Raw genomic sequence first — 237,990 nt, forward strand, 5'->3', positions numbered from 1 at the left:
CCCTCCTCTCCCAGGAGGTTTGTTGGGATGTCAAACCTTTGCCTTTCAGGCCCCAGGGGCAGGTGCAAAGCAAGTCAGGAGGGTGGGGAAGGTGCAACATGAGCAGCCTTTTGTCCCCCAAATTGAGAAGGAACAAAAGACCTGTTTGTCAGCTGGAGGAAACGCTATTCAACATTTCTCCCAGGCTGAAAAAACGCATTGCAAGGCAACACATAGCAGTTGGGAGCTTTTTATACCGGTAAATTATCTCTGCCAAGGGCTGGTGCAGGCAACCCAGCAAAGCTCCGGAGCAGCCCCTGGGCCACCCCACGGGGAGGATGGGGCAGGAGAGGCCGGGCGAGGGGACGTGCAGGGGGCAGCCCTGGATGAGGACCAAGTGCAGGACCCCCCTTCTCCCCCGGGCAGGAGACCCCCTCGGCCTCTCTGCCCTGCATAAATCCTTAAACTTCAATTAACTCCACTTCCCCCAGGGGTGGGTTTCACCCTGGTGCTCTAATTCTCATTTATTTTAAAGCTGCTCCATGCTTGGGAAATCCATTGGCATTTCTCAGCTCGGATTTGCAAATTCGTGTGTTTTAACATGATTGTAAAACCAAGCCTAGCAGTCGGTAGGAGGCCAGCAGGGGTGGCTGTGTCACTCTTTGTGCTCTCCAGGTCTCAGGTGGTGCAGTGATGTGCACCTTCATCTGTGCATTTTGGGGCAGCACAGGAACAGTCGATGCTGTGTATCAAATCTCACAGAAGTAATAGTTTTCTGTGTCTGTGTCCGCACACCTGGGGATACCTCCAAGTGACCAGGAGACCAGTGTCAGGGACAGGAGGGAGCAGTGAGACCCTGGTGCAGTGTTTGGTAGCAGTGAGCCGGTGACAGCTGGAATTTGTCCTCCGAGGGATCTGTGTGCATCCTTCCGGCCACCCGTGGGCTGGGGACAGGGACAGGCAGGACCCCAGAGATAGGGTTGTTCTCCAGCTGAATCAAAACCAGGCAGTGTGCTGGGAGGATGGGTTTGCTTTTCTCTAGCACACAATGAACACTGAAAAAAAATTTTATATAAATAATTGAAAAAAAATATTTAAAAATTAAGAAATATATATTGATGCCAAAGAGGGTACAGATGGGCCAGAAAAATGAACTTTTCTCTCTTCCCACCCCGTGTTACTAAGGCATCTGGGGGCAGGGATGGGGAGTGTGACCAGCTGGCATGTAGCAGCCTTTCCTGCTACGAGCAGCAGAGAGCTTTACCCACAGTGCAAACATCACTGCCCTGCTGAGCACCTGGGGAAACGGAGGCCAGAACACAGCTGCCCACTTGCCTTTGGGCAGGAGGGATGCCGGGTGGGTTTGGGAGGCTGCGGGCCCATCAGCAAGGCTCTGCCTCCCTGGAGGCCGATGCAGGCAGGCGAAGGCTGCGCAGAGCCCCTTCCCCAGCCCCCGCGCCTGGGGCTGACCCCGTGCCTCGCCGCCCAGCCAGAGCACACTCCTGCTGCCTTTCCACAGGTTCCCCTATTAAAAGGTTATAGCCACTCGAAGGCCACTTCATCCAGCTTAATACATACTTAATTATAATTGGGTTAGGATGGCTGCCAAAAAGAGAGCGAGTGCTGCGAAGCGTTCTGGGTAAGGCTCAGGAAAAAGCCGTGTCCTGCTGTCCTTCGGGTGACGTGCCCTCGCCGCACTGAGCCCCACGGGTGGGGACACCGCTGCTCCCGGCAGCCTCTCCTTGCAGAGGTGGGTTGGGGTCTGGGGAGTCCGTCGGCACCTGGTGGGCCCCCTCGTGTGACAAGAGGGCGTTCTGCTTAAGGAAGGCGTGTGCTCGCAGTCCCCATGGCCATTTGCATGATGCCCTCTGCTCAGCCCCAAGGACAGACCCTGCTGGCTCAGTCCTGCAGAGCCCCTGCCACGCTGTGACTGTGCCTAAGGGAGCAGGGTATTTTCTGGAACCTGTCTTTATTATTTTTAAACATACAAAGACAGACAGCAGCCCCACCACCTGCACTGCTGAAACAGACCCGGCCCAGGACTGCCACCATTGCAAATGGAGCCAAACCCCAAGAGCCCCCTCATCCCTGCAAAGCAAATGCTGGAGAGGAGAAAATTATTTGGTGAAGAGAGTTATTAGGTGGCTCAGAAGCTCTGGGGATGTGTGTTTGAACAACCCTGCTCCTGAGGCAGCTGGGGTACCCCCGGTTCTGCCTGTCCCGGCCCCACGCAGCCGCGTGCCCTTCCTCCCCGCCCTCTCTGCCCAGGTCTGATCTTTGCCTAACATCAGCTTAAGAAGATCAAATTCCTTTTCACGACTCTATTCTGACTCAGTGGGGAGGAAAATTCCCAACAAGAAGCTCAGAGCCTCAGCTCCCCGGCCTTTCACAGGTCCTGTATGAAACGAAGGTCTCGGGCTCTCCTGGACAGACTCCACTGAGATAGGAAACTTCTGCAGGGCCACTTTCTGGTGCCATACCCAAAGAAAATCCCACACCAGGCTGGTGTCAATTGTGTCCATTGTGCCCAGAGGACATTTCTGTAACATAGGTGAGGAGCTGCCTCCGCTCCAGTTTGCTATTTTAAAGGCACATTTGTTGTTTTCAAGGAGCTGTTGTTTTTCAAGGCGCTTGCTGCACATTGCTCACCCTTTGCTCTGGGCAGCGTTTAGCCACTGCCGTAACACCGACAGTTTTCCCTCTCCATCGAGGTTCCAGAAACCTTGTGCTTTATTTGCTGCTCTAATTTTGTTAACAAATGTAAAAGCAGCAAGAAAAAAAGATCATTTTTTATTTGAATAGTATTGGCCTAGACTCAAGAGCAAGAAACTTCACTGTGTTTTTCCCCAGATGGGACCTGGAGGCAGATGCTTCTCAATCAGCTCAATTTTCCTACTGAAATAATGTCCAGCAGCTCCCAGTGCCTGCCACGGGTGCCAGGGCCAACAGCCACTGGGAACGTGCTGGTGCCCACCGAGGCTGCATCGTCTGAAGGCAGCAAGGGGGGAGGTCGGCACGCCCAAAGCCTCCATCCAAGGGGAACAGAAGGGCAGCTGCAGGGGAGAGATCAGTGCTAAAGATCAGAGCTGGGTACGTGGGGGCAGATTTGCTTATCGTGGCTCCCAAACAGCTTCACAGGCTGCCCAGACCCTTGGCTCAGCACCAAGGGGAGGTTTCTTGGGTGGGCACAGAGCTGGGGGTCCTGGGGCAGGTCTGTCCCCAGAGCCCAGGGACAGCAGCTCGGAGCTGGCCAGTGGGTGGTTGTGAGTTCCCTGTGTCCATCCATAAATCAGGGCCACAACCTTCACGGGAAGAGGCTAGCCCTAAAAGCAGCAGCAAGTCCTTTGCAAAGGGTGGACTTGCCCCCAGGTACCCTGAGATCCAGGATCCTTTGTTCAGATTTGGGGAATGGCTGCTTCTGCATCACTAAAGCTCTGCAGGTCAAACACTGCTGCTGTTTGTCCTACAGTTACTGCACTGTGCCTTCCCAAACCCCACAACCTTGGCACAAGTCTTCCTGGACAAAACATTTTACTGAATGAGTCAGATAACTCTACCCCTTGTGTCCCTCATCTCTTGTGTTTGCTCCTCAGCAAACTTTGAACAGGAATTTTCCTCCCCAGAGCCAAAACCCGCTTTCTGCACCCCACATCTTCCAGCTCCACAAAATCAGGATAATGCCACCAGTGCCCAAAAGGCACCATGTTTTTCTGTTCCACTGGTGCGGGTGTTCCTGCCAGCCCCAGCAAGGTTTCTTCAGCTGTGCTGGGGCGTTCCCAGCAGACCGAGCTCCCATTTCACTTCTGGTGGTTTTGCACATTGAGATCAGAACATTGCTGCAAGGTCATTGTGTTCCTCTCGTCCTGCTCCCTGTGATGTAGTGCTCAGAAAAGTAATTTTCCTGTGGAAATAGCTTAATAATGTAGGGTAGCCTTCTTTGGGACACAGGAGCAAATGAAGTCAGGAGTGTCCATGCATATTTTGTAGCTATGCCATGTAACATCCACTTTTTCACCCCGATGACACCTTGACAGCATGTCCAATGTCCAGAACATGAACACATTTTCCAGGCTAATCTGCACTATTTTTTGTTCTGCTACATTTGCACCCATCCAAATTAAGCCATTCTTTCTGCCAAGAAGCACACAACTAAATCGTGGCATTTAGTAAATTTATCATGGAGCAGTGCCTTGGGTGTTTGGGTGGTTTTGTACCTGCGCTGCTGCAGGTCCCGGTGGGGGCTGAACCCACCTGCCAGTCCCTGCTCGGTACGGAGGGGAGCTGCTGCGTGTCAGCCTGCTCTGCTCAAAGCGAACCGCATATCGCACACAGAGCTTTCTAGCCTGCCTGCCCTAAAGCAAACATTTTGCAGGAGAAAATATAGTATTCCAAGGGCTTATCTCACTTGGTGGCAATTCTGGGTGAATAATTGAAATCCAAGTTGATCATTAGAGGTTCACAGAGATGCTGAATAGCCCAGTGTTCAGTGGTCTCTGCCAGCCACGGCCAATTTACATTAAAGGCTTGATTCCTTCTACAGCCCACTTCTCAGCCCATGGGAAACCTCCCTGTTGCTTATTCTTCGTTTGCAAGGACTGTCTAGTTTAGGGGAAAGCCTTGCCTAGCTGTGCTCTTTCTGCTGCCAGCACTGCTGCCCGGGGTTTCAGCAGGCTGAGGGAGGATGTCACTGGCCATGTGCGCTTGCTGAGGAAGATTTAGCATCGTCCACATGGCCAGCTCTCCTCGTGCTGAAATTGATAGCCAAGGTCTACCTAGTGATCGCTAAACTGAGCAATTTTTGTGTAAATGAGAAGAGGCAGAGGTGTGCTTCCCCAGGAACTGGAGAGAAAACTGGATTATGGGCTGGGGATCTGCAAAATGATCAGAGGCTTATGTGCAAATGATACTTGCTTGGGAGAGAATCATAAGTATTAGAGTAATAATAATAACAATAACTGCCTGCCGGGAGCCAAAGAGCTTTTGGGAGGGAATTAAATGTCATGTGCAAATGTCGTGATCTGTGCTGGCAGGGGCAGCAGTCCGGGAAGAGCCAGCGGTGCCTTCTTGCCTAATTCCCTTGGCACATCTCGGCAGGTTCCCAGATCCTGCTATCTGCCAGCGCTGCAGCCGCGTTTCCACACGCTCCTGCAAATGTGCAACCCGTGTGAGCAGCGGGGAGCCCCGGCCCCGGGGGGACAGCCCCGGGCTCCGCTCACAGCGGGAGCATCGGGGCGAGGGCGAGCGGCCGCGGCTCGGGCTCTGCCCTGCCCGGGGACCCGCGGAGGGGACGGGGGGGACGGCAGCGGAGCCCCCGGGGGTCGCTGCCCCCGCACCTGCAGCGTGAGGAGGTTTTTTTTACTTTTTTTTTTTTTTTTTGGTGGGGGGGGTCCCGGGGCCGCCCCCGTGCCCGGGTTTAAAACCCGCGGAGATATTTTCACACCTCGAACCGCCGCCCCCCCCTCCCCTCCAGCCCCCATCGCCTTGATTTAGCCCTTGGTAATTAATTTGGCATTTCAGAATAGCTACTGGGCTGGATAATGGCCTCATTCATCTCCCCAGCCTAATCTGAACAGAATCTGGAAGAAAAGCTTTCAGAAAGACAGAAACTGCCATTCGGCAACTGCTCAAAAGAACTGTCACTCCAGGGGAATAAATCGCTCCTGATTATTTCAACCCGGGTCTTCTCTGCTTTTCCAGCCGCTCCCGGTCCCCGCCGGGGGGACGGCCCCCAGATATTTGAGGAGGGGAAGATCTGGTTGGGTTTCCCCCTCCCTTCCCCAAAATCCAAGGCCGGGCGATGGCAGGGGGAGCGCTTTGTTCCCGAGGAGTGGACGAGCTGCGGGGACCCGAAGCGATTTGACTTTTAAAACAGGCTCTGAGAGCCGGGGCCGCGTTTTCCCTCTGCCCACGGCGGGGCCGAAATAAAGCCCTTCGCCCCTCTTATTCTCCCCCCAAAAAGGGGCCGCTCAGCCCTGCCCGGGCCCGTCGGGGCTCGCCGTCGGGGCTCTCGGTCCCGCTCCCGGGGATGCCCGGGAGCAGAGCGGGGCTGGCTGGTGCTTAATGCTGGGAAGAACAAACCCAAACTGGGCCGGGGGGCACGGCTTGGGCCCCCCCGAGCATCCCCCGGCCCCTGCCCCGAAGGGGCGGCAGTCTCGGAACCGGCCGCGGGGAGCTGCGCTTCGGTCCCCGCCGAGCTGCTTCCACGCGTTTAATAGCTCGAGGGAGAGGTAATTAGAGGAAAGCCTCAGTAAATCACGTTAATGACCGCAAGAGCCACTGCAAACGCCGAGGGCTGGGAAACGCCGAGCAAAGCCTGCAGGACGGGCAGCACGGAGGCGAGAACCTGCGCTCGGCCGCCGGGGCAGCGCCGGCTGGTCGTTAAATTGACACCCGGGGAGGGGACTGAACAGCACCTCGGAGCTGCAGGGGAGTTCAGCGATGACCGTCTTTCTTTTTTAAAATTTTTTTTTTCTTAGTATTATTTCGTCCCACTTTGCCCCGAGGTGATGAAGCCTTGGTCCAGGCTGGGCTGGAGGGGCCGGGAGGTGTCCGGGGGTCGGCGTCGGGGCTGCGGGCACCACGATCCCGCCCGCAGGAGCCGCTTTTGGGATCAGTCGTGGGTCTTTAAGAAATCTCCGAAAATCCCCCCTCTGCCCGTCCGGACAGGGCAGAGCGGGGCCGGGGAGGGGGCCGCGGGTTCTGGGGCAGCCGGAGCCAAAAAAAAAACAGGAGAGAACGACAGGCCCGGACAGACACCTGCTCCGGACGGAGCCCCCCCGGGCAGAGGAGTTCCGCACACGGCTACAGGGCCCGGACGGCCCCCGTGGGGAAGGGCTGGTCTCGGACACGCGTGGCCGGAGGAGAAGGGCCGGGAAGGCAGAGGGGGAGCTCGGACACGACGAGGGGGCATGCTGATAGCAGCCACCCCTGGGGGCAGCCCTTGGCCCGGATTTGGGGTGCCCGGCTGGGCAAGGCGATGCTGAGCCGACGGCTCGGTCACCTGGAGGGGCGCAGCCCGGACCTGGCCCCCTGCAAGGGGGAAAAACTCCGCGGAGGGGGTGCTGGGGCGTGCAGCGGGGCTGGCTTACACCGGGATGCGTGTGTGTGCCCCGGGGGGGGGGGGGGCTGCAACCTCATCTCTGGACGGCTCGGGTGGGACCAGCAGGAGCGGGACCCCCCCGAGCCGATCGCATCCTTCCCACACGCGTCTCCCTCTGGCCAAGGCCGAGCAGCGGGAGCAGCAAGGGCGGCGGGAGCAGGGCGGAGGGGCTGCTTCCCGGGGAAGAGTTAACAAATCCCGGCAGCCGCGGGGCTGCCGGGGGGGGGGTCGGGGGGAGCGATGGGGGCAGGGAGGCTGCGGAGCCCCGCTGCCCTGCAGGGAAGGCGGTTGCATTGCCAAAGACGCCCCGCTGGGCTAGCAGGCCCGGGAGCAGATTAATCAGGCACTAATTCAATTTACAACAACCACTTTTATTCAGCTCGGTGGCAAGGAATTCAAAGCGGGGAGAGGGGCGGGCGGAGGGGAGGGGGCGGAGGCCGGCGTGGGGCTCGCCGCTGCCCGGGCACCCCCGTCCCCTCGGGCCGCCCCGTCGGGGCTGGCAGCGGAGGGGGTCGCGCCGCCGTGCCAGGGCCCGGCCGCTTGAGTGACACGGCGTGGGCAGCGCTCCGAGAAAGGGCACGTCGGTTGGAAAAATAAAAGTGCCCTTTTAATCAAGGGGAGCGGCTGAAGGAGACAGGGAGGCCGGCAGGGAGGCCGCTCGCCGGGAGGCTCCGCGGCTCCCGGGGTCTCGGCACCGGCACGTCGGGGCAGCAGGGAGTTCAGCGCCCCGAGGGGAGGCGGCCGTCGGGGGGCACGGGGCTGGGGAGGCCGGGGAGGGGAGCCCGGGGCTGGGTACGGCCCGGTGCGGGACAAGTGCTGCCCTCCAACCCCTTCCTCCCGTGGGCGGGCGGAGTCACAAGGTGCGAGCCGAAGGGGAGAGGCCGGGCCGGGCTGTGCCGGGCCTCTTAAATAACCTGCCGGGCTCTGCCGGCCCCTGGGCTACCGAGTCGTGTCCGAGGACTCGAGACTTCCCCGAGTGCAACTTTCCCGGCATCCGGTTTTCTCTCACAGAATCACCCGGGCTGGGACGCGGCGGGCCGGGAGTCCCCCGGGACCGCGCCGGGCACAGACGGGCCCCCCCCACCTCCGGGCACCTGCGCTCGGGCTCTACCCCGGGTCCCCCCGCCGCGCCCGGCACCGCTCCGTCTGTTCGGGGCGGCCCCCGCCGTGCGGAGGGGTCAGGCCCGACCTGACTCGAGGACGGGAAGAGGGGGGGATGCCGGCAGCGAGAGGCTGGGAGAGGGCCCGATCCCGGCCTTCTCGGCATCCTCACGGGTGTGCGCGACCCCCGCGGGCTCTCCCCGCCCGGTGCGCACGGAGCCTCGGCGGCTTTGGGCTCTCCCGGCTCCGTCGGGGCACGGCGGCGGCCAGGAGGAACCGAGGGCGGGGGGACCCCCGGCGCGGCGGTGGGAGGGGGCGGCCAGAGCCGGGCCCTTCCCCGGCTTCTCGGGGCGCCCATGGCCGCGGCGTCGGGGCGGGACCCCCCCACACAGCCCGGGCTCGGCGGGCCCGCTCCCGTCCCTCCCCCCTCTCCCCCCCCCCCGACGCCTGTGCGTGTCTCTGGCTGAGCCGCCAGTGGATGTCGTTGTTCTGTTCCTTGAGCGCAATGTCACTCCTTTAGCATGACCTCAAACGCGGCGGGGGCTGGGACCGCCAGTCATTCTCCGTGCGAGAGCCGGGGCGGGAGGCAGGCGGGACCCAGCCCCGCCGCCAGCGGCACTTTTGTGGTGCCGCCGCCGCCGCCGTCCCCCTTTCCTCCGCGGGGCTGGCCGCGGGGCGGGCGATGCTCCGGGCTCCGTGAGCCGCCCCCCGCGTCCCGCCGCCCTCGGCCGCGTCGCCCCGCGGAGCTGCGCGCAAGAGCCCGGCGCGGCCCCGCGGGTGCCCGGCGGGTCCCTCGCTGCTGCTGCGCGCAGGTCGGCGGCCGCAGGATGCCGCGGAGGGGCGCGGAGGCGCCGCTCGCCCTGCTGCTGGCCGCGGCGTGGCTGGCGCAGCCGCTGCGCGGTGGCTACCACGGGCTGAGCATGTTCGCCGTGCAGACGGCGCAGCCCGACCCCTGCTACGACGAGCACGGGCTGCCCCGCCGCTGCATCCCCGACTTCGTCAACTCGGCCTTCGGCAAGGAGGTGAAGGTGTCGAGCACCTGCGGGAAGCCGCCGTCGCGGTACTGCGTGGTCACGGAGAAGGGCGAGGAGCAGGTCCGCTCCTGCCACCTCTGCAACGCCTCCGACCCCAAGCGCGCCCACCCGCCCTCCTTCCTCACCGACCTCAACAACCCGCACAACCTGACGTGCTGGCAGTCCGACAGCTACGTGCAGTACCCGCACAACGTCACCCTCACCCTCTCCCTCGGCAAGAAGTTCGAGGTGACCTACGTGAGCCTGCAGTTCTGCTCGCCGCGCCCCGAGTCCATGGCCATCTACAAGTCCATGGACTACGGCAAGACCTGGGTGCCCTTCCAGTTCTACTCCACGCAGTGCCGCAAGATGTACAACAAGCCCAGCCGCGCCACCATCACCAAGCAGAACGAGCAGGAGGCCATCTGCACCGACTCGCACACCGACGTGCGGCCCCTCTCCGGCGGCCTCATCGCCTTCAGCACCCTGGACGGCCGCCCCACGGCCCACGACTTCGACAACTCGCCCGTGCTGCAGGACTGGGTGACGGCCACCGACATCAAGGTGACCTTCAGCCGCCTCCACACCTTCGGCGACGAGAACGAGGACGACTCCGAGCTCGCCCGCGACTCCTACTTCTACGCCGTGTCCGACCTGCAGGTCGGCGGGCGCTGCAAGTGCAACGGCCACGCGTCCCGCTGCGTGCGCGACCGCGACGACAACCTGGTGTGCGACTGCAAGCACAACACGGCCGGCCCCGAGTGCGACCGCTGCAAGCCCTTCCACTACGACCGGCCCTGGCAGAGAGCCACGGCCCGGGAGGCCAACGAGTGCGTGGGTGAGTCCCCGCGTGGGAGCGCACGGCGTGGGCACCGCCGGGACCCCGGGGAGAGGGCGCTGGGGTCCCCCCGAAAGGGCACGGCGAGGGAGGGGACAGCCACGGGCACCCAAACCCGCGGCGGGGACCTGCGGGGACAGGGAGCGAAAGGCGCGGGGGCAGCCGGGGCCATCCCGGGACACGGGGAGCGGCGCGGGGACACGCGGGGACACGGGGAGCGGGACGCGGAGAGGACACGGGAGTAGCCGGAAATGCAGGGCAAAGGAGGGGACACCCGAGGGACTCCCAGGGACACAGAAACGCGGAGCGGGGGATACTGAGGCACCCGGGAGCGCAAGGCAGGGGACGCAGCAGCGGCCGGGAGCGCAGCGGTGAGGAGCCCGGGGGACCCCGAGGCGCAGAGCGGGGACCCCGGAGGACCCGGGACCGCCGGCCAGGGGACGGCGAGGGGTCTGCGACAGGGCGGGGGACACGGAGCACCGAGCGACCCGAGAGTGCAGGGCAGGGGATGCGGGAGGGCCGGGACGCGGAGGCGCCCGGAGGGTCGGGGGCACCGAGGGACGCTGGAGAGCGGAGCAGGGGCCGCGGGCGGCTCGGAAGGACAGGACAGGGGACACGGCGGAGATCAGCGCGGGGAGAGGGGACACGGAGCAAAACGGCAAAACCCCGTTCGTGCGCGACGCCGCCCGGAGAGGCGCGGGCGGGGCAGGGTCCCCTGTCCCGGGCTGGGGTCGGGGGCTCCGTGCCGGGGGCCGGCGCTCGCAGGGAGCCCCGGCCGGGGCCGGGAACGGCTCCGGTCCTGACCGGGAGGAGAAGGCGGCCGGGCGCGGAGCAGCTCGGCCAAGTCCCGGTCCCCGTCCTGCCCCGAGGTGGGGGACGGCCCCGGGCAGGCAGCGGGAGGCGGCGGGGACGGGGACGTGGACGGGGACGGGGACGGGGACGGGACCCGAGAGCAAACGGCAGCGGCAGCAGCGCTCCGGGACGGGCCGGTTCGCTCCGTGCCTGGCGAGAAACCCGCGCCGTCCGGGCTGAAGGCGAGCCCCAGCTCCGGGGCTAACCCGAGGGGAGACGGGGGCGTCCATGGCACGGGGTGAGGTTTTGGGGGGCAGTTCCCCTGCAGCCCTGTGCACCCCGCCGACGCCTCCCCTTGCGCTGCCGGTCCCCTTCTCGGTCCGGTTTACGGAGCCGTGCCAGGTCCTGCGTGGGACGGGGTCTCGGGGTGAGCTAGCCCGGAGTCTGGGCTCGGCTCGGCTCGGCTCGGCTCGGTTCGGCTCCGCTCGGTTCGGCTCGGCACAGCACGGCACGGCTCGGCTCGGTTCGGCTCGGCTCGGCAGGGCTCGCCCCTCCGCTCCGGAGCGCGTCTCCGGCACTCCGCCGCCCGCAGCCGCTTGTTTACGCGGAAAACTCGGCCCCGTCGTCCAAAACATTTGCAGCTCCGACGATAGGAAAAAAAAAAAAAATCAACAACGAGCGGCCGGGTTGGGCTTTGGCTTTTTTTTTTTTTTCTGCTTTCTTTCCTTTTTTTTTTTTTTATTTTTTTCTTCCCAAATCACAATCAGATGTGTCCCTTGCAGAGAGCACAATTTCTTCGCCGGCGCCTTCAGCACCGAGGCACGGCCAAGCCGGGCAGCGGCCGCGGGTTACCGGCCTCGGGCAGGGGGCTGCGGGGGCCGGGGGCACCGGGACCCGCCGGGGGCGGCCGCGGGGAGCTCCAGGTGCCGCCGCCGGGAAGGCGCAGGGCGAGGGGGGTCCGGGGGAGTCCGAGGGGTGCCGGCTGTGCCCTCGGTGCCGCGGGGCTGCTCAGCGCCGGGGGGGGAACCCGGGGGGCCGGGCCGGGCCGAGCCTCCGCTCCCCGCCGGGCTGCGGCTCACGTCGGGGCGGCTCCGGGGCGGCGGCGGCGGGGAGAGGCCGGGCCCCGGGGGGAGGCGGGCGGGGAGAGCCGCTCGGACGTGCGAACAGCGCCGAGCCGTGATTTATCTCCGGTTTTCCTTCTGTCCCTGCTGGGTTCCTCTGTGCGGCAGTGCTTTACGCCTGCGGAAGGGGCTCCGCGCCCCGGCCACCGGGCAGGGACAGATCCCAGCGGCACCCCGGGGTGAACATCCCCGCCAGCAGCTGGAGGGGCTCAGCTTCCCCCAGGCCTCTGCCCCATCTCGCGGCCCGGGACAGGTTCCCTGCGCGCAGAAAGTTCTCTCCGTCAGCAGTGCCGTAAAATTCAGGGTGCCCCAGGGTCACTGCCAGATCCTTGTCTGCTCTGCAGCGCCCTGAAGTGCTCCCGTAAACGCTGCTGTTCAGTCATCGTGCTGGCCCTGTGTGCCTACCATCTTTCTTACTTCCAATTTACTTCCAATAAAGTTCACGGTTTCCAGTAAAATGTGTGTCTTCGTGCCAGGCACTGCATTTGAGACCATGCACAGTTATAGCCGTGTCGAACTTCTGCAAACGAAAATCTCCGAGGCTTTTTCCTCTTCCTCAGAGTTTGCTGGGAAATGAATGTTTTGCAACGGTAAAGCTACTGTAAAACAATTTTCCTGAGTCTGTTTCTCCTGCAGATTCCCTGGGGCCATACCTATCAGTCTGCAACACCAACCACAGACAAACAACTGCATTGCCCTGCCAAGCCCACACGGCCCGGAATAATCCCCTGAGATAAAGATCACAATAACCCCATTCAGCTCCCACCCACTTGCTCATGACCATCAGCCCACCCTGATTTCTCTCCCAAACCTGGAGATAAAGTCAGCCTTTGCGCTCACTCGGAGGCTGCGGGTGCCAGCCTTCACCGGGCAGAGGCCGGGGACTGGCGGTGAGGAAGTCTGCGGATGATGGTGGTGGTGAAGCCGTTGGCCACGCTCTGGAGGGATCTTCAACCTCTTGAAGAGGTTGAGAAGGAGGTGAATGAGTGGCAGTGATAAGGGGGCAGGTGAATTAGCCAAATTTGCTGAATTTGCACCAGCCAGGGGTGTGAGGAGCGGTTCTGACTTTTTCATTGAATTCGCTCTTTTTCGGGAAAGTTGGGTTTTCAACCAAAGAGAAAAATGACAGAATGTGTCTGCTCTGCCTGAAAATTTGGGTGTTTTCTTTGGTAAGCCCATTCCCCCTGCCAAAACCTAATCTTTGTTCCTATTCATGCTTATTTGGGGCTGAAAAAGAAACGCGCTGGAGTTTCTGACAAAAAGTCAAAATTTCCCACGGGAACGTTTTTCGCCAGCCAGATCTAATTTTTCTTTATCAATTCTTGCTGCCTGCAAGAGCCCGGGCACCATGCAGGGAGAGGACAGGACATGGCCCCAGGAGATGTTCTCCAGGGACCTGCTCCTGCAGAAGGAGCTCGGCCAGGATAACTTCCCTCTGGTTCAGGTTCCCATTGACTTTACCTGGCAAATAACTCCTCCACATAGAGCTTGGCCTTACAGTCTGGCTTTGGCCAGGCGCCTGGGAGCTAACATGCTCCAGGGAGGACACAGCTTGGAGGGAAGCTGTTGCAATCACTCAGCCAGTCAGGGAGGTCTGCTCTCCATCCTCTGTCTCCCCAGCACCGCTCCGCACCGGCGGGCCAGCTCAGTGTCCGGCCAGCCCAAGCCCCGCTTTTTGTCCAACCCATGTTGTCCTGATGAAGCTTCCAGCTCCCCCGTGAGAGGAGAACGCAGCTGGAAAAGGCTGAACTGAAACGCCATCAGAGCTCTACTGCTGGTGAGCTTGTGTGGATGCACAAAAACAGCCAGGGACCCAGCTTCGACCAGGTTTAGCAACATCAGTAAATTCAATCAACACCACCCCACAATTTCTCATGGACCGTGGTGTTATTTTGAGTGCTGGAAATGAATGCGGACAAAAAAGCCGTGAAACACTTTTGAAATCTCACTTTCGCTTGGAGAAAATACCACTGCACTTGCCTTGGCCGGAGAAAGCTCTGCCAGACAAGCACAGGCTGCAGGCGCTTTGGGAACAACCTCCAGACACCGTTCCCAGTGCCGCCTCGGGCGCTCCGCAGTGTTTTCCCCGCAGGGACAGGAGATGCGCCCGGCACCTGCACATTTCTCTGACGTCAGTGGCGTTTGCAGGTGCCGGGCGCCTCTCGGATTTTGGCCTTCTGTTATGCCTAGAGAGCATTTAACAATAACAAGTGCGATTGCAGTGAGAAAAAGGAAACATATTGTGTTTTCAGATAGGGGATTTGGCACAAGAGGCGCACGAATCCTGGTGTTAGACAGGCTCTGCTCCACGGCGAGCGCTGCGGTGGGGTTCCCAGGCTGCGATACGTCTCTTGTCAGAGCAATTTGCGAGCCAGCCTCTCCTCCAGCTGAGAGGAAACTTCATCTCCGAGGCAGAGGGGTCCAGGAATTACTAGAGACCAGGCTGCCAGACATTCCCAATGAAAAACTTCCTCCCAGACAAACCTGGGGCTGGACCTTTATGTCTCCATGGCAGTTCAGGGAGATATTTGCGGGGCAGTGCTGACTATAGCAGCTGTTGGGCTCCCCTCCATCCTCATCACAACCGGGGAAATCAAATCCTCCCATGTCCGCAGCGTGCTGCCCCAGCCGTGCCGCAGCAGCATGCTCTTCTCGTTCCGGTCCTGCAGAGGGATCTAGGGACTGTAGGATTTCCTCTCAGGGCATTCCTGGTGTCCCTTATGAAACTTTGGTGATCCTTTTTCTTTAGCCCACCTTAATCATCATGGCTCGTGGTGGCTCAGACCCACCAGGCGGGCAGGGCTGGGCTGGTGGGAGATGTCCTCCTGCCACCTTCTTCCCTCCTGTGGGGGCTCAGGGCTTTGTGAGCAGTCTCGAGGTGAGGAGTTGGGGCAGGAGCAGCGTGGCTGGCAGAGACCAGCTTGGGAGGCAGCTCTGTAAGTGCCCCTGTGAGTTGGGGTGGGGCTGCCCCAACATTTACCCCATGTATCGCTGGGGCTCTTCCAGAGGGAAGGTTGCGAGCATCCCTTCTCTCCTTGTAAAGCAGCGACTTCTCATATTTGAACAAAAAGGCTCTGAGCAGGATTTCCAAGGTGCCCCTGCAGGATCCCCAGTGTCCCCATAGAGGATCCCAGGGTGCTCGTGCAGGGTCCCCGGGGTGCCCGTGTTGTCCCCTGCACCCAGCTGGGACAGCACAGCCCGACAATGTGCCCGGCTTGAGGCAGTCAGGTGAGGCTGACCAGTGGATTTTGGAGCTGCTGGGTGCCCATGCCACCCAGTACCTATGGAGGATATGCAGGATACTCATCATTTCTTATATCCGGGCTTGTCTTGTCCCCCCGTGCCTCAGTATCCTCTTATATAGAGACCAAAATGGGGCTGTGCAGACTGCTTTGGTCTCGGCGCAGGAAAGGTGTTTAGCAGCAGCAGCACAGCATCCCGGTGCCCAGGCAAACCCCACGGCTGTGGCACCTTCCCCAGCAGCTGGACCAACGCCTGCCCAGGCTGCACCCCTCACGCTGCCATGTGCTGTCCATGGAGCAGCGGATCCGCTGCACCCCAGTCCCGGTTCTGCTCCCGGCGGGTTGTTCTGCATGGGGAACTGCACGAGATGTGGGTAACACGGTTTTGCTGAGCAGATGGGTGCTGTAGCCATAGAAATATGGGCCCATAAGCTGCTGAGACTCCCATTGTAGCCTCCCAAGCGGGCCTTGCATGGGCAGAGCTTTCTCACAGGCTTTTATTCTCAGGAAGCTTAAAGTTAAACTGATTTCCAACAGAAAGGTTTTTACACCAACAAACAAACAAACAAAAAAGCGCAGTTAAGGCTAAAACAAAACCAGGCTTGGCACTCGGGGTTGGACACTTGCCTTCCCTTGAGCTTGTCCACGGCTAATCTCTGCCCTCCTCTTTCTGGGCCAAAGCATGTCATCCTTATTCAGCCAGCGCTGTCCTCGCCTCAGCAAACTCCCTGTGACCGCCCGGGGGGACGTGCTCCTGCCCAGGACGGAGCAAAAAGCACGCGAGGGCTCGCGAGTGGCCGCTGCCCGCAGGGCTCTGCTTGTAAAATCTCCCCCGGCATTCATGCCTTCGTACCTGGGCTGGGATGTGGGGCAGCTGGGACGTGTGAGCACTTCTTTCTATTCTAAATGTATGTCCCCTTCACCCTGGGGATTGGGGACGGGCTTTCTGGCTGTGGGGGGCTGCTGCCCTCCTTTTCCTAGGGGCAAACCCGGCTTTTGGTGCAGTGTTTCTGGAAGCTCTCATGATTTTTACAGGGCAGTTTGTGTTGGGGTTGAGCTGTGCAAGTGCAGGGGCTTTGGGAGGATTTGGGGTGCTGTGATGAGTTTCTTCCCCAGCCAGCTTTGCCTGTGGGACATGCAGGGTGAAGGAGGTGTTGAGGACTGGAGGCTAGCTGGGTACCTTCAGAGCGCTGCAGAGGGCTGCACCGAACATTTAGCCCTGTGTTGCTGTTAGATGGCAGAAACAAACCCAAGACAACCTCAGGACGCACCAAATACCATGGTCAGCCTTCCCTAGAAAACACTGACAGGTCTGCCTGCAGCACAGGACTCAGCAGCCCTTGTCCCTACGGGGCTGAGCCCCGGCCACACGGAGGGATTGCAGCCCTCGGACTTGACCCCACGCACACCATTTATCTGAGGCATCTTCCTAATTGCACCAGGCAGCATCTCCCCAGATTTTCAGGCAGCAGCAGGGCTGGGAGAGGGTTTGCAGCTGCGATCAGCCCATGCGGATGGCTTGGACACGGGGAAAGGGCTCAGCAGGGACAGATTAGCGGCTTTGACGGAGGCAGATCCCAGCCCCAGGCAACCCTCACCCTCCTGATCGCAGGGACCTTGCCGGGTCTGGGGACGTGTTTGAGGGGAGCAATGCCACCGAGAACACCCCCAGAATGAGCCCAGCTCTGCTGCCAGGGGCTTTCTGCTGCACTGCCCGCCTCCCCCTGTGTGGCAGGGATGCAGCCAAGGCAGCGCGGCGCGGGTTCGGACGGGCTTCCCATCGCGCAGAAGGTGTGAGGAGCAGCCAGGGACACTCGGGGACAGTCAGCCAGCCACATCTGCTCCATCCCCAGGGTGTCTCCGGAGTGGTGGCTGCCGTTTGGCCTTAGCCGCTGCAATCAGTGGGTGACATTTCCTTTGCACAACCCGACCTCCCCACCCTGAGCGTCACTGCCAGCTCCCCGCTGCCTCGTGGAGCCGGACAGCTCGCGGCCGTGGTGCTCAGCCTGGGCTCAGCCTAAAACCAGGTGCCCACGTGCATCGTGTAAGGAAACGGGGCCAGATCCTCACCCGGTGCAAACCAGGCTCTGCCCGGTGATGGTGCTTCCCCCCTGCAAATGCACTCCAAAAAAAAAATCCCCTGATGGGGAAGTGACAGGCAGGCTTTTAAAAAGATATCTGTATAATAGCTTTCATTTATAGGGGGATTAGGATGCCCTGGGGACTGATAACGAGACGGGGAGGCTTTTCCTACTCGAGCTGAGCAGCCGGGAGCCTGCAGGAGATGGGCTGGGGAGCGGAGCGGGCGCTCGGCAGTGCATTTGCAGCAGGGATCAGCGCACAACGGGGCTGAGCACGCCTCGGCTCCGGCTCCTGCGGCTCATGGTCTGTGCTGAGCTTGGAGTTTGTGCTGTGCCTGTCAGAATGCAGGGGGTGAGCAGGGGAAGGAAAAATGTCGCTTTTTTGGGATAGCTACTAAAGAAATGTGGGACAGCACAGGCAGCCATGTTGGCATGGGTTGGGGATAGAAGAAGCATGCCGTTCAGCTGGGAATTGGATTTGGGGATTTATGTTAGTGGTTCCCAGAGTTTAAAAATTAATGAGGTGCTACAGCCAGAGAGACTGCTCCATCCTCTCCATCCCAGGGATGGTGCTGAGTACCCGAGGTCCCCACTGGCAAAGGCAATCCCATTGCATTGAAGGCACAAAGCTAGCACAAAATTGCTGCTGTGCACAGTGTGCCTTTCCTGTGCAAAGTGACCTTCCCTCTGCCCGGGAGCTGCATCGCTGGGAGCGCAGCGAGCAGGAAAGCAGAGGGTAGGGAAGGAGCCCGGCCCCATGTCCCACACACAGCTCTGAAAGTGAGGAGGATGCAGCTGGGAGTTTTAGTTTCAAACTTTTTCAAAGCATCTCGTAAATGATGAGAGGGTTGAAATTTATATCTGTATCTCCCACCTGGATAGGCTGGGATTAAAAAAAAAAAAAAAAAGGCAAACAAAAGAAAAACAGTTTTACCCTCATCTTGTAGCACAGGGTCATCCTAAAGTATTTTGTAGTAGGCTAAGGGCTGGAAGGGACCTTTTGCTTCGCCCGCTGGTCATTGCCACCGGGTTGTGGCACAGCCGGAGAGCCCAGCACAGGGCAGAGCAGCCCCAGCCCCGCTCCTCAGCAGCTGTTGTGATGCACAACGGATGAGCCCAGGAGATCTTTGCTGTCCTGGGCCAAAAATGAGCAGCGAGCAGGAGGTTGTGCAGCCAGCACACGGGAACGTCAGCACGAGCGGGATTCCTGGGGCAAGCAGCCTCGGGGTGTCTCGGAGACAAACATTTTCCCTGCTTGAGGGTCACAGCTGCTGCATCTTGCCCATTGGGGGAGAGGGCGAAGGACACCCAGCAGCCCACCCCCACCACCCCCAGTTTCACCTGGAAAGGGCCCAAATGATGTGAGGAGCAGGAGCAGCTGGGCACCGAGGCAGGCTGCGAGCAGCCAGGCTCCGCAGGTCTGTTTTACAGCACATTCATCCTTTTTGACCTGCTGTGGGGAACTGTTGGGATGGGTTCAATAATGGTGTCGGACAGAGCGAGAAGAGCGCTCTCTTACCTCTCACAGTGCTTCCAGGTGGGAATCAGAGAGGGAAAAGCAGCAGAGGAGGAGAGCTTCTCCCCGGGCTGTGTGCGGGGCTCTGCTCAGCCACTCTGACCCTATCACTGGTTTTACACCTGCCTTTGTATGCCAAATTCATGGATTGGGATGGAAAGATGGATGAGGAGCCCGTGACATCTTCCCCCTACTATTTCTGAGCCATCCATCAGCCAGATCCCTACCAGGCTGCGTTCTGCAGCACTGCGTGAATCGTCGAGATCCCCACTTCATTTTAACTGAGTATGACTTTATTTTCATGGCAGCTCCACGGGGCAAATTAATGTGCCTTAATGTCAGCCATCTGGATATTGAGGGTCCAGTCTTCGGCAGTTGAGCTGTAGTGGATGCAGAGAGCATGGACAAGACATTTGATGAACAAAAGGGATTTTCTTTACACCCACCAGGGATCGCTCAGCAGCCCCATGCAGCACCTTGGTTTGCTCTTGCAGCCCCAGAAATGCTTTCATTTGGGGACCAGTGGATGATCTGGGGTCTGTCAGGAGATGCTCTTCTCACCATGCATGCAGTGAGGTGGGAAGGACTGGGGGAGAGGCACCACCAGCAGGCGAGACCGGAGCATCCCTGGCTCTCTGCCTCCTCTTGTTCATTCTAGACCTGCCCCAGGCCCCCGTCTCCATCCAGTGAAGCCCTGGCTCTGCCGGGCACTGGGCACCGCGGTGTTCCTTGCCCAGAGGGAGCCTCTCGCAGGAGCAAATCCAGTCCTGGGGTGTGGCAGAGATTTCTGTAACTGGAAGGGGGAAGGAGAGGGTAAAAGACAGGGAGAGTTACAGAGGGGAGAAAGTGTGGTGGTTCTGAAAACTAGCCATGGTGGTGCAGGAGGAATAAGCCGAGCCGCCCTCAGAGCACCGTTGGGATGCCAGAGCTGGCTTCTCCCTCGCAGCACTGGCCAGGGGCTGCTGCTCGCGGCTGCATCCGACCCGCGGTGCGGGACCAGGCGGGCAGCCGGGCGGGTTCTGCCTTCCCCTCACCTCGCAGGCTGTCCCCAGCCAGGCTGTTTACTCGGTCGTTCGCCCGCCCTTTTGCAATAGGGAGTCAGTTCTGGTTAATGTTGGAGATCGTAACGTGATTACCGAAAGTCTCATGAAATTAAATCACTTTGCTTCAAAGCGGACGGGGAGGGGGAGCGTCTCTCTGGCAGCGGGGATGGCCGAGCGGATATTGAAAGCAGACTGGTAGCCAGCATTGCTCTGCACACAATTGAGCTCTGACAGTGTGAAGGCAAATACAAACAGCAGCTTGTGTTTGCACACAAAGGCTCTGTGCACCAGTATCCCCGGCCCTGTACTTTACACCCTCGGCTCTTGGGCAAAAAGTCCTGGGAGGGTAGGAGGGAGGGAAACTCCACTGAATATTTAGAAATGAATTGAACTGTGCAAACATGCCATTGGGAAGCTCTCAGTGTAACGCTTTGGATCAGCTACCCGCCGGGGCTGGAACACAACTGCTGGACTTGAAAGGGCGACTTTCACGCTGAAGCAAAACCGGACAAAAGAAGATAAATGAAACGGGCTCCCGGCGGGGTTTGGTTTGTTTGTTTTTGTAACTCGGCTAATATTCCCGCATTGTTCAGCCCAGCGGCCCAGTGTCTGTCCTTCACACGCTGCTCGTAAATCGGGGCTAAGCAGGCAGTGAGCGGTGCGGGGCTGGGAGCTGATGAGCCCCCCCGGCTCGGGGCCCCGGCACCACGAGGTTATCCTGCACCGCCGTGGGGCGGGCAGTGGGATGCTCCGCGGGGTCGCAGTCACACCGTGTGGCAGGCTGAGCCGGGGCGGTGCCCCACAGGCTGCTAATTCCCAGGTGAACCTGTGCTCGGATCAAGCTGTGGCATTTGGGGGCACGGAGCATCATTTGGGCTCGAGGGATGGGGATAAAATCAGTGGACCAACCCAGCTTTGCTGTCGGTTCATTCTGCAGCTGAGCGTGGTGTATCCTAATGATTTTCATGGTGGTCTGGGTGCTGGAGGTAAAAACTGCAGGATGTCCAGGTGGGGACAGCCCAGACAAGCTGTGGGTACTGGCGGTGATGTCTCCATCCCGTGCCCCAGCAGCAGGGCGAGGAGCAGGGCTCGTCCTCACAGCACCCTGGGCATGCCTCTGCCACTGGGCCCCAAAACCAGCCGCAGCAGTCAGAGCCTGGTTTACAGGGGCGCTCGACACTTACTGGATTGCTAATGCCAAAATATGCTCAAATGCAAGCCTTTCAAAAATCCGCTTGTTCCTGTGATTTTAGGCAAGGAGGTAGCCACGTCTTACACCTCAATATTTCTCTAGTTAACACCGAGGAAGCAAAAGCTTAACAATCCTCCATATCACAGTTTTGATCAAATCAAACAGCAAATAGAAATGCCTTTAAAACATTAAACAGTGCTTAATCTACTCCATAGCATTTACTTTTCACAAGCCTCTGTGAAGTCACCAAATGTTCACAAAAATGTGGCGGCAAAGTGATTTCTCCAGAAATCCAGCCCCCCAGATGAGCTATTTGGTACTCTCCACTTCACCAAGTTTCACCCAATCAATAAAAAAAAAAAAACCCACCCCAACAAAACCCCAGACGGCCCATCACGTGCTCGGGGTGACCAAAGAAATCCCCTGGTTTGGGTGACCAATGAATATCCCCAGGAATGAAAAGCGAACAATTTGTCGGCAGCCCATGCACTTGAAAACGAATGATCCAAATTATTCAGCAAGTCTCCCTGGATAGTGAATCCATTGAAAGGGGCTGGAGACAGAGTCATAAATTATTCATAACCCAAAAGAGAATGAAATGCATATAATCATAACAATAATAATAACAACAACAATCACAACTCCAATAATAGCAACGGCGATTCAGCCGGCCCCGCTAAGAGGAGCAGGGAGGCATGAAGGCTCGCAGACTTTATTTTTCCTTTATTCCGGCAGCCCTTCAGAGCAGCTGTGTAATATAAAGAGATGCAAAGTGGGTATACATTTGGAATAAATGTATTTATTGCCAATAATTGGGCTAGCTTGCTTTGACCAGGGGTGATGTGGTTTGTGCTCAGGTCCTGGGCACTAAGCAGGTCCCATGGGCTCAGATGTGGTGCCGTTAATTGCTTAACAGAATTAATTTCTCAGGGTCACGGATTACCTTGAAGGAGTCTGTGGGGTGGCTGCAGCGGAAGCTGCCCTGTACCGCAGCCCCAGGTGCCTGCAGGGTCCCTGGAAAATGTGTGGGTGTCCATGAACTGAAAGAGAAGTGGGAAGTGCTGGCCGGCCACACAAACCGGGGATGCAGCTCCTGAGCGGGGCCTCGGTCGCGGTCACCTGGGACCCACTGAGGAGCTCTGAGAGCAGAGGAGAGGCCACAGCCCCATCTGGCCGCGGGTGCACCACGTGCCCGAATTCCTCGCGCTGCAGCCTGCCGTCCTTTTGCCACCCTCGGGACCGGGGTTTCATCTGGGCACCCGCTGTGTTACCTCCCGGGGGGGTTCTCCACGGGCAGCGCGCTGCCGGCGATACGGAAGACCCAGACCCATTGATATGCTCCCACCGTGTTGCAAAGTGCCCAGCTACACCGCTGGCATGCAAATGAATTCCCGTTTGCGGCGGAGGGGCTCAGCCGTGGCACTCAGCCATCTCCCATCGCTTTCCCACAGGTTGCCCCGTGTCGGCAAGGGGGGGTCGGGAGGGCTGCAGGGTCCCTTTGGCACCGTGGGGCCTCCCCAGGACGTTTTGCACCTGCTCGTCTCAGCAACGTCCCACTGCTTGGTGCACAGCAGTTGCATGAAAAAAAAAAAAAAAAAAAAAAAAAAAAAGGAAAAAGGGCATTTTCAAGGCTGGGAAACAGTAGGTTGGACCCGAAAAGAGCAAAGTGCTCACCTACATGGCTCCTGTCATCTCTGGGTGCTCTGGTTGAACTGGACCCTGCATGGGTGCTGCAGAGTGGGGCGGTCATGGAGCTGGATTTGTATTTTCTCGCTGAAATAATCCCAAATCCAGGAGGCACAAGGGCTCAGCCCTGCTGCGGTGGGGCAGGAGGGGAGGCTGGGGCTGGAGGGGGCGCAGCAGGGTGCGGGTGGCACGGCCACTGGGCCCGGGGACAGCTCCGTGTCACCGCGCACTGAGCCCAGGGATCCTTGCTGCACGGGCAGCTGCAACGGGAGGAGGAGAAGGAGTTCCTGCTGGCATTTCTGCTGGAAGTCGCATGTGCGCTAAGTGGAGCGCGGTTTTCATTACCAGCTACATTTTGGTACAATAAATCATGAACAAGAAAACACACTTTTGGCCTAGATTCTGCCCTCAGTTATGAGTGGCAGTAACCAGAGGCAGAACCCAGCGCCGGCATTGCAGCCCATATGTTCACCTTTTGGAATTAATTTCTTCTGGTAATTTCTGTGTAATTATACAGCATTGAAGGCTGATTATACGCTTCCTCTCACGGGCAATTAATATCACTGCGCTAGTGCCAGAGGTGCACTTTGCACTGTGTAAACCCACAGGGAGAAGCTCAGCCTCTGGCGCCCGCTGCAAGGTGCCAGCCTGGGCCCTGCTCCCCTCGGAGGGGCTCGGGTCCCCCCGGCATCCTCGGACGAGGGGACCCCCAGCCCGGGGCTGGCCGCAGAGCAGGCACTCGCTGCTCGGCCACACGCAGCACACGGAGGGCTTGCGCGAGCTCCAGCTGCCGCCGAAATATTCGGGAGGTCATTTGTGCCGCGCGGGGCTGGAGGAACCTGTAATTGCAACAGATGCTCTCCGACGGCGGCAGCCCCGTGGGTGAGCACAGCGGCTCATCTCCCGAGCAATAATCTAATTTATATCTCAGAAGACAGTTTTATTTTTCTGAATTAGCGACGCCGTGGGCTGTGCGCGAGCAGCGGCCCCGTGCCAAGGGAGGGATGCAGCCGTGTTCCTGCCTGAGACAGGGGGAGTTGAGAGTCGTAAAAGCAACTTGTCGTGGTGGGTTATGGTGCCTATAAAATTAGCCCTGTTAGAAGCCGGCTGCCCATTTAAACGAGCAATTTAAACGGATAACAACGGCATCCCCCCGCCCCAACCCCATCGCAGCCTCTGTAAAATAACTGAGGTTAACTGGATGGAGCAGAGGAACAGCAACAGCTTTGCTTGAGTCAGACTCGGAGGTTTCTGCTGTGACATTTGGGTTTGTTTGTTTATTTCTGCATCCCAAACGCCTTGGTTCAAATTAGATAGAGAAAGAAAGCATGTGGGAGGAGGAGAAATGATTACCAGTTCCATTGCTGGTTTCCACGGGCTTTGGATGAAGCCCTGCTCTCCCTCTGTGCAATTTGTTCTCCCCGTCCGGGTTTGGGCAGAAGGTTGGGTTTGGCCGCGCACGAGCTTTGCTCGCACTGGTGAATTCGCAAGCAGCCGCTCCGAGCATCAGATTCTCTTGGCCAGGGGAGCGCGGCCCCACCGTGTGCACATTCCCCCCTCTGCGGGAAGCACTTTGTGTGTCACTCCGTCACGTCTGAGCTCGGGAGCTTAACATAAATCCTCATGCTCAGACCCAGCTTGAGGCCTTTCTGCCACAAAACGCTAGCCAAGCCACCGGTCGTTGTTAGGCTTCAGAGTGAACGCTCCTTCGCTATGCCAAAGCAGCTTGTCCCTGCTAGCTCGTGCCACCCGCTAGCTGCGACAGTGTCACTCATTCTGACAGCTTTTCCCAGCCTCCCTAAACCTCTGGTTTTGGGACAGAAGGACAGCCCGAGGTCTGTCCCTGCCAGGGACGCAGCCGCTGTGGCTGAGCAGCCCTGCAGGCTCCCTCCTCGGAGACAGCCCCCTGAGAGCTTAATTTTTGGGAAGCTTTAACATCGCCAGCTTACCAACCGCTGAAAGAAAGGTCAGCTAATCCTCCACAATGTCTGAATGAATTCAGGCCCAGAAGTGAGATTACTAAAAGGGGACCGGGAGGCCGGGAATGCTGCATGGATACGGGGACCCTTCCCATAGTCAGGCCTTGCTTTCTAAAGAAATGCAGCTTTTCTTTCCGCTTGCCTCCCCTGGGAGGAGGGGGGTGGGTGCCCAGGTCCCCTCCCCCAGCAGCAGCCCTGCCACCACGATGTCCCAGCTCGGTGGGGGGAGCCCCAAGAGAGCCATGGGGTGCTGCCCATGGCCCAAGCATCCCCGCCGGGCACCCTGCTCTGGGGCTCAGCTCCATTCAGGAAGAAAACCCCCAAAATCAGGATGCACGTGTCCCTCCTGCCTCGCGGCTCTGGAAGCACCATGTCCCCAGTGTTACCTGTGCCCGGGCACCCAAATGCTGCTGTGCACGGGGTGGTGCTCATGGAGCCCGTGGATTGAAGGCAATGTGGCCACAGCTTGCCGCCGTGCTTCAGGTCCCCTCGGTGGGACACGCGGGGACCCGGCGGTGTCCCAGCCCAGGAGGGGAGTGGGCACCATGCCCAGGGCAGCTCCCTTCTGGGCTGTACCCCCGGTCCTTTGTGAACCCCAGGGGCGATGACATGACAGGACCACTAAGGACTGGCTTTTCTTCTGCAAATCAACTGTCCTCCTCAATGCTGGAGGAGCGGAGCCACTGAAAGGCTGAATGCGGGCGCGAAGCAGCCCCCCGGGGTGTGGATGCACTGCGGATGAGCCATGGTAACCTGGCTACAAGTGTGACAGCACAGACACCCAGACCCCGAGCCTTCCTGCCAGCCTCCCCAGCCTCCCCAGACTGGGTATTCAGGCCACAGGGTTTTCTCTATTGACCTCAGAAAACTGTTCTGCATGGGAGAATTTTCTTTCTTTCTCTCTTGGTAACTGCAGAATCAAGTGTTTGCTGTCAGACCCTTTGGCTACCCCAGTGGCGAGGCGGTCATTCAGCAGGGAGCCGCTTGCCCAGTGGCAGGACTTCATTCTCGAAGCCCAGAAGCCAGCTAAGAGAAAGTGGAGAGGATGTTTTTTTCAGGCACAGCAGCTCCAGGGCGGTGGGATGTTCCGTCACCACATGCAGAGCCCCCTGTGCCATCATGTCCTACAGAACCACCAGGTCCTGCCCCGGTGCCTTCCCTGACTTGCTGGGGATGTCTGATGGAAAAGCCCATCCAGAAAAACTCCTTTTGGTGGTGGGATGAAGGCTCTGTGCGACTAGGTGTTGAATTAACAGCCGTGGGCACAGCTGCACCCATCTGTTCTGGACGCGCCTGTGATGCTGTGCAATGCCGTGTGCAATTACGTGAGCCTCCTGGAAAGTACGTGCCCGAATTACAGCCAGGTGATACCTAAAGTCAGCCCCAAAAGGTGACATTGATGGGCAGGGACATGGCAGGGTGGTGCCTGCAGGGCCCTGGGAGGTGCTGGAGCAGCCAGCCAGGAGCAGGAGCAGCGTTCCCTTTGTTGTGCGTCCTGTGGGAGTCCCACCTGTAGGTGTGCTGATGGTTTGCTGCTACCTGCCGGTGTGCTACCTGTCACTGGCCACAGAGACAGCCTAGGGCCACCAGAAGCACCTTTGAGAAAAACCTGCTGGGGTTTGTGCTTGCAGGCAGAAGGAGGCAGGGGATGGTACAGGGGGAGAAAGATGTGCGGTGATTGCAAGCAGCGGGGTTAAAACCAGCCCCCTGTGTCTTTTGGGGAATTTCCAGCTGCAGCCCTAATTAAGAAGCAGATAGATTCTAGAATATCTGAGCATGACATCCTGTCTGCACCACATCTGCAGCACCTGCCCTAGGGAAACTGAGGCACAAGGAGGGGAGGACTAACCAATTGGTATTGCAGTGACAACCAGAGAGGCTCCCTGGTCCTGCTTCTCTCTTCTTTTCCCTGCTCCTGCACTGGCATTACAGACAAGGAAGAGGGAGGGGGCTCATTGTCCCTGTTTCTCTGCTGGTTGCTATTAACCCAAAGGCTGGGGTGCACAGCATTCAGGGGATGCACACTTTGCTCCACCAGATCTCAGACTGGGCTGGTTTCAGGTATATCTAAAAACCTCTGTCTGTATCAAAAATCTTCCTTCCGCATCTTAATGCACCTAAACAGTTATAAACATTAGCCACGGGCATCTAAGGGAGATGCACAGCCAGTCCCCTTCCCGATGGGGAGGTGGGGAGGGGACAGCCCTGTCCTCGGCACATTCTGAGCATTCCCTCCTGTCCCGAGCTCATCGCAGCCTCCCAATCAGTCCCCTGCGCAGCTCCCGCGCCTCCGCAGACGTTGCCTCCAGCTATTCAACCGCTCTCCGGATCATTAAACATATTGAGCGACACCAGTCCTGTGACTGGTTAATTAGTAAAGAGTTGACTAATTAGTTAATCATGTTTACCGAGTGCTTTGAAAGTGCTCACTGTTATTATTTTTAATTATGACGGTGCCCCAGGCGCTGTTCACCTCGCCGCATGACAAATCCTGTGGGGTTCAAATTCTTTGTCTCTGCTACCCGAGTCCGGTTTTAAGATGGGAATGTGCCTCTTATCCTCTGGTTACCAGGTTTCCTTAACAGCCTCTTGTGTGGGATTTTAGAAAAGCCTCTCACAAAGTCTTCATATACCCTGGCACACTTAACTCGCTCTTTCAAAGCCGTGTTATCCGCTCAGGAGGCAGGACTGGCTCTTGCAGAGCCATACACAGCAATGCCTTTGTGCACACCTCATCCTGCATCCCTCTCCAGACCAGAAGACAAGATCAGCCAGTACCCAGATCTGCTTGCCCATCCCAGCCTGGGACGATCCTGCTTGCCCATCCCATGGCACCCACAGTGCCATGGACACCTCTGTCCCCTCCAACGCCAGAGAGGCCCGAGGCTCCCAGCAGAGGATGGGGAGCTTATTCCCACCTCTGGCTTCAGGCTGGTCAGCAGAGGACAATTTGTTGGATGGCAGGAAGAGGAAGTGCACTGTAAAGATTGCATCTAATGAGAAGAATGTGAACAGGGTTTGTTAGTCAGGAAAGAGTCTTGGCATCTCTGAAGAATCAACAAGTGTAATCATCTTGGGGCTTTCTTCATTCGTAAAAATGTCATCAGCTCGTTAAGCAATGTCATAAAGAGCCCCAGTCACCTCTTATCACTGTGCAATCTGAAGAGGGGGCTTCTGGCACCAGCTGCAGAAATAAGACCCACCTCCACACAACACTAAGAGACAGAAGGGCGGCTGGCTCTTGAACAGACAGTAAGCTGTAAAAATCACACGGGGCTGCCGCAGGAGCAAGGCTTGAAAACACGGCTGTCCCCGTGAGCTGATCAGGAGGGCACGTGGCCAGCCAGAGTGTGTTGGATGGGCATTACTACATGATGTGGCTGCTTGGTGCTGCTGCCTTCACCCAACAGCCTACAGTTCGTTGCTGCAGCTGCAGGCTCTTACTTTATGTTCTCCTGGAAAGCTCATAGTGGTGTGTTGTCCAGGCCTACCAGCTCCCTGTGACCCTTCCTTAAATGCTGACATCTTTACTCCTCATCCCGTGCTCATGATGTGGTTACAGAGGCATGGACACATCGGTTGAGAAGGACCTCTGAGGTCTCCAGTCCAAACTATGGAAGTGGGAAGAAGCTCAACACTGCAGCAGGTTGAATTCCCCAATCATCTCTTGGTAATGTGTCCTGTGGGAGAAGCAGATTCTTCCAGAGGTAAACCAAGAGAACATAAATTCTCCATGAAATTCCCTTCTTGGAAATCCTTCTTCCCTTCATGGCTGTTAACCAAGCTGTGCTGTGCCTTGCCTACCCATTCATTAAGATTAGAAGGTTCTAAGGTCCCCCAGGACCCATTTATGCTATGGGCTCAGCATATGACCTCCCTGAAGAGCACTGCTGGCCATCAAGCTCAGTGCTGTGCAGCAGAGACTCTTTGTATGGGGTGCACGCAGGAAGGGCAGAGGCACTGGCACTCATCCTGATGTCTAGCCACAAGATCAGCTTTGCACCATGTCTCATCTTCTGTCCTCCTGCCCTCCCTCTCACAACCCATGTCTCTGCTCCTGAAGCTCTTCTTACAGCCAGTGAGCACCAGAAATCCTTCCCCGACCTCCCTGCCATGCTTGGTGCTGGGACAGGGGCAACTTGCTTCCTCTCGAGTCCTCCTGGGGCAGGGCGAGACCTCCAGCCCCACTCCTCAGACTAGCTGGCCGTTGCCTCACCATTTCCATCCAGGATGAGAGCCTGTTAAATCTCTCTCTTCAAAAAGAAAGAGAAGCCAAGGAAGTCTGGAAGGGAGGGGAGACAAACACATCTGCACCTGGGAAATGTCATGTTTGGTTTTTCAACTCAAAATGGGCAGTGACAGCATCTCCGTGGGGGTGTAAGTAGGGGGAGCAGTGCAGATTTATAGCTGTGGGTCATGCTCAAGCTGAGCCAAGTATTCTGCCTAGCATCAGTTTTATGAATGAGATGAAGTGCAGAACCTCAAGTGCAATGTCCTATTAGAGGAGAAACACTGGGAGAGCAGGAACAGGGAGTGCACAGAGAGAGGCCACCCTGCCCCTTCCCGTGCTCCAGTCCGGGTATCTCCTTTCAAGGCTGGATTTGGGCAGGTTGGGGATTGCAACAACCAAGCGTGACCAGGCTTCAGCAGGTCCAACGTCTGGTGCCACAAGTTCGTAGAAGTCGTGTGTTGTAAGCCATGAGTGAAGCAGCTGGACGCTGAAGCAAACAGGAGTCAAGAACTGCCCTCTTTCAAAACAAAATAAAATTCACAGCAATTCACAACTCTGCAGGAGGGAGTAATGAGAGATGGAGAACAGAAACCTCTTGGACAACTCCAAATTGAACACCCTTTTGGGCATTGAAATTACCACACCAAGGGGATGCTGTAGAGATTGTCACAACAGTGCAGAATGGAAGGGCACAAACGATGCCAGGGTTCCCTTTCTGGCCAGATACCCAGACTGAATGTCTTGTAAATTCAAATCCTTGTATGAAGATTAAGCAAAATTACTAGAGACTCCCAGTTCTCAATGAGATAAATGCCGTGCAGAACTTTTTTATAGACATGGGAGGATTATCACTTCATTGAGGTCTCATACTGAAAGCTGCATTTCAGCTGGGCTTTGATACAAAATTGGTGAATGATGCAATGGTGTATTGTGACTGTAATGCCCCCAAATTGTCTTCTCCAGCAATGCCTTTTGAGGTACCTCTTCAAGGATGTGTCGTAGACCCTGCCCTTTCCCATATGTCATGGTGACCAGGAAAGTCTTTGCAAATAATAAGTGTCTCTAGCACTGAGGTTGATTCTCCTTCATACAAAGTGTTTAAACTGAGGCAGGAGATATTTTTGACTGAAAGTTTTGCTGTCACTCCATTAGACCTTAGGGAGTAGGTGTAGATACTGTGGCAGGAGAGTCTCTGCCCTTTGATTTAGTCCCAGAGCCCACTTTGGCCATTAACAATCTGTGAATTTCTGCAAAAGGCCCTTGTGGGTAAAAAGGATGAGATTCTGTGGTGCACTCTCTGATTCTGCATTTCAGTATCTGGTTAAAAGGTTTTTGCCACAAGAGCAGTATCTTGGTGTTACCACACCAAGATGTCTAAAGACAACCCTAGAGCTCAAGCAGTCACGCTGAATGAGTGACAGAAGAATCAAATATCTTGGTCTGGAAATGGACAGAGGAAAACATTGGTTTGTGTTTTGTGAGGTTGGTTTGGTTGGCATTGTTTGTTTATGAGAAGGGGTAAAAGTTTGTACTGGATTTGGAAGAAAGCAATGGTGGTCAGGGCAGGAGAAGGCAATCTCATCGGCATCGTTGCTGTCAGTCCATAACAGGGTGACATGTCTGTGGCTGTTTCCCACTCCTCTCTGGACCAGGGATCCCCATGGCCGCATCCTTCCAAGCAAACCAAAGCTTGGAGCCCAGAGCTGCCTGGGCTGGTGCATCCTGAACCCCAGGAACATACAATAGGGGCCAAAATTCACTCGGATACTATATCAGAGTGAATTTTTCCTAAAGGTGTCCCTAAACCCTGTACAGGGCTGAAGCTTCCTGCAAGCAGTGCTTTATCCCTGGACAAAGCCAGGTGACACATCACGGGTGTCACCCGCAGCTTCCCCCCACAGAAGCAGCATCTCACAGCGGGAAGCTGTGGGAGGATCGATTTATGTGCAAGGGGAGTGTGTGGGGGTGAGCCCTGTTTGTCATTGCTCAATACCCATGAAATATGCTGAGCAAATGAAGGACATGGTGAACTGGACATTAATGAGTTAAAAATCCTACCAGCTTTGATACGAAATAATATAAAAATCCCATTACTTATTTATGGGCTTCTGAGGGCTTGCTCCAAGCTGACGGGAGGGCTGACGGCAGTCTCTTCTCTGGAGTTAATTGAAGCATCCCCATTGATCACAGTGGGAGCCGTAGGGCAGAGCCCCGAGTGGAAAATGCCAGCACGCAGCTATCTGAGCCCTGGAGAAGGCTCCTCCACCTCCCGTGCCAATTTTAAACAGCGCCGGGCCCGAGCAAGGCCTGCACACAGACCGCAAAGGGCATGGCTGTCCAGGCGGCCCGTGGAGGCTTCCAAGCCGGCCAGGAGACACAACAGAGCCGTTTTATTTTCCGAGGAAGCCTTAGTCAGAGCTCAGGGCCCTCCAGTGTTACTTCTGAACTTTTACTCTCCACACCGCCATGGCGCCTCCTCCACACCGCTGACCTCCTGGCACGGCCGGGCCGGCAGAGGCCTTCACGTGGAGCCTGCCAAGGTTCCCCCAGCACGGCCAGGGCAGGCGGCAGCACTCCTCCAGCCTGGCCAGAACAGGCAGCGGAGCTCCTCCAGTGGCTCTGGCTGTGGCTGGGGAGCTCGGCCTGCCTCTGCAGCAGGATTTGAGCCTGGGGAGGTTTCACAGCCCCTGATCCTGCTCAGCAAAGCCTGACCTGTGTGGTGGATGGAGCAGTGAGAGGCCATGAGGCTGGGAAGAGCTTTTCAGGGAAGGAGGTTGTTCTTGTTTCCTCTGGCATGGACATGGTGGCATCTCCTACTCGATCTTTTATTGTGGGTGTGAAAGCCTCACTGATTTTGAGAAAAACTCAGCTTCATGGTCTCCTTGTGCCCTTTTATTAGAGCAAGAGAGCAAAACCCCCAATAAAAAGTACAGTCCATGCGTCGATTCCACCCTCACTAGAAGGAACAGAGAAGGGTGACAACAGTGTCCCCGAGGCATCTTGCCCCCTTTCCCCCTCAGACACCTCTCTGAGCAGGACATGGGGCTGTTGGTGGGGCAGAACGGTCTGTGGTAACACGTGGGGCTTTGTCCAGGAGGGGATGAGTGGATCTCAATCCAAGTCAAAGGAAAGGAGATCGTTCCTCCAGCACTGTGGGCAAGCTGTGGAGCTCCTCATACTCCAGTGCAGGGATGACAGGTTTATGTGGCCTCAAGGGGGGCGGCAGGGGAAAAGGGATAGGTTTTAGCATGAGATAGAGTGAGAGTGGATCATAGAACTGCTCTAATGACATTTAGGGCTCTTATTGTATTTGTGCTGTTAGGAGAAAATTGAGCATTGTCCTCCCACCTTGGGACTGGGGAAAGGGCCGGCCAGCTTGGCCTTGTTCCTTGTGAACAAAACCCTCAGAGGACCTCTAAGCAGAAGAAAGTCCTCTCAAGGGGGGATATAATGGCAGATTACAGGGAGTCCCTGGGGTGGCATTGAGCCCTCTTTGTGCTGCTGGTCCCCCCAGCCTCTGCTGCAGGAAACCTGAGCTGCTCTTCCCCATACCCCATAGTGCCAGCATGGAGCTGTTGACAGGTTGCCCCTTTATCCACACCATTTGCTCCCCAGGAACCTTTCCATAGGCATTTTGATCCCACAGCTTGTCAATGGTGGCCCGGAAAGGGACAGGCTCTGTCCTGAGGTGCCTGAGGTCTGGGGGAGCTGAAGGTCTATTCAGCAGAAGAATGCCCCGAGCCAGCAGGTGGGACACAGGAACCCTTAATCCCAAATCATTTTTCTCGCTGGCATCCCTTTTTTTGTTTGGAATTATTACTATTATGGCCAGCAGCGAGGCATGGGCTCGCCGCCTGGGAGAGCGATATTATTCGCCTCCTTTTGTGCATGGCACCATGTTTGAATTGAGAAACAAAGGCGAGCAGCTTGTGCCTCCTGTTGGAAGCCTTCCTATCCCGCTGGGGATCCGGGACCTTTTCATCTCAGCCCATAGACTGCATAGGCTTCTGCCTCTTCCCATCTTTAAGTCTTTAGTAAATATCATAAAAGAGAAAATAAAGGCAATCCCCAGGGCTCAGGAGTCTTACCTTCCCTACATTAAAGAGGGGAAAAAAATAGAAAGCAGAGATTTAGCCTCATTTTATCATTTTGCACTCAGAGCTTGCAAAGAGTAAATATTATTTAGTCCCATTTTGCAGGCTGGAGGCTCTTTGGAACAGCTTTCTTTTTTGCTCTTGGCGCTTATACCCGAATTCTGGGGCGATCTCAAAGCCATTGGATGCAGCTGTGAGATAGAGAGAAAAGGCAAAAACCCACCCAGGTGCCCCTGACCCAGCGATGCTCAGGGAAGGATGGGCAGGCAAGGGGGTGCTCAACCCCCCAGAGCCCCGCGGAAACAATTCAGCTTCAAACCAGGCACCCAAAAATTAGCGTACCCCCTAGCAGGATGGAGGCAGGCAAAGCAGGACAGGTTGTGTCCTGATGCCAGTGCAAAGGAATTTACATTGCTGCTAATAAGGGAGCTGGTTGAAAACATTCAACTTCTTTTAATTTACTGTTTCAAACTGGATGTGAATGCTTGGAGAAAACTCTTCCCTTTCCATGAAGTTTTTGATTATCTGATGGAAGGCAATTCAAAACAGGACAGAAATATTTCCCTTTTTTGTTTTAAATCCAAACTTTTGGCTTGGCTTGGCTTTCAAAACCCCAAATGAAACCATTTCAATCTGAAATAAAACCAAAAATGTTTCTACTACATTTCGATGTTTTTCATTGGAAAACGAAAATGCTTCCTCAAAAGTCTCCAAGAAAAGGGTCACTCCCGTGATTTCTGTCTCAGGCACATATACCATGCAATCAGGTTTAGGTTTAACACCCAGGGAGGTTGGCAAAAGCCACAGTTTAACTTCCTAGCTCTGCTGTCAGGATCTGACAGCAACCGCAGTTGCACAACTGCTTGTTGTTTCCTATGCAGAGGAACTTCATGGCAGTAGGTTTCTTGGCACGGATTTGGGGGATGGCACTTCTTTGTATGAATAATGATATTCACATGCGGTCGTTGCTCTTTCATTGCTCTTTAATACTTCCTTTTCCCTTAAAGACATTTCCAGGCCAGGTTTTCAGTTACATTCATCTGAGATGGAGGGAGAATATCTGGAGAGCAGAGCTCCTGCTGGGGTTGGAGGGTGGTGGAGTGGATCCAAGGTGGCTCAAGGGGCCCTTGGAAAGCCCCTCACCCACAGTGGCATGTCCCCTTGGCAGAGGGCTGCCACCTAAGAGGTGCTTATCTCCTCTCCGGTGAGGTGGGGAATGGTATCCAGCTCCAGGAGGATCTTCTGCAGGAGATGTAGGGTGGCCAGGGATGGGGCAACAGTCTGCAAAGAGAGTTCTGCCAGCCTTGGGCAGTGACAGAAGTCACCACCTACCCCTCCGCAATACCCAAGCATAGAAGGCACAGGGAAGAAAAACACAGAAGCCAACACTTGTCCAAGCAAATAGCTGTGTAACTGGGAGCTCACAGAAAAATGTCTCGTTCCTAAGAAAGCCCTGGTAGCAGAAGGGCTTAAGCTCCCCTTGACTCTCATTTTCAGTCCCTCATTCAGCTGGCTTGAACCCAGCTTTCTGCTGGTGCAAATACAACGGGGAAAGAAGTGAATTTGCTGCCCTGAGTGCTTAGTACAGTTGCAAGCAAGCACATCTTGCTCTGCAAGGGTGCAGGAGGAAATTGGTGCTTGCTCCCCCATTACCCTGCTCTGTCCATCGTGGTGTGACGGGCACCGTGAGCAGCGCTGCCCTGCAGGAGGTCTGTGATGCATGGCAGTGCCGATAACAAGACAAGCTGTGGTTACTTTAACTGCAGAAAGTTTGCCTGGTATCACTGGGGTGATTTCAAGCCTTTCACTCAGGGTGCGTGGGCGAGGGCTCGTGCGCGTGTTTGCCAGTCCAGCAAGGAGCACTTTGAAAGGCTGCTCTGATGCCTGGATGCAGCTCACTGGAGCTCTGCAGGTTCCCCGGGGATTCTAATAATTGGTGCATTTGGTTTGCTTTTCCTCATTATTTCTAAGTTTTCCAGCTCTAATGCCAAAGGAGCCTGTATTCTATGTAATTATTACTCAAAACTTTGAAAACAGTAAGTAGGAAAAATAGGCCATTAAACAACTAAAGAAGCAAAGTAACAAGTGTGAATTATGGCTCTGCCCTGTGGTTTGACTGTGATGGGTTTGTTCCACCCATGGAGAGATCCTGGAGAAGGGTAGGTTGAGTGGGTTGTTTTGCTTAATCTCTCTGCTGTCAGAGCTGCAGTCCCCGGAGAATGCGGATCTATAGAGAAATGTGCCTACCCTTTGAAAGGCAGTGCACATGCCCAGCTCCCAGCAGAGGACTTTTGTTCCGCTCTGATTTATACCGTTCTCCGGGGCAAAGAGAAGTGGCTGTCATGGTTGCAAGGATTACTCTCTACTGCAGGGAAGGGTGGACCACGCAAGAATAATTTGTTCTCTCGACAGGGCATGGAAAACCTGCTCCCCTGACCCCCATCCCTCACCCACTAGGGGATGCTGGCTCCCCAGGTGGGTCCATCCTGCATGCTGCTGGCGGGGCAGAGAGGGTGGGAAATGCCCACTGATGCAGGGGAGCCCCCTGCCCTACTGCTGCCTGCCCCAGGACTGACCCCCCAGGGACACTTTGCCCAGGGCTGAAAGGGAGATACCGAGTCCGAGCATCTCCCCTGGCACAGCAGAGAGTGGCCTCTGCACATTGCAGCCTCAGACGCCTGCCCAGGGTGAGGGGGCTGCTTCTCCCTGTGACTTTAAAGGTATTTTGGTGTGCCTAGCTCAGCTGTAGCCCACATGACATCCCCACACAGCTACTGAGACCACGGTGACCCGGCTTTCACCCCATGCACAGTTTGCTTACCACTTAGCACGTTTCATCTACAAGCTCCGCATGGTGAGCATCTTCTTAATACACACCCAGAGCCTCGAGCACTCCGGACCCACTCAGGCTGAGGTTCCCAGGGACTACCTCAATGCCAGGAAAGCCCAGGGGTCTGTTCTGGGGCATGGGGACACCCCGGGGCTGCTCGTGGAGCTGAGCCCCAGGGGCCGTGCCGGTGGGCGTGGAGCAGAGCGGAGATGCCGCACAGGACTCTGTTTATCCATCCGAGGGTCGCTTGCCAACAAAGGCAACTCACTCCTTCCAGTGAAGGCCGTGCCTTCACTTATCTGCTCCCTGGGTTTTTCTGCTTGTTTGTTTTGTTTCCACCCTCTGAGGAGGAGGAGGGTGGTGCTCAGCACGCACAAGGCCAGCCACCTCTGAACCCCAGTGCCAGAAGCCCTTTTCATGCTCTATAAATTTTATTGGAAAATCTGTTTTGCTTGAGGGGGGTTATTTTTTTTTCTCCCCCAGTAACGCGCCATGAAAAGGCTCATTAAAAAGTGAGCTCCTTGTTCTGATTAATCCTTCCAAGCAGGCAGAGGTGACACATGCTAATGACATTTCCAGCCGGGCTTGTCCCCTGAGACGCCTGCTGCTATTGCAGGCCGAGTACCGCCGAAGGAGACAGCGTGTTGGACGTCGGAAAGGTTGCTCTTGGCTGCAGCATTCATTTGTAGTGGAGAAATGCCTGCAGGAGCCAGGCGGTCGCTGTCTCTCGGGCAAGCCTAGGAGACTTTGTTCTCCAGATGCATCTCACGGAGTGTCCTCCTGCGGACGCAGGCTGTTCCCAGCCTCCGGAAGGGCTCGGAAAGAGGAGGAATGGACATCCCTGGCGTCTGCACGCATCCCCGCAGCACGTACTGAGCTGCTGACTGAAGATTTCTCGGATGCATCAGAGCGCCTGTCTGCACCGGGTTGTTTTGTTAACCTCAGCCTGCTGCTTGGCCCCTGCCAAAGCTCTGATGTTCTTGGAAAACGCGGGGCTAACGAGACGCCTTTCCAAAACAACAGCTGACCTAACGGACCGGCCGGCCACTGGATCAGCAGGCGCCGACCCGCAGCAAACAGGAGCGAGGCGGATCTCTGAGGACCTCATGTCATTCCCTTTCCTCGTCATCACCTTGGTTGGGTGCTAGGGAGGTCTACTTCACCCTAACCTTTCTCTGCTGCTTTCCTTCTCAGCCAAACCTGACCTCTGGTGAAGGTCTCTGTGGTGCAGGTCCCTTTTTAAGGTGGTGGAGACCCAAATCTGAAATCTGATTCTTCCCTTCCCTGCTGGAAACCAGGGTCCCTGTGCAGCTGGAGAAAGGAAGAGCCAGGGATGATCCCAGACTGGGACAAAGATGTGCCTGGGACCACCCAAAGTGCACTGGACAAAGGGCAGACCAGCTCAGGAGATGCTGAGCAGCCTGAGCCGTGCTGACATTTCTCCTCTTGGACCCAGCTCCACCGTGACACAAGGCAGAGAGCTGCCAGAAGAAAGCCTGTGCATCCTGCCAGGCTCCCCTGCCCTTAGCAAACACGCAGCCCTTAATGCACCGAGTGTTTCACGTCCGTCTTGACATGTACCAGCAAGGTGTACCCGCGCTGACTCCGCGCCGTTTTGGTTTTCTCAGAGGGTCTTGGCCATTGTGGCCAAGAAACATAAGGGCTCTGTAATGCTTTGTTGGGCCAGGAATAAAGCGAATTTGTTGAAAGAAGGTTACCATGATATATAAGTAAGAAAAGGGGAATTGTATTTAACCTGGCACGGGGCAGTTGTTTTCACTTGCACAGAACTATGCACGGAGCATAGCTCATGGCTTCTTCTTCAGTGAGGTCTTGTTCGTTTTGGCCTGAGCAGCCCCAGGTCAGGGGTGCGAAGCTGCAGTCAGCCCGCGGGGCAGCAGGGGAAGGGGAGGGATGCAGAGGGCAGGGCAGAGCTGTCCACAGCCCCACACCAGCTCCTGAGCTGGGCTCAGCCCTGCCTCCTCTGCGGTGCGATGCAGCCTCCCGGCCTCGTGTGCCAGAAGCCTTCAGTCCTGGTGTGTGCAGCCGCCTGCTCCCCAGGCTGGATCAACCAGCAAGGCGTTACTGAGAGCCGGCTGCCCAAAAGCTGTGTAGGCAACCTGCACCGAAGAACCAAGGCAGAAACGTGGTGCTTGACACAAGGAATATATTGCACATGCTACTGAGTGTTTGAACTACTTCAGAAGGCTGAAAACTCTTCAAAAAGAGTTTTTATGATGAAATTACAGAGACACGGCTGAGCTCAGAGCAGCGTGCTGATACGGACGGATATCCTCCAGGTGAAGCCTATGAGGACGCATCCTGGGAGCAACTGGAGTTACAAGGGGAATGGAGCAATGGCTGGAGCAAATAAATCAGATGGAGCTTTGCCAAAAACATGGTGAAAGGCACCAGTGGTGGGAGGGGATGGGACAGGAGGCTTTTTTTCTTGGTGCAGTTGAAATAAGATGTGGAAAATTTGCAGACAATCCCCCCAGGGCTGGGGGGGGGGGGGGGTCTGGTGGACATCTCCTCCCTCTTCCTCTTGGGTCCCAGCTGTGAGATCCTCGCCTGCTTTATCTTGGGTGGCTGAACCAGCCTGTGGTAAAAGGAGACAAGCACAATGCAATGGTGTTTGACTTTGTTTCTGTGCTGTGTGGTTTATTCAGAGGGATTACTGGTGTTTTTCAGCCTGTTACCACCTGGAGAGGCAAATACAAGGGAGTGCTGCTTCCAATAGGCTACCCACAGAGCAGCCTCCGTTCTGCCAGAGCCAAAGTTGTGGAAGGTTAAAAATGAGCTGGGCAGGATCCAGGCTGAGCAATTGCCCAGAGCAGGGGACGTGTTGGGTTCACGGGGCTGCAGCCAGCACTGCCCGGCTGTTAGCAAAGCAGCTCGGTGCGGGACAGGGGCATGAAAGGGAGGTGAAAACCGCTCTGAAGGAATCCATCTCTTGTATTTTTTGATGGAAAAGAGGGAAATTGCATAAGGAGTATGCTCACGGTGTCTGTGTGTCCTACAAGGCAGGATGCCGCTCAAGGTGCAGCTCAGCATCCCAGACCCATGCCCTTGCTTCTCACCTCCAACTGCTGTGAAACCAATGTTTTTTTCCATCCAGGTGGGCTCCCTGGGCTTTGGCCTGATTAATATTGATTTGGGACTGTATTGCCTGAAAGAATAGGCGTTTTGGTTTATTAAACATATGAGCTGAGTGACAGTGAATATGAAGGCTGTTCTCAAGGGCTTATTGTTGATGAAGCCTCACTAGAAATGTTCATCCCATGTCCTTAGGGCAATACGCTTGCAATTTTGCTGCTCTGCTGCCAAGGGCAGGTGAGGTGGGAAGCAGGGCAAGCAACACCACCTCCCCGGGGTGATGCTCCTGAGTCCTGGATCCTTTCAGGCCATAGGGAAATGGCCCGTTTTGGGCACCACCTCTTGCTGGAGTCTGGTGGTGAGGGGGTGATGATGGAGGGTGGCCGTGCGCCTTTCTGTGTCCATGCTGCTGCTGGAGAAATCCCCTTCATCCTCCAACACCGAGGGATGCAAATCCCTCCCCATCACCCAGGGGGGCATGGGCAGGACCCCTGTGTGCCATGGGGCTGCCCCTCTGCCCAAAGTATCGGCACTGAGCCAGCCGTACCCAGGCCAGCCCCCTGCTGATGGCCCTGGTTCAGCTCTCATCCGCAGATGTCTCCGCGCAAGGCTGCAGCAGATACTCTGATTCCAGATTACAAGTGTCAGTTTAGTTTAGCTTGTCAACAAAAGCAATAAATAACCCCCTCTCACTTGCACTCCCCAAAACGGTGCAGCTGGAAAAAATCTGCTTTGCTTGCTTTCAGAGGGAGAAAAAGAGTTTTCTCCATCTGGGAAACATGCTTGGCCAAAGGTGAAGATTTCTGCTCCTGGAGGGGACATCAGAAAGCGTTTGGGGCTGATTGTCCAAGTTTGCTTTGAAAGGGAGAAATAATATTTGCCCTGGTGAAGATACGTTTGGTTCTTTGCTTGAGACTGGAGGTTCCCAGGTCCTTCAGGTGAAAACAAGGCCAGGGAGTCAGCAACCAGCCCACCGCTGAGCGGCAGGACCCCAGTCCAGCGCCCTGCATGGCAGCCAGAAAGCACTCAGGGACAGATTTAAGCCTGTAAGAACCTAAAAGAGCTTCAGCTGCTAACACAGGGCTGAGAGCTGAATCCCCCTTACATCTCGGCTGCCACCCACCTCACCTTGCCTTACTGCCCTTATGGGCTGCCTGTGTGCCTGATGCCTCCTGCTCTCCCAGCCCTGGTGACGCAGTGGCATCACCCGCTTTGGTGGGTGTCGTGGGCTCATTTTCCTCACCTCATCCCCAGAGTCCCTGTTTTTGTGGTTTTCGAGGACATTGTTTCCTAATGTAGGAACATCCCTTGAGGCCCTGAGCGTACCCTGACACCCGCGCGAGCGCGGCGCGCTGGAGTAGCCCTTTGGTTTGCAAACATCTGGGTTCCTAGGAAATGCCGCGTATTCCTGCCGGTGCTCTGCTGTCTGTTAACGCTTATAAAATTATGTTTATTTCCTGCCGTGGGGATCAGGCTTCAGCTCAGGGTTATTTCCAGGGCTGCGGCAAGCTTTGTGCCAGAGATGCAAACCGTGGCAAACAAGCACTTAAAAGCCTTATGTGCAGCAATGGGCAAACCACAGACACTTCAGAGGTTTGGCTCGGGAAAGCGCTTGCCCGAAGGGAGACAACTGTGAGGTAGTGCCCAGGAGCTGCCCCGGGCCGGGTGCGGGGATGCTCATCCCGCTCGGCCACAGCGGGTGACACCTGGCCAGGCAGGACAGTGCCTGCCGTCACCCAAGGGCGTCACAGCTGGGCTTCACCAGGGCTGGTGGTCCAGGCAGCAGCTGTCCCAGAAACCCAGCCAAAAATCCTCCATGGGAGGGATTTTACACGTCAGCCTGCACTGCGGTCAGGCGTTTCGGAGCTAGTGCGCTTCTGGGTCTGCCTGACAGCTCCGAGCTTGCTCTGGGGCGAGAGGCAGGGGTTGCTTGGGGCTGCTCCGGCTCTCCTGGTCCTGGTGGGACGGGTGGGTTTCAGCGCTCGTGGGGCTCTCGTCATGGGGAGTGGGCGAGCGCCAGTGTCTCCGGCCAAGCTGGGAACTGCAAAAGCTTTTCTGTCCGGAGGTGGGCTTGAGCTGCAGCTTGTTTCCCTTCTCCTGCCAAAGCATCTGCTGTCCTGCACACTTCCCTTCCCCCGGCCCGCTGGTAGTTCAGACCATAGAAATGTTTTATCTGATCCCCCCCAAAACGCTTATTTAGTTGGGTTGTTTGTGGCTTGATTTCCCTCCTCCGCCTGCCTTGAGGTGGCCTTGGCTTCCCAGTGCCCTTTTGCAGTGGAAAACCAAAATGCTGTATTTCCAAAATGCCCAGATGGGTATTTCCAATGACCTAACAGGAAAACTAGCTTTTCTTTACAGCTCGGGCCCCAGGACTTTGCAGGCACCTCCAGCTGGTCCCAAGCTGCTGTAATCAATTGATAATTTGGCTGGAAAATACCCCTCGGCTGAAATGGGATGCCACAGGTTTGGGGTCTGCATCCTGTGACCATCGCTGTGGTCCAGCCATGCAGGACTGCAAATTTGCAAATTGGGCTCTTAGGGCTGTGAATGCGAGACCGCAGTGCAGATGCTGGTCTGCATTAATGTCCCTTAAACCTCCAGCATCGTGTGGCCCCTCTTGCTCATGCCGCGTGGAGCTGGCATCACCAGGAACCGCACAAGGGGCTCAGGGATGAAGGACAGATGGGGATGTCTCTGCAGGAGGAGGTTTCAGGAGAAACAGGCAGGGCTGGGCAGCTGACGGTAGGAATGATGGAGAAATCACTGTCCTGGGCATCCAGGTCCACTCCCGAGGTACTCAGCATCCTCAGCCCCCAGTGAAGCCAAGTTCCCGTGTGCCAGGATCAGGCCCTCACTGACTGTGTTGGGTTGTGGGAAGCCTCTTGCCCGGCTCTGTGAAGTCATCCAGGCTCGTTTTGTGGCCATGCTGGAATGCACTAACCAGGAGTTGTTTTGAGGTCAGAAAGGAATAAGTCTTTTGCAGACAATTGATGTTGTTATTAAAAACATCCACGCGAGAGAGAGGAGGGGGGAGGGAGGTCCCCTTTCCTGTTTGGGAAATAGTTTCTCACTGCATCCATCAAGCAAAAGAATTCTGTATGAAAAATTAATTTAGAAAAAAAGTTTCTGGGGCACACGCGCCTGAAAATGAACCACAGCAGGATCAGAGGTTTGGCTCAGAGCAGCGTCCAAGACGCAACAGCAGAGGCCAGATTGAAATACAGGAGTCCTTGCTCCCAGCCGGGTGCTGGAACTGGAGGAAATGCAGTTTCCTTATAAGAAATGCAATCTCCTTTCTGCAACACTTGGGCAAAAATTCATGAACTTCAGCTGAAGCCCAGAGCAGGTCTCCCACCGAGATGGGCTCGTTGTAAGCTTCATGCCACATCTGGGACTGCAGAAAAGTGGGGATCACTTAAAAAAAAAAAAAAAAAAAAAAAAAAAAAAGGAAAAGAAACCCAGAATGAACAAATTAGACCTGTCACCCTGCCCTTCACATCATTAATCTTCCAGCCCAGGGCAAGTGGCTTTCCCAACCCCATCCCAGGGGGAGACATGACCCCAGCTGCAGCCGCATCACGCGGCACCGTCGCGCCACGGCCACCCGCTCGCCGGGCCCTCCTCACCGCCGGCGCTGTGTGGTCCCTGCCTGGCCCCCGTCCTCGCCAGCCTTCCCCGGGCATCCCTACAGGGCCCCTCCGTGGGCACTCGGGGTGGAGAGCAGCCAGGAGGGGGGCGGTTTGGGTAGGAGCTCCGAAGCCTCCTGGCAAAGTTGAGTTCAAGCTGTAGGCACATTGTCGGGGTATTTGGGGATGGGGATATGATCGTGAGTGCTTCTGTGTTTATGGGGATGTGGCTCAGTTCCTGGCCATGCTCAGGCTGCCCCATGTCCATGTGGGCACCCTGTGGTGCTCTCACTGGGTGCTCTTCACCCTTCACATGAAGAGAGGCTGAGGGATCTGGGGTTGTTCAGCCTGGAGAGGAGAAGGCCCTAGGGAGACCTCACAGAGGCCTGCCCGTGCCTGAAGGGGGCTGCAGGAAAGCTGGAGAGGGACTCTGTGTCAGGGGGTGTGGGGATAGGACAAGGGTGAAGGGCTTTAAACTAAAAGAGGGGAGGTTTAGATTAGATATGAGGAAGAAATTCTTCACTGACAGGGCGGTGAGGCCCTGGCGCAGGCTGCCCCAGGAGCTGTGGGTGCCCCATCCCTGGCAGTGCCCAAGGCCAGGCTGGGTGGGGCTGGGGGCAGCCGGGGCTGGGGGCAGGGGGCCCTGCACATGGCAGGGGTTGGAGTTAATGGACTTTAACGTCCCTTCCAACCCAAACCCTTCTGGGATTCTGTGATGCTCCCTGCTTGTCAGCACAGGGATGGTCAGGGACCCAGAACCAGGCTCAGGCCCAGGACAGACTGAGTCCTCATGCTGGGACCGGTGATTTTGGGACCAAAGTGGCCCGTCCCTGGGATGGAGTGGCCCGAGCCCATCTCAGAGCATTCTGAATGGGTTTGAAACCATCCAGGTCTGCAGACTCTGCCTGGAGCAGTCTGAGCAGTGGAGCTAATTGCCCATGATAAGCTAATTAAAGGCGTCTGATAAAATCTGCCTTGCAGGCGCGGGAGCGTGCAGCAGCTGCAGCATCCCTGAGAGCAGGGAAGAGGGCGGCGGCTGGGACCCCTGGGCTCAGCGGGACCTCCACCTCCTCCCGGAGGGCTTGTCAATGCCTCTGCTTGGGCCTGGACGCTCTTGTTGTCATTGCTCCATCCCTGCTGGTTTCTGGCAGTGGCTGTGGGGTTGTGGAGACGGGTGCTGGGTGCTGGTGGGGCTTTGCAGCAGCACCCCTATAGCTAGCAGAGAGCTGGGGGGGGTGCGGATGATGTGACGTTGGCATTTCCAGGAACATTGTTCTTATCTGAGGGCTCTGTAGGTCCAGATTTGGTGACTTTGCTTCAGGATCGAGCAGATGTCTGCCTGCTTCATTCTTGGTAATGTTGTAGGGGCCGGGCTGGGCCCGGGGGCATGGCTCCCAGCCCCATCCCACCTTGGGGCTGGGCTGAGCATCCTTCAGGGGTGTCCCCTGGTGCTGCTGGGCTATGGCCATGGGGGAAATGGCCCCTGCCTCGCATCACCCAATGCTGTGCATTCCATAGGTACCACGACCCCGAAAATGCTTGTGTCTCCAGCTCCTCCATTCTTCCTCTAAGGAGCCTACCACCTCTAGGATCCCACACCAAAACCTTTTTAAGTGAACAGCAGCTGCAGGTGCGGCTAAGCACACACAGACCATGATGCTGGCACCCAAGGAGCGCCGGGGCTGCAGAAGGACGGGGCTGTAGCACATCGCTCCTGGCAGCACTGGCTCTGGGTGAGCTTCCAGCAAACCACCGCTGGTCTGCTGTGCGGCAGCCGAAAGCAATCCGTTAACAGTAGCACTGATAAGAGGGATAAGCCTGTCTGCTCCGATAAAACCCCAATCTCCAAGAAAACCAAACACAGCAGTGCCTTGCAGGGGAGTCCTGGCACTAGCCTGGGCTACGGGAGCAGAAAGCCCAGCACCTCCTCAAAATAAATCCATGTCCGCGCTGGTGATAATGCTGCTGGGGAGGTCAGGCACATGAGACAGAGTTTTCCTTCTCTCTTAGATCCTCGATAACCTTGCTGGAGATAAGATAGCTCTATTTACCTGGACTCAGGCACACCACAAAGGAGAGCTTTGTGCACAGCCCCAAAGGTGTGAATATCTCTGAGCAAACATAGGCATCCCCAGACTTTCACACCTGGACAGGGTCTTGAAAGCCAGGACAGGGCTCATACAGGGTCCAGGTTAACACCCTTGGGAGGTGTTAAAAAAAAAAAAAAAAAAAAAAAGAGGAGGAAGAAAGAAAAGAGGGCTTCCTGTAACCAGGTCTCTGAGTCTGCCAGGATGGGAAACTGAGGCACAGTGGTGTTGAGTAACTTGGCCAGGCTCACACTGGGATCAGCAGCAAAGCCAAGGCAGGACCCTCTCTGCACCTGCAGTTTGTGGGTGCACAGGAGTGCAGGGAGGGCACGGTGCAGCTCATTTTTCAGCAGTGGTGGTGGCCCAGGGGAGCCCAGGCATCACCCAAACGTGCCTTCGGAGAGGCACGAGTGGGCTGCCAGTGCTGCCCGCTGCTGGGTGCCCCGGTGTCAGGACAGCTGCCGAATTTTGGGGCAGTCACAGAGCAGAAACAAGGACAGAGCAGTGGGAACAAACACAGCCTGTGCCAGTGGTGGGCTGCCACCTTCCCTGTCACGCACGGGGATGGATGGTCCTCGCTGTCCTAGCCACTGCCTGACGCAGGACCGATGGAACTTTAATTAATTTGCACCAATCTAGCACAGTTTGTTAACATAACAGGGAGGTGATGGGTGCACAAGGGAAACAACCTCAGAACGATGTTCCCATGTGCATGCCTGCCTTTGCTGAGCGCTCTGCAGATTTCCAAGGGCTCGGGCCCTTTTCGGGGCTGGTTGCAGGTGATCTGACCAGCTAGAAGTGGTCAGGGACTGCAGCTGCTCCGTCCTACAGTGGCACGGTGACAGAGGCTGTCTGGGTGGTGCCACCAGCTCCATGTCACCTCAGAGGGGACATCACTGGGTTTGGAGGTGACCACCAGCCATGCAGTGCGCATGGGAGCAGAGCCACAGCTTAGGTCACGGGTCTGGCTGGGGACAGTTTAGCAGTTCCTCTGGCCCTGATACAGACAAGATTGGGAAATGATCTAGGGTTAAAACAACGCAACACGCTCCTGCACATGCTATGTTTGCTTCTCAGCGCTAGCCCTGTACAGCCCGACCTCACGGGCAGCTGGGTGAGCACAGGCGGAGCAGCAGGGACAGGATTTCAAGCCAGGGCTGCTATGGAGGCATTGCAGCTCCTGCAAGTTTAAAACCACTCGGCATCGTTTTCACCCTGTTTGGCATCGCTGTCACCCCGCTTGGCATCGCTGACACCCCCCAGCTGCCAGTTCCGAGTCTCCCCATTCCCCAGGGCAGTGCTGGAGTGGAGCTGAGGCTGTTTGTAGCACTGTAGGCTGAGAGGATTTAATACGGATATTCAAGTCTTTTCCCTCCTTGCTGAGTTGGTTGCATTATTGTGCTTTTTGCATTTCAATAACCTTTGCTCTGTATGTGCAAATTCTTTCAATATTGTTTTCTGCTGTGACTTTAACCCTCAAGTGGCATACGTCTTACTGGGAGTGTGGGAAAACCTTCAGGAAAATGTCTCCTTCTGTGCAGGGAAAGCAATGCCCCTGTGTGACGGGTGTGCTGCATCCTGCCCCTGGCTCTGGTCTGGAGCACCAGCACTCAGATCCAGCACATCCCCTCCTTGTGAGCTCTGAGGCTCTGATTTTATGACAGAAATACAACAATATTGGTGAGACCAAGTGTTTTGGGACAGGGATGCTGACATCAGCACCTTGAAAACCACTCACTAAGTCCCCCACGGTCCACGCCAGCCAGAGAGGTGAGCACCATAAGGCCTTCCCCTGCTGCACCACAGCCCTGCGGCGGTAGGAGGAAAGCTGCCGAGATCGGCACCAGATAAGAGGGAAACCACAGGAAACCACACGGGCAGAGCCTAAGTGCAGGACTTGTCCCCACTCGGATTCCCCTGGGCTCGGCACTTACGGGACACCTGGGGGCTCGACCAGTGGGCAGCCCATGGCCAGCGGCTCTCTGCTGCCCCTGGGTGCCCGCAGGGTCCCGGGTGAGGTCCCCATCTGCTCAGATGGCAGCCCGGTGAGTTACGGGATGCAAACTGTTCATTTCAAAGTATTGCAACCTTGGGAGGCAAGGTTTGGGTGGTGCAATTAAATAAAAAACACTGATGGCAGCCTGGCATCATCTCCCAGATCAAAGTAAAGAGTTTGCTTTTTGACTTTTCCTTTCTAAAAAAAAAATAGTTTGATCAAGTACTTTCCAGGATGAAACTTAACTGCAGACTTCCTGCACAAAATCTGCTTGGAAGAGAAAACTGACTGGTCAGGTCCTGCAGCAACTAAAGAAAACAGGGTTCATCCCCGATCACAGAGACTGACCCGAGGTGGGCACGCCATGCTCGCAGTCTCAGTGCAGAACAGGACACCCCCTGGCACCCACTGGCTCCAGGCAAGGACCACCTGGGGGTCTCCTCCCAGCCCTCAGGGGTGCCTCCTCCACTTCTTATCCAGGATCTGGGCTACAAGGCTCAAGCCTTCATCTCCAGACAGCTTTCACAGGATTTTAGATGGACGAAAACCCCACTCAAGTGTCTCTGTTGGGGCAGCCAGTGCCAGAATGCTCACTGGAGGAAGCGAGGGCAAACTGCAGAACATTTCCAGGCACTTGGAATACAAGCCTGTGTGCTGCACCAGGGCTCGGCTTTGTGCTTTGTATCCTGTGTTGAGTAAGACTGCTTTTGTCTTGGGCTAAAATGCCTTGGGTGAGAAGCTGCCAGAAGTCTCAACATTTCAATGCAACACAACAGGCCCACAGGTTTCTCATCCATCCTCTTTGCCTGTTGATAGAGCGTCAGCTGCCCGGTTGCTTTGAAGGAGCTATTGTAGGTCACTGGAGATGTCCCCGAGGATTCGGGGCAGGAATACACAAATCAGTGGGACCTCGCTGGATGCAAGCAGCTGCTTGCCACGTGTGGTGGCGAGCAACGGGGAGACCTCAACTGCTCAGAGGCTGATAAAATCTGGCTCATAATCTGAACATTTCAGAGCCGTAAATCTCCTAGGGAAAAGTCTTGCTCTTCCTCCTGGTGCTCCTTGAGGGGCCACGTGGACAGCCCGGAAATACCTATGGAGATCCTGGTGCTTCAGTCCGGTCCGGGAGGAATAAATGTGGAAGCAGTTATGAAAACATCTCCCTCCCTGAAATTAATAACATCATGCATCAGTTGGGCAGGCTCATGCTGCAGGTTAAGTCGCGAGCGGTGTCTGTCGGTGCTGGGACTGGATCCCATGCCATGGGGACAAGCAGGCATCGTGCCCCGTTGGCAGCAGTGCACCCAAAGGGACGTCAGGTGTAAGGCAGAGCTTGGCTCCCACAGCACTGGAGAGAGATTGGTGATGGCGAGTGTCGCCAAAGTGACCTTCTGTAGTGGATCTGATGGGACTTGTTCTTCCTGCCTTTTGCGTTTGGTCAGTGTTCAGCTCCAGACTTTCTCTATTTGTTCCCAAAACCCTACGCCAGTGACCACGGCCATTTCAGACTTTGGTTCTGGGCCCTGGGCTTTGCCAAGCCATCTGCTGCTCACTTTGAGAGCCAATATCCGAGCTGGCTACGGGTGCTGATGGGCAGCAGCACGTGCCTGGTTCACCCCTACCCTCTGTTTGCCTGGGGGCAAATCCCCCAAACACCCCTGGGTTGAATCCATCAGGCTCTGACGTTCAGTGTTTGCTTCTCCTACCTGCTCCTTGAGCTTGGTTTGGCCACTGGAAATAAGCTCTTCAGGAATTTAGTTGCAAATCTCTTCCAACTTTGACCAAACTTGTCCTCCATTTTTTCAGTGACTTATTCAAATTCAAATTTGACTTACTCAAATTTCAGTGACTTATGACAAATTCAAGCAAGATGGAGCAGTTCATCTTAGAGCAGTTCTTCTCAGAGACAGCAAAAGACACATCCCTACCAGGGAGCAGTGTTTTTCTTTTTAAGCCTTGGCTTCAAATATAAGGGCAATAGATTTTCTTTAAGGAAAGAAATCCCTGAATTTGTTGCCATTGGCAAAACACTGGATTTTTCACTAGCCTCGTTTCTCATTAGCAACTGAATCATTTTAGCAGGAACTTGTCCAAAAACATTCAGCCTGAGTCAGACACCCAGTCTCAAACATTTAAGCCCAAACAACGAGTTTGGCGTTTTAAACGTAAAAGAAATCCGGGGCCTTATCACTGGAAATCTCGGGCAGGAAACCTGCTGCTGTGACGGGCTGGGGCTGCACCCTGCAGAACCCGCACTGGGTGGGAACAGCTCCAGGACCTCCTGGTCCCCGGGCACGTGGGGGTTTGGGCAGTGTGGGGAGCAGAGGGCCCCTGGGATGTGCAGCTTCCTGGGGGCTCCTCAGTTGCTCTGATGCCGTCTTTTCCAGAGCTGTTTCCCCAGAATTGCCATTCCTCGGGTTTCCCACACATGGAGATATCGTCCGTTCCCTGGTCCCTTTCTCTCTGGGGTGCATCAGCAGGGACGGGGCTTCTTCCCTTCCTCCCCTGCCTGCAAACTGGGTTTGTGGCTCTGGTTTTGTGAGTGACACCAGCTGTAGATGCATTTTCTGTGGCAAGTACACACATTTTCCTCCATCTCTTTGTGCCAAATGTCAGAAAACCTGGGGTCTGGCACAGACCATGTGTCTCCCTCACAGCCACAGCCTCCCCTGGGTTTCTCCTTTGCTGGATCATCTTCTGCAAACCAAACCAAGTTCCCATCCTCCTCCTCCCTCAGGCTTAGTGCACACAAATGGCTTTTTCCCAGACAAAGGTTTGGCTCGGTGTGGCACAGGGCACTGGTCCATGCAGGAGACACAGGGCCACCTGCCCTGCCAGTAGAGCTGGATTTGGCCATGTGTCCTGATGGCTCTGAGCTCCTGGGCCACACACACTGGAGGACTTCACTGCCACCACAACTGGGTTGTTCCACACTTTACCATTTTCATGCAACAAGACTGAAGGAAAATCCCTGTCCCAGTGGGGACAGTATCCGGGCCCCCAGGGACATGTGGGGCCACCACTGGGGCTCGTTCCCCAGGTGCAGCCCCACACCATGGTAGAAGAACTCCACCAGCATCTCCAGGTTCATCCCCAGCTGCTCCAAAACTTCAAATGAAGCAGCAGGCTTGAAGGCATGCGATGCTGGAGGGCTCCATCCATAGGGCTTTCTCCTCACCTTCTGGTCCAGCAAGCAGACAGGTCTCCGTCAGCTCGGGTTGCTCCATCTCCGATATCCCTTCCCTTGGAGTTAAGGGATATATGTTCTTCTATCCATATGGACCCCCCAAAAAGTATCCCCAAAGATGTCTCCAGGGGTTTGGGGCCCAGGCACAGGCAGGGTGGCCCTTGCAGCATGAAGCACGTGAGGTTTGATCCTGCTAGAGACAAATAATGGCTTGGGCTGAGCTAGCAGTTTTTTGGGAAAAAAAAAAAAAAAAGAAAAAAGAGAAAAAAACTTATCTGGAAAAGGGACAATTTTAAGGAGACTGAGGCTATTCATTAATTCAAGTCAAGTTTAGAGATTAATTTCAGCCCCTGGCTTCTTCTTTCTTCCCCCGTCCCTTCCCCCCTTCCCCTGAATTATTGTTCACAAAAATTAAAACAAAATGTTTTGGGGGGCTCGTTTGTTTAAAAAGCAATTTTCATTTTGAAAATTGCCAAAATATAAGTCTGGAAAGGGTGGGGTGTTTTGAAAGGGCAGCATTGTCATTGCTGAATGAAAACCGCAGTGAGGAATGCGTCCGGGGAGATGCCGGGCGCAGGGACACGGGGCCTGGGGATGCGGTGGCAGCACAAAGGACCGCAACCAGCCTGCGCCTCTGACCTGGATATCTCCTTTCATTCCCCCAAACGGGAAATCCTGCCTGCCTTGATCTTCGACAGAGCTTTTCTACCAAGATGCTGTATTTAAGGAGGGGATGCTGCTGCCGTTGTAGTTTATTTGACTGGCCCCAGACCACAACTTTCCCCTTTTCTGCTCTGAGCTCCTCCAGGTTTCTGAACATCTGCATTTCAGGGATGTCTGGTTGTTGGTGTCGGAGCCTGGCAGCCCAGGTAGAGGCCCTTTGATGAAGCTGTCTACATCTGTGCACCATAAAGTCAGCGAACAAAAGGCTGGGGAGGTCCTTGGCAGAGTAAGAGAAAGGAAGGAGCAGGAGGCAGCAGCGCTGGGCTTCGCCGAGCAACTGGAACTGAAACCTTCATCGGGGAGCTTGTGGCACCTGGCACGTGCTTTGCCCCAGGGTCTTCAGCTGGAGCATCTTCTCCACCGGGTGAAAGCAAAGCACGAGTAGCAGAGGTGGTGCTGACCCTGGGAGGTGTTTTTTTATTGCAGCCAGCAAAGATATTCATAGAAAGAAAGGATGGGTTGCTAAAGAGCCGCTTGTTGCAGCAGGGAAATTCGAACCGAGGAGCACTGGCTGGAAATTAAAGCCAGGCCAATGCGTGTTCAAAACCAGGCAAGAGGCTTCAGCACAGCGGGCGACGGACTCTCAGCGAGGGGAGGCTGGGTGGGAGCCTCCTTTCCTGAGTGTCTCCATCCTTGCTCAGCATCTCCGTGCCCCCATCACCAGTTTGCCCCGAGCCTGTGGCACCAGCATGATGGATCCCACCGTCGTCCTCAGCAGGGACTTTCTGACGCCTGCATGGGCCATTTGTTGCATTGCCCTAATTCCTCCGTCCCTATGTGCTATTGTCAGGGAAAAAAGAGGAGGGCTCTTCTGTCTAAGCCTCTCCCATTGGGCATCTCTGAGCACATCAGGGTACAGATGGAGCTCCCAGCACAGAGCCATCTGCTCTGGGATAGCACAGGGACAACTATTTCCACAAAACTCAGTCTCTTTGGGGGTTTAGCCACACTGTCTGTACAAGCAGGTGCATCCCGAGGTGGGGATGATGGCAAAGCATCCAAGGGTGGGATTAGGAGGTGATCAGTGCCCAGCAAATGCCCTCAGTGCCCTGGGAGAGCAGGTGGAAAGAGGGGACAGCCCAGGCCATGCTGCTGGAGCCAAGATTCACCGAGAAATCATATCAGAGAGGTGGCCCCTGCAGCCTCATGTGAGGTTCAGCTTCTTCCCTCCTCCAGACATAGGATTTTTGCATTCCTGGAAGCCGGAAATCGATCCCAGTCTGTGAGCAGCTCCGTGCACCCTGCTCACTGCTCCGCTTGCCCACGCAGCTCTGCCCGGCGGGACCAGACGAAATATTTGCACAGACCTTGAGAAAACCCCAGGAGCTCCGTGTCCTGGCTTTGCAAACACGTCTCTGTTTATCGAGTAACCCAAAGAAATGCAAAGATTTTCACTTGCTCTCTGGGTGGGCTCAGCCTTGGGTTTTGGAAAAGGACTCACCAATGCAGTCTTGCAAAATACTGGAGTACCAGCGCCAGCTTTCCTCAAGCACTAGTTTCAGGAGGTGAGCTTGCACGCTCTTTGGAAAACATGAATTCCTGCTGGCTTTGAGGAAAAAGGAGGTCTTCTCCATGCCACCCCTTGGAGAAATATCCCCCCATGTTGGTCAGCTGGGTGTAAATCTTGCTGTTTGTAGCACCGAAGAGAGAGTCCCTGGCAAGTCTCAAGGCTTTCAGTGGCAGAGGTGTGCCTGCACATTCCTAGCCTGCGGCAGAGGGGACAGATGGAGGGACCTGAATCTCCCCTTCTCTGCCCAAGCCAAGCGATGTGGCTGGTGCTGGTAATGTGCCTTGGTGGTTAGCCACAGCCCAGAGGACACCCATGCTGTGCCTTTGTGTCACAGCTCCTTTCCCCATCTTGGCCAGTCTTCTGCTGCCGGAGCAGGACCAGCCCTCAGTCTCACCCCACCATCTGCCCCTGCCCACCCCATGGGAAGGGTTTAATCTCAGCTTCTCCCCGCTGCAAATCAAGGGTTGGTGTTTTATGAACTCCACCACCACTTCCCAATAGCTCCATTCCTGTGTGCTGCAGGGCAGAGCCCCCGGTCGCACGTGTGCAGTGCTGAGGTTAAGCAGGAAGGGCGCATGCCCCCGCGCTTCTTTCTGATGCAAACAGCCTGGTTACCCGCGCTCACTGCATCAGCAAACCAGGGCCGAGCTGGGTCTCCAGAGCCACGAGTCCCTCGGCACACAGGAGCTGTGGGGCCGCTCACCCTGATGCTCCTCTCCTGCCCTGGGAGATGGCAAATGTCCCCGCAGGCTGGGGGCTCGCCTACGGGGACGCAAAACACAGTTTGAAGCTGTGGCGTTGGGAATCGCGCTGTCTCACGGCTGACAAAGAGCCCTGGGGCCACCCTCACACCATCCGAGTTCTTCTCCAGCTCTGCAGGCATTTGGGTCTGGTGGGGACGTGAGGCCGGGCCCCTGCACGGCAGCTGCAGGAGTTTGGGTTACATGGAGAAAAGCAGGGAAACGGTTCTGCATCGCGCTGGGCGGACGTGGCCAGAGGGTTGTGCTCCCCACTATGATTTTGCATCATGAGTTAACCAGGGATTGTTCCCGATAAATAATCCGGAACTGCGCTGTAATTTTGGGGTCTGAAATTTGATAATTAAACAAATACAGCATGCCTTTGTCCTGGGCAAGCACCATAAGGTAAACAGGAAGGAATGAAGGATTAAGATGTCTCTGCTGGAAAGGAAGGTGACAAGCCCAGGGCCGTGACACCTTCGCACTGAGCAGGGGGCCCAGCTGCGGGCTGGCATTGCACAGCTGCATTGTTCAGGGGTGAAGAGCAAATAAAAGCAAAGGGAAAAGAAAACAAGCTATAAAACCCTCAGCAAAGCGCACAGCCCCAGAGACCGCCTCTTGATGGCCCCGTGACAGCCCCGGGGAGCGGCAGGAGAAGGGTCACGCTTTTGAAGTCCTCGAGTTGCCTTTTGCGAAGGCCCCTTGTGAAAGCAGCGCCCGTGTTGACTTTAGGGTGCATGGGGGGGGGCATGGGATGTCTCCTGGCAGGCTTGGTCACAGCACGGCCAGCTGGAGCGGTGTTTGAGCAGCTGGGTGGGATGGGATGAGATGGGATGGGATGGGATGGGATGGGATGGGATGGGATGGGATGGGATGGGATGGGATGGGATGGGATGGGATGGGATGGGATGGGATGGGATGGGATGGGATGGGATGGGAGGCATGCAGGTGAGGTCTTGCAGACATGTTTTAGGCTGCACACACACCACAGAGCCTTGTGCTCCACGTACAAACATGGCAAGGAGAGCCAGGGAATAAGATAATGAGGAAGACTTTGAAATGTTGCGTAGAGCTCAAACACGCATGTCGGGATGGATGTGAATGAGAACACTGGGAAGGGTGGGATGGGGCTGCTGGAACCCCCTGGGGCAGAGGGACTGGGATCAGGGGGTGCTGGGGAGAAGAAAGGGGGCTGTGCCCTGCATGGCTCAAGGCCCTGCGGTGCCAGGAGCCGAAGGGAGGGAGCAGAGCAGGGCTCACAAGGGGCAAAGCTCCGGCAGCAAAGCTGTGCGTGGCCGTGTCCCAGCCACGCGTGCCAGCTCCCTGTCCGTGCCCGGCTTTTAATTCACATGAGGAGCAGGGAGAGGCAGAAGGTACATTGTAAGTTTCGGTGGTGAAGCACGAAGTCTCGCTGACCTCAGCTTCCCCTCCAAAAAGCCGGGTTCACCAAAAAGTGGCGGTCGGGGAGAGGCGTGGGCTGGTATTGGGGCGGGCACCCCCGGGGGACCCTCTGTGTTTGGGGGTCCTGGGGTGCTGACGGGCTGCACTCTGTGCCCTCTGCAGCTTGCAACTGCAACCTGCACGCGCGGCGCTGCCGCTTCAACATGGAGCTGTACAAGCTGTCGGGGCGCAAGAGCGGCGGCGTCTGCCTCAACTGCCGGCACAACACGGCCGGCCGGCACTGCCACTACTGCAAGGAGGGCTTCTACCGCGACCTCAGCAAGCCCATCTCCCACCGCAAGGCCTGCAAAGGTACTTTTTTTTTTGGGGGGGTGGGACGGGTGGGACAGCACGGCCCCTTCTCCGCCTGCCTCTTCTGCTTTCACCGTTCCTGCTATGCCCACCTCCTCCTGCTCCTCTCCCAGCCAAGCCACCAAAATGAATTTTCCTACATCCTCCTCTCCCCTCCCCTCACCACCCCAGTCTCCCCAGCCTCCCAGTGAGGATAAAGCCTCCAAGATATAAAAGGTCCTCCTTGCTGAGGATGAGTTTTGAGATGTTTCCAGGTTACAAGGGCTGTTTTCTCACTCCCATGCATCAGGGCAGACTCGTGCAAAGCCCCAGGTGTGGGGCAGACAGGGGGGTCTGCAAGCCAGCGCTCATCTCCCCCGAACCCCCAGGAGCCAGGGCAACACCAAACCCATGCACCAGCCGCTCCCCTCCTCCGGATGAGGCCAGAGCAGTAAAACGGGAAACAATTTTATTTTTTCGCTCAGCAGACAGGGTTTTCTGAGGTCTCCTCTTTGGCAGGGGCGAGTAGCCCCCCAGCCTCTGCAGGGTGTATTTTAGGGGGATTCCCAGCACACCTGAGGCCAGCCATCCCCAGAAGGCATGGGGTGGCCCTCTGGCACAGGTGGGTGCCCCTGGCAGCCCCCACATTACCAAGCTCTGTTGCTTTGCATAGGATCAAGTCCTGCAAGCACACTTTTTTAACCCTCAGCTGGATGAGGCATAAATCCCAAACCTGTGGCACTTGCAAACCGAGGGCAGGAGATGCTAGGCTTTTCTGCAGAAAGCTTCACCTCTTTTCTCTCAAAGCACTAATATCAACAAGAAATTGAAAGCTTTTTGGCCTTGCTGGGTATTTTTGGCTGGAAAGCTCCAGGTCTTCAGCATTTTCAGTTTTTTAATGAAAATGCTTCTTCATTTTTTTTTTCCACTGAAAACAGACACACTTTGCCAAAGCAGAAAAAGCAATCAGTTCCTCAGACAGCCCTCCCCTCTTTTTTTTTCACCTTGTAAAAACTTTTTCAATGACGGATTTCTGAGCTGCCCCATTATATGGCCACTAAGGATTGCACTGGGGGGACTTTAGGGTGCTGGGCTCCAATGTCCCACACTCACCCTGAGCCCGCTTTTGGGGTGCAGCCCCTCTCTGTTCATGCACCATGCTGCAAGAAGAGCACCCTTTGGGCTCCATTTGTCCCAGCTCACCCCAGCTCCCTCCACCCCAGGGACGCGGGGGGTCCCCCTTTCCATCCCCATCCCTGACTTCCCCATGTATCCCATCACAAGGCAGCCCCACAGTGGTGTCCACGTCCCTATCCCTCACCCGTGTCTCCCAGGGCTTTCCTCGCTCTGGCATTTCCCATCCTCCAGCCCACATCACCCCGCACCTGCCTCAGTTTCCCCAGGCAGCCAGGCAGAGCCCCACCAGCCTCCGCCGGGCGCTTTGCATTGCTTTAAGCCCACGCTTCCCAGACGCAGGCTCATCTGCTCCTCGAACACCCTCTGCAATTGTTCTTCTCCCCTTCCCCTGCCTTCTCAACTGCTCCTGCTCTTGAAACTTGAGATCGCCACATTTAAATGCTTCTCCAAACCCCCCACAGGTTATAACAAAAATGTGGCTATTGGAGCTACCAGATACAAAGGTTTGTAATAAATATGCTGGTGCATGAGCAGCTCCCCGACTCGCAGGCTATTAGCACGATTTCACAGCAGTTGGAATGGTTTATTGTTGGCATAATCCACCGTCCTATACAAAAGCAGGCGAAATGAAGTTTCCTACAGCAAAGGCATTCCTTTGAACACCGGCTTTTCCTGAGCCCTGTTTATGGCACAGTGTGTTTTATGTTCCCCCTGTTTTGTGTCCCCGATTCAGGGAATGTTCTGAAATAATTGGTAAAAATGAGCATTTAAAACAAACAAACAAAACAAAAATGCCATCTAACAACTTCAGCCATTTCTCCATCAATAACAATATTAATTTATCATCTCACCAAGCCATCTGCCGATGGGCAAAGCTCTCCCAGAGCCTCCTCTTGACCCAATGTGTTTAGAATTAAGGAATTAACTGTCCTGCAGCATCTGCCATCTCCCTGCCTGCCGCTGCATCTCACGCAGCACATCATGTTTTCTCCATAAGACTTGATTCTTTCAACCATCGCATCGCTCCGTTCATGTTTCACGTGTAACACATTTAAAGCAGTGCATATAACGGGCAGGGACCCGCCGGGGGAGCATGCAGCACGTTTAACCACCCTGCGAGTGTGCGTGAGCTCGGGCAAACTCCCAGCAAATGTTCCATGAACGAGCTGCTGGAGACGGTTTGTGTTAATTCAGCCTCATTCATTCAGCCTAACAGACACATCCAGCCCACCTTCCTCTCCCCTGTGCGTCTCATCTCTCACCCCATCCTTTGCGCTAGGTTCTATATCTCCATCCATAACACATCTCATGTCACACGTCAGGAAACCGTAGAGGAAAAGTTGTGTTATTTTAAATGGTGTTTGCAGTACCTGGTTCCGGTGAGGGATTTATGCAAAAATATCATGTTGCAGAAATGTTTGCATGATGTCTGTTTTGTTTTGTTTTTGTTTCTTTTTAAACTTGGATAAAAAGAAAATGCCACCGCTTTTTGCACATCTTGCAGGACATGGCAATGAAATGAAATGTGAGCAGAAAGCAAAGCTGGGCAGCACCCAGGCTGAGTGCTGGCAGCTTTTCCAACACCCAAACATGTAACACCTTTGTCCTCACTTGTGTAAAAGATATTTTAAAGATCTGAAGCTGTCCTACCAGCACAGGTAAAAGCATAAGAGTTTGCCTCTAGGGATGATTTCTAACCCAACAGTAGCTAACCGCAGAGTTGTGCAGCTATGCTACGTTTCTCGCCTGCGTGCTAGCTTCCAGTTACTTTCTGGGGAAAAAAAAAAAAAAGAAAACCAAGTTGCGGTGATCAGAGATGCCATGTCCCAGAGCCATGCAACAGGCAGATCATGGCATGAAGCCTGCAAACCACATGGGAAGGAGTCGATGACAGCTGGAGCAGGGATAGTGCACGAAGCAAAACCCTGCCACACTGCCCTTTTAACAACAAAAACCCACATGTAAGAAATCTCAAATATTCATCTTTTCAAAGCTCTGAACAAGTGCGAATTTTCCTTCCTTTCTCGATGATTTTTGCAAGAGTGTGAACAGCTCCCAGAGCGCCCAACCTGCGCTTCCCGTTTCTTGTGCTTTCCTCTGCTCCAAACGATGCCGCAAGCAAAACCCCACATCTGGCCCCTGCAAGCCTCCGCCCGCTCCTCTCCATCATGGGCTGCTGCAAATCAGTGTCCCGGTGTTAGCTCTGGTCATTAAATTCACTCCTGATATTAGCCAGTTTATTGGCATTAATGTCACTCTATCAGAAGAGAAATTCCTCAGGGTTTTATAGCCTAGCCATAAAACAGCCCCGCGCCCTGGGGAAGGGATTTACACGCTTTTTGAGTAAAAGATGACAAACGAGGGGCATTACGAGCATCGTGCTGAGGCTGCCAGAGCACAGCTAGGTGGAGGGGCCGGCTTTGGCACCTGTAGCCCTCCTGCCATCGGCGTGCCAGCGCCGTCCATCTGCCTTGGCATCTGTGGGTGCGTGCCCCCAGCCTGCTGCTCGAGGATTTGGGGTTTGCTTTTTGGAGGTGGTTTGGGGGCGAGCGGAGAGGCAGCGATCGCTTCTCCCATGGGCTCAGCCTCTGGCCCTAGGTGTGCAGGTGCAGGTTGTGTGCCCGGCCGGCCGCAGGCATGCGGGGGGTTCTGGCCCAGCAGAACCCCCCCCCCCCCGGCTCCTGTGCCACGGGAGGGGAGAGCAGAGCCCCCCTGGTGACAGGGACAGAGGGACGGGTCCCCCGTCTCTCTCCACTGACTATAGAGGGAGCTGCGTGACCAGCTTAGAGCACGGAGCTCATCTCTGCGTGGCCGAAGCCGGGGGAGATGAGCCTCCTGCCGAGCCCCAGCGAGATGCTGGGATGCGGGAGGCAGCCGGGGTAAAGCCCAGGGGAGGGCAGGGGCTGAGGACGGGCTCGCTGCCAGCGCCACGCTGGTGTCCCCGTGGCTGTGGCCCACTGCAGGTCAGGAGGAATAGCCCGGGCTTCCCTTCCTTGCAGTGCCGTGCCTGTGGTGCATCTCTGCAGGCTTTGGTTGCCAAGAGGACCCTCTGGCCTTGGAGATGTCCCCTGCCACCACGGCGGCCAACCTGCAGGGCTGGGGTTGGACACCTCGCAGCTGCCACCTCCCAGAGGCAATGGGATGCCCGAGGCCATCGGTGGGAGCTCCTGGCAGGGCTCCTGTCCCCAGCCCTTCCTCATCCACAGCGAGTCCCCTCTGCTGGACAGGTCCCACAGGCTCCCCTATCACGTCCTTGGTGTCCACCTCAGGACAGGGGGTGCATCCTACGAGAGGTGCTTCCTGCCCCACAGGCAGCCTCTCACTGATCCCACCTCATTCATGGTTTCCTAGGCCCAGGCCCAAGCCCAAAGTGAGACTTTCTGTGACCCCACCCCCCCCAGGGAGTTGTCTTCAGTTTTCCAGCTTTCTTCCCTTCCTCTTCTCGTTATTTTCTTCCCTGAAGACCAGCTGGAGCCACCAGGGAAATGGGAGATGTGCCTGGTGCCGGCAGGGCTTGCATCAAGTTCTTGCACCAGGGCTTGGTCACCTCTGAGAAATCACATCCCTGGAGAAAGCTGCAGCTTCCACGGCATTGATCTGCCAAACACAGCCTTTAATTCCTCTGTGAAGCAAGCTCTGCTCAGGCTGAATGAGCAGCCTTCTAGCTGTGATCCTATACAGCGCTCCTTAGCGGCTCTGCCTGACGCCCTCTTCCCAGAGGCCCCGTGGTTCCTTATATTGATCCTATTCCAAGTGCTGAGCTCTGGTTTGTGCTTCCTGCATCTACGACTTGTCATCAGCAGCCCCAGGCAGACACAAACCACTCGGAGGAAGTGTACAAAAATGCTGTTTAAGCCGTCTCAGGCACTAGTGTGGAGGTGTCCCGGAGCACCGCAGGAGCCCTGAGTGTCACCGCCCTCAAGTGCCACCCCTGCCACGGCACGTGGGGACCATTCACCCACTTCAGTTGGTCCCAGACTGCAGAAGGGACGTGGTTATTACAGAAACTCTGAAATTACTTTGAGACAGTAGAGTGAAAACATGGAAAAGGAGGGGATCTCTTTTTTATAGAAGTTGATGCCCAACGCCACACCTCTTCCTGGCCGTGCCGGCTATTAAACCCGCAGGATTGTAACGACGTGCAAGCAGCTACGCCAAATTAAGCAGCCACTTCCAAGGGAGCAGCACTTGCCGTGGGGCAGCAGTGACTGTTCCTGCAGCTCCGGGCAGCGATGGGGACGCCTCCGAGTTGTTCCAAGCCAGGCGGGCTCCAGCCAGTCACCTTCAGCCCTGCTCTCCCTCTACTCAAGGACCTTCTAAACTCCAACATATGTGGGCATCAGGAGGAATGCACGCAGCCCCTTCCCCAGCACAGGGCAGCTCCACCACCACAAGGATGGAGCCGTGCACTGGGGTGCACCTCTGGGGACCACAAAGGTCCCGTTCCCGTGCCAGGTGTGCAGCCACTGGCGAGATTGCCAGTACCGGGGCTCGTTCTACATTTCCCTGCAAATTAACTGGGACAGGGATAAAATCCTGCTCTTGGCTCTTTCCAGCAACTTCACCGCTGACTTTCTTCAGCTGGGACAACCTCCTGAATTACAGCAGCATCTAGACAGACATTTGCTTTCAGCAGAATGTGTTTTGAGTGGTCAGGGACTGAAATGCAGATGTTGGGAGCAATGAGTGCAGGGGCGTCCATGGGGACCCCTCGCCAGGGGCTGGGGGCAAGACAGGGCTCTGCTCTTCTGTGGCCTCCAGAGATTGTCCTAGGAACTTAGCAAGCAAAAAAAGAGAGATGAAAAGAAGAAAGACAGGGGTTTGTCCATGCCTGGTGACAACAGCAGAGCAAAAGCACCTCCGTGCCAAAAGTTCCCTTGTGCTGTGGCTGTCTTCGGGCTGCAGGGGAGCTGAGAGCTGCGCGTACTGCTCCCACCCCAGCCCCTGCTGCACGCACCAGGGAGGTGCCTGGAACCCCCCTCAGCGGGTGAGCTGGAAGAGCCAGCAAAGAGCCCCTAGAAGGAGCAAAAGCCACAGCAGAAGATACTGGCACTGGCTGGGCTGGCAGAGGTGGCGCAGGATGCTCCGCTGGTGCTGGGAGCTTGGGGAGTTTGGCCATGGGCCCCCAGAGCAGCCTCAAGTCCTCCAAATCCACCTTGAGCCCCCCAGGGCAGCCCAGAGACCTCCCTGCCCCAGTCTTTGGAGGACTCAGAGCTTGGGGCTGGGTCCCAGGTCACTGCAAGAGACCTGGAGGACTAGAAGAGCTGAAGTTGCTAAATTCATTTGCGCAGCTAGACCTTTGCATATCTCTGAGACAGAGGAAAGAAAAGCAATAATTTGCCTTCCCCATAAATATTTTCAAATATCTGAATTGATTTCCTGCTTCAGATCATTGCTAGAGAGTGCAAAATCCTCCAGACCAATGTCAAAAGAAAGCTCAGCCCAGCTCCCTTAGCATGCCCTGTTCCGACTTGAACCATACTAAAGCTAGAAGCCTTTTCCCCATTAGAAGAAGGCAGATATTGCCCAGTTAAACCTGCACCTCTCAGGGTATTACAAGCCAGCTGCTCCCCAGGAGCTCTCATTGCAATCCTTCGCTCCCCCCCGGGGGGGTTCAGTGTCTGTCCAGGTCCCCCCTGTGCGGAGCTGCTCGCAGGGCTCCCCACTCCCTCCTGCCTCGTTTCGTCAGGCTTGTGGCAAGCTCATCAGCCCCGAGACTGGCTGTGCTGCCAGATTTGATTGAAATATTATTAGTGGGAGAATACACCCGCAGGAACCTCATTTCCTCAGGAGCCAGCCTAAAAACGCATCAGGAGGAGAAAATGTTTGAATTGTTTTCCCCCCTCAATGAAAGTATTTTCCAATCTGCTCTTTTTTTTCTGCAAGCAGCCCAGGAACTGTGCAAGAAGCAATTTCTCCCCTCAGAGCAGGTTGAGCCTTATGTTGCTTTAGAGTCGCAAGGACACGTCTTTGTGCCTGCTCAGCTGCTCTCTGCCTGCCCACACCTGCACGCAAAAAAAAAAGAAAAAAAAAACAAAAAAAAACAAAAAAAAAAACAGGCTCTGTCAGCAAAGCCAGGAGAAGGAGGCAGCGATGCTTGGTCCCTGGAGGTCTCAGTGTCCCCAAGAGCTCCTCTGCGATCACTTCAAGACGCAAGACACACCTAAACGGTGGAGCTCAGAGACGAGAGGGAATCTCTAGCAGGTCTTAACGAGGATTTTCCAGCATTTTGGAAAGCGCTGTGATAATCGCTGTCTGTATCACTAACGACTGCCCAAAAAGTGGATTTATTGCTGCCATTCAGAGCCCCCCACTCCGGATTAGTGGCGACTCTCACTCAGCAGAGGCACTGGGGGCCCCATCCATTCCTTGGTGCAGAGGGGACAAAGACCAGGTCTAATCTGTGAAATTTGGCCCCAACTGCAGGGTGCCGGTACCCTTGGCTTCCCTGAGTGCCAGCTCAGGAGGAGGAAATGGGAGAGCCCTGAGAAGCGGCGCAGGAGGACGGACGCTGTGAAATGCCAAGAGATTATTTGTCTTTGCCTGATAAAAGGGGGAATTCATTTTCTGCTGGCAAGAAAACCTTTAAATCTCCTAGAGAATGTGCTGAGGGACACGCTGCATGAACATGATCCTTTGGAGAGCTAAATCCAGTTCACAATACCACAGGCAAGCCAATGATCTCATTGCAAAGCAGTTAACAGTTAATATTTAGAGCCATCATTAGGGTTCAGAATTAACACAGGCATGTTTCAACCTCTGCTTCTTGTTAGCAAACTTCCTGGAGAGGGACGAGGTCGGGCTGGGTGCGGACACATTAGATGCCACAGATTTTTCGTGCCCATGGCATAAATCTGTGGGACTTGCTGGCCATGCCATCCCTGGTGGAGGTGCAGCCGGACCGCCCGCAGGATTTCTGCTGGAATCGGGATCACAGCACCCGGGCTGCCAAAGGTGCAGGAGCAGGAAAAAGCAAGTGTGTGGCTGCACAACAGCTTGCGCAGCGCAGCGCTGTCCAAGCCCTACCTCTAAATGCTAAAACAGCAGGCGAAGAGAAATACATTTACTGCGTCAGGAGGGCACAGGCTGTGTTCTTGAAGCAACAGGCAAATATAAGTTGCTGTTTTGCTGTTTAAAATATTGTTGGAGTCAAAGCATCCACACGTGAAGCTTCACTTCGGTGCTTTATTTTTTTTCCAGCAGAAAATTTCTCTAGCCACATTTTTTTTTATTCTAGTCAGAGTCTTTGGAGGGAAGACAGAAAGCAACCAAAGGGAGGCAATTTTGGCCACGATTCTGGAAAAGCGCTTAAAAGCATGTTTAAATATAAACGTGTACCTGAGGCACATTGGCTACACGGGGCTTCGATTCATACTTAAACCTGAGCGTGATTTCCTGAAGAAGGCTCGTTCTGTGAACCGGAGCCCCAGCCGATGGCTAGTACGAGGAAGGAGGGTTTTTCCAGTTAATTCATTTGCTGTTTTACTGCTCGTTGCACGGCGCAGTGCAAAGCAGCCACATTTGGGGCTTTGAAATCTGGAAACCCTGCGAGGTATGTTATCATTGCTGATACAGCGTGACGAGGGGAGATCTGGACAATCCCCGAAATTACGCCTTTCTCTGTTCTTCGGTCAAATGGGCTTTTCATCATTCTGAAAAGCTCCCAAGGCCAGGGCTTCTTCAAAAACAGGAAGATGCTAATTCTCCAAAAATGCGGGTCCTTTCAGGTACCTTCTCACAAATGGTCACACCTGAGGAGAGCTAAGCCCGGAGATTTGTGCCTCTGTTTACCTTTCGATGCACGTGTGTGGGGGAAGATTAGCACCTGGGAATGCCTCTGACCAAAATTCAGGGGTGGAAAAATATTTGCATTTTTGTCATGCTACATGCCCACCTTTGGTGGGCCGGAGACATACCAGCAAGTCCAAACACTTTTCCAGGGCAGTTTGCATCCTTTCATGCACAGTCCTAAGTTTTGCCTGCCGATTTTCTTAGCCCAAGTCGCACCATTGCCCATGCTCTGACAGATGATGGGCTGTCTCTGTAGCTTCGTGCAAGTAATAGTGGCTTGTCCTGGAAGCCTCAGACAAAGATACAAACCTCTACAACAGGCAGTTTTGCAACAGCATGCCCCCAGGGGAAATCTCTTCCTAACTGCAGGCAGTTAGTAACTGGCTCGGAGTGCTTATATCCGTATATATATTAATCCCAGCTAATGTAACTACAGATGTTCTCATTCACGGGCCCATCTAATCCTGTTGGGTCTTTGCCATGGTGTCTCGTAGCACGAGTCCTACGAGTTAATTACGTGCAGTGCAAAGAAGCATTTCCTTTTATCGCTGAAAAAGGTTGCCTTTTGAGTGTGCTGAATGTCCCTTTGTTCCCGGGGCTGGAGGAGCAGAGGAGAGGAGCACCTGTCTGACCTCCTCGGCGCGGCGCGTTCCTTGGCACCCCTCCACCGTCTCCTGGCAGGGCTTCGCTAATCTTCTCCGTCGCCCTCCGATGGGTGCTTCTCCCTGCCTTTCACCGTGGGCTCCCAGCTGAGGACCTGCTATTGATTTCTGTAGTGTCATGATATGATATTCAGTGTCGCTCTCTCCCCCTTTCAGAACACAAGCTGCTATCTTGTTGCTCTTCCGAGCTCCGTTGCAATCAGCCAGATGTTTCATTGACTCCTGGGTCTGTTCCTGGAGTGGTTACAGCTGATCACGACCCTTCAGCGCTCCTTCCCCTTGTGCATCCTTCCGCACGCTGGGGTTTATCCGCTGCCCCCACACCTGTCAGGGCACTTTGGGCAGGTCTCAGACAAGCCCTATGTGGTCTGCTCACCTGTGGGCTAGCCGAGCTGAAGATGGTCACATAGAGGTGGAGTTAGCTCCTTGCTTTCCAGGCCAGGGCTATCATATAAAAGAAACCAGTTTTTGTGGGCAGAGGCACCCCCACTGCTCCCTCATTCCCCCTTTAAGCCTCACCATCTGCTCCTTGTCTGCGCCACAGCCTTGAGCATAGAAGAACTTCATTTCTCGCCGGTAATTCCCGGTCAGCTCTGCCACGGATGCTTGCCAAAGCTTTTTCTCAAAGACTTCCTGAAAGAGCAACTAAACCGTGACCGTCACCATCCTTGTCCGTGCTGCTGGATCTGGGGCTCAGCCACCAAGAGCGCTCCCCTCCCAGCGGCTCCACACCTCCACTGCGGGGATTCTCCAAGCAAGGCACCATCTCGGAGGGCAGAAGCCAGCTGTTGCCCCACTTGCTATCCCTGATGATATCCAGGCACCTTCCTGCAGTGATTAGTGAGGTTGTCCCTGCTCCTGTGCCTCCTGCTCTTGGCTCCGCTCAGCGCTGGGGACCGCTGATCTTGGTGGGTGATGGAGGACACCTGCATGCTGCGGAGTCCAGGCATGAAAACATGCTTAGTGACCCAAAAACGCTGATAACAGGAAGGTGATGAGGAAGCCAGAAAGGTGCTTGCCCTAATCACCTCCCCTCGTGATTCTCGTGAAGTCTTTCCTCACTTTGGGGCTATGACCCTGAGGAATCTGAGCTGCACCGGCCAAGCCAGCGTCAGCCGCCAGCGGCCCAGCCACGCCGGGAAGGAGAAGAGCCTGTAACTGCTGGCTGCAGTGTTTGCACTGACCAGGGAACTGCAAATTGCCTTTAATTGCTCGTAATTGCTGGCACTGGCTCCATTCCTGGGGGACAGGGAAAGCACATCTGGAGATGCTGCTTGGGCCCCTTCCCACCTCCCTGCTCCAGGGCAATGAACGGGGCTGATCCACGCCTCGACCGGGAGAAGCAGCAGAGGCAGGCGGCCTCCACTCCACCCTCGTCCCCTTGGTCACCGCACGTGGCTGTCACGGCCACCCCAGAGCCCCGGGCAGGCGCAGGGGGCCGGCAGCCCCAGGAGCTGGGGGCCAGGGGGAGCAGCATCGCCGCGGGGTCTGAGGGACCCAAGCAGCTCCCCACGCTCTGCAGCCCGTCCTCCACACACCCCATTCTGCAAATCTTACTCATCACAGTCTTTTTTCCTTTTCTCTTTTTTTCCTTCTTCCTTTTCTTTTTTCCTTTTTTCTTTTTTCTCTTATCTCTTTTTCCTTATTTTCTCTTTTTCTTATTTTCCCTTTACCTTTCTTTCCCTTTTCCTTTTTCTTTTTTTTTTTCATTTTTCTTTTTACTCCCTTTTAAATTGTTTTCCCTTTTTTTCCTTTTTCCCCTCTCTCGTCCAAGCGGTCCCACCGAAACCCGCAGGATCCGCTCGCACGGGGGAGGATTACTCACAGGATGGGGGTTTGCAGGCGCTGCTGAAAGCAGCACACGCAGCCCCAGCGGGGACGCCTGAAACATGAGGCATGTTCCTCCCGCTCCTCCTGCCCTTTGCCTCTTCTTGTGTAACCCTTCCCTGATTTGCTTATTTTCGTGTTAACTCCTGCCTCTCTGCTCCACTTTCACGCTTTTCCACTCTGCTCCTTTTTGCACTTCCTCGATGTATTTTTATTCTGTCTCCCCTGGAAGTACTGGAGCCATCCCACGTGGCTGCCGAGAGCAGGTTCCCCACCTAAAGGTCTCTGTGCTCATCACCAGCCTTGCTGATTTAACCTTAAAGCATAGCTGTTAAAATATTTCCAATCAAAACTGGATTTGATAGAAAATGAAGTTTTTTTTTGCTCCAGGCAGGTCTGCAAGCAGCTGGTTCCCAGAGGTCTGGGGGCAGAGCAGGACTTCTAGCCAAAATCCCCAAGTCAGAAGTGGTAGGGAAAGGGAAAAAGAAGTAAATGCTTTGCTATTTTTTTTTTCCTTGAAAAATCATCATATTTTGGCAAGACTTTGTCTCTTTCTGTCCTGTGCAGGAACAAGGGGACATCCCGGGCAGAGAGCCCCAGGCAGCGTCCAAACCCCAGAGGTCGAACTGGGGCAAATTGGAGCTGGGGTGGAGGAAGGTCCAGCTTGGGGGGGGGGAGGGAGGGGCATGGGAACCCGCAAACCCAACCCAAATGGATGTGGGATGTCCCCAAACAAGGAGGATTTGGGGTGTCTCAGAGCCAGGAGGTGGCAGAACAAAGCAGGAAGCATTGCAGTGTCCCTTATGGGAGTGACAGCCTCAGTCTGGGGGCTTTGGGGGTGTTTGAAAGCAAAGCCCAGCCTCTGGGGGCACCCGGGCTGGTTCCTGACCCCCGGAGCAGCCCCGTCCAGGCTCTGGGCAGTGGGGCAAGGTCTTTCCCCCAAGCCCCCTTTCTGGCAGGCAGCGCCCTGAGGGGCACGAGGCGGGCAGGATCCGTGCTCCCCGGGCAGGGCTTTGGCTGGCTCCGTCCCGAGGATGTGCACGAGAGAAGGAAGCTTTCCTGCCTCTGCCTGCCACGGCTCAGCAGGGGCAGACCGCAGTCTGGCACGGCTCTCGCAGCTCTTAGAAACCAGGGCTGTTAACAAATGTGCGAGGCCATAATCCTTTTGGAGCAGTGATGATAACAAGCCCCGATGCTTTTTCTCCTTTTTTTTTTTTTTTTTTTTGGCTTTTTTTTTAACCAACAGCTGCGCCGGTAAGTCCCACTGTGGGAAATGAGCTGGTGAATGATTTCAAGTGCAGTATTTACATCCCCTGCCAAACCCTTCACATCTGCCCAGCTCTGCCGTCAAGCCTCCATCCATCTGGCCGGGAACAGCAGGTCCTCAGGCTGCCTGCACCCACAAGGGCATTTCCTTCCTGCGCCCGCCGTGCCAGCTGCCGGGGATGCTGCTCAGTGGGGAAGGGCTCGAGCAAAAGCACTGAAAGGAGTTTTTTGTGTGTGTGGTTTTTTTTTATTATTTTTTTACATTGCACGTGAAATGAATTCCCAAAGTCATTGAAAGCAATTACTTCCACCCGAGAACTCGTGTGCTGAAGGGATGATGAAACACTCCTTGGTTTTGTGCCCCTTCCCTACAACCCTGGCGGTGCTCCAGGGAGCCGGGGAGGTTAGGGTTAGGGTTAGGGTCTGCTCCAGCGATGCTGCCCCACAGCTCCAATTTGAGCCTTGCAGCCCTTCTTCCATCTCAGCACCCAAGCAGTGCAGTGGGTGTCCTAGAGCAGGACCTCAGGCACCCCGTTCTGCTCCCCAGCTCCACGGAGCACAAAGCACCCGTAGCATATGTGAGATGTCCCCCCTGGTCCCCGCTGCTCCTGTGCCAAACACCACCTCTGTTTCAGGTCGGTGCGGTCCCCGGCTGGACGAGACGCTCGCAGGACGCCCAAACGTTGCTGGTGGAGCCGCGCCACCTTGCCCACCTCCGCTCTCCTCGCACCCTCACCCTCCTCTTGTGTGTTCCCCCCGCAGAGTGCGATTGCCATCCCGTGGGCGCCGCCGGCCAAACCTGTAACCAAACCACGGGCCAATGTCCCTGTAAGGACGGCGTCACCGGCATCACGTGCAACCGATGCGCCAAGGGCTACCAGCAAAGCCGCTCTCCCATTGCCCCCTGCATAAGTAGGTGGATCGCATTTTCGCTGTCTGTAGATTAGAGATTAACCCTTAGCACAACACGCGTGAGCTCGGCCGAGGCAGCCACTAACCCCCCAGCATACGTGCTGACGGCTGGGGCTGGGGGATGGAGCTGCCGGTGCCCCCACACATCACCTGCTATGGGGCACATTGCCCAAAACAAACCTCCCGTGTCGGGGAGTTGTGTTGTGTGAGTGCAGCCACAGCCCGATTTCCTCAAGCTGTGATTCTGCCTCGGGGTACAGCATGGGGTCTGGGTGCTCAGGCAAGTCGCTACATGCAGATTTTTCTCTCCAAACTCCAGGCTGCACTGGCACAGAGCTCAAATCAAAAGAGCTGCTGGTGCGATGGAGCTGCCATCAGAGCAGCACAGCCTGATTGTGCTGCTGGATTTTAGCACCTGGATTGCTAAAGGCGACCATCAACTCACACAATGCACACAGAAACACGGGCTGGCTCACCACATGGTCCCTTGGGTCTGCTTTTTGGTTTGCCTTCCCAAGGGTGCCCTCATCCTCTGCTCTTAACAGCAGCAAGCTCCAGGTACGGCTCCCAAAGGCACTGCAGCGTTTGCTCTGCCAAGAGCCACATCCCCACTCATCCCCTTTTGACCGATGCCTGGGCAAGGTGTGGTTTCACCCCGTGCTTCTCTACAGTGCCTCCTGGGTTTGCTGTTGTTGGATCATTTGGTGCTCGCACACCTTGCCAGAGACCTCCCCACCTGCCCTAACATCAGGCACTGAAATGACAGTGCCCAGGGCAGGCTGGGGAGGAGGGCTGTTCCCCTCGAGGCTGCCTCCCTGCTGCTAAAAATAGGGGGAAAATGGGAAAAGAAAGATGAAGGTTGAAAGAATCAAGTCTTTGTCGGATCCCACAGTCTGCTGCCCACTCCCAGTGCCTGCCCTTTCCAAATTACGGGGCAGGCACCCTTTCTCCACCTTCTCCTGTGGAAGAAAACACACATTCCAGGGTGGTTTTTGGTCACTTGAGGCTCATTCTTCCCCATGTCGCAATGGGACGGCAAGAGCTCAAACCAGATGCTTGTTTCCCCAAGATGCTACAGTCATGGCTCCGGTATGCTTTGCAGCAAGTATGCGCAAAGGTTTATCATCCATCATTCCCCAGGGCCATGGTAAATCAGAGGGTAAGTTGTTCCTTGCATCACCTCCCCTGGGATTTGCTGCACTAAATGAAGACAGACGCAGAATTTCAACACGATCGCAGCCGGGCTGTGTTTGCGCCAGCTGCCGAAGCGGCGAGCTCACGGCTGCCCCTGCCCTGCCACCCTGCCACCCTCCGGGCCCCGTGACAGCTGCTTGCTTCTGTGACACTGCAGAGCATCCTCCCAGGGGGCTGCGAGGCTTGGTCCAGATGCATTTCAAGCAACGCTCTGGCCTGGCTGCAAAATCGTTGTGCAGTTGTTGGGTGTTTGATCAGCTTGTACGAGGCCAAAGCAATTAGAATGAGTATATGAGCATCTCACAATTCTCCTATGCTAAAAAATTAAATAATAATAATAATAATAAAAAAACAAAACAGCAGCACATTTTCATCCCTGAAAAAAGTCAGTGAGCATATCTATTGTTTGGGGGGGGGTATTCCACAGGTTTTATACATGCACAGTGCAGGGCACCAGCTCTCCATCCCCACCCACCCCGATCTCTCCTGGTCACTGCACCAAGCGAGGGTCTGGCCACCCTGTCTGCAAGAGCACACTTACTCTCTGATTTACCACTGACTGTATTTTCCCTGTCCCAGAAACTTCTATCCACACAAAAATCGTGCCATGGGAATGAGCAAGGCGCCAGGCAGGGTCTGTCTGCTCTGCAGCCCACGCAAGGCGAGCATCCGTCGTCCCCACTCGGCACGGCCGTGCTGGCTGCTCGTGCACCACCCACGTGTGCGCCACGTGTTCCACAGGGGCTTGTGCCTGCGCTGAGCTGCATGAGGGTGAACGACCCCAAAAGCTGTCTAACGCCAATGGGGCTGCAATGCAGACAGACCCGAATGTCCAAGCTTTGCGTCCCTCCTGCCTAAATTCCACTCTCAGACCCAGACAAGGGATCGGGACAGCAGGGTGTTCCCCCAGCAGGATTCCCAGGGATGCTCGGGAATTGCTGTGCCCTAAATGCGCAAAAGATGTCACTGATGAGAGCCGCGTATGCGCGCTGGGGAAAAGAGCTTGTCTTGCCAAAGCTGGGACCATATAATGCGCTCCATCTGCAGCCCAGCCTCCTCAACATCAACAAACACAGTCAGACTTGGGCATGAAGACCCAGAACATTATGTGGTTTCAGCTATGCATACAAAGCCCAAATCAAAACCAGGGAGCACCGCGCTGGCACCAGATCCATTTGCATTTCCTCTGAACGTGTGAGATGAGGCTAGCGTCCCAGCGAGGGGATGCAACGCTTTACCTGCAGCCTCTCACGGGGGCTGCGGGCACCTCGCGCTGCTGGGCAGGGCTGGGCAGGGCTCAGCTCCTCGGGATCGGGACTAACGCTGCTTTCTTTTGTCCCCTCTCCGCTCCCGCCTGCTCCTCCCCGCCGGGCACAGAGATCCCCGCCGCTCCCCCCACCACCGCCGCCAGCAGCACGGAGGAGCCTGCAGGTACGTTGCCTCCTCTCCTAAAGCCTCTTCTCTCTGCTTCCAAGGTAAAGGTCTTGAAAACGCATAAAATTAATGGATAAATTCTGTTGCCTGTACTAGGACAAGTGGATACCTTTAATGCCCCAAATATCTGAGTTCTGAAAACATGCGTGCAGCACCCCGAGATGGGAGCTTCTGGGAGCAAGTGGGAGCACGGGGAAGTTGCAGAAAGGTGTTCCCGAGGGGGGAGAATCACTGAGCAAATGGGGGTTACTGCTTGGGACCGGCCCTTAATGGGAACCAGGGAAGGACTGGAGAGCACCGCTGGCTGATGTACGTAGTGGCTGCACAAGTACAAGAGCGCTAAAGAGGGCAATATAAATCTCAGCTGAGTTCTTCTTGGGGAGGAGGACCGGAGAACAAAAAGATAACAGAATACCTAAGTGTTGCTTACAGTTGCATGTGAGCCTTCCCTTTTTCTATCCAGATCTGTGTGTTTCTTGCGCTAAGCAATCTGAGAGGCAGGTGTGGCTGATGTGTTGCGGCACCGTGTCTCACCACCAGCATTGCAGGTTCTCGGGGTGGGACAGGGCTGTGGTCAGTACAGGGGCATCCTGGGGACGCTTTGGCACCTCCCGGTGCGCATCTTCCCATCTCTCCTCCCGTGTCCTTGCCCCACAATCACCCTGTGCAGTGCCATCATTTCATTCACTCCATCTCCACCAGCACCACAGCACTGGTTCCCAGCACCCTCCCCTCCTGATACACACCCCGGGGGGACAGACACCTGCCTCCTTGTGTCACCGAGGGACTTTCCTGTCCCCAGTCCCCTCCATGGACCTGCCTGAGCAGGCGATGACAGGAGGAGCGCAGCAGCTCCTCCTGTCCCGCAGCCTGCAGATTCCTGGGATATTTGGACAGTGCCACGATGGCGAAGGACGCAGGGAAGGAAAGGCTGTTTACTTTTGCCTCACCAGTGCAGGAGGCTTCATAAATTAAAGCTTTTGCACTAAAAGTGATGGACGTCACCTGAAGTTGAACTCCAAGCCCTGTGGCTGGGCTTTTCCCACCAGCTGTGCTGGCAGCGTGCTCAGGAGCAATGCTCAGGACGGGAAACCAGGCAGCAGAGGGACAAGGTCTTCAGACCCCAGTGCCAAGGGAAGGGGAACTCCGGGGTTTTCTGTACTGCTGACTTAAAGCCAACCTCTGGGGCTGTAAACACAATAGCAGCGATTACAGTATCTTCTCTTAGGCGGGTATGAGCAAGAAATATCTCGTGGCATTGAGTTTGTGCCTTTTGCTTTGTGTGTGCTTCCTAAAGTGTCTCCACCGACCTGCAGTGCTGAGCGGAGCATGAGGCCGCGCACCAGAACTCTGCCTAGGGAGCATGCTTCGAGCTGGGGGTCTGGTGATGAGCCCCTTTGCTGCTTTGCTTATTAATTAGGTGCCAACGTGCAATGTGAGGTTCGGCGAGTCCATCGCAGCCTAGTGCTGGGCTATTAGCAATAGGGGCTGTCCCACCTTACCCGAATTCAAGCAGCAGTGGGTCTTCTCTTCCTTAAAGCACCATCTCCCAACACCAACCGAGGTTACCCTCTCCTACCAACATAAGTCATCTTCCTCAACTCCTCAGGAGCTTAATTATGAGCCACAGAGCATCTCACCATCTTCCAGCCCCAGTGAGCTCCTCCCCCAGACCCATTTTACAGGCAGGGATTTACAGGCGGGCAGAGCACATCAGGTGCTGGTTTGAGGATCAGCAGGACCCCCAGAGGAACGTGCCCATCACACTGCTGTGTGCACGCTGCAGGAGAGACCTGACCCCAACCGGTCCCACCCGCAGCACCAGGAGGGTGGGAGCAGAGCAGGCTCTGAAGGGTTTGCTCGGTCCTGCCAGGGCGAGCTCTGCTCCATCATGTCATCGCGTTCAGCTGAGCCTCTCCTGCCCGATTCGCCTCCCCACCCTAGGGGATGGAAATTGGCATCACCATTTCCGACCCGAACGTGTTGAGAAAGGAGCCAGGCAGTCCGCAGCCCTTGTCGTCCTGCTGGGCAGCGCATTAAATCCAAGCAGTGCTTAAAAACAAAAGCTCATCAGATGAAATGCTGCATTTCTCACTGCCCAGCAAGGATTGCCGACTGAATGTTCCTTATCCTGGTCTGGGAACGCAGAGATTTTGTTCTCCACTCCAGGAGCCGCATGTTCATCCCCCCGCAGCCTCCCAAACCTGCTCAGCTCCCAGCCTGCCACAGGGGTAGTGGGGCATCCCCCTCGGACCCTAACACCATCGCTTTGCTGTAGGATCTGCCAACAAACACAGGCATTGGGCAGCCCAGGAGAGGCAGCCAGGGCTTCTCGCAGCCCCTTCTGCAGGGACAGCGGCTGCTGGGGTGAGTCCCTGAGTGCACAGAGCCACGCTGTGGTTCCGTCACCGCAGCCAGGAACGGAGCCAGCCCCATCATCGCAGTGGCGATGTTCCCTCAGGTCCCTGCCAGCCTCAGGGCTGGTGCCGCGAGGGGACACTTGTGCAGCGTCCCTGAGCTCGAGCTGGCCACAGAGATCCCCAGCATCTGTTTGCTCCTGATGGGAGCGCAGTCATCTGGGCATGGTCCTACCCAGGGGCTTTCAGAGGGGGTCCTTGGTCTTTTCCCTGCCTGTCCTGTGTCCTCTCGCACCTTCCCCAGCCGTGACCGTGAGCAGGGCAAACACAAGGAGCCTGCATTCTCAGTGCCCTCAAGCAGGACAAGGCAGTACGTGACCAGTTTCAGGCTAAACATGGACACTTTCGGCATCACCCAGCTGCCAGCATCCTGCCGAAACCCCTGGTGGTTCCTCCTCTAACCTGTGGTGTGGGAGCAAAAGGTGGACATGCAGGGAGGATGCAGAGGGAGGCTCTGGGTGCAGCCCCTTTGTTTCCCCTGCTGGTAGCTGAGCGCGATGGGAAGTATCTTCCCCGCTGGGAGCCGAGGCAGCGTCCCTCTGATCTGAGGCAATGCAGGGGGAGTTTTAAAAGAGCACGGATGAAAGCTGGCTGGGGCACAGGGGGTGGAAGCATTGACTTTTGGGGGGGGGGGGGGCGTCCTGCCTGGTTCCGCTTAGCCCCGAGGGGTCCCAATCAATTTAGGGAAACTGTCCAAAAGGGCCTTGTTTAGATGAAACGCAGCCATGCTCTGCCGTGCCGGGGCTCGGAGGATGAGGAGGGGTTGCTGCGGGAAGATCTTCCTCCCTGCCCTCTGCTGCCGGTCCCACTCCGAGATGTAGAAAGGGTGAAAAAATAATGGGGGGGAAGGTTTACAAACCTGCCAGTCAGTCCCTGTCTTATCTGAATCTAATCCAGATTGGCTTGGAAATGATTACCTTAGGTGGATGATTTCAGCGAGGCAGTTTAAATAAAACCAGGTGATTGGATCGATGCAGCTCTGCACAGCTTTCCCCTGGAAATCGGCCTCCGCAGTTTCAAAACCAGAGCTGGATTTTCCAAAAGCGGTTGGGGCTCCAGGTGGTGTCCGGGCACTCTTGTTCCTGGCCGGTGGGGCCGGGGCGGGATGCTCGTGCAGAAGGGAGGTGGGCAGCCAGGCGCCAGCTCTGGAACAAGCTGAAATAGTCTGAACAACAACAACAACAACAAAAAAAAAAAAAAAGAAAAAAAGAAAAAAAGAAAAACCCACCAACAAATCCCGCCGGCTGTCCGAGCCTTTCAAGGCTGTTCCTGCTTCTCTGGCTCTCTTGGAAAAAACACATGCAAAGGTTATGGCTTCGGGCCGGGAAAATAGAAACTTTATAGGAAATAGTAGAAAACATTGACTTGAAAGCATTTGTTCCCCAGGGGAACTCGCTGTGTGCCTTGCATGGCTGGGACCCGCCAGCAACCACACCATGTCCCAGCTTTGGGAGCATCCCAGGTGCCTCCAACCCCTTCCCATGGCTTTTCCCTATTTACACACTTGGGCTTTGGGGTGAAATCCCCAACTTTTAGCCAGTCTTGCTGCCACCAGCACTCTCATCACCGCAGCAAATCTCCACCAGGTGCTCCCTGGGGATAACTCACGCCATTTGCTGTGAATTTGACTTTCAGGGCTCAGCCTGCTGGGAGCCACCCCGTTTCCAGCCTCCCGGTCAGTTTGTACCCATCTGTCCCCATGGGAACGTGGTATTTTTGGTCCAACATCTCCATCCCAAGCGGAGGCTGTGGACCACCGACCCCTGCTCACGGTCACATAAACACTGCCATTGTCCCTGCGGCAACAGATTCAGGGGAAAAGTGATATTAGGAAAGGATTAAATGTACCACAGCTCCTTCTAATGAGCTGCAGCAGCTGGAAAGAAGGAGTCAAGGTCCCGTGAGCTGCCAGCTGCCTCCACTACATCTGCAAGGCGCACTCAGGACGGGCCAGCATGCAGCCACACCACAGACATCACACAAAGCCCCTGGGCAGGAGGGGGCACAGGGCCAAGGTGCTGTTCCTGGCCCCTTCTCCAGCACTTGTCCCCATGGACTGGCCCCAGCCCCATGAGAAGCTGGTAAAGCTCTCCTGGTGCTGGACCCCCAGGGGCAAACACAGCAGGTGCCATTGATGTGGTCCATGAGCACCAGCTCCTTGCTCTCTGCTTGGCCTTGGCACGGCTTTTGGGGGGGCTGGAGGAAGCAACTCCCACCCCTTGCTGAAGTTTGCATCTGCCCTGCCTTGCTGCAGAATCTGGAATTGTGCGTTTTGCCTTTTTGGAGGCCCCAAATCCTTGCAGTTTACATCAAACCCTTCCCAAACCTCAGCTCACCGCCCCTGGGTAGTCACTCCAGCAGGTCTCAGTGTCTGCTGCGAGCTCCAGCACGTGGCCATGTCCCCTTCAAGTCATCTCCCCCAGTCCCTGGGGACTCGCTGGGTTCTTGGCCTAGAAGGTGCCACCCCGGCAGGGCAGCCAGGCTGCCACGGCCCCTGTACAGTGCCAGGAGGGGGGCTCTGGGCTGGGAAGCAGGAGCGCAGGCTCCTGCCAGAGGCTGGCTCTTGGCAGGTCTCCTTTATCGGAGGCAAACAGAAGGAAAACAAAACCACCCTAACGCAGCGCCTTGCAAATGCAGTGTGAAAGGCTCTGGCTGAAGATTGATGGGCTCGCACATCTGGAGAAGATCAGCAGAGCAAGGGACCGGCCAGAGCAGGGCACGGGGCTCAGGAGACAAAATGCTCATTTTGGTTGCCCTGGTGTAAATCTGGCCTCAGTCTGGGGGGGCTCCACCTTTGTAGCAGTCCAAATGAGTAATTAATTCAGCCCTGCGTGGGTATTCTTTTGCTTGTCTTGGGCTGTAAGCAAGGTGATGGATTGACTGTGTGATTGATTGACTGCTGGATCGGCTGCAGCATCCAGCGCCTTGCTGAAAAGAGGTTTCTCATGGAGATCTGCAGTGAATGGCCATGAGCACAATGAGGGGCGAGGGGCTTCCAGGGAAGAAACTTCTGGTCACTTCAAAATGTTTCTGAACGTGTGTGAACAGAAAAGCAACTGCTGAAATGCAGAGAAGCTTCGTGCACAACTGCATGGTACTCCTACAGCTCCACCACAGCGCTTCCTGCATCCCTGCATCCCAGCATCCCAACATCCTGCATCCTGACATCCCTCTATAGCCTCATCCTTCCTTACCCATGTCCCTGCACCCCCACATCCCCAGCTCTGGGACCCTGCCACCTCAGGGACCGTCCTCCTGACCCAGGGCAGGACCTGGGTCCCCACAAGGGCTAGACATTTTGGCCAAGCCTTGAGCTTCGGAGCAGGGACTTGCAAGCTCAGCACGAAACACATCTAAATTAATAATATTTTTGAAGTGAAATGAACTGTGTCTCTCCCCTTCCTGAGACATTTCCAGCAGCTCCCCTTTGGTGAAGCAAATTGCTTGTCCCCAGCTCTGGCTCCTCATTGCCACATCCCCCAGAGCAAAGCCTGCTCTGTCCCAGCTCTGGTGACATGGTGACACCCTGCCCCGCACAGCACCCACCCAGCCAGGGAGCTGCCATCAGGCTGGGAATTTATAGGGTGGCCGATGCTTCCGAGGACAGACAGTTTCCTATTAATGCCTTCAATCATCTCGGCCGCAGCTCTCGGCGGGGCTGTGCCGGTGGGGTGGTGACCCTGGAGTTTGTCAGCGGCGGAGGCAGGGGCAGAGGGAGGCACTCTGCAGTGGGGACAGAGCATCCCCTGCACAGCCTGGGGCTCGCACCAGTTGCTCCAGGGTGCTGCCAGCCCCAGCTGTGGCTGCTTGCAGGAGAGGAGGCTGTACGGGCAGGTGCGCCATCTCAAAATGCCCCAAAAGGGCTCGGGACTGTTCCTTCCCATCCCAAAACGGGTGGCAGGCAGCTGAAGAAGCAGGGAGCAAACCATCCCCAGCCCGTGGAGGGGGTCCTGGGGCAGTACCATGCATGGACCCATGGGCGCTGGACCCATGGTGGAGCTGGGAACAGGGCTGTGGGTGCTGCAAAGCGCCCGGTCCCCGCTTTCCCCCCTGGCTGCTCCAGGCGAGAGGCTTTAATCTAATTACATGCTTTATTTGCGCCAATTTGTTTTCCAATCAATCTTGTTCAGCCAGAAGAAAGGAGGCTTCTGTGGGCTCATTTGCACCTTCTTGTTCCAAGGGAGAGGCTGGGCAGTTATCCTTGCCGGGAGCGCCTGCGGGCCGCACATCCCACTCCCCCTGTGCGGGGCTGCCCTGCCCGCTGCACGGGCGCATTTGGCCCCAGCACGGTGCAGCACATCCCCAGCCCGATCAAGGAGCAGCCTGGCTTGTAAAAAGAGGCTGCTTTGTGGGGATGGATCCTTCACAGCCAGGGACAGGCTGGTGGCCCTGGCTGGGGTATGCAGCACTGGGCAGGCAGGGATGTGGGGTAGGTTTCGGGTCACTCCTGCCTGTCGGTCCCAAGTTGTCCTGGGGCTCTGCTGTAGGGTACACTTCGCACTTCTGTTGCCAGAGGTTTCAATAGGGTGCAGAGAAAGAAAAAAGTGGCTATCCTGGACAGCTCAGCACATTTTTCCTGCCTGTCTGGGGCTGGCGCAGCTCCCTGTTGTGGTGCTGTGCTCATTATGGGGCAGGGACGGCCCCAGCACCCCACACACATGTGATGGTGCAAAGGGTTCCTGAGACCACTTTGGGGACCAGGAGGTGCTGCTGTGCCCACACAGGTGCCTCTGCCCTTGCCCACAGAGCAGACTGGTCACAGACATCCCCCAAGCCCCCATCTTCAGCCTGAGCCCCCCCGCCACTCCCCTCGGTGCCCTCCAGCCCCTGCTGACTGCAGGTGCTGCAGTTGTTGCCAGAAGAGCTACGGGATTAAATGCAATCCTGTGCTTGCGGCATGCTTCATGCAGATCCCTTGGGGCAGGCTCAAGCCCTTGGGGTCCCTGTGCACAGGCTGAGGGGGATTTGGGGTCTGGGGACCACTTCCCAGGCCATGCAATGTGTGCGATGTGAGCAGCCCAGTCCCGGCTCATCTGAGGCTTGCAAACCTCTGGGAGCTGCTAGGGCAAGGAGCACCGCTGGGGAGGTGGCCAGGGACACCAGCCAGGGACCCCAGCTGTCCCCTGCCAGCCTCAAAATGAAGAGCACTCGCTGGCGGGCTGTATTCACAAGGGCATCCTCAGCAGGGTCATCGCCAGGTGGGGGACAAAGAGCCACCTTGGTGACAACAGCGTCCCCTGCTTCGGTCCATGGCCACACTAGGAGAGCAGCAGAGCGCAGGAGAGGCGATTCGAATGCTAAAGCACCCAGGAGGGGTTCTCTGCCTGAAGTCTGCTTTTACTTTAAAGAAGGCAGCTCTGAGACAGAGACTCCAAGTGCAGTCCAGCCCATGTTAAATTACAGCATCCATCCCAGTTACAGACTGTGGGATCCACTCAGGGAATCCCCTGCCACCCATTGCACAGGGAAGAGCCCATGCGTGCTCCTCTGCAAGGAGAGGGTTCCTCCGGAGCCTCCCCTCCCTCAGGACACGTGGTCAAAGGCCAGGAGCTCAAAGCTGGTTCGGAGCCAGCGTGTTTGGCCGGCAGAACTGGCACTCTCCGCAACGACTCTAACAGCCGCTCACCGAGACTGATGGAGGAGATGTTAAAATAATTATTTGGGATGGAAGCAATGGGCAGCTTCAAAGCTGGAGGAAGCGAACCAGGATTTCATGGTCATTCAGGGAAATGTCCAGGAGTCTGGGAGCCAAAGGCACCGAAAACACTCAGCACCAGCCCCAGCACAGCATCACCATCTCCTCTCCTGCCGCTGGCCGGTCTTGGATTGCACTTCATCACCTGGGAGCTCCGGAGTTCCTACAGCCCAGCTTCCACCAGCCTTGGGGATGCTGTGAGAAGGCTCGTAGAAATGTTTTCCTCCCTTCGGGCACACCAAGCACCCTCCTGAGCCCACGTCCAGCCAAGGAGCAGGGACGATGCCTCTGCCCCTGCCCAGAGGCTGGCTCCCCACTCACACGCTGCTGCTCAGCAAGCTCATCCTCCAGCTGAAGCTGCTGCCTGCAAGCAGGGCCAGAGATTAATTTCTGCAGGCCGAGGAGCTGGCGGGAGCCCTTGGTGATGGCAGTGCAAAGCCCTGCAGACCTGCTGAGTGGCCAGGCGTCCCACGGGAGCACGGTACAGAGCAGTGCTTTGGAGCACCTGAAGAGTTTTGTGGGTGCTGGGTGGGCTCAGGAAACATCTTGACGCAGACAGTAGCAAGGCTTTGCTCGAGGTCGTCATCGACTCTGGGCATGGACCACATCTGAGTGCTGGGGTTCCCCGACCCCCAGGGTGCGTCTTCAGCTGCCAGAGCCCACAGAGCCGTGGCAGCGAGCCATCCGCCTCCGTCCCCTGGGCAGGGAGGGTTTTATGTCCATCCCTGGGTGTGGATTTTAGTGCAGAGATGACAGTCGCATCCCTCAAGTGTGGGCAGAGACCCTCCAGCCTCAAGGGCTGGTCGAAAAGAGGAGGAAGCAGCAGTGCAAGTGCTGGGCTGCAGGTCTGGAGCATCTGCGGAGGGGAATTTTAATTCTGCACCAGAGCTGGTCTTTCCAAGCACGGGTTGACCTGGAGGAAGCAAGGACCAGGATGTGGCCACGTTCCCCGTGGTCACTGCCACCAGCAGCCCCAGTGCAAGGGGCAGCTCAGGCACTGCTCCTCGCAGGGGTGCTGCAGTGCCCCAGCATCACCCAGCGGAAGATTTCTGGCCAATTTCTGCTGGTCTCCAAATTTCCCAGCCCTGCTCTGTCCCACGATGGGCTCCCAGATTTGGGATTTGACATATGGACCCACACCATCATTTTGAAGCTAGGTCACAGCACACTCTCTCTCACATCCCACCTGGTGCAAAGAGGACACGGGGACACTGCGAGCCTGCCCCAGAGCCCCAGCAAGACCCGCGGCCCCTCGGGAGTGTGCAGAAGGGGGACAAGTGTCCCTCCTAAGCCACGGAAATGTCACAGCCAGGCTGTCAAGGCTGGGGATTCCCTCCTGAGCCACAACACCTCCACGCTGGACGTCAGCCCGCAAAGGTATTTAGGGCCCTACCTGGGGGAAATCAATCGGAATTTAGCTGTATAAATTGGGATTAGAAATCCAAATCCCCTGGGGGATCGAAGCCTTATATCTGCGTTTCGAGTTAGGTACCCGGGCCAAGAAATGTGGCTTTAATCGCTCTATCATGTCAGAACCAAGGGGCCTTTCATTTCCGTTCCCGACATGTGGCTTTCGCAGAGGCTTAGCGATCGGTTGGGAACTGCAAGCGCAGCAAGTTGCAGCCCCACGCGGCTGCTCCTGGGGCAGGCAGTGCCGAGCCCCGGCGCCTTCGTCCCACCTGGCCCCAGGGGCAGCCAGTGGGCCCGGACCCGATCAGGGGCTGTGCAATAGCAGGGGGCAAGCAGGACCCCAGTGCTGGGCTCTTCCACAGCTTTCAGTCTCGTGTAAACAGCCCCAGCCCTGCACCACTAAAGCAATCCCCTCAAAACGAAGAAAATTTAAAAAAATAAAATAAATGCAACTTCAAAAAAAAAAAGAATTAAGCAAAATGAAGGTGTTTAGCTGTGAAACCTCTTTGCTCAGCCAGAGAATTAGTTATATCAAGGGGATGGGCCGAGCTGCAAAGCTGCTGAACGCTCTGCTGACACGTTTTACTAAGCTGCCACGGACACGAAACAGCCGCCTGCCACCTGCTCCCGGCCCTCACGAGCAGCCTGCAGCCACTTTCCCCGCTTGTTATTTATCTGCGAAACTCAGAAAGTTTGGGCTTCCTCGCTGGGAGGTGCCTGGTTGTTCCCAGCCCTGGGGACCCAGCGGGGCGGTGCAGGATGCAACCCCTGCAGTTTGCGGTGCTTTGGGAGCGGCTGCACCTCTCGGCAGTGCAGGAAAAGCATCGCTCGGTGGGAGAAACACCACAGGGTGTGGGAGGGCTGTGTCCTCCTCTGCTAAGCCTCTGGGTCTCTCTGGTTTTGGTTGCAAAAATTTGGAGCTGGAATAGGAAAGCCACATGACGCAATCTTCAGTTTTTGAAAAAACGTATATATAATCAAGAATTAAATGTAGAAGAGAGGTGCTTTGGTTCCCAAAGTCACTGCCGAAGCATTTATATCTGGCTGTGCATTGCGTTTGCATCGCTGAAACAGGGTTTTGCACAGAAGTACTTGTGCCGTGCAGGAAGGAGAGGACTGGGAGCAGGAGGGTGCCTGGATCACAGTGCGCCAGTGCTCCCGCACCAAGGTGCTGGGGCTGTCCCAGTCCCCCAGACACAGGTTAGGAGGGACTTGGAGAGGCATCGGGGTCCCAGAAAAGCCCTGGGACTCTGTAGGCTTGAAGCAGGGAAGGATTCGGGGACAAGTCCTGCAGGAGTCTCGTGTAACAAGTGCATCCCACATACAGGTGCACGGGTTGCCACAGGAGCACGTGCAGCCCTCCAGCCACAGGCACATCACGCCTCTCCTCCCCTCGTAGCAGCCCCCCCTGCCCCAGCCTCTGCTGTCCCCTTCCACCAGGGGACCAGCTGCTCTGCCGGCAGGTCCCCAGCTGCCGAGATGTCCCCTGATGGCAACAGCAAGTCTTGGCCAGGGGCTAGGACGGGATGACCTGCAGCACCCCCTCCATGCACCCACCCTGAGCAAGCAGTGAGCATGCAGTATCACCCCCACCTGCAGCACTGCTGGGGACACAAACTGGAGGCTTCACTTAAATGTTCAGTTTGGTCCCAGAGAGGCCCTGGGGAGCTGCACATGGCCCAGGAGGCAGGAGCAGCTCCCACGGGGAGGTAATGAAGCGGGACAGATCCCCGACCCTAGGGGAGTCACGCTGATCTACACCAGCTGGCTCTGGCCACAGCAAGCTCAATTTAAAGCAGCCTGTGGGGTTGGGTGAAGGGGAAGGAGAAAGGCAGAGCAGGGCTGGTGCCAGCAAGAGCACGTTCAGGGCTCTGCTGGCACTGGGTGGTTTCACCCATTTTGGGGAGGTGTTGTGTGGGTCTGCATCCCTGGACAGAGTGGGAATATTGTGGTGGGAGCACACAGATGGGGGAGCTCAGGTGTGGCTGGGGATGCCTCCATGGGAAGAGGCTGCTGAAAAGGTTTGGGGTTGTTCAGCTCCTGGCCGCTGTCCCTGCCCTGGTCCCTCTCTCTGCAGAGCTGTACTGCGCTGTCCCCTTCTGCGATGCAGCAGGAGGGACGAATGTTTATAGAGCCGCACCATATCTGTGCCTGAGGAGAATCAGGCTCTTGTCCTTGTGATTACCATGGCCACGATGCTCCGACTGCACTGGCTGCCCTGCGAAGCTGCCCTGTGGCCAGTCACCTGTCCGTCCCCGCTCAGCCTGCAAGGGAAAGGCTCACGGGTTGTTAGGCTGTGGCACTCACATTTATTTCCTTTATTGTCTTTTTTTTTTTATGTTTATGGCTGGGGGCACCTTGCCAGTGAGCTGGGTCGGGAACAGTTCTGTTCCCTGGGCCCGGTGACACCAGGCAGCCATGGCCCACAGCAGCACCCTGACACAGGCATGGCTAGGGCCTTGTTAGCAAATCCCCAACCCCTCAGCTGCGGTGTTGATGAAATACCCATTCCGTATCTTATGCAATAGCCAATATCCATGTATATCACTGAGAAGTGCTACAGCTGCTACAGCCGTGCTGCCACCTCCGGCTCCGTGCCTCAGCTTCCCCTCCCAGCCTGTTTCATATCAGCTCTTGGACCTGCCTCTTGCTTGTGCTCCTGCAGGACAGGAGGAATGGGGCCCTGAGCTCTGCTGGGCCTGGGTGCGTGCAGCCCGGTGTGACACAGCCGTGCGGTGGGGGGCACACGGGGGGACACTGCACGGCTCCTCCCTGGGGCTGCGGATGGCGGCCTGCTGGAGGACAGCCTTGGGGAGCTCAGGGCGTTGTATGGGCCTGGTTCTGGCACAGATGACGTGGTGTGGGGCACAGTGGGTATGTCCTGCACCCACTGCCCATGGGGTGCCAGCCCTGCCCCACTGACAGCACCTGTCCTGCTCACCGAGCCTTGGGGCTGCTTGGTGGCATCTCAGCAGGGTCCCACACCACATGCAGTGGCAGTGGAGAAGCCACATGTAGTCAGGAGAGGTGGAGGCACCCGAGCACCATTGCTGTCCCACTGGGGCCAATGTGTCCCATTTTCCCCTGACCATAGGCTTTGCCCTAGTGCTGGGGACCTGCCTGCAGCACCCATGGGTGGCCAGGAGCCACGGGCTGTACACAGACAGCACGTCCACTGGCCAGCCATGATGCTGGGGCCTACTCTGTCATGTCACATCCCCTCTCACCACGCCATCGCCAGGCCACAGTGCCACTGGGTCATCACCACCGCGATGCTGCCCAACCTCGCCCCGTGCCAAGCAGTGCCCCGGGGGTCCCTGTGCCTCCGTGGCCGTGTGGCCCAGATCCAGGCCGCAGTGCCAGCTCCCGCCGGGCCGCCCGCGCGCAGCCATCGTGTCACAGCGGTGGGGCCCATTGGGAGCAGAGTGTTCCTACTGGGGCATTTTATTTGCACACTTCACTAGAGTGGACACCAAAAGGCTTTGCTAATGCTTCATGGGCTGCTAATTTCCTCTCTGACCCGCATTGTCAGAGGGTGACCCCAGCCCGAATCTCTCGGCAATGAATGCCAAAGGCTGACACCGGCCTGGGTTAGGGGTGACAATGGGGCCTCTGTGGGCTCCGGGCAGGCTCCGGCACGGAGCTGGAGAACAGGGGGAATTTGTGTGGCTCTCAAAAGCCCTGGGTGGCACAATAAGGGAGGCCCCAGGGTCTCCCAGGAAGACAGAGGCGGCCGGGGAAGCCGGGCTGGGGGAGGCGCGGAGGACGCTGCCTTTGTGAGCAGCTTTCTTTAGAAAGGAAGGGTTTTCTCAAAGCCCCCTTAGACAACCCAACGGGGGCCTGGCAGATGGATATCACAGGCACGCTGCACATTCACCGCAGGCTGCGGCTTTGAGCCACCCCCCCCCCTTCTCTCCCCCAGCCTTTTCTTCATTTTAAGGCTAATTTGTTTTGTTAATGTTTTCTTGCCCTCCCCCTCTCTCCCCTGCAGACTGTGACTCATACTGCAAAGCCTCCAAGGGGAAGCTGAAGATCAACATGAAGAAGTACTGCAAGAAAGACTACGGTGAGTTGCCCTCGCTGAGCACTTGTGTACCCGTCCCGGCCCCTTCCCGGGCTGTGGCACTTTGGGGTTTGCCTCTGGTTGGGTCTGGAGACGAAGCCCTGGCTGGGAGCGCTCAGCGGAGCAGTGCCTTGCATGTGAAACCCTTGGCCCCACACAGGTGTTGGGACAGCCCCAAGCCACAGGCCAGGCATCTTCACCCCCAGGTGTCTGCAGGGCTACGGCGATGCCCAGCCCTGTTCTCCTGGCTCATTGCCAGTGGGGTCGGGCCCAAGTGCTCACCGGTGGCTCCATGGAGGAGGTGGTCAGGGTGGCCCCGGCCAGATGACCCCTCCCCATCCCCAGCACTGGAAACGGGGCCCACCTGGAAAAATTGGAGAAGAGGAATATATGCTATATATGTATATACATGTGTATATAAGTGTGGGTGTGCAGCTATCCCTATAGATATTATTTTCCCCAAGCTACAATGCAAAAAGCCCCACCTATCAGCATCACAGAGCCCTGCAGTGCAGGTTCCTTTTCGCTCCCCAGGCATGCTCACGGCAGCAGCTCGGCATGCAGGGGGAGCGGTGGTGCCAGCAGAACAAATTCCCTTTCATCGGCCTCCACACGTCTTCCTTAGGTGAGCCCCTGCCCTCAGGGATGCCCCGGGGGCTCCCCAAGAACTGGGGCAAGACACTGGGCTTGGAGGCAAATATCTGAATCCCGTGCCAGGAGTGATGCTCAGCACCACTCTGTTACAGGCATTGGGTTGCTCACAGGTGGATTCTCTGCTGGCTGATAGGCAAAACCATGTTTCCCACACGTGGCACTGGCACTATTTTATTTCCTCACCCAGCTTCTCCAGTGTCCTGTAGGGGCTGAGCTTACACTGGTGTGTTTGCAGACATTTGGCTGGAGGACATTTGCAGGGAGTGAGTCTGTCTTTGCTGGGCTGATTCAAATAAGCCACGGGTGTTTGGATGAGGAAAAGAGGTAAATGCATCGAACTGGAGCCACATTTCCCACCCGAGCTGTGTTGGCTCTCCTGCGCTTGGGTGAAAGGTTGTGATGGTTTTGTTTGTGGCTGTAAGGTGGGCTCTGGGCTTCAGCAGCCCCATGAGACCTGGGGAGAGGAAGGCATCTCAGGAGCCTATATGGGTTATGAGAAAACCCACAGAGCAGCGCATAGGAAGAAGAGTGCTGGAAAGGGGCTTTCTGGTGTCTGTTATCAAGCAGCAATGCTGCTTCAGAAGGAAAAATGGACAAAGCTGCCTGCCTGGGGGAGTGGGTGCAAGGTGGGGACACTGGGATGATCTCAAACAGATGGCCACAACAGATTCACTTTTTCCAGAGCAGAGAGCAAAGCTGCAGTCTGGCCAGGGAGGGGATGTGTGATGCTGCAGGGTAGGTGATGCCACGGGATAAATAATCCTGCAGGATAGGTGATGCCATGGGATAAACAATGGTATGGGATAAGCAATGCTGCAGGTTAGGCAATGCTATGGGATGACTGATGTTACGGGATGATTGATGCTATGGGATAAGCGATGTTGCAGGATAAATGATGCCATGGGCTAAGCGATGCTCTGGAATAAGAGACGCTACAGGATGAGCAATGCTGCAGGGTAGGCAATGCTAGGGGATAAGAGATGCTATGGGCTAAGCGATGCCGTGGGATAAGCGATGCTATGGGACAATCGATGCTGCAGGATAAGTGATGCTATGGGATAAGCAGTGCTTCAGGGTACGCAATGGTATGGGATGACTGATGCTATGGGATAAGCGATGCCATGGGATGTGTGATGCTGCAGGATAAGTGATGCTGCGGCACAGCCCCTGTGCTGTGCCTGTAGCCATGCCTTTGGCAGAGCCAGGAGGGAAGAAAGGGTTGAAAAGGTGCACAAGGGGGGATAATAAAGACTTTCTGACTGACACCCCAGCAGGAAGCCAATTAGGAGGCTCTTTCCCTCACCGTTACGCCAGCGTCGCCACGCTGAATGTCCTAAAAGGCCCTAATTAGCTTGAACAGAGTTACTTCTCCCTCAGGCTCAATCGGGAAGCTATCATCCGCCCCGAGCTCCTCAATGGGGCTTTTTAGCTCCCTCGTTCATTCAGGGATTCAAAGGGGATATTTTCCCTTATTTATTTTTCTTATCTGTTTGTTTTTGGTATTGTCGCTTTTTTCTTTTTTTCTTTTTCTTTTTTTTAAATTGGGCTCTTTCCCGCAAGATCAATTCGGTGCAAATATTTGGAGTGAAACAGTGCATGGAGAGGGCAGGCTGGGAGATTTCGGGGAGGGGGGGACAGACAACAGCAGAAACAGAAAATCCCTGTCTGGGTTTATTTGGGCTGCCTGGCAGAGCGCAGGGGTCGCTCGGCTCCCAAGGAGCTGGGGGCAGGGGGTTGTTGCTCTGGGCAGTAAAAATCAGCCCAGCAGAGAGCTGGGGGAGCGGGGAGCATCGCTGTGCACCGTGGCTGTGCCCCTCTGCAGCACAGCTTTGCTGCAGGAGGATGGAGATGTTCCCCCATGACCCCAAAGCACTTTTATTTCTGCTCTGGAAAGGGGATTATTTTTATTAGAAAAGGTGATTGGCACTGCCGCCTGCGGCCCCTCTGCTGCTGGGTGTCTGTCGGGAGCATCCCTCGCTCGCTCAGTGCCTCTGCTTCTAGCCCCGTCTGGGGGCTTTCCCCCTGCCCGGGCTCTGTGGTTAATCCCAGCCAGGTGGGAGGCTGCGGTAAGCAAACCCAGCCCTTTTTAATCCCAATATCCCCCCACTCCGATCCCCGGACCCCTTTACTTCTGTGGGGCCAGATCCTGCACCATCGATGCCAGGGCGTTTCGCTGGGCAGCGGCTCCCTGCCCGGGGGTGGTGGGCGCACATCCTGGGCTGAAAGGTGAGCTCATCTGCTCGCTTCGCCCTTTCTTGGAAAAAAATCCTTCCTTTCGTGGAGACTCCACTTAGTCACCCCCTTTGTCAGAGGCAACTTGGCAGGGGCCGGTGGAAAAAAGCAGAATGTGTTTTCAAAAGGCAGCTCCGAAATGAAACGCGGGGGGAAACCCGAGTCCGTGTAAAAAACCCACAGCGGGGGATGCGCTGAGCTGGCTGCCCCCAGCTTGCAGCCCGGTAAGGGATGGATCCCCCGACCCTGGTGTGGTGGAGAAGGGCTGGGACATCCTGCCCCAAAACCGCATCCCTGGGCTCGGCCGCGGCCCCGCAGGAGGGGAACGCACCCGGCTGGGATTAAGGGTCATAAATCTCCAATATTAAACTGGTAGGAAATTGGCAACCGGAGCAGGCAAAGCGCAGTGCCGCGTGCCAAATAAATTAAAAAATAATAAAAAAAATAGCACTTTGCTCCAGTGGGGGAGGACCCAGTGCTTTCCATCCCCAAACTGCCATCCCTGCGCTCCCTCAGGCTCTGCCCTGGCTCAGCAGCGCTCCTGGTCACTGGCGGCTCTGCCAGGCTCCAGCTCATGGGGCTGTGTGGGGGATGCTCTGGGTCTGCGTGCAGGATGCTGTGCCTGTGTGTAGGGTGCCCTGTGTCTACATGTAGGATGCTCTGGGTTTGTCCACATAGCCCAGTCCCAGGTCTGCTTTGGTAGGGCCAAGCCTGAAAGAAGGAAGTTTAAGATAAACCCTAAAAGTAAATTAAGAAAAAAAAAAAAAAAAAAAGATTTTTTTCCAGCCTCACTATTATTCTGCAATTTCATAATTTTGGTCCCCTGACTCATGGTCTCCAAATGCTCTGGGGGTGCTGCTTTTTCTTTCAGCCTTTATGTGGCTGTCCTCGGACATGCAGTTTCGACAGTCTGGGGTCAGTTTCCTAAATCATCGCCTCCTCCTCCCCCTGCTTCCATCGGCGGCAGCCGGTCCCTGGCGCTTTCTTGTGGCTGGCAGCTCCCGGCCAAGGCTCAGAGCCGCTGGGCAGCACCGGGGCTGGGGCTGAGCCGTGCTGGTGGCACTGCCCGGTGGCACTGGGACCCTCCTGCCCTGCCCGCAGCCCCAGGAACCTCAGGTGCCTTTTCTTGGAAAAGAAGCACGGCGCGGGGACAGCCTCCCGTGCACCACGCTGGGGAATGCGGTTTGCGAGGTGCCTCCCTGGTGGGATTTGCAGCTCAGTGTCGCTGCTGGCAATGGGGCAGAGCAGGGCTAAAGTTCGAGAGCCAGGCAGCTCCTCGCCCCCGGCACCTTCCCTGGGCTGCCCTGGCCTCGGAGGGCTCCCATGGCAGCGCTGCGAGCGCTGTTTGCCCGCCGCAGAGTGATGTGGGCAAAGCCAAGCGAGCGGAGAGCATTGCTTAGGAGGGAGGCAGCAGGTGAAGGACAACCCCACGGGCCGAAGCCAGCCTCAGGGTGCTGAGCCCCCCAGATGCCTAAATCCCACGGGATTTGCCAGGGGGAGGGATGGAGCCAGCTGCCAAACCTCCTCCTGGCATCTCCAACAACCCTTGGGAGATGATGGGAGTCCCCATCCTCCAAAACCCCCAGGCAATTCACCCCGAGCTTCAGCTCTGAGACCACCGAGGCTTCTCCAGTTGCTGCAAACCCCTGAGCCCATGGGGTCAGACCCAAACCCACCCGGGCTGCGGCTCCCGGCCCGGCAGAGCTCAGCTGTCCTGCAGGCAGCAGCTCGAGGGCTCCGGCTCCGGGCAAGCCGCGTGTCCTAGAGGCAGAGTTTGAGGGCATAAAACTTGCTGTCAGGGAACGCAGCTGCGGCGCTGCCAGCCAAGCCTTCACCTAAGCTTTCACTCCTTCCACTTCATTAATAAAGGGGGAAAAAAAAAAAAAGACGGGGCCCTGACATCAAAAAAATACAGACTGTGTATGTTAGAGCGGAGTTTCCTGTAACCACCTCTCTCCGGTTCCTTTTCATTCATTTTCTCCATTTTGTCAGTGTGGACCCAGGCAGGTCAAAGGTTTAAGCTTTTTTGGAAAGATTTGTTTCCAAAAAATAAAAATTGGCTAATCTTCACATTTTGTTACCTTCACACCAGACTGGGAAATACATGGTCAGAGCTCAGGGTTGTTTTCTTTCTTCTCTTTTTTTTTTTTTTTTTTAATGAAAGCATCTGGTGTCCATGACATGCTCTGAAAGAAAAAATATATATATATATATTTTGCAATGTGTTAAAAAGCATTGCTGGGCTGCGCAGCCCTGCAGCCCCCCTGCCTTTCCTAGCTGGAAATCAGTCTGCACGCTGCGGCTTTAGAGCAAGGGGGATGCTGACCTGCAGCTGATCTGTGGGTGCAAAATTCATGTGTCAACAAGGCAAATCTCAGATTTTTGCCCGTTTTTGTCTTTTTATTTTCTTTTTTTTCTTTTTCTTTTCTTTTTTTTCTGTTTTGTTGAGCTTGTTTCCCCCTATGGCAATTTTTGCCCTCGGGACTGCACCTACCTGGGATGGGGTCAGTTTCTGGGAGAGGTGGGCAGAGGGGCTGAGACTGTGCCAGGGATGGAAGGGAGGCGGAAAAAAGAGGAAAGGCTCAAACGTTGGGTCAAAAAGCGTTTTGTGGTTGGACTAGAGAGGAACAGGGAAAATGCAGCGGGGCTGCGCCTCCCGCACACACCAGCCCCAGCGGTGCCACCTCCCCCCCCCGGCTCCCGGCCAGCGCTGGAGCCTCGGCCGGCGGTGTCCCCTCCGTCCCCGCTGCTGCCGGTCCCCCTCGCCTCACAATTTGTGAATAAACGCGAGGGCTGTGTAGCCGCTGCCCGGTGATGATGCCATTTTCCTGGACGCCAACGCTGAGCGAGGAGACGCGCGTTTAACCCCGCCGGAGGCAGCGGCCGGAGGTTTGTGGGCAGCTGCAGGAGGCTGCGCACCGGGAGCTGCCTCCGGCCTTGCGCCTCCTCTTCCTCACCGGCGGTGGGGCCAAGCACCCCGCTGGCCTCGTGGGGACACACGTCCCCGTCCTTCCCTGCGGCTGGGACCCCGGTCTGCAGAACCTGCGTGTTTATGGGCGGCAGCGCGGCTGCAAGCACGTGGGAGGCATGGACATGGCCAGCAGGGATGGAGGAGGAAGAGGAGGAGGAGGAAGGCTGGCAGAGGCCACCCCAGCCTGCTCAGGACCACCAGGGCTGCAGCCTGGGTCTGCCCCATGAAACAAAACCGCACTGGCTCCGGGGGCTTCTGAAATCAGCCCCGATCTCACCCTTGAGCACTTTGCTCTCAGCTCTGTGTGAGCAGGAGGCAGCACCCACCACCGCCCCAGCTCTGCAGTACCATGGTGGCTGACACCCGGAGAGCCCTCTCCTGCCTCGGTCAGGACGTTGTCACCTCGGTGTGTGGCTCCCATGGGGATGCCGGTGGCCGGAGGGATGCAGTAACGCAGGGTGTGCCTCGGGAAGGAGCAAGGCAGGGAGCGGAGAGGGGCTGGGAACTCGCTCCTGCTTCCCTTCGCCAAGTGCTTGGAGACAGGGGCCAGTCCCCACGCACTGCTCCGGGTCTTGGCTACTCCACTCTTAAAAGCAGGGGCTGCCTTAGGGGCCTGGGGCAGACGCATTGAGTTGTCCTGTGGCTGGGAAGGGAAGCGGAGGGGCTGGAGAGGTCACGCAGAAACCTGTGGCCAGATGGGGATTGGTCTGGGTCTGCTCCAGCCTGGAGCTATCCCTGGGGTTGGTGCTCGTCCCTTTTTCTGTGCTTGTTGCTTCAAGGGAAGAGGCAGAGTCTGGCAAACATGAATACACCTAATTCCGAAAGAGTTTTTTTGATGGCTTAAAGACTTTGCAGGTGCCGGGGAAGATGGTGGAGGCACCACTGCACGAGCGGCCCTGGGGAAACCACTCCATCCGTGTGTGCTTTGTGGCCACGTCCTGCTGGCCCCTGGCACCTCTCTAGGACATGAGCAGGAGAAAGAGGCCCCTGCCGTGGACAGGGCAGCTCCCGGACTCCCCTCTCCAGCCTCTATGGTCCATAGGGCAATCGTGTGCCTGTCTGGGGGGACCCAGGGGCCTTGCTCCTGGTGGCTGCGGCCCCTCTGCCACCAGTACTGGCTGCTGCTGCCCTTGGTGAACCTCCAAAGCCAGAGGTTGTCTGCACGCTCCCCGTTGGTCGCTCCCTTTTCCTCTCACATGCCGTTAGGTAGGACTCTGAATTCACTCTCTTCCCACCGGCACGAGCTGTAACATCTTTTCCTCTCTTTTTTTCTCCAGCTGTCCAGATCCACATCCTGAAAGCGGAAAAAAATGCCGACTGGTGGAAGTTCACGGTCAACATCATCTCCGTCTACAAACAAGGCAGCAACCGGATACGGCGCGGAGACCAGACCCTGTGGATCCACTCCAAGGACATAGCCTGCAAGTGCCCCAAAATCAAGCCCATGAAGAAGTACCTGCTGCTGGGCAACAACGAGGACTCTCCCGACCAGAGCGGCATCATTGCGGACAAAACCAGCCTGGTGATCCAGTGGCGGGATACGTGGGCCCGGCGGCTCAGGAAGTTCCAGCAGCGGGAGAAGAAGGGCAAGTGTAAGAAAGCCTAAAGGAGGAGAAGGCGATGGAGCGCGCGAGAGTGAGAGTCTGAGTGTGCATGCTGCTTTGTGTCGGGCTGGGGCGGGCAGGGCCGGCGCGGGGGAAAGCTGCGGCGCCGTGTGCGCTGGGGGGCACGGCCGTGCCAGGCGGGCGCCTCACATCCCAGGATAAAAAAGGAAAAAAAAAATACACAACAAACCACCAACGGCAAAATCACAGACATGGCAGTTTAACACCACCGTGAGAGGAGGGGGGACGCGGGTGTGCGGCGCTGCTGATGCTGCCCCTTGGCTGGAAGATCCGGAGACACCGAACCGCTCACAGCTGCTGACACTGGCTGCGGCCAAAGCCCAGGCTGGGAACACCGAGGCTGCAAGAATCAAATCAACAACGCTGGAAATGAGCCCCCCTCCCCAGAATACACACAGCGAGCTGAGATTGAACCTAAGAAGAACCTAAGTGGAGGCTCAGTGCTGAGGACCAGCCAGTGCAGGTTGTGCCAGGGCTCCTCGGCCATGATGCTCCCCCGCGGAGGACCCGGGGCAGGACGAGGTCTCCGCGTGCTGATCCCACAGCACCGGGTCAGCCTCCCACAGGCACCGAGCGAGCACCACCTGAGGTAGCGACTGCCACTCGGGTGGCCTGGTCCCCTCCTGGCCACAGGTTCCCACTCAAGGAGTTCATAACCCAAGGAAACACACAGAAAAAAAAAAAAAAAACAAAAGAAAAAAGGAAAAAAAAAAAAAGAAAATTGGCATCCCATAGGTGCTCTGAAAAACCTCACCCCAGTGTAACCTCAGTCTCCAACCACGGCCACCCCGATACCTTCATGGGCTTGGCCCTTCCTGCTGCCGCCCTCAGGCACACGCTGGGAGCAGAGCCCCCGGCTGGCAGCGGCTGGGCTCCAGCCTCAGCCACCCCCCGAAAGCACCGCGGCGCTGCCCCCGCTCCCTCGGGAGCAGCCTGCTGCCCCTGGCAGGTGCCCCCTGGGGACGCAGGGAGGCAGGACAGCGGGTGCCAAGGCTTTGCCTGCCCCGCGGGACCGGGGGGCAAGGTCTGGCCCACCGCAGCTCCCCGGGTTGCTCTTCCCCTTCCGCCAGGGTGAGAGGAGCTGATCGGCCCAGAGGGAATGGTGTTCCCAACCTAACCGCTGATGTCTGAAGCCAGGCAGTGGCCGCATCGTCTCCATCTCCCACCCCAGGGGCACCCGTCCTGGGGCAGGGTGTGGGCAGATGGGGTGCTGAGCCGCTCAGCACCCAGCCGGAGCCCCTGTGGCAGCAAGAGCCGGGGTGGAAAGGCGGGGAGGGCAGGCCAGGTACCTGGAGGGGAAGCAAACATTCAAGTTGCTCCGAAAAGCAAAACCTCCCTGATATTTTTCCTTTTAGGAAACTTGGAAACATCCATTTTATGACATTTTCCAGTGGTTTTGCCTTGTTTTATAGCAATTGACAATATTTATATAATGACATAAACTACCATAAAGCGAGGCAGCCATGTAAATAGGTGTAAAGGGGAGGGCTCCCAGGGAAGCCCCGGCCAGAGCCACGTGCTGGAGCCACGGCAGGGAGGGCGCGAGCTCCGCAGAGCCCCCCCAGCCGCACGGCCCTGTAGAAATGAATTGGGGTACCAGGAAATTTGGGGGCACCAAGCGACCCACCCTACCAAGCCACAGCTGCCCCCCCTGACTCCAGGCAGACTCGGTCTTCTTCACTTCAAGGCTCAAGGACAGCCAGCAGATTTGCAGCCGAGGGAACCCAAGCCACGAAGAAAGACAAAATCTGAGCTTCAGTGTCCAAACGGAGGCCTAAAGCCCCAAAGCGGGACCAGATGCTCCCCTCCAGCCGGCATCGGGGGATGCCCGGGGCAGCCTGGTCCCCGTTTAGCCAGGACGAGCCGCAGGTGACCCCGTTGCTCCCAACAGCCCCAAAGCAGCAGGATCCAGCCCCAGATTTCTTCTTCACCCGCAGAGTGGGAAGGTGAGGCCAGGGGACTCGGGGCTGCCCATGCCGCACACCCCGCGCTCCCTCAGCCCCTTCCCAAGCCCGGCGAGCGCTGGGTGCCCCCCAGCACCCCCCTGGGGACGAGCCCCGGCCCTTTCACTGACGCTGGTGTTCGGGAGGCAGTGGGATTAACGCCGCCCGCCCGCTGCCTGCCGAGCCCAGCAGATCGGGAACGGGGCTTGCACAGGGCGAGAGCAGCTCGGGGACCCCAAGCCCCCGTCCCCATCCCCCTGCCAGCCCGCTCCGAGGTGGCTGCAGGAGTTCTGCGCTCACCAACAGGAGCGGAGGCGCTCCAGCCATGCTCCCAGTAAGCCCGACCTGCGGCAGCAGCTGGTACAACTGGCGCGCTTCCCCTCGGGATGCCCCAATTTCGGGGCGTCTGGGGATGCAGCTGCTCCCCGCAGCCTCCCCCGCTCCACAACACATCCCGGGGGGGGGACCTCTGGTCGTCACCCAGCGGGGAGCCGATCTCACCCCTAAGCATCACCGCCTCGGCCAGGGGAGCAGCAGTCGGGGCGGGCAACACGGAAACCCCATCATAACCCCCAGGAACCGCAGCCCCCACCCACTGCCTGCCCTGCGCGCCCCACGCCTCGGCCCCCGCGAACCGCCCCCGTCCCACGGCCAAGGAGGTGACAAAGAGCCGGGGGGGCACGAGCAGGGGCTGGGACGGGGCAGAGGGGCTGCGGCGCCTTCAGTGCGAGATCGGAAAGCAGCTGAAATGCCAAAACAATCATCACTCGGCGGTAGCACCCGACAGGAGTCGTTTCGTCTCGTTTTTGTTCGTCTCGTCGTGTCCGTCCCCCCCGCACACCCGCTCCTCTCCGGTCACACAGACCTGTCACAAAACCTGTGTTCGTTGTTGTTTTTTTTTTTTTTTTTGGTTTTGGTTTTGTTTTGTTTTTTTTTTTTTTTGGTTATTTCTGTTAATATCTTGAATTGTAAATGTTGTTTAGTTATGACCATTGCATACGGCTTTGGGCGATGTTTCTTTACAATGCATACTAATATATTATGGTTATTATATATGAATATATTTAATGACACGTGAAAAAAGTTGTGGATTTTCTTATTGTTTTTCTGAATTATTTCTTTTTTTTTTTTTTCTTTGTCTGTTTCGTTAGATTGGCTGTAATTGAACCCGAAAGAGCTTGTAACTGTTCAGCACCCACGCGGTAGAACTAAAGTCAGAACCAGTTGAATAAACTCTTGTAAACCGTACCCATCTCCGCGCACCTCTGCTTCCTCCCGCCCCAAGGGGCCTCGCTCCGTGCAGGGGCTGCTGACACCCCCCCGGCACCCCCAGCACCCCCCGGGGACAGCAGGGGTGCCGCGGGCTCACCGGACACATGGGACCGGGTCCCTGGGGGTGCCTTTGGGTGCTGACACCTGCGGGACCCCCGTCCAGCACCAGGAGCAGGATCGAGGGCCAAGTGTGGGGATCGGGACATGGACAGGGCTACGGGGGGGCTGCCAGCCCGAGGGCCGTGCTCAGGGTCCCCCTTTGCTCCCCCAGCAAAGGGATTTCGAGCCCCAGCAGCCGGAGTGCGGGCAGAGGGAGGGCGCAGAGGGAGCGAGGCAGCAAAATGCTTCCAGAGAGAAAAACACGGGCAAAAGGTGCTGCAAACGGCAGAGGGGTCAGCCCGCGTGACCCACGCTCTCAGTGTCTCCGATAATTTATTAATTCGAAAACATCTCCGAGGTCAGAAATCTCAGATCTTTATTGCAGGGACAAATGGGTCAGCAGTGCCCCCACCTCCGCCCCGGGGCTCTCGGGGGCTTTGCAGAGGAGCAAATGGATTTCCCAGCCCCGGCCGGCGATCCCCAGGGCTCAGCCTGGTCCCCGGTGAGGGGCGCGCTCGCGGCATCTGCAGTGGGGCGCTCGGTGCAGCCCCAGAAACGAGGGCACCCAAAAAGGCTCCGGGGTGCGACCGCAGCACCCGCTGCACCCCACGGGCACGGTGCAGCCCCAAGTGCCACCCGCCCCGTGCTGGGACCCCGGGGCAGGGGGGTGACAGCAGGGCGGTGACAACGCGACAGAGCCCCGCGACCCCGGCTTCCCAACCCCGCTGGCTCCGGGGCCACGGCGAGCTGCTCCGGTGTTTTAACCTTCCTTCTTCTTTTGTGGAGCCGGGAGACAGAAAAGCGCTCCACACACAGCAGAGCGCTGCCAAATCCACTTCTTTTTAATAAAGCTCCTCACCCACATGACACATTAAATGTTACCTAAAGGGCAAACCTAAGAATCCCTTTGTTAGACGCTTCAGCAGAGCAATCCTCGCGTTCCCACCTTTCCCATGCACCAACAGAAAAATGTGTTTGAGGACAAAACGGGCCAGAAAACATCTTTTTTAAAGCCTCTGTCGGCTCAAAGTCACTGTCCCATTGATCAGGATGAATTACGCATCCATTCTGCCCGTCCTGGGAGTTTAAACAAAGCCTTAATTGTCTCTGTAAAGTGCAGATTTAATCAGAAAGCCAAGTCGGTGGGCTCATCCCAGACCCCAGCCGGGCAGGTTTGGCACCCGGCTCCCCCCTCGCCAGCGCCGCGGGAGTGCATGGGTGCTGGAGACGTCTCCAAAGCTCCCTGCTGTTGCCTTCCAGCTGGGGCAGCCTTGCTTAAAGCTCCATTTCTACTGAGATCAAGCAATAAACTAATCAAAAACCTGTTGTGTCCTTTTGAAAACCACAAGAAAGTAAAACTATTTTTTTTTCCATCCCTCCTTTGAAGGTTGTAATACGAAGCATCTTTGCAAGGGAAAACAAGCGAAACAGAACAACCTGGACTGGACTTCTAAAGGATTTAAAGGATTTTCTCCAGCAAAGCACATGGAGATGTGTGAGGGACTCTGCTCCTTCGCACTAACAGGCACCGCTTTGGAATTTCACTTTGCAGGCAGAACACGTTGTCCGCTGTTATCCACCACGAAGCCCAAGCCCAAATTTCCACCTGTGTGCAGAGCACAGGATGCCAGCAGAGCACACCCGGCCTTGCCCCAAAACTGGGAATCCCACTGGGGGTGCGGGTCTCCCCAGCAGCCCCTCACTCAGGAGGGGATTTTTGAAGCCCCCCGGCCCGTGCCAGGCGGCACAGCTGCAGCTTCTGGGCTGTTCCCCGCAGAGCTCCGAGCTCCACCTGCCCCGTGCTGGTCCCCGGAGCACAGGAAGGAAAGGGCAAAGTGCTGGGGCTTTTCAGCCCCCGGGGACAGTCCCTACCCGTTAGCAACAGACAGGCATTTGGTGGGTGCTCGGCAGCTCTGTGAAACCGCTGCCTGCTTCCAGCAGAACCACCGCACGCTGTCCTTTCCCGGGTCGGATCCTGGAGCCTCAGCTCCAGCTGCAAGGATTTAATGAGAGCAGTTCTGCGCTCGGACCTGCAGATCTGCACACACTTCCCAAGGGGTCAGTGCCCGAGCCCCAGCCAAAGGATGGGGAAACCGAGCACGGAAGAAGGGAATGGCTTTGTGCCCCGGGGGGCTGCACAGTGCCAGCCCCGCGTGCCCCCTCCCAGCACAGCGCTGCACCCGCGGGCACCTCTGGGTGCGGAGGGGAGGGCGGCAGGGGCAGCTCGGAGCCCCCAGAGCACGTCTCCCACCGCCGTGGGTGAGGACCTAGGGCTGGCAGTCATTACAGAGCCGCAGGACGTGTGTGTCGAGATACACAGAGCCACTTCTTTCCTTCTCGGAACCGGCTCTGAGGTGCTGGAAGTGTGAGTGAACTCACTCGCCCGTAACACGAGGTGACAGGAAACGTTAAAACGCCAGGCAGATGAATTGTATATAAATGGATCAGCTTTTATTCAACAGTTATTGCTTGTTCTATCAATTCGGAAACCAATTGCGCATGTAACAAAATAATGATTTTTTTGGCCAGAAGTGAGCATTCAATACTTCTTTTTCATTAGTTTTTAATAGGCGATCCTTCCCTTCAGTATTAACAGTGTGTGTAAAGTTATAAAAGAAAGAGGCAGATCTCAGTTGCTGAAATAAGTACGTTAATACCAGCGCATCTCCTGTGGTCAGGCGGAGGCTGCCCCGAGCAAGGCAGAGCACGTGGAGAGCGCTCCTTCCCCATGAGCGCATTTTGGGCAAGGTTTTCCACGCTTACGCACCTGGTTGTGTTAAAGCCCCGCCGCTGTTTACATTTCTATCTGCAGAGATCAACACCGATAATTCCCCCCCAGCGGCCAAAGGCTGACTCACTCGTGGCCATTTCGGAGCAGCTCATCTGGGTTCCTGCGCTCGGGAGCAGCGCCTCCCCGCATGGCTACGCCTGCCCTCATCCTCCCCATCCCGCTGCGAGCTACATGCATGCATTCCCTAAAACATGTATGCCTTGAAAAACAGTAAAGAGTTTTCAGTCTGGAGAAAGGTATCAGAAAGCACAGGAGCCACTGGTGTCCTCCCCAACCTCACCTTCGCAGCTGGCAGCATGTCAAAGCCCCGGGACAAGTGGCCGCTCAGCAGAGCAGCTGAGGGCCAGGCAGGGAGCGTGCCAGCACCATCGCCTGCTTAGACGCAGAGGCAGTGGGAAGTGTACCTCTAGCACAGCCAGCTGCATCCTCCCAGAACGTGAAATCAAGGTAGGCAGAGAGTCCTTTCCAAGTTCAAACCCTCCAAACCAGGCAGCGCTCTTCAGCTGTGCACCGAACGAAGGAACGGATGTCTGCCGGACACAGCTTCATTCTAACACTGTGGAGTTTATTGAAAACACATAAGGGCTTTGCACAAAGTTGGTCTCTTCTGTGGAGTCGTCCATGCTCAGCTGGTGAGCAGCAGCTCAAATGGGCCCCACATTCGCCTTATTTTGTTGGCCAGACAGCAACCACAGCAATTGCAATCAGCAGCAACACAATTACCACCAGCATTCCTGGAAAAGATGAAACAACACGTTAAGGTTGCTGCCTTCATCTTTTACAATTGGTCTTTTGCAATTAAACTCTTCCTCCGAGTCCTGCTCCTCCTCCCAGCTGAGACAGATTTTCCCCCCTGCTCACCGCATGAGAGCCCCTCCTCAACGCCCCGCCAGACCCTCGCACGCCGATCACCTGCACCACGGCCCGAACCCAACAGCCCCGCTGGCAGGGCAGCTCCTTCCCTAACTGACCCTCCGAATTCAGTTTTAGCTGTGCCTGCAGAGAATCTTCCTACTTCGACATCTGCCTTGCAAAAATTAAGGGGCAGGTTTAACGCGCTGCAAGAACAGCGAAGCTTTTCTAGAATCCCCCTCCACCATCCCACTGGGGAAAGGATTATTCAGAAGGAAACCCAAATTGCATCAGGAAATTGTTTCCAATACAAACTACTCCCACATTCAGACAGAACGATTTGCACGGCAGGAGCAGCGCGTTTGGGGATGCGTGTACCTGGCTTCGGGAAACGAACACCAAGCAGCACGTAGGGAGCCCGGCAGTGCTCTGCCCCAGCTCTGGGTGCCCAGCCCTCCCGGCTGATACGCTAACGACTAGTTTGATCTCACAAATGTGCACGGCTATTTATTAGCTCAGGTGCCCCGCGCCGCTCTGCGGAAGGATGGCGTGAAGAGGGGCGCGTTACCAGCAGAGCAGAGTCACACAGGCGGGCTCTCCGCAGCCCCAGCGCTGCGCCACGCAGAGCCGCTCGGTGCCGGCGGCACGGGGCACGCCGCCTGGACGCTGCCTTGTCGCAGCCGAGAGGAAAGCCCTTCTGGGCTGGAGGGGACAGGCGGAAACGCTCTCCTGAAAGCATACCGGGTGCCACCGCCTCCCAGGCACCAAGAGCCCCAAAAGTCAAGGCCTGCCACGGGCACGGCCCCTCGGGCAGCGGCGCTGCGCTTCCCCCGGGGCCGAGCTACCTTTCAGTTACTAGGCTGGTGTGCCGGTATCTGCTCGGCGCTGTCCCCCGCCAGAGCTGTGGGAATATGTTAGGGCTCCAAGAGCGGAAAAAATGTCCCTTCGCTTGGTCCGCTAACAGATGACTATTACTCAACCACTTACAATATTTACAAGTCCAGCTCATGGCAATTAAAAAAGGATGTATTAAAATAAACTCCTCTTTCCAAGCTGGAAAAGGATATTAGACATTGCTTTTTGTAAATAGTGTCATGTTTTCTGTGCAGAAACTGTTTCTGTGCCAGGGGTCCGTGATTTTTTTCCAGTGCAGCGGAGTTGCCACCACCAGAACTCCTCCTCTTCTGCCCAGCTGAACGCGGCTGTTATCTGCCCGGGGAGGGCAGCGAGCAGGGCACGGCCGCAGCGGGGCTGGCGGGGACAGCCCATGGGTCGGACGGGACCACGTCCTCCTGCTGCACGGCTCACCGCAGCTACGGCCCTTAGGGACATCGCGCTTGTACGCAGGTGATGCTACAGCACGGGCTGCAGCTGGACAAAACTGTGCATTAATCGCATTTAACAGGGAACGGGCTCCTAAAAACGTTTGGCTGTTGCTGCTGCTTTCTGCCCCCGCCTACCAGCGTGATCCACGCGTGCAGGAACCAGCTGGGTGCTGGACCACGAGCGGGTGACTCGCTCCCACCCCCTGGCAGGGCTGAGACGCCGGCATTTAGCTCCGGCTTAGCCCACCCACCACCTCCAACTCAGCCATCAGCACAAACTGCTGAATTAACACGGTGCAAACACGATCTCTACTTTTACTGCACTTCTAGTCTCTGGGCTTTTACATCTTAGGGTACGTTTTGAGGTACTCAGCGAGGTTGGAAGCAAACAGCCTGCTTGAATAAGGAAGAAGCAAGATCTGATTAAGCTTCTGCGTTCACATGCTCTGTTATGTTTTGCACTGGAGGGAAAAGTTTTAGAGGGTGCAAATCCTTAGCGCAGTTCCAGTGTAGCAGAGTTTATGGACTTCAGCAATTAAGAGACAACCGAGATCGGTTTCTTGGAAAACACTCTATAGGTGTGAATTAGTAATGATACGAGGTAGGGTTAATGGGGCATAATTATTCTTTGACAACTCCCAAGAAAAACTCCACATAAACGAGAATTATTACACGGCAGGAACCAGGGAAGGTGGGGGACTAATAAAGTCTGGCTAATGGGCAGGGGCAGAATGAATAGGAAACTCGAGAGAATGGGTAGGGCAACAACAGCAGGACAGCAAAATGAAAGAAACTTCATTTTTTTCCTGGAAAGAGACTGGTATTAAAAACCTGGAGCCACTTTTCTGTTTCCAAAAGCAGTGGTCAAGTATTTATTCCCCATATGAGAGACGGAGAAGCAGAGATGGCACGTGTCAGCGCAGCATAAATCAGAAATCAGCCAGCATTAAAGGCTTATCTGATCCTCACAATATGCACAAAAAGAATAGGACAACGTAAATTGGCAATAGCATACAAATTTCAAAGTACCTCTTGCATGATAGAGACCAGATGTTACGCACATTGTATTTTTTCCTATACTACAGAATAACAGATTAGAAGGATCTGAGGCTTTAAACTTGGGTGTTTCACAGCGCGCAACATGCTTTCCTACCCAAAACCGCAGATAGGACCTGACAGCAATTATGCACTCTGGATTCCCTGCCTGCTTTGCCTTTCTTTGCTCAAGTCCCATGAAACACAAATAGTCCCCTCGACAAGAGCTCCTCAAAGGAAAGTTCACGAATCAAAGCCACCAACAAAGCCAACGGGAGCTGGAGAGCAGCGGCAGCAAGAACCAGATCCCTGCACAAAGGAGAAGCGAGCAGCGACAGAAACACGCTGGAAATGCGCTGCAGGGGAAGGTGAGGAGCGACGGCAGGCGCCTGGGCGCAGTCAGGGCCACGGGCTGGGGCGGCTTGGAGGAAGCTCTCAAAGCTCCGCGTGCCGCAGAGCTCGAGGCCGTGCTGTTGTTTCAGCGTAGAGGAGCGGCCCAGGAATGCAGGACGCCTCCGCAGGCTACGCCGAACTCCCCTTCCCCTGCCCTTTCCCTGCTGCCCCCACGGCTGAGCGCCCGAGGCCCTTCCCGCAGTGCCACAGGGGTTTGGGCACCCAGGGGGTGATTTTCCAGCCCCAGCTCGTGCTGGGTGTCCCAGGGGTTAACGATGGGCGCAGATGCAGTCAATGGCCCAGGACCGTGCCGCTGGGCCCCGGCTGGGCAGGGGGAACGTCAGGGTGCCGAAGTCCCCGCTGGAAACAGGACCACACTTACAGCCCGGGCCCTGTGGTGTGCTGCCGGCTGTCCTCAGGGACCACAAACACCGCTCCGGCAGACGACAGCCCAATAAGTCATTTCACTTCCTCCCCTCCTCCCAACCCTGCCTGCCCCACAGCCGCGGGGGCGCAGAGCACGTCCCTGCCTCTGGAGCCGGGCACCCACGGGGTGCAGGGCACAAGGGGCACCCCGGGGCACCCCGACGGGCTGGGGAGCAGCAGCAGGATAGGGAAGAGCTAACGGTGCTGCCACCGTGCCTGTAACCCCACAGGGCGCTACATGAGCCTGTTTGCCCTCACCAACTGCTGCGAACCACGCACAGCTCCGATGGACCCATTTCCTCGGAGAACAGCGGACGCCCACCGCCAGCCGGCAGCCGGCCGTTGTGCTTGCATTAACCCCTGAGCACCTCCAGCCCCTCCCGCTGCCCCTTCAGACGGAGGCCGCTGAGCCTGACCGACCTGCAGGTTCGTTAGGGCGTTTCTAATTCCCCCTGCTAACGACGGCTGGAGCCCGGCAGAAATTTCTGCCCAGGAGCACCGACGAGGAGAGGAGCCCTCGCAGCACCCATACAAAGCAGCCAATTGTTGCCTGTCAGCTCGGCGCTCATGCCAGCTTTGTGACAAGGCAATATTTACTGTGAAATATCCACTTATTGTGCTGAATATAACTCCTGGGAATCTGAGCGTGTTTAGGATCTGGCAGGGATTCAAGTGCCTTTGCAAAGGCAGGCAGGAACTTTGTCATAAATACATCTTGTTTTGACAACTCCCTCTTGAATATGTGTCAAAAGATTTCTGGGCTGCCTCTATCAGACTATCGATGTACCATTAACGCCGCGGCGCGCTGCCCCGTTGGATGCGTTGTGTTCCTACCAGCCGTGCTGCGTTACAGCGGCCCCCAGGGAAGCTCTGCAGCGGCGACGGTCACCGCGAACGGGGCTGAGGCTTCGCTTCCATAAACCCGCGCTGTTCTGCGGGGCGCGGGGATCACACCTGCCACGTACGGACGAGGAGGGTGCAGGCAGGTGCCGTGGGGCCATCAGAGGTCTCTAGGGGTCCCCAGCCCCGCTCTGCTGGTCCCCAGCCCAAGGAAGGCAGCAGCGGGCACAAGGCACCGGCATCACGATGCTGGCGCGGTGCTGCCGCGGGTACCAGCCCAGCTGGGGCTGACGGTGGGAAGAGGCAATGTGGAACCAGGCAGGCGCTAGGGAGCAGGTCCTGAATGTTTGAAGAAATGCTGGGAGAGTTTGTGACAGCAAGTGCAGAGCCAGTTTGCCTGCGATAGCTTGGACTCAATGAGCAAGGAAATCTCTTCCAGTGCCTGCTGCTATAATCAGTGCAGCGAGCATCGGATGGTCCTTATAAATAGAAGTAAATACGAGCATATGCTAAGGGATGATTTCTCCTTTCCGCGGGGGTCTGTAGCCAGGGTTTCTCTTTCAAGTCCAAACCAGAGCGCTCTGGCAGCAAGGCATTTCTCCTCCCCCTAGCCAGGGAGCAGGAAGAGTCACCTGGACGAGGACCTGGCCAACGCGACCCCTGCCTTTGTCACCCCCAAATCCCCCAGGACACCCTGAGATTCGGTGAGCAGCCGTGCTTTCGGCGAGCTGGACGGGTCCGTGGGCTCGGTGCTCCTCCTGGATATTGGGCACGTTCAGAAAGCGAACGCAAGCACGCCTTGGCTGGTTTCTGGATGGTGAAATAAATACCGATTTCAGCCCATTAAAAAACATTCTAAAGTATGTGTGTGCGTCCAAGTCAAGTGCCCTGACTTCAAAAGCTGAAAGGTTACATCCAGGTCTGGTTCAAGAAGGTTTAGCTCGCAGCTGGCAAACCCCAGCAAAAAACGAGGCGCGCCTGTAGGAGATCTCCCCATGCTCCCTGCCTGCAGAAGGAAAAAGGGGAAAAAAGAAGAGGGGAAAGCCACCCCGAGCCAGCTGTCTGCCCGTGGACGACTTTAGAGCATCCCATAAGACCCGCTCCTTCGCCTGCTGGTGACTGTCTGTGGGAATGGGATTTTGCTTGGGATTTTCCACATCATTTCCGTTGATTTGGGTGCAGTGTCATTCTCAGTAACGCTAAGCTCAGTGGTGGTGTCTTTTATAGATTCTAAAGAAAATAATAAATAGCATGCTATGACTTTAAAGAGCCTGGTATAGCATTACATTATCTGGAAAAAGCTGCCTGCTTTATGCCAAGAAAGTTATATTCCCACCGAACTGTCTATGCAGAAGTTTATGAATAAGTCTTCTTTTATAAGTGACACGGAGCGCTAACTTATAAACACATAATAGTTGTTTTATAGGGTAGGAGAGAAGCGGGGAGAAGATGGAGTTTCAACAAGAGGCTGCAGAGGCAGGGCTGCTTTCTTTTTTTCTCTTTTTTTTTTAATGTCACAGTTTAAAAAAAAAACAAAACTTTATCTGCTTTTTCAGTAAGTTCATTTTAAGCTCGTGTTGCCAGATATATGGCAGAAACCCTGCCCAAATCTGTTCGAAACCTTGATTTTCAAGGCAACAGAGAACCAACTTGGAAGGCTGACGCAGAACCCGATGCGCATACCTAAAGCACTAGTTTAACATGGCAAGCGCCCGAAGAAATCCATCTTGCTGTCCTTTATGTTCCCTAAAAAAAGCCAAACACTTTCTCCCCCAAAAGCTATAAAAATCTTTCCTTCTAACGTTTTCCTCGTCTAAAGCGAGACGGGGTATTCAATTTGTATTGCATTAAGAACCACTTTAGCATAAATCCCACACTATTAAGCTGGCTTGTATGTAAATACACTCCCCGATTCCTACACCTGCACCATTGAAACCCCCTCTCTGGAGGCCTGTTCTTTATTACTTCTGTGACAGCCAAACTTTTTCTTGGGCGATACACGTCTGTGCAAAGCGCTGCACTCGCACGTTATCCTACGCCCCCGTCCACCCAAAGGAACCTGGCCCTTATTGCTTTTGACCTCCCTTTTCAACCGGTCTGACTTGAGAAATTTAACACTACAATTGTACCTCTCAACTCTGACATCGAAATCATTGGCAATTCTCAAACAAATGAAGACCAGGCTCTGAGAACAGTTATTAAAGGCTCCAAACGCCCATGTGTTTCATTGGGTCTACGGGAAAAAAAAAAAGACACTTCTCAAAAAAGCCGAGCTCTTTGGAAACAACAACTATTGCATTATTAATTCCTTATTTGGAAGAAAGACAGACCTAGGTCATTCCTATGGAGGAGGAAAAAACTCAAGTTATTCCCCGTTTGGAGCTGTTTGTGCAACAACAGGTTAAGCTGAAGGAACGAGCTATCGGAATCAGACGCATAGGCTTTGCTTCTACGCGTTAACTCCTCAGGCCACTTTAGTTCACATAGGAAAAAAGCCTGCATTTTTGTGCTTTTTGCCACGTCAGGTTGGAGCTGTGCTTCTCTCGCGGCATGCAGACGGGTTTGTTATTGTTACTGCGAGCCTTTGACCAGGGCCCGACCATACCTTACGTTACTGACAGCAATACCTGCTGGCAAACAACGCGTGGATAAACAACAGCGAGATAAAAAGCACAATTGGGAAACAAATGTCAAATGTAGTCCCAGAAGCAACACGACGTGAGTTTAAATCCAAAACGTTTATTGCTTCAGTGATCAAATAATCCCTGGAGTTCAGGTCCCAAACCACATGCACAGCCCCGCTGAATGAAAGGAAGTGAGATAAGTGTTTCTCTTAATCCATTATTGTTATACCTCAATTTGCTTCTTTTTTTAATCTATTTTTCAAATTACAAATGCATGCCAGATAGTATATTGAACTAGTTCCAAGTGCAATTGCAATGAAATCCCATATTCTTTCAAGAAAACGATATATTTTGTAAAATCCCAACCTTAAATGAACTGCAATAGTTGGAGGAATAGCTCGAATGGATGCACCCGCAGCCTCCCGCCACTGCTCATGTCTCCAGCAAGGCCAATACTCGGGCTGTGCTAACGAAATCCACTTTTGGCAGCAGTTAGGCGGCTTTGATCCAAGGGTTTAAGATGCCACATAAATATAAATTTGACGGCACACCTCTAAGTCTACTTAAGATACACAATTTATTAACCTCTTGCGTTAATCTGAGAACCAGACAAAAGAAGGGCAGTGGGAATAGAGGAAGGTTTCCTGAAGGAGTTAAGGAATACAGGGACATTTTACCTTCCGAGACACGAGAACTGAAGCTCAGAGAGAGGTAAGACATTTGTTTGGATTTGAAGACAAGTCAAGAGCACGGCAAGAACTGTAATAATCTGCAATTTCCAGGGAAAATTGCTGGAAAGGAAACACTGAGCTAAATTTGTATCTGCTTTTAAACCCAAATGTTAGTTCACACAGGACAACCTAGGAGAAACAGTTCAAGGTACATTTGATATAGAACTGCTGAACCAGAGAGCACTGAAACAGTTTATACACTTGCCTCCGTAACACCTTTCTGCAAACCGTTCTAAAGATTTGGTAATAAAAATATTTACTGGACTCATCGCTGCATAAAGAGCAAATGGAAATTCACCACGAGGGAAAAGCTTTTGCGAGTTACACGCCTTCCCCCCAACCCACCACTGCCCGTACCCTTCGCACTCGCTGCCGTAGCAAAGAAAAGATAGATGTATTTAACCAGCAATAGTGACTACGCAGCGATTTCTCTCTGAGTTGGTTAACGGTGCTGAATGCAGAGGGAATGACAGGCCCCCAGAGCACAGGCTGTCTTCTGGGGGAAACGAGCGCAGGGCCTCGCGCCCATGCCCAGCCAACGCGGACAATTAAGACCAGCGGTCTCCCCACCAGCCTCCCATTTGGCGTTTTCCCACACAGCGCCTATTTCACCTCCAGTCACACCTGGCAGCCCCTGCTCACCCCTGCCTGATGCCTTTTGCTAGGGGAAGCATCGGATGCAAGCATTCGGCTCCGTGCAGATCACCCAGATCCCAGCGAGGAAGAAAACTGGAAACATGCTCATGTTTTTTCCTTTTGTTCCGGCTCGAGTGACTTCACAGACTTTCCTTGCTTGTCCCCACACTGCTATTATCAAACTATTTCCAACCCCAAAGGTCATCAGCAGACATGGTTACTGCATTTTTTTGCACGTGGCTTATTTTTCTTCCTTTTTTTTTTTTAAAATTAAATAAGCACACACGCTTTCCAATTTTCCCTTCTCCAGACTCTCTAGCATCCTTTCCCTTACATAAGCAACGCCAAGAAACAAGATCAGTCAAGCCCTGTGCTGCGTTTCTGGACAACTGTGTTACAACTTGGAACAGCACTTGTGAAAGTTTGAAAAACCCCAGCGTGCACTAAGTTTTCCCAGAAGAAAGGAAACAAAACAAGCCCAAGCACGACCACAAAGGTTCTACAAATCCCTGTGTTTCAGACCAGGTTCACCCAAGTGAGCCCGACCAAGCCGCAGGTGTCACCTGAACTCCTGCCTTTTGGCATACGCTGTGCAAAAGTCAGCTGGGAAGGGTGAGAAAGCGCGGATTTAAGTGGAACATCCCCTTCTCCAGGTTCACCAGAAGTCACTCTCCCCCTGCCACTGAGGGCAGAGAGGAACAGAAGCAGCTTTTGGCACGGACCCCAGCTTCGCGAACCGTGGAGGTGCGAACAGCCGGCGCTGCGGGGCGGCCAGGTCAGGCTTTCCAGGCAGGAAGGCAAGGACCCACCGAAACCCAAAGGCTACCTGCCATCGGGTGGCCCTTCGGCAGCACGGGTCTCGGAGGTTTCGACCAGCTGCCTCGCATTCGAGGCTTAGAAAGCCCTGGAGATTTACCAACCTGCGAGGCCAGCGGGGCCGAGATGAGTTAAATCCTGGACACGCGGCACTCGCCGCCTCCTGCGGTGCCCTCATGGCTTGTGCTCCTGCTCGCATCCCCGCGGCCGTGCGCCTTCTCCATCGCAGCTCCCAGCCGGCGAGGGGCCGCAGCCCAGCTGGCAGGCTCGGGGGGCTTTTCCTGAAAGGAGTTCTGCCAGGCAGCCGCCCACCCCGCAGCCGCTACCTGGAGCAAGCGGGACGGCAGGAGACATGACAGATGATCCCAGCGGGGGGCTCTTGTTCCCCCACTACTTTCTCCAGTAAAAACAAATGGAAAAAAAAAATAAATAAAATGAAAGGACTGCTCTGCTGGCCTGGCACAGAAGGGGACATCTGCCTGTGTCCATCTGCCATCATCCTGACACCCCGGGCTTTGTTTTTGGTAGGGTCACTTTTCCAGCATTATAGCTCCCTGAACCGGCTCACCAGGACACCGGTGCCAGGACAAGGAAAAAGATGGGAACGTGGGGAGAGGGAGCAGGTAACCTCCAGATCTGCTTAGACGCATCAGTAAATCACCCCATTAGGCTCTGAAATCACTTGAGAATCTATTATCTTTTGCCTCTTCCTTTGTTTTTCACTCAAACAAATGCTGGGACTACCCACTCACCAGTGAGATGGATATATTACAGTGCCAGAATGCTTCTGAAATGTTTAACGCATCAACAACTAGAACTATGCATGAAAAAAAAAAACAACAAACAAACAGTAAAATAAAAAAAATCACGGCTCAGGTCAGTCAAATGAGTGGAATAAGCTGCAGAAACAAAACTGCAGTTTTACGGGTCTATCCGAACCTGCAAGAGGAACTTTACTAGTAAGACGTTGATCAAGGATAGTAAGTCATAGCACACAAAAAGATCATATACTGTTCATACCAAGTCATTTAAGGTCAGCTTAAGTGTTCTTGAAGTCTGGTCCATGTGTCTTTTATTTAAAAGAGTGCCCTACTTGCACAGGAATTGTAAGAACTTTTGAAAATGGGACGCTGGCTCCTAAGTCACTTGGATACTTAACTGCGTGGTCAGAAGGGTTGAGATTTACATACAAATTGCAAAGCTTCTAAATGGCTTCCTCAGAGCAAAAAACGGGGGTGGAAACGAGAGAATATTTAATGATTAGTTCCTTATGGGTCCGGCATTCTTGAAGCATATTTCTTGCAGTCCCTGGAACACTCCTGCATTCTTGATTGCAAAATGGCAATAAGTGATTTCCTTTAAAAGCCTTGTCTTTTATTGGAATACTAAAAATACCCCACTAGCCCCACTCCACTCCACTCTCTCTCTTTCCTGGACAGGCACCATCAACCCTGATGTATTCTATTTTGAAGACGGCAATAAACATTTCAGCATGGTCTGTTCAATCCCACTTCATAATAGATCTTGCATTTCCAGTGGAGCCCCTACTAGCACCATAAATCATCTTTACACAGACTTAAGTACGAGAAACTACAGCTCAAAGGCAGCATGGATTTTTTTCTGTTAAAAAAAATGAAAATGGGTACAAAACAGTCAAAAATGAAATGACTGACAGCTTTAAACATGAACCTACTGAGATGACCCTACAACACAGGGCTGTTGCAATGGTTAACAAACCTGCACCGTGCAGCTCCGCTCCAGTCAATTCATTTGATGTAAACCTACCTGCAAAAATGATGTTTTGGGGGGTGAAGTTCAGAAAAAATTCTCTCCACATCCATTACATCTGAACAAAGACAGGTTTCAAATCTGGGATGCTCTGGCTGTTGCTTATTTAAAAAGCCACAGATGAAGATTAATTACATACTATGTCTGAACTGGTTACACACATCTAACGCTCCTTTTTTTCCTTCTATATTGACTTGAAGTCTGAACTGCTTCACTCGTAATGTCTCTCTCCATCTGCTACAGACCCTGGAGTAGAGCTCAAACAGATAATTTCAGGTACATGACAAGATGACTACTGCATAAGCCACCGTTTTATCATTAATGTTCTTGGCTGAGGCAAGGAGCTTCTCCAGTAAAAGCGGTTGTGCAATGGCGTTCAAGAAGTGAGACCAACTAAGTGCAGGATGTAACCAGCCGTCCTAAGTCTTCAACATCAAAGTCTGTATGTAGTCAAGAGCCAGAAGAGACATAATTCAGAATGCTAACGCAGGCTCCACACACAATTCAGCGGTGGATGATGAAAAGGGCTTCCTGAGTGTCAGTCTGCCCTCTGGGAGGTTTGGCTGGGCAAGGTTATCGAGCGGCTCCCAAGCCAGCCCAGCAGTGTCAGTCCTCATCAGCCCCAGCACGAGGACTTCTTTCCACGTTACGGGACTCTGCTGGGAAACCTGACCTCACCGAACAGTCTTGGTCACATCGTAACTCTGCTACAGCAACTGCCCTCGGCTCACTCCACAAACTACACGCAGCACAGTAGCTGCAGACCGGTGCCCTGTGGATTGGAACAAATACATGCTGTAGCTGTCACCTGAACACAAGTCTAATTAAGGTAGAAAATGCTTATCTTTCAACTTTTGGAGTCTCAGAGGGAAATAAATCAGTTTTTATAGCAAACTAGTTTTTGATCATACTTGTGGCTGGACAGTCTCACTACCTGCTTGCTGCTGTCACGTGGATGGTAAGCTCTCTGCTCCGCACGATACAGTTAGCAACAGGTTTGCTTAGCATCAGCTTCTCCTTCTTGGATAAATCTGACTTCACTGAGCCCTTCCCCATCTGCAGTGTCACAAACATGAGAGTCTGCATAAAGAAACCACACCTATTTTCTTTTCTGTTGACACATTTCATGAATTTGAGCTGGGTGAATCTAGTTCTCCATCAGCAAGATCTGGTAACCATAGCAAGGAGATGCTCTTCTGACACCAAAGAGAAGAAAACGAGTCATAAATCATACAACCATCACGTTGAAAGGGACCACGGGTTTCCAGCACAACCCCATTGCTCAAAGCAGGGTCAGCACCAGGCTCAGACCGGGCTGCTCAGGGCTCTGTCAATTTGAGGCCTGAAAACCTCCGAGGACGCACCACTGCTCACGGAGCACACGCTGGATTCTCTCTGGATGATGCCAAACCAGATGTGCTCATTTTTGCAAACAGGCTGTGCTACTCAGAAAGTTACTCACCGAACCACTAAAACTGCTTCAGGAAGAACGGCACAGTAGAGACAACGCAAAAAGGTAGTGCTGAAATGCATCCCAAATGCAATGCTGAGAAAAAAAGCCCCAAACCCTTGACATCTTTCAGTCTGGCGCTTTCAACTTTTAAGAAAATTCTTAGATGAGACTGCATTATTTTAAAGTCAATAGCAATTTGGAAAAATAAAGTGTTTCGCCCTAGTTTCTGCAGAAGTGAATCAGCCCGCATGTAAAATTTTTGAAACAGATATAGCTGTTTTTTGTTGAGGAAAGTGTTTCAGCAATTCAAAGAACAAGCCTTCTTTTAGAAACTTGCTCAACCTTTGGCAATCCAGCTTAATCACCATACAAAACTGCAGAAACCAGTAACCAAATACGTCTTATTAATACAATTTACAGCTGCTAACAACTATAAGAACTTTCTAAAAATGCCAAGAGAAATAGGCCGGGAGAAACAATCCCTCACAAACAACGGAGCCAATAAATACAGGACTGTGATAAGAAATGAGATTTGACTTGCATAATCACTTCTAAAAGTTTTTGGTAAATGAAGTCTGAAGAGCAGAAGGCTGATAAAATAACATAGTTCAGTAGCAATGAGAAAGTTTCATGCCGATGAAGTAGGGAATTCAATCCTTGCTGAATTCTTGAAATCATTTAGATGTTAACAGAAGTTCCTTCTCCAAAAAAAGAAGGAAAGGCATCTCTTAAAGCCCACACACACAGATCCTTGACTGCTATATGCTAGTGTACGATATAAAACTATTTTGGTTTTGGAAGACTGCATTGTCTCCTGTGTCAGGACGGCTATTTTTTAAATTTAATATTTTAATTTCTGTCGTGGGCAGAGCCAAATCTGTACAGTCTATCTAAGTGCAGGACAAAAGGTTCTCTCATGTTTTGAAAAAAAAAAAATTTAAAGAGAAAAAAAAAAGAAAAAAGGGGGAAAACCACAATATCATTTCATCTCAGTACCTTCCTAAAACTTGAGAAGTTTATAAACTCTTAGCTCCAGTTCTCCTCCTTTGCCTTCCCACATGACAACTATAAGCTGCCACAGCAGCTGCACAGTAAATGTCTTCAAAGGAAATACGAAATAATTGCTCTCAGAACAACGGACAGAGGGAAAAAACCGTCGGGGTGATGTGAGCAATGCAGGGCTGACACAGCCGTGCCCGGTGCAGCGGGTGCCAGGGCAGCCTGGCGGAGGTTTTTGCTCATGGCAGAGACAGGCAGCAAAACCAGAAGAGAACCTGCACAAGGCACAACGGTTTTATTCTCGTGTATCTCGCGCCATTTGCTTCTGTTGGAGAATGTTTCTCTTTTCAAGCTCTTTAAGGTATTGCTAGGTACACGTGGGGTTTGACGCAGAGAAAAAATGAAGAAAAATAGGTCTGCGTGAGGAACGTACGCCTGTTATCAAACAATCAACAAGGATAAATATACTCCAGAGCAAAAAGTTGCCTGATTTACTATACTTTTTTTTTTTTTTTCCTTAAGACTAATGCTCTAAATCTACAGAGTTGATTCCCCTCACACTTCTAGGGGGAGAAAAAATCCACACTGCAAAGAGGCACATAAATAACTGGGATCATTTGTCTGAACCCTGCTGCCGCCCCGACAGAGGGACACTCCATATGCTTTTGCAATAGCACTGTTTTGATAGTATTACCAGGAGTGTCCCTTATTAATCATGTTGCCACTAAAATTCTCTCTGGAGTATTTGCTGATTCTATACTTTTCCAAACTGTTTCACTTTCCTCTCAATTTATGAAAAGCTCACTGAAGATGACCACATCGAAACCTGGCCTCTGCTACTAAAAACTGGGGGTAAAAATGGGAATATAAAAAATAAAAAAATAAAATCACCTCTAACCATGAATTTTCTTCCATTTACTCCTTTCCAAAGAAGAAATTCCCCCACCCCCAACATGCCAGTTTTAGCTTTTGCTGCATTTCTGTGAAATTGTTGTGAAGCCTCAGATATTGCGAGTTAAGGTATCATTAACATTCAAGAAACACTTCCCTGGATGTTACTATTTGAGCCAGGATCATTGGAAGAAATTTGGTATTGGCTCAGTCCTTCAACCTGCTGAAATCAATGAGCTTATTTGAGCCTGTAAAGTGTTCTTAAAGGCACGCTTAAGTGCTCTGCTGGATGAAGAACAAAGAACTTGGCACCCCGCGGACCCGAACCCTGCTGAGGTGCGAGGCATTTCCAAACATTTCTAATTAACTAAAAGAATCCACAATTAAGAAAGTCGCAGTCGCTCGGCTGACAGAATAAAGGCAGCGTTCTGCAAAGCATCCCGTGTTGCCCGCTGCAGCGGCATTCACCCTGGTACGAAACCGGGTAAGGGCGAGAAGAAAGAGGCCTCGAAAGGGCCTTTGGCACGGGTCATGGCCTAGCAGGGCCCAGGCGTCCTCTGGCACGGGTCAGCCACAGCCAGGCCTCGCGATGCCGCTGCTTCGAGACCAGGAGGGCTGACGGGGGCCCGGCACAGCGGTCTGCCACCAGCCCAGCCGGCCGGGCTCCACAGAAGGGGCCGCGCGCTGCCACCGTCCCAGCCGGCCCGCTGGTACCACAGGGCCGCCGGCTCCACCGGGAAGCTCCGCTCGCTGCGAGCGTCTGCCGTCCCCGGCTGCTGGCACCAGGTAGAGGAGGTGGGCCTGGAAGGCCCCACAGCTGCCTCTGCAGGGCAGAGGGAAGCGTGAGCTCGCAGAGCTGCAGGCTGAGGAAGCGAGGCCCACGGCTCTGCACCGGTCAACCAGGACGATCGCTGGTCTGAAGGTCCCGCGCTCTGCGCTGCTCCGAGGACTCTCCTTTCTGCAAAACTTTAACTTAAACCAAGTGGTACAATCCTTCAAAAATTACGCTTTTAAGCCGGCTATATCTATCCGAATCAGAAAACAAACAGGCCTTCCAATGCATTTTTATAAAGGCACACCTCAGACTGCACCACGGGTTTCTTTCTGCTTTTCAGCCAGAGTTGGGAAACTCAAGCTAGCTCAGTGCTAAGTGAGGGGTGAACATCGACATCTACCCTGAGCTTTGCCGCAGCCCAGGGTTTGAGGACAGAGCGTGGCTTGAGGAAACCGATGCTGACACAAAAAGCACTTGCTGCTCTGTGTCAGCAGCAGCGTGCACGCTCCTGCGCCCGTGGAGGTGTAAGGTTGTCTGATGGCCTCACCTCCCAGCTGAAGAGAAAACCTACACCTTGACTCCTGTGTAGGGCCGCCTGGTACAGCCACGCATGGGTACTCCTAAAATAAGAGATTTTTTTTTTTAATTATTATTTTTAAGATTTCATCAAACCCTGCCTCAATCACTCAGAAAGTTTCGGACTGCACACACCGTGCTGTACTAGAAATAAGGCTGTCTGCAGATGGTTAATGTAATGCGTATTAGGTGCAAACCACTGGGGCTGCGGTAAGATGCTTGGCAGCATTTGATCTCGAGCAAGGCACAGAACATGACGGTAATTTAAATAAAGTCTGTACAGTTTATCCAGAGCTTCCTATCCCTTCGTTCCCATCACATTCTCTCTTTCTCTCTTCTCCGTTCTCGCTGTGAGCTCGCAAAAGCTGAGCACATGCCGTGGAGTCTATCTTGAACCAGGAATTTTACTCACCATGTATGGCTTTAGGAGGAGGCAAATTAAAAACAGAAATGAAGGGCTGCTTATCGTTTCATTTTTTAGCACGATAAAGTTTTGGTGTAAAGTGACCCTAATAAAATTTATGATGGAATATCCTTAGTTTCTTTCTTTTCAAATGAAGGCTTGGATGCAGCAATCAGTTTGCTTGCTAGCAATCATATTTATTTATTTATTTATGTTGTTCACTGGGGTTTTAAGGACTTTGAGAGGAGATTTTAAGAATGATCAACTGCCAAGAAACATCTCCCATTTAGCTGCCTTGGTCATAAGTCAGTAGCTGACATTAGCACAGCAGATTCTATCTGCAAATCCAATAATCCTAGAACTACCAAACATAATTTTCCCCCGAGATTACTTTTGGTGGGGAAGAACATCCTTTGTGAGGCAAAACATTTTTTTAGCATTTTAGCTATCAAAACACATGGCGCAGCTATAGTACTCCCCATAAAATCCATTTTTCAGCTCCCTTCCTCGCTCAGCTTGCCAGTGAACATGGGAAACCATTAACTCAAGCTGCTACAATTAACTCCCAGCATCTTCTTCAAAGTCTCAGACAATCCCGAGCTACTTGTCATGCAAACAACCTGTGAGATTCATTCTCCTTGCAAGGCAAAAGGAGGGGTAAATTACTGAGTTAAGTAGATTACTGGGGAAGGAGTCACACTCAGCAGCCTTATGAGATGATTATACCCTGGGAAATTCATACGCCAAATCCCCAGGCCCTGATAGCGCACATTCATTACCAGTTTCAGGATAAACCGCAATCAAGAACCTTCTTGGCAGCATGAAATATTCCTTTTCCAATGAACTTTCATTTAGCTACCCAAAAAGAACATCATGTTTAAAATTTTACATAAAAATATCTCACAGCAGCATTTAGCAATTTAGCACTGACTTCATTTTTTTTTTCCTTTTTTTTCCTCTCAGAGATGGGCCAGCATTTTGGAAGCAATGATGCTACCAGTACCACCATCAACATAAATGCTAAAAAAGTAATGCTCTTGCTCCGTGGGTGTGTGTGCGCGCAGTACTGCCAGCAACAGAATCCAGGGACTTCAGAGGGGTGTTTGCAAATAAGACAGAGAGCAGCAGTTATCTGTCATGTGCGTTTAATAAATCCAGCCCAACAGAGCAGCTTTTTCAATCCAAAAGAGGAAAAAAAAAAAAAAAGCTTTGCGGCAAGAAAGCCAGCTGCTCTAAGAGCAATGGGAAACAGCCCGTGCGATACACAGGAAGCTGCAGGAATGAGTTAAGGTTACAAGTTCCCCAATTAGTGTCCATTTGCCCCCAGGGTGGATGGGTGATGCCTGTGACCTCTGTACTTCACCGAGAGTACTTGGCCTAAAGTTAGGGAAGTTCGGTGCCCACAGTGCTGGATAAAGGGGCATCCAGCATTTTTTCCCCCACTGATGGCTTTTTGCGACGAGCACTGCTGGTAGTGGCAGGTTCAGGGAGAGGCTGCTCCACAGATGTTCCAGACTTTGCTTTATAACACACTTCATTTTCTTTTTAAAAGACTTCTATACAGTATTATTCAGCAACCCTCCATTATCTAAAGAATTACGAATTCCCTATTTTCTTGATCTATATAAAGCAAAGGGCGTAACCCCATCAAGCTCGAGAAGGTGAGAGTTTGCAGCGAGTTCTCCCTCCCACCTGGGGTATTTTTACCAAAGGCATGTCTTTAAAAATAGCTCTCAGAGAAAGTCTCTTATGCAAGAAGTTAGGCAGTTCAGGACTGCTGAACTGCAGTCTAGTTCGATCCAAGGAAACTCCACCATAAGAGACTATTTCATGCCCTGCTATCTCAGAGAAGGCAGATATAAACGGGAAAAAACAACACAGGGAAGTAGATGATCAACCTGATGAAGAGGGCTCACCTCAGAAAGCTGCGAGAGGTGCAGTGGCTGTAAGCAAGGGAAGCACACAGATCTAACAGCAGTGCTGTGGCACCTGGGAACCACCTCAAAGAACACTGGGTTTGCCAAACCACCAGACGAGACCTACTCCATCGCTGCAGTGGGCAGCTCAAGTCATCTCGGCACGGTGGGGAGCCCACGAGTGGCCTCAGCGAAGCAGGGAAGCTCTCGAGAGCATCAGCCACGGCCACGCATCTGTGGGTAAAGGCCAGCTGGTAACGCAGCATTCACCACCCCCTGGGAAGAACAGAGGCATCACCCTGCTGCGAAGCAATTCCCAGCTCATCTGACCAAAGCACGGCAAACTCTGCATCGCGTCCCCAAATCCTGCGGCTTAGCTCCGGCTCCTCCGGCACCTCAGTAAGGTGCAGCACCGAGCTGGTCCGAGCAGGCTGGCAGTGCCGGTGCTCCCGGCAGGCACGGGGGAGCCGCGGCTGGACCCAGCCGAGCCACGGTGGGGATAGCAGCATCACCCTGCTCCAGAGAGCGTGGGTACATTAAGGAGCTACTGAGACAGGTCGGCTCCTGCAGCATGGAGCCTGGCAGCAAAGGAGAGCGATTCCCTGCAGTGACCATGACACCATTACTCCCAGTTCCTCCCTTCATCCCTCGTGGCCGCAAGGTTTTTTTTAGCTCTCACCTTCCAAGAACCTTGCCAGAAGAGCACAAACCCTACAGGGAAAGCACAGCCGGCCACGTGAGCCCACAAAGATGGGAAGCCTGCCTAGAAATAACACATTTCCTGCCTTCCTGACACCCCATTTCTTTCTCAACTAATGCTGAATGAAGGCTTTAAAAGGAGAAGGGGGTCCTCCCCACTATCTCAGAATGACGGAGCCAACTTGGTGTCTCAGGTGAGCTAGACCACCGCTAAAACCAGCCACTGAGCAGAACTGAGCCAAAACTACCCCTTACCTCACGCTCGGTCCTCCTACAAACCTTGCCAAATTAAGCAAGGAAGCAGACGACTGGAGCTTGTACGTTGTAAAACTTGTTCAGTCATAACCCATAAAAATACCTGAGTGCCCACCTACGGACATGTGCCTCTGTCATAAACAGCCGAATGCCTCCTTTCTGGGTGCTGCCACATCAGCCAAGCTGCAACCTGCAGACACGCTCAGTTTATAAAGCCATTTCACATCTAGATGCTCCCCGGTTCCAAACTCTCTGATAACAAAGCATTCTTCTTTTGCCTTAATTATCAGGACAAAAGATGACCACCAAAATGCTGTCAGCACTCCTTGACCTTCTCACTCACAGATTAGCAAAGGAAAATCATGTTCTGCTAGACTCTTCCTTCCTTAGGAGATGATCTCTAGCACTTGGTTCCTCTGGTAATCAAAAATAAAGAATGCATCCTTCAAAAGGAAGCAAGCCAACCTGACTTCCCAGCTGGAAAACCTGTGTTCCAAGCAGTCACCAGTCACCAGAATCCAACTTTCCTTTTCTCATCGAGGCTCATACAGCACAAACCAAAGCAATCGCCTCTCCTGCAAGACTCCCAATTCCCCATCTCCCCATTTATTTCAAGCAAACTTGAAGGACCAACAGCACGACTCTCCTCCTGCAACAGCAGCTCAGAGTACACGGTCCAGGCTGGAGCAAATCCAGGCGCACAGAAGTCTCGGTGGGAGCATCCCAGCACAGGAACAGCTTTTCATCAGTGGGCGAGGCTGGCTGATCTAAACCCAAGATATTCCTTTGCGAGGAAGTTTCTCTCGTAGACCGCTGACCGCTAATATGCATGCACAAATATGCTACGAATGCCTAAATGCAAGCACAGGGGAACAACTTGTTCTGCATCCATCTACACAACTGCATCCAGCTGCCCAAGTGAAGAGCACTTTGAGGTACCACAGGTGATGGTAAACAAACAAATTCTGTTCTCATTCTGTTAGGAAGGGGAACAGAGGACATGGCAAAATAGCCATGTGCAGAGCGGAAATATTAATAATGCTGTTATTACCAAAGTAAACAGTAGAGCAGAAATAGTAACGCTGGGAAAGAGGTGCAGAAATTAAGAGAGATTAAAGAACAAAGTGTGTGGCCCATGAAACAATAACTGCAACCAAGAATAATGCTGCATGATGGAGATGTACAGAAGAGTAAATAGACTTCTCAATAAAGTAAGGCGAAATGCTTTCAGCATTTAATAAATTCACTGAAAAAAACATTTCCAGTCACACCAAAACTATTTACAAATCGAGGTCAAATTCATCAAATAGTTCCAGGGCAAGAAAGAAAAATAGAATGAGGTTTGTAAAATGCAACAGGGGAGGGACAGAGAAGTAACCACCATGTCCCTCTTGCACAATGTTTCAGATGCTAAAGGAATTCATCCAGGCGTCAGAGAAGATGGGTTCAATTACTGCGTGGGGCTTTTCTAAGCTCAAATCTACCTGCTATTGGGGGAATATCCTAAACCACAGGCAGTAGTGTGTAACGTGAGGCAGGTCTCCCTCCGTTCCCCCTGCAAAACATTACCCTGTTGTGCCAAAAACGGGCAGGAGAGGCAGAGCAGGAGGGATTCCACTGCCGGAGCAGGATGTTGGTCTCTGGAGCAGCTGACATTTAGTCATTAGGAGTCAAACCCAAAAAAAGAGCGATTCACCTCGTATCTGCAAGCAGAAGTGCGCAGGTTGGAGGGAAGACATGTGCGCTCCAACGCCCCGATGCGAAGGGGAGAAGTGGGCGCGAAGTCCTGCACGTGTTGGGCAAGAGCCTGAAGGGAGGTCTCGTGCAGGAGCCCGCGGTCGCGGGGACGTGGGAAGCTGGGGCTGGGCACGCAGGCAGCCGCCAAGTCTGAAAATCCACGTCCCCGCCCCAGTGCACACCCGAACCTCGCGCTCTGGCAGCGACCGGAGATCAACTTTAATTAAACATTTATCCAGCTCCCACGCTACTGCAGTGTCTTGTCAAAACACTCCCCCCCCCGATAAAGTCGTTCTGAAAACACAAAGATCACCCAAAAATGCAGAATTCACAAGAAGCACTCAAATACTCTCATCTTGAGAAATTTGAAATGTTTCTGTTTACAATGCCGTGCTCCCCCTAAAAGCATGCCCTGAATTATTCGCTATGAATCATTTGGCACTGCTAGTGTTTCTGTGGAAGGCCTGAACACAGGGCTTTTTTCCCCTCACTTTTGAGTCTTTAACTCCGTATCGAGGTGGGAAATTAATATTTTTGCATTTTATTTAAACGCCAGAATAACTGTTGCTGTTCCTTTAGCAGGAATGAGTCACTTTGGCTCTAAAAAGGTGCTTTTCCAAAACTTTTTAGCAGTACTGTCGCCTTGCTAACGCTCTAGAGCTAAATACAAAGCGCTGTCTGCTGGGATCCCCAAAGACATTATAAACACTGCAGTAGTAAAAAAAACCAGCCCTGCAGGAGCTGGAAGTCTTACAGCGCTAACACAATCACCGAGCTCAGGGAGAAGCAGTACAGCCAGGAATCTCTTCGGTTCTGGAGAGTTTATACTTTCCAGATTCCTTGAGCCGGATAGTTCTTGCTGATTTGGGAGAATTATGCAAACATGCATATAAAGGGATTACGCTAAAAAATCGAACCCTCGTGCTATGGCATTGTGTTGCATAAAATCCTCATGCAGGGGGCTTTTCTCATGGGCTACCAGAAGCAAGTGACGAAGCGCCACACGTCCCAGCATAACCGCAAACTCCCTCCCGCCTGCCTGCGCTGGAGCACAGGTGAGGGGGGCAAGAGGGAGCAGTTATCACCTCCACGCAGGGAACCTTTTCACATTATCTACATCGCTTCTGAATTCTAGCCACAACTCTAGAATTGCTCAGCGGAGGAATTAAAACAAGTTTATAACAGTTACTGATACGTGAACATTATCCCCATTCTACTCTGCCTAATAAACCACCCCCAAATTACAGCTGGCAAGTCCTCACCCCCAGCGCCTGCCAAGCCCTGACAGCCTGCGCTGGGTGCTCTCCAGCGCGTGTAAAACGTTCCTTAGGCTCAACATCCATCACAACTACTGTCTGGGCTCTACATCTCCAGGCAGCCTGCTTGTTTCCTCCCTCTCCCATCCTGACTTGGTACCAAGGCTTCTCCTGGATTAACGTGCAGTCTTCCACCAAAGCCACAGAGCACCACGATGAAGATGAAGTGTTTTGGCTTGGATCCGGAGACACGAGGCTCCTCCAGCTGCATCCCCAAGGCCACCTTCAGCTGCTGCGCTGCAGGGAAGCACTCGGCCCCCAGGCTGGGACCAAAGACCACGTCACATCTTTGTGAGCTGCTGGCTAGGGAGCCTCTAGCCCCAGTTAGCCCCGAGGCCTGGAGGCACACCTCGAGCTGGAGAGGAAGAAACGCCTCACTAAACACTTGCCAAGCCCCACAGAAGCGCAAAGACGATAAAAAACCCTTAATTTTAGTTCTGCAATTTCTGCCCCAAGTAAGCTTATTTTGCTCCTCACATTTGAACCTCAGTGGTTGGACTCAGAAGGTCTGGAGGCCCCAGTCTGAGTCCAGCCTGCTCACGGCTTCTCTCCGTGCCTGCACTGAAATCTCTCTGCCAGCCAAAAGGAAACCATACCAGTGCTGCCCATTGCCACCAAGAGGTATGAAAAACAGCAAATAATACCGAAGGGCTGTGGAGTTTATTTGCAACCACTCCGGGCAAGCAGGATGCTGATGGAAACACCAGGCCCATTCTCAGCACCACAGACTTTAAAACAAGCCCACCACTTCGGCGAGGTCGGATACTTTGGGGCGATTTTGAAGGCCATTGCAGTTACCTGCCTCTCCAGCCTTTCCTCTAGCAGCTCATCAGCCAGGCACAGCCCAGGAAATTTCAAAGCCAATACTCCTCCCTGCGTAAATACAAACCCAGGCACCGGCTATTTGAGAAGCGGCGTTTGCCCTTTTTGGCTTCACCTCTGGCCCTCCGTTAAGGCTGAGGCCACCTCACAGAACCCTTCCTAGCCCAGTTTTCCGTCCACCGGCGCGGGCAGGCCGGTTAGCCCGGCCTTTCTAGGGCCTGCTGGCACAACGGCTCCGTCCGGCCGCGGGGACGCGCGGCACGAACAAGGGGCGGCCTCCGGCAGCGCCCAGCCCGCGCTTGCCGCTGGCTCCAGTTTGGCAACACGGCACAAAGCGGCGCGCACGCACGCACCGGCCCGGCCGGGCCCTATTCACGGGGGGCCGCAGCTTCACACGTAACGGGCCTCCGAGAGACAAAGCCCGCCAGTTTCTTAATTAAGTCTGAGTGAAAGACAGCCTAAAAGCATCCCCACTTACATCTCCGGAGTACCTTCAGTCTGGACTTCAAACGCCCCCAGCGCAGTGCCCGTCAAATCAAGGCCCTAATAGCCGGTTGACAATTTTTCTCTTGTAAGCACAGAATGCCGTGCCTTCAGCCCGGCCTCTTCAGCCTCCTCTCATCCTCCCTGCAATGTTAGACATGTCTCTGGCTCACAGAGGCGGGAACAAAGGGACTTCTTGTGTGTCAGAAGCCCTCCAGAGGGTCTGCGTTTCAGTCCACCCTTCTCCAAAGCAGGGCAGTGTCTGGAGAGCTCTTTAGCAGTTTTCGTCTCATTAACATTTCCATGAGGGATCAAAGAATATATTAAAAATATCTAAGTACAATTCCTGCTATGGAACGGGAATATATATATAAAAAACCCAGCTCGGCTGCCTTTCCCTGATCCATTGCATTATTACTAGATAATTGTCTCTTCATGAGCCCAGCTTTTATTTCCACTGCACCGCCTTTCTGTAAATCCTGTGAAAGTCTCCACAAATACGTCCCACCAAAGCCCCGCTCCCCCAGCCTTTTTCCACCTTCGGGGCTGGGTTGCGATATGTTCCCTGCAAACAGAACCCGATTATTCCCTGGCAGTAAGTCACCGGGAGCAGGAATTGCTTTAATTTTGGCCCTTTAGCAGCTGCTCGGGGTGGGCTGGGAGATGGCCGCGCTAACGAAGCTGGGATGAATACTAAAGAAGCACCGAGGCATCGCGGCCTGCGCGGGGGGTGCTGGGCAGCACTTTCTCCTTGCAAGAAGCAAACTGGGGAGCTTCACGTGTCAAAAAGGAGCTTTTTTCTCCCCGTGTATATATGCATTCCCAAACCCCGCCAGCACATGAATCGCCGTGCACCGGAGCAGCGTGTAAAGACTCCACCTTTCGGGGTGCAGGCGGTGAGGATGCCACCTCCCCGCCGCACCAGAGCCGCTGCGATTCCTCGCTGTCTCATTAGAAATGCCCAGCAACATCCAGCAGACAAAGCCACTGCAAACAAAGTGCATGGAGAAGGGGGAAGGGGAGAGAAGAGGATTTTTTTTTTTTTTTTAAAGAAAGGAGTGCGGAGGAATTCTTCATTCACTGATCTGCAGAATACATTAATATCCTGAACTGTTGGCACAGCCTCCCGTGCTCGGGGGACCAACAATGCGAGCAATGACTCCGAGTCTGGGATCTTCAAATAAACCACCCCTGCTGTCATGGCCACCGGGAAAGAGAATAACAGCGATATTAGCTGACCTTCATTTTGTTGTTTCTCCAGACCTGACTGCTAGACCTCTGTTTGCCTGTTACTAGGATTTCTTGGCTGAAAAATGTAAGCATTTCCTAGACGATACAAGAGGCAGTTTATTAGGTAAATAAACCAGGCCCTAAGCAGTCGCTTCTGCTTGATAATGAGGAGGGAAGGAAAGGAACAGACCTCCCTGCACCACCTAAAATAACCCCAATCAATGCTCTATAACTAACACCGCATGCGTATTTTTAAACAGACAGTTAATGAACAAGAGAAGGTCATTTTAGCCTAGCCAACTTGTGAGCAAAACCATTTGCTCGGAAAACTATAGGCCGTAAAAATCACAGCAGGCACTGTCTGCATCATATAAAACTGTCCATCTATGGAAGCAGAAAGAAGTTTAAAATAAGCATATTCTTTCAGGCTCCTTACAAAAGAAAGCATCAAGGGGAAAATGTTTACAGAGCAGCCTTCCACGAAGGGCTGTGAAGAAGAACGCAAAGGGCGCTGATGTGGGACACCTCACTCCGCTCCTTCCCTAGCTCATCTCCAGGAACCCAAGTGATAAATGCAGTTTAATTATTAGGCAGTTAATTGCCAGGGGATGACAAGTAAGGCCGTTTTACAAGCACATCCTGCAAAAGGCTACTGCAGTAAATCGAAGGCCAGTTTTACATTTCCCAACACGTCTCAGAGATAAATGTAATAAGCAGGCACTTGCAGAAAGCATGGCTCGGAAAATGAAGTTTCCACTGAATCAGAGCTGGTGGCACCGTTTTCCTTGCCAAAAAGGCCATGATTTGGTACTTTTCTTTACATAGATAACTATAACACAGCAGCTACTGCGCGTTACGACCCAAGTGGGGATGCAGCGCAAGATGACCGTAATGCATTAAAATCCCACGAGGCGCACAGCCTCACACCTGCAACTGATCTGCAAGTCGCAGCACTCGCCGGGATTCCACAGCAAAGGCAAAGCACAGGCCAGCCATCCTGTGCCCCACAAATCCCTTCCCTCCTTCCGCCCCCAAAGCAAGAAGCTGCTCCGGGTGCAGCCGGGCTGGTCAGCAGCGCACTGAGTCCCGCCTGGCTAACTGCAGGTCTGTGCCCAGGGCGCCGCGCCTGCCGCCGACGTGCAGCTCTGCAGAGAAACGAGCTGTCTGTGCCCCGAGGAGCGACACCAAACCGGCCCCTGCACTGGTGTCACCGCGAAGGTTTGGGAACCGGTGCAAACCCTAGCTCCAGCACCGTTACAGCAGCATCAACGTGCCACATCCAACGCTTCGTAACGGTTTAAGCAGCACGGTGCTCAGCTAAGGATGCAAAACCCACCTGAAGCCCAGGGCAAACAGCCAGCCAGCCCACACTGGGCTCTGTGCACCCACACTGAAGCTGCCCTAAAGGCTACGTTCACTGGAGCTGCAACCTCACCTTCCAGCCTCGCCAGAGCGAGCTCAAGTCACGTTCTGCAATCTGCAAAAGCTACATTTGATTCTTGTGTTATACTGAGGCTAGTGTATTAAGCTCGTGCCTTAGAAGCATGCTTCATAGGCTTGTGAGTTTGGGGAAGCGAATTAGGCTGCGATTGCATGTCCCACTACAGGGAATGTGGCAAAGCGTCTCCCAGAGGCAGCACGCACCCCTAGAGCAGCTGGTGTCAGCAAGTCCAACCAGCTCACCCTTACCAGACGTGAAATCGCCTCTTTCTGCAGCTGCACAGTCGCCTGCCAGCTTGGATCAGTCAAACAGCTCCCCTTGAGCCCTAGCAGGAGCTCTGGCGTCCCTTCAGACTGCACCTAACCCCGCTGGGAGGCTGGTACCGAAGGGGACGGTCCCATGTAGCCCCCTGCTATACTGTGACATCACAGCTCCCGGAGCCCTGTCCCTGTCCCAGCCCTGTCCCAGCCCTGTCCCTATGATGCCAGCAGCAGCACCCCGTGCCGTGGCGGTGCCCATCCATAAAACCCCTTTGCTGAAGCCTGTCTCACGCTGATGCCACCTAAATCCTCGGTGGGGCTCTTGGCAGCCCTGTCCTGCAGTCCCAGCACCACAGAGCTCAGCTGCTCGCAGCGGCACCGAGCGCAGCGCTGGAGGAAACGCTCCCTCGTGACGACCGCTCTCGCAGATGCAGCTCGGCCACACAGCGGAACGCAAGGCCCCCCTGTGCCTTCCCAAGGTAAACCAGCAGCCCCAGACACACACCATGGTTTAATGAACACTATCGCTGGAAGCTTAACTTCTGCCATTTGAATGCTTCAAGATGAACACTGCATGAACGTATTTGGGTTTCACCTTAATACTACTTTTTTTTCTTTTACTACTTAATACTACTTTTTTTTCTTTTCTTTAAAGTAACATCCCCACAAAGCGGACATCCCCACCGAGACGATCCCCCCTCTGAAGGGCTATTCCCATTTTCCCAAGGACAATTCTCCTCAAGCCGCCGTTAGCGAGGCTGCAGCAATTCTACTGCCGCCCGTACTTTTGCAAAACAAAGATTTGAGATCACAGCCCCTGTTGATTTATATACCCAATTTCTGGTGGGATCAACATCCTCTATGCATCTCGGAAAGCCCTGAAGAGACACACAACCACTTGGTCCCTAGCAAACTCATTTCTCCATTGACCACATCCTCCGAGTATTGTTGTGTCCCACAATCCTGTCCCTCCAGTGCCCGGGGGCTGTAAAACCGGATTCCAGATGCTGGACCCTCTCCCTGCCCGGGCACTTCGTGTGCAGCCGCATTGTGCTCGGCCCGCTCGGGACAGCGTCCCCGGCTGTGGTGGGCTTACAGCAACCGGCAATAAAAAGGCCAAAGGAGGCGAGGGATGGCTCGCTCGACAGGAACACAGGGCGCTTCATGACTTTCCTGTCCGCTGGGTATTTCGGAGCCAAGGATTAAGGGAGAATCTCAAAGCTGGAAGAATTAATACGAACAGTTAACCCAGATATTTCCCCCCTGGTTCAGTTTAACGTGGCACGAAAACCCCAGGCCAGAACACGGTTATATTTCAACTCCAGATTGGGCAGAGCAATTATTTTGTCACTGAGCATGTTAGGAAAGAAAAGGCAGAAGGAGGCGAGTTTTAGCCTCTTTGGTAATGTACAAATTAACACATTTCAGCACCATTTTCAGAAATATAAATTTATGATTTAATTCTGCAACATGTATCCTTGGAAACCAAGCTGTAAGCAGTCACCCTTGGATATTTCACACAATTCCATTTTTTTTTTCAATATTCAAATACAACTAATTGCTTGGCCTTCTGGAGTGATGGACAGCTTGGGCGAGCAGGCTGCCCAGGGGCTTATTTTACCACCAGCCTGGTACAATATTGCTACACGGGCTGACAGCAGCTGCTCTGATCTCCTGATAGGTATGAACAAGCATTGATGAAGTTCAGTCTGTTTGAACAGCTGCATATGCAAATGTAATTAAGAAAACGTCTACTGCCTTTTGCTGTCCTCCCCGTGCCCCCCTCCTCTCCCTCTCTGGCACATTAGGTGCTTCCTCTCGGCGAGGGGGGCCTTCCAAGTGGTTGCCACTCCATAGCTTCAGCCTTGAACCTACGCCTGACTTAGGTATCGCGACCGAGTCCCAGAAATGCCACTCTCCAGCTCCCTCTACCATCATTTACAGTGTCTTTAAGTACGGGGCTCAGAAACAAAACCGCTGATTATTTTCAGCCTCATACGGGTCCGAGCATCGACACGACGCTGCCATACGAAGTGCAACCCCCTTTTCAGTATATCAAAGTAAAATCATTTTCCTCTACCTCATCTCCCACTGACCAGTTTGTGATTGCCCCCATCCCTTACTTGCCCCGTACTTGCCGTGCAGCCTCAGGGGAGCATTTCTTGCGCTCTGTCTGCGGCCGCTGCTCAGGGAGATGCTCTGGGAACCACCACGGCCAGAAACAGGCACGAGGGAGGAGACCATGGCTGTGCAGAGACCCAGGCACGCCTGGAGCAAGTGACTGCTGCTTGATTTGTGAATCCAGTGCGCGGTGGGAGGACAGAAAAGGCTGCGACAGTTCTACAGGGTCTCAGCATCACAGGGCAAACCGTCATTACACAAAACAAGCAGGCTGATGAAGCCAGGAGGACTGATGCCCACAGAGCTCCGGGTCGCTCCATTTAAACCCAGCATTTCAAAAACGTACCTGGGACACATATCCCAAAACTGGAGCAGCAGAGAAAGGTGCTGGTTCCTGCCGTGACATTGAACTGCGGCTGCCTGTCCAGCAGCAGAGCAGCATCTGCATTTGTGTACCACAGCAGGGAAAAAGTGGAGTGAGCAGCTACAAACCTTTCCCATTAACCTCAGCAGGATGAAGGCTCCAGAGCAAGCTGAAGAAAGACTAATTAGAGCAAGAAACTAAATGGTAAACAGGGCAGAAAACAATGGGAATTTTCTGAAGGGAAATCAGATCAAACAGAGCTAATCAGGTTAGCCCGGTAAGATAATGAATTTCCTAGACAAAGGAAGTGCGATAGATCCCATCCATGCAGACTTCAGCAAAGCATATAATGCAGTGCCATGTGGGAAATTATTAAATGAAAAAGATGGGGATTAGCAGAACTGTAAGGCCAGGAAACTGGTGAAAGGCGAAGCTGTGTTGAAAGAGTGATCAGAACGGATGGAGGTCACCGGTGGAGCTCCTCAAGGAACGGTCAGGAGACTGATCTTATTAAATATTTTTTATTAATGACCTTGGCACAAAAAGTAAGTGTGCTAATGAAATCTGCTGATGACACAAAGTTGGAAAGTACCATCAGCACAGAGGCAAGCTGGGACAGCATACAGAAAAAATAGGTAACTTTGAAGACTAATGGAGAAGGTTGAAATTAATAGGACAAAAAGGGAAGCCACAAACGTGGGACAAGCAATAGTTTTTGCTATGGGTTGGAAAGAAAATGAACTCAGGTAGAAAATTCCCAAGAATGAGAAAGGCCCAGGCAAACACCTTACAACAAACTGATCGGGGCACCAACGTGCTGCAGCTGCAAAATGCCTCCAGCAGCTGGGGAAGTACAAGTGCCGCAGGGCACGGCACCGTGAGAGCGCACCGAGACGACGGCAGCCAAGACTTTTGTAAAAAAAAGGAAACAAGAGTTTAAGTAGAAAGAAGTGCAAAAAAAAAAAGGGGGCTTGTCAGATCAGAGGGATTATTTTAGTAGATTAAAATGTAACAATGCTTGTTCAGTGCCACAAAACAAAAGCTGGGAGGGAACAGTGATCTCCTAGACACACATTTGGGGGTGTAAAATAAAAAAGGGAAAGAACCATTCAGGACACCAGAACAAGGGTTGCACAAGGACAAAATGAAGTATCCTTGACAAGTTTAGGATGGAGATAAGTTTATGACCATTACAACCTTCCAATGGGAGTAATGGGGGGGAAACAACAAGCTTGTTCTCGGAAATTTATCTTGAAGCGATTCCCTGACCCAGAAGGCTCCTCCCGTCCTTTACTGCTCAGTGAGCAGCGTTACACCACCAGCGATTGCTGGGCTCCTCACCTGGAAAGCAGCACGCAAAGCAGCTCCAAGGCACGTTTTTCTTTCTAAAGCTGTTCATGAATGATTAGGTCCAGCATCTTTGACTGCCTGAATCCACTGCAACATCTCAACATGAGCGATTTTAAGCCAAATGCTGAAGTTAATAACACAAAACATATGAGGAAATGGCACGGAGAGGCCAGGAAGAAGCCGGGGGGCAGAAGCAGCACCCAAGGGAGCGAGGCCAGGGTGCTGGGCACACTGCCACCAGCAAAGGCAGCGTCTCGGCACGACGACTGACCTTTTTTCCCAGCGTACTTCCTGAACCAGAAAGCCCCGTGCGATCTGCCGCGCTCACACCACCGGTGTCACACGCGCTCCTCACCTGCTGCTCAGGGGCTCCGAGCTACCGAAGCAGGGAAAAGCGGTTAGTATTTTGGGAAAACAAGATGGTAAGATAACAAACAGAAGGCTTTGATTAGCAAAGTACTGAAACCGCTGGACCCGTTAAAAAGCTGCTCTATTAACATAATTAATGAGCCCCATTTCCTGCTATGTCCCCAAGCTAAGCTGCTTTGAGGTTTCCCTGGTGTCTAATGAGACTCGAGCTCACCCTGCGTTCTCCCCCTCAATGGGACCCTTAATTGGGTCTCTCCGCTAATGAGGATAGATGGCCAAGTGAACTTGTAGGAACTTCTTATCTTTGTGACCTCTCTCTCCTGCTAATTCCAGCCTCAATTAGCCGCCGGGTTCAGAAGTCAGTGGGGCAAGGCAAAGGGAAGAGCGCGGCGGCACACACTCCACGCGGCTGCAAAGCCCCCGGCTCCTCCCGAGAGCAGGCTGCTCGCCCTTCCCCGGCTTTCTGCTGGGCTGCGTGCTCACGCCGAGCAAAATCGGGTGCGAGAGGGGAAGGAAACGCCTCGGGCACGCAGGCAGCAGCCCGGGAGGACAGGCACCCGGTGCGCTTGGGCACCGCGGCCAGAGCCTGGTCCAAGCAACAGTTTCTTTCTTCCGCAGCGCTTTCGCCTCCGTGTTTTCTCTCAGTGGTAACAGGACAAACTTTTCAACACACAATTGCTTAATATGGAAGAAACTGAAGAAGGAAGAAACTGAAGAAAGGGGGAAAAATAATAAACCAGGAAAAAAACCCAGCTTGCCAAGGCAAGAAGGCGTCCGGCGCAAGCCCGGGCAGGTGACTCAGAACCGGTGCAGCCGCCGGAGCAGCGCCGGGAGGAATATCGGCGTAACTGCTCCCAGAATCGGATTGCAGGAAAGGTTGATTTAATGTCACACTACACCGAGTTCTCCACTCCACTAAGAAAAGAAAAAAAAAAAAAGGATGGGGACTCGCTCATCTAAACATACAACGCACGTCAGAGGAACAAACGCGAGTAACTGCCATCCATAATTTATAAAGCAAATTAAGTCCATGGCACAAATAACTCTAACTTAGAACAGAGCGAACAGAATCTGGCAGGGAACGGCCCCAGCCTGCATGAATCATTATTTTTCTAGAGGAAACCTTGTATAATCCAAGCTACCCTGTTTTAAAACAAACGAGACCTTCTGAAAACTCCGACTCGTTTCACCCGGGTATTTTGGTGATTTGCCGAGATACAAACCGCCCCTACCCGCTGTGACTGCCCTCGCAGCCGTCTCAGTCCTGCTTTCAGCATCCTCAAGAGCCTGGGTCGGAAGGCGACGGGGAGGTCAGAGCACCTACCTGGGTCTGAGGAGGCGATTAGATTGCAATGCCATCTTGTGGAATAGGAGAAAACGAAAGACTGAAACCAACTGCTCAGCCGCCACTTCGCGACTGTGTATTATTTTGCAGGACAGGACGCTGGTGAGGGCCCAGCAGGACACCCTCAGTGGCTGCTTCTCATTTTCCCCATTTGTCTAAAACATTAAAGGGATACGCAGCAGCAGCTGCAAAGGCGTGCTCTGCTCCCCTCACGCTGCCAGAAACAAGAGTTCTCGCTCCTTTTTGCTTGTTTCCAGCCTTCCCCACGACGAAGCCCCAGCGCCCCGCGCCGCCTGCCCAGGGGAGCAGCCCTGCCCCAGGCTGCGGCCGGCCGCCAGCAGCCCGCGGCCAAGGGTAGGGCCTGGAGCCGGAGCACACCGGGCCCCCGCCCCGACGCCTGGCACGGGCTGGCAGCACCCGAGGGACGTTTCTGGGCCCTCGGCACGTACTCGAGTGACACCGTCCCACCTAACGGAACAAGTCTGAGCCACATCCAAAGGCGGTGATGGCTCCACGCACAGGAGTTCGGCTGCGCCAGGCTCCGTGTGCTGCTTCTGCTGCTCGCGCTCCCAGCTGCGGCCCCTGCTACCGACATCTCCCTGCCTCGTTCAGAGGCAAACGCTCAGGGCACAGGGTGCTGTAATCACAAGCAGAGCCTCTTCCAGCCATCCTCTCCGCAGGGAGCTGCCTACCTGCAAGTCTTGAAGTACCAAAAATAGCCCAGATCGACGGGATGGGGGAAAGCTACCCCAAAGCACCAGCCAGGTAAGCCGAGGCGCAGCTCTAGACAAATACAGACCTTCATCAAATCAGAGGGTGCTTTGGGTTGGAAGGGACCTTAAAGCCCATGGGCAGGGCCCCCTGCCCCCAGCCCCGGCTGCCCCCAGCCCCACCCAGCCTGGCCTTGGGCACTGCCAGGGATGGGGCACCCACAGCTCCTTGGGGCAGCCTGTTCAGTGCCTCACCGCCCTCACAGTAAAGAATTTCTTCCTAGTATCTAATTTAATCTCTCCTTTTTTAGCTTAAAACCTTTTGGTTTAAGCCTTCTTCTCTCTCCCTGATTAGGCCCCCTGCAGCCCACCGGCAGGGAGGAAGACTGGCGGAGTGGTGCAGACCCCGCAAGCACTACCAATGCTTGCGTCGTGCTTAACCGCTGGAGTCTGAGGACCATGAGCAAAGGGGAAAGGCTGGAGCTGGCCGGCTCTGAGCCCCACGTCCACCTGGGCACCAAACCTGCAGCACCCGTGCCAAGGATGCCAGCGTAGGAGCCACCCAGGCCAGGGAGGCTCAAAAACCAGACGGGATCCGTGCTGTGCAACCCAAGCCACGGGCTGCAGGAAGCAGACGACAGCACGCTTTAGGGCAGTCATTTTCCTCCAGACATTTTTTTTTTCATCCTAGGAAGTAGAATGGGTGAGATCACAGTGAGGCTATCTCTACCCAGGAAAAACAAATTACTGAAGCATTCAGGAGTGTTGCATCATTAAGGCAAGGTGGCAACTGCCATATAATCAGGTTGTTTTGGATCAAGGGCTTGTTTGAGGCAAATTTGTTTTTCCGCCAGCATCTTAACTTTAATTACACTTTCATTTGTTTGTTATTATACTTGTATTTGTTTATTTTTAAATTCGGTTCTGAAGAGTACATTCTGAGAGTTAGTTTCTAATAAAAATGTTGGTGAGAAATGATTAACGAGCACTGTTCTGCACAAAAAAACCCTAAAGGTATGCAAACTGGGAGAGTGCGGGGACAGTCAGACACAAACCCAAGGGCCCGTGGTGAAACTGCAACGGCCGGGTTGCACACACAGGCATTCCTGTAGCAAATTTGTTAAAGGCAGCCTAACGTTTGATTAATGGTTTGTGCGCACATTCTGGTGAAAGCTAAATGCGAGTTTCTGAGATCGAATAAACATATATGTCCTAACAACGCTCCGCGGTGCCCAGCAGACGCTGAGAAGAAACCAAAGAATGCCAGGCAGCGTGCAAGCATTTGCTCGCAGATGGCTGATGATTTTCAGCAATAATTTCATAAATGCAGCCGGCTGAATCCATGCCCTGACCATTCTTCCGCTGCAATCCATGGGAGCTCGCACTGCCATCAGCGCGGGGCTGCCGGGGCCACCAAGGGAGATGTGCTCCAACTGGCGGAGTCGGGGGGGGGGTATTGTCAACAGCTCAGAGGCAGCAAGAGAAATGTCGCCGAAAATAAGCTGCGAATGCAAGAACACACCCGAAACAACCTGAAAACTTCCACCAGAAGTGCGTAGGGCCCGGGGCAGCGCCAGGTTGTTCCCGGGCCTCCTCCCCGCACCGGGCAGAGGCAGCCAGGGCCCGCTGGAAGTCACGCCGTCACTGCAAAGGGCCCCCAGAGCCTGACACGCTGTTTGCATGAGAGCAAGACGTTGAAACATTGATTAAAGTTGGATTTCATCAGCAATACTTTGATTTTGTTATTATACTGGCTGCTAACAAAGACCCACCCATTAATGTGTTACATTCTTGCTCGTAAAAGGGTGATTATTCCACTGTTCGTGCCAGAGGGCTCTGCTGGTACCCGCGTCCAGATGCTGCAGCACATCCACCGTCAGGCGAACACCGAGGCGTTCGTCGGGGCTTCAGCTCGGGCAGCGGCGCAGGCACCGCGTCCAGGTGGGCACCGCCACGACCGCGAGGGACGGGGACAGGAGGGGGACACGGGGGGACACGGAGCACCCTACGCTGCTTCACACCCCCAGTTATCGAAGGTGTGATCAATTTAAACGAAATGTTAGAGCGGGGGAAAAAAGCCCTTGGAGAAGTCACCTAGCAGGTGCCAGTTTTCCTGCTGCTTGGCTTTGTTCAGGGAATAACCGTACATACAGGAGGGTTTTCTGGTCTTCATATACCAGCGATTTTCAGTGCCAGGAGTAAGGGTGGAAAAGGGATGGGAAGAATGCCATTAAAGCCTGTCTCTTCCAGCATTATTGTTCTAAAACTCATGATTAGGCAGAGTAAAATAGCTATCTGAGGCAATACAGTGTTTACATATACCCAAATTGTTATGCAAACACAGGAAGACCTATTGGAGCAGACGGAATAAGGCACGAAGAGGCAGCGCTTCTCACCACCCCTTAAAGAAAAATGTTTTTCAATGTGGAAAGGGTGAGAGAGGTCACCCCCAAGGCATCCAGCCTGGGATCCTCCCAGCCTTCGCCTCTCCCATCCTCCTCCTCCTCTCAAATTCCCCAGCACTGCCAGCTCGGCTTTAGAGTTAAAGAGACAGGCTCATTATCTAGCAGCATTGTCTGGGTTCTGCATTTGCATTAAGAAGCTAGAAAGGGGAAGAAATACCTAACAAGCGAGAAGCTGTTCCCCGCAGACAACCTCTTGTCTGCCATCGGTTTCAGTGCTGGCCCCGCGCGGGCATTTCGCTTCTCGCACCCGGTGCTTGTGTGGAAAGCGAAGCCACAGAATTTGAGGGGCTGCACAGGGGTACTCGACACAATTCGAGTGCGATTATTTGTAAATTAAATCGAGCTTGTGTCAGCGTTAAAGACCTAAAATCATCAGTCACGAACGCTGCAGCCACATCGTTAATTCTGCCTGTAGTTGGTGTATGAGAAATCAGAGACAAATGCCTCTGACAAGTCCGCTATAAGAAAAGGCCACAGATTTTCATCAATTTGCATCAGACTTTCAAAAAATTACCACTTATGGGGAACCAAATTAATCCCTCAAATATCTCCCAGTGCTTGACAAACAGCCCACTGCTGGGGGCTTTCGCTGCCAGCCCCGAGATCGCCCTGCCAGGGACTACAAGCTCCCACCAGCCCGCTTTGCTTCACCCAGAATCGGGAAGCTCTCGTCCTCCTCTTTACTGCACTGCGTAAGCCAAAATTCTCTCACTTCTGACTACGAGTCAAACTTCTACAGAGCATAAATTACTCTAGTAATGAGCCCTCTTGTTCGCCAGAAACGAACCACGGACACCGGAGGGGGACGTGGTATTTCCAGAACTGTCTCACTAACACCATCTCGCACTGACATCCTCCCACGGCCACTCCTCAGCACCACTCATCCCCCCGAGACAAACATAAATCTCCTGCCACCGCCCGCAGCATCCTCCCCGCACCAAACCCCCAGCTCCGCATCCCCTACACAAAACCTGGCGCAAGAGGTACAGCCTTGCCTTGGCTAAAGGAAAAGGAGCCTAGCGCAGCTTCGCTAGCTCAGCGTCACCAGCGAGGATTTCATGTCTGGCAGGCTCTGAAAACCACTCGGTCGGGAACGCATTCCTGCAGGACACCGCCAGAAATGCCCCTGCGGCACCACTCCCCATTGTGACCGTTTCTTGAGAGCTGGTAGCTAGCAAGTTTTTTAAACCTAATTAACATGTACCACATTAATTTCATACAGCTCTGCAATTTCCAATCAGGGTATTGTGCAATACTGGAGTCAAATGGCTTAAGGACATTCATTGGCTTAAGGAGGTTAACACGGCAAGCGCAGGAAGTTAAGCCTGCAACATCGCTGAAGTACATTTGGGGTCGGAGAGGTGCGTTTTGCCTCTTTAGCAGCAATCTTTGCTGGGGGGAGGCACAGTGCACACAGCCTCGGAGCACTCAGCGAGTTTCTAGGCATTTAATAACAGCGCAGGATTTGGACTCATTTCCTACCACAGGAAGTTGACTTTTTGTCCACCATCTTCACGTGCCGCGTTTGATTGCGAAGCTTGTCGTCTGTGTTTTCCACCAGGTTAGTGAGGTCGTCGATGATCTCTGGGGAAAGAGAAACACGGCATTAATCTCCGAGCCCTCAGCATCGCTGCTCAGCAAGCACGCTGCTGCTGGAGGCTCCGAAATGGAAACCAGCTGCACCCCGCTGTCTTCCAGCGAGACACACCAGTGCTCCACAGCGCTGAGGAAAGCACTGTAAGGTCCAAGAGACTCTGACTTGGGATTCAGTGCACTGCTCTGCTCTAAGGAGAAAAGGAACAGCCCCAGACTGCAGCACCAGCCTAAGGAGCCACCGAGCGTAGTGCGACGGAAGCCGCAAAACAATAGCCCAAGTAAGAATTAATGCACATACTATAGGAAATGTGAAATTTCAGTCCCTGGAAGAGAGCATCTCAACACTCAGAGTTCACTTGGCTGTTATGCAGTCATTAAAACAAATTCAGAATCACTATCTTCGTAAATGCTTTTGAGAGTACTCGGTACGGACCCGATCGAGTGATATGGGAGGATACGGTGAAAGCCTCACATTGTTTCAATTACTGTGATGTACAAATGGCAGCTCTGCTTGCAGCCCAGATGATCCTTAGGGAAAAGGAAAGTGAGCAAAATTTCCCCTACATCCATTTTTAATAGAGGAGAAAAGGAAACTTCAAGCCAACCCACCCTCAGCCTCATGCAACTAGCAATTTTTGTCACGGAAATCAGACCAGGTAAAAGGCTTAAACCAAGACTGGTCGTTGGGTTGGGGTTTTGTAACACTTAACATTGAAAGCCACATTTGGGCACCAAATTTCCTTCTTGCCGACTGTTACGCTTAAATTTTGTTGAAATATGCAGACGGTGCAGGAATACGCTACGTTTGAGTTGCTTTCTACTCTGCAGGTAGGAATGATTTTTCTGTGCATGATAAATCAGGAGGAGGACAGCAGCCAAAAACCGAATGCTATTGCAAAATGTCTTCCTCTGGTTACACTCCTAGCACTTTCCCTGCTATTGATCACTGTCTTAATAAATCTCGTCTGTCTTTTCAGATCAGGCCTGGGACAAGAGCCCTGCCAGCTGGCGGGTGCCGAGCTCTCAGCTCGGTTGTACACAAGCAGCCCCCAGCACCGCATCACTGCTGCAGCACTGCTGAAACCTCCACATTTAACTGACTGTAAGCAAAAGAAAACGTTAGTGTGCCTAACATTCAAATAGCAAGGTATACTAATTTTCTGATCATTTTCAAGCATCATAACCCTGTATACAGGCTGGCCGAGAGGTAAAGACAACAAGTCCCAGCAGCAGGACAGGGTGTTTATTGATAGCCTTTATTGTTTCGATCGTATTCCTTCAAACCAGATTTTCCAAGTCTCTCTGCTAGGAGCAAGGCAATGGCACTAACGGGGACATCCTTTGCACTTCCAAAACTGCCAGCAACACTCAGAGCAGACCTTGTGTCTGCAAGGGAGGCAAATACAACGTAGTGCTGATGTTGGGCATTAGCTCTGGCAGCTCCTCGAGGTGTGCTCGCAGCTGCACACCTGTGCCCGCCATCAGTTTTACACCAGTGCTTGAAAGGGAGCCGCTTCCTCTGCGATTCATCTTCATGCAGCAAATGGTTTTAGTTATGCATGGTGCACCCTCCAGTCTTACCAAGTAACAAGTATTGCTCAAGATACAGAGAAAAGACACGGAGATTTGATCGTACAAGGGGTAACAAAACAAAAAAATCAAAGTTCTGAAGGCAGAGGCAAGTTTCACAGGCACACGCAGCAAGGAGGTTTTACCCTCGTGGAGAGTTAAGAGCATCATCCTTCTAGCGCACGTTTTTCCAGTCTGCTGCACAAGCACTGCACCATCTCCAGTGAGTCGCTGCAGAAAATGATAGCACCATCTAAGACTTTGAAAATACACATCGTTCCCAAATATGAGCTACTGATTCATGCCCCTCAGCCTAAGCTAGCATTCGAAGTATTCACACGAAGGAGGCCAGAGGGCAAACATCAACCACTGCTGCGTGCAGCCTCAGCTTTATCCTACAGATCTAAGCCACCGCTGTGATGAAGCAACCTCACCACACCAGCACTGCTCTGTTCCAGATGCAAACTCTCCAGATTTGCGAAGCTGTTCTTACCAGTCGAGATTTCGTTGTTCACCCTGCACAAAAACGCGTTTCCCCGTGACTGGAGGTATTTTATTTGAAGCGCGAGACTCATTCAGTTCATAGCTCAGATATTAATTCTCCTCCACCTCCCACCCAACCTTCCCAAGTCCGACATCTGCAAGGACAACAACACTTTGGGGAAACTTTATCTGTCCTGTGTGATTCAGCACGCAGGAAAACCAGCACAGTGCCGCCTGCAAAGGCAGGATCTCTCCTGTTTGCCTCTAAATGAAAAAAAAAGTGCCGAAAGTTCCCATCGTTGTCAAGGACAAAGCGATAAGCACGCTTGGGAAATAAGAGACTTTCCTTTGCCAACACTGACCAGACCCTCCTTGAAAAACATCCTGGTGAACAAGCTGTAGCTAAATGAGAACAAATGTAGGCAGGAATATTTTCTGCCATCATTCCAGCGCCCGAGGCACTACAACGGGGACCGTGCCCGGAGCCTCTCCCTCCAGCCCCCTGCCCAAGCCGTGCCCCATCCAGCACGACACGTTTCTGATGCAGGGGGCAGCCGGTGGGGGCACTCCTCGGTACCCACACCCTCCCCAGCAGCAGGGGCTGTCTGCAGCCACCACGTGAATTAAAGAATTTCTCCCCGCCATAAAGCGGAGGAAAAAGCACACTGCCTAAGGCAGGAGTTGAAAGGTGGTAACAGATTTCTCAGGCAGGCAGAGCTGCTGCCGGAGAAAGCCCCGCAGCCGGCAGTGTCGGACAGGCGCTGAAAAGCCTGCGCAGCTATCAGCAGGCTCCTGAGCATCGCCTCCTCTGGCACGACCCCCCTACAGCCCCCTGTGCAGTTCAAGCTTGCAATTACCTTTGGGATGAAAATTCTTCTATTGCCTCCCACCTACCTGGTTGCTAAAGAACTTTAAAAAATGGACAGAAAAGCAAAAAAGGCAGAGAGGGGGCTTGCCTTTGCGAGGGCACAGGAAAGCAGGCTGAGTGCCCAAATGACCTTACAAAGGACGTTTCTGCAGCACTGCCCTCCCAACCACACGTAAACCATTCGCACGAACGGAGTCCAGGTCCTCCTTCAGCAGCACAGGACCCCAAAGACAAAGACAAACCCCATGGCACAGCACCAAGTGAAGCCACGCACGGCAAGAAAACTGCCAGGAAAGCAGCTGATAAAAAAACAACAAACAAACAAACAAAAACAGAGTAGGTCGCATGCTGTAATTTTGGCCTTTTTCGGCTAAAAAGCCACGACAGAGGGTTTTGATTGTAGGCGACGCATGCTTTGTAGCAAGGCAGGGCAGCCAGGCTGGAACATGGACCCAGGCTGGGCGAGGTGGGGGAAATGGGGACCAGCAGCCCTGCTCCAGTGCTGCTGGACAAAGTGTGAGCAAAGGTAGGAGAAGTTTATTCTACTAACAATTAAAAAAAAAAAAAAAAAAGCCAAAGATTTTTTTAAAATATTTTGCATTAAACTTGAAATATAGCTTTGCCCATAAAAACAAATATAAAAGTCACGTAATTGGATCTGAATTGTCACCGCATCACAGCCACAAATGAAGATGCAGATGAATTTATTTCTTTGCCATCTGCTCACTGCATTGCTTCTCTGGTCACAGCAAGTTCAAGCACCGTTAAAGCCGAAAGTCAAGTTCTAAAGGATCGAGAAACCCCTGATTGATCCAAATCAACACAAGACTATTCCGAGAGGCAGGCACATATGTTTTGAATCTTTCTTTTCAAAGTTTTATTGAAATGGAAAACGAAGTGAAGCAACTGGTCTGAATGCTGATCTGACACACTTTCCACTTTGTTTTATCATGCTCAGCTCTGCAATTAGAAGTGACAAATTAAAGGTAGAGAAAGCTGATCTCTGTAATCTCCTGAATGCAATGCCTGCATTACAACTCACACTAGCACCACATTTTGCTGCTACTGGTTTCTGAGGTCCAGCTATGTGTACATCTGTGATAAAAGAGACTGCCGTAGTGGAAAAACCTTCCATGGAATGAAAGGGTACCTTCAGATACACCTTTAAAATCCCATCTGCCAATAGCTAGGAAAACACAGATTTACGTAAAGGACACCTACAGAATACAGATGACAAAGTGAGCAGAAGAAACTACACGTAATCCTAGATATTTCTAGAAAAAAAGCTCCTTTATCTCTTTTTCTTCGAAGCGTTTGCTGCTGCAATGAGAATCAGAAGCGTATTTTAATTCTTAAAAAATTGATGCTGTCTCTGAAAAGCTGGTTCTGCTTCCCTCCAGCCAGGGCATGGATAATTTCAGAGCCTCCCGTGAGATGGGAATCCCACACGTTACAGCCATAAGTCATCTCGGAGGGAAATGGATATACATCACGCTACATCTGCTCTCTTGCGCTGCGGGCTCGCACAGGATGCGAGAGCAAACGCTGGGCTGAACCCACGCCAGGTGCCGGAGCAGTCTGCTGTGTCCAACAGGATCCGCGTGCTTTTCTCCTCTCCTCCTCCTCAGAAAGGCCGCGAGCTCTAGGCCCGGGACCTGCCTGCCCTCCTGTCAGGCAGCGTAGCCCGACAGCAGGCCCTCCGCCACGACCGCCATCTGCCTTTCCCATAGCCCGGCCTCTCTGCTGACATTTAGCAAGCCTTCCGAGGGGGCCGAAACCTGACTTCTCTGGCAGCCCCGTCTTCTGTGTCAGCTCAGCCATCAAGTCTTTCTACAGCTGGTCAGAAACGTCCCAAGGAACAGCTTCAGCTGGAGCACGGCAGGACAGACGACAAAAGCAGGGCACTGCGGGGCGCCCCGCGTGCGTGGGCCCTCAGGGCGGCCGCCTGCTTTACGGCACCTTCTGTGCCACAGCACTGTGTTCGGATCGGCTTTTACTACAGAAACAGCTTTCATCTCGCAAATGAAATGTGTGGTTTTTGCAACAAAACAAGGAGACCAAGCGTTTCCAGAGGGCGAAAGCCCCACTTCCAGCCTGCCCAGCCACTAGGCCACACAAAAGACGAAATTCATTTTGGGCCTTCCTCCACAGGGAGTGAGCGGCAGCGAGCGATGCTGGTGTTATGGCACACTCATGAACGCTGCGTGCTCACGAGACGGCGTAACTCTCAAGATCCCAGCCTCGAGGTGACACAGGGTGACACCATGGGTGCCCCCCTGCTCCTCCTCCGCCCAGGAGCAGGATAAGGATGTGGCATCGCGCCCATCTCCCTGTCACTGCCCATGCCCCGCGCCCTCTTTCTGAAGCACAGGATTTTTTTCCATCATCCTTACCCGCACAAGGAGTCCCTAGGAAGGAAAAACATCTCCTGCTCCAAGGAGAAGCAGGCTCTTTTGCAGCCAGAGCTCTGCCTTCATACATGACTTTACACTAACTGATTTTATTTATAACATGTAAAAAGTCTCACTTGGTTTAGGCACCTCCATCTTCACGTCACGCTCGCTGTTTGTGGAGTACAAAACCCAGAAGCCAAGTGACAAAGGCCATAAGAAACAGCACAGGCAGAGGGAAACGGAGGTTTGGTCTCAGCTTTGCAGAACAGCATGGCTGACCAAACGTTGCCTTCCAAAAGCTTTTATTTTTGGTGGATTTCAATGCACAGATCACTCGATAGTATTTATCGATGAGTAATGCATCTCCACGGCATATCCCACTGTGAGTCATGGAAGACTGCAGTCAGCCTTAAGAAAAACATATAGAGAACCAAGAGCCATAACATTTTATGCTACGCAAAAAAAAAAAAAAAATACAATAAGGCTGGAATTCAGTGGAGAAGCCAAGCAGGCTTTCCCTCCCTCCTTCAGGTCTCTGGTGCCTCAGGAGAAGAGCAAGATACCAAAGAAATGAATCATAGATCAAATGCCAACCTTTATATGTCCAAACCCCATAATTACATGTTAGTAAGAAAGCGCTCTTCAAAATGCCAGTGGTATGAAGTGAAGATTGCAACTAATGTAAGTACATCAGAAACCTAAACACCTTCACACGATGTGCCAGCTCTAACAGCAAGGCAGAGCAAAAAAAGAAAAACACACTGAAAAACACAGAGCCAAGTGAAAAGAGAAAAACAGAGAAAAACACAGAGCCAAGAATCTTAATTTCTCTCCATCTCTGCGAACCGTGCCTGCTCTTTGCAGTCTCTGATGTGTGCAGCCCTGCACGGTCACGGGCTGCTTTTCTGCTCAGCTCCAAGGTGACACCCAAAATGCCAGCAGTGCTCGTGCCGGTCCAAGCTCCGTGCTGCTCTGTACACCAGGACACCGATGCTTCATACCACAACGAGGTCTGCATTCCAAGCAAAGACCGAGATGCCTTCCTCCACCTTCCCAAATTTAATTGAGGACACTGACTCTCTGCTTTGGCAGGACTTCATACAAGCATTAAACCCCAAAATACTAACTTCTCCCGGGGGGGGCAAACCAACTTGTTCCTCTTCATATTTCAGTTCTCTTCGGCTCTGCTAATTCGCAGGGCTTTGATGGTGCTTGGGGCCAGCCAGGCCAGGAGAACCCTGCTGGCCTCCCATGCGGGACGTGCCGTACGACGAACCGCGTGTCCCTGCCTGCCTCGCCCCACAGGGAGGCAGGAGGGGAGGCTGCCTCCCGCTGCTTCCCCTGCCGCGGGCCAGCGACGGCTCTGCCGGCCAAGGGCAGCCGGGGGCTGTGGGACTGCTCTCCGCCCTGGCACAGCCAGCAGCAGCCCCCCCTGCTCCCCCAAAGCAGGCCAGTGCTCCGGCCTCCAGCGGAGGACGTGTCTGGGACCACCGCTTCCAGCAGACACCGCCCTGCAGGCAGCACGGGACGGCACTGCCGAGCACTCGCTCGTCCAACCCCGAGTGTGTAAGGACGTATCTGCGTCCAACTTCGATACTCCCATGCGAAACGCAGCGCTTCGTCCTCTCAAAAGCAGGTGGTGATTTGAAAATACATCTTAGCGACCAGGAACGGTCCCAGGCCATCGGCTGCAGAAGCACTCCCTGGATTTTTCGCAAAGAGCAGCGCTGAGAAAATAAACAGCAGTATTGATTCCAGCAAACACGGTTATTAGAGCTGTTATTCTAAAAGCACACACTGAGAAGTTTTCCCTTTTCCAGCTGCTTATTTTGCTTTATTCGAACAAAACCCATGGACATTAATTTTAGTTGTACTTAATTGAATAATTTCTCTAGGGAATAGTTCGGGGAGAGTTTTAGAGCAGCCTGTTTCCAAGAGCCATTACTAATTGGCATATACCACAGCGTCAGTGTGCCAACCAAAATAGTACGCTTTAATGTTACTGGAACTACTCTCAGTCCAGATGTGTTGAGAACTCAGAGTGATATAAGGCAGGCAATAACCATATATATATGATATAGTATTTTGAGTATCCTTTTCCAGTTATCTGGAAGGAGATAAGTCTCCTTCACTAGAAGTATTTGAACGTAAAGCCAGGTTATTCGTTCCTCCTCTCTGCTCCCAGCAAGTTACCTCTGGTTTTGTTTTCCGTGTTTAAAGCAGACCAGCACAGTTACTAGTCATCAAATGGACATTAATATCAAAACCCCCTCTTGTAGGGGTTATAACAGGCTGACTCCAGCGTGCAGCATTCGCTGAGGTAGATGCTGCCATACACCCGTGGCACTCTGTTGGGTACGGTGGCAGACCGAGCCCACAGCGTACACTGGCTCATTTTTTTTGTAATCATCTTTTATTTTTATTCAAATCTGAAGTCTGAGTACTCCAGCTTCAAGGTGAAGATTTGCAGGCCATACTATCAAAACTTCCAGCAGGATCTTCAAGTTATAGGTTACAGGAACAATGTCATTAAACTATTTTTCTACAGGCTTAACTTTGAGGAGGAAGAAAGACTGCTAACAGATAAAACAACAGGCATAAATTCTACAGCTCTAGGAAGGCCCGAAGCAGAAAAACATCGGAAGCCGGCTTATATTCACATAACAAAAGGCTGCCAGTCAAAACACTTCCTATTGTGACAGGTTTGTTTTCTGTAAACTTGCAGCAGAAAATGAAAGGACAGAAGCTAATTCAGACTCCGTGTTTGTTTGTTTTCCGTGTAACCAACATCTGATTTTTAAAGCACTGCATTCAGCCATTCTTCGTAATAGCCACCTCTGCTTGCTTTAGGTAACTCCGCTATTTTTCCAAGTCCATATACTATCGCAACACTTTTCCACAGATATCAACAGCTTTAATTACCAACACACCTCGGTTTCTGCATGTGCACTACGGCAGGAGGTGTAGCAATTCCCTGTCCCACCCAACACCGCCACCTTAGGTTTCCAGTTCATTTCACACATCTCACAGAAAAAGAATTACTGAAGTTATACTCTACGCAGCTGTTGTCACATTAAGCTTCACTCGACAATTATTATTTCTATGCTCCCCTCAAACCACTGACCCGTCACAATAAGGAAGGAATAACAGAAAGCCCACACAGGGCCGCTATAAAACCACAACCCTTGCATGTACCAACAAGCCAGGCCTTGGTCCCACTGAAAAAAAATGAAAATAAAATGGTGAGACAAAGTATTTCATCCACGTGGATCGTGGCCATCCTAACACACCTTTCTTCCCTGAGATAAAGCCCCACGTAATGCACTTCCCCGGCCTCGGGGGAGAGGCAAGTGGCCGGGGCTACGTCCCAGGGAGGGGCGCTGCCCACCAGGCCGTCACTCACACGAGGCGCTCCCCATAAATCCCCCCCCGCTTGCATGCCAGCCGTCAGCCGAACAATACATCACGACTGAACGACCCCTCGGCTGGCCAGCGAGACGTGGCTGGGAACGTCTCTTTGATGAAGTCGAGCTGTGAATGATGCTCCAGCACGCTGATGGATAACCCTGGGGCCGGCTCCTGCCTCGCGGACAAAGGCCTCGCCACTTGGGAGTCCCCGCACAAGTTTCCCAAGCACCTTCGAAAGAAACTCATTTCTCAAAACCTGCCTACGAGACAGCCCCAGCTCCAACGCGATTTAAAGCAACGATTATAAATGGCTCGTGTCATTTTGTCCCTGGAGGGGGAGAAAAATCACGAAATTGTTCGGCGTCGCTGCGAGCGGGGCCGAGCGGCATCACCCTGCTCCGAAGCCAGCACGCCCCGACCAACACCGGGCTCTCGGCGCGCTTCAGCGGCGTCACCTCAGGTGCGAGCAGGCCCCCATTCGGGCTCCGGCCCTCCCGACACATCAAGCAGACTTTGCAGGATGCATAAAGTTGTTCCTGCTCGAATTAAAGAAAGCTCCGTCCAAAAAGCAGGAGTGAGCCATCCCTGAAGCACAGCGCAATTTCCAACCCACTAGAATGTCCCACATTTTTCACATTAAAAAGCTTAAAAGTTAGTGAAACACTTCATGGCTGCCACAGTCCCCAAAATTGAGAATTCTTTAACAAGTGGTCATGAAGTGCTCTCAGTTTTGAAGCAGATTAAGGAAGACTGGAAAAAACGACCAGCGGTCTTCTACAAAGCCAGAGACCAAAAATAGATTACAGGAACTGCAATTTGAGGAGCAGAAAGGGAATATAGCTCAATGTGCTGATGTGATGCTGACTTTGGTGATTCAGGCTTAAGCAGAGCGTTCCTTTCCTTCCTTCCACTTCCATTCAATTTATGAACACAGCCCAGCACCCTGTCACACTCAGGGAATTCCTTAACGTGAGGGGCACGGTCACACCACAGCTCGTGGCCGGCCCTACACCCTCACCCGACAAAGGAAGACTGCTTTGGTGTTTGCTTCAAGAAGGCTCAATCGCAGCTCCTCGTCAGCAACCTCTCTCTGCACAGCCCCAGGGCCATGCAGCAGCAGACACAAAATTTAGTTTTAAAAAAATCCACTGGTCAGGTCCCGGCCTCGGCTCCTGGGAAGGCTTCCATCAGCCTCAGACGGGGATAGGATTTCACACCATCTTTCAAGTGATCTTCATGTACAGCCCTGAGGAAGATGCCCTTCAGCACGCCGATACTCAAGCGATGAAGGAGATCAAATAGCGACAGCTTGCTGGGAAAACACCAGGAAAGGCCAAGAAAGTGGGTGGAAAGGTTTTCTTCACCAGTCTGTCCCTTATGCACCTTGGGCAGACAAGAACTCCACGAAACCTCCCCAAAACCACACTCAAAACAACACATAACCCTGCTAACTGCTACAGGTCAGCAGTTAAACCTCATCTAAAATAACTCCATCTCACCTCAGCATTAAGAAACTTGTTCAATTCCGCTCAAGATATTCAAAGAAGATACAGAACTGTGGATTAGCGAGATGTCAAGCCTGCAAAACACAACTGCCATTTTAATAGACGTTCAGGTTGGTAACAAGCCAACAGAGCATCACACTATTCACCACAAGAGCATCATGCTGCGGACAGCTGCATGGCATTATCCTCTTGGATCACAAACAAGGAGGAAAGACACTTTAGAATTGGTCTATCAATCATGGGAGGAACCAGAAAACTTGCAAGTGCTTCATGGTCACAGTATTGAAAGCAGCTGATAAAGCTAAGGTCAACCCAGACACCTGGGACTAATCTCCAGCTGACATACTTCATCAAGCTCTACTGGAATCAATGGTGAATTGACTAAATTAGCAAGAGGAATACATCATCTAACAACACGTTCAGTGCTGAGCAAGTACCAGGCTCGGATGAGCTGCAGTGAAGGCAGTCCTCTGCTGCTGCTGCGATATTCGCATCCTACCTCCTCAGTCCCCTGCCCCACAGCCTGGAACAGACCAAAAGCAAGGAAAAACGTTTCTTGAATTGATGGCTCAAAAAAACTCTATCCCAAGTCTGCAGTCATGGAAAAAGCTCAGATTACTCAGAGAAGTGGTTAAAACAACAAGAAGGGTGGAAGAAGAACTTCCACAGATAAGACGACCTCAAGTCTCTGAATCCTGGTTAGCCTTAGCTAATGATTTTCTTTCTTCCCACTTCCTTCCACCAAAAGTTGTGCCAACTTTCCACATGCCCTCCCATGGATTTTCTGCAGATGTGGCTGAACACTTACTGTTTAGCGTGGCTCCGTGCCCATGGATTTTTGCAGAGCAAGGAAAGGCTGTGATACAGAGGGAGCCCTTATACAGCTGCTCTGTTCCTCTATGATTTTCTCCTTTCTGCAGTTCATTTGTTGGAAGGACCAAGAGTGATTAATTGGCAAAAGCTGTACAAAGCAGAGGGTTTAGTGCCACTAAGCAGCGTGGCTGTAAGACACTTCAGAAGACCGTGGCTAAATACTGTTTTGATCTCGATGCACGAGTTCTGAATTCCTGTGTGACGAACTCCAGCGCAGGAAGGAAACCTTAAGCCTCCACTTTATCAAGCTACACAAATACGTGGTTTATCAAACTGAAGAGATTACTAATGCTTATTGTACTACTTCTGCAAGTGTTTGTAGAAGCTTACTGTTTGATCACTCCAAATGTATGGGAACAAGTCAGCACACCACCTTACTGCAGCAGCAGTGGAGTTCACACAACAAATAGCTTTTTCTCTCGCCAAACTTCTTTGTTTCCAAAAAAAAAAAGAGGGGGGAGGAGTGGGGGGAGGAGAGGAGAATGAATACACAGAGGGCAAAAAAAAAATAACTCTTAGATCTGTGTTTGTTCTTTAAGTCATTATTTCTAATTACTTAACTTACAACATCTCACTTTTGAAATAATTTAGAAAAAGCACTGATACTAGAAAAGGTGTGAAAAATTAAGAAAAATTGTAAGCCATTTTTGTCATTTGTTACAGCCATTTCTTAACACACTTGTACTCAACTGTTGTTCCATAACATGGCGAAAAGGCAGAGATTTCTCTGACAAGAACAAATACCAGCTGAACATACGAAACGTGCCTTTCCTACTTGCAAAATCCCCGGTCTAGAGAGGCCTCCTAAATCCGATCAGAAGAGAGCACCGATCAGACTGTTCATCTCCCAGCAAAAAACAACAAGCTTTTTACTTTGCAGCCCCAGTTTTAATAAATCACAATGCAAAGCTCTGCTCTTAACCTCATTATATTTCTCAAGGCAGCTTGAGAAAGACCTGCCCTATAAGATCTGCCCTTTTTGACTTGTGAGGCTAGGAGTTCAGTTTTAAGACATCTGGTAGTACAGGCTCCTAATGTCTGATCTTTCCATATGGGCTGGGAGAAAGTTATAGATGTTTTCATCTTTTCTTTCAAAGGACAATGAACACTTGCTGCATCATTTCCAACCCAAGTAATTGTGAAACCCAAAAGGATATTAATTGATAGATGCATTGTACAAATCTTCATGAGCACAAAGGACTGGATTCAATGGCCTGGCTGAGGCCATTATGTTTCTCTCTAAAAAAAATGTTTTGGACACTAAACACCAGTATTCTACCCTTCTCCAATTCACTCATGCTTTAGAGATTCCCTGTACTCTGGTCAGACCCTTCACCCTGCAGCGTGGATGATGGTGAACAGCCGCTACAGTCGTCTTGCACCACCTGGACCTTCCTCCACGTAGGAAGAACCCCGAAAACAAGGATAATCCTATTTAGAGGTCCCCTCATAAAATCGTGGATGGGTCAGTTTGTCAAATCAGAAAGACAGAGGCAGCACAATCAGCATGAGCTACAATCTTTATCAATTAATACTGAGGAAATGCGTGTCGTTTCCAAGGGAGCGCTCCCGGCTCTCCACCCATTGCTACAAAGCTGCACTCCCCGTTTCAGCAGGAACCGTCACAACCATTACTTTACCTGCACTATTTGTGCAAAGATGAATAATTTGATTATCTGACATTTTTGAAAGCTCATGAAGCATTTGATATGTGCAGAAACAGGTGTACCAAAAGCCAACACGGCACCAGCGACCTGGCCAAAGATGACACACTTTCAAGTCTCCAGGTTTTGAAGTTCAACCTCGCTGCTAACAGCAGTATTTTAAGACTTCAGATGTTAGGTTCTGGGCCTCAATCTTAAATTATTTTTTCAAACCCTCTTAAAACACATTTAATCCTTTGTTTTCTTTCTAAGGAGAAAGGTTTCACATCTGGACTGTCAACCTGCATTCCAAAGCATTAGCCTGGCAAATTAAAGCAGCCGAGCTGTAAATCTCTGAGCAGAGGACTTGTCATGGAAATCGCAACTCAGCACTAACTACAAGCCCAGTTCAGCAAGAAAGCAAACACAAGAAGCCCAAACAATGCAGACAGTCCCGAGACTACTTTGGAAATGAATCCCCCTGCCTGATCGAGCAAGCTAACCTAACAGACAGACTTGTAGCCACATCTCCCTGCCCAGCTTTTCATCTCACGCAGATGCGCAAGAGCCCACAGAGAGCAACCACCAGTTACACGGTCAAATTTTGCAGATGGTCTTCTACAGCCACCACCCCAATTTCATGAGAAGACTGCAATCTTCTTAGACTCGGCCTTCAGAGAGTGAAACGCTCAACACCTACCAACTCCAAGAGAGCCAAGGCCCTCATTCCCCTGAAATGCCGCTTCTCATGGCTCTCTTCTGACTACCCAACTCTTACACAACAAGAAGGCAACAAGATAGGCTCCGGAGAATAAAATTCTTCCAGCCAGATTTCAATGGAAATCCAAATGTCAGCAACGCAGATGCAAAGTGGAGCTGGCAGCAAAAGGGTGTAGAATGGTAAAACTGATAAAAGCAGAAAAATCAATCTTCCTGGTGCCCCAGGATAACCGCACATTACTGATGTGTCCCAATTAATGAAGTAAAAAAGTGTTAATGTAACATTTTTTGATCATTGCGCCATTTATTTATTCACATTTTTAGATTTATAAGTTAGCTGCTAAAAAGCAAATTCATTTTTTGCTATTTTTTTTTTCCTTTCGAGTGAAAGCAGTTTTTAAAAAAACCTTCAGTCGTAATTCATCTCTTAGAGAAGCTTGGAAGAAAAGACTGGCTGATCACAGAAGATAGCAAAGCAACAATAGCCTGGTTGGTTAACTCTTCTGTCAACACTCATTTCACAAAACACTCTACAGTCTAACTCAATTACTTCTTACACTTTCTACTAAAGTCCTTTATTAAATCTCTCCTCCTACCCAACGCACAATTGTGAGCTTTGTGTGCTGGGCTCCAGATTATTTCATTATTCAGCTCTGGTTTCCTGACTGCGTCCCTGCTGCCCCGCACCGAGCACGAGCCCAGCTCTTCACCCAGCACTGAGCACCTCCGATGTTCCCAAACACTGGCAAACACTTGGTGATCACCTCGTACCAGCTCTTCTGGGGAATTAACGGCACGGCGCAGCACCCTGCTGCCACAGGTCTGCCCAAACACCCTCATCCTGGAGGGACCGTGAGGGTAACGCAGGCAGCTCGTGAACGTGGGCACTTCCCAGAGTGGCACTGAGCCTCTCCGGCCTGGTTTTTCGAGCAACACCCAAACACAGAGAGGTTTTGCTCCAAGCTAAGTACTACGGTACCTCCATGCCCTACGGGGACACCTTCTGTAGGTGTGTGCACAGCCGCCTGCTGAGGTTACTGCCACCGGCACCCCGGGCCACCAGCGGGTTCCCCGGGGGCTCTGTGATGCCATCCCCGCTCTCCGCCTCCTGGACATGGCTGCAGTGTGACCAAGCTCCGTGTCACAGTCCTTGGTGACACCGCTGGAACCTCCGAAGGGCACGGCCCCCCCATGGCACGGCCCCGCACCGCACGCGGCCCTCCCCTGGGGACAACGCAGGGGGCATGCGGCCACCCCTCCGGACCCTTCAACACAAAAGGCACCATTATGAGATTAAAACCTCGTTATTGTACTTTTTCCTGAAACTTCCAGGAAGTGCCTTCCTTAGGGCTGCGCATCGGGTCTCATCGGGTGTCACGGCTCAGAGCAGGCTCTGGCAGCCAGGCGAGCCTGTTAATGGCAATTCCAGCTGCAGCAGAGGACGGCTGCTCACCTGGTTTTTGTCACGATGAAACGAGACACACTGCAACGCTCCGTGACAGATATTTTCATTAGAGCAACACATTTCTCCCTCATCACTTAATACCAAGTGCTCAGCGTAATTAAGCTGCTTAACCTACGCCTCTGCCAGCCAGCGCTCGCCGCCCGCGGCAAGGAGAGGCACAGCGCTCCTCGCACAGGCCTCAGAACGAAAACCGGGACAGCCAAAAGCGCCACGAGGAGAGCGCCTGCCACCCGGCAGGGGTGTGTGCCTTGCAGGGGGTAGGAAACAGTGGTAGGGGCACGGAGGAAAGCAGAGCGGGGGCATCGAGGACGGGGTGCTGGCAGAAGTTAGAGGGATGGCCTGGCAAACGGGCACATCAGCCACGCTCCCTGGCCTCAAACCTGGCTGCCCAGATTGCTTCAGACATCCGGATCTTCTGCCTGGAGCTGTGACCGCCAGGCACCAGCTCCTTCTCAAGGAGGCTTAAACAGAGCACTGAAAAGCCACCTGCCGAAGCATCCCGTCCTTCTACCTGCACCTGACCAGGGCCTGCCCGACACACGCTCCTCCTAGCCCGGGTATTGTGAAACCTCCACGACCAGCCTTCCTCCGTTCGCCTTTCCGCCCCTCCTATGTCCTTCTGTTTTCATCGGTATCATTTCCAAACTCTGAGCGTGCTGGAGATGCTATCTGCAAGAGGAGAGACACAGAAACAGCGCTGCCTGCAGAACTGCCCTGCTGTTAATGCCGTAACACACCAGGCAAAAATGTGAGCGATTGTCTGGCCCAAGCCAGACAGAAAACGCTGCTTTTCTCAGGGTGCTTCAGCAGCCCCCAGGAGACGACTTTGAGCAGAGCTTCACGTAAGCACAGGAATTTCTTATTTATTTCCTTTTCCACAGCACACTTACGAAGTCCAGTCCAGCTTCTGAGGCCACTGCCACCACCATCCGTGGGGTTCAGCTACTTTAAATGTCATTCAAAGCTGGTTGTTCTCACTTCCACCAGGTTCCTCACCCTCTATTACAGCAGAAATTTTAAGAAGCTTGGAGGGACAGCGCTCATAACCTCATATAACACAATAGGATTTAACTTCCTTGCCCCGTGCCATACAGCCCCACCTAGCCATACACATGCCCTGAGAGGCCTTTGAAACCTTGTTCTTAGAGGTTCGGAGCTGCAGGTGTTTAAACAATGGTCAAAGTACCAGACATGCTCGGAGCATCTTTCTTGCTTTGAGTTTTCTTCGTTTTCTTGGCCAAAGGAGAACGACAAAGGCACCTGCGGATGCAGGGAGCAGATCACAGCCCCAGGTCGGCAACCGAGCCAGCTCAGTACAAACACCAGTGCTCCCAGTAACCTCCTCCTGCGCCGACTGGGAGCAGGTCACAATTCCACGACAAAGGAAAAGCAAACCCCAAAATGAGCGCTCACTTTCTGATGTTTATTGGCTGAGGTAATGGCTCCAAGCAAAAAACGCCGCTCTCACAGGGCAGAGCACACTGTTTATAATGCAAGCTTTTGAAGTCCAGTAAGAATAAAAAAATAAAGAGGGTTTTGTTGTTTTGTGTGGGGTTTTTTCCCCCCTTCTTTTTTGAACAATGTGACACAAACCAGCTTGATACACAAATTAGAGGTGATCTCATCAGTCCATTAGCCCCGCTAAAGCAAGACCATCACTGGCGAGGGGATGTGCTGGCGAGATACTACTGATTGGCCTGCGAGGAGCATTACTATGGGGGTACAAATGCAGCCTTCATTACACAGGCAAAGCATGGCTCCCAGCTTTCAATCTGCTGCAAACAGTTTAGCTGTATTGAAAAGTGGGATTTTAGAGGAGTGTCTCACACTTACCGCTCCACCATTTAGCCAGAGACTGTGGCTAGTCCTGCCACCTCTCTCGATAGAAGGAAATGACCTACAAACATCATATGCATCACTGATTCACACAAAACAGATGCCTTGTACTGAGTGTCAGCCAATGAAAGGAGGAGAGGAAAGCACTTGAAAATTCAGTAAGAATAGTAAAATGTGGTTTAGACGCTTTCGCCTTTCATTTCTCATAAACTAGAACAAGATCACATCTTTCCTCTAAGTTTCTTTTGATTTCTTTGTTGTCGAACGAACAATGCTTGAAAGCTCAGAAAGTCTCATTTCTAAGATGTTTCTGTTTTCAATCGAGCAGCAGAACTATTTATTTTCCTAGCTGGTGATGGAATTAAACAATTTGTCTTTGAAAACTCTGTAAGCCTTCACCCTGACAACCCCCCCCCCATCTGCTTTTCAGATTAAGGTACTTTGATTTTTACCAGCTAAAGGTTTATGAACTGCTGTATAAACCCAATTACTCTCATAGTAAATTATTTAAAGCTTACAAGTTATTTTGCAAATTTCTCCCCGTGGATTACTCCTGAGATTCGGAAAAGGAAAGACTCACTGGGGCATTTTGAATTCGAAATACGCAACCGAAAACCATGGAGCTTCCCGAAATTCAGACCGAGCAAACCTCAACGTACTGAAGTGAGGAGGAGACACTGCGGGAGAGACTTTCCACAAGAGGACTGCTTTAAAGAAAAAGGATTTCAGTGGGAGGGAATTCTTTCAAAACAGATTAAGTTTCATCTGCCTGAGGTAGTATTTATTCCTCAGCTGGTCTCTGCCTCGCTTCCTGACTGACAACAGGTATAGGAGAGGTCTCGCTGCCCTCGCTTTGGGTGTCACCAGCAGAAAACACACAGTGGGCAGTGGCTCACTTAAAAGGGAAGCTGCCCTTCGTGCTCTTTGTCGCCGTTTTAGCTGTGCCCACACTGGACACAGCATCCCAGGGGCTACGTGACCAGGCTGGAGTCCCAGGTGGAGCAATGAGGCCACCGGCAGCACGGGACAGTGAGAGCAGAGCTAACCACTGCTTCTCCAACCTGGTAGTGAACTGGGAGGGAAAAACGGACCAAAAAAACGAGTCCCTGACAATAAGAACAGTATAATGCTGTCAGGAGCTGATTCATTTTCTGGCCACTAGTTGTAGGACAGCTGACATACCCCATCACCTGCTCAGCAGGAGAGGCAAGACCATCAGCGTTGCCTCCCCAGCAGAGGCTCTCACACAGAGCAGTTCCTGACCCCGAGCCCAAATTCTTCATTTTCTGCAGCAACTCTTCCACTGGGGCACTTCAGTAAGCAAAAAGCGTCTCCTTTGTTGTCACAGTGCTTACAAGGAAGATGCCTGCTTGGCTGTGGTATGATACAGGGGTATGTGGAGACCACTAGCAATGCACCCTTCTCTTCTGCTTGCATGTAAAAAGCTAAGGAGACAAGCATCCCCAAATTCAATGATTAGATGATTAGTTTTAGGACAGTGAGCAACTGTTCACATAAATCAGAATTTATCACACGCAAACCGTTACAGTTATGTCCCTAAGCAAGTTACAAGAGTGACCAGAAGCTTACAAGGAACGTCCCTCCGAGATGCACCCAGCCCAGGGCGCACAAAGGGAATGCACGGCAACACCCCACTTTTGAAGAGCTGGCATTCAGAGCGATTTGTTCTGCGCAGTTCTCTTCCTGGTATGTTTTGTCATTTATGCACTCAAGCACAAAAAAGTGTGTTAAAACAGCATCACAGCAACACTGAGCAATTCACTTGAGATGTCTGGTCTGCATGTGCCTACAGCGCAAAAGACGGGCTGACGTGACCAGAAGCGCTGATTTCCAGCGTCCCAGCCTGGGGGTGAGTCCCCGTTCCGCCAGCAGCACGGCTGGGAGGCAGACAGGTGAGGCGGCTGCGGGGTTTAGGTGAGGTGAGCGAGGAAGAGCAGGCAACAGCTCTAACTCCAGCAGGCACGATGCAGCTAGGTCAAAAAAACCAACGTCGAACTCCTCCGTAGCTGGTTACTTCCCGAAGCGAGCAGGGCAAACTCCAGAGGTTCGGAGCCGTGCCCGAAGCAGTGTCAGAGGAACAGCAGCGAAGGCTTGCTGCTCAAACAGCTGGGACGAGCCCTCCAGGCGCAGAGCGATACATAGCTCCTCCAAACCTCCTTGCTGCGAGACTGGCCCCTGCTGTCAGACCAGTATTAGCGGATTTAAACTGGGGATGGTTGCCCGCCGAGCAGCCCAGGGACGGGGAAGACGAGGTGCCAGGGCTAGGCAGCAGTGCCTGCGCCGCCTCCGCCTGCACCCCGACGAGCTGCCCTGCTGCGGCCACGGGTCCTGTCTCCAAAGAGCCGTCCCTGTGCTTGTCTTCAGAGCAAACCAGGAGGGAAGTTGCAGTTTTCAGCTGTGAAGCACGGGGCTCCGGCTATGGGAGAGCAGTGGGGGGAGAATTATGGCTAGGAGGGAGGTGTCAAACAGCAGCTGGGAGACAGCAGCGAGCTGCAAGCCACAGAGATGTGCACCGTGCGTTGAGGTGGGGACAGCAGTGGGCAGCTTTCACCCGCTCTGAAGCGACAGAAAGGGCTTCCCAGCGAGTTCGCCAGGAGAAAGTCTCAGAGGAGGAGAGCACAGCTCACTTTGCATCTTCTCTTCACGGCAATCCACTATGAAAAACAAGGCAACCTGCACAGCACCTTGCTTTTCCAAGATGGTGTCTAGAGAATGATTAAAAAAAAAATAGGAGAAAGGTTTAAAAGACCCTGAGAGCACAAGAAACCCAGGAGATCACAGCCAGAGCACAGAGCACTCACTGCGCCCTGCCACCAGCCCCACTTCACCTACGTTTCAGTGCCTCCCCTGCTGCCGGCACCAAACTCTCGGTCAGCTGCCCATGGGCCCATCCACTTTTAGACCTAAATTCACAAATTCATCTGAACGAAAGTGAGCCAACTCCAAACAGTGAAATTTTTTTCCTCTGTTCACAAGCTTATTTTTTAATGGAATATTTTTGGTACATTTGGCCTATTTTCTCCTATTCACCTATTCCTACTAATAGCACTGAGACAGCATCCCTTTGGCTGAGATCTCCCATCCACTGGTAGGAGCTGGGTCACCTGAATCTCGGACACCAACAGAATTCAGCACTTGTCCAGTCCTGGAAGGGAGCTGATGGCACTTCATCCTCCGACTCCAGCTTAGATCCACTCAAGATTAAAAAGGTTTTGTTGACTCCTAGAGTAGTCTTCTTTAGGCCAAGGACATTGATGCTGGTCTGTAACACTGGGTTACAAACTTTTACCACTAACAGATCCACGTTAGCCTTCAAAATTTCTGCAGAATACCGAGCGTGCTTATCACACTTCGAATAAAAAAAAAAAAACATGATGCAATGTTTTTCAGAGCAGTTGCACACCTCCTGGACTCAACGGTCCTTGTGGGTCCCTTCCAATTCAGAATATTCTGTGGTTCTACATGCCACGGTTCCTGCCAGGGACCTGCTGAGACCCAGTGCTCTGCCTGTGCTTGTTCCATTTAAGTTCCATTTATCTCACATTTTCAGCAGTACTGAATTCACAAGAGGTCACACGGTCAGGTTCTTCCCCGAATCATCACCGAAGACCTTGAAACTGCTCCAACAGAAGCTCATCTCCTGGTCTGGTCCATCAGCATCTCCTCTATTACCAGTAAAATGCCAAAAATCTGCCCCACGTAGAGTTTTTTGCTTGTCTGTTTGTTTAAATTCGGTCTTAATTAAAGACTGAAACGCCCGCTGGTTACACTTCCATCAGCCACGCAGCATTCAGGGGGCTTATCAGCCTCTCCAGCAGTATCTGCACAACACGGCTGCGTGCCAGACCCCCTGCAGATCCGTACCTACTCCGGCAGCTCCCAGGTCAGGCAGAACCGTCGTTGCCTTCCACGCACCATGGCACCGAGTTGCTCTGCCTTCATCCATTCACTGGTTTCCTTCCCACTGCTAGAGCTCCCATTTTTTGCTAAACCCCTCCCGGCTCGCCTTGCGGTGCCGCTGGTCTCTCCTGCTGCTGCTACATTCTTCACTCCAGCACCAGACTTTGCCGTATGAAGAAAGCACACAAAGCACACGGGAGTGTATTTTGCAATACAGAACTTGTATTATACAAACATCTGTGTTACACAAACAGAGCGATCTTGACACCAAATTGTGCCTCTAGTTTCTAGTGCCTGGGGTGACCCCTCCTTATCAGCTGAACCTCCTCGCAAATCCCGAATTAGTTACAGGAGGTCCTGCCCGCGCCTCGCTTTGTTAACAGGAGGTTTTTTTTAAACATTTAGGAAGTTTTAACAAATCACTGCCATGGCAGCATCAAAACTATCAATGTAAACAAGCCTACTCTGCTTACAAAAGGGACATGCTGTAAAATACTCCTTGCAGCGAGGCATCACGCCGCAGAGCAGAGCTCTCTGCCCAGCCCAGCACACAGCTTCTCGGGCACGCTCAGCGCCACCGAAAAGAGCAGATCTCAATCATAAAGCCCAGCCCTTCCAAACAGTGACTTCGCCTATGAGAAACAAACAAAAAAAAAGACAAAACCAAGTTCTCTGAAAGCTGCCGGGCACAGCGCAGCCCTGCTGGGAGGCGTGCCCAGGACCCTGAAGATGTTAAGGGTAAAGCAAGAGGAAGCACAGGTAGCAGAAGAGATGGAAGCGGAGAGAGGAGTCTCCCTCTTCTTTTTTTTAAAAAAAAAAAAAACAACAACTTTTTTTTGCCCTCTTTGGAAAGGGAAGTTATGCAAGATGTTTTGATGCACAGTATCATTCTGACTTCTCATCCACGGGCCCACCAAAACAGCCCAGGGAAAAGGTCAGGCACTGCCCGACGGCGCTACGCTCAGCAGCGATGACAAACCAGAAACATCCCACGCCGAGGACACGCTCGTGGCTCTCTGAAGCCAACACATACCTCATTCACGTTTTAAGACCAAGTTGCAAATTTTGATTCAGCTTCCACAGCACAAACAGCCACAAGAAAGCTACCCAAAAGCCCGGATCGCCGAGTCGGGATTATTCGATACGAAGGTCACTTCCCACAGCCCCCGGCAAACTGCTCGAAACCCTTTAACAGACAGCAGCACCGGGAACACTTCTATCGATTTGAGGACAGGAGACAGGTCAGACAGCGAGAGCACAGAAAGAAGTCGTGCTTCTGAGAGGAACAGGAAAACACAGAACATTCAGAAATGTTCTGGGCTGGTATCAATGGGGTGCAAGAGTTAATTCATTAGGACAGACTGACGCACCCACAATTCCTATGGCATTAAGGCAATTCTGACCTCTCTAGATTGGCTGCCAATATGATATAGGTCCAAAAGAAATTACCCTTTTCTGCTGCGACAGAACAATAAATTGGTTTCCCTGAATACAGTGGTTAAAGAATCCAAGTTCCTGACCTTGAATGTTTTACTAGTAGTATGCTGTGCTGTAGGGAACAATCAGGATGACATTTGCTGAAATGTGTGGGATTTATGATATAATAGGTTGCACATATGTGCCAAGAGAGAAAAAAAAACTCTTAAATCCAACCAAATCAAGATTAATTAGCTATTAAAACAGCTAAGAGAGCACAGTGCAATACAGGTGGTACAATAAACCTTCTCACTTTCTGCAAACGGTGACCAAAATTATTTCTGAGGTCACGCTGTACGCCGTCTTCCACCACACTCGCAGAGGGAAAAGCAAAAATCGCTGCTCCTCCGTCGACTTCTGCTCTTTGTAATTCCTGCAGGTTTGCACTTTCATAAACAAACGTTACGCAGTCCTTTTATAGGAAGTCCCACTAAGCCCACAGGAAAATCCTGTGCTGTCTGGCTTTGATCATCGAGACAGACCGAAAATTAACTCCGGTATTTTTACAGCGATCCTCGCATTAAGGAAGAGGACACGGTGCACACATTCGCCTCTCCGCCCTATCGGTCAGATTCCCTTTAACTTTCTCCCCTTCCCCAAAACCCGGTGGCTTTTTGTCCCAGTGCTGCTAATTGCAGCTGCAGGTGTTCGGAGCCCGGCAGATGCCCCGTGCCTTCAATGCCAGCCCCGCGGTCTGCGCCTCTCCAGCAGCAGCGCTCAGGCTGCAGGATCACAAAGCAAACACTGCTAACAACACGCCCGGAGAGAAATCGCAGAAGCCTAACTTTTTTTTTTTTCCTCCTACCGCCCCAGGAATGCGAACAAGTTGTTAATACCCTGCAATCTGCTCGGTTTCCCTCTTAATCCTCATTTTAACCGAGCCTCTCCTCGCAGGAGATCATATCAACATGTCACCAGCAGTCACACAATGCAGCAAAGAGCCAATGTTATTGTGAGCCCGAGGTGGCGCGGCTCGATACCCAGCGGGAGAGCAATTTGTCCGAGGCACCCGCGAGTTCTTCTCTCGCAGGGCTAACCACTTCAAACGAGGCAGGCTCCCCGCGACAGCGAGCATCCTCGCCGAGGTAGGGCCAGCTCGCGTATGACGGCAGCGCCTCGCCTCCTGCCCAGGTCTCGTGGCGCTGAGCAGCCCCCAGCACGCAGAGTAAAGCAGCACAGGGCTCTGCCCCCCGCACCCCGCAGCCTCGGGTGGGGACCACGTTCCTCCCTCGGGTCCCTCCGCTGCAAGGCCGGCACGGCGCAGCGCGGCGAACTGCTCATCAAGTTTATTAGCTCTGCTTTGCTTTGCTCGCTCGCGGTGTTCAGCAAACCTCGGCTCCCCACCAACCACACAGCTAAATTCGAGCGCGTTTCCAGTCCCGACTGCGGCATTTCCCTAGGGCTCCACGCCCTTTGCTTTGTTGTGCACAGCCCAGCAGCAGCATCCAAGAGCAGCGACCAGCTCGCTGATGCATCTGGTACGCAGCTACGTGTGCCTTTTGTTATGTTTGTTACCCCATGCCGGGAAATCTGAGGGTCTTTACAGATACGTGCACACGATAAAATGCAGAGCAGGTTCACCTTTTGGAGAGGAAGGGAAGGTGAGCAGCTGATGAAGGACCGCTTGGGTATCAAATCCCTAAAACCCGAGCAAGAGAAAGTCCCACGCAGGCTTTTGGAAGCCTCCTTTAATACTTAACTCTTTTCATTCGGGTGTTTACAGGATATCTGAGCCATTTGTTAAAGACTCAACATCTTCCGCCACTTAACTGGAGAGTGGAAAAAGTGCCTAATCCAGCCCGGTAGGTACCAAAGAAGTACGCTGAGCAAAGTCAGGCTTGATTTACACAGGAAAATAGCTGCTCAGCAAAAGCCTCCCACACGAACACACTTATCCCAGCTAAGAATATCGTCAGGCAGAATTAGCATGGAAAAGCTTTAAATTCACACCAGAACTTAGTGCCGCAGAGGCTTTCCTGTTTCGGCAAACGTGAAAGGGATGCAGTTAAACCCAGCGCCGCTCCATGACCTGCATCCTGAATATTTTCAAGAGGGTGAACTCTGAAACACTTTGTCACTGCTTTCCATTTCCCAAGAATGACACAAAAAAGCGACGGAGAATTCCTCGCTGCTCAGTGCGACCACCGAGCAGCCCGACGGACAGCAGCCATACAGGGGTACCTGCACACCGGGGTTACGGCGTTTTTACTCTCAGAATTGACAGACATATTAATTGGAGACAGCTGCAAGGAAAAATATCCTAACGACATGATTCATTAGTTTTCATAGATAATTACATCTGCTATGGCCTCACAGTGAATCATTCATTTAGGGAATTTTTGGGGTATTAAATTTAAATGCAGTAATCAGATTTGTTAATCTGTGGGACAAGGCAAACCAAACAAAGTTTTACTCGGGGAATTGTTTATACTTTCAACATTGACATTAATTCAGCAGCAGGAAAAAATTAGCAGCATAATGTATGCTCGTGTAGGTTAAAAATTACTAATGGCAATCTCCTTCTCTCCCCCCCAGTGCTTGCAGTGAGACTGCACAGATTTCTTCAAGGCTGCCTGGGCTGCAAATTCTCTTCCTCGGAAGCATCTTCATGCGTTACACAATGCAGCAGCCCTTTTTAAAGTACGTATATACATATATATATATATATAGAGAGAGAGAGAGAGAGAGATAATGAAAGAGTTAAAATAATTAATACCTGGTTTTGCCATTTTATAACTCAAAATACAACTGTTTTCACTGTTATTGTATTACAAGTTAAAAACAGTTTTAAACAGGGTTTATCTGGTTGTGTTACTGTGAGGTAGCAGCACATACTTCTAGGTAGAGACCCTAGGGAAACTCACAGACCCAGTCCAGTTCCCTTCCTATCAAGTCACAAACTCTCCAGTAAACTGAGCTCTACCTTAAAAAACAGATAACTTTTTTGCCCATTTCTCCTCCTGGAAGCTGCTCCGGAATTTCCTATCTCTCATTTTAAAAAAAAAAAAAAGTCTTTTGACCTTAGTACAGGCTAGAAATGTATTCCCATTTTTTATTGAACCAGCATCGCTCTTCAGCTTCAATACTTCTTTTCTCTCCTTGATCGCTTGCTGCCAAAACACTAACAGAAAGCAAACCGTAACTCTTATCAATCCACATTTGGCCAGACTACACACCCAAAACGTCAGTCCCTCTCCTTGCCGTAAGATTTCCACTGCCCTCTGCAGCCTTGACTTCTTCCCTGTGCCTGTTTCTCCGTGTTCTCCTGGAACAAGAATCTGAAAAGCCTCTTATGGAAGAGCTGCTTTTTTTTTTTCTTTCCCCACAAAGCTGCATTCATGTCCACCCACTCCAAGGCAGAGTGTATTCCGATCCAACCTGAAAGTTTCCATCGATGGAGTTCAAACCATCACAGCTGCTGGCCGCGCGTGCTCGCACCCCGCTGAGCCTGGTGGCCGGTGCCTGCTCCGGGGGGACCTCCGCTCCCCGTCACGTTCGCGATACTCGGTCACATCCACCCCGAGCTCGGGACGCAGGCAGCCACTTGCAGCCCACCTGATCAGAGGTACAGCCAGGGCTTCCTCCTGGCTCCCACACTCGTTGTAGGAGCCGCACGATCCAGCCCATGAGGAGCTCAACTGCACCGAAGAAAATATAAACGGTCAGGCGAGAGGTGGCCAGTGATCGCATGTTAGATCAAAATCGCACGGGCTTTTAGCAAACTCAGGTCCGTAAAGCTTTTGAAGAAGAGCAGCTAAGCTTCAAGAGCACTGTAACGGGGGAAATAGCTCTTTTTTTGGTCAAGAAACAAGCTGAAAGGCAGAGCACCCTGCCCGAAGCCATGCGGTGAGTCCTTGGGCAAGCCAAGGATAAAAGGCACAAATTCCAGTGCAACCACAAGTATTTAATGGCAGCCCCAACCAGAGCTTTTCCTAGGTGTACAGGAGAGAGCACCTTTGATACCACAGCTTGGATTTCTCTAAATCCACACGCTACTGCTGAGAAACAGGAATTAATGTGCAACTCGATATCTCCTGCTTTGTGAAGCTGCACCTACGCAGTCATATTTTTCCTCACTGAGGTTTGGGGGACAGGGGGCTGCTCCATGGAAGCTGGAACAAATTAATATTTCCCTGAGAATTATTTTTTTAAGAGAGAGAACCAGCAGAAGTTTAAAAGGTAAGCCGACATCTTCTATTTTCTTTTAGTTAAGCGTCTGACAACACACAGTATATTTTATCCAGGATCTAGGCCCAAACGCTGTACGACAATAAGCTCCTCTTCAGGCACACACAGTTACTGGAAAGCATCCCAGGCGCCGCAATAAAGCCCCAATTCTTGCAATACCTACAGGCTCACCGCCCATGTCACAGCCATGGCTTGGAGAAAGACCTTTCCCAAAGAACGGCATTTAAGGTCTGCACTCACCTCTCCCGAAAACATCGTGTTCAGTTCTAGCGAGTGCAGCACAACTTGTTTGTGTAACTGGAGAAGTGTCAGGCCCTTTCTTCCAGTGATTTAAACTCCTCCAGCGTTAGAAGGAAAACAAAGAACAAAGATGCTAAAATATTAATCATCTGGCTCAGCATCCGCGGGGAGTAGCTGGAGGAATGCGGCGCGCTGTGATCCGCTGGCCTCGCTTCCAGGTTAGCGCCTGTTCAGCGCGGGCAGGCTCCGTGTCCCTGTCCCTGTCCCATGCTTGCCGAGAGGACCCGGCAAAGAATTCACCTCGGCAGCTCCACCAGACGGCCCCGAGGGCCCCACGGCCTCCAAAGGGTGCGGGCAGCTCTAAGGTCGGAAGGCAGAGGCGTGCGTGCGTGCATCGCGCTGGCAGAGGAAGCCTGAGAACACCGCGACCTGCACACCGAAGGCCGGAGCTGCTGGCTACGGGCTGTAGTTACCAAGCACAGAAACCCACGTCTTACATTCTCTGGTTTTGGATATCATATATGTGCACTTTATTAATATCACCACTTAAACAAGTGCCAAGAAGGGCAGTCCTCTCCAGCAAAGGGGAAGAGAGCGGCTTCCCTCTCGCTTACCGGGGGCAGGCAGCTCCGGCGGGAAGACAACCGCACGAAGCTCCTGCCTCTCCTCCTTTTAGCCCTGCTGGTAACAGCAACCAGCAGTGCTCCATCCATTCCCCCTGTTGCAGAGGCACCCAGAAGACACCCCAAGGACAGCCAGAGGAGGAGGCAGACCAGGCACCGGGGGCACTCCTCTGGGGAGCAGCAGCACCCAGGGGTCCCGCAGCACGCGGCTGGGCAGGACAGCGAGCACCGCTTCGTGCGGCTGCTTCAGCCGCCGTGCTATGCACCGATCCTCCTGCAAGTTCTCCTCCGTGGCCATTTTTAATGCTCCAACTGCTTGGGTTGAGTTTTCTAAACGGCATTACAACCGTCCCTCCTCTCCAGAGGCAGCACAGCCCCCAGGGGAGTTGGAAAGGGGAAGCAGGGCAGTGAGGGCACTGTGCAGAGCAAAGGGGCACGCTCTGTCCGCAGTAACCTCGGTGCAGGAGCACTTTTAGGACAGCCGCACAACGAGCAGTGCTCGGCCTCCCCCCGAAAGGGGCAGGGGGCTCCGTGCAGCCCCTGGCTCCAGCCGCCGCCCCTCGGCAGCCACAGTGCACAGTCCAACTGAGAGGAGACGAGGATGCACAACACCAGTCCTTCCCTTATTTATTTTATTGCATTTTCTCATTGAAGAAGAATTCAGTGACAGTCACAAGTCAACTTAGGGGAAAAAAAAATAAAATACTCAGAACTGCTTTCAGGAGCAGGAGAATCAAATTAAGAGTCACATTTCTGGAGGAGCCGAGCTGCAACTGGAGCGCTAGAGAGAGACACGAGTGCTCCAGGAACGCACAAGCTTCGGCTCGGCGCCTCGCAGAACACACGCGAGGTGCGTTCAGTGCACGGGATGGTGGTGACGGAAAAACAGCCAGGAGGCAGTTGCCCTGCTCCCCGTACGAGACCGGAGGAGAGGGAAAGCTCTGCCGAGGAGCTGGATGTGCCCGACCTGCCGAGCCTTCTTCGCTGTGCGGTGCTGCGGTTAGGAGAGAACACTTTCATCTCCTCCTCCCCTCCAGACAGCACTTTTTTTTTTTAAACAGTTGGGCAATTGTTTCAAGGAGAAGTTTTAGGAGGGGAAAAAACACATTCCTCTGAAACAGCATCACTGCCAGACCCAGGACTGTGGGATCATCAAACCTGTAGCCACTTGCTGACCCCATGCTTAAAAAGCACCTCGGGTAACATATGTGAATTGTTTCGGGCGATAATAAAAGCAAAAAGAAAATCGGTGGCTCCTTTTCACAGGGGATAAAATACACCTTTTGATTTCTAACTCTCTTCTTCAAATGGTTTATTCTATGCTTCTCTCCCACGTGGAAAGGATGAAGAATTATCGGGGAGGGTAGTGGTTCAGGACAGTTTAAGTGTGCATGAAACGGCTGTTCACTCGCAGCGCTCCAGTTGTGCTCTAGCGAGATTGCCACAAAACCACGACACTACTCATTTATTCAATAAAGTTTCATGAATTCCAGCTGGAGACTCCTTTTTTTCGTCCCCCAGGGCCAAAGGGAAGCTTACTGATATTTTTCATGTTTAGGATGTGGGGAAAGACACACAGGGACAGTGAAACACATTAAACTGTTGGTTTTCTCTTCCCCCACTCCTCCCCCTTCCTTCCAGAAGAAGGGAGTCTTCCTATCCCCAAAGCATATTAAAGCGGACTGCACATGAACAGCAACAGCTAGCACTGACCTCATTTATCTCTCTGAACCCCCGTACACCATATAAAAGTTACCCTGCGCTCACAGCAGCAACCACAAGCTCAGCTCCCAGCTCCTTTAGCTGGCATTAAAAAAGGTTTTGTTTGGTTGTAGAAGAGCGAGAACATCCACAGCGCTGCGGGAAGAAAGGTGAGAGGAGACCGACACAACCCGGCGATCGCTGCACTCCCTGGGACGGCTTCAGGCTGCCTGTATTCGCAGCTGATCAGTTGTCAGCTGAAACAGAAAGAGGAGACGCAGCACCCGACAGCCACTGCCAGCAACCAGACGCCTTCCCAATTTACCTAAGGGCTGCTGCGCAAACCTACGTTTGGAAATTTCACTGGTCACCACCAACACTTTGATCCCGAAACAGCAGAGGACCTGATGGGAACTTCAGCAGGGCAGCGGTCAACAACACGAGTTATCGAGCATGGTGGTGAGGACCACAGCTTTTCAGTGGCTGCAGTTTATTTTCATGTAACAACTACCAGCAAGAACTATCGGAAGGCTTCCCCGCTTCCAAAAATCAAACCTCTTGCTGAAGTCCGTAGTGCCAGTCAGCTTCGGAAATACTTTTCTCCCACAACTGAAGAATGGCTTTTCTGCTGCGTTGGGTTCGGGTGACATCATCACATCCAGATGACTTCAGGCAGACGATCTCTGCTGCTTTTCATGCCCAGCTGCTCCGTTTAATCCCTGCTAAGACCGTTTTTCCCCTTCAAGCTTCTTTAAGCATTGCACTGGGCGACTTGTTTAAAACACAGCCCTTGTAAAGGCTCCTGGCAACTCTGAAATGAAAGTGTTTCCTACTCTTCCTACTAACTTCAGAGGATAAATTGTTCAGCTGTCACAATTTAACTGAGTGGAAAACGTTAACGAGTTGGATGAGAAGCCAGGCCACAACACTCCCGGAGTCCCACACCAATTCCCCTCGTCTTTATTCAAGCAAGCTCTCCTGACACGCTCTTAGGGATAGGCCAAGTGTCACCGAGCCCTGCACAACAGCTGAGTTCCTCATCCCAGTAAGACAGCTAACGAGTACATACCAATTAACAGCTACTAATTAAGGTCCTATTAACCAAGTAGAGGATGTTAGTAACATCCACCGGGACGTGTACAGTAGAACAAGACACAGCTCCTGGGCAGTCTGCGTGAAGCTTCGCTTTCCCTTCCTGTGGAGACGACTGCTGCAGCCGTCAGGGTGGGTTCCCTCCTTCGTTTTACCTCTGTACGCTGGGAAGCGTTGGTCATCCTTCAGTTCAGTTACACGTCGTTCGAAGGCATAAAGATTTTTATGATTAACACCCACCTTTAACAATACCTAACGTTAGGCAAAATTCCACACATCCTAAATGACCTAATACTGCCTGTTATCAAACACACTGAAACAGCACGAGGTAGAACAAGTCCTCTCACTTTAAAGCTTTCACATGCTCTCTTTAGAAGTCTTTTCCCCACTGTATTAACAATTTCCTCCATTATTCAGAAAAACCTGAGAGCTTCCCTTTCAACAGCGTCTGAGGAACAATTATTACCTTCAGAACAGAAACGCAGAGCCACACGCTCAGAGCAGCAGCCAGGTGTCCCCGATCTGGGGATCAGTGAGATCTCAACAAGCGCCGCTGAGAAACTCTGCTGAGGCTGGGCGATGACATATGTCCTACTGCAAACAGCGAATAAGCACGGGCATTTTGAGAACGGATAATTTCAGTTTCTAATGGACTGGCACAACGCTTTTTGTACAAGGAAAGCCTCTTATAAGGAGATGCCTCAGCCGTACAAATTTGATTTGAAATGCCATCCACAGTTGCACTGAGGCTACTCAACACAAAGCTGAGTTAAAAACAAATAAGAAATGTCTCTTACGCTTATAAAAAAACAGTGAGATTTCTTTCAAATCAGCCCTGATCATCGTGTTTCTGATTTATGCTTGCTTCTGAGAGGCGCAACATTCCACCATTTATTGAAACCTCTCTTGAAATTCTTTCTCAATACGAATTCCAGTTTGATATAGACCTAGTTAGCAGATTCCAGCTTTGTTTGCATTTCAAAGAGTTCCCTTATGCTAGGAAGTGAGACAGAAACGCACCTCTTGCTCAACATCTAGCTGCTTTTGGGGAGACAGATCACAAGGTATTCCGTCCTGAACTCTGGCACGGGTCACTGCAAAGCAGACTGAACGCACCAGTTTCCTTTCTGCAGCACCTAACCGAAAGGCAAGGCCTGTTCCAGGTGTTAAGGCACAGGGGGAGCAGTCCCTGACTTGGGCATCAGTCTCTCCCATCTGCCTTCTGGTTTTGAATACAGCCTTCCACGTAAGGACGTGATGCAGCACGGTAAAAACTGACCCCCAAGTTCTCCGAGGCTGCTGATGGTCCTGCCAAACAGCAAAGCTGCACTCGAGCTTATTTCCTGCAGGTCGTGCCCAAGAGGCCCCGCAGGCCGGGCACGTTGGAAGTGCTGTGCTAGGAGAAGTCCCAGCCGGCTGCTCTCTGCCTCCTGCTGAGGTTCACAACGAGCAGGAGGGCACCACGGCTCCTACCTGAGGTCACATCTACCTTAGAGCCACCAGCCCACCTGGGTCCTTCTGCACCTCCGTCACATCAGCGGACTCGTACTCCGAGGAGCAGATGCCGGCAGAACCCCCTGCCATCACCCAGCCTGCTCTGAAGGGAAGCAGCACAGAGCTCGGTCTGGAAAACTGAAGATCAGGTTAAATCTGCAGTCTCTAGCTCCAGGGCAGCACAGGGCAGTTCAAAAACAAGTTTCAGTGAGTGGAGAACTGAAGGGGAGGGATCAGACAAGCCTCCAGAATGACCACACGTGGGAAGAACAGGGGGTTCCCAAAACTCACTTATTAAAAGTCATTTCGGCCAACACAAAACCCAGAAGCGAAGAAAAACACTGATAGGAGAGGTTCTACCTCCTTTATGCCCCACGCTGCTGACTATTAAACTCCCTGCTTGAGAGCTACGTACAAACCAGTCTGGGTGAAGGCATAGCCCTTCAGCAAAAGGGAGGAACACGCTGATTGTACATACAAACCTTCAGACCTTCCCTTACAAAAGTCCTGTGGTCTCCAACTATGAAAGTAATTTTCCTTTCATTGAAAACACACCACCCACATTACCCGTAAGAAAAACTATTATAGTTTCTATTGTAATAAAGCATCAAATGGAGTTTTTTCCCCGCATGAAGTGAAATCACAGCAGTTTAACTAGTGGAAAGAACTACGCTTAAGCTAGCTAGGCTCAAGTTTAAGCACCACCGTAATTACCTATGAATAGCAAAGCACCATAAAACAGTGGGAAAAACCCAACTGGCTAGCACTGACCCCAGCTGCCACACAGATGCATCAGGACCAGCAAGCACAAAACCCAGCCCGATTCCTCCCAAGCCCTTTGATCGTTAACACGTGGATGTGCGCCATGCCGCAGCCTGCTCCTTCTGTCCACGGGTTTGTGCTCAGAGACAGCTCGGTCCCCATAACAACTTCCAAGCAAAAATACTTATTTATAATGGGAACTATTACATAAAAACTAGTCTATGTCATAAGCTCAACCAGAAGGAAGCTTTCCTCCCAGCTTATCTGATTTTCTATTCATTTAAAATATCATGTTTCGGAAGGCCACTTTAGAGTTCAATTCACACTGCTAATTTTCTTTGGCAAAACCCCACGTTATCTACAAACATTGGTCGAGAACCCAGTTACAGTAACGTGATACCCACACCCTGCTGCACAGCAACCGGATAACACAGGGACACGGAAAACGTCGATATTCCAAAATAACAGCAGGTAACAGAGCTGCTACCGCTGCCGGTAGCTATGGGTCTGAGAGACGCAAGACTCGAAGAGCGAGGAGCAGCGGCGTGGAGGCCGGCGGCACCGCAGCGCAGTGCACGAGGGGCCGGGCATCGCCTGCCTGGAGAAAAGCAAGCAGGAAAATCGACGGGTCTCGATCAGAGTGTCCCAAAGGGGATTTCAGAGGTCCGGCTCAGCTGAATCGTGACGGGGTTTTTCCTCAAACTAAGGAGCATCTCATCGGTGTGTGATGCTGGAGCGACACTACAGCAGGGATACCAGACCTCCCCGGTGTTAAAGCAGTCAGGGAAGTCTCACCATAAAATACATCATTCCCAAGTTTCTCTCTGAAATCAACGCTTTTTCCACTATATTTTTCTCATGCACAAAAAAAAAAAATAGATAAAAAGCCCCTGAGAACAACGAGTTTAAAAACCAAAGGTCAAAGTTATACAGAAAAAGTGTTCTGGGAGTTTATACCAAAGGTTATCTTATTTTTACACAGGGTCTGCCCCAAACAGACTGAACCCAACCTTCAGCAGTGCCTGGCAGTACATTCAGCCTGGCATTTCTGCCAACACCGAAGCAAGATTTCGGCAGCAAGCTCAGGCAAGTGACTGCAGGGAGCCTGGAGGCAGCATTGGGAACCCGTGGCCCCGCTGTTCCGGGGCCAAACCCACCCCTTGGTCACGGATAAAGGTATCCCTTAAATTCCTCCCCTGAACTTGGAAAAAGTCCGCCAGGCGCAGATGTTTCAGACTAAGGACTCTGGACTCAAACCAGCATTTTTCAACAAAACTTGGTTTCATGAGAAAATTACCAACGAAATTTTAAGATCAAACACTGGAGTTGTTTCAAAACAATGTGATCTATGCAGCCAGACAAGACGTACTTGATAATGCCCCCACACTTTGATGCCAGCCGGTTCGCATTACGGTATCAGTTTTGAACTATGTGATTTACTCCCTCATGCTAGAGCCTTTCTGACACAGCTCTCGGGAGAGTCCCGACTGCTTCCACGCCCAAGGCCCCCGCTACGGCACAGCGGAGGATTACCCTGGTCCTTGATGGACTCGTTCTGGTCCCACTAAAAAGTGGGGCGCTGGGGGCTGTTAGCACTTCACATCGCACCCGCGGGTCATCGGGGCAACGTTACAGGACCGGAGTCAGAGAGCAAGGCAAAATATTCTTAATACACAGCTCAAACAGCATGACGTTTAGAGCAAGGCTTATTTGTCTTGGACGCACAGGAACAAAACACATTTTAACGCATCAGGGATTCAAAAAAGGTTATGCTAATATGACTTATTCCACCTAAAACTCCAGCTCGCAAGGAAGTTATATTATTTATAATAATAATTGCAGTGCAATTATTTTATCTGCTTTTAAGTGATCTTAGGATGCTTTAAGGTATCAACTTCAGCATCTTAAAAGCATCCCGTGCCATGTTTATGTCACATTCCCTTTAATTATGTTTGACTGAAGCGCAGTTTTGAGCAAGCAATTGTTCCCAGCGCTCATTTCTGCTTTCATCTAGTTGCAATGAACTGTGTTGTACCCATTCTACAAACAGTTAGCCGCGGGGCTAATTTCAATGCTTGAGCACAGCCAAGTATTACCTGCCCTTTCCAGGCTGTATCTACCAGCAGATTTCACAAATTGCAGCAGTATTTAGGCAAGCCAGAAAGCCCCACTTCCTCTTCAAACGCTGCACGACAGAGATCCGTTTGCGCGCGAGGAGTTAGCAGAGCAACCAGCTTTATCCTGCTGTCTGCTTCTTGCTATGGCCAGAGCACTACAAGATGTTTCATTTCATTTCATTTTCTGGTTCTGAGAGGTGCTGATTACCAAAGCGATTCCATATGTTACGTTATTTATTGCGGAACAGATCAGCACAGACCTGAAGCTGCCCGGCAGCTGATGAACATGGCCGGGGCTATCAGATCCCGGCACGGCCGCCACGGGCTGCGTGTTCAGAGCTGCTCTGCAGCAGGGCCGGGACGGAACAGCCCGAACCGTGTCTCAGGTGGGGACATCCCCGATGCCACCAAAGCCACCCCAGCTCCCTGCCTGCACGGCTCTGCCACCGCTGCTCAAAGCACCCGCAGGCAGCACAACCCCACCAGGCTGCAGGAAGCATTGCCCCGTGCCCAGCCTCCTCCAGCTCTCCCCACTAACCCTACATCCCACCCCGCCACCTCCCCTCAACTCCGCACCCAAGCTGATTCTCACACTGTATCTACCTGCCCCTAAAAAAAGAGGGTCTAACACGGGAGGCGCTGAAACCCCTGCACACACCACAGCCACCACGGCCCCTGCAGGCTGAACTCTCTGGCACTGGAACATTAAAACGCAGCATCCAGCAGCCCAAAACTGCAACGCAGATCCTCCTCCCAGTGCCGTACCTGCAAATGGTGCCTGTTGCCTGCCACCCTGAGCCCAGCTCCCCTGGGGACACCAAACTCGCCTGCTATCGTGAGCTGCACTGAGCACCGGCTCGGTGTTGGCCGAGCCACCGCCAGCGGCCCCAGGCAGAGCGAGCCACCAGCAGACAGCTCACCAGAGGGCTCCACAAAAGCATCCGAGGAGTAACTCGTTCTACTCAGCGTCTGGGAGAACAGGAGAGTCAGCAAGGAGAGTTTCTTCATTCAGACACGAGGAGAAATGGGCTCGAGTCGCATTTTGAGATAATGAGAAATACAGGAGAATCTGCAGGAGAGAATTCACCAACTGACTCAGCGGTGAGTAAATTAGGTTCAAAGCACTCTTCGGATTCCAGCAATACCTCACGATAACAACTCGGCCAGAAACATGGTTTTCTTATTCTCTCCTGTGTTGTAACCGTTCAGGTTTTGACCCTACAAGTTTTCTGGGAAATCTATTAAAAGCCTATTTAAACATCCAGCAGCCCACTCACCAAAATCACCATGACGCCAGAGCATATGGTTCCTACCAAGCATGACTTTCTTCTAAGCCTGAATATTACCTTCTTCCCAATAACGCTTAGGCACGCAAGTTATCAAGTGACGCAGGACGGAGGAATCACCTACTGCTTCCCCATAAATCCTCAAAAAATCCTCTCAAGAAGGGAAGAGACAGAGGAAGCGCTGAAGTTAGTCTTATAAAGTCTAAACTCTCAAGCTGCATTTCATTGCCACAAATAGGATATAGCCTAAAAATACTGTTTTATTTTTAAATAAGTAGTGCTTAATGATTCAAGAGTAAAATATTGCCCAGAGACAGCGATGATATATCATCATTGGAAAATGCTGAAGCAGAACACGCCTCAGACACATCCTGTTCACATTGAACGCAAGCTTACAGAGAACAAGCTAGAAACAGCTTGGGACCCAGTCTCTAGCATGCAATTAAAACCTTCCCTGATTCAGCTAAAAAAAAAAAAAAACAGACAGTACTCATGGAGAATGAGCCAGATAGATAATACCAGAGTATTATCTGTGAGGGGAAAATAAATAACGTTCTACAAAAACTTCCACAATAGTCTCCTAGGGCTGCTAGGACAGGCAGTTCTACAGGGGACAATTTATTTTCTGCCTTTCTTTTCTACAAGCAGAGGCTGGGATATATAATTCCAGTTGCTCGCAGACAGGTATGCAATTTACCAAAAAGGAGCTGTAACGGGGAACAGGCTGGGCTTGTGCCTTTCTGCTTCTTTACGATGCATGACAGACAGTCACCATAAGGAAGTAGGAAAGCAGGCTAGGAAAATAAATCCCCTCTCTACAGACTCAATCTGTGATTTTGAACAGGGAAAAGCTAAATTAACATGGAAAAAATCATCAGAGTGTTAAAATATCTACAATTACAGTTAGGTTTTGTTTTCTTTTTAAACAGCTTAAATCAAACGCCTGAAGAAGCAGATGGGGAAAAACCTCTCTTTTGCTAAAAGTTGAGGCTTACATCCCTATTACAGCTTTCCATAAGCCCTGCTACAAAACTAACGACAAGACTTAACGATCAAGACGTTTAAGATCATAATTCTTATCACGAAATCCTGCAAGGCTTAAAAAAAAGAGTTAGAAACTAATTTTTCCTCAGCAGTAATTTCCCCAGCATTTCGGATCACCATGAAGACAGATGAAGGAAGACAGCTTCCCCCCCACACAGCGGTATGGGTGAGGTAGGGATTGACTAACTGTGGAAAAATCCACATAATTGAGAAGACAAATGTTGAACAGTTATTTTACGGCTTGAACTATTCAAGGAAAAACGCTCTCCGTGCCAAGAGGCCAGACAGGCTCATTGTGTATGTGTGTTAGTATGTAGGAGCCCAGTCAAATTTCAGAAGTGTAACGCTTTCATCCTCATCCAGGTTGTGCCTTGCTGGTTTATCTGTTTCTGTAAGCACTGCACAAAGCTAGAAAAAATACCGAAAGAAAAAGTATCATCTCCCATTATTATGTGTACACAGAGCATAACAAAAATACACACACAGGCTCAGTAGCGTGACCTGCTATTAAGGCCATTTGTTGCTTCCCATGAGAAGGCCTATTTTCAGTTGCTCAAAATGATGAAAAACTTTTACGACTCGGGCTCGAGATTCCCAACTTGGATGTCTGCTTCCAGATGAATTTTTAAAAAAGAATATATTAAAGTTTCAGCCAAAACTTCTCAGCCATTTCGGAACAATGCTGTTTTCTCCACGTTAAGACTCTCCAGTGGCCTCAGGAGCTGCAGTACCCCGATGCCTGCCCATTAGCACAAGTTAGAGAGAGATGGAAAAGGACCCAGAAGGGGAACCAGTTGAGCAAGAGCGCTGGAATACTGAAGGGTGGTTTCAAAAGCGAGGATGAGACGTTCAGAAGGGGAGATTAAAGACCAGCTCAATAAAAGCAGGAGAACGACAAGTCTGAAGGAAGCCAAGCTGCAGAAAAGAAGAGGCGGGAAAGAAAAAGCTGGAGGAGGTCACAGCAGACAGTAAGAAGTTGTCTGGTCCACCTCCTGCTCTAACTCGGCTCAAGCAACACCACTGTCCGGCACAAACATGTCCTCGAAGACATCGCACAACCTCCGGACACCGACCGCCTCGCTGCTGGTGGCGGAGCTTCCCTGCTCCGTGGGCCGCCGCTCCAAGCGGCCTGCTTGGGCCTGCAGGAACCTCGCGCTCCTGTCCCGGCCCTCACCTCTTGAAGCGGAGCCACCGCAGCAGTCCATCTTCCCTTGCGGGTCACGGCTCAGTGTTTAAGTCATGCTTTTGCCTGCCCTTGGGGCCATCCCCACCTGGTCCACATTACCTTGAAGAGCGCGGGACAAGCTGCACACTGTCCCTTCTCAGCGCCAAGGCGATCAGGATCACGTATTGTCCAGGCAGCAGTGGTTCGCACAGGGCCCTTTCCACAGTATTACAGTACTCGGTCACGTTCAGGTTGTGACCCCATACACTGTACTCCCCAAGTGCTTCTCCTAAGGATTAGTTGCTCATTTTGAATCAGATTAATCCTCGCAGAAGCGTCACCCTTTACAGGTGGCCTGACTGAATTTCACTCTAATTCGTCAAGATCATTTGGAGGAATTCTAGCACTACTCTCAGCATAGCTGCAGTCTTTCCCATTCTTGTATTACATGGGAGTTGAATAAGCACACTACATACTTCATCATCTGCGTCCTTAAGGAAAGAGCTGAACAGAACCAGCAAGACCTATGCAGCCCAACTCAACACAGCCTTCTAATCCAATTATGAATCACCAGTCCTAAATTTCTGAGTGTAATTATCCAATCAACTTCACATCTATTGAAGATGACTCATTTGAACCCACGCTGCCATGGACGACTTACAAGAATGTCTTAAGAATGGTTTTGATTCTGTCTCATAAGTCAAACTGATGTCTGCTTCTTTTCCCCTACTCACAACGCTCTTCCATAGAATGAATTCAAGCTTATTTGACACACCTGATCCTTAAAAACGAGAGCCACTGCAGATCTCTCCTCCCATCAATACTTACAAATGGCCGTTTGTCACGCCAGAGCTCTCAGCAGCGTTTGGCTGCTGGAAACCCACCCTACCAGAGCCTGAAAAGGAACACAAAGCCGCTTACGCCTCACTCTTAACGCTGCTGTCAGCAACTGTCCGGGAAGCCCACTGGCAAGACAGCTCACACCTCCCATGCTGCTCCGCATCATCCAACACCGGTAAAATTACCCCGTCAGCCTCCGTTGCAGGGGGCCCTGCGTAGGTGTTCTCATCAGGCTGCTGACCCACGTTTGGAGACAGATCCACACTGCACTTTTCAGGTTTTGCCAGTTTTCTGTTTAAGAATGGCAGGAAATTTTACATATACACAAACACTGGAAACACTGAAGCAGCAAAGTCATGGACATAAAAGGTTAGGAAATGCTACAAATAACGCTGCTTTGTGTAGATACTTTTTTTCATTTTGAAAAAATGAAAACCTAAGTTTTCATTGCACATAGCCTTCAGCAGGCAGCACAGACATTTTGTTTTGTCCTCCTCATCCAGCACAAGGCTGCATCTCTTATGGACTGCACACCGCTCAAACTCTGCTCTGGAGAGTTAAAAGCTTCCTTGTAGGCCCTCCAACGGCCCTCTTGACAGGAAAAATGAGTGTATTTTGATTTTGACAGCTTCCTTGGGATATGAAACACCATCAGTCCCAACCCAGAAGGAAACAAGAAAATTCACAGATTCACAGATTTTTCTAGGTTGGAAGAGACCTCAAGATCATCGAGTCCAACCTCCGACCTAACACTAAGTACTCCACTAAACCATATCCCTAAGCTCTACATCTAAACGTCTTTTAAAGACCTCCAGGGATGGTGACTCCACCACCTCCCTGGGCAGCCCGTTCCAATGCTTAATAACCCTTTCGGTAAAGAAGTACTTCCTAACATCCAACCTAAAACTCCCCTGTCGCAACTTTAGCCCATTCCCCCTCGTCCTGTCACCAGGCACGTGGGAGAATAGACCAACCCCCACCTCTCTACAGCCTCCTTTCAGGTAACTGTAGAGACTCAGCTGCTCCTCGTAAGACTTGTTCTCCAGACCCCTCACAAGCTTGGTCGCCCTTCTCTGGACTCGCTCGAGCACGTCCATGTCCTTCCTGTAGCGAGGGGCCCAAAACTGAACACAGTACTCGAGGTGCGGCCTCACCAGAGCCGAGTACAGGGGCACAATCACTTCCCTCGACCTGCTGGCCACACTGCTTCTTATACAGGCCAGGATGCCGTTGGCCTTCTTGGCCACCTGGGCACACTGCTGGCTCATATTCAGCCGACTATCCACCAATACTCCCAGGTCCTTCTCGGCCAGGCAGCTTTCCAGCCACTCATCTCCCAGCCTGTAGCTCTGCTTGGGGTTGTTGCAGCCCAGGTGCAGGACCCGGCACTTGGCCTTGTTGAACTTCATGCAGTTGACCTCAGCCCATCGCTCCAGCCTATGCAGATCCTCCTGCAGAGCCTTCCTGCCCTCGAGCAGATCGACACACGCACTTAGCTTGGTGTCATCTGCAAACTTACTGAGGGTGCACTGGACGCCCTCATCCAGATCATCAATAAAGATATTAAAGAGGACCGGCCCCAGTACCGAGCCCTGGGGGACTCCACTAGTGACCGGCCTCCAACCAGATTTGACTCCATTCACCACAACTCTCTGGGCCCGGCCATCCAGCCAGTTTCTAACCCAGCGAAGCGTACGCCAGTCCAAGCCCCGAGCAGCCAGTTTCTTGAGGAGAATGTTGTGGGGAACGGTGTCAAAAGCCTTACTGAGGTCAAGGTAGACCACGTCCACAGCCTTTCCCTCATCCACCAAGCGCGTCACTTGGTCATAGAAGGAGATCAGGTTTGTCAAGCAGGACCTGCCTTTCATAAACCCATGCTGACTGGGCCTGATCGCCTGCTTGCCCTGCAAGTGCCGCGTGATGACCCTCAAGATAATCTGCTCCATGAGCTTCCCCGGCACTGAGGTCAAACTGACAGGCCTATAGTTCCCCGGGTCTGCCCTGCGGCCCTTCTTATAGATAGGCGTCACATTGGCTAGCCGCCAGTCAACCGGGACCTCCCCCGATAGCCAGGACTGCCGATAAATGATGGAAAGCGGCTCGGCCAGCTCCTCCGCCAGTTCTCTCAGTACCCTCGGGTGGATCCCATCCGGCCCCATCGACTTGCGCACATCCAAGCTCCGTAGCAGGTCGCCAACCATTTCCTCATGGATAGCGAAGGCCACATCCAGCTCCCCATCCCCTTCCACCAGCTCAGGGCACTGGGTGTCCGGAGAACAACCGGTATTGCCGCTAAAGACTGAGGCAAAGGCGGCATTAAGCACCTCAGCCTTTTCCTCATCCTTAGTAACTAGGTTTCCCCTCGCATCCAGTAAAGGATGGAGATTCTCCCTAGTCCTCCGTTTCGCGTTGATGTATTTGTAAAAGGATTTTTTGTTGTCTTTAACGGCAGTAGCCAGGTTGAGCTCCAGATGAGCTTTGGCCTTTCTAATTTTCTCCCTGCACAGCCTCGCTACATCCTTGTAGTCCTCCTCAGTGGCCCGCCCTTTTTTCCAAAGATTATAAACCCTCTTTTTTCTGCTAAGCTCCAGCCGCAACTCTCTGTTGAGCCAGGCCGGTCTTCTTCCACGCCGGCTCATCTTTGGGCACGTGGGGACGGACCGCTCCTGTGCCATCACGATTTCCTTCTTGAGGAGCGCCCAGCCTTCCTGGACTCCTCTGCCCTTCAGAACTGCCTCCCAAGGGACTCGGCCAACCAGCGTCCTGAGCAGCTCAAAGTCAGCCCTCCGGAAGTCCAAGACAGCAGTTTTACTGGTCCCCTTCCTGGCCTCGCCAAGAATAGAGAACTCTACCATTTCGTGGTCACTCTGCCCCAGACAGCTTCCGACCACCACATCTCCCACCAGTCCTTCTCTGTTTGTGAAGAGAAGGTCTAGCGGGGCACCACCCCTGGTAGGTTCACTGACCAGCTGCGTCAGGAAGCTATCTCCCACGCTCTCCAGAAACCTCCTAGACTGCTTTCTCTGTGCCGTGTTGTGTTTCCAGGATATGTCCGGGAAGTTGAAGTCCCCCACGAGGACAAGCGCCGACGATTTTGCAACTTCTGTCAGTTGCCTATAAAACTCCTCATCCGTCTCCTCATCCTGGTTCGGCGGTCTATAACAGACCCCCACCAGGATGCTAGCCTTGCCGGCCTTCCCGCGGATCCTAACCCACAGGGATTCAACCTTATCATTCCCAGCCTGGAGTTCCACAACATCAAAAGATTCTCTAATGTAGAGAGCCACGCCACCACCCCTTCTGTGCTGCCTGTCCCTCCTGAAGAGCCGATAGCCAGGCATTGCAGCACTCCAGTCGTGGGAGCGGTCCCACCACGTCTCCGTGATGGCAACCAAGTCGTAGCCTGCCTGCTGCACAATGGCTTCCAGCTCCTCCTGTTTGTTACCCATGCTGCGTGCATTAGTGTAGATGCACTTCAGCTGGGCCATCGCCTTCTTCCCCGGCCTAGCCATTGTTTCCCCCGGCACAGCTCCGACAAGCCTTGTTTGAGCCCCGTCCCCCTTCTTACCTAGTTTAAAGCTCTCTCTATGAGCCCGCCAGCTCCTGGCCTAGGATCCGTTTTCCCCTTGGAGATAGAGACCCATCTGGGGCCATCAGGCCGGGTGCCGAGTAAAGCTCCCCATGGTGAAAAAACCCAAAATTTCTATGCTGGCACCAGCCTCTGAGCCACCTATTAACCACATGAGCTTTCCGCGTCCTCTCCGTGCCTCTCCCTTCCCCCGTAGGGATGGACGAAAACACCACCTGCACTCCCGCTCCCTCCACCAATCGTCCCAGCCCCCTATAGTCCTGTTTGATGGCCCTGAGGCTTCTCTTTTCAACATCATCGCTGCCAGCCTGGACTATCAAAAGCGGGTAATAGTCAGAGGGGCGAACCAGGTTTGGAAGCTTCCTGGTAACGTCTCTGACCCTGGCCCCAGGGAGGCAGCAGACTTCCCTATGTGTGGGGTCAGGCCGACAAATAGGGCCCTCCATTCCCCTGAGGAGGGAGCCGCCCACAACAATCACCCTTCTTTCTTTCTTGGTGGAGGCAGTCCTGAGGCGTGGAGTCAACTTCCTCACCTCAGGCATCCTCCCGGGTAGGCTTCCTACCTCATCCTCACCCACCGGTCTCTCCAGCTCCAGGGCCTCAAACCTATTGTTCAAGGGCACCTGGGAAGGCGGCGCCGGAAGGGGAGGGCATCTCCTGCGAGGTCGAGCAGGGACCTGCCTCCATTCCTCCTCAACTCGCAGGTCCCCTCCCTCTGCCCGATGGCAACAGGGCAGGGGGTCCACCCCCCTTTGGGGCATCTCACCCTGGTCCCTCTCCCTCTGGTCCTGCAGGGAGTTACTCCACCAGTCTATCTCCCGCTCGCACTCCCTGATATCCCTCAGCCTCTGCACCTCCTCCTTGAGCTCTGCCACCATGCGGACCAGGTCGTCCACCTGCTCGCACCTCACGCAAGCAGTCTCTCTGCCCCCCGCCGATGGCAGCAAGAGGCTCAGACACTCCCCGCATCCGGAGACCTGAACTGCCGCATGTTTGGACGGGCAGTCGGTCTGGGTGTGCACTGACTTCCTAGAGAAAGCACCGTGCCTGGTGGAGACCATCGCAGCCCAGCTGACGGGAGAGTGTCGTTAGAGGAGTTAATTATTAAAGTTAATTAATAAATTAATAGTTAAGGTGTATTTTGGGTGTCCAGTAAATAAGGTTTTGAACCTCTCACAAAGCTGCGCATATAAAGCAAACCTCCTCCGTCCTTCCAATCAGTACTTCCTATTGCCCTGTACTTCATTACACCCAGGGCATGGTCCTCACCGATTTCTGGTAAGCAGCAGTGTCAAAACCTCTGCAGACCCTGCACCGTTAGGTCAGACACCCAGGAGGAAATCACTTTTAAGAAAGCTTGGTTAGGAGGGGTTAACCAGCATCACTCAGAGCTCCCAGCAGAAGCAGAGATAGTTTTATGTGCTAAGGCAGTGTTCTGCCGCTGCTGCCATAAAAACCTTTTACAACTGTTACCTTAATCACTAAACATTTCCCCACACCTGGAAGAAGTGGAGCAGAGACTTGACAAATAGTTTTCATCACTACATAAATTCAATTCAACCCAGAAGAGATCGAGTCGTATGCACAAAGTGAGGCAGGACCTGCAGAAAAAAAAATGTGTGATTGTTTTAAGCCTAGAAATACACACGAGGAGAGTGTCATCTAACCTCAATTTTGGCACTCCCTAACTTCTGAGTGTTCATATTGAGACTGAGTATTCCCCTATTTAGATCCCTGATGACAAAAGGCAACGTTTAACACGGGTGTTAATTTTTCCCCTAAGAAGGGTTAACTCCAACTAAACAGCATGCAATAAAGACAGAACATTTCCCAATAAAACTGAAGTCATTCCTATTCTATACAATAAGCTCAGGAAGCAAAATAAAAATCTATCTGCATTGTATGAGGTCAGTCAAGCTAGGGATGGTTATTTAAAATCTGAATATTAAAAACATATGCTTCTCTTCAGAGGCTTTTAAAGAACCTGAAGCTGCCAGTGCTCAGCATTTCTCAAGGAATGCTGAACACCTTCAAACCCACACCAGAAGACTCGAGCCACCTCACATGGGGGGTCAAAGGGTGGAGGATTGTACTCTATCTGATGAAAACTGTTTAGACAAGATGAACACTTTTAAAATTTTTAAATTTAATCTTTAATCATTTCTTATTTACAAACTAACCCTAACAATGAGGTAATATATCCATTGCTCTACCGGTTTTAGTCTCATAACTCATACATACTCCATACACAATACTAATTAGTTTGTATTACATCAAAATGTTCTTAATAAACAGAAACGTGAAACTACTTCAGGGTTCCATTTTGATTATGCAATAGCCATGTAAAAGAATTTCTAGGAGGAGCATTTCACAAATACCAAGTGGGCTCTCTGCACCAGAAGCGATTGACTTGTGATTGAAGACTGCCCGAGGAGGTACAAATCGGATCCCTGATGTAGAAGTTGTTTTCAACAAGCCACTGCATCACCAAGAACATTTTCACTCATTTTCTTTGATTTCACAAGAATACTTCTGTACGTGTATACGGAGCAACACCAGAACAGGGCTCGAGTGGCATCAACAGATCGTGCTTGGACAGCACCGTGTCAGGTTCACGGGGACAGCTGAGCCGAGTACACCTCGGGCTTGCACGCTGTCTGCTAAGACACAGCAACCTATCTGCAAAGCTATTAAAAAAAAAAACAAAAACAAAAAAAGACAGCTAATGCTTTTTGGTTGGTTTTAGAAATTTCACTGGTGAGAAATTGAAAATCTTACATAACTGCGTAATCAAAACACCATTACGACAGCTCACTTACTTAAGAGCCATTTTTTGTTAAGAACGTCCTGAATATTCACTCTGTGTACAGCTTTCCCTTGACCAGCAAAAGGACATAAACAGTCGTCTTTTTTTGCAGCTCATCCATTTATGAACATATTTATGCTCTGACAAGTTTTAAAGGGGCAGGGAGCAAAAGAATCCTGTTTGTATACCAAATGGGGAGTAATATGGTAAAAATGCCAAACACTACACATTTTGCAAGCTACCAGTATTTACCGTTCATCATTAAGGGTTGTATATTCTCATGCAAGCATGCCGCAATGAGAAAACAACATCTCTATAAGGGTAAAACAAACAGCATTTAGAATTTCTGAAAGCATTCTTCCAAAAATTATTGCACTAGATTAGATTGCCTCATCAACAGGGCCAGAGGACATTTGCACTATTTTCTTGCCTTTTTTTTTTTTTTCATGTAACAGATGAAAGGAATACAGAAAGTTTTCTGGGGCCAAAATCGGAATTAACGATGGGAAAATTCTTTTGCTAATCCCCCATCTCTCCCACTGCTAGCAGACTCCCGAGGCTGGAAAAAAAACAATGTCTCCTGGTACCCTGCTTCTACTTTGCTCATCAGTGCAAAATACTACGCTCAGGAGGTTTGAAAAGGACCCTCAGCTTAGCACAGAGCCATAAAATCTCAAGGACAGAGCTATAATGAAAATCTGAGTAAAGAATGACATGAGACTCCAATTAAAACTTGGAAGCATCGCAGTGAAATCAAAGGGTAGGATTCATTTGCTCAGGGCAGATGTCTGCAAAGCAGCCACCTCCGTCCGAGCCCAGGCTCACTTATGATCAGTGAGGAAAAACCAGGCTTTTCCAGGGCACGGCCGCTCTGTCCTGAGCTGGGTGCATAAGGCAGGCTGGAGGCATCACACCAGAGTCCCCCCTCTCGGTGCCTGCCAGCTGGCATGGCAGCTCAGCCACCGGCTGAAAGGTGGGCTCAGAGGAAGCTGGTGTCCCCCAGCCTGCCCGAATCAAACCTTCTGCAGAGCCCAAACTTCCCCGGATGGCAGCAGCCGCCCCACGAGGCTCATTTCCAGGATGCCTTGAGATGCCCTCTTACAAACCTCGAGCATTACTCCTTGTCATGCCTGTCAGCCCACCAGTGAAGTAAAAATAGATACTGCCAAGTAACCACCCTTCTAAAAGCGAAGTTTAATCATTTTTCAGTCATTTAACAAACACAAAAGAATTTACACGTACCGGCTCTACTCAAGAAGTAAACTTTGCATAATTAATCTGGATGCCTCCACTACTTTCTGCGGCTGGAGAAATCTGCAAATGCACAGCTACACCAACTGGTACTCAGGGGAAAATGCCTCCGGCTAGCCTGAAGAACTGGGAAGTGCAAATAGCTCAGCGAACAGAGAGCTTGAACTGCTAGGGAAGGAAAAAAGCACATTGTCTGGAAAATAATTACACTTATCCAGCGCTCTGAATTGTGTTGCGTTAACTATCAGACACCATCAGCTACTTCTGAATTAAGCTGTATTTTATCGCAAGCTCTAGCTCCAAAGCCAGAACGAGCTAAAGGCACCTAATTAGTTGCAGAAGGTGGGAATGTCCAAAGCAGGTTAGCGATGTGGAAGTCAAGCTTCCCACAGAAGCATACAGCTTGATGGAAAATTTGACTCAAATAAAAAGAAATATTGATGCAGCACTTAACGAAGACGAACTTCCCCTGCCTTGCCACAATACAGACGATGCCATTATCACTCAGCACGAGGAAGGAAAGAGATTCCGAGCAAGGGGAAATTACAGGGCAGTTATGCTCATCAACCTGACAGTGTAATAGTGACACAATATTGGCAAAGTGCCTGAGAAAAGTCTGCGGACAATTAAGCACAGGGCATAAAATAAGATGCGTAAAGGGAAAGTAGACGTTGGAAAATATTGCTAGGGATTTCAGCTTTTCCAGCGTGCCAGTGGCATGAGACACCCTACCATATCCCCCATATCCGCAAAAGCAAAGAATTGCACCAAGTCGGAGAAAACATGGAAGTTCAACTTGCTTGGTAGTAGAGAAGCCAAGCACTCAGTGCTGTGACCCTCCGTCTGCAGAAGTCAGACTGCTTCCCTACTTTTTCAGGGTGCCAAAGACCTATAAACAAGGCACTCTACATGACTGGTAGGTAGGCTTTATTCTTGCGATTCTGGGGCAGTGAGCAGCACAGACAACTCCGCGTTTTCCCTGCCCGCAGAACCTAGCCTGCAGTCAGCAGCAGGCAATCCTCACAGCTTTTTACCCCCAGCACTTGGGAAAGCTTTTCTTTTGAGAAAGAGTTGCTTGTAGGTCCCAGAAGAGCTCATACAGAAACAAAGAATTTTACTCTAGGCTTTGTAAATATCTGCAAGACAAGCAAGTCAAACAAAACTGGCATTATTTGCACTATTTGTGAAAAGGAGGGTTAAATACATTCCCAATTTCAGAGACGTTTCAAGGCTTCATTGCTAGAAAAAGCCTGGTATGGTCACGCAGAAATGCAATGGTACAATGCACATAACCTTCGGAGTCCCAGAACATAAGGATTTGGGGAACCTCCCCCGACCCCCAAGAGAGGGAAATGGGACACAGATTATATATTTTCCTGATGAGAAACCAAGGTTTCACAAAGAATTAGTAAACACACTCATGCTTCCCACCTGTTTTCTATTTAGAGAAAAAAAACAATTAATGTGACTTTTTAAACAACAGTTAATAGAAGAAACTTATGAAACTGAGATTTCTAATTGAAAATGTCTTTACTCAGATGAGGCGGAGGATCAAAATATGACAAGAGCACTAAGCATAGTTTCTCCCAGCTGTGCAAACCATTTCTTAACAATCTTAAGATTAACAATGACATATTCTAGACATTTCTCATCCCTCCTGGATTTAGCCAGAACATGTATACAAGGCAAACACGAGAAAGCCGCAGCCTCACTTCACTCAGTTGGAACGGAGCTCCCAGGCAGCACTTTCTGTTACGTGATTGTTAATTCGGGAACCCCCTCGCTACGAGCAGGCATGCCGAGAAATACAAGGGAAAAACACAGGTCTGCGAAGAAGCCGATTTAAGCGTATCATTTATTAGCAAGTAAAAGGACATTTACCTTCTCAGTGGTTAAGCACAACACAACCCAAAGATAAACCATATGGCTCAAGTCTTTGTGCAAGGGAGAAGACTGGCAGGGCTCCAAGGCTCTAATTGAACTATTACCATCTTGTAAGAAATGAAAAAGTCAGAAGGACTAGAGGATCTGCTCTCCTAGGGACAGTTGATGTCAGGCAAACAATTAAGTGAATAACAAAGCACATTTAACAGGAGAGCAATTCCGCCATTTGGATACTGGCTCTGTTTAAAGAAGTAAGTACTATTCTATTTCAATATTGCACTTAACTTGATCCTACATTCAATTCACGAAGTCTTCAAAATCCAAATTATTTGTAGCAAACAGTACAATGCTTCTCCTTTAATTGCTGGCTCAAGATTTTTCCATTCAGCTAATAACTAAAGACACAGAGTAAGAATGTTCAAATGAAACTCAGAAACAAATAAAAGATTGCCATTTAAAAAAAAAAAGCCATTAGAATAGAATCACTGAAAAATGCAGAAGATCCAAGTATAAAATTAATTTTGTACTATGTACAAACAACCTCCAATCCTTGTTTTCCCAAAGACAGCTTTCATAAAAATATACCAAGTGTTACAAATTTTACGCACAAGTAAGGCAAAATAAACAGTTCATGAATGCATAGAATCTGCAGGAGTCGTTGTTACAGAAACCTTTACAGTATTGTCTTGTTACTTTGTGGGTGAAAAAGCAATGCCATTGTATGAAGACTAAAAGAAATGAAACAGTCTTACATAAAAATAGGTCTCTGTGGCTCTTGTTCTTACCATTCTGTTCATCCAGCTCGTTCCCAATTTCCTGTCCCATTTGCTTTTGCCGGGATATGATTGAAGAAAGAGCGTCAAGTCCAGCATCTTGCTCTGCATCAGAAATTACATGAAATTACGTGAAAAAAATTGCCAGTAAGCCAGGCAACGTACCACAAAAGATGTAGAAGTGAAGAAAGATCTACTCTGTGTTTAAAGAGTTAAAAGGTATTAAGAAAAAGACATCAACACAACATGAAAATGAATCCTTATGGCAACGACACTCCTAAAATAATGTGAATGATGGGTAATTAATTTGTCTGCTCTGGCTGGGACATTTAGCTGGGGGTCCCAAAAAATCCAAGAATTCAACATCCAGCTGTTACTCAATCATAAATGTAGGAGATTTTCTGGCACACACATACAGATCCCTGATTAGCCTTCTTAAATTTTCCAAGAAACTTTTAACATGAATAAAAGACAAACAGGTGATGCAAGCACCAAAGAATTCAAATAGATTTTTAAAGCTGCAAGAGGATACAGAGCGCATGGAAGAGAGCCTGAGACAGAGGGGACAATGCGGGCAACTGAAGTTTGAGGTGCTCCCATCAGCTCTGCAGGCACTCCTCTAGGAAGCCCCGTGTTATCTCTGCTCTTGCAGTTTGGTGGTGCTGCACAGCCCTTCGCCAGCGCCTTAACTGTGACGTGCAGCTCTCCGTGCCCAGCGAAGTCACGAAGCAGAACAAGGAGAGGTGCTGTAGGCAGGACTGTCAGCGGTCCGACCAAGTGAAAAGCAGCGACGTTGCACAGAGTGAGACCGCCTGAGAGGGCAGCTGGCTGCAGCCAGAGAGCCAAAAGCCATAGCGGATGGTCAGAACCCATTTGCTTCCCTTCAACAGGGTGAAAGCCTAGTCACCAATACGTTTGTTTTTTTTTAGCTTCCCCAAAGGAATATCTGGGATGTAATCAAAACTGGAGCTTGAGGTTTCTCCTGGGGCATCCAAATAGAGTTTGTGCCATTCTCCTGAACCGTAGCTCTAACCTTTGCTCACACGCAGACTCGAGTGGGCCTTATCTGGAGACTGATTTCACTTGATCACTTCCAATACTTTAATTACACAGGAATTACCTCATTACCCACCTGGGGTCCTCAGGCAGAGGCTTTCCAACACTGCTAAAGTTAAGGAATCTATTCCTTATGCTGAGGGCCAAAATCTTTTTAGGTCAGTTAATTCTTACCTAATTCCAATTCAACAATACATCTAACACATACCTCGCTTGAAGCACAGCACTAATACCACTCCAGTCAGTGCAATTAATGAGATCTCCACTGCAAACTTAAACCATAACTACGGGCAAAATCACATTAGTCTTGTGAAAATCTCACCTGTCCAGGGTTAAATCAAGCTATACTCAGGAATTACTCACTCAACTTCACTAAAATGCAGACAAAAGACAATCATTGAATTACTTGCATCTGACTGTAAAGAAACCTCACAAGTTTATGTGTTCAGAAACACAATTAACTGTTTCAGTGGTTTCTCCTCCCCTGTCACGGCACAGATTACTCACTTCAATCCAAATGGAGATAGTTTTGAAAAGCTGCTTTGAGAAGATGTTTCCAGTTAAGAACACTGCAAGCACAATACCGCTCCTGCTAACACAGGAGACAGCCACCTGCAAGTATCATGTTTGACAGCTCCAGATCATAAAACTTCAGTGCCAGTTAGTGCATGGATTTGCTAACAAGGGCTCTCACAGAGTCCTAGTGGTGCTCCTAACATACAAAAAGACTCTTTTACCTTCTATGATCCTCCGCTGCTGCTGCCTGATATCGTGAAAGCCAAGCCCTCTGGTTTCCTCAGGTTCTTCCAAGAGCCACGGGTTGGTTACACCTCGTTTGATCCCTCCAGTCATTAGGCTAGATCTGAAAATAATTTCATTAAATAATTCTCAAGTTTTAAACAAAACTCACACACTCTAATTCATGCATGCAAGACTGGCTGGCAGAGATGGAACTGCAACTATCTGTCATACTCCACGCCGTTCTCTGCAATCATAGAAGAAATTAGCCAGAAAGAATCCACTTATCTCCAATAACAAATGCATTCTGCAAGCTCCATAACACTGCCTGAAAGCAGTAAAGCAAGAAGATAATTAATTTTGCACCAAACAATTAAACTACATGGTGAAATGCATACCATACGTTTTATAATCCATTCACATTAAGTACTCTGCTAGCATGTAAAACATGCAGCATTCAAAACTGTTACAAAGAAAAAAAAGGGTTAGTGGAAATCAACATATTCTTCATGTATTTGCTCTGCAATCGAGACACAAGCTTCTAAAAACACTGAGGTACAGCCTGAAAGTTTCCAGCAGTAAAAGGATCGATACACTAATGCAGACAGAAATCAGAGAACTTTTCCCTGCGTTCCTGGTTTGCCATGAACATGAAGACAGGCACACACACACACTCAACGTGAAAAAGTGATCGATGCACAGGTTTTCTTTTAAAGCACTCATGACTTGAGGGTGTTCACCTTACAGACACTTCCCCGGTTACAACAGAAAACGAGTTTTTCACGCCCAGGGTACCTACGTTCTAGTAGCAGAATGAAATGCCACTTAAATATTTTTCTCGATACCGGATTTCTGGTTTCCTCCTTTCAGCTTCTCATTTGTTTCTGCTACAAGATAAACGTTTTATGGCAGCCTGCGAGACATTTGGACCCAAAACCACGAATCTGATTTGGGGTAAGAGTCATTGACGAGACTGGATCCTCAACAGCAGCACGGAAATAAGATTAATCTCTGCTTTGCTTTTTTCAAACTCTGCATTTTATTCTCATTTTTATCTTTGCCCTCTTCTTTCCCAAATCATTTTCACAGACAAAGCAAGAGCAGGCAGCATTTTTAGTACCTCTCAAGCAATTCTCCCAAAATCTCGGAAGTGTGTTTTATTACACTAAGACCTATTTATTTTATTTTTAATTAAGTCCAGGTCCCTTCTCCGCAGCATGTACTGAAACGTTATATGGTAATAATATATGCTTGATATCATTTTGTGATCAAAACCCTGTATCAAAGCAAGTTCATGTCACAAAAGTATCGGTACAGATGGGAAGAATTAAATGCATATTGCCCATACAGGGTTCTACGGCAGAACTCTGCAGAAGGCTGACCGAAGCTTTACAGCAAAGGTATTTAAGCAAAAGCCAGGATTTGTGCCTAGGAGATCCCTGAGGAATTACGGTGAACTAGAGACACCTCCTGGCCATGTGATGAATCAACACTGCTGGAAAAAATTCATCTCTATCATGTGAGTTTTGGGCCATCCATAAATTAGACATACTTCATGTTGCGTTCACAGCCATTTAAATTTGAGAACCCCTAATTTCCTCTCGCTTAAAATTTTAAACGCATTCACTTAACAAAATCTCAAGGTAATGGATTTGTCAGAACCAAAGAAACGACTTTCGTTCCTACAACACTAAGTGCTTATTGTCGATCACAAAATCTCTCCTAACCACCCTGATGGTGCCGGGCCATCGCTCCGGAGCAGCCCCCAAACCGCCTCCCTGTCCCAGCGCCCACCTGGCTTTCATGGGCAACACCCGGAACAAAGAGCTGGGGGATTTCTGCACTTCAGTTCTCTGCGCCTCCATGAAAACTCACGGGTATTTATCGAGCTGGGATCAGGTTTAATTAAAGATAACTCTGAAACACCATTTTACACATTACCTAGATTTCTCCATTGCTTTGGAGGGTTAAGCCCACTCTTACTCTCCTAGCCTCACGGCCACGCTCCCAGGTTCACAAAGCTAAGCGCAACGATGCGTTGCACTTCTGAAGACAAAGATCATTACAGCCACTCAGTCCAGCAGTGCAATTAGCAAGCACACACAATCTAGGGTTAACAACACCTGACAAAATGGCTTAAATAAAGCAAAAGGAACATAAAGCTCTTTGCTCGCTAAGAACACAACTATTCCTGCCTGTCAAAAAAGCCAAGGCAAGCAAATTTGAAATAATTTGCACTCTCCCCCCTCCAATAATCTGCCCTATTCTTGCAGGTTGGGTCATGACAACAGGTCTGCTCGTTACAATAATCTTTTTGACATGTTTGGTAACTACCTTCCCACACAACACAGCATAACTTCCTCCTTCCTCTGATCTTCCCATGTTTCGCTTTGGTGGTGTGAAGATTAAAGCTTATCCAATTAGCCACCCACCGCCTCCGCCAAGTTAATCACGTAAATCTTTGAAACCGTCACAGAGCAGTGGAGTGTGTGGATAGCTTTTGATTATAGGAGCAGATTTAACTAATTATGAGGCTTAGCAATGTGCCCAAGTATAAAAGATGATGGGGTTTAAAATCAGGGGGCTATGTCATTGCTTAACAAGTGAGGGCTTATCTTTCAGAAGGCATTGTTTCACTGATAATTCCTATAAAACTTCCCGAGTAACTTAGATTAGTCAACCAGTGCTTACTTCAGACCAAGGCCACACAGCAAGGCTTACGGCTTTAGAAGGCTGATCAGCACGACTGAATTTTAAACAAAACCTGGGTCATATGACAATCGGTTGCAGGATCACTTGAGCATCCCTTAACGATACAGTTGTACAGTAGAAGTCTTTGAAGCGCTCCGAGCACCTCTGCTTAGCTCCACAGGTCAGCCTCCGAAAAGAAGGCGGGTATTCTCTCACTTACCGTTTAATTGCTCACACTGGCAGGCAAGGAATTTGAGGAAGCTCCGAGCTAGTAAATCAAACAACAAGTATGATATTTTAACTGACCAAACAAAAGCTCTCCTCCCTGAATAAGACAAACAGGAGACGTGGCACGAGCACAAGCTCTTCCAAATGCCCCCGGCACCTTCCCAAACGGGGCTGTCCCCAGCAGACCCAGGGAGACCCAAGGCCCTCGGGACAGGCAGCGCTGGCACCGTCAGTGAGAAGGAAGCAGCGCGCAGGGACGCTGTGCTGCTCCACGCCACTTGCCCACAGTTCCACCGACTGGTCCCACTGGCTTTAAAAGCCACGAACTCCACGGCAGCTACACGGCTAGCGGCACACCCGGAGGGCACGGCCGCTCCACAGCACCTCCCAGCCCACCGGTTCCTGCCCGTGATGCTCGCTGGGCAGCTCCCGAGCTTGCAGGGCAGAAGGGCAGCTCCAGCTCGTGCGGGCAGCAGGCACCCACCGGGGAGCAGCGCCAGGCAAGCGCCACGCCGGGCCATGGCAGAGTCAGACCCACACATGTAGCTCAGCACCAGCACGCCCAGACGGAGTGCTCCTGTATCAGGAGCGTCCCCAGGGACAGGGACCTTATGACACGGCTCACGCCCGTGTTTTTCTTCCCTGGGACTTCACTTTTCCATGCAGACGTCAAGACACACACCCCAGCGAACGCTTCCACGGCAGTAAGCTCTCAGGCACCACCACCTTCCTTCTACACCATCCTTTTTCATGCTACGGTGGCCACAGCAGAGCCACGGACCCCGCAGAACAGTTCTCAGGGTGCTCAGCAGAAGAGAGCAGTGGGATCCCACAGCCCACTCGCACTCCTCTGGGATGAGAATTACAACAAGGACTCCGGTAAGGCCACACCAGAACACCACGGGAACGCTGCCGGTGCAGGAGCAACCTCGGGCAGGGCACTTCAGGGAGCTTTGAGCAAACTTACGAGGCAAAATGTAAAGCAAGCAGTTCAGCCTGGGAAGCTGCCCTCCTACTGACAATTCTTCCTGAGGCTAACGAGCATTAAACACTAATAACAGGCGAGCAGGCACAACCCGGAGCGCAATGCCTAGAAGTGTGGGGTTTGACTTACCTTCCTCTGTTGTGTTTAGGTAACAGAGGAATCTCTCTGCAAAAAATAGCATCTCTTTGCTGCTCCTTACAGATGCAAGTGCATACGGCTTTCCCGTAACTAGTCCTGACCTCAGCGACCTTGGAGAACCCCTGGGATGCTCCCCCGCCTGCTGAGCGCAGACCAAACCGCGGGAAGGCTGCACACCTTCCTGGCACCCTCCTGGAATTTCACGCGGACCCAAAACCCCCAGGTTTTGTGCACAGGGCGCTGCCGCTCGCGGTCACGTCTGCGCACGCTGCCACCCGGGGAGCGCTTCCAGGTGACAAGTGCTCTGCAGGGAGAAGACCCAAGCACAGAGACACAACGTGGCAGACAAGAGCAACGCTGGGACAACTGCAACCATTTTTTTCTCATAACTACATGGCCAAAGACGTATTAATCCTGGAAAATCCTGCCCCAGGCCCTTGATTTGATCCCATGACTCAAGCATCGGCATTCTCAAGCACGGGGTTCTGGGTGGACAATTTGCCTCCTCTTCCACCCTTCTGAGAAGCTTTTTCATTGATCTTAGACGTAAGGCTAATTGGATCTGATGGCAGAAGACCCTAAAAAGCTTCCAACAGCAGGAAGACATTTTGAAGGCACGTAAAAAATTACTATTTTTTAATCTCATTTTCCAAAGGGCATCTGCTCCTCCATAAACAAGAGCCGGATTCTCAAAAGCTTTTAAACACCTAGCGGCTCACTGATTAACGTCAGGCACTTGATGCCTATTTGGCATAAGGCAAAACATCAGTCTGGATTAAGGCCTAAATACCTTACATCTGACAGAAAAGTATTTAAACTGAAAAAAATATTGACCCACATCAAAAAAAAAAAAAGACTATGGGCTCTTCTAAAAGTTATCTAGGCTAGAGATTATTTACGGTGCTTTGCGTCTCACGGCCATTAAAAATTTCTGCATTTTGAGAAATTCAAAGAAATCAAAAAAGAACGTGAAGGCACACACGACTTATTTACTCACTGGTGATCTGCATACAGTCCCACACACTGACTCCCTGGTCAGACAGGAGGAGGAATATTCTTGATTCCTTTGCCTCCACACATGTATTTTGATATTGCTTCATTTCCAGAAAGTCAATGTTTGTAGTTGCTTTTTCCACTTCTCCCTTTCAAATGATATGAAGCCACTGGCATTTCTGCTTCTTTTAAGTCTCCGTTATAATATCTGCACCGATCTCTTCCGAATGAGAAAAGAGGGGAGAAGATTCTGAAATTGCCAATTGAAAAGCAATTACAGGAAACTTAAGTGACCCTGCTCAACCAGAGTCACGCAAACAGTGCAATTTTCTCTTGGAAAATTCCAGTTGCATCTTAATTAAGGCCGACAACGCCGGAAGGGAAACTAACGGTATCCCAAAGTAATATAGCGTCCTGCCCTGTGTTCTGGCCCAAGTTGTCAGTTAGGATAAATACCAAGAGCATTAAGACCACTGTACTTCGCAATCAGAAATAGCTTTACAGCAGTTTTCAAAGGATGTAAAACTCACTGAATGGTGACCAAACGTAAACGAAGATTAATTCTAGCAAAACCTTCACAATTACAGGCCATGGGGACAATAAATATGTGATCAGTGGTGCAAGAAGGTTAATGAAAAGAATGACTGCTGGAAAGAAAAAGACTTCTGAAAATTTGTGCTGTCACATCCGAGATGGATTAGATACGGAAAACCAATACAAAACCAGAGAGAAGTGTCACTGTTAGAACTTAATCAAACAACACGTGCTGATTTTTCTAATGCAGTGGGTAAAGCTTTCCGACTGAAAAATTTCAGCCTTCAGACACTGTGGCCTTTGCAACCCAAAGCAGGCTGTTCCAGAAGGCTGTAACCATTTCAGAGAAGCCTGCTGCTGCACACAGCAGTCTAACCCTGCCAGGCACTGCTGTCTTCTGCCCCTGCAAGCCACGGGGCACGCAGCGGGGACAGACTCCTTCCTGACCGACCCACCTGCAGCCAGCCTCATGCGAGGGAAAGGTCTGACTGCCCGGCACGACACTCGGGCGCTGGCTACGTCTCTGCCTGTACCACTGAAAGCCAGACCTACAAGGGAGAACAGGGCAGGGGTGTGAATTCACCAGGCAGAGAATAGTTGGCATACTTTTATCCATTTTTAATTAAAGAAGTTAAAAGAGAACTATTAAATTTCAAGCCTTGCAACACTAGAAAATAAGCACTGTCTCTGATGTTATCTCGCGCTGGAAAATACTGGTTTCCCTGACCGTTTCTAATGGAGCATGAAATTATCATGGGATTTTGGTATTTTCCTCCTGTCTGCCTCAACACCTTCATGCCAGGGCAGCTCGAGGTTCGGCCCTGGCCCTGCCAGCTCCACAGCCCGCAGGGACTCCTCTCACTCAAGGCCAGTTTTCCGACAGGCACATCAGTCTGTGCACTGGTCAGAGCAGACAACAGACGAGAGCCTTCTCACGGCACCAGCCCCCGCAGAACTGTTGCCCACTCGGTGTTTTATAAGCGTCAGTTGTCTCAGCGTCGGATGTAAAAGCCATCAGCGACGCAGCACCTGGATTTGCACCGCACTCCGGGAAATGCCAAAGCCATTGAGGAATTAGTGGGCGAGACCAAAGCCCCCGGTTTTTGCACCTGCCGCAGGTGCCGCACCGACAGCATCCAGTTACACAAAGCTGACAAACCGCAGGGTGAAACGCCTGCTTTGGACGTACCGAACACCCCGCCGGACAACAAAAGCAAGGAGAAACCAATCTCTGCACCACGCTGCTGAACAGACCCTCACGAAACGTGCACATGCTGTCTTCTCTACAGCAACACACAACAGAACACAGAAAACTACATCAGGGAAACTTCTGAGTAACTCCCATACCTGCTCCAAAGAACGCAATGTAAACAGGCTGGAGAAAAGATCTGCTTTTCAGCAGGACCATTCGGACACAGACCTCACGTTGGTACCCAGGTGTTTACCCTAGAACAGCAACAAGACCGTGTCCTCCTTTTCCAAGGGCACAGGGCTGAAGAGGGACTGGTTTTCAAAGAACATCGGCAAAAACGTTAAAAAACATGAGGATTTAAAAACACGCGACGTTTCATTCTGTCCCAAGACCGAAGGCTGACAAATTGCAAAAAGGTGAAAAACTCTCTCGAGGGCTCTGAGGCGCTGCCTCGCAGCAGCACCTTCACACGTGGACGTTTAAAAGGCAGAGCTGTGCGTTTGCCAGAAAAGGCCCAGTGAATACAGCACATTAGAAAATGCCTGACACTTAGAAGCACAAGCTCAAATTAACAAAAACCCACAAACATCCGTATTACACGTCCGTGCTGCAGAAGTACGGCCCCGCAACCCCTCAGCGGCAGATCTCCCTGCACCACGGGTCAGCAGAGGTGAGGAAGCGCTGCTCAGCCATGCTGCAGGACCGAGACCGCAAAAGCAGCTCAGGGCATGGCTTGCAGGGCACGCGCAACCCCCTGCGTGACCCGCAGCCAGCCTAAGCCACTTGTGCCTGCCCCTGCTGCAGCAGAGTCCCACGCACACCAACAACGTGTCTGGGTCATTCATGTTCAGTTCCCTAAGAAATATGTCCACTTCTTTTTGTTTGTACATGTGAGGCTTAAAACATAGTTTTACCAACTGCAAGCCACACCTGAGTAATTTCGCTGACCATGGGAATACAGCAAGCTCTGCAAACTCCGAGACTGCAGCTCCGCTTCTCTTCTGCACCATTTTGATCCACAAAAGGAAAAGTTAGGAAGAGTAACGCGATTATCTGCGCAGGAATTTAGCTAAAACAGTAACTCCTACACGCAGCAGTATTTAATCACATACGTGGAGTCAGGACACAGGTAAGTCAGACTCTTTCATTGAGGGGCTTTTAATTTTTTTGCACAAATGCTGGCTCAGGCCTAACAGAGATCAAAGCTGAATCATCAGGATTTTACCCCTAGACACGTCACTTCAATTCTGATTGATTCCATTCAGAGCCCTGATACTGTGCTAAGGTAGCATTTGCTTGTGAAGGAAGAAGGAAACGACAGCTGCATTTTGTAGTCTGTAGCCTGGCTACCAGCTGAGGAACAAGATTTATTTATTGCTACCACTCTTCTCCTCTCCTTCCAGCACCAGCTAATTCAGTCATCAATTTAAACACGTGTCAAAGAAAAAGGACTCTCAAATTAATGTCGGCTTTCGCAGACAAAGAGGCAGAAGAGACAGAGGCTGGTTCGCAGCACTTTCGGCCTTAACGTATCTGCCTGGTTAGCACATGTGTAGCGCCAGGCAGAGCTCACCATACACCTTTTCTCTTGACCAGGGGGGATGTCACTGAAAACACAGGGGGAAAAGAAGAGGAACAAGAAGAAAAGAGAGGCTGTGAAATGAGATTATGCTCTTTGGAGCGGGAAAGTGTAATGAATTCACAGGAGTCTGCTGCTCAGCAAACACGCACTTTTAACTTGGTATTTCAGGGAGACACGAAAGCTCTTAGGTGTGCAGGAGCTGCAAGGAGTTCCTCGGCAAGACACACACGGGCTTACGCAGAAAATGAAGCTACCAAAAACCGAGAAGTACACCCAAAGGTAGCAAATACTCCCAAGTGGAATTCCTCAGCTACAAGCTGGTGTTGATTTAGCTGGAGAAAGATAAAACTCAGAAGTCCATCGATAAATTGCGAGAAACAACCCATCCTTCTATATTCCAGTGCACACTGGGTTTACAGGCCTGCAAGCTGCAACAACCACATTAAAAGATGTCTCATGTACAGCTCTTGCTACCTCAGCATGTAACAGGCCTGTGGTTTGTACGTTAGGGACACAGCATCTGCGTGACTCCCACCAAACCTGACTTACAGGATGCCAATAGTTTATTTGGACAAGAGGCCTGAGGTTCACGCTTCAAGGAAAGGCTCTCCTTTTCCTCCTGAGCAGACAGACGACCCCGGATGGATTATTTCTAAGAACACATTAGAGATGGATTATTTCTAAGAACACATTAGGGACGGCAACTCCAAGTCGTTTCAATGAAAAGAGGCTATGTAGGGCCTGCATAAGGAGAGCACAAATTGCAGGCTATTAGCCGTAATTATTTTTCCCAGCTGTGAAGGAACTCACTGAAGGCACAAAAATAATTCAGACTGCCTTTTCCACCCAAAGACAAGCTCTTCAATATTTATGCGCTAGGAAATAAGATTAAGAACAGAAGATGAGTTTTACAGATAAAGCTCTCCCCTCTTGTCTCAGGGGTATTTCAGTCAGCCACCTTGCTGAACTACCCCCACAGAATTACAGTCACACCTCTCCTCTGATAACACATCACTGTGCTGTTCTGACGTGCCAAAACAGGAATTAAACCGTAGTGTTCCACCTGACAGGCCTCACTGACTGCTGCAAAGTATGATCTTTGGGGACTGTCTGAAGTTTAAGCCTCGTCCCAATGGTTCTCCTTCTACAAGTCACAGAGACCTGGTATGGCGGCGCCGCCAGCCCAGCTCGGTGATCACTAAGCCTGCTGTCACCTCTTCCGAGCAGCTCTCTCTCCACTCCCTTGTCCTCCCCCCGGCTTTGGCAGGCATTAATGACATTGTCGCTAAAAAAAGCACAGGATTTCCAAGCAAAGGAAACAGCACGTGGCTACAGGTGAATGAATTGCATGGATCATTTAACACCTCCGGACAAACCCAACGCGCGAGTCACGCTGCTCACTTAGGGCAGCGGTGTCATACCTTGCCATATCTGGTTCCGGGCCTTCGTTCCTGTAAGACGCCTCAAGTTGCTTCTGCCGCGTGACAAGTTCATCCACCAAATTCTGCCTCCTGTCCCCCTCCATCTGGGTGCTAACGAGACCTGGTTAAGGACCAAGCTTAAAACACTGGAAAACTCTCATACGTAAAATAAAACCTTCTATACATTCTTAAAATAAATCTGACCTCCTGATCACGAAAATAACTACAATACTATTTCAGCTCAAGGAGCACCTACCAGAAGGAGAGGTGCTACATCTCTGGATGACACCTGCTTTTATTAAAAACTCCCCTCCGAAGTTTACCAGCCTCAAAGACAAGGATTCATACAGTGACCACCACGTGATATTCAGCTCATCATCTAGCGCGGTCAGTGGAAGTGGGAGGCTTTTTACTGCCAAATCAGTTTAAGTGTTAAGAATCCTACATCCAACATAATTCTGCTTTCATTTACCACTAAAAAGCAGCTGGCCCGCTCCGCAACACTGGCAACAAGATGTCCCAAGTGCTGCGGCTTTGACAGGTGACATGTGATTGCTTTTTTCTTTTTTTATTTAGAGACTTTTCACAGGACTACGAACTCTCTTCCAAGCCCTGCTGCACCGATTATGCAATAGCTGTACCGAGCTGTGTCTGCTTTCTGCCACAGCAGCAGCATTCCTCCGCTCCGAAGCGCTCCCTTGGCAGAAAAGTTTAACCCGAGGCCATCAGCACAGCGCTCAGCAGGCTCTCGCTCTGAAGGGACTCCTGCTACAGTAAGCTTGAAATTAAACATTTTTTCGTTCAGTCAGATCGCTGCCGGACACATCCTCAGGGAGGCGGGCGTGCTTCTCTGCGTCCGAGCATCCCAGCGTGCAGCGAGAGGCCCCAGAGGTACCAGAGGAACCCGCTGTTTCACTCCAAGGCATCCGACAGCACTCGGAAGGTGCTTTGCTCCTTACGCCAGCGCACGTCAGGGCTGGCACCTCCCTGCCCACGCCCTGAACAAGGCTTCGCCCTCCCTTTGTGCACGTACTGGCGCCCCGCAGCCAGCGACCGAGCCTAGAGAAAAGGTAAAAGAGCAGCAGCGTGTTTTCTGCTGGACGAGTAAATTGAGCTCACAAGCCAGCCCGCCGCGGCAGCGTCGGCACAGAGCACAGGCAAGACAACAACAGTTGCCTGAGACGAGTCAGAACATCTTCTTTAGCTCCCCCCCAACATGAAGAGAACCAAAGCCAGCCTCATGCCTGCAGTACCAGAGACGCTCAGGCTCCCCATTCTTCCTACACTATAGCTGCAATAAAAATACTAAATGTCATCACTGATAAAATTATAGAGACAAAATCCCCCCAAAGTGGAATGAGGGTGAAGCCCTAACTGCACGGCAGAGCTTCGTTCCTATTACAGCTTGGTTTTGCACCCTCTCCTACACTGGGGGAAGGTCGAGGAGACATTTACAGGGATACATTTGGTGCATCGATACATCCCGAAGCAGCAAGTCCCTCAGCTGATTGATCTTCTCCTTGAGATTCTGCAGCGACGATCTGATGAACACATTGAGCTGCAGGGGAAGAAAAGAGAACTGTGTCAACTACATTTGCGTAACATGCAGCGCTATTACACCCAGGTGACAACAAAATTAACTTCAGCTTCACTGGTGTGAAAGACTCCATCCTCAGCCACGACAGCCTGCCTCAGAGCTGCCGAGGGACAACCCAGTTAACTGGGCTGGGCTGCTTCCAAAACGAGATAAAAAGTACGAGTTTCGCAAACACGCTTCCAACGCACTGATGCTGTTTCATATGGTGAGCTTTCTTTCAAGTCTTTACAAACAGGCTCCTTTGTGGGCAAAGTGTTTCAGCACATTTTAATATTTTCCAGTCCTCCCCTCTGATCTTTAATACAAACACAGGCGCCAGCTCCTCCTGCCACTGGGTCTCTTTCCCATGGTCAGAGGAAGCTCGCTGCAGGTTCAGACTTTGCCTCCGCTGAACTCTTCCAGACGTTACAGGACAGATCCCGAGGACATCCAGCTTTACCCCATTTCACTTCTCAGTGCCACCTGTGCCACCTGGCCCTTCCTCGCCCTGACCTGCCCGCGGCTCGGCCGTGTCTGTTCTCCCTAAAAGCACAGCTCAGCCCCTCACATTCCCGGCTCCAAGCAGGGCTGAGGCTTGCGGGAACTCTCCTCTTTTCCCCACCCCTTCCCAAATTAGACTGACGTTGTCCTTTGAATTTTTCTTCCAACATGGTATTTCTTTTCATTCCAACTGCTTAGAATGCTAGGAAAGACTGTCATAGCTGCAATTAACTAGGCACGTCTCCCTAATTACAGCTTTATGTGCTTCTACACACAGCACCAGCCCTAACTGGGCTGCAAAAAACACCTGAGACCCCTCAGGGCTTTAAATCCCTCTGACACAGGGGGACCTGTTCCCAAACGCGGTGCTGAAAAGCAGCCGAACCCCGAGGCAGGCCTGAGAGCGCGCAGGCAGAGCGCTGCACAGCCCGCGCTGGGACCCGCAGCCCCAGACACATCTCCAGAGCCACGGCGGGGCACAGACGCTGGGAGGGCAGCTCGGCTCTCTGCGCGCCCCCAGCTCTACCCTACAGTAAAGGAGGTTTTTCCTTCCCGCGCACGTTTCCTGCACTCACAGGCAGCTGGAGAACGCCGCCTCTACCCGACCCGCACAGCGGCTACGGGGGTACGTGGCCAGAAAGTCACCTCGCCTGCAGGCTCCCAGCGCTCCTCTGGCCAGAAATCCCGCTGTTGTAACAAAAGGTTTCACTTCCCTTAAGGGGGGACAAAAAAAAAAAAGTAACAAGAAGCCAACGAAGTTTTACGAACAGCGCAGTAGAGCAGAGTTTGCAGATTTTAAGTGCTGCCTTGAAACCTTTCCCTGTTTTTTTTCCGTTTGAGATGTTATGCTCCAGTTTTATTTGGCAATAAGCAAGGAGGGTTTTTTTTTAGCCGCGCTAATGGGCAAGTGCTATGACAATAAAAACTTGCCCAGATTCTCCCTACAAGATAAACACCGTACAAAGACTTTTACTGTGCTAAAGCACCGACGAGTCAAAGAATAAATGCTAGCTCAGCCACAGATTTCTCAACAGGCATTTCTGTTATGACAACAACCCTCTGATTGCTGGAAACTTGTTTGCAGTAGAACCAAACACTGCCAAAGATTCGTCTTTAACTGTTGATGGATTAAGGGGAAACTGCAGTTGGAAAACACGGGGCATGGCAGAGATGGCTTTATGAAGAACTAAAGGCAGCCGTGCCATGTTTCCACAAAACATAACGTCGAGGAGCTTCGGTGCAAGAAAGGCTTCAAACAGCCCTAATAATTTTTTTTGTTGTTTTTGAACGTCACAGACTGCGATGATGCAAATCCAAGAACCTTGTCCCCTTTGAACCCAGCCCCGTTACGCGGTAACCTCGCTGGTAGCCTCCCGTCGCTCGAGCATGTTGGCACAATTTCAGCCCCTTCATCGCCGTGGAAGCAGAGTGCGATCACCACCGCTGAGCCCCTCCCTTTCATCGCCGGAGGTGGGGAGCGCCCCCCTCCCGGAGCACTCGGGGCCTCGCGGCGCCCCCCGGCACCCCGCGCCGGGTCGGAGCGGCTCGGTAACGGCACCGCCCGCGGCCCGGGGCCCGCCCCGCTTCCCTCACGGGTTCTTCGGAGGAAGTACCTCCGAAACGCCGTTTCCTTCCGAAAGCCGCCGGGAAAAGGGCCCGGAAAAGGCGGTTCGGTGCCCCGGGCCCCCAGCGCAGCGCTGCCGTACCGGGGGCGGCGGCGGCCCCGTCGGTGCCCGGCTCCCGAGACCCGCTGGGGGCTCCCGGGGCCGTTTTACCTTCACGCGACCGAGGCGGAGGCTGACGGCGGTTCCCGGGGCGGCTGCGGTGCTCCCTGCAGGAGAGGCCCCGCTCCGGGTGCTCCTGCGAGCCCGGGCGGTTCGGGTTCGGTTCGGGGGCGGGGTGCGGGGCTTTAGCGGGGCACGGGGCGCCCCTGGGCGAGCAGCGCCCGGCGGTACCGGCCCCGTCACGCCGGGCTCGGGGCGCTCTGCTGGAAGCGCCGCGGGCACAGCGCGGGCACGGCACGGCCCGGCCCGGAGCTGCTGCGGGGCCCCGAGGCCCTGACCCGCCCCCCGTACCCGTACCCGTACCTGTGCCGGGCTCTCCCCGCTGCGCTGCCGCCGCTCCCTCTCCCGGATCCTCTCGGCGAGCTCCTGCGCCAGGCGGCAGGCGGCGGCGTGCTGCGACAGCCTGCGGACACGGACAGGGACACGGACAGCGCCTCAGGCTCGGCCCGGCCCGGCCCGGCCCCCCGCGCCCCGCGCCCCCCCCCCCCGGCTCTCACCAGGGCTCCGCAGCCATCGCGGCCACCCGGAAGCGCTGCGCCGGCCCCGGCCGTCACGTGACGACGGAGCGCGACGAGGCCCAAACGCCGCCGGCGCCAAGCGGCCGCCTGCAGCGCGGCGGGGGGCGCGCGGGGCGGGGGGCGCGGGGCGCAGTGCAAAGCACGCGGGTGCGCAGTGCAGAGTGCAAAGGAGCAGAGCGCGGAGGTACCGAGCTGCAGACGTGCACAGTGCACGGTGCAGAGGTGCATGGTGCAGAAGTGCAGGGTGCAGAGGTGCACAGTGCAGGGTGCAGAGGTGCACAGTGCACGGTGCAGAGGTGCAAGGCGCAGACTTCAAAGGCGCACAGTGCACAGCTGCAGGCAGAGTGGCACAGGTACAGTGCAGAGTTGCACGCGTTCACCTTGCACAGTGCATGGTGCGCATTGCATGGTGCACGGTGCACAGGTGCATGGTGCACATTGCATGGTTCTTAGTGCAAAGGAGTACAGTGCACAGGTGCAGAGGCACAGAGGTGCACACTGCACAACGCAAAACGCAGAGCTGCGCGGCGGCGAAGTGCACGGTGCAGTGGTGCACAGTGCACAGCGCAGAGGTGCAGGGCACAGACTTCAAAGGTGCACAGCGCACAGCTGCAGGCAGAGTGGCACAGGTACAGTGCAGAGTTGCGCATGTGCACCAAGCACGGTGCATAATTCACATTACACAGTGCACAGGTGCACGGTTCATGGTGCACAGTGCACAGCTGCATGGTGCTTGGAGTACAGTGCGTGGTGCACAGGTGCACAGTCCAGAGTGCAAAGGAGGAGAGTGCAGAGGTGCAGAGCTGCAGAGGTGCACAGTGCATTGGAGCAGTGGTGCACAGTACATGGTGCAGAGCTACAGGTTGCACAGTGCACACTGCAGAGTTGCACAGTGTGGGGTGCAGAGGTGCACAGTGCAGTGGTGTGGGGCACATGGTGCATAGTGCACGGTGCACAGTGCGGGGTGCAGAGGCACAGGGAGCAGAGGTGGGGTACGCAGTGCATGGTACACGGTGCACAGCGCACAGCATAAAGCTGAACAGTGCAGATGTGCATGGTGCACAGGTGTGGGGTGCAGCGGTGCAGGGTGTGTAGGTACTGGGTGTGCAGCACGAGGTGTCAGGGCGCAGAGGTGTCAGGGGGCAGCGGTGTCAGGGGCAGAGGTGTCAGGGGGCAGAGGTGCACAGCTCAGTGGTGCTGGCTGTGTGCTCCATGGCGCAGGGTACAGGGGCGCAGAGCACGCAGCGCAGGGGTGCGGATGTGCACGGGGACGTGGTGCAAAGCACACAGCATGGAGCTGCAGGACACGCAGCCATGGCTGTCCCCAGCTCTGCCCCGGCCCTCGGGCTGACAGGACAGTGCACGCACACCCATCAGGCTGCCCAGTCCTCCTGTCCCCTCATCCCAGCCATCTCCTCCACCTGTAGCTGGGGTCCCCTCGGAAACCTTCGCAATTCCCTGGGTGCTACCAGGGCATTCGATGCTTTCCCTAAGGCCTGGGGGTCGCTGCTCTCCCCCCTTCCCCAGGACAGGTTCTGCTCACTCGGTGCCGCAGTGTTTGTGCCAAAAACATCGGCAGGGAAGGTTTATTTGTATAACGCAATCACTTCCCTCTAATTGCTTCTCGGTTTCATGATGCCAGCCCTTCTGGTGTGCAGGAAGCGCTGCCTCCGGTCGGCACTGCTGAGGAACACGGAAATCCTTCACATTTCCAGTTTTGCATGTATAGGGCCACCGATAAGCTCCCAGACCCGGCCTTGCCCCAGCTGCAGCTCCGCAGAGCACCGCTGCTCTCTGACTGCGCCCCACGCAGCACGGGGTAGCCTGGATGCTGTCAGGGCACCTGGATGTGGCTGCTGCCATCACATTATCACGGTCTGGATTAAAATGCGCTGAAGCCACGGGGCATGCTGTGCTTTGGGGTTTGGAAGCACGGGACGGGGAACGGCTGGGACGGAGTCAGACAGCAGAGGAAGGGTGGGGACAGCCCTGGTGTCCCCCAGGCCGTGGGGACCCCAAGCCTTACCACTGGGCAATGGCAAAAAGAGGGCAGTGACATGGGGTCAGGAGCTTGTCCCTGCCCTTTGCTTCCTCCCCTTGTTCCAGGAGGCAGAGCTATGGACAAAAAGAAGCTGTCGTTAAGTTCTACTCCAAAAAGAAACAAGCTGCAGGGCCCCTCATTTTAGCAGGCCGGCTGGAGCCAAAAGGTGCCATAATCACCTCGAGAAGCCCCATTTGGTCTTCCGCAAAAGCCCAAAGTGCATCAGAGGACACAAAAAGAACCAGGTCGGCTAACGGGGCCGCTGCTCGGAGTTCATGGTGTGCCCGGCCCCGGTAACGGCGATGTGACAGAGCTGAGCGCCGGCTCCTTTGCTGCCACGGCCGGGCAGGCCTCGAGCACGGGCTCCCTCGGGACCTGCAGGCTGAGAAAGGAGCCAAGTGCAAAGAGCTGTTAATGTATTTGTAAGGGTTTTTTGCAGCAGCTTGGAAGTGGCTGTGTTAGTAATAGAAGAAGAAATAATACAATATTGTTTAGTATGTTACATTTGCGATGTACTGTTCCGAGGCTGCGCTTGGAAGATACAAAATATATGTGCAAGGGTAACATGAGAATGCACCAATTCATGGTGAGGAGTAAGGAGGATTAAAAGAATGCTCAATTTGCAAGACATCTAGATAACTGGGGCTTCTTGGACTCTGGGAACTGGGTCAAACCAACCTTGCGGTTTGGACTGAGACCAAGGGCTCAGAGAGCATGCGTGAAAAGGAAAGGTTAAAAAGTTCAACTCTGATGAAGACATCTTACTTCATCCCGACGACCACCCGGACGACCACCAGAGAGTGATACGCAAGCGCAGAAGGACTGATAAGATAATTAGCATACGAAGCGAGGCTAGGTGGAGCTAGGAAATGAATATGCATAGATGAGTTGTGAAACCTAATGCATATGTAGTACCTTAGGAGATAAAAGAGAACTAAGAAAACAAATCAGACGAAGTTAGATTTGGGCAGGCATGCCCCTAACTTCCGGCGCCTAATAAAGCACCTTCATATAATCACTTTGTGGATTATGTGTCTTCATGAACGCTAACAGCTGTAGCAGGAGAAGGAGGCGCCCAGGAGCTGTGGCACTGCCCAGTGTTGGCACCATCAATATTTGGGCTGTGGGGGCTCCCCGGTGCCCCACGGTGAGGCCACGCGGGGTTTGGTCTCCCCTTCGCTGCCATCGCTGATGCCAGTCTCTGCAGGTACAAGCAGGAGCGCGGGTGCCCTAAAAGCGGTGGCAAGGCAGTGGCAGTGATGATTTATGGCCCTCGTAGCACAGGGCTGTCACTGCACCTGCCTCGGTATGGCACGATAATGTGTCACCCGTATGGACCACTGCAGCCCTGCTCTGGGCACCCCGAGGTCCCCGGGCACCCGAATCCTCTGGGGCTGGGCTGTGCAGGCAGCTTGCATGAAACATTTACGGCCTCCAGCTGCGCGGCTCAGCTGAAGGCAGCGCGGCCTCTACATATTTTATTTCTTCTCCATTAAAAGCAAAGGAAATAGCAGATCCACGTCGCACGGTGCCTGATTCACTCCCATCTCCTGTCTCCACACAGTCACGGGTACTGTGGGGTGCTTAAATCTGACCTGGAGGCAGCGGGAGGCGTCTGCTGCTCCAGGAAAAGCACACGAGGAGAGCGCGGCCAGCAAGGGCCTGGGTGAAGCAGCAGCACCAGGTTGGGAAGCAGCAGCACCAGGTTGGGAAGCAGCAGCACCAGGTTTCAACGCAGCCCGCTGTCTGTCCGTCCCATCACCACCAGCCCGGCACCCCCGGGTCCCCGCAGCCCCTCGCCCAGCTTTGTCAGGCTAAGCCGTGCCGCTCAGGCCGTGTTTTGGCACATCGTGGCAGAGATCCTGCATCCGCAGAGGCGGCGCTCTGCAGGGGCAGCGCTCCTGCTCCGCTGCAGGAGCCCTGGCGAGCACTTGGGGACGTGCTGCGGGTGCGAAGCAGGGGGAAGGAGGCGAGGCAGGGACCAGCAGCAGCTGTTAGTACGAGAGGAAAAAAAAAAAAAAAACAACAAAAAAAACATTTTCTTAAGGAAAATATAGTGTCTTATTTGCCTTAAAAACTCCCCACTTTTAAGTGTAGCCCGAACTGTGGGTTCGCTGACGTTCGCAAGGTCCCTGCATGCTCCTCTCCTTTCAGCTGCTGCAGCTTTTCCTTGAGCTCAGCTCTTTGCCCACAGATGTTTGTAACCCTGCAAAACATTTTGAGGCAAAGTCAATCGATAGCAACAGCTTCAAACGGGACAGACTGGGAATGCTGAAGTACAGAAATGTGCCTGGAATGACCACGTTTGGGGCTCCACTGAGCGGGGGGGATCCGTCTGAACGCCCCCTGCCACCGCTGGGGAATGCTGAAGCCTTGTGCCAGGTGCCCGGTGCTGGAAGCGCTGGTGCAGCCCAGCCCTGACTCACCCCAAAGAAAGCGGGGTGCTTTTCTGCAGAAAGCCATGTTTCTCCACTACCAGCTCCCGTTTGCATCGCCGGCCTTGCTTTGTCCCCAAACACCGAGGTTTCTCCTACGGGTGCTCCCCGAGCGCTGCACGCCGATGCTGCCCGGCCCCGCGGCACCTGGCAGAAGGGCGTCATTTTGTCCTCGTGGCCCCAGCCCCTTGCTCGTCACCTGGTTCCTGGCACTCGCTGCTCACATGCCTCCACTTCTGACCCCCCTGAGACCCGCGCAATCCAGCGGGAAGCGGCTGCAGCCCCACTCGCCGTGTTTATGCTTCCTCCCGTCAAGGACGGGCGATTGCGCGTCCCTCCCTCGCCCCCTCAGCACCCTCCCCGCCTGGGAGTGAATGTGAAGATAAAGGTTATCCTTGGGGAAAAATAAACGCCGAGTTTAACGGCCGTGTTGCTGTTTTGATGGCTATCTCATCCCCTCCCCGAATCGGGCACGAAGGGGCGAGCGGGCAGGGAGCCGCTCCTCCCCGCGTGCTGTTTACACCAAACACGCGCCCCGCGCACAGAGGGCGCATTAAAAGCCAGGGCAGCGGCTGCAGCCGGCAGCGGGGCCGCCCCGGAGCAGGTGGATGCTGCAGGTGGGCCTCAGCCTGCCCCGTGCCCCCGGGGGGGCGGCCGGGGGCTTCCCCGCGCAGCCGGAGCGGGGGGACGGGGACGGCGATGGCGATGGCACCGGCACCACACAAGGTGGGTGAGTGCTGGGGGATGGAGCCCGTCCAGGGCACCCAGAGCAATGGGGCTGGGGCAGACACACATGCCCGGCCCCACTGACACCCCCGGGGTGTCACCCCCGTGCCAGGCTGGGGACGTCCTGGGCTGGGCGCCTGCAGCCGGGTGGGCTCCGGGTGGCACATTTTGGGGTGCTGGTGGTACCCAGGGCCGCTCTCCTGCTGTAACTAGGGGGGGGTCTGGGAATCGTGGCAGTACCTAGAGGTAAAAATAACCCTGCTTCAACCCGGCTGTTCATCTGAGCCTGGGTTTTAGGGCCGTGAGTGTGATGGAGCTGGGTGTGTGGCCCCCAGCATTTTCCAGCCCGGTGGTCTGCCTTAATTCCAGCCCGACTGCTGAAAGGGGAGCCTGCCGGGGCTGGCCCGGGGCTCAGCCTGACCCGGTGCCTGGCCTGGCCCGGAGCCGGAGCCGAGCTGAGCCAGCACAGCACGAGGAGAGCCAGGCCCAGCCTGGGAGCCGTCCCTCGCCATGTCACCGCGCTGCCGCCTCTGCGTGGCACGTGTGGCTGGGGCCCTGCTGTCCCCGCGTGTCCCCTTGGGTCCAAAGCTGAGACCTGGCTCTGCACAAATCCTCGGGCGGGGAGCTGAGACTCCCCGTCCAGCCCCGCTTAACCGAGCACAGCCGACATCGTGCACTAGGAATTAATGTGCGTGTAATCGACTTCATGCTGCCAGTTAATAACCGCTCTGCGCAAATCCCCCAGATGGAAACATACAGGCTTCGGGGCTGAGCTCCGCGGGAACCCCGAGGAAAATGCCTCTGGTTTCTCCCTAGGAGGAGCTCAAACTCCGCTCTTCCGAGCTCACAGCCCTCCGCCTGCACCAATTCCCACCTCCAAGAGGCTGCTCAGACCTTCTCCGGCCCTCGCTCCTGGTTGCCTGGCTGGGGTCTCGCCGGGTGCGTGGGGACGTGGGGCGCAGGGGCTGTGTTGCCGGCTGTCCCTGCCCCTCTGGCTGAACCTTCTCCTCGCACGTTGCTGCAGCTCAGGCACCTGGGCAGCCGGGGGCAGTTTTTCCTGCTCCATCCATGCTCGAAGTGCCTGATCCTGGACATCACCTCCCACCCCCAGCTCTGCCCTCGGGAGGGGACATGGTGCCAATGGTCCCTCCTGGCCCCAGCGCCGCCCGGGTCCCCGCCGCCCGTTGGGTCCCCCCGAGCTGCCGACCAGCGCGGGGCTCTCAGCGATGCCTCGGGGCCGGCTCTGGGCTGGCGGTGGTGTAACACTGCTGTCCTGTGGTTGTGCCCATGGGACAGGGACAGGGACAGGGACAGGGACAGGGACTATCCCTGCGGCCTGCAGCTCCCCAGTGAAACCAGTCACACCTGGGGAGGGAAGGCAGGAGCTGTGCGAGGGGTACAGAGCCCCATCCTGCTCTGGGTTCCCCAAAGGGACCAGCTGATGCCACCGGACCTGTGTGAGGGCAAAGCCAGCAGCTCAGCCGGGCTCAGCCTCCTGAAAGCCTTCCCTTTGCAGGGGGGAGAGCAGCTGCTGAAATACCAGAAGGTGCTGTAGGATTTCAGTGCAGCGTCAGGCAGGGTGAAATGCTGTCACCGGGGCGGTGAAGCGTGTCGGATAAAAGGTCTTTGTCCCACAGCGATGCTTGGCTCGTCTCCAGTCACCGTCGTGATCACATCGGAGCCTGACACCTGGGACATCGACGCCGCCTCCTCCTGTCTGGGCTGCGGACAGTTTGTGGACTGGGACAGGATGCCAGAGCCGGAGCAACAGGCCGATATCCCCAGGGACATCCTCACCCAGCCCCCCAAGGAGCTGAAGAGGCTGCTGAGAGAGGGCTGCCTGGCGGCGAGCCGCGCTCTGAGAGCTCAGGTCTACCACCGGCTGTGCCAGCAGGTCGCCTGCCGCCTCGTCACGCCCGACGCTGCCGTCTACAGGGACGTGACGAGCCGGCTCTTCGGGAAGCACAGCGCGAGCTCCCACCCTCTGCCCGACTTCCTGGAGGGGTGCTCCATGCCCACGTACTGCCTCAGCCCGGACGGGGTCACCGCCGTGAAGAAGATCCTCATCTGCATCGGCAACCTTTTCCCCGACATCACCTACAGCCCCACCCTGCCCTCGCTGGTGGCTCTGCTGCTGCACTACAGCGAGGACGAAGCTCAGTGCTTCGAGAACATCTCTCGCCTCATCGCCAGCAACGCCCCCCACACCAGCTACATTGACCAGTCCTTCCTGGCCCACCGGGCCTCCTGCATGACTTTTGGGGATCTGGCCAACAAGCACTGCCCGGCAGCTCACAAACTGATAGCCAGCTCCTCCGAGAACGTCTTTGAGGTCTACTCCGAATGGTTGTCGTGGCTCTTCCACGACCTCCCCTTCGACTACGCCATCCGAGTGTTCGACGTCTACCTGCTGGAGGGGCAGAAGGTCCTCTACCGCATCGCCCTGGCCCTGCTGAAGCAGTACAGGCTCTCGGTGGCCTCCGCTGAGCTGGAGGGGGCCGACATCAAGGCGGACCTGCAGGCTTTCGTGCAGAACATTGCCAAGCACACGACCGTCGACAAACTCCTGGAGAGAGCGTTTGGCATCCGGCTGTTCTCCCGCAAGGAAATCTGGCTCCTCCAGATGGCCAACAGGAAGGCGCTGATGGAGCGGGGCATAACCATGGTGCAGAGCAGGTAAGAAGCCTGTCTGCTTGCCGGCGTGGGCAGATGGTGTCCTGGGGCAAAGCAGACAAACCCCGAGGTACAGCGGAGATAGAGCGCGGGGGGAGCTCCAGGCATCTCCCTTGGCTTTGGCCGTGCCGGGTGCCCCAGGACCCTAGCAGCACGCGGGCACCTGGCTCAGCACCCACGGGCATCCCCTCTCGCAGGCAGTCCTTCCACCTGGCCGTGGACATGCAGACCTTCAGCTCCAGCACGGTAACGGCTCAGGAGATGCGCATCATCTGGTCCTGGATCCCCGAGCGCTTCTCCCTCTCCCCTCCGCTGCTGCTCTTCTCCACCTCAGAAGACGGGTGCAGCCTGCAGAGGTGAGCGCGATCTGCCTGGTGGCTTGGGTTGGGTCAGATGGGACGGGCATAAAATCGGGTAAAGGCTGCTGGTGTAGAAAGGGGCACCTGCAACGTCTGTGGGACACATCTGGGGTCTCTTGGGGACACTGCTGGGCTCGTTTCAACACCCTGGGTGCAGCCTGGGCAGCGCTGGCTGCGGGGAAGGAGACTTCTCTTAGCAGCACGTCACACTGCAAGGCCACGGCAGGGATCGGGGGCAGGGCAGACTGTACTCAGGTAGCCCCCGCGATGAGGAACACATCAAACCCCCAGACCCAAGCCAGGAGAGCCCAAGTGCCACGGGCAATGCCCAAACCTGCTGCAAGCAGGGGGACCACTGAGGGCCATCTGTGCCCCACAGTTCTCCGGGGGGTTAATGGTGGGGCCGCAATATTACTGCCCGTCAGCACCACGAGCGTGCCCCCGAGTCCGCGAGGGGCGAGCGGGTTCCCACAGCTCCGTGCCCAGCGCCTGCACCACCAGCCGGGCTGCCCGAGCCGCGTGGTCACAGCTGCGTGCTCCCAGTCTGACCGCGCCAACCCAGCCTCCCTGTGCCCCCCCCAGGTTTTACTCCTGCTGCGAGGGTTACGAACCCACGGTGCTGCTCATAAAGACAACGGAGGGGGAGGTAAGTATCTCCCGAGCAGGGAGCGGGGCCGTGCCGGGGTGACACGGGGAAGGAGGGCGGTTGTCTCCCTGCCCACCAGCGCTGGCTCCATTACAACGTCTGCGGGGCACCGGCACCAAGAGCTGCCCTAGACACTGGCTAAAGGGGGCATGTGGGGGTAAAGAGGAGTCCGTGAGATGGAGAGGCCACGAGAGAGATGTTTTTATTGGAAATGTAGGCTAAATCGTGAAGCCTTCGCTAGGCAGACTTTCCTGAAGTCAGCAGACGCTCTGCCTAAGCAGGGACTTGCTTTCAGTGTGCTAAATGCCAGGAGCTCTTCTTGATTGCAAGAGCAGCAGCACGAGGGAAATGGAAGTGAAATAAGGACAGCTCTTACGGTATCTGAAAGTCATGAAATAGCTACAGAAATACCTGAGCCAGGCCTCTCCCCGGGGACTCTGAGAGTGGCTCATAAACCCATATTTTATCCCTGCACTCTTCATCAAGCAGCAGAGGCAAGTTCTGCAAATTGCCCAGGCATCCCGAGGATTTATTGGCCACCGAGCCCTGATCTCCCACGCCAGGCACTTGAGCGCGGTGAGGAGATAAACACTGCGGTCCCTGGGGCCTGCTGTGGGCAGGGAAAGGTGACTTATTCAACCTCGTTTCCTACGTTTTAGCTCGTTTTCTTCCTGACATAGTACCAAGGAGAGGCAGAGCCCTTGCTGAGCAGAACACCCCCACAATGGCCTCGATGGAGGCTGCTGCCGGGGGTCCTGGGGCTCGCCCCGGCCCTGCTCCCCGTGACAGCTCCCTGTGCTCTCTCCCAAAGGTGTGCGGGGCATTTCTCTCCTCCGACTGGAGCGAAAGGAAGAAGAATGGGGCGACATCGGGCTTTTTTGGGACAGGGGAGTGCTTCGTGTTCACTGTAAGCCACATTTTATTTATGGGTTTATGCTTCTGGGCTTGTCTGTCTTTGCTTTTTTCTTTATTTGTCTAACTCGAGGCATGGTGGCACCGAGCTGCTTCCTTTGCACAGTCCCACCACCGCCTCTGAGCTCTGGCAGGAGGCAGCAGCACAGAGATTGCTTTGCTGGGCTAGAAAAAATGGAGAACTAACTTCAGGAGCATCCTAAAGGGATGACAGCAGGGCAATCTGCGCTGTCCCTCCTCTGCCCCAGGTCTGGACCTGGCACACAGCGTGTGGTCCCCAGCCGGTCTGGCCAGGCAGCAATGGAGAGATGCCCCCAGGGACAGGGCTCACCGGGTCTCTCCTCCTTTCCAGGTGCGCCCTGAGATGGAGAGGTACGAGTGGGTGTTCATCAAGAAGCCGGAGCTGGCCAAAGCCGTGCCGCGCTCACGCCAGCGGTCGCCTTCGCCCGGTCCCATGTCCCTGCTCAGCTCCTCCCCGGACAGTCGTAGCACCAGCTCCAACCACCTCGCCGTGCCCACGCCGCAGCGCAAAGGCCGTCTGTCCCCGTTTCTGGCCATCAGGCACTTCCTCCTGCCTTCCAAAACAGCCTCCATGTTCATGTCCGGCTCTCGGGAAGGGATCATTATCGGTAATTACCTAATGGCAGGCACCCCACCCAGCATGCTGCTGCTTTGGCTGAAAAGAGCTCTCCCCCAGGTTAAAATCTGAGCTGCCCATGCAGGCAAAGACCTCCTGTCTTAGGGGAGAAGTCAGGGAAGATGAAGTCAGCCCTGACTTCTCCAAGTTAGCAAGGCTGCACAGGGAAAAGGATGCTCCTTCTGGGAGCTGCAGAGCGGGTCCCAGCCGAGCGGGAGCCCCATATCCCAAACCTCCCAGCCAGGTTTGTGCCCTTGGGGCTGCCATGCCCATCCTGGCCCTTTCCTCTGCTTCATGCAGGACTGAGAGGAGATGCAGGTGGGGAACAGCTCGAGGAAGGGACCCACCAGCTGTCCGTGACAGCTCTGCGGCAGGGCTGCAGAAAACAGAGCTGGGAGCTGGGCACGATCTGAGACCTGGCCAGTGTCTGTGCTCAGGCAGCGAGGGGTGAGCGCGGGTCCCAGCCCTCTGGCATGCTTTTGCAGGTGGAGGCGGAGGCCAAGCTCTGTCCCTCGACGCCGACCTGCTCTGGGGGCACACGGAGCACTGCGAGACCTTTGACAACCCTCCGCTCTGCCAGGAGAACTTCAGGGTGCAGCTCTTGGAGGTGTGGGGCTTCCAAAACACCTAGGTCCCGTGGGGCCGGCCCCTCACCGCGCCTCCTGCCAAGAATGGGACCCCCACAGCACCAGCTGCGGCCCGGCCTGGCTGCTAAAGTCTCCGCCGGCAGCATCTGCTGGCCGCCCACGCTGTCACCAGCCGTGGTGGCGTGGAGAGGGCCGTGGGGTGCCACGAACGGGACAGCAGGGACGCACGAGGTCCCCTGCCGCAGCTCAGCCCCAGCCTGCTCCACCAGCTCCGTTCCTGCTCAGGACGCTGGAGGGGAAGGGAGCCAGCTCGCTGCTTGCTGCACTCCCCTGGCCTCTCTGTGGTTTGGGGCTCTGCAGCAAAGCCGCGACACCACGGCACAGGCAGCCTGTGGGAATCCTGAGTCTAGACAAAATCCAGTACCAAGGTGCAAAGTTCACCAGGACACTCCACACCCCGCTTCTCACCCCAAGCCCAGCCCTCAAGACGTGTGCAGGATTTTTGTAGCACCAGAGGTCCCCAGGTTTCACCTGGGACCGGGCACCAATCACCATCCAACATGGTGCAAAAGACTTTGTGGCTGAAATTGCTGATCGGAGATTAGCAAAGTGCTGCCTGGTGCTTACACGTCTGCAGCTCACCACAAGCCCCCCAGCAGTGCACCTGCCTTGTCATTTTTCTATTACACTGAAGGCCCATATTAGCAGCAAAGAGTTGATGTAAGATTGCAAGCGGTTAATATGAGCTTTAATTAGCGCGCCCTGATTAAATGGGTCCAGATAACACACGTGCCATTTTGAAATATGAAACGTGAACATGTAGGTGTTGGTAGGCAGGTCGGTGCAAGGAGGGTTGTGAACTGTCGAGAGGTCACTGTGGCTGCAGGATGAGAGCACGTCTCCCGTGTCCAAACACTTCCCATTTGTGGTTTTATCTTTCATGGATAACATTTCCAGAGCTATTCAGGGCAGGAGTTGTTGCTGCCATGGTGCTGGCGGGTCCAGCGATGCCAGGAGGATGTGGGGAGGAGCGGGCAGTGGCAGCAAGCTCCCACCGTGGTCAGTTACACAGCAGACTTAGGAATTGCTTGTAGCCTTCATTACGTATCCTGGTAAGATAAAGAGGTGAGGTGCAGGTCCCTGCTGCCCCACACCTGCCTTTGCTCACAGAGCTCAAATGAAAGAACACAGCAGAGTTGCTCTCTCCCTTGATTTAAAGAGCTCTGCTAATTGTTCCTCGGTATTTCTTGCTTTCTGTGATCATGTAGCAGACTGCTTTCTGTCCAGCACAAAGTTCCCCTTGGGAGTCCCTCTTTCTTTCCACAAAGCAATTTCCCCTCTCCACCCAGAGATGCACAGGACGCACGAGATGCCTGGAAACGCAAAGCCCTTCCTTCGCGATCCCGTCTGGCCTCTCAGCAGCCGCTGGCTCAGGCTTCACCATCTTGCCTTGTAAAGGGCAAGAAGGTCCTGGCTAACGTATTAAAATACCAGCGACTGGGGTCGTTCTGTGCGGGCCGTGGGGGCCTTTGATGTGGTGGAAAAGCCTGCGAGTCCCTTTGACGCGGTACGCGCCGTGTACCTGAGCTGCCTGCTGCTCCGAGCTGTAAATCACGATGAATGTCAGTGTGCTTATTACATTCACCGCCTGTAATCTGATGAGTGTCTTTGCCATCTTTTAAAATGACGCTATAGTACTTTCTTCTCTACACTTTATTCCATTACCGTATAAAGTTCAAAACTCTTAGAGAACTAAAAAAAAAAAAAAAAAAAGAAAGAAAGAAAGAACATGCAGAAGGAGCAGAGGGGCCTGGAAGCTCAGGGGACTTGTAATGGGATATAAAGAGGTCTTTCATCTGTGTTGTGCTGTCACTTGACTGCAGTAAGGTCAGCAGAGACCAAACTGCTGCTCTCTGATGGCTCTTTGGTGGCCCAAGAGAAACAAGGAGACGGACAAGCGGCACCACGAAGGACAACCGGTGCTGCGGCATGGCTTCGCTTTGGCCCGCAGCCTCAACAGGGCGGCCCCGGCCCGCAGGCAGCGGGACCCTGCTCCTCGCCTCGCCGGGCCCTGTCCCGCCGCCTGGGTCCATGGCAGTTCCTGGGAAGATGGTGGACTGCCGCAGGAACCTGGGGCCCTGCCGGGTCCCCCAGCGCCACACGCCCAAGCGCAGAGCTCCAGAAACACCCACTTGTTTGGCTGGGTTGGTGCGGCTCGGCATGGCCGCGACGGGGAAAAGCCCTGCACACATTTGTGCTGAAGATGGTTTAATTCATTAGGGCCATTTCATCGCTGTACGAGGGGACACTTCTTCACAGTTCGGGTGACGGAGCACTGGAACAGGCTGCCCACAGAGGCTGTGCAGTCTCCTTCTCCGGAGATACTCAGAACCCGCCTGGGTGCCATCCTGTGTAAGGTGCTCTGGGTGACCCTGCTTGAGCAGGGGGTTGGACCAGCTGATCTCGGTGGTTTGATCTCTCAGGATCATGCTGTGATTCTGTGACTGCCGCGCCACTCACGGCTTGGGCTCCCAAGCGACTGAACCCTGGAGGTAACAGCACCCAGGGCCAGCACGGGCACTGGGGGGTGAAAATGGGGAGAGGGAGGGAGCACGACGGCTGGGTCTCCGTGCTGCTGCGTGTGGGGAGCGGCTGCCCGTGGGGCCGGGATCCCCCCGAGGACCCGGGATCCCCCCGAGGACCCGGGATCCCCCCGAGGACCCGGGATCCACCCGAGGGCCTTGGATCCCGCCTGCGGGGCCCGGTGCTGCCCTGCCCGGCCCTGCCCGGCGCCGTTGCCATGGCGGCCGCGGCTCCGGCGTGAGGCGATGGCGGCGCCCGAGGGCAGGGAGGCGGCGGGGCTGGAGCTGCGGGCGGCCATCGGCTTCAACGGTACCGGGGCCGCCTGCGGGCTGCGGGGCGCCCGGGGGGCAGCCGGGGGGCAGCCGGGGGGCTGGGGGAAGTGTGGGGGGCGGCTGGGGGGGCACCGTGGGGGCAACCGGAGGGGCTATGGGGAGCTATGGGGGCAGCTGGAGGGGCGATAGGGAACTATGGGGGCAGTTGGGGGGGCTATGGGGCATCGTGGGGGCAACTTGAGGGGCTATGGGGAGCTATAGGGGCAGCTGGAGGGGCTGTGGGGCACTGTGGGGACACTGGAGGGGCTTTAGGAAACTATGGGGGCAATTGGGGCTTACGGGGCGCCATCGGGACAACTGCATGGGCTATAGGGAATTAGGGGGGCAGCTGGTGGGGCTATGGGACACGGTGGAGACAATTGGAGGGGCTGTGGGGCACTGTGAGGTAACTGGAGGGGCTATAGGGAACTATGGGGGCAGCCGGGGAGGCAATGGGGCACTGTGGGGACAACTGGAGGGGCTGTGGGGCACCGTTGGGCTAACTGGGGGGCTTATGGTGTAACATGGGGACAACTGGAGGGACTATAAGGAGCCATGGGGGCAGCTGAGGGGCTATGGGGCACAGTGGGGACAACTGGGGGGCCATAGGGCACCTGAGGGAATGTGGGGCGTTACATAGGACACCTGGGGGTCCATGGGACACGGTGCAGGCAGGTTTAGGGGCAGACAGCACACTGTGGGGCAGGTGAGGGGTTTGGGATGCAAGTGGGCAGGTTTAGGGCACCCTATGGTGCAGTGGGGGCCACCATGGGTCTTGGCTGGGCTATAGGGCCATGGTGATGGAGCCAGGCCCGGGGCAGTGGGTGTGTGGGGTGCCCTGCACCTGGCCAAGAGCGGAGCCGCTCACAGCATCCCTGACAGCGGGGCAAGAGTTCAGAGAGAAGGATTGCAGAATAGGCAAGGTCTGACTGAATTGTAGGATCCACTATTTATTTCCAGTTACCCAACTTACCAGAATGAAAGGAGCTTCATTTCAAAATAAAGCCAAATCAGGTTGCACAAAACACAGCCATAAACAACCCCATGACTTGGTGATGGGGTCAGTAACGGGTCCTCACCAGCTGCCCGGCTTCCTGGGAAACGTGCAGCTAACTGAGGCAGGGCAGGGCACTGTGAACTGGTGATGTGGCCTTTATAAGTCAGCAGGTGCTCCTGGAGAACCTGCTGTGATGAAGGGCTCAGACCTCGGGGACGGTTATATCTTCGTTATCAGTAGGAAGCAGAGCCCAAAATTTGTAAAGGTGACCCTTGAATTGTATAGAGGATTGTTCTGTTGGATGGCTTTGGGTGGGAGCTGGAAGCCTCCTGTTTCTGCCCTCCTTGTGAAGTAAACCTTCAGCAATAAGAGTTTCTCTTGGGAAGCAAAATCAGGAAGTCCACCAGCGTGGAGGTGTTGAATTTGCCTGAAGTCCCAGATTGGTGGTAGTCAGCATTTCTTTCACTTCCTTGCTCTTCCAGGTCATATCCCATTTGGCCTGATCTGCCACCCCAACAAGGAGCACCTTCTCTACCCGCTGGGATGTACTGTGGTTATTCAAGACATGGCCAGCAAGAAGCAGGTGTTCTTGCACGGCCACACCAACAACGTCTCCTGCATCGTTGTCTCGAGGAGCGGTACGTTCGTGGCCTCTGGACAAGTCACCTTCATGGGCTTCAAGGTGGGTAACGCTCAATGTTTAACCATGTAATATTGACCAGAAGCATGGAGTTGGCCTGCCAAGCAGTGGGAACGCTTGCTTATTTTTAATTTTATTAGAAAACAGATGCCCATAGTGGGAGGACACTGCAGAGAACAGGGAGTCGTGGCTACTCTGTTGCTGTGTGTGCCTTTATATTTTGGTGGAGCATTAAGCATTTCCCCTAGGATCAGGGTAACTAGACTGAGAGATTTCTTAGTCCCAATTCTTTTTATCAAAAATGTTGTGGACATCTGCCAGCCTAAATCCCATTAGACATTAATTAATAAATGATGTTATATTCAAAATTCTTTATGGTTTAATTTTTTAGTGCCCATTTGAAAAGATTCTGAGGCAGTAGGAAGGAATCAAGTATTAGGGTTTTCAGTATTTTAAAATCTAAGTCAAATACTCTTCCAGTGTAATCAGTAAATTTTGATCCTGAAATGAAACAGAGCAACTAAATTGGTAAGCTGGAATAACGTTCTGTGCAGCACTTGGTCTGAAGCATATTTCTACCACACCACACTGGGCTGGAAAGAAGCTACCCTTCAGCTGGGCTGCTTCTAACAAAAGTTCCCTTCCTGCCAGAGCACTTCAGCGTGTTACAGCTGATGCTCTGACTTTGACCTCTTCTGCTTTGGACTGCAGGCAGACATCATTTTGTGGAATTTTTGGAAGAAGGAGTTACTTGCTCGGCTGTCCCTTCATAAGGGTAAAATCGAAGGACTAGCGTTCTCTCCAAACGACCTTTATCTTGTGTCACTGGGAGGCCAGGACGATGGCAGGTAAGGATTTCCCCTTCTTGATGCATAACTCCTGACCACTCGTATGGCGTTGAGGAAGGCTGCTTAGGGAGTACTCACTCCTCCCTCTTCTGGCAATCCAATGCTTTCCCCTTCTTCACATCTTTCTTTAGAGCATCCCGTTCTGTCTGATGGAAGCATTCAGCATCCCATCCTGTCTGATGGAAGCTGGATTGGTACCCTAGAGTGCAGGGCAGGGGAAAACAAGGGGAGCAGCTAATTCTGAAGTTGTTTTGTCACCCAGAGATATGTCAACTGCACTGTTAGCTGATTTAACATACTGTCCTGAAGAATTAAGAGTGGAATAAAAAGTTATTTTAAATCAGATTCTACTTAAGATATAATTTGAGTCTTGCTCAGCAGGAGGAATACCACAAATACATATCCCTACTTCAGGAACAAGGGATGTAAGCTGCAATTCCATGTGTTTGTCTTAAGGCTTTTCTTGAATAAAATATCTATGAGGTGACTTTTATTGCTTATCCTTGTGGGAACAGACTGCAGGAAAGCAAGTTTATTCTTGCTTTTTTGGTAAGTTTGTAAGTAACATTAAAAAGCAAAGCTATTTAAAACCCCTCCTTCCTTTGCAGCGTGGTTGTGTGGAACATCCTAACTAGAGAGGCTGTCTGTGGGAGCCCTGCCTCAGCCCGGAGCGCGGGCAATACAACCATCATCGAGTGTTCTGGACGCAGAGACGAGATGTTTGTTACTGCTGGAAAGTAAGGTTTTATTTACAAGAACTCTTAGGAGGAAAAGAACCCAGAGACTTCTCTCCTTTTACAAAGGGTCTTTACTTAAATACAAGGAAAGTTAAACAATAGTGTGCTCATGCTTTTTGTTTTTTTTTTTTTCCCTGAATGGACACATGAATATCCATCAGCTTGCCTTTTAAAGCGTTTCTGCCTGTTCTGTACGTAAGAGTCTGTTTTCAAAGCAGCACACAGGGACTAGCACGCGCCACTTCTGTTCCTGATAGCAGGATTTTGTATTCAGTATTCCCCTTGCAATGCTTAAAATATTTAGTTCCCAGGGCTTGTATAAGAATAGCAGTCAGTGAGCGGCTCTGAACAGTGCCTCATTAGTGCAGAAACAATGGTATCTTGCAAGTAGTTGGATCATCTCCTATCCTCCACAGATGTAATGTACAATCGGTCCCTGGCTTGTAACAAAAGTTGATCTAAAAAGTCACATTTCACATGGGTTCGAGACAGCCCCCGTATATCTAGCCTGACACTTAAACCTGTTGAGGAGCTGCAGCTCCCTTTAAATCAGGGAACGGCTTACATGGTTTTGGCTGCAGTCACACTTACAAATGCTGGTCTTTGCATTTTTAACACTTTGTAAAACGTAAGGGTGACTATGCGTGAAGATGCTCTGTTGGTTCCTTGTTGTCAATCAAACTGTGCTAGAAAATAGTTGAAAGTGTCCTGTATTGCTCATTTCCTGTTCTAAGAAACAGGATTCCCACGGTGCATTATCTCTTTGGGGAATTAAGTGTCTAGGTTGTTACGTACCCTCCCATAATCCTAGTGTATGTTTCTGCTGAACCTTTGAGATTTTTGATTCATCTGGAAAAAAGTTACCATAAGAGACAGCAGAAAAGACAAAGACTTATTCCTGGCCTCTCTGATTCTGTTCTTTTTCCTCCTTATAAAAAATTCATGATAATATGACCTCATAAAGACTCTTTCATTCTTCTAGTAGTGAAAGATCTGGGATATTTCTGAGCTCAGTACCAAGTATGGATTTGATCCTGCTATGTACTTTCTTGCAGTGGGACCATTCGAGTGTGGGAACTGGATCTACCAAACAGAAAAATCCGACCAACTGAATGCCAGACGGGGCAACTGAGAAGGGTGATCACAAGTCTTAAGGTGAGGTTCAGCCAAAATAATTTGGCTGAATTAAGTAACTCTCAACAGACTAGAAAAGACCATGAGCTTTTCTAGCAATGCTAAAAATGCCAACTCTAACTACAGGATGGCAATGAAGTTGCTAATTGTTGGCTCATGGCAGGTGGTTTCCCATCGTTTCTTTATCCTGGGAAAAGTGTTTTGGATGCTTCTGAAAAGAAGCAGCGTGTATTTTAGTCAGAGGTTTTAGCACCCAGAGAATTCTACTTTTTCTTCAAAGTATTACTTAGATTTGGTTGGAAAACACTGTACATTGAGTGGTGTTATGGATCTTTGTGCGCGTTGGGCTAAAAGCACTGGCTATATGCCCTTAGAGTAAATCCTGGCAATGCACTTTAATAAAGCTATTTATGCAGTACAGTGCTAGGGCTGGGACAAATGGCTCAGTATCTGGACTGCGTTGTCTTTTTTTAACACTTTCGTGTAGATAGCAGATGACGATAACTATTTTTACGCTGGCACATCGAGTGGTGATATCCTGAAAGTGAACACAAACAACAAGCTGATGACTGAGTATGGGCCCAAAGAGAAGTTTAGCTTGGTAAGTAACAGCTCTGTGACTTGAATTTTTTCCTTATCCTCCTCTTTACTGGTGACGGAAATTAGGGCAACCTCCTGGAGAATCATTACAAAGCTGATTCACAAACTAACCTGCATCAGGGAGGACGAGTGGTGTGGATGTGTGTGACACGGTGGCTGTTCAGGTTGGAGCACTGGGAAGAGAATACCACAAGTCTTTGAGAAACCAGAAGGGGAGCACAATGAGGATTCACAGCTGGAAGGGAGCAAGGACCAGAATAAAGCCAAACTGAAGAGATGAAAGATGAGAGGAGAAAAGAATAGGCTGTGCCTTGTTTATGTGGTTCCTGTAATGAAACCAAAGACTCCTGAGATCATAGGTGCACACTGTGCTATTACTGCAGTTTATCGTCCCCCCATTTGTGCCAGCAGAATTGCCTGTAGGTTAAGAGCGGATCAAGAATGGATTCAGCTGAAAAAACACCTGCAGCAGGGTAATTTTTGGCAGGTATTATTTACAGCAGGGCCTCATAAACTGCTAAGAGCTCAACTGAAAGAGGCAGCTTGCTTCTTTGTGTTGGAAGTACAGCGAAAATTCACAAGAAAAATCTGTCTCATTTTTGCTGGGTCTGACAACATAGCTTGGTTTCAGTTACCCCCCCTAATTTCAGAGATGAAATTGTGTGGCAGAGCTGAGTGTTCCAGGGCTGTCAGTGGCTTGTGTAAGGATCTATAGAACAGAATTTGTTCTTTCTCTGTATTTTTTAGTTCCAGTTCTTAGTGCTGCCGTTGACCCTGCTTTGAGCAGGGGAGGGCTGGGCTGGACGAGCTCCAGCGGTTCCTCCCAGCACCAAGCTGCCCTGTGGTCCTGTGGTGCTGGTCTGCTCAGGGGACTCGCCTGGTCGTGGCATTTAGTTAATAACCAAGAATCCAAAACTTGAAAGCAGTAAGCAGTGAGGATAATATATACCTCAGGCTTGCCTTACTGGGTGCTGACTTCAAAACTAGGTTTGAATAGTTAGCTTTCGTGGGATCAGAGTAGTGAGATTTGGTGGGTCCTGCTAGGCTTTGGTGAGATTTCTGTGGCACTAATCTTGCACTAAAGCACACAGAAATTAAAGCACAAAAATTGCTTATTTTTGGCACCCCTTTTGAGAGGCTTGATCCCTACCCTTTTCCCATAGTATTTGATATTGCGTAGCTTTTTTATGTGTTCAGACATAGGTCCAGTTGACCTTATTCACAGATTTCAGTGACCCATACTTTTGGAAGTCAGTCCCCAGAGTCTGTGTTGGCACCTGAGGAGCACACAATTAAATACTGCTTGGAAAAATCTATTAAACGACTTGCTCAGCATCACAAGAATTCTAGCGGTGGCCATTACATAGAATTTAGTTCTTCCGGATCACATTAAGGCTTTTCAGTCAGGACGTGATCTGTTGGTTTTTTTTGTTCATTACAAAAATGTGTGTTCTCTCATCACACGTTATTACATTATACCCATCCTGAGTGATGTCTCTAGTAGCTCCAGCTTCCCTGCTGATGATGCAGAGGTATTACTGAAAAAGATAGTCTAGATGATAGAATTAAAGAGTTTATTATAATGCTTATGCACAAGTGGGACAAAACAAGGTTGAGCAGTGCGCACTGGTTCTGTTACTTTAGCTTCTGAGTGCTCAGCTTCCTAACCTCAAAGCTCCTTTAAAGTAGTTTTGTTTGTCTGTAATCGGGACTCGTGGGTCTTAGTGTAACGATCCCCAGACGGGAATGTCTGCTGAACGAGGAGCTTTTGGCCTTCCATTGTTCGAGACTTCTGCTTGCAGGGAGCTGTAATCATAAACAAACAGGAACAGCTAAAACACTTGCTCTTGATTTCTCTTTATTTGTTGCTGTTAAGTGACTTCTTTGAGCTTCTTGGTTTATAGCCAGGGGAGGGGGTAATACCTGGAAAATTCAAACACTTAAAAAATTCAAACACTTCCCTGAAAAATCTTTTGCGTAAGGTTGAATGTATTTTGTGATTCTATTAGAAACCACGAAAATCAGTGAGCAGTGAGGGAAGCAATACAGATGGAAGTACTGGAAGTACTGCTATGGATGCTATGGGGAAATTGTCCTAGAAAGAAGCAGACATTATTATTTGAGAGCAAACACAGGATTGACAAAAACTGTGAGAAAAATTCATCAGTAAGCCCCAAAGAAAAAGCTACTCTGGACTCGTTTTTCCAAATCTCCTGAACTTCGCCTGTACCAACACACGTGCATACAAACCACATCCATGCCCATGTACAGTGCAGTGTTTCTTGCGTTACAAATGCATGCCCACATCTCTGGGATAACTTGGAGCCACTGAGTTTTTAAAAATATATTTCAATATTTATCTATCTATTCTAGAAGGTTGAAGAAGTTACTATATTTGGTTTTCTCACTCGCATTGTATGTAAGTAGTTTCATTCTGTGTACATATTAGGTGACAAGAATGTGCATATTTTGCTTTCTGGATAAATAATCAGGAGACTTATGATTTCTAATGTGCATAAGAACTCTTGTGGGTGTACCTGTACTATATGCTGCTACGATCGTCCTCCAGCAGTCATCCTGCAGTGTCTTGCATCCACATGGGACCCATGTCCTGGCTGATCTCTGCATTTTTTTATGCTGAAGTCTTGAAGATTGAATATCCCCTCCTCTTTTAAATGCTGGCGTGCTCTGACTCCTGTGTCTGGCATTACATGTGCCTTCCCTGGAGCACCTGGCTGAAGCCACACGAGGTCCTGACCTCCCTTGCCTTCTGCAGTGAGGGAAAGGCGCCAAGTGTGTTTGAAACAAGCCTTCACAGAAAACATGCTTTTGAGACCATCGCTAAAGAAGTGATCAAATAGGGTCATTAGCACGATGTCGTGCAATTTGGGAGTTGAAAGAGAGCCTAGGGCCTCTTAGTGAAAAGTAGAGACTCAAGGCCAGACCACAGTCCCATCCAGGCCGTGAGGAGCTTTGGAGCATCACTGCCTTCAGCTGGCATTGCTTCTGAGAGTGCAAAGCTGAAGGAAAAAGGGGACCTCTCGCTGTGCGAGAGACTGACCAGGTGCTAGGGAGAAGTTCCAGACGGGGGTGTCACAGCTCTCTGCCAGCCTTGTGGATGAGACCTGAGCTGGTAGGCAGTAATGTGACTTAAATGTTGTTTTCTTAGTGTTAAGTAGTGACAGCTACTTAAGAGTACCACTGGTTGTTCTGGGAGGAGGGAGAGGCAGGGAGACATTCACGTCGGAGGGGCTATTTGCTATTTCCATCCAATCTCCTCCTTTGCCCTGTTGCTCAAAATGATCATTTCCTTCTGCTCTCTTCCCTGACTCTCACCGATGCAGTTTCTGTATGCCTGAAATGGGACATTCATCGCAGTCTGTGCAAATCTGTATTGTTGCAGTCTGTGAGAATGTGCTGGTGCCTTTTTATCTCCAGCTGCTCTCAGATCCAGTCTCACACTCTCCAATTCTCCCTTTCTAGCTTTGTACTGCGATTCCCCCTCCACCCACCCGATGCACATCCCTGTACACAAATAATATGTTGTCACTAGGCTGTCAGCAAGTCCCTCGGAACAGAAATAGAATCTAATGTTTTATGACAGAGGTTTCCAATTGTAGCACATACTTCAATACTAGAAGAGTATTTTGCAGGTATTTTTTTTAAGTAAAAAACGCAGCGTTTATCAAGACAAAAGTATATGCATCCTTGTTTTTACAAAATTTAGTACATCATGTTGCTAACCCTAGGAGACATGATGGGTGTTTTTTTGCAGAGCTGTGCGTATTTCACGAGGCATCTTTTGTATCTTTATCTGTGGCGTGTAGTACTTCTTGTACCAAAAAAATCTTACTTCCCTCGCAGTACGAAGCAAAGCTGCCGCAGTGCTAGTCTCAGGAGTGAGCCCTGCCCCTTGGAGCAAGGCACGGCTGCCCCAGAGCACCTTGTCACCTGGGATGGGCACGGACCCTCCCGACCGCGTGTCCCCCTGCTCCCTGCAGGCGTGAGCTGCCCTGCCTCCCCCTGTGGAGCCGTCCTCAGCACTTCGCTGCAGTTCTGTCTGAAAAGACGCATGTTCGTGGCTTATCTTGTATCTCTGCAAGCCTCGTTCCTCAGTCATACCAGGGAATTGCGAGCCAGTGGCGTACCACAAAACTCTGTGCCTGGAATCTGTGGCGACCCCATGACAAGCATGACTTTAGAGAAATTTAGATGACTACTGATACTGCCTGGGTGAGGAGAAGTTGTTTATTGAAAACAGCTTTGGTCGACCTTAGAGGAACTTTGTCTTTCGATAAATAAGAATGTGTTTATTATACAGACGTGATCTGAAGATTTCTTTGTTTCTGTTTTGAAGAGGAGTGGCACTTCGCTAGTGTGAAGCAACTTGTTTGCCATCTAAATGAAGCTAAGTGCGTTTCTGTGATGTCTATAAATACTGGAGTGAACAGCAAAATTAATTTTATTCCCATCGCAGGCTTGAGGAGCTACAAGGCAGCCATTCAGATGCAAAGTGGGATGTACCACTGCAGATGGATGTTCAGAATTAGTAGGGTGTTTTGCATTGTAAACAAAATATTTAAACGAGGTGTGCTGGGAGAGCTCATAGAGCACTGGAGAACTTTGCAAGAGATCAGAACGGGACAAAGAGCAAGAATCCCTGCAGGGATGAGACAGGAAGGGGAAAGCTGGATTTGTGCCGATATCTTTATTTATAATCGCTCTTCAAAGCAGTGGTTTCTTTTTATAAGAAGTAAATAATGAATGGTGATATTTTTAACCTCCTACGTTAACCTCTGCATTTCATCTACAGAAGGACTGTTAGTATCATAACACAGAGCATTCATCGCATCGTTATTAAGAACTGCCTGACTCCATGAATAACAAGTGCAGCTCACAGAGCTGCTTGTTCGTGGTGAATCAAAGAACAGACTGGACAAGGAAGAAGCACAATTATTAAATTCAGGTCGAAAGCAAACTCTGGCCAGCAATGCATCCTGGCCAATTCAAGGTGTTTCTTTCTTTTTTTTTTCCTTAAGTATATCTGCTCCCCTCACAGATTGGAAGAACTGAAGACAATGCCTTGAAAAACTCAAAACAGTGTAAAAACCCTAATTTATTAGCAAATAGCAGGGAACTGTAATCAGGTAAACTATATTGTCATAGGCTTGATTTCTAGTTCTGCCACCTGCCATAATGCTAAACCCACGGGTCATCTGAGATGGCAGTCTCTACCAGGAAAAAAAAAAGTGAAATAGTAGATCAGAAGAAAGTTGACAAGCCTGTGATAACAAGGGACTCGTAAAATGCTGCCAACACCTCGTAGGAAATTTTGCAAAACACTGTTAAGAAACAGTTCTGATTGTAGATCATATTTTTTAATTAAAAAAAAAAAAAAAAAAAAACCTTTCTTCTCATGGCTTTGCTAAGAATATTTGCATGAAACCTAGCTTCCGGCCTGGTGGTGTTGTGCTAGCATGGCATCAAATCCTCTGTGGGTGCGGCGTTATTCCGTGCTTATTCCTGATATTACAGGAGACTGGGATATGCTACTGGTGGAGATAGACTAATGAAGAAATACAGTGAGATTAGATCATAAATCAGAAGATTATTTCTCATTATTTTTTTCCCTGCAATCCATGTTTATTTGATCCTAAGGTTAAGTAGTCCTTAACCCGCAGCGCAGGCAGGTGCCAGGCTGCCTGGAACGCCAGCTACCAGGGGCCCCTAAGTGCAAAGAGCCAAATGGCTGGAAACACTTCACTCAGTTGTGTTATTACTGCTGAGCTGCAGGACAACAACAAAACAAAACAAACAAAAATAAACATGGTGATGCTACACAGAAGGGAATGAATCTATTCTAGGCAGTTATGGTTTTTGGTTTTTTTTCTCCAAAAAGTATGAGCAAGAATTTAAAAAAAAAAGTGAGCTGCTTTTGTTTGGTTGGATAACTAAACCAAAGAAATTTTTCCAAATTCAGCGGACTTTGTGGCTTTTGCAGCATCCTTTCTAATAGCATCCACCTCTGAATAGCTCAAATATCAATTCTATTTTCTTCTGTCTCGGCTCCCTCTGTCACCTTTCTTAGAGCTTCAGTCCTTTCCACAACAGAGAAAATTAATGCTTTCTGGCCTTCATTCTTTTAAACACTCCTCAAGTGTTTAATTTTGGAAATTGACAGGGCTAGGCCAGATTAATGCTTGAAAAGAACAGGAATTCTGGCTGCTGCTGCTGCTTTGATTTCAAACTTTATCGTAAAATGCTGACACCTGTGCTTGTTCAAAAATCACAGGTCAGGCACATGACAGTGATTTCTCCCTGGAGAATAACAGCAGAATTATTCTGATTTACCTGTTGGTTATTCTGCTTTGACAATTCGCTCTGTGCTTTCACAACACTGAGTGCTACAATTCTTTTTTTCCAGCAGAATAAGAAACCCCCAGAAATCCCAGAAACCCCAAGCAGAAATTTTCACAGAATGGCTCTATGAGCTAGGGCTTAAAGGAAAAAAATCGTGATATTGTGAAGCTGCTGGTACTATCACAACAGCTGGCGATAGAGCTTCTAATCTTAGGTCACGGCAACTGCTGTTGGAGTTGATATCACAACTCATCGTGCCGTGCAGAGCAGAATCCCCCCACGTCACCGGAGCCTGGAGGTGGCCTGATCCGGAACAATCGGTGGCACTGGTTTCCTGCTCTCCTGGTGAGAGTGGAAGTGCCTCTCGTACACGTTTGCTTTGTGATAAAACTTAGTTTTCAGTCCCAGTTTTGATGGCATAAAGCTCCTTTGTTTTCTGTCTTTTTTTTTTCTTTTTTTTTCCATTTCCATCATGCATTTGCTCCCCCAAGCTAGTGGGAATGTTCTGAGCGATTTGACCCCCTGCAGAAGTAGTTTCACTCCTCTTGCAGCCTATTCTGGCGTGTCAGAGATTTTCAAGAATTCATCTGTTGTCTTGTATACAGCAGACTACCATTACTTGACAGGCAGCAGAACGGAAGCAGAGACTGACTTTTCTAATTCTGGAAATTTTGTAGCGAGGCTGAGGATTGATTTTCTTCTGGCTGTGGTCTTCTACTTTAGCCGCTGAAAAGCATTTCTGCTTTTCCTAATGGTTCATCTCCTGTTAGTTTACTCATCTTAGTAAACAGCAGAAACCTGTGCTGATGGGCTGACTAATTTCCAAAGCTTTTCTGTGACAAGTCTGTTTTATTAGTAGCATGCAGGAGATGGGATTGGATACTTCAGACAGAGAGGGGACAGAGAGGATCTGTCCTAAAAGCAGTCTTAAGAAAGGATGCTTCGGCTGAGTTTTATCTTCTGTTGTTTTCACATCTCATAGATAAAGAACCAGTAGAAGGCAAAGTGGAGGCACTGATGCGAAATGTGTGTAGTGCTTGCTGGAACAAGGTAAGGATGCGTAGGCTCATACGGGGTCCCAGCTGCACTGAGGGGTTCGTGTTGCTGCTATCTACTTGCTCTTTAAACACTTGTATCGTAGATGTTCATATATGCCTGTAATTAATAACTCTTTTCTTCCTTTTCCCTCTAGAGAACCGCTTTTAGCTCAGGTCACTCAAAGACTACTGATAAAGGCACATTTAAGTGGCATGAGCACCACCACGGGGAGCACGCTAAACACTCCGCTGTGCTATTCAGCATGGCTGTGTTGATACAGATACTCTTCTTCCATCCAATTGTGTTTTAATCCTGTTTTCTCCTAGGGAATCACAGCTTTGCTTTTGCTGAAGACAGGAGATTTAATAGTCGGCACTGGAGAAGGGATCGTGGCTCTCTGTAAAGGGTCAAACTACAAAGCAATGAAGTGAGTTTGTAGGTGGAAGAGTCAGAGGGTAGAGGTGATGCTTCCCCCTAAGGCTCAGGGTGCAAGAACTAATCATTTCTATGGCATGGCATAATCCAAATAAATCAGTTTTTCAGTCCTGTAGATAAAATAGATGTTGTTAAAATAGACAGTATGGTTCTAGCATAATGAATTTTGAAGCAGATTGAAAATTACTGTATGCTTCTGCATGAAAGTACATTGCCCTACTCATAATTCATTTTAAATGACCGTTGTTTCCTTTGGGGCATTAGGATTCAGATCCCAAATTGGTGTAAACTGAGACAGGTCTGCTGAAGTCAGTAAAATTCTGTTTTACACCGCCTGAGGAAGATTAATATTTGCCATTTAAGAAGTGTTTGTTGGAGGACATGGGACTGTAAAGGAGTGCTCTCGCTAATTTTGCAGGCATGTCTCAAAGTGCTGGAGTCCTTGCAAGGCTTTTTTCTGCATACGGAATAGGAAGCTGCAGGCTTCACTCTTCAGTAGGTGATTTGGAAACTGGGCTTGCAGACAGTCATTTTGCATCATTCGAATAGCCAGCTTAGGGGTGCAGTTCTGAAAGCTTAGCTTTGTACAACTTACAGTGTTCCCAAAAGATCTAAAGTGTATGGAAATATTCTTGAATATGGGATATTTAATTGCACTTTAGCAAGAATAGATTTTGCTTTCTCTTAACAGGAGGATTCAAGTTCAAGGTGGTGTCACTTCCCTGACGTGCAGAGGCCAGGGGCACCAGTTCTTTGTGGGGACAAACATGTGCCAGATGTATCGAATTAACTACACCGCCTTTAAAGAGGAGCTGATTGCTGCCTGTCATAACGAAGCCGTTCACGACATCGTTTTTCCTGTGTGAGTATAACTGACTGGGATGCCTTTGGCTGGTGAGGAAGCCAGGATACCCATGTAACACCTTTCAATGATCAGGAACCCAGAGACTATTAACATCCCGAGGGGGTGATTTATACGGGCAGTGTTGGCACCTACCAGTGAAATACAAGCGTGACAGTGAGCGACTGCTTAAGAAGGGCAGCAGTTCTGTTTGAGAATTGGAAAAATAATCGATCTACAGGAAGACTTCTAAATAAAAAGACTGTAATTATTTATTTTGGGGTAACAGCAGTGGTGGCAAACTCCCCCCTTTCTCCTATGGTTGGTGCTGTGAGACCTGGGCAATGTTAGTCTGCCATTAGTGTGAATCTTGAAAATCTGCTTTTGTATGTCCTTTTGCTGCTAGAGTTTGTAGAGACGTCTGCTTTTCTACCCACCTGGAACATCAGCTGATACCTGACTAACGTAGCTGTTCAAAGAGGCTTTTTGGGTCTCAGCCTCACTTAGAATTTCACATTTGACAATATGGCATGTTACATTAAATTATAGGCTTGTGGTGTGTCTTCTGTCTGCATTTGTCTCGTGAACAGACAGCAAACATCCCCCCTTTCTGTACAGTAGAATCATGATGTTCTTATGAAAAACAAGGGATCCATTGTTTCCTCCCCCGACAGAGAATGGCAGTTTGATCCTGAAGGAAGTTTTGATATTTGACATGTTGTTGTTGCATTGCTTCTTGACACAGCACAAAGTATCAAATCGTATCGAGATACAACAAAGTGTGCAGGGTATTAACAGGGAGTGCAAGATGCCCTCCTCCCTGCTTGTCACCAGCCTGAAAAATCCATATCCTTCCAATTTAATGAGTAAATCATTTGGAGCTTTGGAGTAATCTGACGCTAATATACCCACCTTGCCCATCTGCGTCACAGAGGTATTTGGGTGAGCTGGATTTAGGGATGATTGTAAGGGCTACAGGGCTACATCCTTACATGCATATTTTAAACTTCTTACATGTTAACTGCTCTTGAACAGCGCATATCACTGACTTGGAAATACAGGCTTAACTTCCCTGTTCTGGCTTATTTCAGAACACTTGAACTGCTGACATTGTTCTGCTTTATATAAAGCACCTGCACAAGCTTGGCTTGGAAGAGGCTACACTTTTTTTGGGCCAGTTTCACCTGTACTGGTTTGTCTTTCCGGGTGTTGATGGTGATGTTGAGCAAAAAGATGTGGCACCTCTCTAGATTTCACTCTGTCATATCCAGGGGATACGTGGTTGGTTGTCCTCCTGCGTAATGAATGTATCATTTTCTGCCAGATAGGGTTAATCTCATCCTGCAGAAAGTGGTGGTGGTGGTATAAAAACATGCCCTCATGTCTCCTTTTGTTTGCTTGTTTATTGATATACTTTAAGAGCTTATTTCAAAGTATTCAGTCCCATAGCTTTTGTAACATTGCAGAAGGTCTTTTTTATTCACACGTGTATACCAAGTATATTATGAACAGGCTTCTACCATTTTCTCTATTGCCTTCAGCAGTGTTGAATAGGAACCATCCAGTAAGCAAGATCAAAACTGACATCCTTATAATACGCGGCTGTTTTTAGTCCCTGATGTTAAACCTCGGCAGTCAGCACCTCTGCACTCACTTTTCTCTCTATTATGTGCAACAATAGAAGATTTCTAGAGATTGAATATGGGAAATAAACTTCACCTAAAGCAGGAAGAGTTATTTTAGTTTAATATACCTGTTCCTTAAAATTAATCTTTGCACAGAAACCAAACCAGGGGAGTTGTTTGTAATAAAGGTCTTTCAGTCTTAACCATGGTGATCCCTATTGAAAAGATTACAGCTGTACGTTAGAAACAGATGAGCTTTAAAGGATGGTTTAGGATCTGAGACGGAAGCTTTTTGCTGTATGCCTCCTCTCGTTAGCTCTTCTCTCTGAATTCCCCAGGGGAACTTCTGACTTGTTTGCCACCTGCTCCAAAAATGACATTCGTGTGTGGCACACCCCAGAAAACAGGGAGCTGCTGCGGATCGTCATCCCCAACATGACCTGCTACGCCATAGAGTTCATGAAGGATGGCAAGAGCATCATTTCAGGTACCAGGCAGCCCAGGCCCATGTAAATCCGGTCTGTAAGTGCTGCCAAATCTAATAAATGTCATCGGTGTATTAGAATGAAGAAAGGTTTAACCTGGGAATAGTTCCAGTTCGTTGCTGTGACCCGCAGGCCCCTTTGCTTGCAGCTGGTCCAACGGACTCTGCTCCCAGCCCCCGGGTACCTTGGGGCTGCAGTTATGGTGTTATGTGAAGGCGAGATTTTGAAACCTTGCCTGGGATGTGAGTTCCAGCAATTCAGAACTCAGTTCAGTCTTACTCAAAAGACCTCATTCTAAAATATTAACCCATGCGTATGGAACAGATTAATCTATGATGTACATAGAACAATTTTCATGTAAATTTGCTGGCCATTGCCATGTGCAAGTTGCCTACACAGGACCTACCACAGCTCTAGAGCAGCCATGCTGTACTGTCCCCCCACTATTACAAAATCAGTTTGCCTACAGCCAGAACCAAAAAGGAATTAATTTTTAATAGTTTATGTGGGACTGTATAGTATAAAGGAGGTTAATAAGAAAAGGGTTCATTTGGACCAGATAGAGAAACAATAGCTTGAGGAAAGTCTCTGCGCCTGGATAATCTGTTTCTTTATATTCATCAGCTTGGAACGATGGGAAAATCCGTGCCTTCATGCCAGAGACTGGACGGCTAATGTATGTGATTAACAATGCCCATAGTTTGGGAGTGACAGCAATTGCTGCTACAAATGACTGTAAAAGGATCGTTAGTGGAGGAGGTGAAGGGCAGGTAATATTTTGCTTTAAAAACCCAGAGCAGCTTTGTGCTCTCATCGTAGGGCCTGGGAAAATTGTCTGTAACTGCTTAGTCAGAGAGTGAGCTATTCTTAGCTCCCACTTGAGCAGAGGACTGAGTCTGAAAATATTAGCCTTTGATATATGCAGATCTCTTGTTCTCAGAGGGTATAATATGAAACAATGCCCCGTTTTCTTCTGGCATGTCAGTCTTGGAAAATCCTTCTGATGTAGAACATGCTCTTAATCCTCCTTTTTGTTCAAGTCTCTTCCCCTATATTTGGCTTATCTGCATTTGTCATTGTTTGCAAACCTGTGTCTAACTGTGCTCTCACACAGATTTTCTTTGTCATTGCTTTAGAAGTCCTAGTCCTGTCCAATGTGACCTGTATGAATTCATTTAATAGCATGAAATTCACTTTCTATGACTATGTTGTCTGTGGGTAACTTAGTAATTTTCTGGGTTGGTAATATCTGGTTTCAGTGGTGATATTAGTAGAAGACTAAGAATTTGGCTTCTGATAGATTTGTGAAAATGTTCCAATGCACATAACACAAATCAGGAAACATGTTTTAGGCATCATACTTGTGCACTTCAACAATTTTCTTCCAGCAATACAAAACTAATACCACATATTTTGGCTACTCCGTGCACTTCATTGAGTTGTGGCCTCTTTCAATCTGTAAAAGAGGCACTCCTGTATTTTTTCCTAATTTTTAAATAATTTAAACACACTTTTTTTTTGTTTATATTTTGTTTCTTATTTTCCTTTGGACTTCCTCTGTGCAGTCTGGCAAGCACTCAGAACCAGACATTTAAGTGTATCCTGACGGATTTAACTGCTCTTCTGCTTTGTTTGTGTACCCTGATGGTAGTGTTCAGTGTGCCATGCTGAAGATTGCACACGAAGTCTTGAAGAGTGAGGCATTGAACTTGGGTTTTCCAAATCTCAGGCTAATATCCTAATCAATGAACCATCTTTCAGAATCATTCTGTGCCTCAGCTCTCCTGTAGAGTGGTAGCAGCAGCACTGCCTTGTCTAACGGCATAAAGACATTAGAGATGATGAGCCACTTCAACCCTTCACTAATAAAGGAACAGCTAAGTACCTTGGATGATTAGCGCTAGAGGATGCAGGAGATAAGAGACCTAGATTCCGTCTGAACACACAGAATGGCACGGGCTGCGGTTAGTTGATCTCTGAATTGAAAAAGACAGCTGAGACAGAATTAAAGCTAGAAGGTTGGTTAAGCAGAAATGAGAACTGCGGGGAGCACTTGCAGCATTCATTCACAACACAAAGAGGTGTTCTGAAATGCTAATGGTTCTGTCAGAGTCAATCATCTGAAAGCTGTGACATTCAGGGTTTCTTAAGGGGTCTGGATGCTCTGGTCATGTAGCCAGCGGGAATCGGACATCCAGATCCCATAGGTAACTCGACGTCAGGCTTGAAAACATGGAAGGTCAGCACTCTCTGCTTTTGATCCCAGCGTCTAAATTACTAAATTTGCACTAGCGTTTGACCTTAGTGGAACATAAACTCAAGCTGATGTCATGAAGCTTGGCAGTAGTGGGACAGTAAATGCAAGGTGTGAAGAATCAAGTCCTCAAAGCAGAAAGATTTCTGCCTTTACCTTCTCTGGGAAAAGAGGTGCTCTCAGCCACATACCTCACATCAAAGATTTAAAGAGCTGTTTTGTATTTACTAGCATTATAAGTACCACAAATAGCAGGTAGCTTTTTAAAATTTGATTTCAGAAGCCTTGCTCTTTGATCTTTAAAGCACTGCCAGAAATATACCATGGACTAGGTGCTTATTCCTGATTGAGGTACAAGAACACTGAAACGTGGGAGGGTGTGGGCTTGCCAAAACATTATTTTAGGATTAATGGTCAGGAATTCCCGAACCAAGTGGATTATGCTCTCAGGAATCTATCTAGAGGATAGATTTAGATTACACATTAGGAAGAAATTATTCACTGTAAGGGTAGTGAGGCACTGGCACAGCTTGGCCAGAGAAACTGTGGGAACACCTCCATCCCTGGAGGTGTTCCAGGCCAGGCTGGATGGGGCCTTGGCCAACCTGATGACCAAAGGGTGGCATCCCTGCCCATGGCAGGGGCTTGGAACTGGATGATCTTTAAGGTCCCTTCCACCCTGAGCCATTCTGTGATTCTATGAACCCAGCTCAATTTTATGAGTCAGCTGCGTGAGTAACTCATGGAAAAATAGCGACAATCCATTGAGATTCAGTTGCCATACAAGTTATAAGGGAAGTGCAGAGTTTAGGAAAGCCTTAGGCATCCTGCTGAGCTCAGAACCAGGCAGTTAAAGAGCTGATGTTTGCTGCTGATTTTCAGGTGAGGGTCTGGGCAATTGGTGAGAAAACTCGCAAACTGGAAGCAGTTCTGAAGGAGCACATATCTACCGTGTCTTGCATTAAGCTTAAGAAGAATGACCAAGAGTGTGTCACAGCCAGCCTCGATGGAACGTGCATCATCTGGGACATTGTGTAAGGAGACAGAGAAGTACTGCAACATGCTTAAAGCACTGGTCACTGTTGGGTCAGTGTGTCCTATTTGGGACACAACGTGGTGAGGAAGAAGAGGAAAAAGAGCCTTAGAAAATGAAAATTACTAGAAAGAACAATCAAGTCAGGAAAAGCAGAAGCTCCAAGACTGGAAACTTTTCAGAAAAGTTTAGACAAGCTTTGGTCCCAAGTTGTTTAGTTCTATCAAATCGTGTATCAGGCAAGGGGACGGAGCAGTTGATTTCCTAAGATTCCAGCTAGCTCTGTTTTCCAGCATTGTATGACTCTGGTCCATCTATTGCAGGTCTCTAGATTTTCTGTACTGTCGTAGGGGTAGCGATATTCTTGCATAGTGTGTAACACCTAGAAAGCGTTCTGGACTAAAAATCTTTTTTTCGCGTGATGGCAGATCAAAAGTCCTACAAGGCAGCTGTGATAGGAAATAGAACCAATGAGCCTAAATTGGCTTCATGAAATCCTGAAGTTGGACCAGTACCTGAAAGTATCCAAGTAGAAAGAGATATTTGATGTATAGCATAGGTGGAGAGAGTTCAGGCAGTCAAAATTTGATTTTTGGCCTTATTGTTCTATCCTGTTTTGGGGTGTTTTGCAGGCGTTCTATAAGAAAACAAATGATTCTAGCCAACACGTTGTTCAAATGTGTGTGTTACCATCCTGAAGAGTACCAGCTAATCACCAGTGGGACAGACAGAAGGGTAAGCAAAACTTCAGGAATTCTGTTGGCAGTAATCCCAGAACACAAAGTCTGGTTATGGACATTTCAAACAGCCAGAATCACACAAGGCCTTGATAGAGCCAGGCCATGCAACCTAGGGAAGGCTTCCCATACCAGCAGGGGCTTGTGAAGGAGCTCCCATACTTTGATAGAAGTTTGTGTTGCAGGGCAGCACTGAAATCTTTGTGCTATTTATGTACAACTGAGCTCTCATCTCTGGTCTGCTCTCTAGATTGCATACTGGGAAGTGTTTGATGGCTCTGCGATCAGAGATTTGGAAGGCTCGCTGTCGGGTTCCATCAATGGGATGGACATCACATCAGATGGGGCATACTTTGTCACAGGTAAGTGGGTGGATGAAACTAGGAAAGAGGAGACCATATTAAGACCAGGAAGAGCAAGGCAAGGGTCTCAGCAAAGAAAGAAAAAACTAAAAGGAAGGTCAGCTAAAAGGCAAAATAAAATGAATCACTGAAGAAAAATACTTTGGAAAAGGCTGTGATTCAGACTTGGAGGGTGCTGTGGTTCAGTCTTGCAGGGTGTAATTTAAAGGTTAAGACAAGGTTCAGATGTCCCCAGGCGAGTACAGGGTTGCACCTTGCCCTGCTCCTCATGTCGTTCCGTCGTGCTCACGGTGCACTTGGATGATTTGTTCAGGTATCCTCCTCCAGGAGCTTGGCTCTCTGTTAGTTTGCAAGTGTGTGTGGCTCCAGGCTCCATCCAGCCTCAGGCTCACCCGTTTCCCACTGCCGTGACATCTCTTCTGGGAACCTAGCGCTAGCGTAGAGGAGCCGTGGCACTGTATTTATTGACTGTAGCGAAAACAGAAGGCTTTGTGTCAGCACCAGGTTTTAGATTAACCCAGTAAGCCAGCGTTGGTTAAGAGCCTTTTGAAGGCCCTCAGCTCTGGTACCAACTGCAGGCCACAGCTTACTGGTGCTGCTGGTGCAGGGCCTGAGTCCTCTACTGGCCGCTGACTCTGCTTCAGCTGAGCAGAAGTGGGCTCTGCCATAATGCTCGAGACAGTGTATCCCACCCTTCCTAAATTAAATGAATGCCAAAGTATTCCCCTGCCTGTCAGCTGGGAACAAAAAGCAGCAGAACTCTGTGTAATCGTTTGTTCTTCCTTTGTGCCCGCTGCAGGTGGTGATGACCATCTGGTGAAAATGTGGGACTACAACGAGGGTACAGTGACTCATGTTGGAGTGGGCCACAGCGGCAACATCACCCGTCTCAAGATCTGCCCTGGGAACAAGTACATCGTGAGTGTGAGTGCAGATGGTGCCATCCTGCTCTGGAAATACCCGGACTTTCCCTAACAGCTGGCACAGGAGCTGCTGGGCTGCTTCTTCCTAGGCCCGTCCTAAAGGTCCTTTCTGCTTACAGATAAGGTTGTTTTAAAGCATTTGTACTGTTAGAGGAGAAAACCATTTTTCTACTCGCTGGTATGAATTTACCAGATCCTTCGGATGTCACTGAATGAATAGGTCTTTTTTTTTTTCGGCAGGGCTAAGAATTTCCTCTTCCTCTTAGTTTGGAGTGGAAGTATTCATCACTTCTGAAAATCATCCCGGCTGTTGTAACACTAGTGTTTTGTTACTGCCACCTTTCCTGGCAGTCTCCTAGCCTATTCTTGCTTGTATGACTGCTCATTTGTGTGCCCTCTCTCTTGTTCTTCCCTGCCCCCTTCTGTCCTTTTCTTTAATGAATAACTTGTTGTGTAAATTCAGTCTTCTGTGTTCATTTTAATTTGTTGGGTCTTGATTAAGGAGAAAGCCCTCAGCTCCAACTCAAGTGTTTAACTGGGAGGCTCTTTTGACTCAAGCTTTTAAATCAATGTTCTCAAAGGAATGCCAGGTCTTTGGGGCTTCTTCATTTGCAGTGTCCAGTCTAAAACTCTGTTCAGAGGCCTGATTCTCAAGAGTGAGAGCGCAATCATTTCTAGAAATGCCTGGATGTCTCCAGCTGGTCACATTCACATTCCCAGTCATTGCCCTAATTTTTCAAACAGGCTCCAAATAGCATGAAATATGTATTCTGTCCGAGAATGAGTATCTGGTATCATGTCTGGCATTATAGCCAACAGCTCTCCAGATACTGTTTGTTTAAAGATCAGCGTAGGCAGCCAGTCTGTGAAGTGATGCAAGTGAAGTAAATATTTCTCTTGCAGGCACTGAGAATTCTGTCATAAATTAAAATTGTAGCAAAACGTTGTATTCCTAATGTTAACGCTTAGAGACAGTTAACCAAGCTGATGATTTAAAGGCCGTGTCATTTAGATACTGTCACACCTGGACTGGTAGTAGAGCTGTTTTGGTATGCAACGGGGGATAGGCATTTTACGGGATGATCGCTTGTTATTCTTTCTATGCCACTGAAAATGATTACTGCTCACAGCACATCCTTTTAGACCGGCTCTGGGGGTATCTGCACGTGTTGCCCATCAAACACCGTGCAAGTCATATTCCTTCTGGTTGAAATATCTCTGCTGTTATTAACGGAGTCTTGAGCAAAGGAATTAAGTCATTCCTTCCTCTTTTTCTTCGGATTCAAGGCTCGCTGCTATGCAGCAATAAACACTCCGGCAGGTTTTACAAGCTCTGCAGCAGCTCTCACTGTGGTTTGGAAGGCAGGATCAAGCCACTGGAATGTGGGACGGACAGGCAAAACATTCATGCTTGTGGAGGACAATGAAAACAGAAACCATGCGTGAGAGCTCACCGGGCAGCCCCAAAGAGCAGCTCCTCTCTGCCTTGCCCAGGGCAGCACGGGCAGCGCGGTGCCGGATCCCCGAGCCCCCAACACCGTCAGCCTGGGGGAGCCCATCCAGGGCACCACGCAATGCACCGCCAGCTCCCTGTGTACCTGGAGGGGAAGGGCTCGGGATGCAGGTACCTCTCCAGCAGTCTTACGCCAGCAAAGCAATTCCCTTCCCCTCAGGTTGCACCGAACCTGTCGTTATGGGCAGGAGCAGGATCCGAGTACCCGGCGGGGCACCAAGATCCTGTTCCTGTGCGGCTGGTCCTCGGTGTAAGGACCAAAGCCCCCTGTGTTATCTGGTTCTTCTCAGCTTGGAGGCAGCAAAATGAGATGGGCTTTCCAGACTTGTCTGGCCGCAGTCATCTGCTGACTCTGGCAGACGGGAGTTGGCACGCCAAGGGTAACCACGTTTTGTTACCAGCAGCAAGGAGGCTCAGGCTGTGTGTCTGCTACTGGCAGCTTATGGATGGGAAAGCTGTGAGCAGAGACATGGAGAAGTCCTCTCCTGAACCTCTTTCTTTTCAGAGTGAAGGGGCATCAACCTATTGAAGCCAGCCCAAATCATAAGCGTGCACACTGACCAAGTTCACTCGCTCCAGCGCAGCAACCCAGTGCAGGTCACTGCCCGCGGCGGTGTTCGGCACGCGATGGCAGCACAACACCATGCTCCTGTACACCCTGACCCAGTGCCCCCCGAGGAAGCCATGCTACTGTGTCTTTGCAGCTGCAGGGGGAGAGGAACACTGGGGCAGGACCCCCACGCTGTACTTCTGAGGTGATAACCGCATTCAGGGTGTTTAGGCTGGCTGTGAGCAGCTGTGAGACCTCTGAGTCCATGCCTGTACTTGGAAAAGACGGGCAGCCGGGGCTCAGCCAGGCTCTCATAAGCTCGTCGGCTTTCCAGGCAGCTCAGCAGCGCTCCTTGCCCCCCCGGCACATCTCCCAGCAGCGCTAAGAGCGGTGCACGCTCCTCACCCGCACAGCTGGGGTCCCTGGGGAGCCCCTGGAGCTTTACAAAGGGATGTGACCTACATGAATAATGCCGAGCAGCAGATAGGCAGAGCAACCCGTGCCTCTCTCCCATCAGAAGTCAGGCTGTATTTGGAAAACATGAGCTGCAGTCGCACATTTCCCCATTAGGCACTTGCCTGACGGCAGGCAAATTGTGTCTTACAACGTGAATGCATTCATTACGCTATCATTAGTCACGAGGAGCAGCCCCGTTAATAACGGATCCGTACGAGGCTCTACCCGGAGTCAGCCGTAACGCGGGCGCTATTACCAGGCAGCGCGGTGCAGCTTCACCCAGGCAAAGGAAGGTGCTGCTGCTCCAGTCACGTCAACAAAAGCAACGCGGTGTCGCTGCTAAAAGCCATGTTTGCATAAACATTGCGTGTGCTCCTGACATCTCTCCCCGTGTATCTCCCCGAATTCCCCGGAGGAGCAGCAAGTGGCAAGGCAGAGAAGCAGACAGGCTACGGCAGCGCAGCCTGCATGAGCACCAGGGTTGCGCTATGCGCTGCCTCGGTGATGGAGCTAAACTGTGGTCCCTGGGGGAGAGGGTGTGAAGTGAGGGGCAGTGAAAATCGGGCATATCCTGGGTTTTGGAAATGGCT

At 52.3% G+C, this 237,990-nt stretch overlaps 4 protein-coding genes and 3 long non-coding RNA genes across 17 annotated transcripts; 5 read left to right on the top strand and 2 right to left on the bottom strand.

The window, feature by feature from the left end:
• Positions 1 to 8,705: 8,705 nt before the first annotated feature.
• NTN1 (netrin 1) lies at positions 8,706 to 92,253 on the top strand. 2 transcript variants are annotated; one of them, XM_048076005.2, is made up of 6 exons: positions 8,713 to 10,030; positions 54,366 to 54,554; positions 67,979 to 68,128; positions 70,700 to 70,753; positions 84,270 to 84,344; positions 91,476 to 92,253. In XM_048076005.2, the coding sequence occupies exons 1-6, from the start codon at positions 9,007 to 9,009 to the stop codon at positions 91,802 to 91,804; spliced, it is 1,821 nt and encodes a 606-aa protein (XP_047931962.1). In that variant the 5' UTR covers positions 8,713 to 9,006; the 3' UTR covers positions 91,805 to 92,253. The 2 variants fall into 2 exon arrangements, with proteins under 2 accessions (XP_047931963.1, XP_047931962.1); XM_048076006.2 differs by lacking the exon at positions 67,979 to 68,128 and having other exon boundaries at positions 8,706 to 10,030.
• Positions 73,147 to 75,054, bottom strand: LOC106046727 (uncharacterized). Of its 2 annotated transcripts, none has more exons than XR_007168002.2 (3): positions 74,674 to 75,054; positions 74,402 to 74,458; positions 73,147 to 74,318 (listed from the first exon to the last, which is right to left on the bottom strand). It is a non-coding gene; the product is annotated as an uncharacterized lncRNA (long non-coding RNA). The 2 variants fall into 2 exon arrangements; XR_001213433.3 differs by having other exon boundaries at positions 74,782 to 75,045.
• Positions 92,254 to 98,472: 6,219 nt separating the features above from the next.
• Positions 98,473 to 200,165, bottom strand: STX8 (syntaxin 8). Of its 6 annotated transcripts, XM_048075962.2 has the most exons (8): positions 199,902 to 200,040; positions 199,708 to 199,807; positions 197,007 to 197,101; positions 195,544 to 195,654; positions 185,779 to 185,903; positions 183,998 to 184,090; positions 134,857 to 134,958; positions 98,473 to 98,662 (listed from the first exon to the last, which is right to left on the bottom strand). In XM_048075962.2, exons 1-8 carry the CDS (start codon positions 199,916 to 199,918, stop codon positions 98,595 to 98,597), a joined length of 711 nt encoding a protein of 236 aa, XP_047931919.2. In that variant the 5' UTR covers positions 199,919 to 200,040; the 3' UTR covers positions 98,473 to 98,594. The 6 variants fall into 6 exon arrangements, 3 of the variants coding, with proteins under 3 accessions (XP_047931919.2, XP_066836429.1, XP_047931920.2); XM_066980328.1 differs by lacking the exon at positions 199,708 to 199,807 and having other exon boundaries at positions 199,902 to 200,165; XM_048075963.2 differs by lacking the exons at positions 199,708 to 199,807; positions 199,902 to 200,040 and adding an exon at positions 198,979 to 199,023.
• On the top strand, positions 131,553 to 136,044 carry LOC106046719 (uncharacterized). Its single transcript, XR_010825958.1, has 3 exons — positions 131,553 to 131,687; positions 132,714 to 132,850; positions 135,948 to 136,044. It is a non-coding gene; the product is annotated as an uncharacterized lncRNA (long non-coding RNA).
• A 2-nt stretch (positions 200,166 to 200,167) lies between the features above and the next one.
• LOC136786669 (uncharacterized) lies at positions 200,168 to 202,978 on the top strand. The gene is made up of 2 exons (XR_010825959.1): positions 200,168 to 201,054; positions 201,086 to 202,978. It is a non-coding gene; the product is annotated as an uncharacterized lncRNA (long non-coding RNA).
• Positions 202,979 to 204,868: 1,890 nt separating this feature from the next.
• Positions 204,869 to 211,131, top strand: LOC106046696 (TBC1 domain family member 24-like). Its single transcript, XM_048076011.2, has 7 exons — positions 204,869 to 205,124; positions 206,762 to 207,800; positions 207,995 to 208,153; positions 208,739 to 208,802; positions 209,614 to 209,709; positions 210,067 to 210,343; positions 210,837 to 211,131. The coding sequence occupies exons 1-7, from the start codon at positions 205,007 to 205,009 to the stop codon at positions 210,980 to 210,982; spliced, it is 1,899 nt and encodes a 632-aa protein (XP_047931968.2). The 5' UTR covers positions 204,869 to 205,006; the 3' UTR covers positions 210,983 to 211,131.
• Positions 211,132 to 213,339: 2,208 nt separating this feature from the next.
• Positions 213,340 to 235,354, top strand: CFAP52 (cilia and flagella associated protein 52). 4 transcript variants are annotated; one of them, XM_013197871.3, is made up of 14 exons: positions 213,340 to 213,490; positions 215,312 to 215,511; positions 216,181 to 216,317; positions 216,926 to 217,054; positions 218,110 to 218,209; positions 218,676 to 218,789; positions 226,513 to 226,613; positions 227,313 to 227,483; positions 229,426 to 229,574; positions 230,197 to 230,342; positions 232,709 to 232,860; positions 233,492 to 233,594; positions 233,847 to 233,958; positions 234,758 to 235,352. In XM_013197871.3, exons 2-14 carry the CDS (start codon positions 215,395 to 215,397, stop codon positions 234,931 to 234,933), a joined length of 1,707 nt encoding a protein of 568 aa, XP_013053325.2. In that variant the 5' UTR covers positions 213,340 to 213,490; positions 215,312 to 215,394; the 3' UTR covers positions 234,934 to 235,352. The 4 variants fall into 4 exon arrangements, with proteins under 4 accessions (XP_013053325.2, XP_066836430.1, XP_066836432.1 ...); XM_066980329.1 differs by lacking the exon at positions 213,340 to 213,490 and adding an exon at positions 213,674 to 213,830 and having other exon boundaries at positions 234,758 to 235,353; XM_048076014.2 differs by lacking the exon at positions 213,340 to 213,490 and adding an exon at positions 214,625 to 214,755 and having other exon boundaries at positions 234,758 to 235,353.
• Positions 235,355 to 237,990: the final 2,636 nt, after the last annotated feature.

The sequence above is a fragment of the Anser cygnoides genome, chromosome 19 (genome assembly GCF_040182565.1).
Source record: "Anser cygnoides isolate HZ-2024a breed goose chromosome 19, Taihu_goose_T2T_genome, whole genome shotgun sequence".
Taxonomy (NCBI): Eukaryota; Metazoa; Chordata; class Aves; order Anseriformes; family Anatidae; genus Anser; species Anser cygnoides.

Excerpts from the sequence above, each read along its gene's own strand:
- STX8 (XM_066980328.1), bottom strand. The coding sequence starts at position 200,150 with ATGCACCTCTGCACCGTGCACTGTGCACGTCTGCAGCTCGGTACCTCC. Across the intron at positions 195,655-197,006 it reads GATGTATCGATGCACCAAAT|CACCCAGATGGAGGGGGACA; the intron begins GTATCCCTGTAA and ends AGGTCTCGTTAG. Across the intron at positions 185,904-195,543 it reads CCGGAACCAGATATGGCAAG|ATCTAGCCTAATGACTGGAG; the intron begins GTATGACACCGC and ends AATTATTTTCAG.
- NTN1 (XM_048076005.2), top strand. The coding sequence starts at position 9,007 with ATGCCGCGGAGGGGCGCGGAGGCGCCGCTCGCCCTGCTGCTGGCCGCG. Across the intron at positions 10,031-54,365 it reads GGAGGCCAACGAGTGCGTGG|CTTGCAACTGCAACCTGCAC; the intron begins GTGAGTCCCCGC and ends TGCCCTCTGCAG. Across the intron at positions 68,129-70,699 it reads TCCCATTGCCCCCTGCATAA|AGATCCCCGCCGCTCCCCCC; the intron begins GTAGGTGGATCG and ends CGCCGGGCACAG.
- CFAP52 (XM_066980329.1), top strand. The coding sequence starts at position 213,767 with ATGGCGGCGCCCGAGGGCAGGGAGGCGGCGGGGCTGGAGCTGCGGGCG. Across the intron at positions 217,055-218,109 it reads ATGTTTGTTACTGCTGGAAA|TGGGACCATTCGAGTGTGGG; the intron begins GTAAGGTTTTAT and ends ACTTTCTTGCAG. Across the intron at positions 230,343-232,708 it reads GTGGAGGAGGTGAAGGGCAG|GTGAGGGTCTGGGCAATTGG; the intron begins GTAATATTTTGC and ends GCTGATTTTCAG.
- LOC106046696 (XM_048076011.2), top strand. The coding sequence starts at position 205,007 with ATGCTGCAGGTGGGCCTCAGCCTGCCCCGTGCCCCCGGGGGGGCGGCC. Across the intron at positions 205,125-206,761 it reads TGGCACCGGCACCACACAAG|CGATGCTTGGCTCGTCTCCA; the intron begins GTGGGTGAGTGC and ends TTTGTCCCACAG. Across the intron at positions 207,801-207,994 it reads ATAACCATGGTGCAGAGCAG|GCAGTCCTTCCACCTGGCCG; the intron begins GTAAGAAGCCTG and ends CCCCTCTCGCAG.